Source organism: Aedes aegypti, chromosome 2 (genome assembly GCF_002204515.2).
Source record: "Aedes aegypti strain LVP_AGWG chromosome 2, AaegL5.0 Primary Assembly, whole genome shotgun sequence".
Lineage (NCBI taxonomy): Eukaryota > Metazoa > Arthropoda > Insecta > Diptera > Culicidae > Aedes > Aedes aegypti.
Window position 1 is genome coordinate 418237567 of NC_035108.1, and position 251881 is coordinate 418489447.

At 37.8% G+C, this 251881-nt stretch overlaps 2 protein-coding genes across 2 annotated transcripts; both read right to left on the reverse strand.

Annotated features, from left to right (window-relative positions):
* Positions 1 to 31569: 31569 nt before the first annotated feature.
* LOC5573699 (armadillo repeat-containing protein gudu) lies at positions 31570 to 37941 on the reverse strand. Its single transcript, XM_001660975.2, has 5 exons — positions 37091 to 37941; positions 35502 to 35850; positions 32322 to 32828; positions 31869 to 32264; positions 31570 to 31789 (listed from the first exon to the last, which is right to left on the reverse strand). Exons 1-5 carry the CDS (start codon positions 37729 to 37731, stop codon positions 31652 to 31654), a joined length of 2031 nt encoding a protein of 676 aa, XP_001661025.1. The 5' UTR covers positions 37732 to 37941; the 3' UTR covers positions 31570 to 31651.
* Positions 37942 to 102035: 64094 nt separating this feature from the next.
* LOC5571319 (protein bowel) lies at positions 102036 to 242658 on the reverse strand. Its single transcript, XM_021847432.1, has 3 exons — positions 241323 to 242658; positions 173000 to 173830; positions 102036 to 105569 (listed from the first exon to the last, which is right to left on the reverse strand). The coding sequence occupies exons 2-3, from the start codon at positions 173827 to 173829 to the stop codon at positions 104234 to 104236; spliced, it is 2166 nt and encodes a 721-aa protein (XP_021703124.1). The 5' UTR covers position 173830; positions 241323 to 242658; the 3' UTR covers positions 102036 to 104233.
* Between the last annotated feature and the right edge of the window lie 9223 nt (positions 242659 to 251881).

A 251881-nucleotide genomic window follows, 5' to 3' on the forward strand; every position in this document is an offset into this window, starting at 1 on the left:
ATGTATGTTTTTAAATTTTTGAGATATATTATTTTTGAAAATAAAAAAAAACAGTCATGTTCTATCGGCACATACTGTAGGTCTCAACGCATTCAATTTTTTGATTTTAAGAAAAATCATAACTTTTGAACATCTCAACCGATTTCCAATCTTTTTTTATGGAATGAAAACTTAAGACTTAAACTTTGCAAAAAAATATAAAACTCTGAAAAAATCTAGTTTTTTAAGGAAATTTTTATATATCTTCAAGTGAAATTTTTTTTTTTCAGAGTTTTAAACTTTTTCTAAAAAGTTGAAATCTTATTTTTTTTTTATTATTGAGACTTTCAGCCCTAGGCTGATTTATCTCATTTGAAATCTTAAGCTTTCATTCAAAAATGAGAACAAAAGTAGCCCCTTTTACCCCAAGGCCTTCAAAACACGAAAAAATGGATTTTTTTTTCATGCAATAAACCAATTTTTGTGATATTTTATTTATTTTTGGAAAGTTAAAATCTTTAGCTTTCATTACGTTTAATAAAATTTAAAATCGATCGAACTGTTCAAAAATTATGATTTAAAAAAAATTGCAATGTCGCGATTTTTCTGATCACCCTATTTTGGAAATGGTCACCCTAATCAAAAAATCCAAAAACACGTGTATCCTTATTTCGGATAAGGAACAAAATCTCAAATTTTCACGGAATTCGTTGACCCACTAGTTCGGTTTACCATGGAAAGGCTGTATTAATAATTTTATTCGACACTTGATTTCCAGAACAACGTTTGGTATCCAATATTTCGAAATTATCTGGAAAAAATGTGAATTTTACCGCATCAGTCAAGATCATACTGTCAACAAAACCTTACACTTATATATAAAAAAATGCTACACAATGAGAGCACATATTGAAAGTGTTGTTCAAAGTACAACAGCGTGGCAGCCAAATAATTTTCAATTTTTGTACCACTTTGTATGCCCAAAGCAAAAATAAAACGTTCTATATTCGAAGCCAAGATAAACGTGAACGATGTTTATTTAGCAAGTTTACTACCATCGACTACGTCATCGTTGCGAGATTTTTAAGCTGGAAATACAAGCTTAGTATAGAGTAAACCGTAAACAGACGCCGCACACATAGACATTCTCGAACCGATGCCGGCTTCACGATCTTCGCTTGTTCAACTATCACGATATTTTGATTGGGACGCATTCTTGCGAATACTTGCACACTGTGGTTGTATGCTGTGACTTACAGATTGTGGCTAGTATCTTTGACCTATACTAAACCATATCGGAGGGTAAGTATACTATTCTGAATATTTGTTTTGATTACACACACGAAGCAGACAAAAGTATGAATGTGTCTCGTGAATTTCTAATGAGTTGAGTATGGTAGGGAAGCGCTTCGAATCACTTGCGTGTTTCAGTCGTTGGAATAAATTTCTCTGAGTTTGATGATAAAGTTTGCTTCGGACAGGCAATTTTTTGTCGAATAATAAAAATGGACGAAATCATTTGGGAAACGCTCGGACAAGTCTGTCGACAGCAAGATATTCTCGACGATCGCATGTTTGTGGAATGGTCTAACTATCTGTTGGAGTGGCAAGTGAAAAAAGTCCCTTTGCCGAAAGATTTTGAAGTGGTCCTGCGATATAAACTTGCTTGCTATGGAATGGGAAAAATGTTCGGTGACGATACTGGAAATGGAACTCGCTTTGATTGGACACCAGCGGTAGACAGAGTTCAGGAATTGGTTGAGGGCATCCGAATGGAGGCAATCGAAGATATGGAAGAACACTTCAATGACGAATTTTTACTGCGCCTGCAATTGATTCTGAACGAACTGCAAGATCTGGTTGGCGTTGAGGAGTTACGGGAGATACCACTGCGAGAAATGGAGTTTTGCCTAGCTGTTTTCATGCTCGCATCAAATGACGAATCCAAATATGGAATATTCAAACTGATGATGCTTCCCACGGATGTAATGGGATTTCTGCAAGCTGTCGTGTCATCGATGCACCGTAGAAAGTATGTTGGTGATGAGCAAAAGGATAAAATTTGTGAACATGAATTACAACAGTTTTGTAAGTTGAAGATGTGCCATAAAAATGTGGAAAATCTGTACTACATGGAGCAAATTGCGGAAAACGTTGTCGGGCTCTCACATAATTCGGATTGTATAGCAACGATGATATTGAGTAATTTCAAGAATGTATCATTTGGTATTTCAAATGCGAATAGATTACGTGAAAAAATATTTAGAGTTCTGTGTTTAGAAAAACACCAAGGAAAAATAGACAATGAGCTTTCAGTGAAATTAACAATGCTTAAAACATTGGCAGAACTAGAAGTATTTGTTTGCATTAGCATGCAGTATCAGCATTTTTTGAGTGTTATAAAAGATTGCAATTCTTTAAAACAAATCAAGTTACTCTGTCGATACATTGCAAGTGCAGAGGAGATTTGTAAGTATCATGAGACAATCTATCTTAGAGTTTCAGATTTCTATTCAAAGCTACACGATCAACTCGGTAATAGTGCAGTGAGTCAAAACGTGGCCGACAAAGTTAAGCTCATAAAGAGTCTCAAGAAATCGTGTGTTTCATTTACCAGAATCAATTTTTCCAAGATTGTCAATCTTGTTGAGAACAATGTTGATGTAACAAAAGTTCAACAATTACTTCAGCAAGAAATGGGAAATGGAGTTGATGAGCAGAGTGTTCAATCCATTCATGCACTGTGGAGCACACTTGCTGAGGAAAAGAAGTTTATAAAATCTTCCAGCTCCAGGAATGAAGAGCGTTTTCTAATGCCTTCTCATGTGGAGAATTGTACCTTGCTTCGTGAACTTTCCGAAGCCATTAAAGCAATTCTCATCAATTTCAAGTGTTTTTCGCTTTCAGATCTTTCCGTAAACTATGAAACAATTCCACGATATGCTGAACTAAATCTGCGATATTTATTGATTAGATATTTCGAAGAACTCAGTAAACTAAAGTTACTCGAGGATGACATAAGTTTCGTTAGAAGTGGCCATAAAGTTTTGTGCGATCAAACATTTTTTAGGATTTTGACAAGTTCGCATCCTAAATACGAGGTGTTTGCTTCAAACTCTACCAGAGATATCGCTATTGTATCATTGATAATTGCTGAAGGACACTCGGATGCGTTGTCGGACAAAATACTTCTTGCAGGCATCAACAACTTAAAGAATATTCGTCTTGATGGTCTTAAATGGGTTCAAATGCAAGGTAATTTGCGAAACGCTCTGTTGAATAGTAATGAAAGCCATTTGGAAGAACTTATCAACCAAGGAGCATATCCAATCAACGAACTATTTGAGTTAAGTGGAGGAAATTGCAATGTTTTAAAAAATGTGTTGGCTAAACTATTATACAACAAATTATATCCAACCAATTCCGACACTGTTTCAATACTCAAAGTAGTTATGAATCAGATCACAACTCAAGATTTCAAATTAAATGTTGCTTTAGCAAGGAAAAGCTATGACGAAGCATTCAAACATTCCGAGAAGCACATAAATACTCTGAATCCGGCATTTTTCTGCTGGGACCGATTGATTTTCGAATATTATCAAACTGAATCCGAGTCACATATTTGGCAAAATGAAACATTTGCCAAAGTAGCGCAGAAGTTGATTGATGTTGCAAACGTTCAATCACTCACATATTTATTGAGTACTTTGGACGGAATGTTTGTGGCAAACATTGAATATAATTTTTCGGATCATTTTCGGATGTTAAGAACACTCAGAACGTGGATTAGAGAAAGTGTTATACAAACAGAATTTGTTGATCGTTTGAACCACACGATTTTAGCGTTTATATTCAAAACTACCAAGGCAATATTAGGGAATATTGTATCACCAAGTTTTGAAGACAATTATTCAATGCTCTATGATTTACTTTCACCACTGCCAAACACACCGGCTGACATTGATATTTGGTTAGTTCCAACCTTACCCTACAGAGTAATAGACTGTGATAAATTGAGTGACCATCAAAAGTTACTGCTGCTGAAGTTCTGCCATGCACTAGGACATGATCTATGGGTCCAACCACCACATCCGTGTTTACCCGTCATGACCTACGCACATTCCAAGGTTTGTGACGTCATTCTCAATTTCTTGCTGGACTGGTGTTGTCAGGATTTCCGAGAAACGCATGTAAGGTTCGCTGTTGTGATCCAACAGAATTCAGTTGATATATTCGAACTGTTTTTATCAAAAAATAAGTACACCGATGAAGACGTATTCAGATACGTTTCCAATGCATTACAAGAGCTGTATGTCAAAAAAACGTTTATCCAAATGGAGCTGAAAGCGTTTCTCTGGTACAAGTTGGCAAAGTTTGGTTTCGACAATCTTTGCTCAAACTGTGCGGTTCCGAAAAATCCAATGGAATGGATTCAGTCATGTCATTTTATAATCGAAGACGTTCATCAGTTGAAACATCGATCTGATCGCGGAGATTTCCTAGGAGTAGATAATGAAGTTCTTTTCCGCCTTCGTATGGTCCATAATCAACTGTTTTATATCAAGGATAAACCCCATTTCAAAAATCTTCCGTTGAAGGAAATAACAACTCTTTTGGGCGTTTTTCTCTCGTCTTTCGAATGTGAAGTGGGGGTTGAACATAATTTTGAAAATTATATAGTTTATAGAATGGTTTTAAATAAGCTCACTCTCATGAAGTTTCTTGAATTTATTGCAGAGCAACTTAATCAATATCTTACATTTTTCTCAAACTTGGTTAATCGATTAGTAAAGATGATAAAAGAGAGTGGTCCTGCTCGAAGGCGTGAAAATATTCAGTCTAGTTGGAAAGATATTTGCAAAAAGGAAAAAAACATTCCGACGCTTTCGGAGAACGTTTGGAATAGCCTTTTTTCTAAAAAGTTCTCTCCCTTGTTGAACAAAGACGTGGAAAACGTAGTCGAGACGGTGCTTTCCACTGAGCCTGTCGTTTTTATTCCTCAGAAGCGAAAACAGTGCATTCGTATCGTAAGGCTATACCACCGTGTAAAACAGTTATATTCGTTGCGTAAGATATTCAGAATTTTGCAACGCATTTCTTCCGGCGAGGACTGCAATGAGATAGTCGTTGCGTCGTTGAAAAGATTCAATCAAATCTTCGGAGAAACCATCAAAAACACTAAGCATTCTCAAAATTTGCCAGCAAAGCTCAATCGTGTACTGAATTATCAACTTAGAGAATACATTCTGATTGTTAAGAAAACTCGGGATGTAACGTGCCATGATTATCCCCTTGTGAAGAAGTTTTTTCCATTTGATGAACAATATACATTCTATGCTCGTATCAAAGAAAAGCAGATAAAAATGTTAACAGCGACCGTTGCGATGCTGTTAATTTGTACACATTCCGAGTTTTGGCGCTGTCTCTATGGATCTTTACAGCATTGCCGTAGTTTACACCAGATTAAATCTCTAATTCGATTTGTAGGCGATCAAAATAATTTCAAACCCGATCAAGTGCTATGTTTAAACATCGTCAGGAAATACCAAGATGATATACAGGAATCACTGAATGCCGTTGCTGTGAATTCATTGCCCACAGATAAGCTCAATTCTTTAGAACGACTAAAAAGTAATCACGCTAGAAGGCTCGGCATTATAGAAAAGCTACGTGAAGCAATAGAAGACAGTTTTATCTATACGTATCGTGACATCCAAATCGCTGCTTTCTCCTCTAGAGATATCCAAACTGTTTACAGTTTACTTAGCATAAATTTGCTTCCGAAAAGCGATTATAATTTATTAGAATTCATAGAGAATTCGTGGGTAGTGCTGGACGAGGATCTGAATGCGTTGATCGATGTTTCGGATTTGTTCGAACACAATGTGATAATGTTGCAATCGACGTTGTTCAATCTTGAAATCAATCGAGATTCCATGCAAGAGTACCATCGACGCCAAGAGGTACGAGGAATTGTGGATAGCTTATCCGATGTGTTGCATAATCAATCGAGAGATACACGGAATCTGGAGACCGATCTCAACAGTAGATTGGATCGTAAGAAATACTTTAACAACATATTTTTAGTTAAACACAAAATGCAAGCCATTAGCGATGTATTTGAGTCAATATCAACCAGTGCCTTGAATGATAGGTTAAATGTGATGAGAAAGCGTGATATGATCGAATTGGAGAACATTTTCAAAGGCATACAACGATCAATTCTCAAAATATATGAGAAATACGAGTGTTCTTGCATAGGATTATTGATCAAAAATTTTCTAAAAATTCCACAAGATGCAACACTAGCTATTGAATATTGGCTCTTAGAGCTGTGTGAAATTCTCATCACTACAAATCAGTTTCAGGATAACTTTCATACGTTGAAAAGAGATCTGCAAATGATTTGTGGGAGAAACTTTCGCAATTACTTGGCCCACGATGGGTTATCCTATGATATTCTGACGTGCAGTTCGAGCTTGAAAGTGCTCATCAATGGATTGGTAATGGCGAAGAAGGATTGGAAACTTTTTGTTAATCCTCATCCCAGTTTGGTGACGGGGATCAATGGGCCAAGAGCAGAAGGGCTCAGATGGTTGAAGGAACAAAAACAGTCGTTTGTTTCGGTATCAGACTTTTCAATTATAGGGAGACTCTGGATGCAACAAAGTATCTATGAAGGATTGCGCCCGATGCGAATCACAGATACTAGTACAGTTAGAGAGAACTCATTAAATAATTCAGAATCGAAGCTTTCCACTGCCTTGAATAATGACGATTTCCAACTGATTGCCAAAAATCTCAATGGACAATCATTGGACAAAAAAACAGTCGACCAACTTGGCTGCCCACGTTTGGGTGCACTACTAAAGTATCTAAATGAGCATGGAAACTATGAAGAGCTGTTGTACTTATTGGCGCAACTGAAAATGGAGCACATAGGTTCCTATCTATTCACTGACTCCGAAGAAATTTGTCCCGTCACTGCAAACATAAATTACCTGATACTGTGCAAACCGTTGGAGCATCTGAAAAAGCTGATTCCTAACAGTTCCGTCGACTGTAGTCATTTGAAAAGTACCGTACTGTTGAATCATTACGAATATTTCAAGCACCTAATTAACCTTCCCAGAATCTGTCATCAGTTAAACGATATAGAATTTGAATCGATCATCAAGCTCTGTGCTCGATTCGGGCGTTTAAACATGATGCAGATCCTAACAGCCGTGCAAAAACCTTCTCAAAACGCAATTGATTTAGCGTTAGCTGTTGCCACAAAGCAGCAACACTGGAAATTGGTGTCTTTCTTACTTACGCAGAAAAACGCCAATCCCTGGAACTACATAAATGAGCTCTATGCCGGGGATTTGGCTATTCGGAAGGGAAATTTGAAGCTTCACAGAAAGTTTTTCGCAATCCTGCCAAGAACAGAATTTAATTTTCAATCGCTTTTGTCAAAAGCTGTTGAGTTTGGTTCGGTGTGCATCGTAAAATATCTTTTGAAAATTGGATGCGATATTTGGCAGAATCCAAAAATTTTGTTAAACGCTAACGCCAACAGAAGGGACGGTGAGATGTTGGACTTTATTGAGGAAGTTTTGTTCAAATTTAAAGCTGATGATGAACTGAATACCAAACTGCAAGAATGGAAGCGTATAGTGCACGAGCGACAGTTGCTAGATAATTTCAATGAGTCTTCAAGACTGTTTATTCACAGCTATCAGCGTTCTAAGAGAATGTTGAAGGTTATCACGAACTTTGGAAAAGTGGACGATGGACGTTCTGTGATAAAATTGGAATCCTGTTGTATTACATGCAATGACCCTAGGATTAAAATATTCAGATCTATTAATAATGTAGCTAGTCTTGATATTAATTTGCAATGTTTAACACCTACAGGACCTGCGAAATCAGTCAAAGTACAACTTGAGAATCAAACTCTTTCATCTGGTTTTGTATTTGACATCATGCTGGATATATTTAATGCGGAATCTGAACTTTCCTGTAATTTTACACTTACCAAAGCATACAGCTCGAAACCGTTAACAATTTTCGTATGCCATGATTTGATAAAACTGGTTGACAATAATACATCATCTTCCGCTATAATTGGTCAATTCACGCTTGAAACTCAACAGATACGTTTCATTCGAGTTGGAACTTGCTTGTACATCGCTCATGTAGGAAATATCAATTCACCGACCTATCTGAATGGGTATTTCAATTCCACCAATAGGAGAGGCCATAGCATTTTCAATAGCCTTCACTCAGATGTTGATATAGAGCTGATACAAATCTTGCTTTCAACTGGCGTTGATTTGACCACGGTTGATAAAAGTGGTAAAAATGCGCTGATGCTTGCAGTAGATGCTCAGTGCTCTTGGGATGTGTTGAAATTTATGCTTGAATATTGCGTCCGAAACAACATACTAAATTCTCAAGGAGTTCACATATTTGATATGCAAGATAGCAAAGGATGCACCCTGTTGCAGTATGCTGTTTTGATCCGACGACTTAACGTCGTTACTTTTCTGTTGGACCATGGAGTAGATCAAGAGATGCACGACTATTCAGGCAAGTTTCCAATTCATTATGCGATTTTAGGCGGAAGCCTTCTGATAGCAGATACACTGATAGACTATAAGAAAGATATAGTCAATCTTCCTCAGATAAACAACAAGCATACCCCTTTGATGATGGCAGTTAATATGAACAATTGTCAGTTGGTTAAACTACTGCTGCAAAAAGGAGCTGATATGAGTAATCGAAACGATCAAGGAGAAACAGCTATAGCGTGGGCGATTTCTATGGAGAGATATAGTATCCTTTGTCAGCTATTGAATCACTCAAGTGCACTAGAAACCGACGTTTTGAGTAACGTAACTGGAGAAAATGAAAATGCTTTGCAACATACTTTACTACAAGATAATGAGAGTATATTCCAAATTGTACTCGAGCACATGGTAGGATGCCCGCTAGATTCTAACATGGATCATAAATCGCTGATTGTCATGAAAAATAATCTACTCTTGAAGGATAACGAATCAATGAACATATTTGATAATGTTACTCTAATAGGACATACGCGGATAGGTTCCTATCTCAAGCAGTGTGAAAATCTCTACGAACAAATCATGGGTGAACCTCTACGTGAAATTGATTGCACATGGCAGTCTGATTTGTTAGAAATGGTCACCCAAAGCACTTTGTCCAGTGATATGGCTTTAATGGAAATTGACGACTTAGATTAAGATTTTCCTGAGTGTTATAAATATAATGTTGTTAACTTGGGTATAGTAGTGGCGAATAGTTTTACTTTGAATAATTTTCTCATTTAAATAATTTTAATTAAATGTACAAAATGTATTAATTTTAAAAAAGAAACATTTGTTGTTAGTTACACTCCATATACTTTTGCATACATTTGAACATGTTTTTCACATATATCGGACAGGAAACAGTCAAATAAACAAATTATTATAACTCGCTCACGATGACTAAAACATTTTTTATTTTTAAGGAACTTTCATCGGGCACTCGGGAAACAACATACACATTTTGCCTACAGTGTTTGAATCTTCGATAGAATCCTTACGTGGTCCTTTGGGAAATCTTTGTCTAATTTTGAAATAATTTTTAAAGAGATTCTTTACCTAAACATGATCTATGAAAAATTGAATAGTTTTTTAGTGAGAACAGTAACCTTTTTCCGGTAAGATGTTGTCACAAATCGATGGTGAAATTTTGTTGACAGCCTGGATGCATTTATTGCTAGATTGCGTACTTATAAGATCATTGGAGATCTTATGTTTTACGTAAAGCATCAGCATGAGAAGGTCTTGTCTAATTTGGAGAAATTTTGGATTGATAAAATAAAGCTATTAATATTTTTCAGTGACCAACACATAGGGTGCCGGTACCAATGGTTGTAATGTACCAGTAGATTGGACTATGGAATAAAACGTACATTTTTCGATAAAAACGACATGTGCTATTTTTGGTGGATAGATCGCCTCTAGTTTAGTCGATTTGCCAAATTTCAGCTTTTTATCTTATCAAGAAGTCATATAAATAATTAAGTTTACGTAAAAAATTGGCTCCCTTGCACCAATAGTAGCCGTCGTGTTCCAGTAGTGGATCAACGGTTGGAAGCAGTTTTTTAAATGGATGTATAAAAATGAAGAAAAGTCCCAGAGATGATCTTAATGGTTCATTCGAAAGATATTAGTTGCTGTTCCGAGGGAAAAATGCTGAACCTATGTAAAAATTTACCATTTTGTTTGAAATTCCTTGTATCATTCCCGAACGTCTACTACTGGAGCACTAGCGCAACTACTGGAACACGTGTACCAATAGTGGCTCAAGCGATTTTATGTTAAAAAATTAGTTTTATCACTCTTTTTATATTTTTCCCATATAGTAGAGGTTGAAATCTTTCTGTTAACGTCAAAAGATCTCAGTTAGGGCTTTTCGTTATTTTGTTATGATTTTTTATAGGTTAGGTAGTCCACTAATGGCACCGGCACCCTAAGCCGTGTTGTTGAATTCACCAAAATGGTTTTGATGAGCAAACCAGCAAGCGCCGACAATTTTTGTTGAATAGGATTCGCCAAATTTAGCGCGGTTGTTGCAGCATGCCAAGATTCATATCTCGAAATAGCGCACGAAAAAAATAAATGACAAGTCATTGTTATTCAACACTTTAGGGTTCTCCAAGAAATTCCACAGCTCTCTGGGATTCTTCTGAAAATCCTCCTGAAGTTCTTCGGAAAATTCCCTGGAATTTTCCCAAAAATCTCTGCAGTCTTCCGGTAATCCTCATGGAATCCTTTAGATGAAATTCATCTGAAATTTATCAGGAAATCCCTCTACAGTTTTTTCTTAAACCTATCTCATGCTGTTCCGTCCAAAAATCTTTTTTGGATTATTCCGGAAATGCTTCTGGAATTCCTCTTGCAATTTCTTTATGATACTACAGAATACTAGTATATTTTACGTTGATACTTCATACCCTACCAAGTCAGGTAAGTTTGCATTATGAAAAGATTCTGGGCCGTTCGGGAATCGAAATCAGAAACTTTTAGCATGATGCAGAAGCTACAGAAAATCCAAGGAGTTATCTTGTTTTATGATTTTTCTAAACGTTCTACACGCTTAAAAAAGTAACACGAGATTGATTATAATTGAATATAATCGAGCAAACTGAATTAATACAACATTTGTTCTTCACTTTTTTCCCAGCAATAATCAGGAAACATCTTATGTTTGATTTGACAAGCGTGGGAGCAAACAAAGTACAGGCACGGTGCTCCCCTGACCGTTATTATCAGAAAAAAATCTCCATCAAATCTGTGCTCACCAGTCGTTTTCTATAGCTAAGCTGCATGTCTGGGCAAAATTTTAAAAAAATCGTAGGGCCCGTTTTGAAGTTACGCCCTTTTGATTGTATAAGCCCACAAATTCAAAGGAAATCTGAGATATCCAAACGGATTTTTATTGGCCGTGATTATTAGAAGAAATAAACCATCAAAATTGGGTTCAAAGTAGGTGTTTTTAGTTATTTGAAAACCTCTGGGTGGAGTTTTGAATGAGAAGATCGTCGAAATTTTGAGTTACGCCCTTTTTGAAGTGTAATTATTGCAATCACTAATTCTGGTAAGCATGTTCAAATGTTTTCAATGACACATTGCACTTACATGCCGTCAAAATATTTCACAATTGATTGATTTTTCATAGGCTCAAGCGATATAAGGCATTACGGAACCAATTTTGTATGGTTATTATTACTCATAAAATATTGTTATATCCCAACTAGCTGCCTTCCGGCTGTTCTGGCTTACTTTGTACTGCCCCACAACTTAAACCACTGAGTAATGCGCAATCGGCCAAACTATGGCAATCTGGACCACTTTCAGTACTTCTGTGATAATTTGTAGCATACATTACAACATTTAGATTTTTCACAAATCTATAATGTAACCTGCGGCTTTCCCGTTTTTTTCGATTTCATCAACATGTAAGAGTCCTGGATAAATACAATAGTGGAAGAATTGTATAAATCAATCAACCCATTCTCAAACCAACTCGTGAAGAATAAGCCTCAACGTTTAAGAAAAAATAAGAAATATTCGGTATTGTCTGGATTCATTGATTTTAAAATCATAACATAGATTCTATCCCATAGTCCCGAATTTTCCCAATTCCCAGAATATCATTAACCCGAGAGTCATCACCATGAACGCATTATTATGCTGAATGCTATTGTCTTGAATTTATATTTAACTTAAATGACGTTGCCCCGTAATAATGAAATTCAAAGTAATGCCATTCTAGGAACTGGAACTCGAGGTTATGATATTCAGGTTTATGATACTCTGGGTAGTGGAATTCAGAGGGATATAATTTAAAAAAAAAGACTTAATTTACAGTTTTTGTTACCAGAAAATCATCAATTGTTCTGTGGCTGTGTTGGTTATCTACTACTCTATCTACTATAACAGGTTTTGAATCCTACACAAATTGATGGTTTATGTGTAAACTTTAATTTTTATCGATAGCAAACTGTGCCTGTGAAGTTAAGACTCACACGAAAATATATCATATTTTGCTAAACAAAATTTTCATAGGTGACAAAGACAAACATTTAAAATTAAGCTCTGTAAGTTCTACGAGTTCAAATTCCATTTAACAAAATATTAACGGATGTTCTACGCCTGGCATTTTTTTTTTCATTTTGTGTCGCTGCTTTCGACATCGCTAATTAAATTTTATTCCAAACGCTGCTACTCATAATCGAAAACTCAAGTCCGAAAGTATTCTTAGATAACAACTTGCGTTTCTGTATACAATATTAATTGCATGTTAAATAATCTAAATCGTGAGTTCATTGCTTCACTAAACTACCCAGAATATTGTTGTATAAAAACTAATTTAATTACATGATGTAATTGGCTCCGTAATGCCTTATATCGCTTGAGCCTATGAAAAATCAGTAAATTATGAAATACTTTGGAGGCATGTAAGTGCAATGTGTCATTGAAAACATTTAAATATGCCACTGATATCAAAATGCCTAATAAATCGATTTCAAATTAGTGATTTCAATAGTTACACTTCAAAAAGGGCGTAACTCAAAATGTCGACGATCTTCTCATTCAAAACTCCGCCCAAAGGTTTTCAAATAATTAAAAACACCGACTTGAAACCAAATTTTGATGGTTTATTTCTTCTAATAATCACGGCCAATAAAAATTCGTTTAAATATCTCAGATTTCCTTTGAATTTATGGGCTTATACAATCAAAAGTGCGTAACTTCAAAACGGACCCTACGATTTTTTTTAAATTTTGCCCAGACATGCAGCTTAGCTATAGAAAACGACTGGTGAGCACAGATTTGATGGAGATTTTTTTCTGATAATAGCGGTCAGGGGAGCACCGTGACAGGGTGATTACTATGCCCCGTTAGTAAAATATATAATCATTGAAAAAAGATGCCTGTAAGTAACTTCCATTTCCAGTGTGCATCCAGGTTTGTGAATCTGTAACATTAACTCGATTACTTTTTCAAATCGACGTAAGTAGCTTCCATACGGTTTTGAGAAAACTAATTCAGAAGAATCACAACCTGTCTTCTAAAACGGTTTTAAAATGAATTACCTTTTTAACATATTTTCGACGTGTAAATTGCTTAAATTTTGCATACAATGATCTCGTGTTCAAAAACTATGGAGTTCCTATTATTTCACACAAGAATTTTATGACAAAATTATAAGTCGTTTTATTCAGTTACTTGCGACGTTTTTCTACCAGTGTAGAATCGACTCAAGTAGTGTTTTGTTTTGATTCGTGGTTAAGTCACTTTGTCTCTCCATACAGCGGGGCGGCGAAAGTAGTGGTTAGGTTACGAAAGTTGAAAATCTTACTTTCGTCGTTTTGTAAAACCGAAAATTAAATGTTCTAAAAGTGAAAAATCGGGTTGGTTCAGAGCGAAACGTGTAGAATTTCGTCTGAAAAACACGTAGGATCGATAAAGTAAGTGTGTATACTTTTTTGACTTGAGTCTGTATGAATAAGTTTTCGATATTTGTCTTTACTTTACACAATCGGGTAAACTTTACAGTGGAGATTGGTAAAAAAATCATATCTGTGGAAAACGTACGTGTCAGCTGTAACACCTATGAAACAACACATGTCACTAAAAGTTAATATAAGTGAGGAATACACACTTACCCATAGCTCTCTGTAACAATCATGATTTGCAGGACATCATGAAAGCATGTTTATCGTATACTGCTACAGCTCTGCTAATATCGGGGAAATAGCAGTGCATGATAAAACTTCTCTTAACAAGTCCCAAACCTGGGGATTTGAATAATATTCAACGGCATGAGCGTGAGCAGAAAAAAAAATCTCATACGTGAGTAGAAGCAGATCTCAAATGAGTTTGCTCTCGCAGGAGAACTCAATGATTGAGATTTGCGTTGGAGTCTATCGACATTGACCATAAATCAATTTTTCTTCTATAAATACACAGCGCTACAAAAATGACATTTTTGCGTGTCTCAAGGATTAAATTATGTGTCTCTAGAAGATTTGGGGTCGCTGAATCTGAAGCCGTCCTCAGAAATGTCCCTACACGTCACAATTTTTAGCTACAGGTCGCCATAGTAGTATAAAACACTGGTTTGATTGATGTTCACATGAATTTTATGGTAGATTTATAAAACTGTTTTTGTGATCCAATCCTGCAAGCATGCAAAATTGGACCTAAACTTTCATTTCAGATATAATTTGGTTGAAATTGCATGATCAAATTTAGATTTAATCGATTTTTTCAACATGCTCGCAGTCTCCTTACAAAATTCTTCGTTTGTCTTATATGGAAAAATACAATACTTTTCAAAATTACCAAAAAATTACTTTTGAGCACCATACTTTTGAACTTTACTAATAAGTTTTGTTTTACACATGAAGTTTGAAGTATGTGACAATATAAGCAAAAGAAATACCATACAAGTTGGAAAACTTGCATGCAAGTTGGCTGATATAGTCAAATTTTGCTTTTTCAACAGGCAATATCTCAAAAACTAGACGTGCTATAATATTTCTGAAAACGGCAAAGGATTCAGCAACCTTTAATTGTTTAAACAGCGGTATTTTGATGCTTGAGACAAAAACGTGTTCCGCAGTGTTATTTGATTTGATTTTGAACAATTACTGCATAGCTTCCACCAGATATTCGTCATCTGTATCCTTCATAGATTCTTCATAGATTTTTTCAAAGATTCTCTGACATGTCTTACAAACTTGCCTCATGGAATTTTGGTGATATTTTTTCAGATGTCACTGAATTAATCCTTGAAACTCTTTCAGGAACAAGGAACTTCTGTTGAATGCCTGAAAAACATTGGAGGATTCCTTGCTTTTTGTATAAATCCCGCGAAACTATCTAGGGAATTATTGAACTAACTGTTGAAGAAATATCAGAATGGAATATATGAGATATCCCTAGAGTTACTCACTGGAAAGTATTTGAAATAATTTATGAAAAAAAAATGTTTGGAAAATGGCTGGATACCTGCAGGAATCGTCGTCGAAAATCATATTGTATGATAAGTAGATAATAAATAGATAAATAGATAAATGACATGTCTTTCAACCTTTTGTCATCGATTCATTTACATGAGAAAAAAAAGGAAATCTCGAAATACATCTGCAGATGAAGATTTATGTTTATGGAATTCCTGAAGAAATTGCTGTGGAAATTTGGCATGATGACTTACAGAGCTAATTCAATGTTATTGATCATTGAATTAGCTCTGTAAGTCATCATGCCAAATTTATGTGGAGTGATTTAAGAATTCATTTCTGCGAACATTTCTGAAGTCTCTGGAAGCGTTTTGAGTGGAGTCATTATATCCGTTATATTCTATACGTAGGAATTTCTTTGAAAATGTCACGGAAGAAGTTTTGCAGGAACAGTTTTTGGTAAACGTCTAGTAAGCATGGAAAAATTATTTTGAAGATGTTTCGGGACCCTAACCATTCAGAAAGATGGTCAGAAGACATCATCCCGCAATCTCGAATCTGATGGCCAGAATAATGATAGCCTTTGTGCTACTGAATATTTTTTCCGAAGACGCCAACATTCCTAAGTGATAAGGCTTCTGAGATGTTTGCAAGACAAATGGTTTATGCTCACTATCACCACCTGGTGGCAAAACTTTGAATTAACTGGCTCGAACTATAATAGTCCTTGAATTACTGAACAACTTTGCCGAATATGTCATCTTTCTGTTCCTGAGACATCTGCTAAACAAAAGTTTAGAGATCACTAATACCACCTGGTGGCAAAATCTCGAATTTCTTGGCTTATATAATGATAGCCCTTGAGTTACTGAACAACTTTGCCGACGACGCCATCTTTCTAAGTGGTCAGGCTTCTGATTTATTTGCTAAACAAAACTTTCATGTACACTAGCGTCGCCAGATGGTGGAGTATCTAAATGAACACCGTAAGTCAGCCCATGATCTCCTAAACAACTTGTCGAAGATGTTTTTTCTATATTTGATCTGGATCGCGAGGTATTTCACGTTGAACATGAACAATCAAGGGTGTTGTACAAAGTACCGTGCTGCTTCGAATTGCTGGACGCTTCGAAAGCCGCTCGCCTTTTTAACGGTATTTTTGGACTAAGGGGTCTATTTTGTAAATCGAGCAGATTCATGTGACTCGTCTGTAATCAGTGTCGATCAAAGTAAGCAGGCATATTTCAGATGTCACTCGTCGACTGCCATAATTATCCAGTCACATAGAGTGACAATTGTCGAGAAACTCGAGTGACAGAGCCGTGTCGAGCAATTTTTTTGGTCGACAGTGACTCCAGTCGAGTCATTTTGATCGACTCGACTTATAAAATAGACCCCTAAATGTCAATTTTTTCCGCTCAAAATTTATGATTATGACGTGTTTTACATTCTCCATTCATAAAAATTGACTAAATAATCATTTGTGGGTAACTTAGGGCCGGTGTCCGGGAGTCGAAGCGTCCGGGTAATTTGAATCAATACAGAACATCTTACATCACCAGTAGCTCAATTGGTTTGTGAAACAATTTGGAAACTCCCGTAAATGCCGCCAAGAATACCATGGAAATGATGGCAAAGTTCCTAAAAGTATGGTCTCCAGTTTACCCTTTTTCACAAAAAAAAAAGTTTTTTAATTTCACTCGAAAGCACCACTGAGCTTTATTAAGATTATTAGACTAAGATGAAAAAAATGTGACAGTTAGATTTGTGTAATGCCATGAGTTCTTGAATAATAGTCATTGTAGTCATGATATCATGAAACATAAAATTATATGATTTCATGACGTTTTGTCTATGAATCCAGCAACGGATATTTTACGTGTACAATGAAATATTAAGGAACGGGAAATTAAACACGTATTTTTTAAGATGAAGATTTATTTTATTGAGATGAATTCTAAGCTTCGAATTTCATTTGATTTATAATAATGGTTAGAAATAAATACTTTTTGATTTCACAGTTAATTAATGATCATGTTATAAAGAATTCACGCCGTTAACATGTACTCGACGAAACATGTGTTAAATGCACAAATTGAAATTGAAACTGCGAAAAGAAACCACGTGCTCCGGTGGGGATCGAACCCACGACTCCATATTCGCTAGATGGGCACTTCAACCTACAAGCTGATGCCAAAATATAAAACATGAAACAAATGTTATCAGAACGATCTTAAGTAAGCACTTTTCAAAATTTAGAAAACAATATTTAAAACTGAGAGAACTGGCATCCTTTGAATAAATTGAAATTTTATCTCTCATAGTTTGAATAAAACCTAAAACGCGTGCTAGTTGTAAATGATCAAATTGCTTTTGACCGGGAACCCCTGATCTCGATAGTTAGCATACATACATGAATCTGCTAAGCGAGTGCGCGAGTAGTCTGCATGGGTGAGAGAAGCTAAGAGGGATTCCCCATAATATGAATACAAACCGTCGGACATCGCGGTATTTTGAACGTATTCGCGATAGAATGTTTGTAAATTGCTTTGTTTTTCCTTAGCCATTCCACGTTTCTGTGTGGTAGATGAATATTGAGCGTGATAGTGTAGCTAAAGCCGAGCAATAAGGTGCTGAGCATTCAGTCGCCGTTTCACTTTATTACCAGCAATATCGCGTCCTCCGATAGCAGAGCGTGTCTTGCTGTGTGAAGTCCGCACAGATAGCAAATCTATAAGCAAATGGATAAACAGCGAATTCAAAAACTTTGGCGGGAGCTGAATTCTCACGAATGCCTCAGCGAGCAAACGTTCATAGAATGTTCAAACGTTTTATTGGAATGGAGAGTGAAAAATGTACGGTTGGACAAAGATTTTGAAAAGCGTCTACTGTACAAACTTGGTCAACATGTAATGCTGAAAGATTTTGATGAAGCGGTTCTGGTACCGGATCAATTGGATTGGCGGACAGCTGTTGACAGTATCGTTGAGACATTCCAGGAGATCAAGCTGAGAAAAATCGAGGATATGGAAGATTATTTTAACTGTGAGTTTTTTCTTCGTCTTCGACTGATTCACGACAAACTGCACCACCTATTGCATGTACCGGAACTTCAGATCATTCCTGTTCGAGAGATGATATATTGTTTGGCAGTTTTCCTTCTAATATTCAAAGAAGAACAAACATATGGAGTGTTTAAGTTGTTGCTGTTGCCGGTGGATGTGATGGAGCTTTTACGATCGGTTGTTACATCAACGGTGCTTATCAAATCTGCGATGGGTGAACACCAGATTCGAGTTAGTAAAAAGACCAGGAAGCTGTTTCAAATGTTGAAAAAATGCTGCAAACAAGTGGAAGAACTTTACATCTTGAACGAAGTTCATATGGACGTAGCGGCTGCTTGTGCTCTGGACAATGCGACAGTCTCAGATGTCTTATTATCACATGTTATAAATAAGTTAGATATGATTCTTAAAGATAAGGTGTGCATAATGGCCGGTTTGAAAACTATTTTGAAGAATACGACTGAGACCTATCGTTATATTTTGAAAAATGAAAGACAAGACAATTGCATGGACAATTTTTTCAGGAAATTAAAACATAACTTACCGTTATACAAAGCATCGCTGGAAATGGAACTTTTTCTACGTATGACAGTAGCTTATCAAACATATTTGAGTCGTGTTAGACAATGTCGAACATTTGAGCAGATGAGGCTTCTTAGCTTATACATTAAGAATATTGAACAGATTTATGAATGGCATGACAAACTTTATCAGAACATAATGGAATTTTATGTCGAGGTGCCTCATATTCAAGATGATACAAAGCAATATTCCATCAAGATGAATACTCTAAGTAATTTGAAAAATTGGCTTCTGTCATCAACTACAATTAAGTTAACTAAAATTGCATATTTCATTGAGTCTAACATAAGTTTAGATAAGATAAAAAATCTTATACAATTCGATCTTTCAACGATTTCAAGTAACATTAAATCTTCAGCTATTCAGACACTAGGGAACAATACTGATTTAGAGAAACGATACGTGAACTCAATTGAATTACCAGATTTGTCAACAGGTCCCGTAGATTCAGAAACGTCTGCTAAAGCTGATGAACTTCAGTTGCATAGCTCAAATAACGTTGTGCACGATATGCCATCCCTTGATATGCCAAATCTCGACGATATTCTAGCAACACTCGATCGTTTGACATCCGAAGCTTCACAGATATGTAAGGATGGTTTGTTTGATGGACCGATTTCGGAAATCAAACTGATCTTGACTGAGCAGCGATGCTCTACCGTTGATGAAATGATACAAAACCATCAAGATCTATCTCGTCATGCGTTGATTCAGCTCCAATATTGGATGATTCAGATTTTGAAGCATATACAAAATTCAAAAGGTTTAGTTAATGATACGGAAATGGTTTGGGCAGGTCATGAAATGTTCTACGGTTCGATGTTTCTTGAGTTTCTGGAAAGCAACCATCCAAGTTATCGAGCGATGACAGCTGATTCTCATTTGAGCGTAATTTTAGGTGCTTTGATCATTACTGATGTGTCATACGAAGAGGTATTCAGCGGAAAACCCCTGTTATTGGATATGACTCGAATGAGGAATATTCGTACAGAAGGTTTACGATGGATGAAAATTCAGCAAGAATTGCTAGAATCATGCATCAATGCTGAAAAAGATAGAATTGCGCAATTGATTAGCAATGGTGCGAATCTATATGGCACGTACTTTGGTTTAGTGGGAAAATATGACACTTTCAAGTTTTATGGCTTGGAGCACATCGTTACAGACAGTTTGTTCGCTGACAAGCTTGAATTTACCGAAAACAGGTGTGTTTTCGTGAGTGAAACTTCTAAACTTGAAGTTGCCCAGAAAATCGAAACAAACGGAAGTGGAATTCCGACTTGCCTGAAACAAATTTACTCTTTGGATGAAGAATTGTTTGGTACAGAATCGGTAAGTCCTTTTTCGTATCCTGTTGATTTGAATCCGTTACATGGTAAAAAGGAAGTATTTTCGTATCTAATGGAGAAATTGGTAGATCATGCGAATATCCAGTCTCTTGAATTGTTACTAAAACATCAAACAGAATATCTTCCACCTGATACAATGTTGGTGAAAGCTATTCAAAGTGGTTGTGAAAACTTATTTCGTCTCTTAAAAAATAAGAGGAGTTTCGTAGGCGAAAATGTAATACAGACAGCAATAGCAGCTCATATGCATCGCATTATTATATCACAACTGTATGAGTATTCCGACGAAACACTTCAGTATTTCCTGACTACAGCAATCCAAGCCAATAATCTGGAGCTGATAAAAATTGTGTCCACTCGACCTTTTATCGGTTCCATTTTGACGACAATTCTACCGATTGCAGTACAATTTAACAGACTGAAGATTGTTAGGATTATTCTGGACCAGTACAAATGTACTGAACTTAATTCGTTATTATTTTTAGCTGCTTCCCATAAGCATTGGTCCATAGCCAGGCTTCTGATTCAACATGGTGCAGACCCCCATGCTCGTATTGATTCGCCCAATTCGTATATTACCAGCTTTCAACTTGCAATTGTCGGAAAATGTTCGACTATTGTGAAAAAATGGGTGAATAATGCTGAAGGGAACAGAGATCTAGGATATTTGACACTGGCCGCGTCTACAGGATCGTTGAAAATGGTTAGAAGTCTGCTTAAGGCGGGTTTTAGTGTACTCGATGAGTATTATTTGTATCCGGTAGTATGGTGTAACGGTCATGACGACCTCATGAAACTTTTAATCAAATGGTTGCAGCCGGATTGTTTACCAATGGCTGTTGATAAGGTAAGAGCTTGGTACAGATTACTGGAGCAATTGAAATTGGTTCCTTATCTGGAGTACTTGAAAAATTGCGAAAAGCTAAAACAAGAGAGTGAATCATTTCAAGAGTTATCCATGGTAGTTCGAAGAAAGCTTAAACTTTATCAAATGATCGATGCTAACTGGTGTATCAAAAATGTTAGAGTAGGTCTTAATGATAACATGGAGAATCATACCTTACTGGAATCATGTATTGCGTTGCAATGGTTATTAAAACAAAACTGTTTAATCAAACATATATTCAAAAAGGACCTTCACGTGTACAGTTTGACCGCAAAGAGCTACGCATTCGCTGAGGTTGTGTATTTTCAAGATAATAATGATTTAGAATTGGAAGTATTTGTTGAAGAACAAATAATTACATATTCGATGATACTGAAGTTACTGATTAACTCAAATAACAAATTTTTATTGCTTGGTAGCAGTATCAGGATATTCAATAGCGAATCAGAGGTCCAAAGATTTGAATATCTTCACATTAGAGGATACGAATGTATAGTAGAATGTCAATTACCAGCACGAGAGATTTGTGATCCGCTAACTTTAAACATAGAACAACACGTTTCGCAGGAGAATCGACTTCTACTAGCTGTAAGGTCAGGTGATTCGGCGTCTTCGTTATATCTGCTAGATCAAAAAGGAAAGATTGGCCATGAAGATGTCTGGTTGGATTCTACCTTGATACATGAGTTGATAGATTGTTCATATTGTAGTGTACGAGAAAAGACTAATCTGATACTAAAATGTCATTCTGTTGGAATGTCTTTTGCCACTCGACATCCTGCCTCAGGGCAATCAGCGGTTGCTTACGCTTTGCATAAAGATCAACCGGATCTTTCTGACCTGATGTTATCCCTCATCTGTGAAAATTTGTCAGCACCACAAAAGTTTATAGCAGTGGTTCAGCTTTGCTCAATCGATGTTTACGAAAGATTTTTGTCGAAGCACAACTACAGCGCTGAAGAAGAGTTTCATTTTATTTCAAATGCCTTGCACGAACTGTCAGTAAGGTATGTTGGTGTATCAAAGGATCTTCAGAGCTTCTTGTGGTTCAAACTATCAAAGTATGGATTTAACAACCTTTGCACTGTATCTGACACTCCTAAAAACCCGAATAGTTGGATAAACTCCATTGATTGTATAATCGAATATATAAACAAGTTAAAATATCGTTCTGACCATGGTGACTTTCTTGGAATTGACAACGAAGTTTTGTTTGCTTTCCGAATGATTCACAAACACGTGTTCTTCATCAAAGATAAACCTCATTTGAAAAATATTCCTATGAGGAAAGTAACATTTCTTTTGGCAGTATTTCTATCCGCTTTCAATACACATGATTCTGGTGGAAATGATACAGAATCATTTACAGTGTATCGAATAGTTCTCAATAAGCCCTCGTTAATGCGATTACTTGAGTCCATAGCCATTGAACTTCGTCAGTTTTTGGATTTCTTCCTCAACATAACTCAGCACTTAGTTAGAATTATTCCAACAAGCGAACGCCAAAATGAAAATCTTCAAATGGCATGGGAGAATGAACGTGAAAGCGATTGTACCTTACCCAATTTATCGAGAAACATTTGGAATAATTTAGCTTCCAAACGATTCTCAAGTTTAACTCCGTTTGCCCTAATGTACACGGTTCTTGCCAGCGAACCAATCATATTCGCTCCTAAGCCATCGAAAGCTTATAATAACCGTCGTAAAAAGCTACTTAAGCTGTATTATCGTGTAAAACAGTTATACTCATTGCGCAAAATTTCAACCGTTTTGGAGCAAATTTCCCTCAATAGCACTTCCAAAGCCGTAACCGTCGCTTGCATGAAACGTTTCCTACAGATTTTCGGAGAATGCATCAAAAATACTCCGAATTCGCAAAATCTCCCGAGGAAACTCAATCAAGTGCTCAAACAACAGCTATCAGGCTACATTGATTTTGTCAAGCAAACTCGTGACGTCACATGCCACGATTACCCTTTGGCAAAAAAACTCCTTTCGCTTGATGATCAATTTGTGTATTACAATAGTGCAGGTAACTATCTTCGTATGGTTCGTGTTACTATGGCTATTCTCATGATTTCCACCTACTTGGAGTATTTTCGAAACCTCTTTGGAACTTTGAGGCAATGTCGTAACTTAGGCCACATGCAATCTCTCATTCGTTCCATCGGAAATCAGGATGAAATTGACTCTGACCAAGAGCGCTTTATGGATATCATCAATCAATATCACAGCGATTTGAGTGCAGAATTGGAAGAAATTTCCACAGAAACACCCGAAGAAAGCGAAACACTCGAGCGGCTCTGGACAAATCACAATAAACGACTTCAGGCTTTAGAATTACTTCAAGGAATAATCCAAAGATTTCTTTACAAGTATCGTGATATTCAAATCGCGGCATTTTCCACAAATTCAGTAGAGACCGTCCACAGATTTCTGGACGTGAATCTACGAGCATCAAATTACCATAGCGTCCTGGAACTTATAGAAAACATCTGGATCGTGTTGCCGAATGATCTGGGGATGCTATCTGAGAGCAGAAAGTTGATCGAACAAAGTGCTTCTAGTTTGACAACTTTGCAAATAAATTTCGATATCAATCAGGAAACATTGCAGATGTTTCACTGTCGCGAAGAAGTTCGGAGCATTGTGGAAGAATTTCTGGAAGGAAAAAAGACTCCAGACCATGAAAAGCACAATCTGGAAGAAAAACTATTGCAGAGACTGGATCGCGGGGGAAGGGGTTATTTCAACAATATATTCATGGTGGATTCTAAAATCCAAGCAGTTAAAGATGTGTTCAGAGATCATTCCATTGAAGAACTCCATCGGAAATTGGAAACTTTGAGAGCAAGAGATTTGGATGAGCTTCAATTGATATTCGATACCAAACAACGACTGATTTTAGAAGTTTTAGAAAAGTATGGCTGTTCAAGCATTGCACTATTGATACAGAACGCCTCGAAGATTCCAAAAGAAGCAACGTTGGCCATCGAATACTGGCTCCTAGAGCTGTGCGAGATTCTCATCAGTACCAAACAATTCCAAGACAACTTTTTCGCACTTCAGTATGATCTGCAGTTGATATGTGGAAGAAACTTTCGAAACTATTTGGCACACGATGGCTTATCTTACAATCTACTTACATGCAGTACAAATGCGAAAGTGTTAGTCAACGCTCTGGTTATGACACAGAAGAGGTGGAAACTCTTCACAGGAACCAAGCCTAGCTTAGAGAGTAAAATCATCAATACATTTACAGATGGAAGCGGATGGCTCAATGAACAGAGAGCATTAGCCCAATCAGTGGTTGATTTTCGGTTCAATGATGCCAAGCAGGCAGTATCCAAGGGAGTATTAATTGCCGGGAAATTTTGGACGGTAAAAGGCATCTTTGAAGGACTGTCTCTGATGGGATTGAGTGAGATGATACAAATCACCAAAACGAGTGACTTGCGAACTTTAGGTTCGAATATTAGACAAACTCTTATGCTTGTGGACCCATCTGTATCCGGAAAGTGGAATGCATTCGCAGATTCAGAGTGGCATATGGAGATGGCTCTACATAATGGAGACTTTACCCGAGCTTTCGACAATCTCGGAGATCATTCTTGGGGACAGTGGGTTAAATCAGGATGGTTTCCCCAGAGTATCTATCCATGCTTAGGCGCATTGTTGTCCTATTTGAGCAGTCAAAACCATCACGAAGAAATTCTCGACATTCTCATGTACTTTGGGCCTGACTTCCTGAGAGCTTGGATATGTGCTAGTTCACGAGATTTTTTGGAATATCTGATAAAGAAAGCTCCACCAGCGTTGACCGAAGTACAGTTCCATGCCATTACAATACATAGTTCGGTAGATTATTTGAAGCACTTGCTCTCTAAAGATTCAATTGACTCTAGTCATTCAACTGTTGCTGTTTTAACCAATCACGTTTCATTTTTTGATTATTTGATGAGCAATCAAGGCTCAATAGATGATTTTAACAAAACTGCAGAGCTATGTGCCCGATACGGCCGAATAGAAATGCTTCGAATATTGTTTCACTCTGTTAGAGTTGCACAAAGCGTGCTCGACTCAGCTTTGAATTCATCCACCCAGCATCGAAAGTGGAAAGCAACATTGGTTCTTCTAAAAGAAGGTGCAAATCCATGGATAAGACTGAAAACAAATGAGCTGAGTGCTGGTGAAATCGCTATTAAAATGGGAAATTTGAAGTTGCTTAAGAGCTTTTTAAAAGTAATCCCACCAAATTACAAAATTGATTGCTTACTATCAATGGCTGCAAGATACGGTTCGGTCAAAATGGTAAAATATTTAGTTAAAATAGGATGCAATCTTTGGAAAGGTCAAAACATTCTTCTCAATTCGTTAAAAAACCAATCAGATCCATCGATAGTTCGATTTGTAGAATCATCAATTCTAGATTTCAGTCTTGTTTCTACGTATGCTAATACTGTTGCTCCAAATGGTATAGAATTTCACAAATGGTTACAAGTTTTACATGAAGAGAAAATACTAAACTTTTTCATTGAATCGTCTTCTGCGAACGACGTTACATTAATTGAACTGCTCCAAGTTGACTGTGTAACGGCTAAGCGTATTCTCAAGAAAATTGCGAATTTCGGAAGATTAGACGACCATTGCATACAGAGTGTACAATTTTATAATGTGGGTGTAGAATCTAGAGACGTTCTGTTTAGTTTAGAAAACAAAATTCTAGAAATACCCACAACAGTAATACAGAATCATAAAGAGATCCTATTCAAATATGAAGGTGGATTAATCAAGCGTTCGTTCAGAGTGAAAATTGATGTTTTCAACATGGAGTCAGATTTTCCTGATATACTTCAAACCAAAAAATCTTACAACTCTGATCAGTCTTCATCTGAATTTTGTTGCGATTTGATTCAGACACTGGACGCTCATACCAAATCGTCGGCATTGCTAGCCAATTTTGAGCTTCAGTGTCAAAAATTCTCTATGCTTCGCGTTGGACCCCATTTTGCTCTAAATAAATTAAGATCATGCAAAACATCATGTTTCTTAAAACGACTCCTCAACGCCACTAATGGGAAAGGAGAAACCATTCTTCATCATTTACATTCCGAAGTCGATAAGGAACTTCTAGATTTATTTATTTCCAACGGAGCAGAAATGGCTGCAGTCGACAAGAAGGGTCGAATCGCATTAGTTCACATATTGGCTCGGCAAGTTTCATGGGACATCTTCAAGTATTTGCTTGATCACTGTATTCAAAGCGACGTTCGGGACGCCAACGGAGTTCACATATTCAACATGCAAGACCAAGAAGGGAAAACACTTCTGTATCATGCTGTTAGCTATGGACGGCTGCGGATTGTCGAATTCCTTCTCGACCATAAAGTGGATCCTACTGTACGAGACTACTGCGGAAGATTTCCTCTTTACAATGCAGTGCTTTTGAGACATAGTGCTATCGTATATGCTCTGGTGAAACAACGACCAGACACTATCAATCTTCAGTACTGTGTTACAGGAGATACACCGTTTTCGGTAGCAGCAACTTTGAACAACGTTGAACTGGTGAGACTGTTCCTCAACAACGGGGCTGATCTTGGGCTGAAAGATGAGGCTGGTTGCACTGTGATTGCCAAAACCATCATTAAAGAAAGCTGCGCGGCACTACAAGTTATTTTAAATTACGCTAATCAACGAGGTATTGAGGTGGTCAATAATGTCACTGGAAATGGTTGGAATGCTTTGCAATGTGCACTGATGAAGGATAACGTTGAAATTTTCAGGGTTGTCATCGAGCATATGGTAGGCAATTCAATTGATCCGAGTATGACGAGAGAGTCATTGATTAAGTTGAAACAAATTTTGCTTACAAAACATAAAACAATTATCGAACTTGATGTTTTTGAAGCGGCAATGTTTCACAATCATTCCAAAATAAATTGTTTTCTACAAGAATGCGAAAAACTGTATGATCTCAAAATGGAAGATACCATGCGAAGTAGAGAGCATAATTGGTTGTTAAATATTCTGCAAAACAATAATGTTATGTAACTACGATTCTGAGACCATGTTACATCTCAGTGAACGATTGGGTTTGTATTTTTTCAATAGGTTATCTCATATGAATTAGATGAATGAAATTCGAGTACCAAACAGTAGGCGATATTTTGATGTAGGGTAGATGTACCAATAGTGGAGGTACTAAGCACAATAGAACTTCATTCAATCGCCTAAATTCAAGAAGTGCAATTAATGTACATGTTAATGTTTTAACGGAAAGTTAAGACCATTGACTAAATGAGAAAAATGATTTCATCGCAGTAATCCGCGGGATGTCAGTGAAAAATAATACCTCCACTATTAGTACACTGTTCCTTTAGTTGCGGTATACTTTTAATTTGTGTTCCTATAGTTGCGGTATCCGTTCATTTCTTATGGGACCCTCCACTATAGGAACACTTTACCGCAACTATTGGTACAAGTAAAAACAGTTTCAGCAATTTTAGTGTTATTTCATCAGTTTTGAAGCAATTTGAACGCTCTTTTCAACTATTCCGCGTATCAACAAGCCAATACGTCGATTGAAAGTGTCGGTTCTGTGGCTAATGTAATCAAATCAGTGGAAACAGCACTACCGCAACTATAGGAACACCCACAACTAAGGGAACACTTACCCTATTTAAAAAAAGTTTTTATCTAGACTTGAACACCCAGCTCGAGACATGATGAATAAATATGTGATTTTTTACGCACATCCTTCTACAATACATGGTTTACTGGAGAGAATTTTACTTTTATCTGGGACCATGTTGAGCTCTCAAAGCCAAAAGACCGTATGTTCATTTGACTTCAAGTCACATAGAATGAGAAACCTCAATGTTTGACCCAAAAAAGAGATACAGATGTTCTTTTCCGAGTTATAAAATATGACATTCAATTTGCTTAGTCTTATAATGTTTTAACCAATTTTAACCCTCTTTACATCTTTGTTTTTCAAATAGAATTTACGTAAAGTTTGTAGCACAAATTTGTCTAAGTTTTTAACTGATAGTAGTTAAAAAAATGTTTTACAAATGCTTTCTCATTTTCTTCTTCTTCTTGTTGGCGTTTACGTTCTCACTGGGACACAGCCTGCTTCTCAGCTAAGTGTTCTTAGGAGCACTTCCACAGTTATTAACTGAGAGCTTTCTTTGCCAAAGTTGCCATTCTCGCATTCGTATATCGTATGGCAGGTATGATTACGATTTCCATTACGAAAAGATTCTGGACCGACCGGGAATCGAACCCAGACACCTTCAGCATGGCTTTGCTTTGTAGCCGCGGTTTCTAACCACTCGGCTATGGAAGGCTTTCTCATGTTACCAAAACCGAGTAGTCGGTAGAAAGTTCCTTAAATTTATTTTCTAAACATGATTTTTTTAAATAAAAAAAAAGTCATATCGCTTTGCGCGCGTTGGTGACATTGCCAGATTTGCGTAGCTTACGTTGGCTTTGCACAGTGGTATCGATGAATGTTCATGCGTACGCAACATACACGCCCCGGTGAACCATCGGTTCAAAATTATTGGCTGTAACCATAGGATAGTTATCTTCGATGGGCAGAATTAAAATTGGCGTATCTCGTCGCACAGCTTTACGTAGTCGTTCTTGAAGTGTAGAACTTTCGCGATTACTCGTTGCAACTTGCTGAAGGAACTATGCTTCTTTGGTTCACGAATGAAACTGGTTTCCACTCTGGCAGATCGTTGTCGGAGATGTTTTCAGGTGTCTGGATGTTGACAATGCCGACGAGAATTTTTCCTCTCAAAACAATATCTGCTGGATTGGATGTTGGTCGGACATAGTTCCACGAATGGCCTTCAGTGCGACGATGAATTTCAGCGACACGATTGTGGACGAATATTTCCCGTTGGCATGACACGAGCATAAAAGCTTCTCATTACGCTTGGTAAAGGTGGATAAATTATGGATGATATTATGAAAAAAAAAATCCACGTGCTTGGCTGAGATTTGAACCCAGGAGTCTTGTATGCTAGACGAGCGTTTTACCATCTAACTTGGAAGGTTAGAAGTTCAAATCCCCTCAGACCACGCAGACCCCTTTCATAACCCACATCCATCCATCTCATGTATACTACTCACGCGCATAGAGCGAGTGCAATTTATTTAGTGTTGAAACTGTTTGCCCATCATACCTACATCGCATCCACAACAACTGTATTGTGGATGCGAAAAGGTGCGGGAAGGCTATCAACGTGTCGTTCTCACTCAAGTAACGACATGATTACTACAGAGAGGCAGTAACACTCTAATTTAAATTGACGCTTATATTGAGCTGTTCGGCAATCCAATCTACACGGTTCAATATTTTATGTAATTGTAATTTGCAATTTGAACTTTATTATAACCGATAACCTGTTAGTTGAACTTTACATCGGGTCAAGGAAACGGTTTTTAAATTAATTAACTCATTCGCGTGGTAAAGATTTACAAACTATGGGTGAAATTATGAAAAAAATCCACGCGCTCAGATGGGGTTCGAACCCAGGAATCTTGTATGCTAGACGAGCGCTTTGATGCTTTGAATCATTTTGATGCCAAAGAACGACTGCAACGTTTTTCTTCATCGGTAGTCGGATTGTGAACCTGTCAATGATTGTGAACCTCACAATGTTGCTCTTCGGATGACATCACTGTGCCATTCGGTTCTTCTTTCACTTACCAAAATTTGTGGATAGAATCAGCGATGTCTTCAAGCAATATCACTTGCGAATAGCGGATGTCCTCGGATGACGCATCGCTTGGAATAGCATCAGCTATAACCCGAGCAGAAGAAAATAACTACTGAATACCAAATTGAGGTATTCCATACCAGATAATTTCCAATACTTACAACCTGAATGAGGTATGAATAAGCCCTGCATAAAAGGTAAAATACCTCAAATAATACCTTCTGCATATTCTACAAATACCAAGCTGATAATTAGATGAGGTATTGTAATACCTAAATAATACTTGATGGATTTTCATATAAAAGTGAAATTTTTCAATAATAGTTCAATACCTCCAGCAGTCCTCAATAGCTAACGAATACCAAAATTAAGTATTTTTAACATTTTTTCAAATACCATTATAATACCAAAACAAGGTATTGATAACTGAACAATACCTTATTGTGGTATGATACCAAAATATGGTATGCATAAGTTATTGGGGAGTTATTCTTTCCTCCTCGGGAAGCCACCCAAAGTGTGACTCTCGTAGCTCTGTCAGGTGTTCGCTCGCAAGTGATGTGCTCTGGCTTCAATAGTCGGAAGAACAGCTCTACTCCGATCAGCATGTCAATCTGCCCGGAAGTATATAGGATCGGCTAGTTGGGTACCAGCAGTAATGTTTCAACTTGATGTGTCGATGGACTTGTACGGGATTATGCCAGTAACTTTACTAGTTCTGTACTCAGTCGACGGAGCAGTTTTTTCCAAAGTTATTTCTAATGTCTGCTACGTTTGCTGGCATGAAATAACACTCAAAAGGCTATTTGTGATTCGATGTGATGCAAACGCAATCATTTTTCGCTAAGATGCTCATGTTAAGGTTTGAACGGCTTGCGCATGATCGGTATAAACACAAAGTGGAATAAGAAAAAAAACTCAGCAATCACAGAAAAAGAAGACCATCTTCGCGAGTTTCGTCTCAGATAACAAGCTACGTTGTGGATCTTTCGAATAAAGAAAAAGAAATAATGCATAAACTCTTAAATTGTTTTAGCAATTTCTCATCATAATAGGCTGTTTTTCAACACGCCAATCTATCTTGAAACTTTCCTGCTCTGAATTATGATGTGTCGTAATAGTCATTATGCAACTGGTTTCACTGAAATTTTGATATATAGTTTAAGTTTTGAATTTTATGCAATAATTAAAACATTTCTTGGTCTTGCAGTGTTAATAAATGTAATTCAGGTCCTGATTGTATCTTAAATGGATAATTCTTAGAGAAATTAAAGAAATGATGACAAGCCCACTACTACTGACTCTGTATGAAAATTCATAAAGTTAAAGCTGTCGAACGATGGTTATATATTTAAGAGCGATTGAAATATTATTGACTCACCTGTTTGTGCATAGAAACCTTTCATTAGAGAATTGAACTACAATAATAAATGAATAATCGGACTTACTAATGTAGAATCAATACAGTTTAATTTCAAAATTCTAACAAATAAGCTTTAAAATATTCAATCCGATAAACTCTTCTTCTAATGCTCCCCTCTAAATTCTAGTTCCTCTGCACGCAGGGCCAACTTCCTGATATTCTGCAGACAGCCAGCGGAAGCCTCTTGTAGCTCACGATCCTTAGAGCCAACAGTTTCCAAAAGAAATGGAACCACGCCGCTCTTGTAATCCAAAACGAAAAAAAATTTAAATTGAACTTCCATATCATCAGTAATAAACAGTAATGCGTAGCATACGAACCTGATGCATCGTGATGCAATTCTGAGGGTCTTCCGAGAGCTTCTGCAGTGCCATCGCAGTGGTCCGGTGAACTCGCGGGTTATTGCTGACCATGTAGCCGACGATGGGCGTGACGGTTCGCAAACGTCCCAGCTCTTGAGTGTTCTGCGCATACGGTGCACAGCTGGCTATGGCAGCGGCCAAATTTTCGCGCAACAAATCGTCCGTGGTGTACACGAGATGTGCCAACATAGGAATCACCTTGTGATCCGAGAGGACTGACAGATTTTCTCTATCCTTAGCGATGGTGGCAATGGCGGCACAAACAGCCGACAGGACGAAGTTATCCCGGGAGCTAAGAAGCCCCACGACCAATTCCAAAGCTCCGACGAAGCTACGCACCAGTTCTCCGGAATCCTGGAAAATATTGGATGATTCTTAATGCTATGTGAAGAAACGTTAGATTACAGATACCTTAGCGTTTTCAATACAGGGACATAGAGCCCACGCCGCATAAGCTTGAACTTTCGGATTTGAGTTTTTCAGTAGCGACCAGATCAGACGGATGGCATCTAGATCTTCCATGATGGTCATGCTCTCGGGATCGGAAGCGCATTCGTGTAGAGTTTTGGCAATATTTTCCAGCAGTGGTGCGTGAGTCATGTTGAGCAAATTAACCAATAGTGGTATTCCACCGCACTGGCGGAGCGTTTCGCGGTTGTTTTGATACTTGACGCACTCCGAGATAGCTCCAGCGGCGTTGGTCAGTACGTCTTCGCTCTCGTCGTTGAGCAACTGTACCAGAACCTGGACTGTCTTCAGTTGGTCAAGCTTTTTGACGTTGGCTTCACTAGCCGCACACTTCCACAGTGCTCCAGTTGCTGCCGCCAGTAAGGGCTTGTTGTCCCTTACGGATTTATCTCGGGCAATACCGACCAACGGTTCTAAGCCTCCCGACTCACGTACCATGTCGCTTGCTGTCTGTAATTGTAAAAATATCAGTTCCGATTAAGGCAAGTTCATTTTTTTCCTTATTAGTAGCGACAGATGAGTCAGTGTGCAGAAATGTTTTCCTTGTTATTTTGGATTAGTATGTACAACAGCAATATAGTGACGCACCAATAGCGTCGACGAATGAAAAATTATTGCTAAGTAGGTGAATTTGAAATCGAAATAGGTACTGTACCGGCAAACGAAGAAACTTGCAACACTTTTCAACTTCAGAGCTATATGGATACAAAATTGGTGGATTTAGATCAACTTAAGAGTGTTTATATCATAATCATCACGTAAAGAATTTCACGCGATATTAATTTTATCGAAATATAGCAGTCGATTCCTGGGGTTCAGGGAGATGGAAAAATAAGTTTTGCATGCTACCCTGAATGTGGGGCTACTTGCAACAGAAAGTGCTTACTGAAGTAAACTATTAATAAACTAACCAAATTCTGTAATGTAATGATCATGCTAGTTATTATGTAATAATAACAGGTACTATAATCATGCTAAAACAATTTAGTATTACAGGGTGATTACTATTTCCGGACAGTAAAGTAGATAAAAGATGTATGTATGAATTTTAATTTCCAGTTTACACCCTGTTTGGTTTATTTATAACTTTTGTTTTAACATAGTAAAGATTAAATCTTTTTTCATTTACCTTAGTTTTTAGTCATATGGGTTATTTTAAAGGCATTACACCTGGCACGCACATTTTCACCAGATATGTGTTTTTGACTAAACTTTACTGAAAAATTTTCCTGAATGAAACAGCATGTTACCACAATCTTTTAGACTTACTAGGGAATAGCATAAGGCTGATTATGAAAAATTTAAGGTGATTATAGAACGAAGCCACACCTCAAATTTTCAAGAGCACAAGACTTGTGATCAAAACAGCGCTCCGCGTTGAAAATTTATCCCATTGGTCACCATCAGCAAGCAAGTTATTTGATTGATATTCAACGCGAACTGTTGCAGATTCCCCAATCTTGTGCACTTGATAATTCGAAGTTTGGCTTTGTTTTATAATCACCTTAAGCGTAAAAAATATGTCTTTTTAATTAAAATATATGCTTCTGAAAAACGTGCGTGTTAACTGTAATGCTTCTGAAACAACGCATGTGACTGGAAATTAAGGTAAAACATTAAATATGTTATTTATGCATAGTAAAGAGTAATATTATAGATACCCAAAACTGGATATGCACTGGTAGTTAAAATTCATACAACCATCTTTTTTCTATGATTTCTTATTTTACTGACAGGAAATAGTAATCACCCTGTAAATAAACGAAAAAAAGAAACGATTTTAGTACTACACCATTTAATTACGCTAAAGTTTGTATCCTATGCCAGCTACGACTTGTCGTGGTCAAAATACGCGTATCTGTCAAAGGATACCAATTCTTGTGGAATTAAATGGTATAGTACTAAATTCAGTTTTTTTCGTTTGTTTGAAGGTATTCTACTAAACAGCTCGAAGATGCATTATCATTTATTATTGATTTATATGTGTGTATTTGATCATTAGCATTAAGCAACTCGCACAAATTTTTAGGAGGTATGGCCCTAAACCAGTTATTTCCAAAGTGGGCGAATTCGCCCCAAACAGAATTTGGGAGGCGAAAACTCCAGAAAGGGAGCGAAAAGGCTAACACTGGATCATTTGAAAATATTACGCATAAGGAGGACACACATCTGAAGGTTAATCAATTCCAAACTTAACTAATTCCAGGAATATTTTACCTTGAATCGATATATCTCTAATTATTATCATTTTAAAATTATGATAGTCAACACTTGATATTATGCAACATAATTGTCAAACACAAAATGTTTGTGTCATGCATCCATATTTTTAAATATCATGTGAATTTTAAGAATGGTTGGTATTTGAGATTTGCACAAGGTCGGATGATAAGTCACAGATAATATTTAAAACACTGCAAATTTTAGATGTACAAAACATGTATCTGAGAATTTTTAGAACTTTTTTGAAATGCCCAATATTTTATACAAGGATTTTTCTTGTGTAAGAACTTTGAGGTTTCTTTTATTGGCATCCAGCTTTTTTAAGGAATGATTAATTGAACAGCTACTAATCTTTCGCTGTATTATGCAAAAATTGCTGAAAAATATCAGGAATCTCTTACTTATCGTAATGTTCCGAATGGCCTCAAAGGTTTACGCACGAGTTTGGAACGTTAATTCACATATTCAGTAAAATATTATTTACAATTATTTTCACTTACCCCATTTACTCACTTGCCCCGCGGTACCTTAATAGATTTTTTGAAAAAATACACAGCAACACAAAAAAAACATCTTTTCAGTATCTTGTTGCAAGATTCACCAGTATTGCAAGTTACCCCGTCAATATACTAGACTTTATTTCTTCTAAAATGTGGGTTCGCGATTTTGTAGGTCCAGAAGCATTCTACTTATCTATTCTAGTATTCTAGTATGTAATCACTAAATCTTTAGAAAGCCTGAATTCAAATAATAGAAGCAAAATTGAGAAATCCATATTCCACCAATTTATGCTTTTGGAAAATCGATGCTGCACGAGGATTTATGTAAGAAAGAAAATGAGTTAATCATTCATCATGAAGAAATGGTATAGTCAAAAAAAAAAAAACGTAACAAATTCACCTTATCGCTGGCACACTTGAAGATAGCCGAGCTGCACTGCCGCTTCAGGTCCAGGTTGTCCGAGGTCAGGTGCGAAACGATGTCGAAGATCATTCCCTCGGTGGTGATGGCCAGCTGATAGTTGGCCTGCGAGGCGCACTGCTGTATGGTACCCATAGTTGGAACAACGATGTCGATGTGAACGCTCTTCAGCAGTCTACCCATCAACGGAACGATGCCACCCTTGCACATCAGTTCCTTGTTGTGTCGGGACTCGGACAGAGACCAGAGAGCACGCGCGCCGGCGCGGGCCATGTCCAACATTTCGCGCTCGTCTTCGCTTAGCTGGTCGCGCTGGGATCGAAGGATGCTGAAAATAGAGCACAATAGGGAATTATCAATTTTGATGTTTATTCAACATTTTAATAGTGTTACTCAATACATAAACTTATTGAACAAAAAAAAAAAAAAAGAATTGATTCACCTATACTAAGCAACATTTGGCATTCAATTGGCACAGAGTTATCTTCAGGGCAATAAAATACTAGGTCTTTAAGGAACGATTTTCTGGAAGTTCAATTCTTTCAATAGCTCATGTTAACTCTCCATGGCTTCTTCCAGAAATTTTCATAGGATTCTTTTAAGAAATGCTTCGAGCATAGCTCCAGAAACTATTTCAAGCGATTCTATTTAAATATTTCTTCATAAGCTCCCAATATTTTCCTATAGATATTTTTATGGGAATGTCTAAGAAAAATCTATTAAAATACTCTCAGAAAATTATTTGGGTAATTGTGTAAGAATTCTGCAACGCAAATGAAACTTTAATTTAATCACTATGATTAGTTATTAACTGAATTTTTCTAATAAGTCAAATATGGGATTAAATATTCAGATTCTACAAACAATCGCAACAACCAATCGTTTTTTTACTTGTAGAATTTTACCAATGACTTTTTTTATCCTTTTCAAAATTTTACAGAGCAAGAACTCCTCAAAATTTTGCCATGGAACCCTAAATTCAAATTAAAGTTTGTCAAAACGTCGACCAGACATACCACAGTAGACATTTCGCTTACGCTTCTCCAGCTTTGTTGCCTAAAGGCAAATTAGGTCATTATTTTTTATGTTACTTACAGATGGCCTCCACTGGTTTAAAGAAAAAGAAGAAAGTCTTAAAATCCATTTTTTCCTATAAAATCAAGCTGGTGGTCAAATTTAATATGGCCACCATTTATTTTTTATTCTGGCATATTAAGCAGATAAAAACAAATATTAACAGATTCTCATCTTTGATTATAACTGACGAGGGATCCATCAGTCTGACCGATCGATTGCAAATAGTAGAGTGGTCTCAGCTAGAATCAATCATATTGTTCTTGCACGAATAGATCATCCAAATATGTATCAAAATCCGTGAAGGTCTATCACTAGTTTGTACTTGTTTGTGCATTGCATGTATTTCATTAATTTATAAATGTTAGAATAAGGTCAAGTTAATTTCCAAATTTATTCAACCAATCGACCCATCTATTCAAAAACACCAACAGCAAAAAGTCATCTCAAGGTTGAACAGCACGATAACGGCGCAATTTGTTCTCCCCACTCACCTGATATTGACGTCGAGTAAATCCACCAGCCGAGGCACTCCGCCACACTTCCGGACCAGCTTGCGTGCCAACCGCACCTTGGCCACATTGCCCAACGTTTCGGCTGCCATTACCTTCAGGTCCCGTCCGGGTTCCGACAGTATCTGCACTAACAGCGGAATACCTCCTAGGTCAACTATCGATCGGCGGATGTCCAAATTAGACGAGATCTCCGACAGGACCGTCAATGCTCCCAGTCGACACTTGAGATCGTTGCTCTCGAGTAGATTGACGAGCACTTCCAGCCCGCCGCAGTCCTGAATCGCCCGTTGGTTCATCTGCGTCGTCAGGTCGTGATCCTTGAGGCAACACAGAGCCACGATTGTGGCCGTTTGATTGCCCGCCTTCATGTACTTGACCAGCTTTTGGATGTGCCAGTACTCTGAGGGTACGTCATTGGTGTGCTTTGACTCTTTCCAACGTTCTTCCTCGTCCGACGAAGATACGGCGTCCGTAGATTCGGATTCTTCACTCTCCTGCTTGATGAGAGCTTTTTCCTTCAATGGACCATTGACACTACCGGCTGCAGAACTTCCTTTGCGAGTGGAATTTTTTCCCGTTTTTCCACGGCCGGATTTGCCTCCACGTCGAATTGTGGACATTTCAGATCACCAGCAGAGTTAAACCGAACCGAACTGTAGCACAGTGCAGGAATTTATGCCAAAAAGTACTGGCACGAGAAGAATTTATTTTCATCAGTGGAGTTTGATCGATAGTGCCAAGGAGGTTTCCAAGGGGGGGCTCACTGTTCATCGACAAAAACAACCAGCTGTTGATTGACACATTGTTTATGTTGCCGCTTTGAAGCAGCGGAAGCCGTCAACGGTTACTATGGTGCAAAATTTAAACCAAATAGTGTGATAAGGGTTTCGAGTGCGCAAGTGCATATCTTGTATAGGCCAGGGGAAGTGGTTCACCTAGAGTGAATTTATAGCAAAGAAAAAGTAGATTTTGTATGAAAATTGACAGGAAAATGAATGACAAGTTCATCCACTTCTCCTGGCCTATTGCCCTTCTACACATATTTATCCTAGTGATCCTTTATAGAGAGATAAGCGGAAGTAAAATGAAATGATTTGGCAACAGACCAGCAGTGCTAATTTTGCTCGGCGTCGAGAATAATATTGTAACACGGACATGACTTCCTCATTGCTTAAAAGTGTATTTTGTTTCGTTATAGATCTTTGAGCTACAAATCCAAACTAATAAACAGTCGAAAAAACCAACAGCTAAAAATCGCATTGACAAAAATTTAAAAAAGAAAAATATTTCATTATTTTGCTTCATGCAAAATTACTTTTACCGAAATAATTTCAAGCGCATTACATTACTCTTCATGAAAAGTTCAAAACAAACATAACGCATGTTCGTTTGGCTCACACTTTGACAGCTCTCGCTGCTCGATTGGCTCACACTTTGACAGAAATGTCAGCTTCCGAGAATCTCTCTTATAAAGGATTACTAATTTATCCCACGGTCCATTAGGTTTACATAGAACATGGGACAAGTAGACGGAGAAAAGTAATGTAGGTATTAAAACATTCTGCACAGAGTTTCTTATGACAAAACTAGATAGAATTCTCTCAAATTAAATAAACATTATTGAAGAGGCCATCGTGTTCGAGAGATATTGCCGCAAAATCAGTGCAACTGCAGTTCTATGGACCATCAAAGTAGTCATCAAACCATTTCCCATATGTTTGTCAACTCAACATCGATGTATGGAATTTCGAATTAAAGAGAGTTGACTGTATTTAACTACAAGTTAATGCAACATACTGCTGAACAATGATTTTTACAGCTAAGTCATACATTTACCCAACGAGGCTTACCAAGTTAGATAATTACGACGAGTGCTGTAAAAAACGAGTTCTGCAACGAGTTGCATACCGTGATGAATCAAAATACGGACGGTACCAATATCCGGACACTCTAACAATATTAATTAATTAAAGGAAAAATTAAATGTTATTCTGCCAATTTTTAATCATACCAAATCATATATTTATGATAATTCTGATCAATTAACTGTTTGTTTTAATCTAGTTAACATTGCCAAATAATTGATAAAATGAAAATAAGTGACGCTGCTCTGGCTGGACGTCATTTCTTCGCAGCGCAATTTTATTCGGCAGTAGGTAGTGTTTACAAACGCACTTCGTTTATCCGTGAAAAATATTTTTCATTTTCGTTATTGGTGAAGTAATTTCAACTCAAATAGATAGTCAAACAACCATATAAGGCAGCATGAATGAAAATGACACGAGTTATGGGGAAAAGCTGTGTGAATTTTTATCACTTCCGTTGAACTGCAGGGAGTGCAGTGCAGGGAATTCAAATACAAATTTCACTCATCATTCCTGTATTTGAAATACTGTGAGTCGCATAAATACTTCAAGTTGTATGATATATGGTATGTAATTGAAATCATTATTTTCGTTATTTTTGCCAAATAAATCAATATCGAAACAGTTTTCCGGATTTAAAGACAACATTTGCTGCAGGTGTCCGGATTTAAGGACAAGATATGCTTAATAATCTGGTGTAAAGCCATTCATTAAGTAATAGAACTTTAATTGTTCACTCATAATATTTATTGAAAATAGTATTTTTCCAATTTCTCATCGTAATAGGCTGTTTTTCATCACGCCAATCTGTCATGAAAAGGCCTACTTTCCTGCACTGAAGTATGCAGTGTGGGGATAGTCGTTACGCAACTGAGACAAGGGGTGGATCACTCTTGATGCATTTAATATATCAGCAGAAATAAATGCATTCAAATGCATTTGAATGTACTCATTTTTTCCCTATCCATGGATTGCTACAATGCTTCAGTGCTATCGTTGTTGAACTGTCAAAATGCTCCAACAGCAAACTACAACAGTCTGTGAAAGTGTTGTAAATACCTCAATCTACCATTTATTGCCGAGTTGGAGCTCACAGAATTCGTGGTCCTGTATTCTCCTGCAATTATTGGAAATTGGATATCGGCGGTGCAGTGTCGGCATTTAATCGAGAAACACTGAACCTCTCTGTAAACATTTTCGTATCGAATCAGAGGAGTAGTACCTTTGTGTAATTAGTAACTAATTGATTTTTATTGCAGCTTTCAAGTCCAACACAATGGGTTGATGGGATGAGAGGCATCAGCCGTTTGGGAGTTGATATGGTGATAGCTGTTTTCTTAGAGAAGATCTATTTTGCTACGATTCTGCTATAGAAAGGTGCAGGATCGATAGATTCTGGATTACAGGATCAGTGAACAACCAAAAATTGACAGCCTGGATTAAGGACCCACACCTCACGTATGGGTAAACTTAAATATAACACACGATTCAAATATACAGTGAATCATGAACAATTTTTGTAGTATTAATTTACATGATTTTACGATGAACACCAGATAACAATCCATAAAACGAAGGTCGTTACGAATAACATTTCTTTTTCTATGGCGAACAGCGACATTGGAAAACTGATTCATAGACTGAGAAATTCGCTTTCACAGCTTTAGGGCATTCAGTTTCCTGTTTAATGTTGCACATTTCTTTTAACACTGGATTACTGGAGTAGTTTTTACAAGTACGGGAATCCGAAAAAAATATGCATGATTGCATCCAACCGAGTCGGTGTCTTTTGCGAACTCATTATCTGCAAATTAAGAGTTAATTTGTCTTTGGTTAAGTGCTGTACAACCCAATGGTAGTGAAAGAAATACACAATATTTATGGTCAGAATATTTGCAGATATCTTACATGCAAAAGATAATCTACATGGCTTATCAGAATACCAGCTACATGTAAGATGTGGGAGTTGGAAAGAGTCAAGTTAAGTATTGAAAGTTTCATACATAATTACACATTTTTCAAGAAGTTGTATTGATAAGTTGCTTTTCTTAAATACATATTTATGATTGGTTAATAATATTGTCTTTGGAACTGTATAACGCCATACGAATAATTAGACCGTCCTTCACAAAGCTTTTGAAGCTGACATGCATTTAACAAAATACTGCAAAAATCGGCTGGGTGGCATCATATTTGCTCAAATTGAAATGAAGACCTAGAAGAAATGAATTTTATGTTAAATAACATCTGCAATATTCATTAATTGATTGATTATTGAAGTTTGAACAGAATCAAAATATACGAAACGTAACAACTATTCACTTTTTTCATAACAAACAACGTGTTGCTATGATGATACGGGGATGTCATGAAAGGTCATGGATAAGTTGATGTAAATGAAGAAAAAAATGCATTTGATGCAAGTTGATGCACATTAAATGTACATTGGAAAAGTGATCCACCCCTTGAACTGAGACCAGTGTTGTAATGATTCTTTACGCAACGCTTTCTCATTCTGATATTATTTCTGATACCCTCAAGTGGTCTTCTACGAAATTGCAAAAAATGTTGTACGTAACTCGTTGCAGAACTCGATTATGCTACTCGCGCTGTAAAATTCATCATTCTGAAACTTGTTCCGTAAACTACTATTAAACAACATATTAAGTATCTGGTCATCACGGTACAACATTTCTTGCAATTTGGTAGAAGACCAATTGAAAGTATCGACTATCATATCAGGATGCATTCACCATTATGCTACCATTTTTGCAAATTGTAGTGTGATCATTTATTACGCAATTATAAAACAGTTGTGTATTGAAAAAACGTTGCGTTATATTAATTGCGCAACTGATTTTAGTTACATAATGACAATTACAAAACGACATAAATCAGTGTGGAAAAGTCAGAGTTGCACAATATCAGTCAAATCAGCTGATGGCTGATGGACTAAAACTATCAATATCAGATGCGAACTATAAATATCACTTCGATCTGACAACCAACAGCGTTGATGCGACATCGCACTCTAGATCACAATCACTGCAGAATGAGTGATCACGTGGTAATTAACCATACTTTCAATGTTTTTCAGTGACCAATACACAGTTTCAATCCGTCTGCAGCACTATCAAAAATGTCGTACTGATAAATTGCCATTTTATTTGCTTAATATAAGGCTAAAGTTGACCCATCAGTGATATCCATAGACAATCGCCATCAATGCATGGTGATGGAGTAGACAGCATGATGTTGATGTGATATGGAATGATCCGAATTGTATCGTAGTCGGCCTGTACAAATCAGCAAATTACAAGCGTTGATAGTGACAGCAAGCAACTCTGTGGAAAGTAGGCCGTTTTTTTGACGGATTGGCATGATTCAAAACAGCCTATTAAAATCAGAAATTGCAAAAAATGTATTTATATTCAACATATAAATAAGTAGAAATTTCCTACAGATATTCCCATTTGAAGTCATTTCTTCTAAAGTGCGTATTACGATAAAATAAATGTGATTTTCTCGACTTTTTCTGGGATGAAATTTTCCTCGCATCAAGATAGGCGGTTACTGTTCTTTTCAACAGCAAACCAGCCTTTAGGAAGGAAACTCTCGATTTTCACCAGCTATGAGCAATTTTGTGGCGCTAACATAAAAATCATCCTTCAATCATCCAATTTACCCACAGTCAAAGATATCTGTGAGATACTTGCCTTACATTGTCGAATATCCATTAAAGCGCTATTTGAAAATTCTAAGAAAAAGTGCATCATATGGCAGAGATAGCATATGATAGCCGGATCCTATTCTTAACATTCAAGCCACGATATCGTAGTTTCCTCCGATCGGCATAATTTGATTGATAGAAGCCTCTACATCTTCTAGATATACTTCTTTTCAAAATAATATTATCACCTGCAAAAAATGAGGTGTTAGCAGAAGTTTATTGAAATCAAAATGACAATCAGTTTTCCGTTGAAAAAGTTTGATTTGAACACAATTTTTTTTTATTTATTTATTCATTTTTTTATCATTATTATTAATCAACGGCCCACGTATAGGGGCTTTATAGATAGAACTTAAATTCAACTGGGTAGAATTTGTATTTATAATGATTTAAAACATGCCATAATATAAATATATTCGAGTGAAGTAAAACAGTTTGGAAAATAATGTCGTATACAGTTTTTTTAATAAGCATCAATTCCAAATTTATCAATACTTATTAGCAAAATTTCGTTACTTGTATAATAGAATAAGGTGAAGATAACTAAATTGATTAAAATGATTTAAGAGAAGCGTAATCATACCGGATATTGAACACCTATCCCATATTTGAATTTGCATAAAAGTATTGAAAACAAAATCCAGAAATAGTATGAATTATAAGTGTTATCACTGAGATATGAACAACAAACTGTTGTATGTTCAAATATTTTGCATTGCGTGACAAAAGAAGTATTTTTTTGTTACGTTTATTCCTAGTTATAATTTTATGAATCTTGCAAAGAGGCCAATATCTCAAAATAGATTTTATGCACCTCTGAGTTAATTGTCAGTAATAAAAGGGATGTATAAATAAGGGATCTGACATCTTTTTTAAAAAGAAAATCTGACTATTTTACTTGCTCGAGCCTATTTTGAAAATGAAACGATGCGAATAAAAAACGAAAAATTAATTAGCTCTTCATTCCATGTATTGCATTTGCATGTAACCCATATGCGTGGCATATAAGATTTTTACGCTACGGTCAAATCAATTGGCAATAAGGCAAGTTTATATGCCTTGAACATTCATTCATCGGGAACGAAATAACTCTGGTATGTAACAAATTTTGATTGCTTCATGCTTTGCTCTCTTCTCTTCTTTTGCAACTTCTCTTTTCTGCTTCTTAACTCAAAGCTTCTGTGCCCAAGTTTGATAAAGCTTTATGTTCATGCTTCCCACTGATTCCACCAGATGTCGTTCTTGTGTGTATTATAGTGAACGTAACATTGAAAGTTGGTCGAATTATGGGATACCTTTACAGCGGCACAAGCAGGTATGATTTTTTTTAAAGGGTGAGTAGTAGTACACTCTTGCTGGCACGCGCTTAACCACATGCTTGGGGGAAACGGTAACGAGATGGATGGTTGACCTAAGGATCAGACGAGATGGCGTGAAGCTTTACATTGATGAATCAACCTGTACCGTTCAGTTTCCCACGAAAAATTGAAATGCATGGTAGGCCACCATTGGCAGTTATAGTATGGGGTTCCCCAGATATCGAATAACCACAAGAAAGCCGTAATGATGGTGCTTGCTATTCATCACAATAATTATGATTTTCAATCACGTCTTCCATCTGGTGAAACCCAAAACAATTGAAGTTGAATCACCGAAACGAACCTTTGAAAAGCTCTAGACCCATATTGGAATTTGCATGCGTTAGTTCAGCAAACAATTTATCAACATGCACTATCAGCATTCCCCTAAAACCACGTCGGTAAAATCAGGTTACGTTTTATGGCCCCAAAAGGAAAACAGAAGTGGCAAGTAGCATGGAAAAATGCTAAGATAAGCGCAACGTCGGTCATCGGTCGTCATCGAACGGAATAAAGCGGAGAGCAAAAAAAAACGTCAAGAGTAAACGGAAAGCGACTGGTGGTCAACATCTCCGTAGGATACCGCTGTGTTGTGTGGATTGTTAAACCATCGAGAGAAGGCCCAACGACCAACGCATTCGTGATGGCTACAGGAACGTGCTGTCCAGCGTCCGAAAAAAAACCTGTTTTCAATCGTGGTCCACACCAATGATACAGCGGGAGCGGAGAGATTCGGGAGGAAAAAAGAGTTCAGTCAGCACAAGCCGACATCTTGAACACTTAATCCGAGTTAGTGTCCGTGTCCAGCATCCAGTTTACAGATGCACCACGTACGGGAGGTATTGTACTCGATTGGTTTAAATTTGAACAAAAGTTTTCAGTACTTAAAGTGAATCAATCACTTGGATTGTCTCAGATGATATCCTAACCAATCACTTCTGCTTCAGATTAAACAGGGTCGTCAGTACTTCTTTTGAACATTATAGAGGAAAATTTATGTATCTATTAGCAATTGTCTTAGGTAAAGATATCATAATTGACACTAAACATGTGTCATGCAACTATTAATTTCAAAATACTCCATTGATCCGGCCCCGGCAGATCTACCTATGCCAGTGCCGTGCAGATCTAGTTCCAAGCCAAAAACGTTCACACACGGTGCTTCATTTACCGTTATTATTAAAAAAAAGTCATCAAAACTTTCAACGTCAGTTTGTTCATATAGTTATTCTACTCTTCAAGAGCGTTTAAAAAAATATCGTTAGGCCTAATTTTATTTTACGCTAATTTGATGTACAGCTGCAGAGTACGATTTTGTATCGCTGAACAGGTAATTTCGTTCGAAAATTTTAGCTTTATCAAAACAAACAAACAAATAAACAAACTGTTACTATCAAATAAAAAGAACAAGTTTTACCCAAGATTTCTAATGCTACAATTAAAACACCATAAACCAAAAGAGTTTTATATAAACTTAGGGTGGAAGTAAATTTGACTATTTTCTCTATTAAAGTTTTTAAAGAAAATTAATTCGAAAGTTCTAACAATTTAACAAAATAACTAACTTATTGTAAGTGAAAATTAATTTGAAAGTTATAAAAATTTTAGGCGCAAATCCCAGGGAGCGAATTCGCCCACTTTGGAAGTCACTGATTCAAATGGTAATTTTTTTTTCGATAATTACAACAAATGAAGCACCGTGGTTCCAATACGGTCACCAATGGTTTGGCTTGCCAGCTTCAGAAGAAGCATGATATCGTACCAACCAGTATCCCAGTCCACACAGTCAATCGCTTCCATCAAGCTTTGAACTTGCCCCATTTCTCCACCGTCAGCTCTATCTCTAACAATTCCAACGACGATGGGGGAGCGTTCCAGTGAAGCGTGGTTTCACCCGAGGTGACGTCTTTTAATTCCCCAGTCGGAACTGGATAGCTGCGTTTTGATAGTCACAGTCTGGCAAAAAAAAAAAAAAAGAACGACGTTCAGTGTTGGACTGTTCAAGGATGGCTTCAAAGGAGACGGGTGTGTATTGACGGATGTAAGTTTGTTAGTTGTACAAACTAGTTCATCTGTTGTAGCGAGGAACTGCATTGAAAACTGAGCGAACAGTTCGATGGGGACGAAGGAAGCATAGATTGATTTTCCAATCAAATACGTTCGCAAGTGGTCACGCGTTTGGAAACTGGTGCAGTTTCCATTTTTAAAGCCAGATACAATGCACTATGGTCCAGGAATCAGTTTTACGCGGAAAGATGCATTTTGAGCTTTAGAATGAAACATTAGACAAAAACGGTCTTCTACAAAGTTGTTTGTAGGTATTAGTAAGGTCCTTTGTTTGGTGTTATTGAAAATTAGGGTGGACCACATTTTCATAGAAATTGTGTAACTAACTTTCTTATTTGTAGAAATTATACTATACATGCTTCAGCAAAGTTGTAAACCATTCAATTTTAAGCAACTTTGCCAAAAAAAGTTTTTTTATATCTCTTAAATTGACCGATTTAGAGCTATTTTACTACGGTGACATAGGGTGGTCCGAACAAAATTGGTTTTTTGGCTCTAGAGTTTTCATTTCAAATTTCTCATCAAAGTAGTCTATGAAACACTTTTAGAGCTTTGAAAAATGCGTAGTTTGGTGAGTGAAGAAACTCGCTATCTCTTTCCGTTTGGGAGTTATTGTTGTTTTTCTCTCAAAAACATGCCTACTTTGATCGTGAATATTTTTGATTGGGGCAAACATAAAAAATATCTTTTGACGGCATTCAAAAGACAAAATAAAATTGTATATTATATTAAAAAATTACAAATGTGTTATTTTTGTAACTCTGATAAAATGCCCTTAAAAACAAATGATTTTAAGCAGAAAAACTTTAATAACTTTTGAACTAAAAAAGATATCATCAATCTTTTTGCATGAAAATTTGCGTTTTGTTAAGTTCTAAAAGTCGTTCATAGACCGCTTTGACGAGGAACTAATATTCCTGGACCACTGTGCAATGATGCATCAATGCATGCATGAGCTTTATTTTGTAGAAATAAACCTCATTTCTCACTTAATTTTTTATCTCTCCCTGAAAGCCATTGGTAATCGAGTAGCGAGTATCGTAGATTGATGTAACTGAGCAAACGAATGGATTTACATTAGAGTGGTTCAAAAATCGTTTTTGCTCCACACCGCTCATTTGATTCTATAGGATTTGTTTGATTTGTGTCCTCAGTACTGTGTGTTTTTGGCTGCCCTAAGTTCACCGAACCATCCGGAAGTGACATGCAGCACATAAATTTAGAGAATCAATCCGGTGAGTTTGTTCCAGTATGATACTTTTTCTTTTGTGAGCCTTCCGGATCGTTTTTGTCCGCGTCGTGGAACTTCTGATCGTTTCTTGAACGGAAAATGTTATTTTCGGAGTTTGATAATTATGTTCAGATTGCGCATTCTGTCCGGGCGGGTGTAACGCAACTAACAATCGGTTGTGGATGCTTTCTAACCGTTCGATGACCCTGGAGGGATCGATTCTGCTTTTCGTATAATTTTGAGCAGAAAAACCGACTGTGTTATCCCAGGGTGTTTAGTTCGAACGCGCTTCCTTTCGTTTTTCGATTATCTAAAAATACAGTACCACCCAGTACAGTTTTTCAATAGGCGATTTTTTTTTACGCGTATCGTTATTTTATACAATCCGATGACCCTGGAGGGATCGGTTTTGCTTTTTATTGGTTACTGAGCAAAAATATTACTGCACAATCGACAAGCATTTCGCGAAATACTATTTATACTATAAATAAGCTTTTGTTTTCTCTTTTGATTGCCGGCATTCAAAAGATTAATTTGAAAACGCTTAAACAACAAATATTTATGGTCTATCGCCAGCTTTCTAGGCGAATCCTGACAATATACCTTCCCCAACCTCCAACTCCGTAGCACTTATGAGGGTGTCGCTGAGTCGGTGGCCTCTCATTAAGTAGGTGCTACATCAACATTTCCTTCCCCTATCCCAAGTTACGGTAAAGATGGGCGTGGCCGGGAATAGCGATATTCATGCTTTTAGTATTCTTGTTTATGATTTGAACAAGGTATACTCCCCTGCCTTGTTCTTGATAGTAGTCAGGATGGGATTATTAAAAAGAAACATGAATGTTGCTAGTATCCAATCTACGAAGTATACCGTAACTACGCTAACGCTAACACACCGCTCATTTGATTCTATATCAAATTTTGGGTGTTATTAGATGAATAACATATTACATGAATAACAATATTAGATGAAAACTGAGACTGCACAAGCCCTTTAATGTTTATACAGTGATACCTCCATGAGTCGATGTTCCATGACTCGATATCGACTCATAGAACCATACTAAAAACATAATTTCATGGTTACTATGATGGTCCCTAGAAGCAGCTATCCAAAGAATTGCTGTTCCATGACTCGATATTTCCATGAGTCGATGGTCCCTTCAATATCGACTCACGAAGGTTTCACTGTATGAGAATTACTATGAGAAAGTGATTTATATCCAGTCACTAATTCTTCAGCAGTGCTCATTTAACTTCTGAACAGGCAATACTACTGCACCTGGCGCGAAAGATTGCACGCACAAATCATGGCTACTATGTTTTACTGCATATATCCAGTGATGCCTGCAGAACAGCCCAATAATTATAGCCAAAGTTTTACAACTCATTCAAAAATCAATAACTAATTACTGGGGCGTCCGATTTGAAAACGGTCTTCGGCAAAGTTGTAGCTGATTATTGTATCTGACAGTATCAACCAAGAGCACATGGGCAAACACTATGACCGATTGAATGAATTGGTTTCTTTTCTCATAGTAATTCCCATAAAAACTTCAAAGGGCTTGTGCAGTCTCAGTTTTTATCCTATTGAGCTCAAATTTTAGGAGGACACTCAGAATTTCATATAGAACCGAATGAGCGGTGTACATAGAAGATTCTCCTCTACATCCCAGTGGTGATTGTTTGTATAATGGTTCATTAATTTGCTCAAAACAATGAGCTACATTCTTGATTACCGACGGGTTTAAGGGCGTGATCATCATCATCATCTTCTTCTTCTTCTTCTTTTTCTTCTTGACATTAACGTCCTCACTGGGACAGAGCTTGCTTCTCAGCTTAGTGTTCTTATGAGCACTTCCACAGTTTTTTAGCTTTCTTTGCCAAAGTTGTCATTTTCGCATTCGTATATCGTGTGGCAAGTACGATGATACTTTATGCCCAGGGAAGCCAAGGAAATTTCCATTACGAAAAGATCCTGGACCGACCGGGAAACCTTCAGTTTTTCTTTGCTTTGTAGTTGCGGACTCTAAAAACACGGCTATGGAAGACCCCGTGATCATAAGCTAAGCGAAATTTAAGCTTTGGAAAAATTAGAAAAATAATATTTCTGAAATTTCTAATCATAGGACTGTGACTTTATTTGTTAAATTCAAAAAGAGAATGATAACCTTGTAATCCTCCTTAGCGAGAAAAATCCCTATTTTATACAAGAATGTTTCAGACATAGCGTGCATGTTTATGATTATGAATAGCAACGTCCAATCAAAATGTGGTCTTCGGCATAGTTGTAGCTGAAAGGATTTCATATTTGTTCTCTTTTCCGTATAATATTATGACGATAAATTAAAGGGTTGAACACAAAAGGTTGGCGTTTTCCATAATAATCTACGTATAAACTTCATATGGCTTGTGCACAGTCAAATTTCTTCCGAATCATTTCAAACTTTGAGAGGATGCTATTTACCATAACATAAATCATTTAAGCATAGGGGAGCCAACATTTCAAAATTTGTTTCACTTTTAAATGCACGTATATCGCCTCCATTTTTGTACGTAGAAGGCTTTTAGGCGACATCTTATAACTGAAATTTTGCACATGCAAAGCCTCCAGGTGATTTCGTTATACGTACATTTTGATTGTTTGGGTAGCGTTTTCGTTAAAAAAAATGATAGGTACTTCTGAAAGATCTGCTCTGTAGTGACCAGAAACAGTTTGTTTTAACAGATTGTGTTCATAACATACGGGAAGTTACGTATTCTTAGTCGTTATATTCTCTTCTTCATGCAGGATTTTTGTCTTCTTAAATTCTGCAGTAGGGTGCACTTGTATAATGAAAGTGTTGGAGCAAATTAATAGCTCAATAAATAAAAAAAAAAAAACTTATGACGAAGAGAACAAATCTGCCAAAAATACAATAAGTCATTCTACAAGTATTTTTTGTTTCACATGTGTGGCTCATTTACCAACAACCTGGTACATTATCCGAACAACAAAATATAAGAAGGAATATCTCTCGTTGAAAAAAAAACATTATAAAATCGATGTCCATTCCATGTAACTCTTCTGATGCATCTTTATGTTCCCAGAAAAAAATAATTTTGATCATTTAAAATTTATTGTTTCGTTCTGAAGTATTCACATTTAAAATCTTTCAGGGACGTTACCCTCGGGGGCCACAGACCGTTTTAGAGATCTCTTCTCTTTTAATATGATCGTTAGGTTCTTGGCTTCAATATAGACTAAAGACTGGAAATATAGAATATAGACTGGAAATAGGAAATTTAACTTTCGATATCTACAAAACATTAATGAAATGTCTCATCTGTCATTAAGCTTGAAGCATTGTTCTCGACAAGAACGCTCAACACATTTGCCTTTGCGTTTTACAAATGTTCGAAATCAGAAATGTGTCAAACTTACTACTCAAGAATTTAATAGGTCAAAAAATTAAACCATGATGGTATGATCACTTTGTCCAGTTTGATTTTTAAGGATGATTGGCGGACACTCTGTACAAAGATTGGTCAAATGGAAAACATAGAAATTGCAAAGGCTGGGAACCTTATTGGTTTTGCACGATGTTTATTCAAGTATGAGATTATCAATGTGAGCAACATTAACCCATGCTATAATAATGCTGAAATTTAAAGGATATAAATAAAGCTGTTAGGAAGTTACAGAATATTGAAATTACTAAATAATTTCGTCAGAGTACTTAGCTGATTCCCATTAAGCCAATAGTAACATTAACAGTTTACGCAACAAGTTGCAGAACGATGTTTTTTACAGCACGAGTTGTACATTTAATTACGACGAGTGCTGTAAAAATCGAATTCTGCAATGATGTGCGTACAACATTTTTTGCCATTTCGTAGAAGACCACTTGAGGGAATCAAGTATAACGTCGGGGTGTATTCACCATTATTTTTCAATATCTGAAAATTGTTGTGTTATGATCCATTACTCATCTCAAATCAGTCGCGAAATGAAAAAGCGTTACATAATAATCATCATTGCAGATTGGCATGATGGAAAACAGCCTATTACGATGAGAAATTGCAAAAAAAAAAAAAATACCATGCTAAATTATTGAAATCGCAATACCCGACTATGAGTACATAACTAAATTATATCAGATTATGATATGAAGATTTTATCGAACAAAGGTTGTTAAAATTTTTATGTAGGATGTTGTTAAAACAACTACATTTATAACAAAAAGTTCTATGAATTGTAATATTAATAATACAAAATATGTTTTTAATCTATCAAAAACTTATCAAGTCCAGTTATAACTTTTGATACAAAGTATCAAAATTGTAATGCTATACGGGGTAACTTATTAACACTTCACAATAGCAGCGCGGTGGTTCTTACGGTGGCAAACCGCGCGACGACTGGAAGGTTAAGTTACGAGCTTTTTGATCAATTATATGAAAATTCTAACAACACATGATTTTCCGTGCAATAGGCAGAAGTATATATGGTTATATCCAGTTTTTTTTTATCAATTGCATACATAAAAATTCTAATGAAACTTCATATTCGGTTCAATAGACATAAAAATGTATGTTTTGATATAAAACAAGGAATATAAAGTCGCAACTAGTCACTTTTTAATCACTCAATAATTAAATTACGATCATAATATTTTGTTACCGCTCGGCTGGTTTTACAAACCCAAGAGACTTTTCTTTCATTGTTTTCAAATAAAAAATATACATTTCGCTTGATTCTTAAACTCAAGTTGATTCAAATGCACAGACAGTTATTAAAATGCCGGCATCCAAGTTGCTAACGCCGAACTGATAACGGTAGCGAAAGGATTGAAGCTGATCAAAGCTCCTGGTCCAGATGGTATCCCTAACGTAGTGCAAAAAATAGCAATCTTGGCGTTCCTATATATATTTAGAACAATGTTGCAAAAGTGTCTTCCGGAAGGCTGCTTCCCAAACAGATGGAAAGTGCAGAAGCTGGTGTTGCTGTCAAAACCGGGAACGGATTGTCGAAAAGGTAGTGTGGATTCCGTAAAAAGACTTCGACGGTGGATGCTATTCGGACGATCATCGCGTGCGCGGAGAAAGCGTCCAAGCAGAAGAGGAGAGGCCATAGATACTGTGCAGTGGTAACTATCTAGCTTTTTACGCTAGCTAGAAAACAACGGGAGTGATTTGACTTTGACATTTCTTGCTTACAGATTCTATATTTTCAGTAATTGCGTAATGAAGGGGTTTGGAACCGCTACAGCCACAACTTGAACTGTTTATCAAGAAAAATAATCCTCTAAACTCTTCAAATGCTCAAATTTGTTTCCTTGCCATTAAAGGACTGTGGTACAGAGAAAGCTCATTTTTTTTATTATTAGCGTAAAAAGCTGAATAGATGTTAGTCCGTATAGGCCTGAGTGAAAGAAAAAATGCTGAATTGCTTAGCATGAATACTTAACGGATTTCAACAATTTTTTGTCAGTATACTCGTACAGATATCTAGTTTCTAAAAGTGGCTGAAGGATCTCTGGATTGATCCTGTGGCCGGAGTTATACCAGTGAGTCACTAGGTCAGTCGGATGAAAAGGGTACTGTGCTTATTTGCAGATAATTTCCGGAATTGGCTATAATGTGACCACTATATCATGGAGTTCTAAGGAAAACGTATCAGCGTAAGCCTGTAGATAATCGACTGAATTGAATAACCATGTGTCCTGCATTTGATTCACCCCACAAATTACCATTTTTGGGTCCCTGCAATGCCTCAAATTCACGATAAAGTGTCCAGTTGCTATCTAAACATCTGTACCAAGCTTTTTGGAACGCATTTTAGTGAACTATAAGCTTTGATCTCTAGTTTTCGAGAATTTAAACGGTTTTGTATGCATCAAAACTATAGCCGGTTCTGTGGGACATTACATCTAGTACATTCTGAATGGCGCAACCCTCTTCATTTATAATGTTGAATAAATGATATGATTGTCATAGCAAATAAATAAAGTTAACTTGGCATGTCCCAAAAAATAGCTCTTTTTTACCCGACTTGACCCAGTGACCCAATGGAGTAATGGTCGACGACAGGCTAAACTTCAACAGCCACGTAGACTATGTTGGAGCCTAGATAGCCGTAGCGGTAAACGCGCAGCTATTCAGCATGACCATGCTGAGGGTCGTGGGTTCGAATCCCGCTGGTCAAGGAAAATTTCTCGATTCGCAGGGCATAGAGTATCTTCGTACCTGCCACACGATATACACATGCAAAAATGGTCAATAGGCAAAAAAAGCTCTCAGTTAATAACTGTGGAAGTTCTCATAAGAACACTAATCAGAGAAGCAGGCTTTGTTCCAGTTGGGACGTAACGCCAGAAAGAAGAAGATGTCTGCGAAAAGGCAGCGAAAGCTGCTAACACTGTTGCTAGGATCATGCTCAACATTGGAGAACCAAGAAGCAGTACGAAGCGTCCTCTGGCGTTCGTATCATCGTCCATATTTAGATACGGAGTCCCGGCTTGGGCTGCAGCGTTGACAACCAAACGTAATCGAGAGATGCTGGTAGGTACGTTCCGGCTCATGGCCATACTGCCTACTTACCATGCTATACAGGCATTGCAGAATTCGCTCTCATTTGAGTATAAAGCACGGTCAAGCAAGCAAAGTAAAATATCCCTTCTGTTGATAACAATCTCTCATAATGTGCAGCATATTATGATAGTTACAGAGAGCGAGGCAGTGTGCGTTACCGCCGGAATGATTCCCATTTGCATCACTCTGGTTGAGGACATGGCATGTTACCAGCAAAAGGACACATGAAATGGCAATACGAAATATCATCAGATTGGACACGATGGCCAAGTGGCAGCAGAAGTAGAATAACTCGGAGAAGGGAATGAGGGTCATTCCTAACGTGTCGGGGTGGATGACCAGAAAACATGGAGAAGTTAGCTTCTTCATGACCCAATTTTTGTCAGGCCATCGATGCTTCCGGAAATATTTGCACGATTCGGACACGCAGAGTTTCCACATTGTCCGACCTGTACAAATATAGAGGATATTTGCTTGCTTTCGATACAGGGATATACGAAGCGAGATGAAGTCAGTACCGCAAAAAGAGATGGCGTGAAGACCAGGTAACTCCGGGTCACGATTGGAGTAGGCTACATTCTTCATCGGGGACTAGATCAAGTAGAGCGGGCATAGCGTAGTATCGGTTCAAAGTCGTCTGGGCACCTGCAAACCGAAAATCGGAATCGCAGAATCGACCCTGGCACTTGGCCGACCAACATCGAGTCGGAGTAGGCTGAGTCCACCGCCGGGGTCTGGCTGAGTAATTCGCGAAACATCTCGGCATATGCCCGGCCGGCTTCGGAGTAGACTACGCCCACTGTCGGGGACTAGTTGAGTAGATCGCGACAGTTGAGTAGAAAGAAGATTACATCATTCTTTCTGGAAAACGTTACAAAACTCTAAGAAAAATCAGAAGGTTTTTATATGGACAAAGTATATGTATATGGAAGTAGTTGACTCAGCCCTGTCGTCGTAACATTTGAGCTTCTTAGTCGTCTCCATTTGAGGTGGGCGTTGCTATAGCCTCAGGCGTTAATGAGGGTGTCTCATAATAAAAAATATCACAAATACATAAATATATGTTCCAAACACACAAGAACCAATATGCATTTCCACGTGTTTAGTTTGTGTTCAATTTCAACTAAAATGTGGAATGACGGGGTTGGTGGTCTAATGGCTACCGCTTCTGCTCCATAAGCAGAAGGTCATGGGTTCAATTCCAGGCCCATCCCTTTCCTCGTACTTTGTATCTTTGTTTCTATATTCCATTCTTAATCTATCACACTCAAACTATTCGTTCATAGCAAACGCTAGAACCAGAGACGGACGAAAAAACCGTTTCCCTAACGCTTCCATTCTTCCACGCACCTCTCTGTCATGCATTTCCCCCAATCCATACACTCCCGCATGAACTGGCGTAGATGCAGTCGGACTCCACGGTCTACAGTGGGCCAGTATTAGTGTAACATCAATTCCTCCCCCTTCCCCACATTGGTCTGCATTCTGACGTGGCAGGCGCCTTTGTTGCCTAAAAATAGAAGATCACCAGCACTTATACACTGAGGGTGTCTGTTAGTCCCAAGCAGTCATTCGGTTGGTTCCTTATGTAAGTGCAGCTGATCTGGCGATACTAGAGTAGCATCCACGGGCGGCCGATCAAGCTCAAGTTCAAGCTAAATTTCAACTAAAATGTGGAACGAAGAGACCAAATACATGGGCATTGTTCTATTTAAAAAAAAACGTTTACGTTAAACGTTAACTACTATTTTATACATGAAATCACTTGAGCTACAATTGGTACGCATGTTTCAGTAACTTTCCCTCGTAGTATAAAAGTCATCTCTAGGACTTTTCTTCATTTTTATATATCTATTTTTAATACTGATTCTATTGGTTGATCCACTACTGGAACACGATGGGGTTGAAAGAGAACTATTTTTTTGCGAAAACCTTATTACCTTATTGCTTAGCATAGGGTGGCCAACAAATAAACATTTTGAAATTCGCGCTTTTGTCCCGGGTTTTTTATTTTGCCAATCATACCTTCAACTCAATTTAAAACTCTAAATTTTTTTTTCCTGAAAATCAAGGGACCTCTAGAGCAAATAACTTTAAAGTAAAAATCGAAAAATTAGCTTCCCTGCAAAATTTTCAACTAGCTTGCGTAAGACGGTTCTACCAATATGAATTAACCATGACGGATCTCCTTCAGTTTCGGCCTACTCAAGCGAACTGAAAAAATGGAATTCTAACGATATGTGCCGATGGCAGCTTGGTTTCTCAACCATAAAAGACGCAACTTTTTTTTACAAAATAGGGTGCAAAGGCAAGTTATAAAGAACATATTAAAATATATTTTTGGAGATTTTTGAGATTTGGTTTTTAGATTGTTTGATTGTGTTTGAACGTGGAGTAATTTATAAAGCAGACTTTGAAGAACTATAAAATTAAAAAAAAAAATGGGAGCTTTTGTTCACAAACAAAATTTGAGGTTTCTTAAAGCAAGGCATCTAAAAAGTTTGAACGTTATTTGGGAGTGGTTTTTAAACTTCAGCCAAATATATGGCTTAATTTTAAAGTCAATTGTCGTTCTTAAAAGATATCAAAGTGCAAAACAATTGACCATTCTTTTGGATTTAAGATTCTACCCTATTACCCCGAATTCCATTTACGCGAACGCCATTACCCAGAATTACAAAACCCCAAACGACCCATCACCCCGAATGACATTACCCCGAATTCCAATATCATGGGGAAATGTCATCGATATCATCATGTCAAGATTATTGTAAATTCGTGGAAATGGCATTCGGGGTGATGGACCTCGGGGTAATGGTTTTTTCGGGGTAATGGAATTCGGGGTGATGGCATTCCGGGAAATGACATTCGGGGTAATGGGGTAGAATCTTTTACAGGTGTTGTGGTGACGAGTGTCTATCTGCTCATGAATATACACTGAGCCACCTAGTAGAGTGTATCCCTATACATGCATGTACCCTGCATGGTGACGCGATAGCTAGCAGACGCTCTGCAGAGAAGCAGGTAATACTTAGTCTGACGTGCACATTGAAGCATACCACACGCGGCTACCACAAGTGGCGACGAGGATAAAAAGAAAAGTTATCGAATATGTGATTTGAAAGTTTTAATTCAACAATTAGCTAATGTTTTTGTTTCTGTGGCATTTAACGTTATTGAATACAAGTGAGTGAGTAGATAACAGAAGAATATTTGAAGCAGAATGTGGAAGAAATTGATTTGGAATCAGTGAGATGAAATGAAACAGGGAAAAATGCTCTTCCAGTTTGCTGACGCTGTACCGAAGCAGTGCACACGGTGACCTTGACTTTTTCTCCCGCGTGGCAGAACAAGGGAAAAGTTGTTGTTGTGTGAAAAGAAAAGAAATGAGGCTCGCATGCATTGTGGTGTGATTTTGAACCTTCGAATCGTGTGGTTTGTCATCGTCAAGGCCACTACGCTGTTGTTGTGTACGAAATGTGAGGATTTTCAACTTGTGATGCATAAAATACAACAGCGTGACTACTGTGTCGTGGATGATGGCTGATTGTTTGTTGCGCTGTGTCAAGCGTTGTGTTTCACATCATCTAGGCATCGACTTGGATTCGGTAAATGTATGCTACATTATTGAATGTGTTGTATTGCGTGGACCAGCACAAAAAAGGTAGGAGTTTACATGTAATGAAAGATATGTATTATGAAATTGCTTGACTATGTGCGTTAATCTATGACAGATCTTTGTGCACATTTCCCAAAAAAAAGTGTTTTTAGGAGGTCTTCCTTCAACATAAAATTGAAAAGTATTTATTGGATAAAATGTTTAGCAAGTTTTGCAGCAAGGAGCGATGTTTCTTGAAAGCTCATTGAAGCAATTGTTCTACCATCATGACTTATTATAAGTACGAATTATAAGCCCGCTAACAAAGGTACCCGGTATTACCAGAACGTTTTGAGCGGATGTTTCAATTAAAAAAAAAGAAAAAAAAGCACAATTATGCATGAATTAGATTATGTGATTCAATTCACTAGAAATACAGAAAACGCAGTGATTAAATTCACTTTTGATATCCAACGGTGACTACATGCTCGCTATAGGTTGAAATGGTTGCAAGTAGCATGAAAGGTGATTATTTGTTGTAAAACCCTTACGAAACAATTCAGTGTCCAATTTAGTTCGGATAAAACTAGGACCGGCCGCATCGTGTACTGCGCACACGCATCATAAAAAAAAAATGCTGTCAAGTCTTATGAGTTAGATTAACAAGATGAAAGAGTTCTTTATTTTATTGATTTTATAAACAAAATGGTTTTAATTTGATTGATTGCATTGCACATTCAAAATGAATAAATAAATGAATAAATGATGATCGATCAAATCTCAGCGAATTGTGCTATTTTATAGTATAACTTTAAGCTAAGTTATAAAGTTTAACAATAATTTATTCGTTCTTTGTGGGTTTCGGTGGTCATTTAAATTTCATGTATTGTTATGAATGAATGTGTACGTCGGGAAAGAATACAGATCTGTGTTTGAAGCGAAATAAAAAGACAGCGTAGTTGTAGAGCAAACCGAAATATTGTCGAAAGAATTGTGATTGAATTCACTTTTGCAAAAGCCAAACCTTTGATGATGTCGATTATTGAGCACTTGTAACGATGGATCTGTGTGTGGTGAATAGACAACGCACTGTTATGGACAAAGCTAGAGTAAATTGATTGCGACTATTCTTGCATTATTCGGAGCGTGTATAAAAAAAAATCAAATAGTGGGCGAAAAGGAACGAAAGGGACCAAGCGAAACAAAATCGTGGAAAATAAAACTGGCTAAAGATCGGGAGAGTCAGTTTTGTGATAACTTTTGAAATGAACGGATGGTTATCGCGTCAGTGCAACCAGTTGTTAGTCCGGCTCTAGTTTGGCCGATCGTTAGCGTTTTGGCTAGTACGTTCGGGCTAGTATACGACACTGTGCAGAAATGTTTTCCAGCAATCTTACGATGTGGCATTCCCCTCATATTAAACCAACGTTAAACACTTTTTTACTCCCTGTACTTTCTGATGTATCGTCCCATCTGATCAACACCGTTCGGTCGAGCGAAGTTTTTTCTTCGCTTATACACATCTACTTCGTACATTCTTCCAATTACTCCATTATTTCGATAATATTCCCGGTGAAGCTCCAGGTGGATTTAACTAGCGATACTTCAAACAGTGTTTCATAGATGCTATACCACTGTAAAATGATGCTGTCGTACGACACATTGTAGTTGATAAATATGACGTGTTATCAAACTTCAAGCATTTTTTGTCTGTTTGCCGTACGGTATAGATCCGTTTTATTGTTATTGGTATTTAATAATGTACATCTAAGTGTGGTAATACACACTCAAGATACATACAACTGGACTTGTTTGAGCTGTGATTGAATTCATTAGAAGCATATAGAAACAATAGCCTTGAGCAAGGATGGAAAATAACTTCTCTAGCGACAAACAACATAGTATTTTGATGGTCTTAGAGGGCCGTCGCGCTTGCAGTAACATGATTTCAACACATTACAAGTTGTAATGAAAGTGAATCATAATGCAATCACGACATCAATTTTCGTCATAACCATACTCGATTGAGTTTCGGATCAAGAGGATCAGAGAGAAAATCACGGAGGGACAGTGAAAACCCCCTTCAAAACTCACGACTTAGGATTGTGAACAATTGATTTTAATACACTGGCCCAGCGATTCATTTTTCAACCAGGCGTCGATTGTTGTGAGGACCTATCAACTAATGGTTCATTATTGTTTCTAGTAGAAAGCACAAGAAGTGTGATGGTTAAATTCATGGACAGAGAAATGAATTAATAAGCATAAGCATAAGCATAAGCATAAGCATTGATGACCGTACAATTCGTAGTTGCTACTCCGTGATTGACCAGAATAATCGAAGTTGCACAAGGAACCAACAGATGTAGCTTGGGAATAGCTTTCCATCTTCAATGTACACTTTCGAGAACTCCATGCATTATAAAGTCAATAACGGCGCCGGCCACGTCCTTACGGTCATCGGGGAGAGGTGGGATTATTAGTGTGACATCCATTGTTACTAGAGACCGAGATCACCTCTGCATCTCCATGGTTGTCACAGGGAGGAATTTGTTAGTGGGGAGGGTTCAAAAGCTACATAATCAGGATTCACCTTGGTAAGTGATGCGATCCATGCAGCCTTAGTTCAAACAGTCACCTATTAGTCACTACAGACAACGTGTTCCTAAAGTAAGTCTACACTTTCAGTGTTGAACCATTCAAAACGATTTGTGTAATGAAAAATGTTGGATAAAAGGTAAGGTATGTGTATTTGAATACTTTTTAAACAATTACAATAGTCTTTGCCGACACTTATTGTGAAAAAACATTCATGTTTTGTTAAAAAAATATACATAAAAGTGACTTTTCTATCGTTGTCATGATTAAAAAGTGTTTCACAATAAAATATACATTAAAAATCAAAGCATGAAACGAGCTCACCAAATTGATCCTTCATCCCTGACTAAGCAGCCATAAGCAACTTTATCAGCATACTTGATATGCACACGGCGACGCGAAAACCGAACTAGCTTGCTTGGGCCTTAAAATGCACTGCCCAGCAAACGAAACACGTGGCAGAAAAATAGACGTCTCACCGGCGACGCAAAAACCGAACTAGCTTGCTTGGGCCTTCAAATGCACTGCCCAGCAAACAAAACGCGTGGCAGAAAAATAGACGTCACTCCGGCGACGCGAAAACCGAACTATCTTGCTTGGGTCTTGAAATGCACTGCCCAGCAAACAAAACGCGTGGCAGAAAAATAGACGTCACTCCGGCGACGCGAAAACCGAACTAGCTTGCTTGGGCCTTCAAATGCACTGCCCAGCAAACAAAACACGTGGCAGAAAAATAGACGTCACTCCGGCGACGCGAAAACCGAACTAGCTTGCTTGGGCCTTCAAATGCACTGCCTCATGGACAGAGCAATGAATTAAGGTGAAGATGAATCGAAGCCAAACCTTAAATTTTCAAGAGCACGGATCTGGAGAACCGAACGCCCGTTTGAGCTGAAAACTTAATCGATTGGTCACCACCAGCGAGTGACCAATCGATTAAGTTTTCAGCTCAAACGGATGTTTGGTTCTCCAGATCCGTGCTCTTGAAAATTTGAGGTTTGGCTTCGATTCATCTTCACCTTAATGGTAATAAACCCGATGAGAGTACAAAAGAGAACTGTGATTGAATTCACTGATATTGCGTTTAATGAACAAGAAGAGTTGTGATTAAATTCACTGACAGCGCATTGGAATTTATGGTAATAACGCGATAAGAGTTGACAGTAGAACTGTGATTGAATTCACTGAGGCTGCGTATGAAGAACAAGAGGAGTCGTGATTGAATTCACTGACAGGAAAAAAGGAATACACCAACTGAACATGGGCAGTGACCGAATTTGTTGCTTGCTCATAAAAAGTATCGTGATTCAATTCACTTGGAAGGCACAAAAAAAAAAGAGCTGTGATTAAATTCACTGATAACGTAACGGAAAACAAAGTTTTAAACGCACTGTACGGAAAGAACAACACATAATACAGAAAAAAAAACAATCATCTAGCGAAAAATATATCTTGAATCAAAGATCAATGAAAAAGAACGACTTAGTTTTAAATCATCATTTGCTCGAAGTTTTCTAAAATCTAAGATGTAATTTCGATGAATTACAACCGGACTTCTATTAGATTGATGCATTTGATTTTTGGAAGTGCTTTCGCTTAACTAAATCTGTCTGAACTAAAAAAAAAAATAATGATTCTAAAACCATACTGATATTTTTTATAGAAAAGTAGAATGACCAAGTATTCAGCTTTAAGTAGTTGATTGTAAAATTATTAGGTATAAAATTATTGAATTCAAAACGAAAATTGAAAAGGACTTAGTGCGTTGAATGTTCATCAGATTTAACGAGAGTGCATGAAGTATATGATTAATTGTGATTCAATTCACTGGAAAGAAAAAAAAAATAACAAATCGAAATGGACTGAATTGAATGGTAAGAACACGTTGAAGTTGAATGCACTTAGAATGAAATAGAATAACTTGTTTATTCCACATCAAATAATATGAAATATAAATAATGGTTTATATTCAAAAAAAAAAAAGAACAATAAAATATATTTAAGGAAATCATGTTGCTTCGGGAACTCAATCAGTGTTTACAATTATTAAGGTTCTCAGAATTAATGACAAATTCACGTAGAACTTATATGAAGAAATTGTATGCTCAGGATGATACTAAAAAGGTATATTCATTATCACACTCAAGTGTATGGGTTTCCTTTGAGAAGATGTGGCAGTGAAACTCAAAAATAAACAATATGTATTTAAGAAAACATGCAGAAGCTGGGTGTGGTTTTTTATAAATGGGTTATAACTCCATATGTATTCTGATGAGTCTAGTAAGCATGTGCAAGTTTTTCAGAAATAACAAACAAACTGTGTATGCGAGTGTTCGTACATTCAAATGTCTATATCTAAGCTTTATATCTACAAATGCTTTGACGGATATTGATACATGCAAATGTTTCCATCTAAAACTGTTGAATTATTCTTGGATACAGGATTATGCACAGTATGTTCCACCTGCTGCTATTAAGGTCAATTGAGGATTTTAAATCGAAAAAAAAAATTAAGAATACCTCAGCAATAATCTGCATAGCAGAAGCATATATCACTATCAAAAAAAAATGCATTTAAACAGTTTGCTGAAACGTTGGCTTGTATAGTAACAAAACTAAATGGGAATTTCAAAAAAATACGATAATACTGTGAATATAAAAAAAATATAGCGAAGAAAATGTGATTTGTTGTGTTATAACTCAGAATGCTTTGAATGTAGCGCCATAAGCAAATTTTCTTCAGTTTCAATTTTTCTGTGAACATTTTAAGGTGATTCTTATTTTCATCAGTGGCGGAATAGGTAGATAGATAGATATCTTCATTTGAGCGATTTGCACTATTTTAAAATCAAAGGTAGAAACTCATCATTAGTTAAACTTGTGATGAATTATGAAATAAGAAATTTAAACTCTTATCACAAGGAATGACAAGTAATATATTGTTTGCTCCCATCGATGAGAAAGCCGAAATTCACTTGAACTTGATGAATAAAATTGAGGAGGTCGACATACCAGAATTATACGTTCTATTATATTTGACGATAACAAGATCATTTGAATTTCAATAACAAATTATACCAAAGGACATTCAGATTAAAGAAAGGGGGATGTGGTGACGAGTGTCTATCTGCTCATGAATATACACTGAGCCACCTAGTAGAGTGTATCCCTATACATGCATGTACCCTGCATGGTGACGCGATAGCTAGCAGACGCTCTGCAGAGAAGCAGGTAATACTTAGTCTGACGTGCACATTGAAGCATACCACACGCGGCTACCACAGGTGTCTTTCAAACTAATTTCATAAAATAAAAAACAAAAAATCTGGTTTTGATTCATTTTATGCTTTCGTCACTATTATCTGCAAATTATTGGCCCTTAATGAATAATGATATTAACTAACATATGGTCGAAACTTAATTTTGAGATATTTAATTTAATATCCGAAAATAGTGAACAGTATGTATTTTATGTTTGGATGTTTTTTTCAGCTTCAAACTTTCATATATCTCATCAAACTTCAGGAGTCGCTTGAGATAATTTGATCGATATTGTTTCAGTCATGCTAGAGTTAACGTAACAATTTCAACATAATTTTGCTTTCCACGTGAAAAAGGTAATTGATCTCAGAGGGATACCAGAATATCAGAACTTATTGGTACAGGGCGTTAAAATGCTCCATGGTGTTTATACTGCTCAAAAATGTCGATTGATGTCCAACAGAACGTTGGGATGCACCTGATCTATGTGAACTAAGGTCAAGGGCGTTTTACAAGGCATTAAGGCATTTATGATGAATACATGAAACAAGATCAAGTTGCTCCAGGAAGTGAATACAGCTCAACAATTTCGGTTCATATCGTACAGGACGTTAAGATGCAGCTGATCTACGTATGATACGGTCAAATTACTCCAGGGCTTATCTACGCTATCTACGTTTAGAATTTGCAAATGATGGCACACAGAGCATTGCGATGCACCTGATAAACATACAGTATTGGACAAAACATTTGCAACTTTTACAACACCAGATATAACTTGAATTTCAACATATATTTTTGAATAATTTTTCCATTCACGATTTTATAAGTAATAACGGTTTAACTAAAGTGTAATTTTCGACGAAAAATTCAAAACTATTTATCTCAAAATCTGAAAGCCCTACACAAAAACTGTCTTCAGCAAACTTGTTCATCTCGATAAAATCTACAACTTTGCTGAAGATACCATGAAGCTATTTCTTCAATATGCTTAGTTACGTAATTTATAAAGAATCGTTAAAAAATTTACTTTATTCAAACCGTTACTGCTTTTGAACATGTGGTTGAAAAAATCACCTAAAATATATGTTGAAATTCAAGTTATATCTGATGTTCTGCCAAAATTTCATTCAAATCGGTCCATAAATAACTGAGATACAGCTTTCCAAAGTTGGTCATTTCGTATGGAAAATCGAAAAAGTTGCAAATGTTTTGTCCAATACTGTAGGATAAAGTCAAATTACACATACTTACATTTCGCAAAGATCTGTGTGGAATAAAGTTAAGATTCTCCAGGGCATTGATATTGCTTGATCGAATGATGAAATATAGGGCGTTAAATTTCATACGATCTTCATAAAATAAGGTCGAATTACTCCAGGATGTTGAAACAGCTCGCGTTGCAAGGCTTTAAGATGCACTTGATCTACATAGTATAAGTCAAATTACTTCAGTGCGATTAAAAGGTTAGGAGATTATATCCAGATCGCTTAGATCTATGTGGAATAAGTGCGCTGATACAGCTAAATCAATTGATGTTTTTTACAGGGCGTTAGGATGGACCTGAACTACGTGGAATAATGTCAAATTACTCCCTGGCGTTTATAAAGCTTGGTATTTTCAACTGATGTCCTACAGGGTGTTAAGATGCACCTGATCTACATACGGGAAAGCCAAAATACTACAGGGCGTTGATATCGCTCGGAAATTACGATAGATTTTCTACAGGGCGTAAGTTAACTCCAGATCTCGCAAAGATCTATGTGAGATAAACTCAAATTACTCCAGGGTGTTCATACAGCTTGATCGATTGATGTTATTTTTGGCCTTAAGATGCATCTGATCTACGTGAAAAATCTAAATACTACAGTGCAATGATAAAGCTTCGAGTTTTCAATGATGATGTAAGATAAGGTCAAAATACTCCAGGGCGTTGATATAGCTTGGAAATTGTGATTGATTTTCTACAGGGCGTGGAGATGCTCCAGATCTAGCAAAGATCTGTGTGGAATATACTCAATTTACTTTAGGGTGATGGTACAGCTTGATTGATTTATATTATACAAGGCGTTAAGATGTAACTTATCTACGTGGAATAACGTCAAATGACTCCAGGGCGTTGAAAAGCTTGTAATTTTTAATTTATACTCTATAGGGCGTAATATACACTTGACCTACATAGGATACAGTCAAATTACTCAACGGTGATGATACAGCTCGGAGATGCCCCAAGTATCGCAAAGATATATGCGAAATATAGTTACTCCAGGGTGTTTATACAGCTGAATCGGTTGATGTCATACAGGGCGTTAAGATGCATCTGATCTACGTGAAATAATGTCAAAATACTCCAGGCCGTAATAACGCTCGGATTTTTCAATTGATGTCTCACAGGGCATTGAGATGCATTTGAACTACATAGGATAAAGTAAAAAAAAGCCAGGGTGTTAGGCGTTGATATAGCTCGAAAATTTCGATAGATTCTCTCCAGAGCGTAATGATGCTCCAGGTCTCGCAAAGATCTATGTGAAATAAACTCAAATTACTCCAGGGCGTTGAAAAATCTTAATAGATTGATGTCATACAGGGCGTTAAGATGCATCTGATCTAGGTGGAATAAGGTCAAAATACTTCAGGGTGTTGATAAAGTTTGTAATTTGCATTTGACGTATACAGGGCGTTAATGTGCACCTGATCTACATGAAATAAAGTCAAGTTATTCCAAGGCGTTGATTAAGCTTGAAATTTACTATTGATTTCATACAGGGTGTTGAGATGCTTCTGATAAAACTGAAACTACCTTAGGGTGTTTATACAGCTTGGAATTATTAAATAATGCCCTACATTGCATCTGATCTACATTAAGCAAAGTCAAATTACTTCCGGTCGATGATACAGCTTGAATTTTCAATTGAATTCCTACAGGGCGGTAAGAAAATATCTGAGAAAAGCTTCTTAGTCGTCGACTAAGCGCGACTAAGCAGGACGACAGGGCTGAGTTGACTTTCCAAGTCAATCATGTTGATTCCTTTTTAGTTTTTAAGACTCGCAACCCAAAAACCTCAATTTAATATTTTTCATATTTGAAGAACTCAAAAGGATGTAAGTTGAGTTACAAAGGGATGTAAGTAGTATACTGAAAAAATCTATCATTTAAGCTTTCTAACAGTATTTTAGTGATTTTTACCGTACATTATTCAAAGAAGATTGGCTTGCTTTTCTTGGCTCACATACGAATTGAATGGAATGAAAAATTGCTAAAAATCACATTAAACTAATTTTCTCTTTCTTCTTTCTGTTATTTACACCCTAACCCCTTCATTTAAAACATTTAGAAAACCTAGTTTCAGATATAAGTGCAGAATGTTAAATGAAAAGCGTCCCATTTGTTCTATCCATGTTATCAAAATTCGGAGGAGCAATCTGAGCCTGTACATTTTACCCCATACCTGCTTAGAAACGGCATTTAAATAAGTCCCGCTTTTAGTGCTCGTGGAAGACGCAACATTCCCACACTATGTAGATGCAGCTTCCAGTCTCAAGCTCCTGTATTCAGGAGCCTTCAAGTGGGAACAGAACAGCAAAGTTTTGTACCCCATTACTTATCATTAGTGCTGGATTAAATTATAATGCGAATATTTTATCTTATTATTTATTCACTTTTCTCTTTCGTGCCTGTCTCCGCTGACTCTTGATGATCGTTGTTGTGTTAGTCCTTGCTTCTGTAGTTCCACTTCACAAGAGCAACAAATTAAACTTGGCTTGATGCTGGACGAATGCGGTTTGGGGTCAGACAAATAAGCAATGTATAAGTTTCCATACGAGTAGTATAGATTTTCACGAGACGGTTTAGACCTTCCCGCATCAGATTGGTCTGTTTATCTCTGATTTGTATACTATATTGTATGGATATCCACAGTTAATTTTATCACAGTTTTGAATTCTATCAATATATTTTGTCATCTTAATTAGTCACTGAAGTCGTGCCAAAATCATTTTCAATATATTGCACGCCGAACGAAAATGATGTTTCGAGAGACAACGTCAATGGTTCATCTTAATCTGCAATAAATTGAGCTTAGGAAACCTGTGCTTTCGGCGAGAGAGAGACCAGCAACGTCACCCATGGACACACCGAACTCAGTGCCTTGAAATAGGGGATTAAAAGTGTCTGCTGCTTGAAATTCTGTTCCCAAGCGACAACTTCTTGCAAGTCCTCGGTCGCATATTCATTTTAATGATGCTGCTGCTGCTGGCCATCAGTGATGAGATGCTGGAATCGGTGTGCCGTCGTCGTTGTCGCTGTATCGGAATGATGGGGAGGATTAAGATTATAAATGATCATGAGCGCTTTCCAATCGGTCGGAAAATGAGCGGGAATTGTTATTTAATCAGAAATTATGATAAAAATTAAGCTTGAATCTGGTTTTTGAAAGTGCCAGATTGCGAGCGGATGGAGAATGTGGGCAGGGGATCAAAAAACGTAAATTAGTCTGCGATATGCGAGTCATTAGATTGTAGGTTCAAGCGAAGCAGATTAGAGTATTAAATTATAGGTCAAGTACGACTTTACCCATTTGTTTATAAAAATTTTGTTCTTAGTTAATTTATCAAAAACAAATGTAAGCAATGCAATGCCAGGTAATAAACAACTTCTCTGAAAAATATCAATCACATTGGTTGATTTGTCTCCAAGAAAACAATACAATATGATACAATATGAAGTATACATGATGCTAATGCATTTTACCAAAAGTAAAATTAGCCAAATGTTACTTTGACCAAACATCATTCGATCCAATATCATTGAAACAGTTGTTAGCCTAAAAAGCTTTGCGTAAAACTTTACCTTAAAAAGTTTAAGAAAGTGGAACGTTATCTTTTATATTGCTGTATAAGATAATGCCGAACTTCAAGTGTAAATGACAACGGTTGCAGTATTCTTCTTCTTTTTGGCGTTACGTCCCAACTGTGTCAAAGCCTGCTTCTCAGATTAGTGTTCTTATGAGCACTTCCACAGTTATTAACTGAGAGCTTTCTTTGCCGATTGACCATTTTTGCATGTGTATATCGTGCGGCAGGTACGAAGATACTCTATGCCCTGGGAATCGAGAAAATTTCCTTTACGGATTCGGACCCATGACCCTCAGCATGGTCATGCTGAATAGCTGCGCGTTTACCGCTACGGCTATCTGGGCCGGTTTCAGTATTACTGAAATCTAAAAACATATTCCTCATCATCAACTGTATTTGTCAGTCCACACATCCCAAGTATTAATTTAAACCATAAATCCACACGATGATATTCACTGCATCTCCCCTTTTACTCATTCATGTCAAAATCGATTGCATTCCAGTTCAATACGACGTACGATCGACAGTCAATTGAAGTTTGCGAAAAACACAACACTCCAATCGACTACCCTAATTGGGCAAACCCCGCAAAATGCAAACAAATTGTGACTCCCAGTATTTTTGCACGCGTGGGCTGCACCTCTTTAACGTAAGCCCACCTTTCTCTGTCAAGTTTCGGTCGGAACGAGCTCCTGCAGTAGACGGCATACAGCGCTCTAAAGTGGGTGAAAAGACATCGAAAAGACATCACCTTTTAAGATACACGCTTGAAATTGTGGAATGGTAGTTTGGTGGACCTCCGAGGCCGAGCAGTTGGTACAATGTATGACCAATAAGATGCCCGGGTACCAGCGCACAGTGATTCCATTTGTTGTACGAAGCGGTCATCAAATATATTGCCCAACATTTGATGAAAGTTCTCCCGAGAGAGCAAACTTATTTGAGATTTAGTTCACAATAATCACGTGTGAGATATTGATGAACAATCACTTGCTCACGCTCATGGCGTTAAAAGTAATTCAATCATAAAGCCCATCGTAGATCTTTCAAAACCAAATGATGTTGTATAAATTTGAAAGTTTTGTTATATTTCTACTAGGAAAACAAAAAGAAGTGTTGTTCTGACGCTGCTTGGACAGTAAATTTTATTTATTAAGTTAACATCTATCTATATTTCTACGATGAACAACATTGCGAAGATTGCAAAGCAATCCGACGCTTGTGAAAAAAGTTATTGAGCGTAGACATTTCGGAAATTTTGCCCGATTTTGTAATTCTTGTTATTCCGTTACGTGTTAATCAACGACACCTTGCCAACAGATTTTCATTGAACAACTTTTATTACAAGTGTCGAATTGTTTCGTGGTCTTCGACAATATTCTTCATCGTAAAAATACCTATCGAGGTCAGTGTTCCAAATTTTTATAGAAGTCAATGGGTGGCATCTGGCGATTTTTCTTTGCAAAAGTAAGTTTTCCCATAGTAAATCCCATACAAACTTTGAACGGCTGGCACTAAAATGTAGTTTCACCGATCGAGCTGAAATTTTGCACAGTTGTTATGGGATCTAAATGTAATCCAAGAAGTGGACTGGAGCGAGAATCTAAATTTTGTCCCACACTAGTACAGATCTGCCACCTTTTCAAATGTTCGGCCGACAATGTCCATATCATCCGCGAAGCAAACAAAATGACTGGATCTCGTAAAAATCGTACCCCGGCTGTTAAGCCCGGCTTTCCGCATAACACCTTCTATGGCAATATTGAACAACAGGCACGAAAGTCCATCACCTTGTCGTAGTCCCCGGTGGGATCCAAACTAACTGGAATGTTTGCCTGACACAATTTTGCATACCTTCCATCATTGCTCGCGAGCTTCCTGGGAAAACTGTTCTCGTCCATGATTTTCCATAGCTCTATTCGGTCGATATTATCGTATGCCGCCTTGAAATCGGTGAAAAGGTGATGCGTTGGGACCTGGTATTCACGACATTTTTTGAAGATTTGCCGTACAGTAAAGATCTGATCCGTTGTCGAATGGCCGTCAACGAAGCCGGCTTGATAACTTCCCACGAACTCGTTTAGTAAAGGTGACAGACGACAGAAGATGTTCTAGGATAATTCTTTGTAGGCCGCATTTAGAATGGTGATCGCTCGAAAGTTCTCACAATCTAACTTGTCGCATTTCCTGTAGATGGGGCATATTACCCCTTCCTTCCACTCCTCGGGTAGCTATTCTGTTTACCATCTGTGCCTATCAGCCGGTGCAGACATATCGCCTGCCTCTCTGGGCCTATATTTATGCGTTCAGTACCGATACCATCATTTCCAGCAAATTCATTGTTCTTGAGCTGGTGAATGGCATCCTTTACCCCCCTCAAAGTGGGGACTAGTTGGTTTCCATCGTCCGCAGTACTGAAGAAGGCATTTCCTCCGTTGTCTCGAACTCCATTGCCTGTGCTCTTAGCGCCATTCAGGTGTTCGTCGAAGTGCTGTCTCCACCTTTCGATCACCTCACGCTCGTGCGTCACGAAGCTGTTGCGGGATGCGTTATGCTTCTGATAGAACTAACGTGTTTCTTGGAACCGGTACAGCTGTTGTATCTCCTCGCACTCCGTCTCCTTCAGGCGGCTTCTTTTCTCCCAAAAAAAAAAAGGTTATGCTGTTGCCGTTTCCGTTTATAACGTTCCACGTTCTGCCGGGTACCTTGCTGCAGCATGACCGCCCGCGCTGCATTCTTCTCCTTCAGAATCTGTTTACATTCCTCGTCGAACCAATCATTCCGGTAACTCCGTCCCAAGTACCTGACGTTGCTCTCAGCTGCATTTTTGAATGCTGCTGGTAATGCAGCCTCGAGGTGCCGCGCGTATGCAGCTGCGACATCCGGTTGCTCAAGTCGCTCTTGGTCATACCGGGGCGGCCGTCGGTACGTTGTTAACGACGGAGCGATTTGGGCGCAGTTTGACCATCACCAGATAGTGGTCAGAGTCGATGTTAGCGCCACGAAAGGTCCTGACTTCGATAATGTCGGAAAGTGCCGTCCATCATCCAGAACGTGATCGATTTGTGATTCTGTCGGCTTTCGTGATCTCCAGGAAGGCTGTGCTGGAAGTAGGAGCTACGAATGGCCATATTCTTGGAGTCGGCGAAATCGATTAATGGTAGGCGATTTTCGTTCGTCAGCCGGTGGGTGCTGAACTTTCCAATAGTCGGTTTGAATTCCTCCTCCTGGCCAACCTGAGCGTTTAGATCTCCTATGATCAGGCATTGCATAATTCGCTCTCATTTGAGTATGAAGCACGATCAAAGCAAGCAAAGAAAAACATCCCATCTGTTGCGGTCCACGATCGTCAATGTATCGCAAGTTGTAACAAGTCTGATAAATGGAAGCAGCGAGCGAGAGCCCCAAAGAGAGAGCGATGATAAAATCTATTTTTCTCGCTTGTTTACCGTTGGCGATGGGTGTTTTTCTTTACTGGCACGATAAACAATCCACGAACTTCCAATAGCAACAGTGTCCCCCAGGCTTGGAGCATGTTTAGAGTGGTTTTATCATGCACTACTATCCCCCCAATCTGATCAAAGTTGTAGCAGTATACGATATACAGTCTCTCATAATGTGCAGCATGTTATGATAGTTACAGAGAGCAATACGTGAGAGATTCTCTCAATTTTCTCTGGATTCAATCCCTGCCTATGATGGTTTAGACGTCGTGGTTCGGGCAGCTGTCGTACTCGCGTTCGAACTGCGCGTAAAAAGCGTCTTTATCATCATCAGTGCATCCGGAGTGAGGGCTGTGCACGTTTATTATGCTGAAGTTGAAGAACCGGCCTTTGATCCTCAACTTGTAAACTCTCTCAGTGATCGGCCACCGCCCGATCACGCGCCTCTGATGGGTGATATCACTATAAAAGCTATCCCCAGTTCGTGTGTGTTGCCGCAACTCTGGTAGATGGTAAGATTACCTTTAAACGTTCGCACCATTGATCCCTCCGAAAACTCTTCCTACAACGCTCGATTCCGAATCCGCGGTTCTTCAGAACATCGGCGAGTATGCGGGAGTTTCCGATGAAGTTGAGGGATTTACTATTCCACGTACCGAGCTTCCAATCGCTAGTCCTTTTACGTCTCTGTGCTCTTCATCGCTTGTCCCGGTTCGTATTCTCTCGTTGATTATTCGTTGCTGGATTTTTTGCGGTTGATATGCAGGGCCTGACACCAATCCCCTAGATGCTCGTACAGTTTCCGCGAGGAGGTAGGTGTTGCGAAGAGTTTCTTTCGGAGATCTTGTAGCAGAAAACTCACTTTTTCGGAGTATAATAAGCTCAAAGCTATAAATCGTAATTTTATTTTAACACGATCGTTCAGTAAATTCAGAGTAACACTTACATTTTAGTATCCGATATACGTTGAATAGCAAGTCGCAAACAGAGGCTAAAAATTTGAGTGTCCCAAACTATAATATAGTACTATTATTATTCGTCATATCCACTGCACTTGAAGAATACAACACAAAAATTTAAAATGATTTTAAATCTTGCCCTAGAAATTTCTTCAATTATGTTAAAACTGAGATGAAGTCTAACAACTTTCCGTCTAAAATGACATTGGATCGTAAAGTAGCAGATAATCATGATGGCATTTGCAATCTCTTTGCTGATTTTTTTCCAAGAGACTTATACAAACTTCTCGGATAATGACCGTGATTTTGAACACTTTTCTGGGTTTCCTGATTTTACAACCGATGTCGGCGTTAGTCAAGTACAGGTACAAGACATTTTAACAGGACTGAAGAATTTAGATTCCACCAAAGGATCAGGGCCTAACGGAATCCCACCTGCTTTACTGAAAAACTTAGTCAATGAATTTACAGCACCATTATTTTAGCTGTTCAACATGTCACTTTAAAAGGGCAGATTTCCAAAAGAATGGAAAAGGTCATTTCTTATAACCATTTACAAGTCTGGTAAAAAATCTGATGTTCGAAATTATCGTGGAATTGCTATTATTTCATCCATTCCAAAACTATTTGAATCAATCTATGTAAATAAAAATGGAATGATGTTCGTATGTCACGACATGGCTTGAGAACGGGCTAACGGATTTTGAAAATTCTTCCATAGTTATGTTCCTGAAGTGTTCCGACGTGTTTGTGTATATAAAAAACAAAGGATATTTAACGGGAAAGTTGAAAAAACAGGAGTGAACGGAACTTCCATTTTGCACGGGGCGTTCCATGGCGTTTTTCAACAGCCTACTTGATGGCAAGACGAAGTTTGCCGGGACCACTAGTCATTAATAAAAAAAGTATTTAGCCAAATAAAACATAGAATAACGAATGTACAACATGGTTTTTTTAAAGGTCGCTCTACTACAATGAACCTTTTGGAATTTGTAAATTACACTTTAAATGCAATGGATAGAGGTAACCACGTCGAATCTCTTTACACCGACTTTAGTAAAGCATTTGACAGATTAGATATTCCTATGTTAATTTTCAAGCTAAATTAAATGGGAATTGCAATGAGACTCCTCAACTGGATTGAATCGTATTTAACAGATCGCCAACAAATAGTAAGATTTGAGGGAAAACTATCTTAACCTGTTCATGTTACATCAGGAGTTCATCTGATTGCATCATCGCTGCTCAAGGGGGTGAAAAGAGCCAATAATTTGCTACCCAACATTGATTCAACATGGCGTCCAGTGTCTTTGTTTTGATTCTTTTGAGACTGACAAAACATATGATTTTTTTTGGATTGGAGACATCAATAATACCTCACTGATGCGTAAAACATTCAACAAAATGTTGAAAAAAGCGTTTTAAAATACGACGATTCAACACAACATATTGTCGCGCGCCCACCAAATCAGAACGCGCATGTGAGACACGCGACGTGTGACTCGTTCCCGACATAACTGTCATAATGACATGTGTGGCGCTGCATTCTTACGATGTTTATGAACACAGCGCACTATTCAAATATTAGTCGCGACGCTAGGAGATTGAGAAAAAAAAATATTTAAAAAAATAATTTGTTCTCATTTCTATCGGATCCATAATATTTAATTGCCAGAAACGAGCACTAGCAGCACATGAGCCGTATACTCGAAAATCAGGAGCAAGTTAGGGAAAACCGACCAGAAAGTGGGTATCAAAACGCGAAGTACCAAAAATTATGTGAGGAAGAGACGAAATGTATGAAGGATGACAGCCGTGTCAGTCCTCTGTCGCTGCTGGATGTTGTTTACGTTCGATGGGTGGCAGTGGGTGGTAAATCGTGCTCTAGAGAATTGTGTCAAATGGAGAAAATTACCGGAGCGGTCGATTCGTGCGCGAAGATACTCCCCCCGAGCTGGCAAGAACTGCATCGAAGCACTGACGTCGCACACTGGGGCAGATCGCTGTTTTCGACGGCCAAAACCTCTAGTACTTTAGATATGCACCCTAGAGGTTTGGTGTCTTCGACAAAGTGTTTTGGAAAAACTTGTACTATATTTTGACACATTCAGATTTGATCTAGATAAGTGAAAACTGATCTAGATCAGTTTTATCTTTTAATAGGAGCGTCCTAGAAAAAAACTTTCTTCTGCAAAGTTGTTCATTGAGGCATTTTTGACATTTCTTCGGAAGACACTTGCACTCTATCACTGACGTGGATTACGATATATGACAATTTAGTAAAAACAGTCAAAAAATCGATTTTGACCATTTTTTCATAAAAGAAAATATTTAAACATTTTTTGTCATCAAGTATTAGAAGCTTAACTATAACAAAGTAAATTTACATCATTCACTAGCAAAATTTTCAGATTTAATTATATTTTTGGTAAAAACAGTCTAAAAATAGTGTTTTACAAAATCCATGATAACTCATGAAGCGGCAGATGGCGGCAGCTAATTGTTTGTTAACGACTAGCCAAGAACATAAGTTTCATTGTTCCGAAGAAAGAAAAGTGGGGCCACGTGGGGCTTTTTTGTTGTTGTGGTTTGAAAATTTGATGAAAATATGTTAAAAAATGCTTATATTTGTGAAACTTTTCATGAATTTATATTTTTCAAATGTATTTCTGAAACATATTGCATGTTGACGAAGTGTTTTGAAGAAGAAAGTTTTTTGCTAGGACGCTCCTATCAAAAGATAAAACTGATCTAGATCAGTTTTCACTTATCTAGATCATATCTGAATGTGTCAAAATATAGTACAAGTTATTCCAAAACACTTTGTCGAAGACACCAAACCTCTAGAGTGCATAACTAGAGTACTAGAGGTTTTGGCCGTCGAAAACAGCGATCTGCCCCATTGTGCGTCGGATGACAGTTGTCTTCTCCGGTTCCCGATTGGTCGTAGCAAAATCTTTCGTCGTTTGAAAGACAAAAAGCGGTACAGGGCTAAGACACAGATGTCACGTTGCATTGGAGAAGTTGTCCAGATGGCGACCATCACAAAACAGCAAGTTTTATACCTTGATTCCGACGATGGATGGTTCCTCATCAGCCATTCGCAGAACTCCAGAATTTCCTCCTCAAAGATTTGCGGAGCGGTTGTCAACTGTGGAAAAACTACACGTCAGGTTGTCTGTCTTCGAGGTGATGCAGGAATCGCAACGCTTCACTCTTGGGAAGCACAGCGTAATACAGCTTGTACATTGGCTGCACATTTGCATTAACGCTCAACGCTCCGTCATCGTAATCATCGTCATTGTCGAAACTTCAAAAGCAGTTTTTCTGTCCAAATCTAAAAATTATTCGATGAAAATTTGTTCACTGTGTTTCGGCTGGAGAATAGAATACAGTGAACACATTTTCATGTAAATTTTCTGGATTTTGAACGAAAAAACTGCTTTTGAAAATTCCGAAATCCATGACGGATCCTGCCCCCTTAAGCCGTCGGGGAAGGTTTGATGTACCATTTTAGAATAGTCTTCTAGTAATTCTAGGAACTCCATGTATTCCAATGTAGGGCAGTCCTTTCTGGTTCGATGAGTACGGGCCACTACATGGAATCCCGGATGAGTGAAGTGCATCAGCCGACTTGGTGATGTCTTCACGTTCGCTGGTTGATCGGAAGGTTCCTTTTGAGCGAGCTCCATTAGGTTGGTAGCTGTCACTCATTACCTTGGCAAACGACAGCCTGCCGTGCTCCTACGTAAAGGACTCCACTTGGTTGGCCACAGTGTCATCTCTCAGATTTCCACTAGATGACAGTTAACACTCTTCACGGTTGAAATCCGGCTAAACAGCAATCGTCACATAGAGAAGAAGCTGTGTCGCACAGGACTGATCCGAGATAGATCCTCCTGAACGGACTCTGACTCCTCCTCGGCAGCCGGAGACTCGTTGATAACCAAATCGAGATACATTGGCACTGCTTGGGTCTGCTTGGGGTAGAGTCCAGTTTATCGACTATCACTAACTAACACATGGCTTTTAGAGAAGTTCAATTGATCCATGTAAAGAAAAGGGAGTGAAAACAAGAAAACTTATTTTTAGATTTTTAACCGATGGGCGGTACCACTGTGCAATGCAGCAATGTTGACTGACGACGTCGAGGACGGGCCAGAAAGCGAAGCTCTTCAAGGAGCCTGGAATTGGTTCAACCTCGTGCGTGGGTCGGACGTTATACCTACCTAACTGTAAGCAGAGAGACAGTCAGTGCCAGTGCTTTCGTTGCTTGCAGGCATCGAAAAATTTTAAGCGACAAAATGAGACACCACTTGATTGTCATCTAAATGGACGGGACCATCATTGCTTCTTTACATTTTCATTAAATTTTATGTCACGTCCACTGTTTTATGGGACGATTGTTTCGATCCCGGACAGTGTTGATGCTGAGAGGACTGAAGTAAAAATGTTTCACCTCTTCGCTCTGTGCTGAGAGGACTGAGGTTGATCCAATGTGACAGCTACGGGACGTCGGTGATGCGTATGTGTTGGCGTTTTATGGCTAATTAGGGCCGAGTTTTACGCAGCAGTGGCCAACGACAGTGACCGTGTTGGATCACTTGGCTTGGTACGGTACACGTTGACTCTACCAGCAATGCCACGGATATAACTTAAGGCACAGATTATTAATAATTTTGCGGATTGGAAGCTCCAACTGATTTTTCGCAAAATGTATAGCTGCTGGTAATTACTATTGACCAATTTTGCTCGGACCACCCACCGAGGCAGTGCCTTTAATCCTTTGTAATGAGACAGATATTCTGAAGTATTTACGGTATTGGTATTGCACAAATGTTTAAGTTTAAATCCAAATCCAATCCAAATCCAATCCAAATCCAATCCAAATCCAATCCAAATCCAATCCAAATCCAATCCAAATCCAATCCAAATCCAATCCAAATCCAATCCAAATCCAATCCAAATCCAATCCAAATCCAATCCAATCCAATCCAATCCAAATCCAATCCAAATCCAATCCAAATCCAATCCAAATCCAATCCAAATCCAATCCAAATCCAATCCAAATCCAATCCAAATCCAATCCAAATCCAATCCAAATCCAATCCAAATCCAATCCAAATCCAATCCAAATCCAATCCAAATCCAATCCAAATCCAATCCAAATCCAATCCAAATCCAATCCAAATCCAATCCAATCCAAATCCAATCCAAATCCAATCCAAATCCAATCCAAATCCAATCCAAATCCAATCCAAATCCAATCCAAATCCAATCCAAATCCAATCCAAATCCAATCCAAATCCAATCCAAATCCAATCCAAATCCAATCCAAATCCAATCCAAATCCAATCCAAATCCAATCCAAATCCAATCCAAATCCAATCCAAATCCAATCCAAATCCAATCCAAATCCAATCCAAATCCAATCCAAATCCAATCCAAATCCAATCCAAATCCAATCCAAATCCAATCCAAATCCAATCCAAATCCAATCCAAATCCAATCCAAATCCAATCCAATCCAATCCAAATCCAATCCAAATCCAATCCAAAATCCAATCCAATCCAATCCAAATCCAATCCAAATCCAATCCAAAATCCAATCCAAATCCAATCCAATCCCAATCCAAATCCAATCCAATCCCAATCCCAATCCAAAATCCAATCCAATCCAATCCATCCAATCCCAATCCAAATCAATCCAATCCAAATCCTATCCAGAATCCAATTCCCGAAATCCATCCAATCCACATCCAATCCAATCCAATCCAATCCCAATCCAAATCCAATCCAATCCAACTCCAATCCAATCCAATCCAATCCAATCCAAATCCAATCCAACCAATCCAATCCCAAATCCAATCCAAATCCAATCCAAATCCCAATCCAATCCAATCCAATCCCAATCCATCCAAATCCAAATCAAATCCCAATCCAATCCAAATCCCAATCCAAATCCAATCCAAATCCCAATCCTAAATCCAATCCAATCCAATCCAAATCCAATCCAAATCCAATCCAAATCCAATCCAATCCAACCAATCCAATCCAAATCCAAATCCAATCCAAATCCAATCCAAATCCAATCCAAATCCAATCCAAATCCAATCCAAATCCAATCCAATCCAATTCCAAATCCAATCCAAATCCAATCCAAATCCAATCCAAATCCAATCCAATCCAATCCAAATCCAATCCAAATCCAATCCAAATCCAATCCAAATCCAATCCAAATCCAATCCAAATCCAATCCAATCCATCAATCCAATCCAAATCCAATCCAAATCCAATCCAATCCAATCCAAATCCAATCCAAATCCAATCCAAATCCAATCCAAATCCAATCCAAATCCAATCCAAATCCAATCCAATCCAATCCAAATCCAATCCAAATCCAATCCAAATCCAATCCAAATCCAATCCAATCCAATCCAAATCCATCCAAATCCAATCCAAATCCAATCCCAAATCCAATCCAAATCCAATCCAAATCCAATCCAAATCCAATCCAAATCCAATCCAAATCCAATCCAAATCCAATCCAAATCCAATCCAAATCCAATCCAAATCCAATCCAAATCCAATCCAAATCCAATCCAAATCCAATCCAAATCCAATCCAAATCCAATCCAAATCCAATCCAAATCCAATCCAAATCCAATCCAAATCCAATCCAAATCCAATCCAAATCCAATCCAAATCCAATCCAAATCCAATCCAAATCCAATCCAAATCCAATCCAAATCCAATCCAAATCCAATCCAAATCCAATCCAAATCCAATCCAAATCCAATCCAAATCCAATCCAAATCCAATCCAAATCCAATCCAAATCCAATCCAAATCCAATCCAAATCCAATCCAAATCCAATCCAAATCCAATCCAAATCCAATCCAAATCCAATCCAAATCCAATCCAAATCCAATCCAAATCCAATCCAAATCCAATCCAAATCCAATCCAAATCCAAATCCAATCCAAATCCAATCCAAATCCAATCCAAATCCAATCCAAATCCAATCCAAATCCAATCCAAATCCAATCCAAATCCAATCCAAATCCAATCCAAATCCAATCCAAATCCAATCCAAATCCAATCCAAATCCAATCCAAATCCAATCCAAATCCAATCCAAATCCAATCCAAATCCAATCCAAATCCAATCCAAATCCAATCCAAATCCAATCCAAATCCAATCCAAATCCAATCCAAATCCAATCCAATCCAATCCAATCCAAATCCAATCCAAATCCAATCCAAATCCAATCCAAATCCAATCCAATCCAATCCAATCCAAATCCAATCCAAATCCAATCCAAATCCAATCCAAATCCAATCCAAATCCAATCCAAATCCAATCCAAATCCAATCCAAATCCAATCCAAATCCAATCCAAATCCAATCCAAATCCAATCCAAATCCAATCCAAATCCAATCCAAATCCAATCCAAATCCAATCCAAATCCAATCCAAATCCAATCCAAATCCAATCCAAATCCAATCCAAATCCAATCCAAATCCAATCCAAATCCAATCCAAATCCAATCCAAATCCAATCCAAATCCAATCCAAATCCAATCCAAATCCAATCCAAATCCAATCCAAATCCAATCCAAATCCAATCCAAATCCAATCCAAATCCAATCCAATCCAAATCCAATCCAAATCCAATCCAAATCCAATCCAAATCCAATCCAAATCCAATCCAAATCCAATCCAAATCCAATCCAAATCCAATCCAAATCCAATCCAAATCCAATCCAAATCCAATCCAAATCCAATCCAAATCCAATCCAAATCCAATCCAAATCCAATCCAAATCCAATCCAAATCCAATCCAAATCCAATCCAAATCCAATCCAAATCCAATCCAAATCCAATCCAAATCCAATCCAAATCCAATCCAAATCCAATCCAAATCCAATCCAAATCCAATCCAAATCCAATCCAAATCCAATCCAAATCCAATCCAAATCCAATCCAAATCATCCAAATCCAATCCATCCAATCCAAATCCAATCCAAATCCAATCCAAATCCAATCCAAATCCAAATCCAATCCAAATCCAATCCAAATCCAATCCAAATCCAATCCAAATCCAATCCAAATCCAATCCAAATCCAATCCAAATCCAATCCAAATCCAATCCAAATCCAATCCAAATCCAATCCAAATCCAATCCAAATTCAATCCAAATCCAATCCAAATCCTCTACAATTTATCTTTATTCTGGCAACCAATTATACATTGTTTTTATCTTTTGCAATAGACACGACAAAATGAAGAGAAGTGCGAGTAAAGTGACGAGAACACCTTCCAGCAGCTCGGAAGTGGTCAACGAAATTACGTCATTTTACTTCGCCATTGCTTTTTATAAAGAAACTATCCAAGCGGGAGGTCTATGACGCGACGTTGGCTACTGCTCTGCCGTTTACCTTGAGTATATTTAAATTAATCAACTACTGTTTTGTGCCGGTGCCAGAGCTCAGTCTTGCCGGATTTCAAGTTTGCTTCTGTTGCAGCGCGCAAGCCGAGTTTTAATTGTCTCGTGGGAAGAATCACGACAGCTGAACTATCGCAACCGGCGAATCTCTCGTTGAGGAAGTTTTATGATCTGCCTGACACTTCATGTGTGGGGTAGTTCATCAACACGTCGTTTATTTCTTGTTAGAGGACATGTAACTTTTATTACAGTTTTTTGATCCATTTTCAATAACGCATATGAGTTGGTTTTGGTGTGAACATCCTTGCTCCTTGCTCAGTTTTGACACGTTTCCCGGTTTTAACCAGGTCATCAATTTATCACCTACAGGTACAAAGTTCGCCCATCACTGTCAATTGGGCTCTCGGGGTAAAAATCCATATCTGTCCGGTTTCTGTCCCGAACTGAACTTCATAATCGTATATCATTTGGAGCAATCAATTAAGCCATAATGATTAATGGACTTGTTCGGTTGCTGAATAAATTGTAAGGATCAGAGTCCCCATCGCTGTCACCGCCTCACGATGCTTGCGTGAGAGACCCTGCCAACTTGAACCGGGTTTGCATAACCTGTTGGCACCCCAATCGATATATTTAAATTGCCATTAAAAGCGATAAGAGAGCAGGTAGGTTCGGAACCCTGTGTGACACTGAGCTGGTTGAAAAAGTTTCGCGCATCGGCCATGACGACGTGTATCGATGGTAGCAAACTTTTCCACTCAACGATGAAATGAAGCACCACGGTGTTTCCCAGACCGTTTTTATAAGAAATCCTTAACTGAGTGGTTAGAGTCCGCTGCTATGGTTCAGGTTCGATTCCCTGTCGGTCCAGGATCTTGACTCTCTTGGACATAAAGCATCATCGTACTTGCCACACGATATACAAAAAAATGCGAAAATGGCAGCTCACATCTAATAACTGAAGATGTGTTGATTGAACACTTAGCTGAGAAGCAGGCACTGTCCCTGTGAGGACGTAATGCCATGAAGAAGAACATGTAACTTAGCCATAGAAAACGTATGGTTAGCCGTGATTCGATGAAGATTTTTTCCGATAATAACGGTCTGTGGAGCACCGGGAGCGCCCCTTCGATAGCACAGCACCCGGGCATCGACAAAATGTCGTGGAAAAAGTTTAACTTCGACTGCCACCAGATTATCTCGTTCGTCTCATTAAAAGACCGTTTTCAAGAGGAATAAAATGAAGTTTTGTTGCTTGGGATGGAAACGGGGGCGACCGCGTTTGCTTCTTTGCAATAATGAGGCAATGGGGTGTAGGAGGTGGTGGCCTGCAGAGGGCCATAAAATGTGCCATTTTCTGCAACTGGTTTTTCGCACCGGCACGAAAAATTTCTGCACGTTGATGCCGCGGTAAGCTAATGAGCTTTTCGGAGGCAAAGAGTTTTGAAAAGTGACGACTATAAAGTAGAAGCTTCGTGTCAATTAATGGCCGAGGAAGTGCTTATGCTGGATAAGCTTTTACGTGGAATTTTGAATAGACTTTCAAATTTTATGGGTTACCGAATTCATTGATTATCTTGATACATTACTCGTTGTTAACATCGTGTTCAAAATGTCCATTTGGAGTTTGATGCTCCCAAATGAAACGTTCATGTTGACCGTGTAAATTTAATTTTACGACGATGATTTCCATGGGAAATTTTTCCGCGTCAGCTTCTTATTTTTCGTTATCCGTGTGGCCATAAAAAGCTTTATCATAACTTGACGTAGCGACAGCGTACGCATTTGTTGTTTCACTATCATAAGTTACAGTGATGATTCGAACAAAGCGAAGACAGAACTAAGATGCTAGCACAGAAGAGTTTATAACTGCAACGTTTGAAACTGATGTTTTTGGTTATTATTCGGAGTTACAACATAACGTAAAAAAAAGCTAAATAACGTACCCCAAGCGTGGGAACAAGGGGGGCGAAGAACAAAACAAAACAATTTACCATTTACGTGACCCTAACAGAAAGTAACATTGTTTGATCAATTTACATGATTCTTATCTTCAAGTAATATCGAAGGGTGGCTTCACAACTTCTACTTAAAATCTCTTGGAAATTAGTCAAATAATATTGTGAGATTTGTTCATACACACATTTGTTTATCGACAAATTCACAATTACGAAATATGTTCCTGGTAAACTAAACAACATATCTTAACCTTTCAAAAGTTAAAAATTTTAACTTAATTCCTCCAAAAAAACATTGATTCTGTGATAGCCTATACTGAGATATTTCGCTGAAAGTTGTACTGAAAATTCCCCTGTGAATTCATTCAAATAGTTTCCAAAAAAATAGCGAAGTGCATCAAAAGTCCTTCAGAAATATTCAAAACATACGTCACAAAGTACGCCAACATTTTTTTCCTGTAAATTCCCGCTTTATACAAGAATTACCTACGAAAGTGTATTTGAAATGTCTCTTGCCTCCGAATCTTCACTTTTGATTCCAAAATTAGCGGTAAAGATATCTGTGGAGAACGATATTCATTAAAAGGTTAGTAAGGATCTTACTTAAAACATTTATTTATAAATAGTTGTGTCAATTATTGGCAGAATCCATATCCTGCAATTTCAAAGTGGAATCCATAGAAGCTTTTTGAGAGAACTATCAGGAATCCAGAAGTAAAGGAAGGAATCCTGTAACCATTCACCTATGAATAATCACTTATCCTTTGTCATTCAATTGTCCATCTGTTATTTCCATCTGCTTCACCAGTTTGTTGTTTTTTGTTTCCTTCGCATGGCACTTGCTAGAACTTCATACAGAAATCATTTCACACTCCAAAGAGCAATAAAGAATTCAGAAAAGAAGTAAGCATTAGAAATTTTGACAAATTCAATAATTCTTATACGTATGGTACATGATTTCGGTATGTTCATTAGGTATTCTTCAACAAATCCTAGAAGTTATGCCAAAATTCCATTCAGGATTTAAATTCAGTTAAATTTTACATTGCGAATTTTTCATACATGTTCGGCAATACTCTTTAAAAACGCCATGATTTTCATGTTAAACTTCCACAATTCTATCACAACTATTCAAATATGGTCTTCAAAAAAATTTGTTTGGAATTTCTGCAAGTAGGAAAAGAATTCAACGTCGATCTGTCAAATTCCACGGTGAATTCTTAAAATTTCCGGCAAAAAATTTATACATTTTCCGGAATCAAATATGCTAAAATAATCTAACAAGTTTGGAGGTTCTTCAGGAGTAGCTTTTAAGCCAAAAATGAAGAGTGAATAGATTTCTAGATGTTATTTTTTCAAGTATTCCGGAATTAACATTCGGAAAAGTTTAGGAAAGTCGAATTGGGCATCTCAGAGAGCCGAGGGAAATGTAGGGTTGTGAAGGAGAATATAGGGTCGGACTTTGGTTTCAGGTTGGACGATTGTACTGCAGAATCGTTACCCGTTCTGTGGTGCAGTTGGTTAACGCGCCCAGTCTAGCCTATTGGTATAGTCGAGGGATCGAAGCCCACCAGAACGATTCTGTTATTTTTCTCAATTTGTCCAAATTGACTTTTAGACCTACTACCTTCAGGTTTTTTCATTCAAAATAATTTATAAAGTAATTTTTGAAACCTGAAAGATACCTGATGGAATTTTTAGAAATTTAGGAATGAAATGCAAATACTCTAGTAAATATGTTTTCAAGTTTCTTTAAAACTTCCCCCGAAGAATCACTAGTGAATATGAGTAACTGGCACTTAAGGAGAAGACTGCAACCCAGTTAACATTTTGGTTGGTATAACTTTTGTTATACTTCATTCTATATGAATCAATTCAATCGTATAGAATGCATGAAAAGGCTATATACATACCAAAGTGGATGCTTAATGCGTACTTGGTACGACTTTTTCAGACTTTCTGCGATCAGAAATACGATGCCACAAAATTTGGAAATAAACAAAAAGATTCCCAGCAAGCCTCGAACGCCCGAACTCTGTATTAGGAATTGGACACCTTACGACTGTACAATCAAGCGTGACATAACAGATAAGTGATTATTTGCCAATATTAATACATGTTTCATGTACAGCGACACATACTGTGATGTTCTTTGAGGCTCATCGTCAGCAGATACCAAGTTTGGGTGGCAATTTTTGCTCAGTTATTTTGATTTCATACTATGCTTTCTGGATTGATATTTGATCTGTTAGTTTATACAACTTAACACGATTCTATGTTGCACTATTTACGACATGTTTTGTTGTCAACACAGATAAGTTTATGAATCGTATTGGGGATTTATATACAACTTTAGTTGACATTGATAGCGTTTAATTCAGCATCTTGTGCGATTCTGGTTTTTGACGTACGAATATGTGATTTTGGATGCACATTCTTATACGATACGTGGTTCACTGGGATGTGCAAGCTAAAATATGCGTATCTGCCAAAGGTAAGGTAAATTTAAAGTACAAGGTACTCCAATCTACTTTTCGTTTCTCTTTTGAGATTCTGCTCAGAGGATTCGAATACATTAAAAAGAGTTAAAAAGAATCACTAGTGTTGTTTAAAGAAAACAAATCTCCGAAGAATACTTACATGAATCTTTGGAGAATTTTTTTTAAAGAATCTTAGGACGACATCCCAAGGGAAACAATAATATAATTCTGGTAAAAAATCCCTGAACAACTTGGTCGGGAAATTTTTGAGTATTTTCTCAGAAGAGATTTTAAAAGAATAGTTGATCGTTTTCCGCCAGAAACTGATGTTTTTCAAATTTTCTTTTTTATATATGAAGAAATTATAACATATTATATCTGAGATAGTTTTGAAGAATACGGATAGCAACATCAAATTGATTTTTGGAGAGTTTTTATGAATTTACTGTGAAAATAATGCAGATAGATCTGCGAAGAACCTCTTTGAGAAATCATTAAGAACATTTATCCGATGGAATCCTCGATTTAATCACCTGTGAAAATATTGTGGAGTATTAGGAGTAATCCTTAGATTACCGTTTTGATTCCAATTGCCTAGACGCTTCGAATCACGGACACCGATATTAAATTACCCAAAAATTATATATATTGTAATTTTTAATGAATGCAGCGTGTAAAAGACGTCATAATTATAGATCTCAAGCGAAAAAAGTCTGAACTCAGTCAAAAAAAAAAAAACGTTGACATGTGAGTGTTCGGCTTTCGAAGCGTCCATCGAATCGAAGAAGAACGGTAACATTGTTGTGGATTTTTCAAGCAATCCTTGAAGAATTTCCGAGAGACTCACTGAAAATTTTGAATTTTAAGACTTTAGGAAGAACCTCAAAGCAAAAGTTGGTTAACTTGTTGATGAACTCTTTGAAGAATTTGTGGAATGAATCATTGCTTGATGATCTTCAAGACAATATTTTTTAGAATCCTAGAATTTCTTGTACTATTTCTTGGGGAAATCCTTATCAATGCCAGATGATATTTTAAAATAAAAATGGGAATTTATATGTTGTAAGTACTTAGACTTCTTGGAGAAATGTTAAAATAGTTCCTAAAGTGTTCTCTGCTGAAATTAAATTAAAGAGATCAGGAGCCTAAAGAAGCTTCAGGAAAAGTTAGTTGAATAAGAACTGCTAAACCTAGGCATGATTTTCCGTGGGAATCCCAGGAGGAAATAAATAAATACAGGTAAAGGAGTTATTGAAAAAAAAACACTGAAAAAGTATGTAAATAATTCATGAAGGAATCCCCGTAGGAATTCTCAGAGGAATCTGTTACTGCACATGGCCTATACCGATTAATCCTCATAATGCACAACCCTGTTTTTTCCCTGAAAGGGTGTTGACCCGCACCCATAATTGTTTCACCTCAAAATGATGAAATACCTTTTTTCATTAATACCACAATTTAACTTCAATACATCCTTCTATTTCAATACAATTGCTATTTTTTTTGTAAAATTTTATATTTTTCTCGAAAAGTCAAAATCATTAGCTCTTATTTTGTCCAAAAAAATTGAAAATCGGTCAAGAGGTTCAAACAAAAGTTATGATATAAAAATAAATAAAAATTTTGCAAAGTCACGATTTTTTGGTTTTCTGTTTTGGAAAAGGTCACCCTAATCTAAAAATTCAAAAACACTTGTATCCGTATTTCGGATAAGGAACAAATTAGCAAATTTTCTCGAAATTCGGTGACCTACTAGATCGGTTTTTCATGGAATGGCTGTATAAATATGTACAGAACAAAATACGCCTTTTTATATTTTAAGCCTAACGAAACTATTTTCTTGCAAACAAAACTTTATGTTCACCCAGCTATATCTGTATGTGAAATAATGTTTATCATGAAAATGTCTATACCTACTACAGACCTCAAAATATGCGTTTTTATAACTTTATTTAAACTCTAAAACATATTTTTGATTTTAGATCTAGAAAAAAACCTCATAAGTTTTCCTCCCAAAACACCAATTCTTCCCCCTCACTGCACTGAGTGTTGCATGTTGCCTCACATCAGGAATAGAATGAAAAATGTGAATTTTTAAGTCTCGCCTGATCCCAAGACATCAAATTATAATTAAACAATACAGCGTGGTATTCTTTACGTGACAATTAATAGGTGTACTAGATTGTTTTTGATTATCTGAATCATAAATTTTTTATGCATGCAGATTTGAAGTTAAAAAGTATTGCAAGTTACTTCGTTTGACGGACAAATTTATTTCTCTATATATTCTTTATATGATATCAGTAAAAAATTAGATCACAAGGACAAATAAATCATTGAAAAAAGTTTGAAAATAGCGCCTTATTATAATTGCTCATTTTATGGTGTTGTAGAACATCAATTATTTAGATGGGCTAACTTTTTTTTATGATTTATACTAAGGTCCAACATATTCATTTTTATTGGTAAGCAGTATCAAACTTGAATAGAGGACGGGTTCTTCAGCTTTGTTCCTAATGCGGACCAACTCCAGTTCGTTTTATCCAATGTCACCTCCTCGGGTCAATTTCCATACATTTTTAGATCACTGAAAAATAAACGAATTTTGAATATTTTACAACATTCACAAATGCATTACCCATGAACATATTCCCATACTGGAAAAAATATTTCAAGTCGAAGTAACCCTCCAATACCCAAACTTTTATTTTCGATCTAAATATCATTTTCAGTTATCTAAAAACGTTCTAAACACGTTTTGGGCAATGATTTATTTTTATTCACATTTCGGTTTTTATTTGTTTAATTTTGAGCATCCCTATCTTTTTGCATTTTTTCTTGAAGCCTCTTCTAGTTATTCATTTTTAGCAATAATAAAATATCAAGTTTTTATAGTACTTTTGAAAACATTATTTTTTTATTATTTTTTTTTCGGATTTCTTTTATTTCCCGTGTATTTAACGGAAAAACTGGTTTGAAATTATTTTTTTACCACCAAGCTCTTTGTCTGTGATATCTTGATCGTAGAAAAATATAAAAGGATTTTTTATGTTACAGGTTAAATGAACCTCAGACATTTGTAGGTTATATAAGAATAGGTAAAATTTTTCAAACATTTTTCAAAAATTCAAAAAAGTATCAAAAGTCATAAAAAGCTTTTCTTATATGCGTGTTATGAGTCAAGGTTTAAGCCAAAAATAAAATCATTTTGATTTCCGAGCTACGAAAAAATACACAAAATTCCAAAGTGTTCCCCGTCTAAAAGCGGGGTTGGGTATTAGAAAATTAAGAGAGTTATCTAACATCCAATCAATATGGACGTACCCTATATGATGAGTTTTTTTTTCGCTAGCCATTTTTCTCACGGACATTAATTTCTGAACAATATAATCAGCGCTAGAGTGACAATGAAAAACTGTAATTCCTCTTTTATTTCCCCAACCACATAACATCAATCATTGCAATATGACTGCATACTGTATCGATATCCAGCCAGTGATCTAGCCAGTGGTTGTGCTCATGACATTTGTTACGACTATTTTGATGAGTTTTGATGATATTCTATTAAATTTGCATAATTTTATGGGAATTCTTCTATGGAAGCGGTGTCCGTTCAGTAGACTGCTGCTGCTGCTGCTTTTGCTGTCTTCATGTGCTCCACCCAGTTTCAACAGCATCGAACCCAAATCAGGTTTTTGCTCCGCATATCTCAAATCACTTCAAAACGAACGAGCAAGATGTTTCGGAAGAAGTGACAGACCACTTTGTCAGCAGGAGGGACCAACGTTCAACAATATCAGCATCCAGGCCCTAAGAGAGGCAAGTCGCAGCACAACCTAGGTCGCCAAGCAGTCGAACATTATTTATGAAGTCTTATATTTGATTTATAGCGTATTTAAAGCAAAGTGAAAGGCGACTTCTAGCTGATTATTAATTCATGGGATTTTCGCTGCTGTCCCTTGTTCCACTGAGCCGCGTTCCAATTCGTGAAAAGTGCGGATCGAATCGAGCGAAACAGCTTTCCGTAATAACCCACAAAAAGCATCTCTCTAGGAGCAGTTAAATTTCGTAATTGTACTTCATGAGGAGGCTCCGCCGATACTACGAAGGAAATAAAGTGTGTGATAAACATTCAATTGCAGTTACTTAAAAGCACCCAGGAAGCTGGCCGCACTCGTAACGATTTCCGAGAACAAGTGGACTGACGTTTTTTATGAGCTGGAATAATAAAAGATGCTGGACTAGAACGAGAATGATTTATGATTCCGTATCACGGCGAAGGCATTGATTGATGGTATCGATATGGGATGCGATCCGTTCCATGCGGCAGAGTGGAGGATTCCGGGATGGGGTAATGTGTTTCAGGACGAATCTGCATCGAGTGGATGAAAGATGTCATTTCATCGATTTTGATAAGCTTAGTTTATCTGGGCCTCAAGGTTAAGGGCTTACAATAAATCGACTTGATGTAGGACCTGAAGTTGGTAGCTTCAAAAGTTTACTTTCCTACACACATTGTGACATTCAAACGTGATTCATTTAATAAATTTCAGACTTTTGAGATAAAAATTAAATACCAATCAATATTAAAGCAATTTGTACCTCTCAAACGAAGTGCCCCGATAACGAACAGAAAATTTAAGCGTAGGCCCCTATTCGATCCTCCTCTAATCGAAACTTTTACTCGCATGATTGCTGAAGCAAGTTCCTTCTCCTCGGGGAAAAACCCAAAGGGAATAGCATATTTGCCACTGCAGCGAATTTTGCTCGTGATCCACATTTCGAATTGGCTGTCCAGTTCGGCCTTCTCAGAAGCAAGCGCGGGCAACCAAAAGTTTTCTCTGCAAAGGACTTGCCCTTCGGGCCGCACCCTCTTTGCGTTCCTACAGGACGTTTTTTTAAGGGAGCAAAAGTTTTTCTTCCGGATTCGATAGTTGGCGTGCAATTGAAAAAGTTTTCTTTATTTCGGAAACGAACTAATCCGGCCAGCAAATGGGACAGAGCGGCTATCGACATCGCTGAGCTATGGGGCTTGAGCCAAAACAGATAATCCGATTAAGGTAATAAAGTTTAAAGAAGGGAAATTGAGGGAGTAAGGGGATTTCTTGAACGTGACGCGGCTTTAAAATATTCATCCAACAGACGGACGAACTCCGACGGCTATCAGTCACACGGTGGCCCAAAGCTGGCGAAAAGTTTAAAATATAATATTTGTAAATTTCTAGACGGATATTCGCTTCGATTTCTTAAGTATTGAATAACGTTTTTTTTAAGCTTTACATCATTTCATGTAGATTTATATTTGTCATATTATGTTAACTGTGGAGATGTTAACCCTAAGCATAAATTAACCCTTCTAAGTTTTTCATATTCCTTGATATTTTTTATTTTTTTTGTTAGTATCATTCCAAAAATTACATTAATTTGTTATATCTAGATGTTCTGTGTTATTAGACAACACTATCATCCTAATTTAGTGAAACACATTTAAGATTTTATTAAAATTTTATTAACAATATATTTCATTTCATTTGCCGTAGCAGTTCAGTTTTTTGTACAGGTAATTGATAAAAGAGAAAAAAAAACGCTTTATATTTACTCAATCTAACTTAACCTAAATATATAACGCATCAATCGTGGCAATAGAAGATTGTAACGATTTTTGCCTGAAATTATTATTCATCTTGTTTGACATTTGTTCTAATATTCCAACATTGGATATTCTATATAACTCATTGGTACTATACTAGAGAGGAAGCTACAGAATCATTTTCGAAATTTTATTCTGAATTATTTGCAGATCTTTCTTCCTGGTATTACAACAGCTACTCCATATTGGTAAAGCATACAACATGGCTGGCCTGAAAAATTGTTTGAATATCAAAAGCTTGTTCTTAACACAAAGTTTTGATCTTCTATTAATAAGGGGATAGAGACATTTTACACATTTGTTACATTTGGCTTGAATGCCCTCTATGTGATTTTTGTAAGTTAAATTCTCACAGCTAAAATATGTTGTAAATTTAAGTTTATTTTCATGCACACGTTTAGAGCATAAAAATAAACCTAAATTTCAAAAATTTATCAATCGAATTTACTTTAAATTTACATGATCATGTAATATTCAACCATTTTTAGTTAAAATTGAATGTTTATTCATTTAAATTTACATGATGCTGTTACAACACACGAATTTGATTTATTTTTACATTAGACTTCAGTTTACATCACATTGAAAATTAAATATTCTTTTCTCTGCTTATCTAGTATGAGCCCTAGATACCTTACTTCATCTGACCAATTTATTGGAACACCTCTCATCGTGACAACATGTCTACTTGAATGTTTCAAATAAAGAGCTTTTGGTTTATGTGGGAATATCATTAGTTGAGTTTTGGAAGCATAAGGAGAAATCTTCCATTTTTGCAAGTATGAAACTTTGTTGCAATCTACTACAGATGACACGCATTCTTCGTCCTTTGGCGGAGAGGCCTGTGTCACCCGCAAACAAAGATTTTTGACATCCCTGAGGTAACTCAGGTAAGTCAGATGTGAAAATGTTGTATAATATTGTTCCCAAAATACTGCCTTGAGGAGCACCAGCTCTTACAGAAAGTCTTTCAGACCTGCAGTTTCAGAAGTGTACGATTTGACAGATAGGGAAAGCGCACCAGTTATGGCCATAGTGATTCCTTATTTGGCCATATGTGAAATTTTGATAGCTTGAACATTTTAAATTTATTTGAATGTTTTAACATCAAGATATATCTTAAATCTAACAACTACAACATACAAACATTTCCAAAATTTGAAGACATTAAAGTAATTAAGTATGGCGAAATAGGGAACCACGATGTCCATAACTGGTACACCTACCCTAACTTTGAATTATTCTAACAATGTATGTTGGAAAATGATTTTTTTTTATTTTGCGATCGAGCCTGAATGCCAAACACTGTCGAATGCTTTTTCTATGTCTAGTAGAGCAAGACCAGTAGAATAGCCTTCAGATTTGTTGGAACGGGTCAAATTTGTTCATATTTCGCGAATGTTTAGCGATAATGCAATTTCTATACTAAACCATGACCAAATCTGTTTCAACCGGTCTCATTCGAACGAACATGCCTTATTACTTGTTTTGAAGGTGTTTCGAATGATATTTGACATGTTTTTTATTTGTGAATGTCAACAAGTTTAGTGTAATTTGGGGCAAGTATGACCTTAAATAATTTGTTCTTTTACTTTGTCTAAAGCTTATCAAATTCGTCAACTTAATCATGATGCTAGTTTTACTCCCGTGCATAAGCACTGTGTCAAGTCAAATGTAAAGTTATTGCAAAATTAGTTTTAGTTTCTTAAATATCATCCAAAATACCGTATCTTTCAGTACTATAGTACAATACGGCCATCGATTGTATATCAACCTTTGTATGTAAAAGATTGTATATCAAGTTAAGCAGTGTGTAACATACTGTATGTTAGATAAAAGTTTCTTTGACGAAAAAGGTGTAGAAGGCATTACAATATAAAATAGTTGAAAAAAAAAAAATGCTTTGTGAGTATAAAGTTTATATTACATTTTATGAGATTTGCTCCAACTCCTTTTTTTATCAAACATGTGGCACACTTGCCCCAAAAGATTTTTACATTTTACATTTTAACCAAACAGAATTTCTCGTGTGAAATTTAATATTTTTTCGTGTAAATGCCACAACATCTCGCATGTTTCTATAGTTGCTCGACATTCTCCTAATAATTTACCTTACCTTGATGGCTACAGCTACGCTATTACCGGCGTGTTGTAGAGTTCCATCTATGTCGATTTTGGGCGATACTTCTCGTTCTAATTACGAGTCAGAAGAAATTTTCTTTCCCTGTCTGCGCATTTGCGTCGCAGATGACTATCTTGACATCTTGTTTTTGGGCACTCTCCATTGGCCTTATCTAGGATCTCGTAGAACTCATCGTTCATGTCATCGGGCTTATCGTTTGGTGTCGCATACCCAGTGAACCACGTATCGTATAAGAGAATGTGCATTCAAAATCACATACTCGTACGTCAACAATCAGAATCGTACAAGATGCAAGACTAAGCGTTATCAATGTCAACTTAAGATGTATATAAATCTCCAATACGATTCATAAACGACAATCTGTATTGACAGAAAAACATGTCGTAAATAGTGGACACACAAAATCGCGTTAAGTTGTATGAACTGACAGATCATATATCAATCCAGAAAGCATCACATGAAATCGCAATAATTTAGAAAAAATTGCCACTCAAACTTGGTATCAGCTGACGATGGGCCTTAAGAACAACAAAGCGAGTGTCGCTGTACAGAAAACATGCATTAATATTGGCAAAAAATCGGGTGTCTGTTATGTAACCATGTAACCATACAGTCCCGTGTTCTAGGCTTGTTGGAAAACTTTTTCTTTTTTATCCAAATTTTGAGGCATCGTATTTCTGGTCGCAGAAAGTCTGAAAAAGTCGTGCCAAGTACGCATAAAGCCTCCACTTTGGTAGGTATATAGCTTTTTCATGCATTCTATACGATTGAATTGATTCATACAGAATGATGTATAACAAAAGTTATACCAACCAAAATGTTGACTGGGTATATAATAATCAGACTGTAGTTGAAGAACTTGCCCTTCATTCTCAACTCACATATTCGGTTGCTTACCGGTTTCCACCGAATAACTTGCTTCATCTGCTTCCAAATCACTAGGAAGCCAACTCCACGTTCTGCTGTGTCGCCGCCGCTGTAATAGGTGTGGTACTTGAATGAAGTTGGTGATGGGATCCACCGCTCGGTTCTCGGCCAGCGTATTTCCTGGAAAGCTGCCACGTTGATGCCGACATTCCGCAGTTCACGAGCACGCGCAGGTTCATTAAAAGTTCTCACGTTCCAACATCACATTTTCCAATCGTTGTCTTTTATTCATTGTCGGGTCTGTTTCCGTTTGCATTCTTTTGCCCTTCTGCTGACACGATACAGAATAGTCCGTTTGTTCTTAACATGATGACCACGGTCATAGCTATCACAATCATTTACCTGTTGTCAGGGCTTTGGACCTACTTACTTACTTACTTATTTGGCTTTACATCAATTATCTTGATAAAGCCTCGCCAACAATATTTCGCCAATTCCCTCGGTTCATGGCCGCTTCTCTCCATCCTCGACTGTGACCCACGCTCTCCAGGTCCTGGTGTACCTGGTCAATCCACCTAGCTCGCTGCGCCCCACGCCTTCTTGTTCCGACCGGATTCGTGGCGAACACCATTTTTACAGGGTTGTTGTCCGGCATTCTTGCAACATGCCCTGCCCAGCGTATCCTTCCAGCTTTAGCTACCTTCACGATACTGGGTTCGCCGTAGAGTTGAGCGAGCTCGTGGTTCATCCTTCGCCGCCACACGCCGTTCTCCTGCACGCCGCCGAAGATCGTCCTTAGCACTCGGCGTTCGAAAACCCCAAGAGCTTGCAAGTCCTCCTGGAGCATAGTCCACGCCTCATGCCCATAGAGGACTACCGGTCTTATGAGCGTTTTGTACATCGTGCATTTGGTGCGGGGGTGAATCTTTCTTGACCGCAGTTTCTTCTGGAGCCCATAGTAGGCACGACTTCCGCTGATGATGCGCCTTCGTATTTCCCGACTAACATTGTTGTCAGCCGTCAACAAGGATCCGAGGTAGACGAACTCGTCCACCACCTCGAAGGTATCCCCGTCTATCGTAACACTGCTTCCTAGGCGGGCCCTGTCGCGCTCAGTTCCGCCAACCAGCATGTACTTTGTTTTCGACGCATTCACCATTAGCCCGACTCTTGTTGCTTCGCGTTTCAGGCGGGTGAACAAATCTGCCACCGTTTCAAATTTTCTTCCAATAATATCCATGTCGTCCGCGAAGCAAACAAATTGTCCGGATCTCGTGAAAATCGTGCCTCGACTGTTAAGTCTGGCTCTCCGCATGACACCTTCAAGCGCAATATTGAACAACAGGCACAAAAGTCCGTCGCCCTGTCGTAGTCCCCGCCGAGACTCGAACGAACTGGAGTGTTCGCCCGAGATCTTCACGCAGTTTTGCACACCGTCCATCGTTGCTCTGATCAATCTTGTGAGCTTCCCGGGAAAGCTGTTCTCGTCCATGATTTTCCATAGCTCTATGCGGTCGATACTATCGTATGCCGCCTTGAAATCGATGAACAAATGGTGCGTAGGGACCTGGTACTCACGGCATTTCTGGAGGATTTGCCGCACGGAAAAGATCTGGTCCGTTGTCGAGCGGCCGTCGATGAAACCTGCTTGATAACTTCCCACGAACTCGTTTGCTATAGGTGATAGACGACGGAAGAGAATCTGGGATAGCACTTTATAGGCGGCGTTTAGGATGGTGATTGCACGATAATTTTCACACTCCAGTTTGTCGCCCTTTTTGTAGATAGGGCATATAACGCCTTGCTTCCACTCCTCCGGTAGCTGTTCCGTTTCCCAGATTCTGACTATCAGCCGATGCAGACAAGCGGCCAACCTGAGGGCTTTGAACCTGTAGCCCTTAATAGTTTAAAGTTATTTTGGACATGCTACTATGGCAAGCCGTCATGCGCTAGCTGTATTACCTTGGGCCATGCTAATTTTAAAATAGACTAAACAATAAAAAAAAAATCCACTGATATTTGATTGTTTGTATAAAAATCTATACACAAGGTGAAAATACTGTATGGATACTCAAAGAGAAAAAAAATAACGCTTAGATGTAAAAAATTGAGGTGGCACACTTGCCTAAAACTTCGCTATTGTTACCTTGCTAATCAAAAAATTTCAGGCTGCATTGTAAATTTCAAAGTTTTTCTTCTTATTCAGAGCATTGGAGTTAAATGATAACAAACTGTTACAGTCAGGTCACATTACGCCCACCGCAATTTCTTAGCTACTATCCTATAGATTCTGATGAAATTTGGTAGGTAATAAGTTCATACTATGCCCCAGTCACATACGAAAAATCAGCTTCATCACTTAAGCAACTGCTGAGAAATTGCCTTGGAAGGAAAGTGTGTGTCAGTGTCTTATAGGAGACCTGACTGTTCAAAAAATTATTGTTTAGTTTTGATTGAAACCTTTGCAAGTAATGAAGAATTTTGTATAAAAATTATCTAAACTTTGTATAACAATTATCAAACTTCTATATTGTAGTTATCCAAATTGTGTATAACCGTTATTCAAATGAAAAGGTAACATTAAAAAAGTGGATTCTATTTGTTACCGAATGTGTAAATAAATTCCGCTATAATGAACTTCTCCATTCTCATTCAAATCTTTCCGAAAATTCTTAGGAGAGAGTCCAGCACAATAATATATTTGTTGTAGAAGTGATGCGGAAATGATCAGAATTGCTTACACGATTCAGTAATATTTAGTATTTAAGACTTCCAGTTAGTCAATGATAATCGATTGGAGCCGACATAATTATAATAACAACTGTGGAACCATTCATTCCAAATCATTTCTTTAGTTTTGGTAGCATTTGTAAATATTGTATATTTTTCGACACATAGTTTTTTTTTTCTCATACCACAAATCACACATTATTCTGCCATTTTGTGTAATTTTAAATAAAAACTCTTTGTTTCCATGCACTTTTATGCATGTACTTGCAAAAGGCCGTTTGTTTATCATGATAAGCTGTTTTTTATCACGTCATTATATTAAGAAACGGCCTACTTTTCTGCACTTAATTATTAGTTTGCGGAACAAGTTGCAGAATGATGATTTTTACAGCACGAGTCGTAAATTTATCCTACGAGGCTTGCCGAATGCTGTAAAAATCAAGTTCTGCAACGAGTTACGTACAACATTTTTTGCATTTTTGTAGAAGACCACTTGAGGGTATCAAAAATAAAATCGGAATGCATTCACCTTCATTTTACAATTTCTGAAAAATGGTTATGTAATGATTCATTACGCAACAGTTGCATAATGAGAAAGCGTTGCGTAATGAATCATTACAGCACTGTTTTCAGTTGCGTAATGACTTTTTCCGCACTGCATGCTTCAGTGAACTTTGCCGAGTAGGGTAATTACGACGAATGCCATAAAAATCGAGTTCTGCAACGAGTTACGTACAACATTTTTTGCAATTTCGTAGAAGAACACTTGAGGGTATCAGAAATTATAACAAAATGCATTCACCATTATTTTACAATTTCTGAAAAATTTTTGTGTTTTGATTCATTACGCAACTCAAAACAGTTGCGTAAGGAGAAAGCGTTGCGTAATGAATCATTACAGCACTGTTTTCAGTTGCGTAATGACTATTCCCGCACTGCATACTTCAGTGCAGGAAAGTAGGCCATTTCATGACAGATTGGCATGATGAAAAACAGCCTTTTACGATGAGGAATTGCAAAAGATACATTGTCGTTGTAGAACTCGATTTTTTCCGTATACGATTTCCGGATAAATCGCCGAGTTGTATAAATGTACGAATCGTGCAGTAAATTCAATCATACTGAAACTTGTTGTGTAAACTACTAATTTTTTTATCTCTTTCGGGATGAAGTTGCACAATTGTGCTGGGTATATTGTTTGGAAACTACTTATTCTGGGCTGGATTCAAATATTCTTTCCCTTCGTCTACAATTCTCCACAGCCATTGAATTACATCAGAACCTCCTGAAGAACACAATTCATTCTGGTGTGTTACCACTTACCAAGAGAAATTTCATCATAAAGATGGAAAATCATGTCCGTCCAGAAAGGAAGCACCGGTTTTGGCCGTAATGAATTATACACTGTTTTGATAAACACTTTATGTTTATAAGAGCTGAATGTGGTCGAAACTGGTTCCAGTGACCTAAATATATTTAATTATGCTCTAATTTCTCACAAAAACATTGTTCCGAGAACTTTAAGAACTTTTGAATGCGCAACTGATTGTATACATTACCTTCCGCGTAGTTAATCGAAGCGGTAATAATCTATCACCAACCCTATCATAGGTTAATGATGCATATATCCTGAAACGTTGATTTATATGATTACGTTATATTAGACACTATCATAATTTTCAATTGTGCACATTTTTGCTGCAGTCACCAAAGAGCTATCTCGATTATATGTCAATTCAAAATAAAATTAAGGAAAAAACCTCCCCACAGTTTTCTTACCATGAATAGGAAAATATCTTTCTAATGGTGTCAAAATATTTAAGATCAGAGATATCGGCCTCAGAAAACAACCTTTTTTTCGAAGAAAATCTCTTCTAACTCTACAACTATTAGAGATTGAATAGGGTTTCATTCTACTTCGTCGTAAGTGCTATTATTCGTCATATCAAACATAAAATGTCGCACTATGGCAGATATTCAAACTTCCCTGCAACATAGATTCATTTTCCAAGTGTATTTTTGTGAAAGCTGTCATGGTTTGTACACTTGTACACCAGAAATGCAATAAAACTACTGTATTTCGTTAAAGAACTTCAGTTCAATTATCCACTTTGCACTTTTTCACCAAAATCGCATGGACGAACACGACTTGAGAAAAATGCTTAGCAATCGACACCAGTCACACCACTTTAGGGACTGTCCATTAATTACGTAAGGGTTTATGGGGGGAGGGGGGGTCTGAGATTTCTTACGCGCCATACAATTTATTTTTAATTTTCATACAAAAAATCTTACCATGGGGGAGTGGTGGGGGGTTAAAAAACCCCAAAAAATGTCTTACGTAATTAATGGACCGCCCCTTATGATACAAGTTTTTTCCCGCTCCCTTTTGTGACTTACTTCACCAGGCAATGGAAAACCTTCGCACTTTTTCACTGAAGGATTTCATTCTAATCACACGCCGTAAACGTTCTTTAATTCACGAAATTTTATGAAATTTCCTCTCCGACCGCGTAAAATTGAGAATGTAAACAAAGTTCAACCCGTCGTACTGCGAAAAAAATAGCTTGTGCGCATCAATGCTAAACGGACGTATCTGATTTAGAAAATTTCCTTTCACAAAGAGTATGTTTGAGATCGCAGAAACAAAAAGCTGCATTATGGTTGACGGTGTGAGTGATTTCGTTTAATTTGGCAGGGCCAGAGCCCAGTCTATTTGTGTTTAAACGACAGCTTAGAGAATTACGATGGAACAATCGAAAAGTTTTTGATAAGCATTTTGGACGTTATTTAAACATTTGTTAAATGGAAACTTAGGGCAGGCGTTATGTTTAAGCTGTAGATTTAAGCTACCATGTAATCCAATTGCGAACTGTACTTATTATTTCACAAAAAAAAATGCATCCGCGATGCTTGACGTAAAAATACGGTTCCTTTGATTGTGTTGTTTTTGCTGCACTTTGAGTAAATGCCACAATTGTTCGGTCAAAAGGATTTGTGTTTATACGTTTGGGCTGAATTTTGATGACAAACAATGAATTTTAATGGAAATTAGTATATTCCATCATGCTGAAGGAATGGAGGGAGATGCCCATAGATTTATATATTCTAGTACAACATTTTATTATAGCGTTGATATGTTGTGTTTTGACCACTCAATATATAACAGTGAGCCGTAAGTTGTGAGACGAATCTGGAAACTGATTGCGACGGAAATGAAAACGATACGACGGATTGAGAGTATGGCAAGATGCATTGTGTTTGCATTATTTCCAAAAAAATATCAAGATTTATCAAAATCTTATTGTACAATGCTAGAGCCGTCGGTTTGTATCAGCATCATTCGCTGCAATACTGGAAAAATTGCAGTTCTCACTGATCAATACTTAATACGATCGATACTAGTACATCACCCTAGCAGTTTTTTTTTGGCGAAAAGTTGCGCAATCAAAGTGCATGGAGCATTTTTTTTTTGCGAGTAATTATCGCACAAAAAATATCAAGAAACTACTGATTTTTCAGGACCATTCAGGTCCAATCACGATTCATAAGATATAGAAATGTGGTTGTTCTTAAGTTTCAAAGTTGTGGTTGTTCTAAAACATAGCAGAACATTGTTTTGGTTTATTTAAAAGAAAAAAACAGTTTTTATTCTGATCTCCCAAACGATGCGGGCCACCTTGGTTTTACATGACTGAAAAAAAATGTCTGAAAAATATGGATAAACTTTCCCGAAGACACCATATATCTAAAACTGACGGTTAAGGCGCAAACATTGTTGTCTTCCTAGATATGGCTTCCCAAGTAACAATTTTAGTTTTACGAATTACTTCCAGGGTGCTTTTTTTTTTTATTTGTTTATCGACATATCGGTCTATTTTGCTCGAAGTAAGAGGGAGCATGGAGAAGAAAGCAGTGAATACTAGATGGATAGGTACCGTAAGGGAACGGCGAGAGAAATTGGATTAGATGTTGAAGAGGGCATACCACATGAAACAGTATTACTTGAAACGTCCTTCATTGTGGCTAACGTCCCCTATGGGAACGGCTTGGGTGTGTTTTGAGAATGACACTACCAAGACAGCCGTCTTACCCCCAATAGCCATACGAGAGGGAACTGGCGAAGATGCAGGGGTATATCCGGTCTACAGTTGGCTAGTTTTGAATGCAATCAATTCCTTCTCCTTCCCCTCATTAGTCTGCCATCCTGATGTGGTAGGCGCGATTGTTGCTTAGAAATAGAAGATCGCATTTATACACTGGGGCCCAGATAGCCGTAGCGGTAAACGCGCAGCTATTCAGCAAGACCAAGCTGAGGGTCGTGGGTTCGAATCCCACCGGTCGAGGATCTTTTCGGTTTGGAAATTTTCTCGACTTTCCAGGGCATAGAGTATCTTCGTACCTGCCACACGATATACACATGCAAAAATGGTCATTTGCATAGTAAGCTCTCAGTTAATAACTGTGGAAGTGCTCATAAGAACACTAAGCTGAGAAGCAGGCTCTGTCCCAGTGGGGACGTAACGCCAGAAAGAAGAAGAATTTATACACTGAGGGTGTCTGTTACTCTCAAGCAGTCATCTGGTCGGTTCCTTGTGTAGCTCAAACTCAAGCTAAAGCTCAAATGATTCGCGTTCCACATTTTTGGGTTTTGAAGGGTGCATTATTAAGCATCCCTGCATTAGATCATCACACTTGTTATAAAAATCGCTTTTTTGCCATCATTAGCTCTCGAATAGAGTTAAAAAATGTTTGCCTGCGATATTCAATAAAACGCAAATAATTACATTTCAATAGATTTTGATATTGACAAAATTATAAAACTAACAGCTTTTAATCCAATTCTGTTAAATGTACCGGAATCTAATTTTTGTTTCAGCGTTCAGACAACTGAACGATTTGAGCAACATTTTTACTTTTGGCCAGCATTTGTATGGAGTGCGGCCACTGTGTGCCGATGGGTCATTTTTCTTTCTTTTGGCTTGTGTTCTTTTGTCCGGCTTATTTTAGTTTCTTTTATCCGTTTGGTTAGCTGTGTCCCCATCGCGATGGTTATCTTTAAAGTGGAATTCTTTCTCGTATTTTCTGGGAGATGAAAGGCAATGCAAGTTATTTTTATATTCAAAATAAATTTAGTTCTCTTTATTTTTATTTGACAAAAAGTTGTTTCCATGCAGGAGAAGTACAATCGGTTGCTTAAGCTAAAGATTCCAGTTTGGACGTGTGGAATGAAGTAATACCGCTTATAATGAATCACAAATAACTTATTGGCATAGCATACCGAGCCTAACGCTGATCTGAGATTCCTCTCGGTTTGTCGTACAGATTGCCTTAGCGGATGATTACAATCTAGTTAAGTATACTGCGTTAAATTAACGATGGCAAATGTACATGAAATGATGCCATACACTCTACGGAACGGAACTTAGAGACAACAATGCTACAACTTAAAAACAAACATAGAATGAAACATGAAATCTAGCAACTACCGGAACCAACTTGTAAGTATTCCTCGCTCGATGCACTTCATACCCTATATCCTTAACGTATATCACTAACACTGTCTTTCATTTTGTTTCACTTCTTCAGATCCACTTTCACTGTCCAACCTGTACAACTGCGCCGGACTCTAATCAATCCTAACTGCAAAAACAAACTAACCATATATTTCCTACACTCTGCCGGAGTTTTGCTGCTAGGAAATGTGGACAGCAGCGGAAAACACGCTACTCATTGAGCAGGATATAATCCTTAAAAAACTATCGTATTTCGATTCGGGGCTCCACTCGTACCGCATGTCTGTTCGCTTATAAACTATGAAGTAAGCCAGTCCGCTTCATTTACACTCTCATTCAGTTCTATGCTCGATGCTTGGTTGCTTCAGAAAAATAACAATTTTAACTATGCATAAGGAAAAAATATTAAACTACACCAACACTTTGTGTCGACTCTTGCATCTGGTTTTGCTTAAAAACAACATGTTTACTCTTTTGAAAACTTAACTGAGTGCAGTCGCATTATAAATTGGAGTTTTTTTTCCTGTTTGTATCTGTCGAGAGGGATCGATGTAGGTGTAGAAGGGCGCTTTTCCCTACTGCTCGTGCCATGCCGCCGTGTAACGTTAGACCTACTGGGAGGTGTTGAATTTCCCTTGAATGCAATAACTTGGAAATCAGGCTACGAAACTGGGCGGAATGGATGGGATGGTTGACGAGTTTGATTTTCTCTTGGTGCTGCCCGACAGGGCATTCGGAAGCACTTTCGATGGGTGCCGGACTTGGACTGGTATGCATGCGCCGTAATAATGGAGACTTTGAGTGACAAGTTGACACCGGTTTGGAAGCTTCTGTTTCCGAATCATTGTTCGTAGCGAGGTGGCAGATTGGGCAAGGTGACAGATGATTTGAAAGGGGAATCGTGTTAATGAAAAAGTGATTTCTTCAAGCGTCATTACTTGTCCTTATCGAACGAGAAATTATACACCCAAGATTCAATGTTGCTTTCAAAGAAATTTTTAGCTCAAAATCTTCAACGTCAACGTCAATTTATTAAAAAAATGGTATTTAACATCACTGACAACTGATATTGATTTAACATTATGATTAAACTTTGTTATGAAGTGAACATATTTTTTATTTAAATTTATGTTTCAAATTTAAAACCATCAATTTGACTCTGTTACAATAAAGTAACTTCACTTCCATCGGGATCCAATAGCAATAATTCAAACCACCCACATTACGATCATAATGAAGCCGCAGTTACGGAGCGTCATCTATTCTGGGTTTTCCAACCTGTCACCCGCGCGAAAACCACTCATCTTAATTACCATTCAAGCTACATACTACCGTCGTGCACCTTTATCGCGAATGTACGTAGATAGTATACCTTTGCAAAACCACACTCATCTCCTAGTGGCTGTTCCATCCTTAGATGATTCCATCCAGCATCCCGAAAGGAAGAAGCACGAACGGACGGAAACCATCAATAATGTGAGCGAAGTGTGGAGCGTTGATTAGCTTTGTTTTGTCGCTCTTTTTTTGCTCTTCCTTGGTTGCCAACAAAAGCTCACAGCAAATCACCACGTGCATGGCTGGATGGGAAAAGCGAAGAGGAAAGTCTTCTCATACACCTTACACCACCATCGATCCCCCTTCACAAGTTCACCCAACTAACGTCGTTATCGTCACTGTTTTTTTTTTTTGAACATTTGTTGAATTCATTAGCATTAATTAACCGTAGTTTGATTGATTGATCGGATCGGATCGGATCCAACCCAACCGAAGTGGAGGAGCTTTCTTTCGGTCCTTCTAGCGGCGCATGATATCCTCTATGCTAAAGCCGGTCTTACGGGGTGGGGCTGCTGCGGGAGGGGCTTGAAGTGGAGCAGCAGCCGGAGATTGTTGTGACTGCCGGGCAACGTTGGAGGATGTTGGCGGGGGAGGAGGAGGTTGACTGGAGCTGGACGGTTGTGATGAACACCCGGATGGATTCGGTGGGGATTGAGCTATGGGAGGTGGGAGGTTCGATAGATTGACGAGATTGATTGGGAGTTGGGACGGTGGTGGAGGGGGTAGATTGACATGTGGTGACAAGAGGGACGGGGATGAAGATACGGATGGTGAAATCATTGGGATGGGTTCGTGTGGGGAGTCGGATGGGTGGGAAGGAGGTTTGTGGGGGTCGTCTGGAGGTTTCATCATGGGTCGTTGGTTGATCATGGCAGGAGGGATATGGGAGGACAGGAGAGGTCGACCCATGATGGGGTAGGGTTCCCCATCCGGGCCCATAGCTCGTTTCCGTAAGGGGATATGGCCAAAGAATGGTCCACCTGGTTCCATGAGACCACTGGTTATGGTTGCAGATGCTCGCCCTATAAGTCCAACTTTGTGATGGAGGTCTCTGCGGACGTGAAGCATCGGGATGAACATGTCATGTGGATGTTGCTGTGGAACTGGTCCTGGGCCACTACTAGTTGTCAGATCTTCACCATTGGGACTCTGGATTGATTGAGAGTGTTGGGATGATTGGGAGGAAGTTGACGACCTGCTTCCATAATCGTATTGGGGACGCATTGTATATGGACTTCGGGACCCCATGGGCCTCTCATGATGGCACTGCACTACTGGTGTTGGATCAGGTTCATGACCTGCAACGCTGATCGTTTCATCTTCATCATTTTCGTCTTCATGCTCATCGGGATAGTCGTCGTCATCCAGTTCAGCTGAAACTGGCATATCGAGTGAGGGAGACGGGGATCGATTTCGACCGGCCGGGGAATTGACCGGCGAGTCCACTTCCAGCACCGATTCATCTTCGTCTCCACTGAGGTTGTTGTCGTCGTCTCCAACGTCCAACGACTCCGACGGAACATCGCCAACCGTATGTGTAAGTGCATGACGCCTCAGGTCACAGTTTCTTCGGAACACTTTTCCACAGGAGTTGCACTCGTAGGGTTTGTGGTCCGTATGGGTTAGCAGATGCGTTTTCAGGTTCGAGCGCTGATTGAAGCTTCGATTGCACACCGGACATTTGTGCGGCGATTCCTCCATGTGCAGAATCTTGTGCACGGCCAGCGTTCGCGACTGGCAGAAACCCTTTCCACACTCGGTACATTTGAACGGCTTTTCCTTGGAGTGGATGTATCTGAAAGGAAAGAGAAAAAAACAACTCGTTGTAAGAAATATCGAATTACGATGTACCAACCGACAACCAGTTGTTGTCGTTGTTCTTCTTTATTTTTCCCTTTTGACATAGGTACACACATTCCCGGTCTTGGGATGGTTGGTCGGATGCCTGGAAGCAAGCAACCGTCCCGTGTAATGAAATCAGTTCAGTCGTTTTTGCTTCCTTCTGTTTTCCTCCTGCCATCAAGCTTTTAACATGCAAAATATTTTGTTCCAATTATCGAAGGTTCTTGCGAGCTTTCCGGGCAGCATTTTGCACTGGAAGTGCAAGCTCGTACTTCTAAGGTGTTTTGCTTTTGGGGACAGGGGCATAGCAAGAGAGGTATAGTATGAGTATGACAGTGCCAAAAAGTTTGAACCAGTTTGAAATATAAACATAAGCATTGATGACCGTACAATTTGTAGTTGCTTCTCTGTGATTGATCTGAATACTTAATTAAAATTGCACAGGGAATCAACAAAAGTAGCTTGGGAGTAGCATACCAACTTCAATGTAAAATTTCGAGGACTCCAAACTTAGTAATGTCAATAACAACACCGGCCATGTCCTTACGGTCATCGGGCAAGGGAATGTCATCTGCATCTCCATAGTTTTCACAGGAAGGAGCTCTGTTAGTAATAAGGTTCAGAAGCTACATGATCAGGAATCACTTTAGTAAGTAACGCGATTTATGTAGACTCAATTTCAAAAATTCCATTAGTGCATTGACATTCTAAATGACAGACTATTCAAAGGTTATTTTAAATAATAGAATCTTAGGTACGTGTATCTTTTTTTATATAAAACAGGAAAAAGGGCTTATGTTGACACTTATAGTGACTAACCATCCATAGCTTGTTTACGTTTAAATGAATGTATCAGTGTCAAGATTCAAATTTGTGTTATCACAAGCATGAAACGAGCTCACCAGCTCACAATCTTGGCGTTAAAACCTATAAGCAGGGATAGAAAATCTCTCCTATGGCGCGCGAAAACGAGCTACTAGGCTTGGGCCTTCTCATAGCACTGCCCGCACTAACCAGTAAAACGAAGCACTAAAGAAGCAAAAAAACGAACCCGCTTGCTTGGGTTTTACCAAGCGCATTCTCAGAAAGTTGGGTTTTACTAAGAGCACAATGGAACTGGAACACAGTAGCAGTGAATGAAATTATCGCGGAAATGAGACAAAAATAGGCATTTTTCAAGCAACCCGACAATTAGTTGCCGCCTTTATCCGCGAGAAACAGTTTTCGTGAACTGCTATTATTGTTGATAATTGGTCGGCGTTAAGTCAGAGTGGACCAAGTGACATTTTTCATATTTTGAGAAAAATGGGCTTAAAGTCTAACGCTCTGTAATTTTTGACCTCGTTAAAATTTTGGTTCAATATTTCTACACATCTTTGTATTACCTTCAAGCAATACAATGTGAAATGATAATCAGGAAAAATCATAATCAAAATCTCGAATAGAATGATTTTTTGATGGGCTATGTGTACTTGGTTCACTCTGACTGAACTAAAGACCATTGTTTGGTGATGTGGTTCACTCTGACTGAACAATTTCTAGGAAAATAACAATCATTCAATGCTTGCATGGTCAAACTGGGTGCATACCTCTAAGACAAACAGATTATCAAGACCCTTCGACACTAGTATCGTAAATTCTCCAATAATCTACATCGTCAATCCCGAAATCAGTGGCATTTTGGTAGCTTGGTTTTGCAGGGTCATGGCATTGGAGACCACATATATTCAAATATGCGTTCAGTCAGAGTGGACCAAGTGAAAATTTTGAGTACCGAACAAAATATACTTGTCCAAAAAGCGAGTTCTAGGACATGCCATACATATTCCATTGAACTACCATGAACTCCTATCGGACTTTGAAATCGACTCAAAAAAAGTAATAATCAATCAATTAATTGCTTTTAAACACATGGTCCGCTCTGTCTGCACAGAAATTGTTGCAATTTCTGACCACCCATCAGGATATGATAAATGGTCAAAAATCAAAATCAAATACATCGAATTAAGTAATGTTTATGAATTTATATTGATAGACGAGTAGAAGAATCGCAAATTACAGCATTTATCAAATCTGATCAAAGTGAAATGGAGATAAGGTAATTTCGCATCGAATGAATGAATAATCCAATTTTCACAAGATGTTGTACTTGGTCCCCTCTGACTTAACGCCGACCAATTGTACCTGACGAAAAGCCAAGACCGATCCGATCATATTCCTTGATCCAACTTTGTCGACTCTAAACTTATCGCGATAATAAGGGAGCCGGATCCTATACTTGGCCCTTTTGATTCACTTCGGGCAGTGGGTTTTTTTTTAAAGCTACATAGCTCATATATGGTCCCAATATGCGTCGTACTGCAGCGCTTCTTATTGCAAAGTTTCAGACAATTCGGCCGATAAAAACCCCCCATGCCAAAGTGCCCAAGTGGTTCTGCACCCTATCACAAGATAAATTACAAAAATGTTTGCCACCGACGGGATTCGAACCCAAGTCCATGAGCAAAAACGTTTTCGAAACGCGCGCGCACCATAACTACTCCACCACGCCAGCTGAACGAAGGGATAGTGAAATTTGGTATATAAAAGCTACATGTGAAAGCGAAGGACACTCAAAATGACGAAACCAAAGTAGAAAAGAAGAAAGCCAACTTCTCGTCGCTGGTGGTAATATAAATTCGCTGCAGCATATCTCGTCAAAGCACACTCTCGCAGTGCTAGACGGGTAGGATATTATCGCACGTCTCTTTCTTTTTTTTTTCTTTTTTTTTTCGCGACCGATAATTTCACTCTTTGCACAGTAGTGGAAAACCAAATGATTAAAAATATAAGTGTATATGGGTTTACTTTGGGTTTTCAATTAGTTCTTAGGGGTTCCCATAATGTTTTAGGAAGTTCTCAAGCGGAGATTCACAGAGATTTCAAAGCGTTACCCACAACGTTCCAAGGAATTTCGAGAGATATCCAAAGGACTTTCAAATGGTATTCAGAGATGTTCAGTGTTTTCAGAGATTTCCAGAACAATCTCAACGTACGCCAAACTTCCAGAAAATCAAAAATGAAATGAAATAATTAAATCTGCTCAAAACTAATGGGAAAACATCTATGGAGGAATCTATTTAGAAATTTTAGAAAAAAAATCGCCGATAAACTCTTGTGAGCATTACTGGAAATTCTACTGAAGGAGTTCTGTGACGAGTCTATACCCTAGAGTAATTCGTACTGTTAATTCGAAATATTTGAAAGAACTCCTTAAGTAACTTTTAAAGAAATGTTTTTCTACATTCCTGTAAAAACCATTAGGGAATTAATTGGATAACATTATTTACCTTTAATAAATCCTTGAAGAAGCTTTCACAGAAATATTTGGAGAAATATCTTGAGCAATTAATTCTGATATTTTTAAAATAATTGATGTTGGGTAATCCATGAAACCTTCGAGTGCATTGAATACAGTTTTAAACTAATTTTATGTCATGGCGATAGTTTTCTTATGCCTTTTGAAATCCTGGGCTCAATTCTGAAATTCTTGAAAAGCGTTCTAAAAAGTTCCTTTGAAAATCATGAGCAAATTTTTGAAGAGAAAAATCTTTTCATTTCTGGAACAATGCTTGAAGGATGTTCATTGCTGGAAATCTGGGTAAAATATATAGTAAATGTACGGTTTAAACAACCAAAAGTTCGGGCAAAAGAACAGATGTTTGGAAAAAAAAGAAAGATTTTGGCTTAATAAGCTCATTTTTTTAATAATATTGTCCTCAAGGCCTGTCCCAATTCTAGTACCAAGCGCTGAAGTTTAAAACAGAAAAACATATTTTATCAGTTCTTAAATGATTTTCAAGGATTTAAGTCCAAAAACTTTTTTTTTTTGGTTTTTGAAATGTTGTTACACCTCTTGGTTTAAACTTAAGTTTTGGGTGCATTTTGTTTTCCGTGTCCGATCCAAAATGTCAGATAGGAACAAAAAAGTTAAACCCCTGTGGCGTGTTTGTTGATAAAGTGAACATCAAACATGATCAAAAGCGTCATGGTTCATATTTGAATTCATTTTCAAAATTGAGGTTAAAATATGATATAAATCGTTATTTGAGCGGAAAAATATGCCTAAGTTGTAGCAAGAGCACGCTCCATCGTGTGATTGAAAAAAAAAACAGATTTTATCGACAATGTTAAGACCTTATTAACCGATCCTCAGTTTATATAAAGTTCGGTTAAGATGCTAATATAGAATGTTATTTACCTTCAAGTATGAAAGAAGTTCAATTCACTCTTGTTCTGAACTTTCTAGTTCATGGATTACTCTTTCGAGAATCAAATTCCGTCAGTAGTGTTGCAGTAATCAGCGAAAAAGTTTGAATTGAACTATTCATGTTCAATTCAAACTATTGGTTTCTTTTTGGGGTTTACGTATCCCTATAAAAATATATCCTGGGAAATTCCTGATATTATGTATCGACATTCTTTTTGAGAAAATTCCGGAGGAATTCTTGGAATATTTCCATTGACCTTAATGCAGAAATTCAATAGAAAGTTCATCATAAAGTAATCCTTGCAGAAGTCATTTATCGTTTCTGGATAATCTCATGATATATTTCAAAATCCACGAGACTTTGCAAAATCAATGGAGGAATTCCTAAAGAAATCCAAGAAAATGGACATGTTAAGTTCCTTTGAGAAATTCCTTGAAATATCCCAACAGGTATGACATAATTTTTAATGAGATTTTCAGAGTAATTGTTGGATACTGAATTTTGAATAGATTTTTTGAAGAATGCTTGTAACACTTTATGATTCTTCTTAGGGAAATTTCTGGCATAATTGCAGGATTAATTCCAAACACACTGGAACAATACTGGAATACTTTCAAGGAATATTTAAATTAACAAAATTGCAGAACTCCCTGGAGACATTTTTTTTGAGACACAAGAAAAAAAATAAAATACTTATGAAGGAAATTTTAAGTTAAAGAGAAATCTCTGAAAGATTCCTAATCTAATGAAAGAATATCTGGGGAAAAAATCTAATGGTTTCCCTAGATAAAATTGCGAGAAGAACCTAGTTTAATTTTTACGACTAATTCTTGTTCGAATTTGTTACCTTGTCGAATACTTAGCAATTCATGGATAATTTTTAACGGCAATTCCTGTAGTAGTCTTACAGAGTTCTTACAGGAAACCCTGGAAGTGCTCATTAGGGAATCCTTGCAGGTATTCTAGGACCAAGCATTGCAGAATTCGCTCTCATTTGATTTTGAAGCACGATCAAAGCAAGCGAAAAAAAACATCCCATCTGTTACGGTCTAGCATGTATTTATCAGACTTGTTACAACTTGCGATACACATATAGGTACGATAGGCATACCTATATGTGTATCGCAAGTTGTAACAAGTCTGATAAATACATGCAGCGAACGAGAGCCCCAAAGATAGAGCGATGATAAAATCAATTTTTCTCGCTTGCTTACCGTTGGTGGTAGGTGATTTACTTTACTGGCACGATAAATAATCCCCGAACTTCCGATAGATTGTTAAGGTGAAGATGAATGGAAGCCAAATCTCAAATTTTCAAGAGCACAAATCTGGAGAACCGAGCACCCATTTGAGCTGAAAACTAAATCGATTGGTCACAACCAGCTAGTGACCAATCGAATAAGTGTTCAGCTCAAACGGATGTTTGGTTCTCCAGATTTGTGCTCTTGAAAATTTGAGGTTTGGCTTCGATTCATCTTCACTTTAAGAGGGATTTTATCATGCACTGCTATCCCCCCGATTTGATCAAAGTTGTAGCAATATACGATAAACAGTCTCTCATAATGTGCATTTTCCACGAAAATTATATGAAAAGTAAAAAATATACCAACATTTTTCGTGAGACAATTTTCACCTCGACACGCTTCTGAGCTCACTGCACTGCTCGAAAAACATAGAGACAGAGTTTATTTTTCCTTTTCGCTCGCTTGCATACAAACGCAAATACCCACGTTGGTTGGGTTGTTTATTTTTCTGTGCTAACTTCCAGACCTTTTTCATTGCATTGCATCGCCATCACCATAATCATCATCGGCAGCAGAGCAGCAGTCTTGTGCCATGGTGTTGGGTACTTGTCCCGAGGAAGCAAACCCCTGGCCAGATAGATAGTTAGGGACCCCACTCATGAATAAATGGTCCGAGCAAGAAAGCGTGGCTTTCTGCCTGGGAGCAATGTTGTAGTAGACATTAGGTACTACAGAAGAGGTATAGTAGGGAGATGATCATAACACTCTTCCAGCATCACTTCGAATGGTATTGGTGGTTTTATATGGAACTTGATGTTCTTAAACAAATTGGAATAGATTTTTGAGGATTGCAGTTTAAAAATGATTCATTGGGTTTGTCGTTAGAATTAGGATCCAACTCAAAAAATATAGAGGATACAAATATTTTATTGTAAAAAAATACATACGACTCAAAAGAGGAGAGGAGGGTACATTTGGCCGAATGAACAATTGGCATAAAGATGCTTGGTTCAAAATACGTTTGTCCGAATAATTCCTTCTTTGAAGTTAAATCGTTAAAATAACACTGCGGAACACGTTTTTGTTTCAAGCTCCAAAATACCGCTATTTACTTAAATAAGGGTTGCTGTATCCATTGTCGTTTTCAAAAATATCATAGCACGTCTAGTGTTTGAGATATTGATTGTTGAAAATGCAACATATGACTATTTCAGCCAACTTGCATGCAAGTTAGCCAGCTTGTTTGGGAATTTGTTCACTAAATTGTCACAGAATTCAACCTTCATGTCTATAGTAGCATTTATTATCAACAAAGTTGATAATACTTTCGATGCCCAAAAGTTATTTACTGATGGTTTTGAAAAGTATTGTATTTTGACATATAAGAGAAACGAAGAATTTTGTATGGAGACTGCAAGTATGTTGGAAAAATCGAATTAATTTAAATTTAATCGCAAAATTTCAACCAAATTACATCTGAAATGAAAAATGAAGTCATATATCATTATCATACTTGGTGGATTAGATCACAAAAAAGTTTGATGATTTTAATTTCATGTAAACATCAATAAAAACAGAGTTTTATACAACTTTGGTGACCTGTAGCTAAAAATTGTGACGGGCTGAAATATTTCTGAGAACGGCATCAGTTTCAGCACCCTAAATCTACTAGAGACACATAATTTGACACTTAAGACATGCAAAAATGTCATTTTATTAGAGGATATCACCGATCGAAAGTACCTTCATCCTATGACCAATATACTACACAACTTCCAAAACTCAGCTCATCTCCACTTGCATGTGAGCATTTCCATAAACGGTCAAACGACCAAAGCCGTTTTGACCCGAATCGTGGCTTCCACATCAGCCTAAGATCTAATCTTTATGGCCCCTGTTGGCCGGTATTAAAAATAGATAAATCTCCAAATTATCATACGAAATTGAATATTTCTACTCGCATCGACGGGGACACACCTGTTTCAGGACGGGTATCGATGGATGAGTTTCCCTTTCGTTCACGGCGACGACGGTGACAATCGACGACGACAAGGTGCACACAACATTTTATGCAAATGGGTGATGTATTTCGCGCTTCGCTGCGCAATCCCACATCGACCGAGTGTTTCGTTTTTTCCATCCTTTTTATTCAAAGCAAAAAAGCGACAGGAAACAAACTATTAATGTTATTTGCATTCATTAGCTACTGCACGATAACGAAGACCAAGGCGAATGCGATCTACACTTCGGGGACATTGGGAAATATGGAACTGTTGTCAGTTGCAGGGATAGTAGCAAGAATACCAGATTTGGTAAAATACATACCACTACATATTTTAAGTAAAAAGTACTCCCAAAATATCAAGATACAAACAAACTCTTTTATCATACAACTGAACAACTTTATGAAAAATCAATTTTTGATCTGTTCGAAGTTTTAGGAAAAAAAAAATACCGGCTCTCTGTGACTCTTACACGGCAGAAATATTTTATCATGTAAAATATATTGCTATGAGATTTAAGCATAGTTGAAAAGCTACAATTCTGTCCAGGGATTGAATCCTGAGAAAATTGAGAGAATCTCTCACGTATCGCTCTCTATAAGTATCATAATATGTAGCACATTATGAGAGATGTTTATCGTATACTGCTACAACTTTGATCAGATCGGGGGGATAGCAGTGCATGATTTAACCACTATAAACAAGTTTCAAACCGTTTCCCAGGATCGGAAGTTCGGGGATTGTTTATTGTGCCAGTAAAGTAAAACACCTACGCCCAAGGGTTCAAAATAAGTGACCAAGTCACTGAAAAGTTTCTCGCCACCAACCCTGCATTTGTTAATACATTTCATAGAAGTTCGACGACGATGCATCAGCAAATGTAGATTTCTAGAGAATGGGTAATTGAATGAAATGCAAATTCTACTGTCTTTACTTTTCTGAAATCACTTTTCATTCAGATAGACAGACGAATGCTCGAAACATCAATTTAATAGGACAAATATTAAGCTTGTTTAATGATTTCCTACGAAATGCATCCATCCTCCAAAAGGCGAGAATCGGAGGTTGTTCGTCGTCATACTGCTGCCCAAAAAATAACAACGATAAAACCGTGTCTAATGAACGCCAGACTCGAAACGAAACCCCCCGAAAAAAGTTAGTCCAAACCCGCCCGCTGAACATAATTTCAAGCTCCACCATCGAAGAACATTAATCAAGCTTAGGAGTGGAGCGATTTGATTCGTGTTGCTCGCTGCACGCCCGAAAAGGATTTGGTGTTCCGGGAATTGGCGAAGATTATGACTGATTTTTATTCCACTTTTTTTCGCAGCAGCATGCTGATGAGAGAAGATAGGTATTCACACAAAAAGCGCACGATCGATGATGGCGACGCGACGCTGGGAAAAATTGATGTGCAAATACCTGGAACGGAGATAAATATGGTTGCTCGGGTGGTTGGAAAAAAGTGGTGCCTGGGTAGAAGGAATTGATTTTGTGGCTGAAGGATGAAATCTTTCAAAAGTAGATGAATATTTCACACCTTTGGTAAAAAAAACTGACCCAAAAATAGTCTTTATTAGGAATGAAATATTTCTTCATGGCCTATTTCATGAATCTTTGATGATATCCTAATGGTTTGAAGATTCTTCGATGAACTCCTTTCGAAACCTTGCAAGATATTTGCAAGATATTTGTAGGAAGATTTTTCAAACGAGATGGGTTCCTGAAAAAAAAATGTTTGAAGATAATAAAACAACTTCATCGTCAAATATTCGCTAAGGGCCTTACCAGAATTCCACTAACGATTGTGCAAAGAGTTCACTAATAATCTCTGATATAATTTCGCCCGTACATATCAACATTGTTTGAAATCTGACTTATTTCGGATATCAGTACACTATATCTGGCCAAACAAATGTATGCCATTACAAAGATTTTGTCAGAGTTGAAATTAGTGTTTGTCTGTTAATTTATGCCCAGCCAAATATTTGCACATTTGGCAAGACATGTACTGATAGCTTTAGTCTTCCAGGAGAAAGAGCCGTGCTCGTACTCCCTCGGTCATCTCACATGTTGCAATATGTTGAAATATCCACAAAGTTGATTTTTCTGTAGTATATTTTATAACAGTTCTTAGTCATCCTGAGTGAAGAATTAGCCAGACAGTTAAATTTCGCACAAACAAAGATTAAAATAGCTCACAGCCACATAGGTTGTGGTATTAATTATTTATTTATGAAATTACAAGCCAGCCGTAATAATCATCTGTACAGGAAGCATACGATGTATATTCGCACCGGAACTAACGGACTAACGATTGGAAACTCGGATCATGGAACTGTAAGTCTCTCAATTTCCCAAAGACTTTCCGTTGTAAACAACATTCGGTACCGACGCCCGCCACGGTATAATCTGGAACAAATCAAGCTACCTGAAGTCGCAAGTGATTACGTGCAAAGCCTTGAAGCAGCGTTACCGGAAGAGGGAAAGCTCACCGAAGCCTCTCTTGAGGACTGCTGGAGTAGTGTCAAAGAAGCCATGAACAACGCAGCGGAAGGAGCCATTGTGTTCGTGGATGGAAATCGACGGAACGGTTGGTTCGACGAGCTCAAGAACAACAGATTTGTGGGAAGTTATCAAGCCGGTTTTGTGGACGGGCGATCAACAACTGATCAAATCTCCATGTTGTAACAGATCCTCCAAAAGTGTCGCGAATATCAAATCCCTACGCACCATCTCAAAGCGGCCTATTAGAAGAGCTATGGAAGATTATGGACGAGAATGGTTTTCCCGCGAACTGACTAGACTAATCAAGGCAACGATGGATAGTGTACAGTGCTGTTTGAAGATATCAGGTGCGTTATCGGACCCGTTTCTGCCTCCTGTTCAATATTGCGCTAGAAGGTGTTATGAAACGGGCGGGCTTCAACGTGCGGGGCACGATCTTCAATAAATCCAGCCAGTTCATCTGTTTCGCTTGACGACGTGGACATTGTCGGAAGAACGTTCCAGGTGGTTTCTGAACAGTATACCAGGCTGAAACTTGAAGCAGAGCTGATTGGATTGAAGGTTAATACTTCGAAGACGAAATATCTGCTGGCTAGAGGAACCGAGCGCGATAGAGCTCGCATTGGCAGACGCGTGATGATCGACGAATTTGTCTATCTCGGATCATTGGTAACGTCAGATAACAACTGCAGCAGAGAAATTCGAAGACGTATCATTGTCGGAAGTCATGCTTACTACGAACTCCACAAGACATTGTGGTTGGGTAAACTTCACCTCCGTACTAAGTGTAGCATGTACAAGACGCTGATAAGACCGATAGTCCTCTACGGGCATGAAACGTGGACAATGCTCGAAGAGGACCTGCAAGCGCTAGGAGTTTTTGAACGACGTGTGCTTAGGACGATCTTTGGCGGAGTATGTGAGAACGGCGTATGGAGGAGAAGAATGAACCACGAGCTTGCGCAACTTTACGGTGAACCCAGTATCCAGAAACTCACCAAAGCTGGAAGGGTACGATGAGCGGGCCACGTTGTGAAAATGCCGGACAACAATCCTGCAAAAATTGTGTTCACCTTGAATCCGGTCGATATAAGACGAAGAGGAGCGCAGGTGCTTTAACCAAGTTAGAGGTTAGCAGCCATGAATCGAGTTAGTTAGCGTAACATTGTGGCGCAAGTCATGTCTTGAAGGACGTAGTGCCATCAAAAGTAAGTAAGTATGGAAATTTGGACACAACCGCACTGCCTTTATACGCATAATTGTCCCGTGTTCCAAAATATACAATCGAGAAAAATGCGTTTAAAGATTTCAACTTATTTAGGCCTCATATTGGCCTCATTTGTGGTAAATTAAAATAAAATCGTTGCAATAGCATAAATAATTGCGTTTCCATTAGAATCAAGAGATTCTATTATGGGAAAAAAGAAAATATAGCTATGAAATTCAAAGTGGAGCTGTTATGCCTAGAAATACGAAGTTTTTTTTTTTAATTTCTACGCATAACAGTTCCACTGATAGTAGTGACCAATTACGCTAAAAAATAAAATACGCTAAGCATACTGCTGTGGATGACCGTTCTTACGTATAGATTGTACCAAATGTAGAGGATGTATATCTTCAAGACTATGTTGCGACATTTAATGAAGGCTCAAGTGACATGTGTCAAACGGAGCACATGTGATAAAGTGAAGAAATATGATTTTATAGTTTGGGATTCAAAGCAATGTTTTTTGTATGTATGATAATGAGAAAATGTATGAGTTAGTGAAAGAAAGAGTGGATGAATAAGTTAGAGAGTTTATATGATTCAATAAATTCCTATATCATCTCTTCCAGCTGCAGGCTTGACAGAAACTCATCTGAGAATTCAAGGTTTTTCTGCAGAGTAGATGTTTAACTCAGAATTCACGACACAAATCTTCACACTATCTGACATTTCCTTGGACTTAGTTTGCAAAATCATAATATTTGATACATCGCAAATTGAGTTTTAGATCCGCCAACATATTTGCCACTTGCACCGAAGAACCAGTTAATCCAGTATGTGACCAGGTCATCACATCTTAACCTAGGGAGACTTACGGCTTCGGCACCATTCGACTATTATCGGCAACCAAATTTCGAACGCCAAATACACAGTATTTTTCTATCAAAACACATCAGTGGAAACATTCAGATAATTCTTTGTTCTGCCCGCTCCCCGCTGGCGAGATTTCCGAGACTAAACAAACGATATCGCCGGAGATGTCATCAATTCAAATGAGCATGCTTCAAAATACGACTGATTTGGAGCTGCTGAAGAGATTCACCAGCAGTTGTTATGGGAAAGTTGCCGAAGAGAGTGAGGCTGTCGACAATAGTCACACTGACAAGAGATGTTCGCAGCGTTGTAAAAACATTTCTGCTCATGTCCGAGAAAATTACAAAAGAAGCGAGGCATCGGCTTAAGCTGCCGAGAATACGTAAGTTCCCCTATTCTTCTTTTGACTTGATTTGCAAATGTTTGCTATGTCACAAGATAGGACTCAGAACCACCAATATAATGGTCACTTCTCTTGGGGAACAGGGTATTCAAAATTAGGGAATTTATGAAGTTTGATATCGCCAGCTGGATTCCAGAACCGCCAATTTAGAGGCCGTTTTCCTCAGGACTTGATTTGCAAATTCACAAAGATTGATATGTCGCAAGCTAGGTTTCAGATTCGCCAATATAATGGCCAGTTCCACCAGTGAACCGGTATTCGGAACAACCCAGCATGTGGCCAAGTCATCCAAAAACGCTTAAACTATTTTTATTTAGACTTGATTTTCAAAATCATGAAGTTCATTTGCCACTAGCCATGAACTCGTAATTAAAGTAGTAACTATGGGGTTACCTCAGTACTCCCCGTGATAAATCCGAAATAGACCCTTAAACTGCAACTGAAATTCGGTGAAAAATGAATGATGAAATGAAAAATGAAAAGTGGATGAGAATTGATATTTTGATATTGAAAATTTTCATTCATTTTTGACGTCAGGGACGCAAAAATGATGAATGCACCTCGATAATACAAATACATAAAACAGGTTGTGTTCCACCTGGGATGTAAAGGAAACTTAAGAAGATATTCAAAACGATTTCCCCAAGCAACAGCAAATGAAAATCTGTGTAATGAATATTTTGTTCGAGATTAGCACTGCGAATTGTATAATGTGGCTGTTATGCGTAGAAATACAGTAGTGGGACAGTTATGCGTGGAAATTCAACTATGAAACAAATTGACTTGATTTGCTTTTAATTGAGTTTCCGATCAAAGCTAATTTTTGGTAAGTGTTTTCTAAAACTATACGTAAAAACAAACCATTTGATGACATAAAGTCAAAATGCACAAAAAGTGACTTGGGACAATTGCGTATAACGGCAGTGCAATGGACTATAGTAATTACTCCACAGTCCAGATAATTCAGAAACAGTTGTTATATTTGCTCTACACTTTTGATTCTTAACCAAAAGAAATTCATTTGTGCAATCAAACTAAAGGAACTCTCTAGTTTGTGCAACTCAACCGCTCAGCCTCAATAAACCGTGCTACTTAGCAACTTTGTTTCCTCTGGTGGCCGTCACTGCACAACAAAGTCTTTCGGAAACCAATTAGCATAATTGAGCAATTTACGTCAACGATGTTTATTCAAAGATCCGCAGCGATAGTATGTTTACCTTCAAACTTTTCTCTTATCGTCTCTGGAAGTCACATTCGAAGATGCCATTTGAGATAAAGTATGCTTTTAAGTATGTTTGCTGCTGTCGACCGGCCGTCGTTTAACGAGTGCATCGTTTAGAAAATGGACTCACGATGCAGATTATTGGTTGGTCGTTGCACCGCACGGTGAGTAACGGCTTACCAGATATGGCGATCTGGGTGTACGAACGAGAAGAACGGCGCGCGCGTTGATAGCTATTTTGCAATTAGCATAAATTAACCAAGTTTATTCCAGCTGGACCGCTTCAAGATAGCCGTTGTTTGCTGCTTGTAAATTCTGCGCCAAACGGGAGGCGATAAAGGAGTTCAAAGTTCGAACGAAGTTGGTGGTTTGTTGCACATTTTAGTGGGGATGATACTTGGAAACTATGTTTGGTGGAGTACCGCGAATAGCCTCAAGTAGATAAACCTTTTGGTGTTTCGGAGCCTCAACCGGTTAAGTTCGGCTGTCACTCAGAACCATTTATTACATTAAAACTTATTCGTATTCCGCACACCAACAGTTGCTTATGGAAGCAAGTTACCACAGTACTCCACCTCGACGAATGCATCCATCATCGTATTCAGCGTGACGATAACCGTTTGCATTATTATCATTGTGCATCGCCGTCAGTCAGTGTGGTGTTGCCGGAGTCAGAAGCAATCTTTCATCTTTCGCGGACAGCTGGTGCCCAATACAAGCTCTGGTAGTTTCGCGGACCAACCCAGAAGAAGGCGAACGCTATGCGCGGGGATCATCGTCAAATGATACGAAGTGCATGACATGGCCCAAAACGGTAGCATGGATGCGATGGTTCGTTCGTTCGTGACGGTCGCCCGTGCGCGACGCGACAACCGTGGGACAAGATCCTGCTTTTCCAATCGGTTAAACAGCGAAGGATTGGCTGGAGGAGCCACGAGAGAAGAGTGAAATGCAAAAGCTGTACTGTACCATCCATCTTCCATTCGAGGGTTTCGTCGCCGGCCCCGGCCATGCCGTTGGATCTTCGCGAGTCGAACAGGTTCCAGTTGGAGTCCATCGAGTGGAAGCTTTCGTTCGGGATGATAAATAATTTTCATAATACATTTTAAAAGATAAAGCTCCATCGGGAGGGTGACGGGGGAGGGGTGGTGAAAACGACGAGGACATGGTCTGACACCATGTGAAATTGTCTTGTTTCCGTGACATTCGCACGCTCTTTGCACCGGGTGCAAAGCCGGGGGTAAAAAAAACGAAAAACGAGGAAAGGGTTTGTCACAGTCATTAAAAGCAGCAACATCAGCCAACACACAACAACGAGATTCGTGTTGAATACACATTGGTCGGGTTGGGATGGTTTGAAGGGGGGTCTGTGGCGGAAAACTGCATTAATATCCAGCTACTCATTTCGCTACTTTGCTGCAACTATTACAGGCGGATTTTTGCGCAAACTGAAAGATGGATTTGCTTACATGCACGAACCGCGATACGAGAGAGAGACCCCGGCCATGATGAAAAACTTGTTTTCATCGCCCGTGTGATCAAATTTTGCTTGATGGAAAGAGATGGCAATTGAAATGGGGCTGGCACAAATGGAATCAATTCATCATTCGCTGTGCAAATTTATTGAACTTTGAATCGATACAAAGTAACACATTTTAATGGAATGTTTATCGTATATTTTATTATCAATGACATACGGTTTAGATGGGTGCTGAATAATACAGAAATTTTACTCATATTCACAGGCGCGTCCACGTTCGACAAACGTTGGCAAATATTTTATACACAGTAAAGCTAGGAAAAACGATTAGTCCTAGACTGTAAATTGAAAGTATCTATACTTGAGGAGTTCAAACGCAACAGGATGTAAGTAACATTTTGGTCGGTTTTGAGTTGAGTTGAGGAAATTCTATAGAATTTTATACTGTATACTGTTTCCAAGCGTTCTAATGATATTTTCAGGTGATTTTTTCAGCAAAAAATAACATAATTCAGCTATTCCACGAAAAAACGATCTAGTGGGTTACCGGAATCCGTGAAAATTTTCTATTTTGTTCCTTATCCGAAATAAGGATACACGTGTTTTTGTGATTTTTGATTAGGGTGACCATTTCCGAAATAGAGTGACCAGAAAAATGACCTGGGGTAAATTTTAAAGTCATCTCTAATGAACAAGGATCTATGAAATAACTTCTGAGCTCCTGAGGAGGTTTTAGAAGATTTCTTAGATATTAAAAGATATTAAAAAAAAATTGAAGATTGCATGAGATTTTTTGAGAAATTTGTCTAGCAATGTTTGGTAAAGGATTAAATGCTGGAAAAAATAGATTTGTTTCACGAACCTCTCAAGAAATTTTGAATTTCTGGAAAAACGTAGTTAAATTCTAAAAGGAATCCACATGAATAGACGAAGGAATTCTTGCAGAGTTTCTTAGAAAATCCTTGAGTTATTTTTTCCAAACACTCTAGAATAAACCTTTGTGGATTTCCTTGCAAGAAATTCTGTAAAACTCTTTAGTAGATCTCCTAGAATAACAATTGGAGAATTCAGTTGAAGGATAAGCGGGAAAAAAAGTTATATCTGAGGAAATTTCTGGAGGTAGTAGCTTTGGAGTTCTCACTGATTTACTGGAGCTAATTCTTGAGAAATTCTTCGAAGCATCCTTCGAAAAATCTGGAAGAATTGGTAGAGAAATCTTTAGAAATAAATTTTCTGGAGAGATCCCTGTAGGAGACCCTGAAAGTATTCTAAATAAAATCACTAGGATAATTCCTAAAGCTTTTACTCGTGGAATCTGAATCGACATTCTTGAAGAGTGAATTGAACCCGTTATAGTCGCTGAAGGTTCCTTTGCAGCTTGTACAATTTTCTATAATAATTCAATGCAAGCAGAATAATGCTAAAATAGATTAAGGAGACCATTTCGAATAAAGTTGGTACTTTAAAGACCTTGGAATAACAATAGAGACTTTTAAGAGACCTACATAAGGGTAGAGATCAAGTCTCCAAAAACATCTAATTGCAGTTTTGTCCTTGGGACCATTCTTTTATTCACTTTTTGTTATCTTTCATATTAAAAATATGAATATCCTTTATATTTAAATTATTTTCAAATCAATATTTAAAAAAAAATGACTAAAGTACACTAAACTGACCAAATGTTTCATCGCACAGAAAATCCATCAAATATTTCGCTGGAATTTCATAAACAATTCTGCAAAATTCATAATCAAAAAATCGTCGTAATGTACTCTTAACATTTTATACAAATATAGCATTGTAGATAATTTTAGGAAACCATCCATTGATTCATTCAGAAATATCATAGAGGATTTCTCCATTTGTTTTTCAAACGGTTCAAGAAGTTTCTTGTAGCAATTATTACACTTAGTTTCCTCATGATTTTTTTTTCAATCGTGGGTAGGCCAGTCCTACTCAGGTGTTTCTGTGCGTAGTACCGTATTGTACTCTGCAAGATAAATCCACGTAATGCGATTATCTGAAAATGTCGATATACCGTCGCAGTGATAATGAAAATCACCAAATGTTTCAGATTTAGCAAATTTGAAACATTTGTGTCCTTGAAGGACGAAAAAATCCAATCCTACTTGAATTTTGACGTTGCGTTTGAATTGCGCGCATATCTTCTGCGCGTTACCGCCGCCGCTGGATGTGGATTTAATATAAGCGCCGCAATAATCCGGAGGCAAATTGATCACTGGGGTGAATTTGATCAGGTCGGTACCGAATAGCACTTCCTTTCCAGGATGCTTAATGCTTCGATGCTATCACAGACATTCCATATTTTCTAGTTTATAGATGTCTAATGGAAATTTTAAGCTATTTCATTTTTATTAAGTTCAGTTTTGCATAGAAATATTCACAGTTTCTGAAGGTGTTAGCAATACTGTTGTAAATGTCGGTACTAAACAATCCGTTGGTGCTAAGCCAGCATGTAAACTGTGAGTGTAAGCTTCAGTGTGAACTGCTGAACTCATTTTTGAAATCGTACAGCATTACAAAAATAGTTTTTTGCTCATAAAACCGATTATTGTTGATTAACTTGATTATTTCAAGAGAAATTACATACATTTAGGCGTTTTAGGCAGATTTTCAAAGTTTAATTTTGCAATAAAATGAAGATATACACGAGTTGTAAGAATTTTGACATCATTTTCAGGTTCAGGAGACCCAAATTTAGTTGATAGGAAAATTTTACATTCTAAAATATGCTTTTTTATATAGTGATCAATTTCGCCCCAATGTCTCATTTTCAATTTTTGATATTAAAACTAATTTTATGAAATGTTATTTTTTTTTCATAAGAAATTGATTACATAAACTGATAGGGATCAATGAAGTACTGATTTTACCGAAATAAATTTGGCAATTTTTGAATTCTAAAGGAAAACATCACAAAAAGTTGTGAAATAGTGATCAATTTGCCCCCGGATTACGGTACCACGTTTTACCTGTCCAATCTACTTCCGCGCCACTGGTCATATTGTTTTATATGATCTGATTGAAACAAGTACTAAAATAGTTCTATTATGGACACAGATTTTCACGGTGGTAGTTCATTTGGCATAAAGTCGTTTGGCGTAAATTCGTTTGTCGTAATGGTCATTTGGCATAATGAGTCTGAAACCAAGAATTTCTTAAGATGACATTCGTTTTTACGTTTTTTTTAATCTTCCGAATGGTATCAGGCTTGTTTTTGAGTCATTTGAAACAAAAAAAAAATACACTTTATTCAACAATCGTATGCTCTTGAGTGAACTAAAGTATTGCCAATAGTATTTTATTATTTATCCCGAAATTACCCTTTTTTCAAATATTTATTCTTCTTTTGAGTTTCGCTATTGAAAAAATTATTTGCACTGAAGATTTTAATAGATTTAGCACAAATTAACCCTTCTTTCAAACATTCTATGTTATTTTTTCAAGCATGATGTAACCATAATTGTAGATATAAAGTTATTGGCGAAAAGAGATATTGATTTCTGCAGTTACTTCGATGGGTTGTACTACTTTTCCCCGAATGTCGTTTCCCTGAACGCTAGTTTCCCGAATGCCGGTTCCCTGAATATTCCGTTTCCCCGATTAGCTCACGTCCCTGAACAGTTTTTGGCACTCATAATTGTCGTAACTTTATACATTTCAGGGTGGTCAACGAACTAACCATCTAATATGCATCCTTCTTTATTTATTTGGGAGTTCTTTCGAGTTTTACCGTCCTCAGCATTTTTGCTAACATGTGTTTAGCCAAAATGACAGAATATCTCCTTCTTTCGATTGCTTATCGTTCTTTCTTGTTCACTATCCAGCAACTGAAGACTATTATAGCTTCTTTTTAAATTGCACCACTTTTCGGTCATTCGGGGAACCGATGATTCTGAACGCAATTTTGATGTCATTTTTGTATTATTCTGCGATTATTTTTGGCGTCCAATTTTCTATTGGTTTAATCATAAATTTTGCCTTCTTTGAAAAATAGACTGTTCTTTATATTTAAATTTTTATCATTTAGTAAAGCTAAATGTTAAATATTTTTTGCTGTATTATCAATTCTTGCAAGACGTGCTGTTAGAATGATAATTACTTTAGAACCTGCCAATATCTAATATATTTTTTTTCTCGCAAATACATGATCTCTTTTCCCTTCATTTGATAATAGACGGCGTGTTTGACGTACGCTTCCAAAATTAAAATTTATATTGAATCGTTCTAAAGTTTCGCCACACATTTTTTTAATGTGTTGTTCATTTGAGTTATGCTGTGGGAATATTTTTTTGCGTTAGAGCCTCAAACATTTTAAACGAAAAATTATCTGCGCTCGTATTTAGGTTATATTTGAATTATGCTGTAATAACAAGTGTTTGGATTAGAGCTTTAAATATTTTGCAAATAAATTTTCCCTTTTTTATCAAGTAATTTTCATCAAGTATTACATCCAAACTGGGACAGAGCTTGATCTGCAGCGAAATATTTTATGAGCGAAATATTCTACTACGATTTTTTTTTGCCAATTTAATATTTTCAAAGCTTCAAGCTCAAAGATACTCTATGTTCTGAGATGTAGAAAAAGATATCACTCCGAAAAGATCATCCACCAGACCCATTATTTAGTTATGCTCTCTAATGTCACAACAATTTTTGACATTCATAGCTTGGAAAATCTCTGAACGAACACCATGCTTATTAAAAACGTACCAACTTTTTTTTGCTATGGGCTCGGTGGTGTTGATAAAACCTTCAAAAATGCCAATATTCATTCTAAGTAAATCATTATGCCAAACGATCATTATGTCAAATGACCATTATGCCAAACGACTTTATGCCAAACGGCTTTATGCCAAACGACCTTATGGCAAACGACAGTATGCCCAACGGGGTACAATCATTTTCACAATATAGTTATTTATGCAACAAGTTGCAAAATGAATATTTTTTCAGCATCGTTCGTAAATTTATTCAACGAGGCTTGCTCTGTTTCATAAATACACCCAGTACTGAGAAAATCAATTTTTTCAAAATATTGCACGCAACATTTTTAGCAACTACGAAAATTGGTCGGCGTTAAGTCAGAGTGGACCAAGTGACATTTTTCATATTTTGAGAAAAACGGGCTCAAAGTCTAACGCTTTGTATTTTTTATCTCAGTAAAATTTTGGTTCAATATTTCTACCCATCCTTGTGTTACTTTCAAACAATATAATGTGAAGTGATAAACATGAAAAATCACAATTCGAAACTCTGATAGAACGATTTTTTGATGGACTATGTGCACTTGGTCCACTCTGACTGAACAATTTCAAGAAAAAGAACAATCATTTAATGCTTGCGTGGTCAAACTGGGTGCATATTTTTAAGCTGAACATATTATCAAGACCCTTCGACATCAGTATCATAAATTCTTCAATAATCCATATCTTCAATCTCAAAATCAGTGGCATTACGATACCTTGGATATTAAGGTTTTGAAGGGTCAGGGCGTTAAAGACCAGAAATATTCAAATATGCGTTCATTCAGAGTGGACCAATTGCACATAGTCCATGAAAATCTTGAGTACCGAGCAAAATATACTGGTCCAATAAGCGGGTTCTAGGACAGTCCATACATACACCATATAACTACCATAAACTTCTATCGAACTCTGAAATCGACTCAAAAAATGCAATAATCAATCAGTTTGTTGCTTTTTGACACTTGGTCCACTCTGTCTGCACAGAAATTGTTGCAATTTCTGATCACCTACTCAAATACGGTAAATGTCCAGATATCAAAATAAGATCCATCGAATTATGACATGTTTATGAGTTTCTATTGATGGATGGGAAGAAGAATCATTCCAAGTCAAAAAATCTGGAAAATAACTTGAAATGTCTTGCATTTACTAGACTTTCTCAGCGCATCGATCGTTTTCGTTGTTATGGTATAAGGCACTTGGTCCACTCTGACTGCATACTTTTATTGATTTTTATTGATCATCCAGAGTAGATTTGTTACATATCTCTCCCAGTTTTCAACATTCATCAAATCGGATCAAAATGAAATGGAGATAACGTTATTCTGCATCTAATGGCAGAATAATCCAATTTTCCCAAGTTTTGTACTTGGTCCACGCTGACTTAACGCCAACCAATTGTTGTCTCTGTCGGATTATTTCTAGGAGCATTCAGTGATCCTGAGTTGAATCCAGATCGTCCAACGAATGTAGAATCAGAAGCGTGTTGACTTACTCATTGAGAAATCCAGGGCAATTCGATGGAGAAACTGAGATATAAATTTGCCAAATCCCTAAACAGAACTGAACGTATTATGAAAAAGTGTTGAAATAGTAGTTTACGGAACACGGTGCAGAATGATGATTGTTACAGCACGAGTCGTAAATTTGACTAAAGAGGCTTGCTAAGTTGAATGATTACGACGAGTGCTGTAAAAATCGAGTTCTGCAATGAATTGCGTACAACATTTTTTGCAATTTTGTAGAGACCACTTGAGGGTATCAGAAATCATATCGAGATGCATTAGCCAATGTTTTGAAATTACTGAAAATGGTCGTGTAATGATTCATTTCGCAACTAAAACCAAAAATTGTTGGGTAAAAGTTATAATACAATTGATATCCGTTGCGTAATGACTCTTACCATACTGTATAATTAAGTGCAGGAAAGAAGGCCGTGTCATGACAGACAGGCATGATAGAAAACAGTCTGTTACGATAAAAAATTGCAAAAAGTAGTACTTTTCAGTACTGTTTTATGATGTTCCTGTATTTTTTAACCAATTTGGTTGATAGGAAAATTGTAACTTGTTTTATTTGCCATTTTCGTCTTGTTTACAAATTCCATAATTCAAACCACTATGAAAATAAAAACTACCATTTACTCTCCAAAAGCCGAGCTTCACTTCACTCGACCACAATCGATATGCAATTCAGTGGTTAGAAACACCTCTAAAACGCATAAACTTCGTGCCCCCTTTCAGTGCTTGGAGTCATGTTGGATACAAAACAAAAAACAGCGCGGTCAAGGCAAAACATGGATAAATATAGGTTGTAAAATCATAATTATATGGATTGATCGTCATCTTCCATCTTCGGTTTGCTTGCCATTGGTTATCCTTCCCGTGCGTTCTGCAGAAATCGAAAACTGATGTTTTTCGCGGAAAAGAGGAGAATCGATCTTGGCCAGTGCCATTCCGCAATCGATGGATCATCATCGTCGGTTTCGGTAGATATCAACGCAAAATTATGATACCTATGTTGATTATGCAGGAAAGGTTCGAAGTAATTATCCTCAACTCAAGATGTGGCAGTTCGTAGAATCGAAGCAAAACCTGAGTGGCCCCATTGTCGTCGTAATGAATAATTTCATGCCCCTATGTAATCATTAGTGATCTGGCGTGGCTCCAGGAAGAAGCATACGGAAAACGGCAAAAAAAAACTCACATTCTTGTTTCACGCATATTTTCCTTGCTTGATTGGCCCGACCTCCCTCTCCGGGCAGTACATGGTTCAATATCTTAATGCTTTCATCGTTACAGCAGATTTGGTATATGCCTCTTGCCGCCCACCCACTTCAGCCATCTACACCCGCTTTCGGTCGAAGGCTTGACCGTTTCGCAGGTTGGCCATTGATTAATTTTAATTTTAGATAAAAATCTCACATCTTCCAAAAAAAGCTCCAACAACGGTCGAGGAGATCTGGCGAAGTATTCGAAAGCGAAAAGAGCTCAAGTTGTAGAAGCATACCACCGCCACAAAGGCGGTAAAGAGTAAAACTCGGTAATTACTCTTTCTCCGCGGTACGTTCGATGCTATTAGTTACCTCTCGGTCATGTGTGGCGTCTGAGGTTAGGTTGCTCAGAGGTGTGGCTGGGAGTCCAGTCTACTCGCTCCAACTGGTCCAGAGGTTCTTACACTGCTGTTTTCTCGAAATTCATAGTGATCTGGAGTTATATAATTGAATTTTATTTGAAAGAATCTACCATATAAAACAGATCAAAAAATTGAACAATTTAAATAATTTGAAAACCCCTGAATCCGATTGAGTAACACTTTCGACTTTCAAAACGTTTGTAGAGCTCAAAGTTGAAGAAAAAGTTCAAACTTAAACGGCCTGAAGTCTCATTAGGATTCAATTATCGATTCTCAACAGTTCACACCTCCAGCAGCGGGCGTTCCACTCACAGGAAAGAAGCATTTCGTTTTCCGATCGAACAAAATGAGTTTGGAATTAGCTGCTTTTGTGAGTGTGTTTTGAAGAATTCGGAGCTCTTCAAACAGCTTCCCAATGAACCGTGTCCCTACGTGGCCAATCGGAGCAATTGAACGTCGCCGCACCATCATCGCGGCTGTCGGCTCCCAGCCTCAAATGGAGAGCAGCCTGAAATGTTTTGGGAATAGGCATCAGAGTGCACCCAATCGTGATGATGTGGATTTCTCTTCCAGCACGTGTGACCACACCAGGGCTGGTAGCAGGTTTCGTTTTGAAGACTCTGTATATTTGTTCAAGTCACATTGTTTGAATTTAATACTTCGTTATTCTATTTTTGATGGAAGATCTTTAATGTTTCTACTTTATCCAAAATGGTCTCTAAAGTCACTTTTTTGTTTAAATTTCTTCAGAGAGTTTCAGAAATTCTCCTAGTGATTTCTGCAGGAATGTCTTTTAGAATACTTTCAGAACCTTCTCCAGAATAACCTCCAGAAATTCCTGCACCAATTTTTACAGATTTTTTTCCAGTAATTCCGGCTAAGATTAGTCTGTTCCCCAAAAACTATCACAAAATTTCCTTCAGATATTTTTCCATCGATTTTTCAGTGGTTACTCTAAGAGATCTCGATTCCTAAAATAGTTTTTCCTCTAATCTCTGAAGTATTTGAAAAAAATCGTGTATGGATTTTTCCATGAAACCCCACATAAATTTTTACGCTGATTTTATTTTAGTTATTTTTTCAGCTATTTTAATATGGATTTCTTCAAGAATTTATTCACGATTACTCCCAAGAATGGGTGAATCTGCACCAAATCTTGGGAGTAATCGTAAATAAATTCAGACTCTCTGTGTGTTTATTGATTACAAGGCGGCGTACGATTCAGTGAAAAGAAATTAACTGTGGCAGATAATCTTTGAACATGGTTTACCGGCGAAACTAATTAGGCTGATACGTGTTACGTTTGATGGTTCGAAATCAACAGTTTGGATTTCAGACGAGGTGTCAACTTTGTTTGTGATGTAAGACGAATTGAAGCAGGGAGACTCACTTTCGAATTTAATGTTCAATATTTCGCTTGAGGGTGCTATTAAGATGTCTGGTGTGCACAAAAATGTCCTTATCATCATACGGTCGCCCGCGCTTTTTGGCTTTTTTGAACGATATCTATCTAATTTGAATCGATCGCAGGTCTGTGGAGGAGGCCTTTGTGCCTCTGAAGAGAGAGAATGCAAGGATAGGCCTGGCCATCAAAAGATAGTCCGAAAGGAGTACATGGTTACATGCAGATATAGAGGTAGGCTTACATCACGTGTGATTAACGGGGATGTTTTTGAATTTGTTGAAGAATGTGTTTACCTTGCAACACTTGTGACATTTTATTTGTATAAATAATATCTCTTACTGTTGTTTGTAGGTACGCTTAGGAGAGTGTGGCGTAGTTGGTTAACAAGCCCAGTCTGGCGTATTGGGAGTCGTGGGATCGAAGCCCACCGTAACGATTTTATTATCTTTCACATTTTTTACAACACAATTTGTCCAAATTGACTTTTGTGTCTACAACCTTCAGGTATTTTCAAAACACCGTCTGCTGGTTAAAGCCGTAATAGACATGACAACCCTGGTTGAGTGAAAATACTTTGTTGCGGCTGTAAATAGGGCCTTTTACAGACAACTTAACCAGCTTGAATCCCGTAATTTATAAACGGAAACAAAATTCAGAATTTCCGTGAGATAATTTTAGGAATCCTGCATAAAAATATCCACAAATTTGATTGATTAGTTTTTTTAATTGTTTTTCAATGTACCTAGGAAATCCTTTGAGACTTCTTCAAGAGTTCATGTGTTCCCTCGGCTCCATCCCATTACCCCGAACGCCATTACCCCGAACGCCACTACCCCGAATGGGTCACTACCCCGAATAATATGAGATATAGTACAGTATCTTGTTTGGCGGGCAAAAATACGTCTCTAATGAAAATGGGTAATTAATAGCTCGTAAAATTCGTCGGTAAAATGTTCATCATATATTTTCTCTTCTTTTATATGTCAGCTATTCTTTCAAAATATTTTGTTGGTTACTATCTTCCTCTCATTCTTTCTGAGACAGTGCCTGTTTATCAGCTCAGTGGGCACTTTCGTAGTTCAAGGGTTCATTTACAAATTCCATAACGCCAAGAATTACCATTTTGGACACCTACCCAACCCTCCGTACCATTTTTTGTATGGAAATTCTACATATTGTGTATGGACTGTAACATTTTGAAGACAACCACCCACAATATGTTTTGCCCCCTTCAGCGTTATGAGATTTGGCTTTTAATAAAATAAGCGTTTTATTGACTGAGAGCTTTCCTTGTCAATTTACCATTCTTGTACATGTGCCTCTATGCCGAGGGACGCCAAGGAAATGTTCAATGCATAGGATCGACCACCGGGGAAATTCGAACCCATAACCCTCAATATGGTCTTGCTGAACAGCTGCGTGATCACCGATATTTGGACTATTTGGTGGTGTTCATATTTCAATTTTGTTTTTAAACAAATATTTTCTTTTCCTCCGATTATAGGTTGTGCCATAGCATCTCGTTCTTACAGTGATCATTCACGTCATAGTTACAAACATTTCACCACACATTTGCCCTTCTTTCTTAAATAGGCTGTTCTTTCAAGTTTTCGTTTGATAAGCTAGTCACTAATATTTCCGTATAGAACAGCTTTTTTAAAGGAATACATCCTTAAGGCATTCACTTAAGTGAATCCTACTATGATTTTAATCAGAAATTTTCCCTTATTTTATCCTCTTGTGTTAAAACAGATAGATCTCTTATAGATTTGCTGACCACTTTTCTGCCATCATAATTTCTTCATTGTCTTGAATAAAAAATATATGTTTTTGTGGTTATCTAATCGAAATTCAAAAAAGAGATCCCACATTTTAACAAAAATTTTGACTGTAGCGGCAATCAGAGGCCGCCGTTTTTCTTACATGTATACACTTGTACGTAACGTTTACTTGCCATAGCGGAACGATTGTCTTTCAGGTTGGTTTTTAAGTGGGTTCCATAGAACAACAGTTGCAGCGACTATCTTAGGGTGATCTTCCATCATCATCGTTCAGAAACAAAATCTTTAAGGAGATCCTAATGCTAGTAGCCCGAAACCTACAGAAATGATTAAAGGAAGTGGGTACCGACGTCCATAAAGAGACTACTACATCCTAATTTTATGCATATAATAGCTCTCCTTTTCAAAATAAGTTCACCCTTCTTTTCGAAATATGCTGTTCTTCAGAGCATGGCAATGTGACTGTGTGAATCTCACGAAAATTAGAGGACAAATCCAAACAAAACTTAATATGAAAAAAATATTTGCTAAAAAAAGCTAGCTGCTTTTCTATCTTCTAATATTTGGAAAATACATAGTTGAGCCAAACTCGTTAAGTACTCATAAGGAATCATACCCACTTTCTAACTAGAATAAGTCTCAAAATGTTATGCATTCGGGGTAATGGCGTTCGGGGTAGTGATATTCGGGGTAGTGGCGTTCGGGGTAGTGGCGTTCGGGGTAGTGTCATAGAGTCGTTCCCTCAGAGGATACTTTCAAACTTATACAAATTTCATCAGAGGTTATTTCAGATTATTTATAGAATTTTTATAAAATATTCCAGAAAAAAAATAGAATTTTTTTTTCTGACACCTTTTTGAATACATCCCAGTAAAATTCTCTCTAGCTATTCCTGGAAAAAAATACTAGAACGAGAGAAATTCGCACGGAAATCACTGGATCAATTCCTAGAGTAGGTGCTTAAAACTTTATTTATAAAAATATGAAAGTATCTTTAAATGAATATTTGATGGAATCTCTGAGGAGAATTTTTTGGCTTATTCTTTGGAAAACAAATGTTAGAGAAATGTTTGATCAGATTCTAGGAGTAATCAAACTTAAATGTATAGTACTAATGAGTTACATAGAATATCCAATGTTGAAACATTGGAACAAATGTCAAATAAAATAATAAATAATTTCAGGCAAAAATCGTTACAATCTTCTATTGCCACGATTAATGCGTTATATGTTTAGGTTAAGTTAGGTTAAGTATATTCAAAGCGTTTTTTTTCTCTTATAAGCAGGTGAAATCAACTCACCTGTAAAAAATCTGAACTGCTACGGCAAATGAAATGTAATATGTTGTTAACAAAATGTTAATTATATCTTAAATTTGTTTTACCAAATTAAGATGATAGTGTTGTCTAATAACACAGAACACCTAGATATAAGAAATGAATGTAATGTTTGGAATGATACTAATAAAGAAATTAAAAAAAAAAAATAAAATAAAAAAAAGGGAGTAATCAAACTTTTATCATTTTATTCCTGTAAGGTTTCTTTTTGTGTTCATGGTCCTCTTCCGGTCTCTTTTTAGGATTCTGTCTGGTCACTGTTTTTAGGCCGGAGGTCTCTAAAGTTACTGTTTTGAAGAAACTCATCCGCTGCAAGCCCTGCCACACCGATATTGTTCCGGTAGCGTGCCTCTATGAAACCCAATGCTCTCACAAACTGACAGTGATTATGATGGGGGTTCAGAAATTCATCTTTTTTCGTCACGGAGAGATCAGCTTCTCATCCAATCCGTCTAATACTGGTTACTGGAGACTATCGTATGAACAGATGAAACATGAATCCAGTTTGCTACCGTCCGATGATTTTTACTGTTGTTCACGACGCTGTCAGAGGTGATAATTGCTAGAGCCGGTTGTGTCGAATCGCACATAAATGAAAACGGAACAACTTCAATTACACGTCGCAACTGATACCGAAAACAATTTCCATTTGCTTCTGGTTTTGAGCTACACAAACAAACACTCGACCATAACTGGAAAAATGAATATTACAACCGGTTGTCTATATCCCCATCGGATCACAGTAAAGTCATCCACCACGAAGTATTCAGCTCCCAATAAATTATTCTTTTATCTGCAGAACCTGTCACTGGTTTACGAGGGGGTGATGTGGCGGAGGTTTGGTTTTCCTAGCAATAACTATACGCCACCAGCAACCATCGAAATGAGTAAACGACGATCGGCCAATGCGATGTGGTAGTTGCAAACTGTCATTGCTTCCCACACGCTCCGCTGCTGGAATCAGTGGTTTATGTTCTGCCAGTACACTACTGCTGCATCATTGAACACAACCGAGCGACCGAGACTTCATATTTACGGCTTGAACAGCCTGGTGGTGGAGTAAAGCAACAACCGTAGTAAAATTACTTTGCGATAAAACCGTCAGATCTCGTCGCGTCGTCCACCGGCTGACTGGGCAGAAGTGTGATTTATGGCCCAGCCTGACTGAGTTTTTTCGCACCATGGCGCGTTTGTCGCATTCAATCGAGGTGTTGAGGTTATTAAATGGGTTCTGTGAATGAGTGTTATATGGGGGTGGTAAGAGCAACTCTTCAATAATTTTTCGATTACAAAATTACAAGCTACAGATTGAAGCAGTTTCTAGCTTAGGATTATTGATTTAAGTGAGAAAGTCAAAAGTTCCACCAATGGTGCTAAATATTTCCGAATTCGCAGGATTCAGATAGCAGATTATGAACTTCGTGAAGGGAATATTTCCAAGCATTCTGAAGTAATGCAAGTCATAGCTCGCATTTTCACGAAAGCTTCCTCCCACGAAATTGACTGATTGCTGTAAAAAGTACAAAGTCGTATTGGAATGGACACATAATCCGATTAGCACACTTTCCTCTAACCAAACATTTATTGAAACACACTGTGAAGACTGAAAGCCTCACAAAACAGATCCATTTTGTCACCAAAAGCAATCATTCCAGTTTGGTGATAAAATTCCTGTTTGCTACGGAGATTTCATTCACAGAAACTTATCACTGTGGCCAATGAGGTGGAACCGGTTTTCATTCACAAATAAAAATACCTCGTCGAAAAAATTGTTCCACGCGAAAGAACAACGTGCGGCAGTGGACATAAAATAGCGATGTTCTTTTCGGTTGAGATTGTTTCCGGCCGGTTGGTGATATTCGAGACACTTTTGATAGCGGAAACTGCCATCGTGGAGCGTTCGATGCTGTGGTAGTAAAATCGAAATTAAATAATTTATACATATTTCGAATGACTTGTGATATGTCAGGATGTTATGCTCCCTCATATCAAATAACAGAGAAGTACTCCATCCAAAAATACGTTAAGCAGAATATCCCACCAACAACAAATATCATCCAAGCCCTTCAGTGCCATTAAGTAACTATTTGAAAAGAAGCGTTGCAATCCAGAGCAAGTCGTCCATCTTCCCCGCCATTCTCTGCATCTGTTGTAGAATTTGAAACCCGCCACAAACTTTCATTTGCCGCAACCGAGCAGGCAACAGTTCCATCCATCCATCCATCCCAACACGTTTCTGGTCGACGTCAATAATTTATAACATGTCTGAAGCGAACAATAACACCCCGCCGTACAAAAGAAGATTGATAGGAATCTTCGCTTTCTGCAACCCGCTACACTTACTCACAAGTACCTACCATCGGAGTACAACAGTCAGCAATGGCAGGCGAGTGGTGCTCTGTTGAATCCCTTGGTCAGCATGAATCAGTGTTGGTACAGTGTTGGACAATACATTTGTAACTTTTTGGATTTGAAAAATCTTCAACTTTGGAGTATTAGATGTAGGTATCAGGTAGCAGGTATCAGAAGGCCGGCTTCAAAGGCACGTTCCCCACCAGTTGGGAGATTTGTGCCATCGCCATATTTGAGCCTATTTCATCATCTACCCGATGGGAGAGGAAAGGGAAGGGAAAGATGGGAGGAAATAGGAGTGGGGTCCCTTGCAGAGGGAAGATCGCATGAGCGAATTGAGAGCATGTAGCTCCATACCACAATGGGTTCGAACAGCGCCCTGAAAAGGGCACTGCAAAACGCATGAGCGTAAAGAGAGCCTATAGCTCATTAGCACAGCGGGTTATGAATAACAGAATGTCCTGAAGATTCAGGCTTCTGAATTCAGTTTCACTTAATAAGTGTTTACCAAGTAATTAGAATCGCATTTGCGCAAAAACTGGACAGTTACATATCAGGTGATACGAAGTTCCATAATCGGAGTCACAACTATCACACACAAATGAGTCAGCACGCTGAATATTTGCCATGTGATAGTTGACTCGACAGTGGCCTGTCAACGCTCTGACCAGGAGATTACAATTCTGCTTTGACAGATTTGTTAAATATTTCGCCACCCTTGGAGATGGCTCAGTAATGTACAATTTTGTTGACGACATGACTCCAAACTATTCCAATATTTCTTGTGCTGAATTGCCGCCCAAGAATTTATCTGAAGCTTCACCCAGCACTTCGAAATTAGAATAGCCGGCTCAGGGCCAATGAAGTCATGCGATGCTCCTTTGCAAGCTAGCTCATCAGCCAATTCATTTCCAGCCATGGAAGAATTGCCAGGTACCCATTACAGAGTTGACTGAATTCAGTTCCTCAATTTGAGTTCGACATGCGATAACAAGCTTTGACCTTGAGTTGGCCGAAGCAAGAGCTTTTATAGCAGCCTGACTATCTGAACAGAAATATATGACTTTACCCATTACGCGCTGTTGAAGTGCAGATTGCACTCCACACATAAGAGCAAATATTTCCGCCTGCAAAACGGTGCAGTTTCTACCAAGTGAATAAAACTGATTTAGCCTTAGCTCACGAGAATATACACCTGCACCAGCTCTACCTTCAAGAAGGGATCCATCAGTGTAACATACTATATTGTTATATTGTGTATACTTCTTTCCAAATAGCCAGACGTCCACTCTTCCCGTGAAAGGAATTGTGTGGTAAATGTTCTGTGAGGAATGTGACAAGCAATTGTGAAATCACTTGGAGCAAGGACAATTTTGTCCCAATTCACCAAAAGTGGAAACAACGAAATAAATGAAGATTTACGATTCACTGGATTTTTCTCGAGTAGATCCAGTACCCATAAACGGTAAGAGCAAGAAAGTGATTCTTCTTAATGATGTATGTGTAGTAACGCAACGTCGAAAATGGCCTCGAGCGCTGTTGTGGGAGTTGTAGAGAACGCACCAGACATCGCCATCAAGCACATCCTTTGGAGATGGCCTAATTTTGATTGAATTGTTCTCACTTCGCCCTTTTGTCACCACACAAGACATCCATATGCCAATATTGGTCGAACAACTGTTGTGTAAATCCATTTTATATACTTGGGTTTGAGGCCCCTAATTTTACCAAAGGTTCGCCTGCATTGACCGAAGGCCATGCAAGTTTTTTTGACTCTGAAATCAATACGAGGTGTCCAAGAAAGTTTTGACGACTCTAACCTACTTTACCTGATCAGTTACATTAATCCCAGTGCCGAAAAGACGTCAAGGTCGAATTCCATCGCGGTTTCGTCTCTCCGTAAAAATAACAATAGATGTTTTATTCTGGTTAACCGAAAGGCCATATTGGCGACACCAACTCTCGACTATCTGAAGAACACTTTGCATCAGGTCGAATAGAGTGTTTATGCACATACCAACTATCAAAGCTAGATAGTCGTCGGCAAATCCATAAGTTGGAAAACCGCAATTATTGAGTTGCCTCAATAGCGTATCTGCTACGAGATTCCACAAAAGTGGTGACAAGACTCTCCCTTAGGGCATCCGCAAACACTCAATTTTCGAATCGCTGCTTGACGCAATGTCGAGAAGAGATGTCGGTTTTTGAGCATTTGATGAATCCAATTGGTAATCATCGTAGAAAGCCCATGGTTTTGTGCGACTTCCAATATGGCATCGAAAGACACGTTATCAAAGGCACCCTCAATATCCAAAAAACACCCAAGCAGGATTGCTTCTGAGCGAATGCTTTCTCGATATCGTATACAACTTTGTGTAAAAGAGTCAGTGGACTTTACAGATTGGTTTCACATGATGAGGCATGTTTGCCAAATCAACATCACGGATGTGATGCGTTCCAGACATTTCAGAAGAAAATAGGTCAGACTGAATGGTCTAAAACTCTTCGCTTCTTCATACGACGCACGTCCTCCTTTCGGGATAAACTTTACAGCATTATCACGCCAGGATCTGGGAATGTACCCGATAGCAAAACTGCTTACAAGAAGCTTTTTCAAAACATGTTTGATAAACTCAAATCCCTTTTGGAGCAGAACAGAATAAATCCCATCCGCTCCTGGAGATTTGAAAGGAGCAAAACTATTGAGTGCCCATCGAATCGATTCAGTAGTAACGATACTGCGAGCCGAGGCCAGAGACTCGTAACTACATGGAAAGACATTTGGTTCATCCGTAGATGCTATGTCCACACATCCGGGGAAGTGTGTATTGAATTAACATTATAAATTTCTTCATCAGAAGACGTAAAGTCACCATTAGGTAAGAGAATTTTGTTCACTTGAAAATTCTTACATTTTGCAAGGATTTTGTTCAGCCGACTGACTTCACTTAAACTGGAAACATTTGTACAAAGGTTTTTCCAGCCCGATCATTCAGCAGAACGAAGAGCCTTCTTGTAAGCCTTGCGAGCTGACTTACACGGCTCTGATTCAGCTGAACGGCGTCTGTTCCAACTCCTTCTACATTGTTTCATGAGCCAAGTCAGATCGAAAATCCACCCTTTTGTAGTTTTCACAGACTCCTCTGAGGATGCTTCTTCAAAAGCTTCCATAATGTAAAATGTTGTAGTATCAACAGCAACGATCAATCTTCACAGACTCATGAAAAATGGTACAGCCCAAGTGGCGCTAGTTCAAGAACCCTACTTTGGTAGAGGGAACCTCTATCTAAGTAACCTTGTGGACCCAGTTTTTGCTAGGGTCCACAAGGTTACTTAGATAGAGGTTCCCTCTACCAAAGTATGGTTCTTGAACTAGCGCCACTTGGGCTGTACCATTTTTCATGAGTCTGTGAAGATTGATCGTTGCTGTTATTTTATGCTGGAGATTGGTCTGAGCAAACCTAACCGTAGCCACTACCCAAACTAGGCAGGATGAAGCTTTTTGCAATCTCAGCACGAAAAATACCAGCAGCGAAAAAAACAGATCAGTATCTATTGGAAGTCGCCAAAGGCGAAAAAGCACAGAATACACTGTGTAAAACGCATAATGCGAAACCATATAGGTGATAATTAAAATAGTATTATATACATAATTACACCCTGAAGACTGAAGAAGAGCAGCCGAGAAACACAAGGTCACCTGCGCCATTGCTCCGGGTAGCACAGGACGGGCACTATACTGCAGAGGGTTCCCTGGTACTCCACGGGCTCCGTTTGCGGTTAGGTTTTACTTAGACCCCCCTGAATGGTTCATTCCTAGGCACGGGTCACCTGGGAGGTGGACTTTTACCACCGGAACAAGCAGTCCGTAGTGTTAATTCTTAGCCAGCTGAAACCGCTACCGACACAACGTGGCTATCTAGGCTGCTTGGGAAAAGGAGTTAATCGTCAATATTAAGATTAACTCCTGACGTACCCAAGCTGCCTGCAAAATGCATTTGACTCATCTGAATCACCTCATGGTTGTCAAAAATCTTTGTTTGCGTATAACACAGGCCTCTCATTTAAATTACGAAGCCTGCGTGTCATATGTAGTAGATTCCAAAAAAGTTTGTACATGTTATCTTCATACTTGCATAAATGGAAGATTTCTCCTAATGCTTCCAAAACTCAACTTATAATATTTCCACATAAACCAAAAGCTCTTTATTTGAAACCTTCAAGTAGACATGCTGTCACGATGGGAGGGGTTTCAATAAATTGGTCAGACGAAGTTAAGTATCTAGGGCACATACTTGTTAAAAATTCAACTTTCAAAAATCACATTGAGGGCATTCAAGGCAAATGAAACAAATATATAAAATGTCTTGTCCTACTCTTGAACTCGTAAATTATAAAAAATACTCTTAATTCTATGTTGGAATTCAAGTTAAGTCGAACGTTCTGTGAAACTTTCAGTGAAATCTCTAAGTTCTAGCCTACAAAAAAAAACTTGTTTTTATATGGAAAATTGAAAACGTTCCAAATATATTGTTCAACACTGTACGAGACTCCGGCCATGTTCCGAAGGCGCATCGCAAAGAACGCTCCAAAACCACCTGCATTTTGATTTATGGAGAATCACTTGCGGCGACGACGACGAAGATGATGACGATGGCGGTGGCGACCCAACTGTAATTATAATTATTTTCCATCTTTTACTCGATGCTTCGCGGGAGAGGAGAGTGCACGAGAGATGTTCACTTTCGGAGAAGCACTTTGGAGTTTTTATAAAAGTTTCAAAATTGCTTTCTTCCTTCCCTGGGTGCAACACAAACCCATAAAAAAAAGAATGACGATGCATTCTTGAACTTTTCCAGCGATATGGCAGAGCCCATCAACGGGTTTCGCCTATAGGTTCGAATTCGATTCCATAAAAATAAACAATCCAAGCCACTGGAACCGCACTCAACTGTGTGGTGCAACAAAGTTGCCTCAATAGGTGCAACCTCGAAGCAATACTTCAGCGGATATGTCTCTCCCATCTTATCGCGCAGTTACGAGATTAAATAAATATACATACTGGCAATGGCTACCGTCTGGGCCCAGAACCCCTCTTTAAGCCCTCGAAGCCCGCCCAGCGAAAAATGATTTATGTCTACGGCGCATTCTGTGATGTTGGCATTCAGCTCGATTGAATCGATTGAATGCAACTGATATACAGCGTTTCATTTTTTTTTCCGCCGTTGCAAATGATTGAGATTCCTTCATGATTTGCAATTCATATTCGTTGCAAGCGGAGCAATGCGACAAGAGAGATGACGTTGGCGAAGACGACGACGACGTCGTCGTGGCTCAGCGACAGGATGCCTTAATGAAGCGTGAAAGATCGTGGAAGTCAATTGACCTGTCTCTAGATGAAGCCGGCTTCCAATGCCAAACGGGATTGCGCTGCATCGTTGTCACTTCTGATCAACGTGATAAAGAAGCTTTAATACGATCAATGCAAGTTGGATTTAAGCAGTTTTTGAAATATTCCGGTAAAAACTTCTTAATTTACTATAAACATTTTTTTGTTTCTCAAGAATTTGAAATAACGTTATTCAAAAATTTGTGTAGTTTCTCCGATAAATATCAGATGCTCATTTCCAGTTTCAAATACGTTAATTTTGATCTACATGGTGTTACATCATGCGTTCCACAGTGTATTCTGTGCACTATCACATTTGGTGATTTTCAATCGATACCGATTTGTCAGTTTTGCTTATGTTTTTTTTATTATGGGCAGTGATTGTTTAAAAAAAAACTTTTTATCCAGGATATTTTCAGCTAGTCGGACTCTATATCTGTGATTTTGAATCCTATTTCAAGGATTTCAGAGAATAATCCAATTACTAAGGTAATTACCCAGATATACTAATGTGTGCATCAGTGCAGTCTGTTGTATATATATTGATCGATTACCTTTCTCAAGAAAATGGCAAAAAAGCAATACAGTCTCGTGCACCAATCGATATCCCATTCAGTCAACCGAAATTGGAATTCATTTGAAATTCTAATGCAGTTCAAATACCCACACGAAGCACCGCATTTTTTCTCATATCCCTGTTGGGACTTTTCGGGGTTACTCAAAATTCAATTCCACTCGTATCTCTCGATTCCGTGTGAGGCATGCAGCAGATTTCTTTCGTCGGTACGGTTCGGGCAAAGCCAAAGAGTTTTTCCTAGTTAGCACACATACTCGCTAGGGTAAATAACAAATATTTTCCGAAAACCTCTCCGCAACAAGATTTGTGCCATCTGGGGGAAGTACTTGCGATCGAGGTGAATCCCCGTTAGGTTAACCTGAGCTGCTTAAGTTCTCGGTCGGAAGAGCTGTGAAGCACCTGCGGTTTTTTCGTAGATGTCACCAAAGAGTCTGGGTGCGAGCGATGTCCTCCGGGCTGTGATGTTTGAACAATATCGAGCTGTCTGTCGACGTAGTCTTTCTTTCGTGTGTGAAGATGACGGGTTTTGTTTTAGCAGTCAAGAGAAGCTGTGGCTTCGATGACGGCAATGGCGTGAGGGATAAGGGTGTGCAACATTTTAATTAGTTCCCTCAAATGTCGTTCAAAATGAAATACTGAGGAATTCCCCGAAATTCAACCAGGCAAAATTTGAGCAATCTTGGGAACCACTGAAAAAACTAAAAGAGTTGGAAACACTTAGCAATATTTAAGAAGAGCTCGATAACCTTTTAGGAATTATTTGGAATACTCTGAAGCCTTATTGAGTTCCAAAATCAAAACTTCGTTTAGTTTCGATTTTATATAGAGTTTAACAAAGAAATTTCATATTTCGTTTCGTTTCGTCATTTACGATGCTATGAACTCCGTGTCGTCATGAGACAAAAGAAATACATATCGTATACCCTTAGTGAGGGGACACGTACCATGTCCAAGGAGATGAAAGCACCTCGCCGCCTCGATCAAACATTTGTGGCTTCGAATGCTTTTTAGGTTTGGTTTTTTTTTCGTTTGTGTATTTACAATCAATGATGGAACACGTAAAGTGCAAATAGCTCGGCAAGCGAAAATAACTCAAGTTCGAGTGGGTCACATGTCAGCAAACGGTAATGGTCACTTAAATGCCTCTCTACGATGGATGAAATGACGATGGCGGTTGACAAAACGTGGAAAGACAAAGCGTCGAATGTCAAAACGTCGAATGTCTTAGCATCAAAAGGAGAAAATACAGTTATCAATCTAGAGCTTTCTTTGCCAAAGTTTGCACTCGTACATCGTGTAGCAAGTACGATGATACCTTATGACCATTACGAAAAGATCCTGGACCGACCGAGAATTGAACCCAGACATTTTCAGCATAGCTTTGCTTTGTAGCCGCCGACTCTAACCACTCGGCTAAGGAAGTCCATTGATTCTGAAAGTTGACTGCTTCTGACATTTGGTCCCATTTGACGTTTAAAGATTCGACGTTTCGTCTTTCGACATTCTGTCCCTAACCCGACGAAGAGACAAATTCAAAGGGGGGCTTTTCCGCAGTAAATTCCAAAATTCACATTTCGTTGAGCAAGCCAGGTCGAAATGCTGCCCCATGTCGTATGTTCCGAAGCCATCCATTCAATAAAAAGATTTTTTTCAGCGTCATTAACACTTTCCGGAGAGAATGATGACGAGGCGGCAGCCACTCGGTACCAATAAAAATAAATTGAAACAACATCCCAAGAATGTCGGGGAAAATAGCCCATTATTCTGGTGGTAGCAAGTGAGGCTGCCTGCCCGTCTTGGTGGAGCGACGACGCGGCTTCTTGGCCCATTTCCTGAAGAAGAGAAAAACGACCAGCAGTTTAAGCCCAACACCGGCCGTCCGAGGGCTTTACGAAGAACAAGAATAGCGCATTCCACAACGTGTTAAATATGACGGCATGGCACTAATTAATGCTGTCCCTTCCGTCTTTCGATGCGGTGAAAAGTTGAACCAATGAAAGTCTTTTATTTCAGTTTTTTAGAATTGTTAACAGGATTATTTCAAAGCTCCTTCGAATTGGAATGTAGTGTTGATTGTTAACAAATATTATCTATTTCAAAATAAATTTTGCTTGTGTATGAAAAAAGAACTGATTTATTTTTCATTTATAAGCAATATTCAATAACAATATTACTCTTAACCTCTGATTGAGAATTCATCCGCTTTGTGGCGCTAATGAAAAATTTTATTTAATCATCTGTATCTCCAAATTCTTATCAGCTAGAAGGTTAGTGTCTTCGGCTAAGCTGTTCAGCAGATCAAGGGCTATCTGGAAAGGAAAAATCTTATGGATAGTTCACGCACTAGATGGCGCTAGTGACAAATTTTCTTCAATCATCATCATTCAAGATCCCTAGCTGCTAGAAGGTTGGTGTCTTCGGCAAAGTTATTCAGCAGATCAAGGCCTTCTGGAGGTGGAAGTAGATAAGGCCAGACTATCTGGAGATTAAAAATATAAATGAGAATTTATCCGCTAGGTGGCGTTCTAGGGGGAGGACAGCATTGCTCTGAGCAAGCTATGAGCATCGAGTTACTCACATTTTGGTCAAAAATCAATTCAATGTAGCCAAAATATGAAAAATTCTGCTGTTAGTTTTGCTTCGGTCTTCCATCTGGTTTCAGTAAATGTCAAGTATTGACTTCTCACGAGTTGTATTCAGATGAATGTCTCTGTAAAACACGGTTCGTGGAAATAACCATTTCAACAATATTTTAGCAGTTCCTGATTGAAACATTTACCATTAGGAATCCTCCGAACCGACAGCAATGTTTGCATATTTCATAGGACAATTCCCACGGTCTTTATACAAAGGTGGCGCATAACTTACTTTTGACAACAAACACACGCAACAATCAGAGGACTAGTGAAGAAATTTTCGATAGATGAAAAGTTTAAGGGCTGAAATGATTTCAGTGAAATCGGACTCACAATCCATAAGCACCAGTCGTTTATGGGTATTGCTAAACGACTGACGCTGCTAACCAAACTGCTTCGAATCTCACATAATTCTATTGTAACTGATTGTCATCATGTAAATTTCTATGAGTACTTTTAAATCAGTGCTGAAATCTGAAATGTGTGTGTGCTAGAAAATTCTCCACTGTTTCCACGACTCTGCAACATTATGATAGCTAATGTTCGTTTCAGAGGAGTAAATAATTATTTCAACGAAATATTTATGCTTATGCAACGCTTACCCAAATATCATTTGCTATTACCAATCTCCCATATTGATTCTACAAAATGAAAGAAGTTTCATTCTAAATGCTAACCAACGATAATGCTTGTTGACAAAGCTGAAAATTCACTGTGAAACAAAACATCCCTGGTGGCTATGTGTACATGAGGAAGAGCAAGTCGAGTTACTGAGAGTTACTCAAAAGTTACTCGAGATCTAACCCAAGATGCAATTCGGCTTCAACAAGATTTGGACAACTTCAAGAACTGGTGTACCCTGAACTGTATGGTTGTTAACCCTGACAAGTGCAGCATTATTTCTTTTTCCAGAATTCGCGATCCTGTAGTTTTTGACTACAAGCTGCATGATACCGTAATTCAGCGAGTAGATCATGTGAAGGATCTAGGTGTAGTTTTAGACAACCAGTTAACATTCAAACGGCATGTTTCATATGTCGTAGAGAAGGCATCCCGTACGTTAGGGTTTATCTTTCGCATCGCAAAGGACTTCACGAATGTGTATTGTGTTAAATCGTTGTACTGTTCGCTAGTTCGATCCAATCTCGAATACTGCTCGGTCGTATGGCATCCTTACTATCAGAATGGTATAGAGAGGATCGAATCAGTACAACGTCGCTTCATACGGTTCGCCCTTCGTCGACTTCCTTGGCGTGATCCATTCCATCTACCGAGCTATGAAAGTCGATGTCGTTTAATACATATCGACACACTTCAAGTGCGAAGGGACGTTTCGAGAGCTCTATTTGTAGCCGATACTTTACAAGGCCGGATTGACTGCCCTGATATTCTACGGGCGGTGAACTTGAACGTTCGTCCTAGAACGCTTCGAAATAATTCGTTATTGAGACTACCTTTTCAACGCACTAATTACGGACAGAACAGCGCAATAATAGGCATGCAAAGGACGTTCAATAGGGCCGCTTCTGTGTTTGTTTTTAATTTGTCTCGTGAAACTGTTCGTCGTAATTTCTATGTACTATTTTCCAATTTAAATGACGATTAGTGATATCCTTATGTGTTATATTTTTTATTGTTAACAAATTATGTTTAGGTTAAGGCATCATTGGGACAATTGTTGTCTGTTGGTGTAATATAATAAATAAAAGATCAGTAGGCTGCCCACCTTGGTGGCGTTAGTAACAAAATCTCTTCAATGGGGCTCTGCACAAAAATCTGTCTGTTTCTTTCCCTCCTTCCCTAGCTAAATTAGTAAACAACAAGGCCAGTAAACGTCAAAATCTCATGAAAAATCAAAACAGTGTGTCATGTCTACCTACCTAAAGTGATACTACTTATTCTACCTTTGACTCTGATACTTTTTACTTGTTCGTACCTACGAGATTTCTGAGATATAAATACTGGTTGCTGTAGTTCAGGTGGGGAGACTTCCCGGACTGTGGACTGATTAACATATTATTTTATTTTTTATTTACAGGATATAAAACAGTGCAGAGCCCCATTGTCTGTACGGTAAAAATAAGCAAGGTATTATACTCCGAATAATGACATTTGGCAGTGATGTCATTCCTATCGCAAACGCGAACGAGTGCAAAAGAAAGCAAGGCCTGCTCTCCTTTACTATCCTCAAGGCCCCATGTTTGACGATAGGAATGACGATACATGTTTTAATGGAAAATCTTTGTTTACCGTGATTTCCTGTATCTTAAGATCCTTATCTGCTAGAAGGTTAGAGTCTTCGGCAAAGCAGTTCAGCAGATCAAGGGCTATCTGGCGATGAACAGTATGATTGGGAATAAATCTGCCAGGTGGTCCAAGTGAAAATAAATCTTCTATCCTCTCTACCTCAAGGTGTCTTCGGCAAAGATGTTAAGCAGTTTGAGAACTATATGGAGGTGAAAAATATTGGCAATCATCATGCATCCGTATCAGCTAGAAGCTAGTCTTCAGCCAAGCCGTTCAATTGATTAAGGGCTATCTTGTGAGAGATAATCTGATTAGAAACACATCCTCTAGGTGGTTCTGATAACAAATTTTCTTAATTTTTTTTGTGTCTCAAGATTCTTGTTAGCTGTTCAAGGGCTATCTAGCCATGAAAAGTTTGATTCAGATTTCAATCGCTAGTAACAAATTTGATTCAATCTTCAGTATCTCGACATACTGGAAACGTTGGAACCTTATTCAAGCGTGTGCTAGAATTAGAGCGAATGAAGCATGATCGATTACTCTTCATCGACCCTCTCTTCTGTGAATAAAGGTGACAAGTTGCATGTTTTTTGACATGCTTCCATCTCAGGATGCAAGACTACTTCACTGACCAGCGTCCTGAAGTGAAAAGTGCTATGAAACTTGCATATTGTCAGCTTTATTCACAGAAGGAAGGATCAATGAAGACAAATCGATGATGATACTTACGCCTTATCCTGGTACACGCTTAAATTGAGGAATTTTCCAATAGACGGCGCTACAGTCATCTGTCCATAACATCATGTTCATAGTTTTTAATATTATAGCACTCTTTAGTTCTCTGGATTTGTGTTCTTTCAAACGTGAATAAAACAGCATAATCAGCATTACCAAAGTTTGTCATTTTTGTATGGAAAAATGAAAATGTTGCAAATGTTTTGTCCAATACTATACAATACACTCCTTATTAGCAAGGGGAGAAACCGGAAGTAAAAGAAATTTGTTCGTTGACGATTTTGTTTTTTTTCCGTCACCAATTGGTGACGAATCTGACGATTGTCAGCCCTGGTTAGGTGCGACGCGCTCTGTGACCTAATTTTCACTCAGTGCGATGCATGCTACGCGACACTTTGTTCCACGCTACACGTAGCTACTGTGACGATAAAATCCAACGTGTGCACTCTCATTGGGAAACGCGCTGCCTTGTATCGTATACGCAATTCTGTAAATGTGGTAGAAAGCTTTTTGAGCTACAAGTGTTAAGTCAACTCTGGCTTGCTGTCAAACAAATCAATCAGTGCGAGCGTGCGGATGAAGAGACAAGAGAGAAATCAATCTACAAGAGAGATCCATTTTAAATGCTCTGTTTTGGTCTTCGCGCCTGGCCAAATGCACTGGCGTGATCTTTCAAACGACTGTAAGTTTGGCGCTCAATATTCGCGCTGTTTTTTTTGTACAATACTGGTTAAAACCTCGCTTCCAACATACAGTATTAGCGCGATGATTCTTGCGATGGTAAATGAGAAGATAACCAGAAAATTAACTCAAAAGCGGTCCCTCATTCTCGTCATCGCCAGAATTTTCACGCTTGTGTTGTGTTTTAAAGGTGTGCATTTTCGCATAACTTATGAACTACACACATACCTTATGAGTACACGAAACGACCAATCTCGTGTTAAATGAAGATATGTGGGCTATCATCATAGCCCTGTATTGCAATATTAGCTAGAATCCAGCATCCAGCATAATTCTAATTATTTTGATATGCGATTTTACGGTTAGCCCATAATGATGAATAATCGTTAAAATTGAAAAAATGTTGATTCTATTGATAAATCAAACTAAGCAATCTGATTAGCATCTGAAAACTTTAATGTTTTGAATCAACTGAAAAACTAGAAAAAAATGAAGACGAAGGTTAGTAGCCACTGATTACACATTTTTATTAACCTTGAAAAAAGTTGGATTGAATTTGAATCCAAGGTATACCTACTAATGACAAAAATAAAATGACACTAAATCAGAAATGCACATGTTGATAATTTGACAACACGACGCCTCTGATTGGGGGCCTTCCTTAGCCGAGTGGTTAGAGTCCACGGCTACAAAGCAAAGCCATGCTGAAGGTGTCTGGGTTCGAATCCCGGTCGGTCCAGGATCTTTTCGTAATGGAAATTTCCTTGATTTCCCTGGGCATAGAGTATCATCGTACCCGCCACACGAGATACGAATGAGAAAATGGCAACTTTGGCAAAGAAAGCTCTCAGTTAACAATTGTGGAAGTGCTCATAAGAACACTACTCTGAGAAGCAGGCTCTGTCCCAGTGAGGACAGTGAGGACGTAATACCAAGAAGAAGAAGACGCCTCTGATTCCTTCCCTTTCTCAATGACCGTAAGGACGTGGCCGGAGCCGTTATTGACTTTGAAAATTTGATCTCTCGATTTGTACACATTAAGGAATGGTAAGCTATTCCCAAGCCCATTAATTATATCTCTGTGCAACTTCGATTGCTTCTTCTTCTTTCTGGCGTTACGTCCCCACTGGGACAGAGTCTGCTTCTCAGCTTGGTGTTCTTATGAGCACTTCCACAGTTATTAACTGAGAGCTTACTGTGCCAATGACCATTTTTGCATGCGTATATCGTGTGGCAGGTACGAAGATACTCTATGCCCTGGGAAGTCGAGAAAATTTCCAACCCGAAAAGATCCTCGACCGGTGGGATTCGAACCCACGACCCTCAGCTTGGTCTTGCTGAATAGCTGCGCGTTTACCGCTACGGCTATCTGGGCCCCTTCGATTGCTCTGGTCAATCAATTCGTAGATTGCTCATGCTCATCTAGACCAGATCAAGTGTTTCTTAGCGATTTCAGGAAAGTATTCATTACATCAAAATGCTTGCATTGTTTTCTATAGTATTTGACCATAATATCTCCTAGTCCTAGTGAATACAGACAGTAATTTGATAGCTTGATCATTTTTCGGTACACTTATGATAAGATGTTCATCAGAATCTCAACAAGGTATTGCGGTTGTTCAATATAAAAATGTAAATAAATGACAAATCAGGAGGCGTTTCTAAAATATATAGACCACAAAAGGCGAAAGTCAAAAAACTATGGGAAGCATTGCGCTAAGGTATCTTACAAATGGTCAAAAAAACAAAATCTTTAAGGTAATGCTCATAAGTACACTAAGATGAGAAGAAGGCCTTTTCCCAGCTGGGACTTTACATCAGAAAGAAGACGAATAAAAAGAAGAAGCTCTTGCGTACCTTATGATAACGATCCACAAAAGTCAATAATATGAGTAGTAATATATTATCGTTCTAAAATAAACTAAGTTTCTTGAAAAAAGATGATTTTTTCTGAATTGCAAAAGAAAAAACTTCGTTTTACATTGTTTTAAGGAATGGTTCAATCGACGGACTAATGTATTGGTAAAATTGTAATATAATAATAAATGATAATATAGCCTTACAAAAAATCATGTGTGAAACAGACAGGTTTTTAGGATTGAAGGTTCATGCATCTTTTTATCAACTATCTTGTTTGTTTTAAAGTGCTTTGCTGAACTTCTCTAAAAGCACTGCACAAAGAATAACAATAAGCAGACTTAGTGAGGTCTTAGCCTACCGAGAAGACATACTTGCAGACCCATCTTCCGTAGCTAGCTTTTCACCTTCGTCAATCCAAATATACGAGATATATTTGGAAGCATTCTTCCTCTGTTTCGGAATAAATAATTTAAATCAACACACATCGTACTTTGCATCTTGAATGGCGATCGATAGATCCTCTCGAGCTAAATCCGTTTAACCTCTCTCTCGAACGGAGCCTTTCGAGGATTTCGTTCCCAAAGTATGCTAATTACGACTTTTCGTCAATAATGAGCCTTTTTGTCTGTTTGGCTTCGACGCTTCGGAATATCCAAACTGTGCACAAAGGTTAACCTACTTGACGGTGAAAGAACCCATCTCAACTTTCAAAGAACGTTCCTCGTTTTCGTAGCACAAACATACGCAAAGCACTCTCCCTCACACATGGGGAACGGATCTGCCTTGAACGTGATTGCTGTTTAATGATCTGCGCTGAATTTTAATAGCAACAGCATCTCGACGACGCACAGTGGTCCAGATTTCAAAAATCATGGCAAAAATTATACATTTTCAAGATTAACTGTTTTTTGATAGCGACAAGTGTGCTCCACAACACACTATTGGTTTAGAGTTTCAGACAATATTTTGGACATACTCACCATTTTGGGATTGCCAAAGAATCAAATTTTAACGAAATGGCTGTTCACATTTATGTTGCGGCTTGTTATTAAAAACGAATATTTAAGTAAACTTGGGTGAGAAAATTATTCTCTAATTGATTCCTCAGACTTCAAAGAGCCTTTAACCTGAATGAGTTACGGACCGGAAAAAAATGCTGAAAACTAAATTCGTATGAGTTTTGGGTCAAACTCAAAGTAAAACAATTTGGTTTTGAACTTTTTGAAGTGAAACTTGAATTTGTTTTTTTTTAACGTTAATCTTGTCTTGTGGTTTTTGTCACTTTTTTGGCAAACTAGTCCTTTGTGCATCAACGCATTCGTAAGACAAATTTCACACTCGACGTGTCCTAATGTGTTGGTCGACATCTGCAGTTTTCGGGGTTCCTTCGTAGAAAAATACACCAACACGCAGGCACTCAACCGGATGCTGCAGCACGGCTTTTGGAGGTGTCCGGACCGTATAGGTACCAACCGAGAGAGAGACGGGAAAAAGCCCGGAATAAATTTGCATCCAGAAGTGGCTAATTTAATTTTGGCTGCTGGCTGTTGTTAGGCTATAGCGCAAGCACGCAATGTTGGAAGCAATGGTCCCAGCAAAGTAAATTCCCTCAAAAAAGTTTGGCACTCGCTGGCGACAACGAGTGTCTACTTACGCTTTCACGGTTGTGTACACTTTTGTATGCCTCGTGGGGATGGTTTGCATAAATATAATTCCACAGAAGAGATGGAACACGGTAGGATTTTTTAGGAAGAGGCGACTAAACTGGATGATGAATTAACGGGCGCTGTAAAATTGGGATGTCTCAAACTTGTTGTTTTGTATTACCTGGAAATGAAAACAAGAAAGAAAATTTCGTCAGGTTAATGGTTCAAGGTAGAGTAAATGTGGATTGGGACAAGTACACTTCAGTTGTGATAATACGTATCAGGTGACCAAGTGTAATGGTTTCTGAATGGTATTTCCAATAAAAATTAACTAAATTAAGCTTTTATTAACATTTGCATAACAATACATTTCATTTCATTTGCCGTGGCAATTACAAAATTCTACATACGAGTTGATTTCACCGGCTTTTAAGAGCAAAAACGCTTCCAATAACCTAACTCAACTTAAAAGTAAAACGCATCAATTGTGGCGATAGAAGATTACAACGATATTGTCTAAAATTATTTATATCTTAATTCGACATTTGTTCCAACGTTTCAACAGGAAGGAGGAAGCTTCAGAATCATTTTCAAAATTAAATTTTGAATCCTCTTGTTCTTAAGACAAAGTTTAAGTTTTCTTTTAATAAGTTGATACAAACATTTTATTTATTTATTACAATTGGATTGAATTCCTTCAATATGTATTTTAAAAATAAATTTTTATCTAGCATGAGTCCTAGATACTTAACTTTATCTGACCAATGTATTGCAATCCCTCTCATCGTGATAACATGTCTACTTGGAAGTTTTTAATAAAGAGCTTTTGGTTTATATGGGAATATCTTCCATTTTGCATGTTATCTTCCATTTTTCGACTACCACTTGCAGTCTTCTTCAGTAGACCACTTGAAGAAGACTGCAAGTGGTGTCGAAATACGCGTATCTGTCAAAGATAAGCATTTAGGTCGGAATTTAAAGGTACAAGGTACTCCAATCTACTTTTCAGTTTCTCTATTGAGATGCTGCTCGGAGGATTCGAATACATTTAAAAAAGACCCTGATCAAACCCAAGATTCAAATCTTTATAGCAATGCATTGCAGTTTTTTTTACGAACAAGGCAATGAAAGAAGAAGCATATCCACATAGTATGTAATTATACAAGCATGTGTTCTCAACTTTTCAATAACCAGCGAATAAATTTAGTAATTTTAAACGGTGACTGGTTGTCTGGGGTGAGCAGAAGCATTTACCCGAGGGCCACCTCAGATATAAATTACATGCAACCATGAAAAAAAAAAGTTGAACAAAAAGTGCTTCCGTAATTAAACCGACTTACAAGTGCAAACTGCAATCAATCCACGATGAATGTCGGGCACCAAGAACAAAAAACCGTGCAGAAAAATGTCTTCCCATACACGTTTCAAAGGTGGAAGCCGAGTCAAGGTGGGGGCAGATGGTTTCCGCTTGGAACCTTTTCTTTTTTTTTTGTTTTACCAAGCGTAACACGGAGAGCTTAAAATAGCGAATTCTTTCCCCGAGGCTCGGCAAACAGCAGTGCGTTGAGACGACTCCTTGAGAATATCCAAGGGTGGGGCGAGCGAGGTAAAGCGCAAAGTGCAGTGCAAAATAAGCGTAACAGGTGGTTTTGAGTTGCCCATTCCGTTCAATTGATCTGGTCCGGGGGAAAATGAGAGCAAGCTTAGGGTGTGAGGGACCCCAGCAGAATTTTTTTCACTCGTTGATTTCTGTAGAGGTTGTAATTTTAGCACATCCTGCTGATTGGTCCGGTCTCGAAATTAGTTCAAATTACACCTCCGAGTTTTCTGAAATGGTGATGAGCTTATTGCTCCCCTTTTTTTCGTTGTGGTCTTTTGACGGCCTGTAGGTTCTTTGCTGCCTTTTAGCATTCGATGGGCAGCTCATCGAGATGGTAATCGTTTCGCATCGGTGTTTAGCGGCAAGCGATGCGCAGTTTTAAGCCTTCGCCCAGATGCAGCCTTTTATTAATTTAAGCAACCTAATTATCGGGAGACTGCAGCTGGGTGTATTAATTTTACGGATGGTTCGGACAACGAAACCGGTCAACCGGAGGGCACAATCATGTAAATATTGCTTCGGCTTCCTTTCTTCGTTTAAACAATCGTCTTTTTAGTCCCTTTTTTTGCACTGCTGCAGATTAAGGGTGTGTGATATTTCGAACGATACCGTTGATAATGCCCCGAAACTGAATTCCATAGAATCCATCGAAGTCAATATTGTTTCGTTAACATTTGCATGCCCGATCTATTTTTACAACCAAGTTCTCGTGATGTTTTGGCTCTAGTTTCCATAATGCAATAAAATGTTGGCACTACGCCACAACACTATTTAAGTTTTGTGAACTGTCCAGGGAATCTCAGTCGTAAGGTCGGTTCCGGATTTATACGGATATTCCGTGGGGTCTGTCCGAAGGTCATTCCTGACATATTCAATATTATTTTGCACGGATCAGAGAATACTACAGTGTTTATAACTGCATCATAAATCATTAGTATATTTCAACTCTTCAAACTCATCTGGAACCATTCTTATCAGTCCTGGACTCCCTAGAACCGGTTCCTGGGATCAAAATTTGATCAGCACGAACCATATCATGTGACATATCAATTTTTAAGATTTTACAATACAAATCAAGCATAATTCTTCAATCCAGCGTATCGGCAAAAATAAACAAATCGAGATTTGCTTTGCATGGACTTGACAAACGCATATTGAGCATACAAAAGCAATTCTAAAACCATTTGCCGAATTTTTGAAATAAATTTCAATTCAGCCCTATGTGCACTTTACTAAGTGTTTTTAATTTGGCTACATATACCCTATGTTTGTAAAGCGACTCAACTGTCAACATTTTTCATGATATCACATACACCGTACATAGTAAAACACAGAATCGAAATCGAAACAAATTTTAATCAGCAGATACGTCATACTGTTTCCGAATCACTAAACATGTTGGAAATCGAGAAATTTGGATTTCCACAGCTGCAGCTAGCTGACGCGTCGGCAAACTGATGTGGAACATCATTCGTATTCGGTTCTAGACAATATTTCTTACCAAATTTCTCACAAGAACTGTTCTCCATCTACTTTTGTTACTCACGGCTCCGTTCGGTTCTCCTGTTAGTCAAGTTGAAATTAGAAACATTCGGAAAACTATATTCGTTGTACAGTGAAACCTCCATGAGTCGATATTGAAGGGACCATCGACTCATGGAAATATCGAGTCATGGAACAGCAATCCTTTGGAAAGTGGCTTCTAGGGACCATCATAGTAACCATGAAATTCTGTTTTTAGTACGATTCCATGAGTCGATATCGAGTCATGGAACATCGACTCATAGAGGCATCACTGTAGTTAAACGTAGAAACTGACGAATTGACTAACTTTATTAAGTTTTATAGGAATTTGCAAACCGGTGTATGTGCAACTCCAAAACAATACTGGTGTATATGACGTGACGCATGTGAAAAACGAACTGTCAAATCGACGCATCAAGCAAGATGTATATATCAATCAAGGTATGGTATCGACGAATCATCATGGTGTATGTGAGCAGCACAAAGCAAAAGAGTTTGTTCGATAATTTTACCAGTTTTTCGATCTAATTCAAAACAAATCCGAATTGTTTAGTAGTGGTTAGAAACAGTGTTCTTTTTTTCAACTTACAGTAGACACAGTAATAGAAAAAAAATGCAAAACGTTTGAAATAGTATTTAAAATGCTTTACAATATATTGCATCGCATTTTTTTTTTCGAATCCTTCCGAATGTTCGATACGTCGATTTGAAAAATTATGCTTGAAATATAGTTGTGTCGCGTGATATCAGTGTCCCACTCACGATTCTGCAAAAATATATAAATTATTTTCATCTGTTTAATACACATTCAAACTCGATTAACGTCGTACCTACTCTTATGAAGAATGGAAGATACGTAAAGGTTTTCCAGGACGTCTGTAGTAAAGTGTGACATGATCTGAGAAGAACGATTAAGAATATCTATAGTGCAAATCCTTGGAAATTATTTGTAATAATTATAAATGCCACAAGAATCTTCTTTTACCGTTAGAAAAACAAATGGAGCAATCCTTCATGGCATTTCTGCATTTTTTTTTGGATGGATTCTTAAAATCCAATCCTGTATATTTTCTACGACAAATTTCCTTGAGCACTCCTGGAAGTAATTCTTGAGAAATTTCTGGAACATCCATAGAGAATTATCAGAAAATTATTGATGAATCTTTGGATGAAGTAATGTATTAAACTTAAACCAGTCGCATCATGTTACACATTACGAGTATGGTGGTGCTAGCAAATTCTGAACGTGCGATCATTTTTGATAAAATCAATTAAAGCATTGCTGAATCTATTGATGATTTTCAGAGCACTCGCTTTAGAACTCCCACAACACACTCTAGAAATTCTTGGCTTATTCAGGATTGCCGTTGAAACTTCTGGAAGTAGTTCTCAGTTATTTCCTGAAAATGATTTGATAAGATTTCTAGTGATATTTTGTGGCACCATTAAAAAAATATTAAGATTAAACGATTTTATGAAAGATTTTTTTGCAACAATGCTGAAGAAATTCCAACAAAATATTTGATGGATTTTCTGCGCGATGAAACATGTTTTAAGCATCTTCAGTTTCTCCGGAAAACTTTTGCGATTAGTCGAATCACTTCGGTGATATGAAAAACAACTACACAATATCACAGAATTCATACTGTTCATCCAATTTTCGTCAAAAAAAACTACAACTAAAATTATAATTCCCTTTTTCATATGAATGATTACAAAAGTTGATACAATGAATGATCCTAAATGCAGGGCTGATAGAACGTTTCTTTTAAGAGACTTGGTCTCTATTTTAATGCATGTCTCAATTTTTAATGAAAAGTCTCTAAAGCATCTATTCTAACCAAAATGGTCACTCGAAATTATTTATGTCTTACTCTGCTTACATTGAATCCTGATTCTAAATTGTACAGTCTCCAAAGAAACCTTCAGAAACTTTCAGGGTTCAACAGCCATCTGAAGTATTTTGTCTCAGATTCCCCGAGGAAAACCTCTAGGAAGCATCGTAGTGATTTTGAATACTTTCAAGGCCTCCTACAGGATATCTTCAGAAATTCTTTCTGCGATTTTTCAAAGGATACTTAGCCTCCAGAGTTTGCTCCAGAAAATTCTTGAGAATTCCAAAGCTACTACTTCCAATAATTTCTTCAGCTATTACTTTGATTTTTTCCAAAACTGTCCTAGAAATTCTTCCAAATATTTTTCACTAATCTTACAACTGATTTCTCCAGTTGTTACTCTAGGAGATCTTACAAAGATTTCTACAGAACTGCTTTCGAGGAACTCCACAAAGGCTTTTTCCGGAGTGATTGAAAACAAAAGCTTAAGGGTTTACTTCTTTTTTAACACACCCTACGAGAATTCCTCCGCCTGTACATGTGAATTCCTTCAAAAATTTCTTGAGGGGTCTACGAACAAATCTATTTTTATTTTTCTAGTAGTGTTTCCAACAAGTATTACTTCTACAGTGTTACCAAACATTTCTTGAAATGTTTCTCAAAAAAAATCCATGCATTCTTCAAAATTTATTTAAGTTTTCATATTAGTTTATGCTACAGCAATTTTTCCGACCATCAATAGACAAATTTCTGTTGAGATTGTATACAATGTTTATCGAAAAATATCTTTAGTAAAGCCTGTGGAATCTGTTTAATTTGTTTTCGATTATCTTAGTAAATTTTCTAATGAATCTTTTAAAACATCCTCTAGAGTCCATGAGTCATTTCAAAGGTTCTTGTTCATGAAGGGTGACTTTAAAACTTACACAAGTTTTATCAGAGGTTACACTAGGATTTTTTTAGATATACCTCACGGATATATTTTTCAGCAACATTTCCTTGGCATTTCCCTGGAGACATTTCTGGAAGAATTAAGAAGAAAACTTTCAAGACTTACTTGAGAAAACGTCGAAGAATTGCTGGAGGAATTTTTGTAAAAATCTTAGAATGAATTCATGAAGCAACCGCTGGAGGTATCTTTAGTGGAATTCCTAGTTGGAATCATTTAATTTTAAAAGACGTTTTGACCAAAATTCTCGGAGAATGTACCAGGGAAATAGGATGAAAGCTTGGAGGAATTATTACTTTCTTCTTATTTGTCAATAAACTTTTGGAAAGACTCAGATGATTTCTGAAATTATATTTGGAAGTTTTCCATTTTTATGTTTGAGTTTCTCAAATATAGTATCTTTCAATTTCCAGTTCGATGTTGAAATTTTTCTTAGCTTCACTGTCCCTAAAATATTTGCCAACGTTTGTCCTACCCATGGTTTCAAACGTGGACGCGCCTCTGCGTGATATGGATTGCAATCATCGAAATGATGTCCTTCTACAGGGTCAATGAGTAAATACAGGAAAAAAGATATAAAAAAACGTCACAGTTTGAACTAAGAAAATAAATGCATTGCTTTCGGCGTTGTAGTTATTTTCGGACTGGTTGACAATATCCTCTGGAATTTTATCAAGAGCAAACCCAGCAAATTCTTGTAGGACTCTTAAGTGTAATATTTTTTTCATTTATTAACTGGTTTACTTCTCTTCCGAAGGAAATCGTCACTATAACATCTAACGTCATATGTGACTATCGCAGAAATGAGATTCGATCCCAGGTCCTCGGCGTAAAAGGCGTGTGTTCTATACGCTACACCATTCCCTCATCTGAAGTGTGATTCTACAAAAAAAATCCTTGTAGAAAATACTTGTATTTTTTCTAGAGGCTCCAAACAATTTAAATATGCTTTTACAGCTAATCTACTACTGGTTATGATGTTTCTAAAGATTCAGAGATTTATTCGAAGATTCGTCAAAGGACTATAGGAGGTCCAGACATGAAGTAATTTCACCAAGAATGCTGAGAGTGAGAATTCCTGAGGAAACTTTTCTGTTGTTGCCACAGAGTATACATCAAAAACTTCCTTTGAAGTTTGTTCCAGAGATATCCTGCAAATACTCTTTTAGGAAATCTTCCACCGTCTACTGTTATTATTTTTTGGAGATTTCTTCAGAAATTTCAATAAAAAAAACGTAAAGTTTTCGACTTTTGTTATAAAAGTTTTTCGTGTAAGAATTGTACAATGATCTTTCTCAGGTTCTACACGAGTTATCTTGAGAGTTCTCTAGAACTTCCTCCATAGAGTTCACAAGAAACTCCAACTGATTGTTTTGAATATACCAACCACTTTCGAACAAATGTTAAATTTAGACCCATTAATGGCATGATGGATGCTCCTCAGGAAATCTTGTGGTTTGGTGTCACCCCCGCACCAAATGTACCATGTTCAAAATGCTTCAAGACCGGTAGTCCTCTACGGGCATGAAACGTGGACGATGCTCGAGGAGGATCTGCAAGCACTTGGAGTCTTCGAACGCCGGGTGCTTAGAACGATCTTTGGGGGTGTGCAGGAAAACGGTGTGTGGCGGCGAAGAATGAATTACGAGCTCGCCATACTCTACGGCGAACCCAGTATCCAGAAAGTGGCCAAAGCTGGAAGGATACGATGGGCAGTGCATGTTGCACGAATGCCAGACAGCCACCCTGTAAAACTTAGAGACTAAAGCCAAAGTACATAAAATGGATTTACACTATTGTTGTTTGTCGAATATGAGCTTAAGGATGCCTTGTATGGTAACAGTAGGGAGAATTGAGACAATCCAATCAAAATTTGGCCATCTCCAAAGGATGTGCTTGAGGAAGATGTCTGGAGCGTTCTGTGCAACTCTTATGATATTTCGTCGTAATACTGGAAATATCGTGTATCGTCACCAAAAAATTGCATACCGCACACCCTTACTGCTGAATCAGCAATTCCGAAATGAGCATGCAAAAGAGTCGAACACTTGTACTTACACTTTTCGCCTCAGCTTTTTTGAACTCACCGGCGCAGCCACCGGTCATTGCCAGTGCCAATCGTCACCGTAGTCGCTTTGCGAATCCATTTTGAATTCCATTAAAATTGCCAATTAACGTTTTCGAACCGAGCAGCGACACTGCTTTTCCTGCAAACTTTAATTGAGTTTCCCTCTTTTGTTCCAAATGAAGTGCAGCAGGTTGAGGAGGAGTAGTCCTCCTCAACCGGGACAAGAGAGGTCAGAAAAGAAGGGGGGCGGATGATGGAGGCTCATTAATATGCAAATGTAGCCCAGCAACGAGCAAGGCATCGGACGCACAGCAACTGGTTGCTCCTGCTGAAGAGCGTGCTTCAACGGAAGAAGTGGCTCAGTTTGGAGGATCTTCTGTAGCTGCTGCTGCTGCTGCAACAGATCGAGGTCAATTTAAGCAAGAAGCAAGGAAAAGTGCGGAGCGGAATGCTTCTTTTTGCGCGAGAGAGCGATATCGCTTATCTTGCCAATTAATCAATATTTACTGACATTACAAAGCTTTCGACCGGTTTCTTTTACTGATGAAGAGGACACGAATAAGATGGGAAGTGCAAAATATCGAGACGCGATATAAATGGTCGCGAGTTGACTTCCGTTGCCTGCATCCACAGAGGAGAAGGCAATCAGAAGCAGTACCTGTATGGTGGACATAAGACATTTTAAACAGGTTTTTGTTAAAAGGATAATTGATTTTGAATTTCCATACTGACTGTATGAAAAATATAAAGAGTTTTATGTAAAACTTTAGTTAATGACAAGGTAATGCATTTTTGAGGATGCCCAGAGATTGGGACATTCAGCGGTTCAAAACTAGCTTTTTTTCTTCATTTGATTTTGTGACCTGATCCTTTGTGCCTCTTCAACATTGAAGTTAGTCTGGATGAATATAGGAAATATGGATATTCTAACATAATACACTTAATCAAATCCCATGGATGACTGGGCTCCATTATGATTTTTTCCTAGAATTCAACCAAATATTATGTGTGAAATCCAACTTGTTATTCTAGCAAAAAAAAACAGACATTTCAATAGAAAATTTTACTGAATCTCTCAAAGATTCACAATCAAATTAAAAACAAATTGTAGCGTTTTCAAACAGTTAGAATCTAAGTTCTCCGGATCTTTTTTTTTCAAATTGAAAACGATGGTCGCTAAAGGGTAACAATAATTAAAAAAATGTATTTTATTTAAAATATTATTAATTCAAAGCTTTTCTGAAATAATCTTCTTCTTTCTGGCGTTACGTCCCCACTGGGACAAAGCCTGCTTCTCAGCTTAGTGTTCTTATGAGCACTTCCACAGTTATTAACTGAGAGCTTACTATGCCAATAACCATTTTTGCATGTGTATATCGTGTGGCAGGTACGAAGATACTCTATGCCCTGGGAAGTCGAGAAAATTTCCAACCCGAAAAGATCCTCGACCGATGGGATTCGAACCCACGACCCTCAGCTTGGTCATGCTGAAAAGCTGCGCGTTTACCGCTACGGCTATCTGGGCCCCCAGTACTTATTATTTCAGAAAAGCTTTGAACTAATAGATACTAAGTCTCTCAGAAACTCCTTCTTGCAGGCTTCAAATGTATCTTTAGATCACTTTTCAGCAGTATTATAACGATAACACCTAGTAATATAGTTAGAAAACGTTTCTCGCTGAAAATGCTGCGGAGTTAAAACAGGCAACTATGAAGCCCACACTAGCAGCATTTAAATTGAACGGATGTTGAAAAATTACCAGCAATTGATCATATTTCTCCGTGATATCCTATGGTCTTCTCATAGCGAAATAGTTGCCGTTCTTTTACGATCCACACAATACCCTCGATCTGCAAACCACCAAATTCGTCGAAGTCGTTAACTTGATTTATTCTCTGCTCCAGATCCCATAAGAGCAGGAATGCTGACCGCATCATTTCTCGCTTAACAACCTCCACCCTCTCCACATCGTCCATGAACCCGAATCGATTGATCTGGACCCACCAAATTGAATCGCCCCTCTTCACTTACAGCTTGGCAATATATACATGTGGACTAATTATAGCGCAATCCACCAACCACTACGTCAAACCGTAACGAAAAGTAAAAATGAGCAACGTGGGGATCGAGATAATTGCCGGTTTTCTAAGACCCCCGACACCCGGTACGAACCGTGCTGGCTGCCACTGATGGGTAGCTTTTGACTTGGCTTGACGCGTTTTGACGTTGCACGGTGGTTCCATTTATTCTGCGCAGTGGTCATGAATCGTTTTATAGAATATCTGATGGAATATATCAACTTAAATTTTCAAATCATATATGTTTTAAGGCTTTATTATTCATCTTTTTTTCTCACGATTTTATTTTATTTGTGCTTGACCTGTTGATAAATTCGAGCCTTTATCAACAAAGTCTTTTTTTTTACGTAAATTTAATTGACGTAATTTTTGTTACGATTCCAAAAACTTAATACGATTCTTTGTAAAATTGTGTATTGGAATGATAGTTTTCGCGGATTTGTTCAATATTGCGCTAGAAGCTGTTATCCAGAGAGCCACGCTTAACAGTCAGGGTACGATTCAGTCAATTTGTTTGCTTCGCGGATGATATGGACAGTGTCTGTCGAACATTCGAAAAGGTTGGCCCAACTCTACGGCGAACCCAGTATCCAGAAGGTGGCCAAAGCTGGAAGGATACGATGGGCAGGGCATGTTGCAAGAATGCCGGACAACAACCCTGCAAAGATGGTGTTCGTTTTGCATCCGGTTGGAACAAGAAAGCGTGGAATACAGCGAGCTATGTTAGCGGATCAAGTGCGCACCGTTTTGGCGAGCGTGGGGCAGAACCGAGGATGGAGAGGTGCGGCCACGATCCGAGTATTGTGACGTGAAATTTGTTGATTCAGTGTTATCTGTTTAGATGTTAACTAAATAAATAAATGAACGTGAATGATTTTGATCTTAGGGTGGTACCACTGTGCGGCCATCGTTCGCGCATTGCGCACTGGCGCTGGTTGATGTCAGTCAACAGCGAGCCGACTCCTTTTATCAAGCCACGCATCGGGTCTCTTTCTCCCTCTAGACTTTTGAAAAGTTTCGCCTAGAAAGAAACGAGGAATGTGGAATGGGAGTTGATTTTTATCGAGGTTGGTAGACTTTGTACCTTGATGGGGCACACGAAAGGGGTCTGTGTCTACTTGGAGAGTCTTTTGTGCCGAAGAAATTCCCACGAACGATTGTTTTTTTTTTCACGCTCTAAGATCGCCAAATGGGTTGTTTGAGGTGCGATTGCATGATGGCATGTGCATGTAAGTGTCATTCCGATTACTTCGTCGAGGAAGTTTTTGCAATTGCATGAATGCTTCTTCAGTGGTGTGAAAGATTTGTATTGTTTGCATATTCATGATTTTGCTGTGTTGGGTGCGGAACTTTCGCAAGGTGGATGAAGCTAAAGCTTCAGGTAAAATTTTCCGATTTGCAACTTCAAACTGCCCATGTGGGACCTGTTTCGATTGCCTTCGGGAATCGATCGACGCAACCGGTTTCCTTCTACTTGAATCTAAAGTTCAGCATCCCAGCATCCAGCTGAAACGATCAAGATACCAAGCGACTATCGTGCACGTATGATGGCAACAAGAGCACCGCAATTTGGTACAAGTCGCATCAAAAGAAGGCGTTTTCCTCTTTCCTTGGCTACAAAGGGCGCATCACAACTCCACGAAGTATGTATTTTCAGCGTTATTATACACGCGTTCATCTTGGTCGTGTAGTATAATTATAGAAGAATTCAATGTAATTATTTTCTGCCCGAGTGCTCCACGTATTCCTTTTCCGATTTTCGGCGTCACTTTTGCAATCTTTCCAAACTTCCTCCGCCATACGCCATAAATTCTTGAAGCAAATCGTGCGACCAACTTTTACTCCCGGTTGTCGTTTCATCTCTAGACTCTATGTGCTGACGTTCACTTAAATGGCTCACTTTGTAGACCTACGAATCGTTGTCCTTTTTCTTGTCGTTACGTCCCCACTGGGGCAGAGCCTGCTTTTCAGCTAAGTGTTCTATAAGCACTTAAACAGTCATTAACCGAGTTTTCTTTGCCATAGTTGCCTTTTAACATGCGTTCATTTGTGACAGGAACGATTACTTTCTACCCAGGGAAATCAAAGAAATTCCCATTACGAAAAGATCCTGAATCTACCGAGAATTGTACCCAACACTTTTAGCGTGGCTTTGCTTGGTAGCGTTGGACTTTACCACAAAGCTAAAAAGGATCCCTACGAGTTATGGGTCCCATAAAAATTTGATCTCGTTCCCTCTAGTCGCAAATCTGGAGCAACTAAAAGCTCATATTCGACGAAACCACACGCTCACATTCTTCATTTTCTTCCGGTTACAAACTGAAATTGAATTGCTCCGGTGGCTTTGAAGACGTTCCAACACTAGTGACTGGGAAAATGCCATTTGCCTCAAGTTACTTCGCTGGTGGCTGTTGGATGTGTTCTAGCAGGGAGCAAAGTTTTACGAAGGAAAGTTTTCCCTTCGGTTCGGTCTCAATTGGGCAGAGCCCACGCCTCCTCAAACTACCGCCACAACTACGTGGTGATGATAAACGACTCCTGAACTGTCCACCGGGGAAATCACGTTGTCGGTCGTAAATTGGACGGAATTGGAATCCGACGCGCTAATAACCGAAGGAATGCGAGAGCACTCACTCTCTCCGTACCAGACATTCTAATGGTAGGTGTAATTGAGTGTCAGGTTGTGATAAATTTTATTGGTTGTCAAATGGGTTTGGTTGGGATCTGCTGGGTAGGATTGCATCTTGAAATTTGTGTGGACCATGTTCCTTAGCCCCCATCCCGTTCTCCAATAAATGACCTGACCAGGTGGTTTATGGGCGGCCTCTTAACTAGGAGGAACTGATTTCCACATCTTAGCGTTCTATGAGAACATCTATTGGTATTGACTGAAAGCTCTATTTGTCAACAGATGAGACCAAACTCGAAATTATAAATCTTTTATGAATTGCATACATCAAAATTATTTGGTTAATTTTTATTACGGGCGACACAGGCCTCTCCACCAAAGAACGAAGCTTGCGTGTCATCTGTAATAAATTGCAAAAAAGTTTGGATGTTTCTTTCTCTATACTTGCAAAACTGTAAGATTTCAACAAAATATTGACGGAATCATTGATGTAAATACGGGAGGGGTGGGGTTGGGGGAGCTACACGGGGCCTTTGTCCTCCTTAGAAAAATTCAAGCTACCTCTAGAAATTAACTTTTTTTGTTTAAGGTTATGGCTTCAAGTCCTACACAAAACTCAAAAAGGGATTTTCGCTTACATCCGACGTTTCGGACATATTATTGTGCCTTTCAAGGAATTAGCTGTGTTCCGTTTTATCGTTTGCCCACAGCATAAAACAAATTCCCCGTTCGGGTACTGTACGGGAGTAGAAATCCGAAAACGATCCGGGTCACAGAACTGACAACGCAGTTGCCAGTTTTGGCGCCACTTTTACCCTTTTTGTAAAGTAAACAAGAGTAAAAGTGGCACCGAAACAGGCGACTGCGACGTCGGGTGTAAGCGAAAATCCATTTTTGAGTTTTATTTGAGACTGAAAGCCATAACCTCAAACATCAACATCACAGTCGCACCTCCAAGAAACTTTTTTGGTCGTATTGGTCAAGCCCCCTCTAGGTTTGAGTTCATGATAAGTTAATTTTTTTTTTTTTTTTTTTAAATCTTTATTAGAGTGTATTTTAACACACAAGGGCTAGTTCTACACTTAAGATAAGTTAATGAACAGAATGTTAATAAAAATCTCCATTAGAGTTTGTTTTCGGGACGCCGGGAGTTTGTGTTTCGTTCTCGCACGTTTTGCTGGGCAGTGCTTGGAAGAGCCAAAGCAAGACAGTTTGTTTTCAGGACGCCAGGAGTTTGTTTTTGTTTTTAGTTTCGCGCGTTTGCGGGACGCCGGGAGTTTGTATTTCGTTCTCGCGCGTTTTGCTGGGCAGTGTTTCGGAAAGCCCAAGCAAGACAGTTTGTTCTCGGGACGCCGGGGTTTGTGTTTCGTTTTCGCGCGTTTTGCTGGGGAGTTCTGTTTGATCTTTCGACCTTGACGCTTGCTTTTGCCGGAGCGAGCGACGAGGGCAGGATCAAACATGTCGCGCGTCGATCTCGTAAGTGAAAAAGTGGCGTGATCGGGGAGTTCGGTTGGAGTAAGTTAAAAAGTGCCGCGATCGGTTCGTTCATTTTGATCTTTCGACGACCTTGACGCTTGCTCCTGGGCAGTGCGTCAAGAAAGCCCGAGCTGTCGTCCGTGTTTTTTTTCGGGTCACGCGCCTATTTTTTTATTTTTTTTTTTTTTTTTCTGAGTGCTAGCCGAGCAAACGAGTGAAGCTGAAAGTGGATTGTGGCTGCTCAGTCAAGGATAACGGATCAATTGGTGAGCTCGTTTCATGCTACTATTTCTAATCTATAAAATGTATGACTGCACATTTAATCGTTACAATGGTGGGATGTAAATATGATGTTTCAACAAACTATGGATGGTTCGTCACTGTGAGTGTCGACACAAACTCTGATTCATGATTTATTTATGTTTAACATTTTTTTGTCAGAACACCCCTTATATACCTTTATTTTTGTAATTAAAAAAACTTTGAATGGTTCGACACTACAAGTGTAGACTTGCGAAAGGTTCACTTTATTCACAAATCTCCCAACTGGTGGGGAACGTGCCTTTGGAGCCGGCCTTCTGATGATGTCCCACCCAATCAAGTTTTTTGTTTCTTTTCAAATGAGTAAAATATAATAACACATGCTTTCGTACTGACAGCTGTAGCAATGTTACATTTAGGTATTTGTCCAACAAACTTTGAATGGTTCGTCACCTCAAGTGTCGGCATAATTTTCCTCTACATAGAAATTATATGAACAATTATATTTACGTATAAGCATGTATATATCTCACAAATCATTGTTTATCATGGTCTAATCGCTTATCAAAGTGAATCCTTTGACCCAACGATCCTCCCCATTGACAAACATCCCTCCCAGTAACCTTTGTGGAGATGCAGAGGCAAACACGGTCTCCAAATAGCAAAGGTTACACACTAACATTCCTTCCCTCAATCCCACCTGACTGCAAGGACGTGGCCGGCGCCGTTATTGACCTTGTATAAATAGAGGCACTGAATTATGCACACTGAAGAAGATTATGGCCAATCCCAGCTGAACTTCTAGTTGATTCTTTGTGCATTTTCACTGACTTCGGTCAATCACGGAATAGCAACCATTGATATGTGTAGTCAGTCTAAGCTAAGCTAAGCTAAGCTAAGAATGTTAATAAAAATCTCCATTAGTCGATATTGAAAGCTTCATAGACTTATAGAAATATCGAGTCAAGGAACAGAACTCCTTTGGTAGGAATTTTCGAAGGACCATCATGGCAACCATGAAACTCTGTGTCTAGTGTGGCGCTATCGAGTTTTAAAACAATGACTCTATTCGTTTTCTTGTAACCTAGAAGTATTCTTATAACTTTTTGAGGTATTGAGTCACCAAGCGGCTAAGGAGCTTAGTTGATACAGTAGGTACTCATATAGCATACCCGACAAGCGGATTACAAAAAAAAATGTATGAAAATTTTATTAAGATTTGCTACAAACAACAATTTATTGTTTCATTTTTTTAATAGAAATATTAGTAGTAGAACGCTCGAGACGCTGTTGTCACAAAACTGAATTAATTTTTAATTACCTTTAACTATTATTTTTCTTCGTTTGCTCAATGCCATGTTTTAGAAGATTATTTGTTATGTTTTTTAAATTTATTTGACACTACCGGGCCTCAAACTCACGCTGTCAGCGCGTGGCAAACTAGATGTTGATAACACGAACAATAGCGACATTAGCATTCTAAGGTTAATGCTTATACTTTTTTGTTAAGGCTAAGTAGCCCGTCATTCGTTTTGGCAACAATGATGACTTTTCAGCTTGCATTTCAAAGTGATAATACTCAGCCTTGATAGTTTATATTGACTTGAAAAAGTATCACTGTACACGCTAACATGCATAAAGTATGCTGATACTTTTTCAGCTGTGTCAGTGCAAAACCAACTGATTTTCTTTGATTCGAAATCATGAGATGAATTAGCAAGAATCATCAACGACGCGTACAAATTTCAATGATGGCCTATTTCGCCTTAAAAGAATTTTGAGCTGATGTAGTAAATTTTATCATAATTTAATCAAAATCAGTTACACTGTAACCTCCATTTACGAACTAGATCGGGGGTGCGTAAATTGAATCAGTGCGTAAAACTAGGCAGCTCAGTTCGTAAAACGAGGTTTTGCCGTTTGGAGTCTAGTTGTATGAAATTAATTTATATTATTTAGAAAAAATATGCTCTTTTAGTATCATTAACATATTATTAATACATTGGGTTCTTAATCAGGCTAGAATGTGTGCAAGTTAAGGTCTTCCAAGAGCTCTTTGGAGTTTGGGCATATGATTCCACATGAGTTAACGGAGATCAATTTATCATTTCTATGTAGAAGAATGTCTCACAATACTGGACCCTAGAAGATTGTTATATTTTTAAGAAGCGTTTGTATTGTCAGATCCAAGTTTTGGTAACTAAGTGAGTACAAAAGGTGTCCTAGTTCATCCAAAAACTTCCTGGAATGTATACCTGAAATGAACTGGTATATTTAGCGATCCTTTGATGGTTTTTTGATATGGCACAGGCCCTTATCTATTTATTTAGTATTTATAGTAGTTAAATGAATATTTTAATAATTTGTGCACAGGCCCTTATCTATATGAAGCAGTAAAATGAGTATTGTTATAATTTGTACCGATATCCTAGGTCCTCCAAAGACTTCATTGAATATAGGCCTTTGAATCTACAAACGTGATCAATGGTCTATAGGTAGTTTTTTTTATATGGCACAGTCTCTTAACCATTCATTTAAGTCTACGGAATATTTTATTGATTCATACGGATATTTTTGGTGCTCCAAGAAATTGAATTGAATAAAAGCCTTTGGATCTATGGCCATAATAAGTGATTAGAAGATAGTATGAATATGTGCGGATGTCCTTGGCCCTCTAAGATCTCTATTGAATATGGGAATTAGGATATACAAGCGTAATCAATCATCAATAGATAGTTTTTCAATATTGCAAAGGAATCTTACTGTCCATATTAGCAAACGAAGTGTTGTATTGAGTTGTGTCGATGTTTTTGTACTTCCAAGGACTCCACGATATATAGGCCTGAGTATCTACTAACTTAAGTAGTTATACACTGATGATACTTCTTTATAGTATAAAATCTAAACTCTTTAGGCTAAGTAACCCGTCACTCGTTTTGGTAGCCATGTTGATTTTGCAGATTGCAATTTCGAAGTAATATATAGTTATCTTAAGTAATATTGATTTATAAAAGTATCACTACTTGCGCTTACATACAGAAAGTATGCTGATACATTTCAGCAAGGTCAGTGCAAAACCTAGTGATTTTTTTTTTAATTCGCAATCGTGAGAAGGATTGGCCACAATCATCTATGCCCAGTACAAATTTCAATGACGGCCTACTTTGCCTTAATATAAGCCAATGGATCAATGTACTGATCTGTACTGTTCTTCTTTCTGGCGTTACGTCTCCACTGGGACAGAGCCTGCTACTCAGCTTAGTGTTCTTATGAGCACTTCCACAGTTATTAACTGAGAGCTTACTATGCCAATGACCATTTTTGCATGCGTATATCGTGTGACAGGTACGATGATACTTTATGCCCTGGGAAGTCGAGAAAATTTCCAACCGGTGGGATTCGAACCCACGACCCTCAGCATAGGTCTTGCTGATCTGTACTGATGTTCATGAATTTACTTCGTTGAACTAGTGAAGTCAATTGAATTTACGTAAAAGCAGACTTTGTTCATTGAGGATTTGGTGAATTGAATTTAAAAATGGCGTCAGACATCGATTTTCGTCAACAATATTCTCCAAACGGAGGTCGCCATCTTGGATTCCAAAATGGCGATGACATCGATTTTTTCATCCCCTCGTCGTGCCCGTTCCGAAAAAAAACCCATAATGCATGAGTTTCCAACGATTTTTTCAAACCAGGGATCGCCATTTTGGATTCCAAAATGGCGTCGGACATCGATTTTCGTCATCCCCTCATCGTGCCTATTCCGAAAATATCCAGGGTAGGTGTACCAGTTATGGCCATAGTGGTTCCCTATTTCGCCATACGTGAAAACTTGAATTTATTCACATTTTGAAAAGTTTTGTGTGGTTTAGGAGTAAGATAGAGGATGTATCTTGATGTTAAAATATTCAAAAAGATTAAAAATGTAAAAGTTATTGAAATTTCACATATGGCAAAAGAGGGAACCACTATGGCCATAACTGGTACACTTTCCCCTTATTGTATGGGTTTCCAACGGTTTTCCCCAACCGGAGGTCAATAATTTCCTACAGAATTGTCAAAACTTAATATATGCACTGCGTAAAAAAAAATTGACTTAAATTGAGGTAGCGTAAAAAAAGACTTCGTAAATTGAGGTTTTAGTGTACTCCAAAACAGAAAACCGACTTTCGATTATATGAAACATTATATATCCATTCAAAAAAATCTTTTGGCAATCTGTCAACTGCAATCGATAGCTAGGATGCCAGTACTTGTTTAAAAAAAATAGATTTTAAATTATTTGAAACATCATGCTAAAATATTCAAGTTTTTTTTTCGAATAAACTGTCAAAGTTATCCCGTTTCACAGTACCTCTTTGGATGTATTAGGATCTTGAAAAATGCAAAAAAAAAGATCAAGTTGTAGTTTTGAGATTTCTTGGAGACAGCTAGTCTTTTTTTCCTTCAGAATGGCGCTGAAGCTCCTTATTACTTGATATTGTATAGCCCATATTTTATTTTATTTTTGATATAAATGGGCAATGTCAGTCCCCCAAGAAACAAAGAAAATTTTCGTATAAGATTTCGAAATCAAATAACCAATGCTTAATACCGACGAAGATTTAAAAGAGTTTTTTTTTAAGAAATAGTGGAAACATTGCGCAAAAATATGGAGAAACAAAAAAGTTACCGTTATTTGAATATTTTTTGAGTTGTAGGACATTTCCCAGAATGACATTTCCCAGAACGCCATTCCCCAGAGTGTTTGCTTACCTCAGGCAAACCATCTTAGGAGCCTATAAATTACTTGGTCATATATGAGTTGGGAAGGTTTTGGCCAAATATTACGGCCCATATAAATTTCAAAACGTTTGTATAGACAAAAGATCAGCGTGAATGAATTGGTCATGAAAATATAAAATAAATGACTACGTGATTCATGGCCAGACCCGACCAAAATCTTAAGGAGAAAATGCTGTTTAAAAGCTGTTTAACATGATTGTGTTACTTTTCCCCGAATGCCAGCTCTCAGAATGACCCGTTTCACCGAAAGCCATTTCTCCGAATGACCCGTTGCCTCGAAAAGCGATGCAGTTTAAACAGGTACTAGAATGGACCTTAGGGACTGGGTTCTGAATTAGCAAGAATGATAACACAGCGCAACAAAAAATACATTTTTGCGTGTCTCAAGGATCAAATTATGTGTCTCTAGTAGATTTTGGGCTGCTGAATCTGATGCCGTTCTCAGAAATTTCTCAGCACATCACATTTTTTTGCTACAGGTCGCCAAAGTTGTATAAAACATTGATTTATTGATGTTTACCTAAAATTTGAAGTATATTTTATCAAACATTTTTGTGATCTTTTCTACCTATCATGCAAAAGAGGACTTAAACTTTCATTTTAGATGTATTTTGATTGAAATTGCACGATTAAATTTAGATTAAAACGATTTTTTTAATACGCTTGCAGTCTCCATACAAAATTCTTCGTTTCTCTTATATGACAAAATACAATACTTTTCTTAACCATCAAAAAATAACTTTTCCGCGTCAAAAGTATTACAAACTTTGATGATAAGTGTTGTTATACACATAAAGATTGAATTCTGTTGCAAATTAAGCAAATAAATTGCCTTAAACTTGCATGCAAGTTGGCTGAAACAGTCAATTTTCGCATTTTCAACAACCAATATCTCAAAAACTAGACGTGCTATGATATTTCTTTAAACGGCAATGGATTTAGCAACCCTTAATTAAGTAAATAGAGGTATTTTGATGCTGGAGACAAAAACGTGTTCCGCAGTGTAAGCAATCAAAAGAAGGTGATTTGATAGATTATAACAAGATCATTGCCAAAAATGCCAAGGACGATTAACTCGGAAGAATCACCAATCAAGTAAAGAAGGGTGCATATCAGATGACCGTTTCGTTCAACACAAAAAGTTATGACAATTATGAGAGCTTGAAACTTTTCGGGGAACTGAACTATTCGGGAAACCGGAGTATTTGGGGAACGTTCGGGGGAAACGACTTTCGGGGAACCGACATTCTTGGAAAAGTAGCAAAACTGTTTAAGATAAACTGCTCTTACATATGTCATACTTTGTTTTATGATCAAACTTTACCCTAGTTATTCGAAAAATTATTTGTTTTGTATTCATAGTTATTCTGCCTTCTTTTAAAATCTTTTATTTTGTAGTAAAAAATTATGAATTTTAGTAAAAAATTGCACATGTGGGGAGGCTCATGAAATAAAATAAATTTGAACCAAGATTCCCGGAATGTAATATAATATTATTCAGGTTGTGGATACAACATCTTTATTCATCATCCAAAAGTGAAGAATTGTTAAAGCTCGATTATGCTGAGAAATCTTATATTATGGTTAATTTTACATGCTTTTTGATGAGTTATATCTCACTAGTGCCTCAAGTGTCAGTAATATGAATCAAAACGGTATGGAGTCCGACCGTTGTGCGCCGTCAGAAGTACCACGAAGATGCTGTTACGAAAAACGATGTTATTCTATCTTTGTTGTACAAAATACAAAAGCGCGTACACTGAAGTGTTAATTCACTTTTTTACTGATGAGAACTCAACTCTTTCTTCTAATGCCTTAAGAAACGTAACAGAAATACTTCAACCTCTAGCCTTAGGCATGGCCCGTAAAAATTAATCCCATTTGTAGTCCATTCCACGAGTCCGGAAAGACCTCGAAACATACCGGGGGCCCCAACGCACCAACAAACGAACGAACGATCAACCGCAAAGTGATCCAAAATCATATCAAAAGCGACCGTAGATTGATCGATGCCTCCCTTTTCTCGCACCACCACCACCACCACATCACACACCCACCACCGCTATGTTGCGCAGCGTGCTTTTGTTCGCAGCCCCAACATCGACGAAAGACCTATCCATAGATCAGTTCGTTGATGATAGACGGACAGACGATGGATGGATAATGATGCGGACTAAACCGAAACGGCACGAGGAGGGCTCAAAAGACCCCACCGAGCAACAACGCGGCGGCGGCACACAGTGGTGTGTAGAAAATTGAAAATGAAGCATAAATCATAATTTATATTCAAATAGCGATGGGGTACTTTTGTTGGGTGAATTTCTTAGAATTCTACTACGAGCTTTGGTTTTTTTTTTGGTTTCGATTCCCCCGCTGATCCGAGCCTCAAAACCGCAATTCGATTCTCATTTCCCCGGCTTTTGTAGACTAATTACCTGTGGTCTCGTAGATGGTCCTGCCGCCGGAAGGCTTTCCCACAGATATCGCACGAGTACGGTCGTTCGTCGGTGTGCGTGCGCTCGTGGATCAGCAAATTATAGGACTTGGTGAACTGACGGTTGCAAAACTTGCAAATGAATTGCTTCTTGGGACGCGATGCTCTTCCGGGAGCTCGCAACAGTCTTCGGTCTAGTCCGGGGTGCATACCCGCAGGAACGCCAGGGGGATACAGGCCGACTCCGGCCGGTGGGAATGTGAAGGTTCCGGCGGACGTGGGAGATGGGCCGGGTCCACCAAGAAATGCACCCGGTGGTGGATACATTCCTCCAGGGGATTGAACTGGAGGACCTCCAGGTCTCGGAAGTAGCATTGCGGCGGCAGCCTCTCTTAAAGCCAACTCTTTCCGCTTGTCGGCCATCATTGCCATCAACTCATAGCTGGATCCCCGTTTAGGCACGCCATCCTTTGGCATTCCATCCGGTCCGTCCAACATGCCAGGGTACAAGCCGGGTCGTAACGATCGGGAAGGCAACACTGGAACGAACGCGGAACTTTCCCGCCCGTGATGCTGACTTGCAGAGTTCATCATGTGTGGAGGGAAGCCTCCCATCTGGCCATCGAAGCTCGATCGGGAAGAGGATGCCGACTGGCTGCCACCACTGGCCGATGTGGATCCTCCGGACGAACCTCGGATGGTAGGAGAGGAAGGTGCATTGCCAACGCCGCCATTGCCCCCTGCACCCATTCCGGCCAGGAACTGGTCAATCCGTGACGGACGTGACATTGTAGCGATCCCATGATCGTCGAGTACTCCTTCGGTAGGCATTCTGTGAAATGGAAATGGAGAAGAAAACATGAATGAATTAAAAGGTACACAATGTGTCGGAGATGTTTAACGTAGGATACGTGAGGATCGTAGGAATGAGAAACAGGCGCAATATGATTTACAACCCAATGTTCGGCTTATGCATTTCATTTTCCTGCAGGGCTTTATGGTTTATGGTTGTTTTTCTTTCATATTCCTGATAGTGTGTTTACAAGTTGGTCTCTGGTGCTGTGTGGAGTAAATATTGAATTACTGCCCCTAGCAGAGAACACGTTTATGGCATCCTATGGCCGTACGGCGTTTCTGATCGTCTTATTGTTTTTGGCGTTTACTGCACATGTGTAATATGTAGGGTTGAGTAAAGGAAGATCCTTGATTCATTCACCTATTCCTGATTTTGATAACAACGTACAATATTATAAAAAAATAAATCGTCAAAACCTTTCAGTTTCAGAAATAGTTCAGTAAAAAAACATTTAAATTTATTCAGTTAATTTGGAAATTTGGAATAGGATAGGATTTGGACATATTTAGAATTAAAACCTTATTTTTTATTACAAGGACTAGTTTGTAGATAGAATTATACAATGTATTTTATAGAGGCAACAATGAACGATATTCTATAATCAGCAATGCCCATTTATACAATTTCAATGAAAAGTTTTGAAGTAATCCATGAATGAATACCTGAACGTATCTTCGAGAAGGAACTCCTTAAGTCACTCTACCTATGAGCTATTCAAAGAGTTGGCCTACCGGAGTGTTTTCAAAGGATTTCTCTAAAAAAATCTAGAGATGCTTTCCAGTTTTTTGCAGTCACTTTCATTCGAAGTATAAAATGAAATACTTTGGAAACTTTGGCACAGTTCTCTGGACAAACTACTTGAAGATATCTTGGAGAAATTCCTGTAATATTTTTGAGAAATCTCACAAAGATGAATAATACGAGTTTTGGAAACGAAACATGTATTTTTTGGAAAGATCCCATAAATTTACTAAAATCTTAGCAGATATTAGTTGATGAGCATTTCAATAGATGCCACGAGGTAATTTAAGTTTAAGCTTTTCAAGAACCCATCGTTAATAGTTTTGTGAGAAAAATTATAAAACAAATCCCAATGGCTATATGACTATTAAGGCTTGTAATAATTTTGTATCTTACTCATTGAAAAAAGTGAAAGTATCTCAGTCAAATTAAACCATTCTAAAGCTTCATTGCTCAACCATCCGTTTTCACCAAATCCATAGTCTGCATTCGCTCCAATTCCCGGTGGCATTCAACAGCAGCTTTTGGTCACAGTGCTGCAAGACTCACAAATGGCACCCACCCAATCGCCAACACCGGCCCCTCTCAACCACATCAGCAGCAGCAACGGGATAAATGAATACTATACAAATTACGACTAATTTGATTATCGAAAAGCAATATCACTCAAGGTTTCCGTTTAGTTCATGCCTCGACCCGTTCCACGAACAACCACAACCAACCAACGGGTGACAGGCAGCGAAACAGCTAATCTGAAAGAATTCATTCATTAGTAGAGTTTCCTACATCTCAGACAGCACCACACAGACCACCGGTTCGGTGCCACATTTTGCCACATAACTTATATTTTAAGAGATTTCTACGTCGGATCGGAACGCACGCACCTTCAACCGCGCGAGACCACGCTCACAGACTCAGGGGAGAGTGAGAGGTGACTCGAGGTCAAGCCAAGCAAAAGGCTGAGACAACGACACACGCGGCTGGAGTAGTATCCAATCGCTAAGTCGTTGTCAGCAACAGGCGTCTGTCGTGCCCATCGTCGACATGAATGTAATAAGGCCGAGATTTCATCCACGAGTACCGTAGACTCGATGCTGACAACCTCGGTTCCTCGGTGCCCCCCTCCCCCATATGTCATATGTCGGGGAGCCTGGCTTGAGGTGAAGGGGCGTTGCAGGTCACGATACTCACTTAGGCCATGGCAATATTAGTCCTCGATAAGGCGCATATTCATTCAATTACGGCATGTTGGGGTGATATGCGTAATGCAAATTACTTATTGTAAGCAATACTAAAAATTGTAACACACAAGTTCGTCAACCTAAGCAAAATATTTAAAAATATAGTAGATGAACAAGGGATATAATCCGCAACACAAGTAAATTAGGGATGAAAAGATCGTCATAGACTTGAAGTTGCTAACATACAAAAATATTTTCATTAAAGCATTGCATTACATTTGACCGCGTCCTTACAATCGCTGAGAGAATGATCCTGCTTCTTCAGTCCACTCTCTCAGAGACAAGCGACACTAACGAAGGATCATTCACTACAGCCTACAAAAATATGATCATTATAAGACAATATTGTTATTCTTTTGGTAAGTTGACCACTCCCTTTGGGACAAGATGTCCATGTATTGCCTCTCACGCCGACAGTTCCAAATATCTCAGAGTCCTACAAAAAATCTCATAATCCAATGTAGCTCAACAGTTGTCAATTCAGCCGTCCTGAATGGGAGTTAATTACTTATTCTTAATTTTCCGGCAACGCAGTCTTTATTAAAGTAAAACGAGGTGCTTATTTGCCCGACGTTTCGACACGGGTATTGTGTCTTCCTCAGGGGGTAAATATAGTTTTCGTTGTTTGTCCTATGTTTTGTCGAACTATAACTGTCTGGTGTAGGTTTTTTTGGTACATAGCTACGAAAATCACTTCCTTTTTTGTGCACAACTTGTACTGACAATGGCGCAATTGCCAGTACAAGTTGTGCACAAAAAAGGAATTGATTTTCGTAGCTATGTACCAAAAAAACCTACACCAGACAGTTATAGTTCGACAAAACATAGGACAAACAACGAAAACTATATTTACCCCCTGAGGAAGACACAATAACCGTGTCGAAACGTCGGGCAAATAAGCACCTCGTTTTACTTTAATAAAGACTGCGTTGCCGGAAAATTAAGATTAAAACATACAGTCGATACTCCACAAAGTTAATTACTTAGTAATCACAAATTACGTTATTTATTACTAAACATGTGCTTGACATAATTGAATTAAGATTTTTAATAACAGAAAACAATAATCAATTTGTATGACTGCCCAGCAATTCACGCGCAATCGGAGAAAAGAGGGAACTGCACCGACTCGAGAAAGGAACATGAACGCTTCTGTTTGGGCTTCCCTGCAGCACTGCCTATCTTTGAATTCATTCTACAGCACAAAGGCTCCCTGCAATTTTCTATCCCGGGGCCCCCATATTTGTAAATCCAGCCCTGCATGTCCTGAAGGACGTAATGCCATCGAAAGCAAAGTAAGTGCCAAACGGGTAGATACCAACCCCAATTTTATACGACAGCAATGTTATTTTTCTCTTTGAGATTTCAACATGTTCCTTTGTAATATTGAGTACATTGTATAAAATATGATAAAAACTGCTCTCTAGTTTTTTAACTTGTTTTTTAAAGGTTTTTGAAAAAAAAAAAAACGATCAGATATCAATGTAGTTTTATGTTGTTGGCTATAAGGCTATCCATGAGGACTATCCACGGTAGGACTGACAGCTAAAAGTATGCATGCAACCGACACGGAAGGGTAAACAAAACATGCAAGTGTTAACGCTCAACGCTCCGTCATCGTAATCATCGTCATCATCGAAACTTCAAAAGCAGTTTTTCTGTTCAAAACTGAAAATTATTCCATGAAAATGTGCTCACTGTGTTTCATTTGGAGTATGTAATACTGTGAACACATTTTCTTGAAACTTTTCTTGATATTGTACGAAAAAACTGCTTTTGAAAATTCCAAAATAAATGACGGATCCTGCCCCCTTAACAGAGCTTTACATTTTCCTTTGTGATTGAGCTGTCACTCCGATCGGCAAACGTCAAAAGCTCATGGTAAACAAAAACCAGCTGATCGCCGCTGTCTCATGGGGCTTAGGGACAAAATGTCGAAAGACAAAACGTCGAAACCCAAAACGTCGAATGCCAAAACGTCGAAAGGGACAAAACGTCGAAAGCAGTGCTTTTTGTAGCAAATGTTTGTTGCTAGCGTTGCTAATGAAAAAATGGTTGCGACGCAAACGGCGTTGGTAGCAGCAAAATTTTCAATTTTCATCATAGCAAGCATGGAATAAATATTCAGTAAAATATCAATCTTGCATCCATCTGACGAGCGATGCAGTACCGTTTTGTCTCAAATTCCGAACAGACTCATATTCCGAACACTCGGTTTTTGTATGGCGATTTAGTTGAAATGTTTCGTTGAAATATGTCACAGAAAAACAAGGAAATGGCAGTCAATTGCAATTAAATTTTCACGTTTCCAATACAATTTTCACCGCGAGAGTAGTGATGATTCGCTAGTTCGCGACCAGTAGAACAAGCTCAGATAAATTTAATTGCGAAATTATTTATTTGAGTACGATTTATTCGTGCTGTTCGGAATTTGAATCAAGATGTTCGGAATATGAGACAGAATAAACACAGTGTTCGGCATTTGAATCAAATTGTTGTTCCATTATTTTACGTAAAAACAATACTAAAACTAAATAAATCAACATTATTATTAGTACACCCAACAGCTAACAGTTAGACTTTGCGAAGAAATTAAAATTCACACAAATATCAGCCAATTTATGCCAATCAGATGCATTTGAAGTCACTGTTGGCCTTAAGTGTTCGGAATATGAGTCAAAACGGTACTTCGAAGTTGAAGCCTGAAATATTTTGACTGCACCAGTTGTAATGAAGGTGATGAATGTCATAATGAAGAAATATTCAAAGAGGTATGGCAACATTCATATGTGATGAAAAGTGATGAGAAAGAAGTATCATAGCTGAAGTGATGAGAAAGAGTATCGCTGGACTAACAACAACAGATGAAAAAAATCTCCTTAGCGCATTACTCATTTTGGCTACTTCTCATGGGTGAAAAAAACCTATTTCCACTAAAGCACTATGCATCAGAACGTGTGAATATCAGCAATTACGTACAGTAGGGGTGTAACCGTTTCGTTACATCCTATTTTTTTTTTTAAACAGTAAAATCTATTTACCTTAATAAACTTAAATATTGCACATTAAATTTGTAAAGATTTTGCAGGTTAAAAATTTCTCAAAATCCATGCAGCAAAGGATTTGCTGCTGGTTAAGATTTCTGTTGATTAATAGTGTATTATTTATTCTTTTAAAATACACTCATTCTTTCAACAAACTGGTGCCATATATTTCATAAAATTTTCAACTAGGGTTTTGAGTTTTAGTAAATTCTTTATTCTTATTAAAATACTCATTCTTTTATCAAAAAAGTACAATTGCATCGATTTATCTATTTGCTAAGGGGAACCGATATTCTGTACCAGGATATCCAGCAAGTTCGAAATTTGTGCTAGTGAATTGACTTCTATACATACATTGACATTTCCTACGCATAAATGTTTATAGTTTTATCGTGAAAACACAAAGGAGTACGAACTATGCGATTTTTTGATTTTTTTTTCTTCAAAACATGGCTTTCGCAACCATCTTTCAATGTTATACTGAAACTAGCACTTTGTGTATGAGACCCCAATATTTGTTTAAAAACCTGAAAATAATACAAAAAATCTAATGCAATTTCGAAAAATTTCAACTACTTTCAACTACGTTTTATTATTATCTTTACTAATTCCAGCGGAAAAATACCGTATCACAGAGATAACATTTGAAAAGGCTACGTTTTTCAATGTTCTAACTGTTCAAAGTTCTTTGCTAAGTATTTAGATTGGAAGCTATATTTTTATCGATTTTTTTTTTACATATTTCATATTGATCGAATCAAGATCGTCGACCTGGTTTGTTACAAATACTCCCTTTTTTTTCTTTCGACGTCCTGTCGAAGTTTTATTTTTTCGACCTTTTGGCATTCGACATTTTGATTTTCGACGTTTTGTCCTTTCGACGTTTTGTCCCTTCGACGTTTTGTCCTTTCGACATTTTGGCTTTCGACATTTTGTCTTTCGACGTTTTGTCACCCAACCGTCTCATGGATTGCCTTATTTTAGAACAGCATGTAGGGTTGGCACCGAATTTCTATTTTGAAATTCTCGCTTTTGCCGGTAAAGTTTCCAAAATTTTCCCAGTTTTTAATTGTGTTAATGGGAAGACGTATCCTATTTTTGGCACTTTTCATTCACTATTGCAGGTTTTTTTTTAAGTTACTATCGCACATTTTTGCAACAATATTATTCTTACTGAAGAGCATCTTACTGTCAAATTTGGCATTCTAAAGTAAATAATCGAAGTGCCCAAGTAGTTCTTTACCCTATTCCAGTTTCTTATCTTTGAGTTTTCTTCATGTAAATCAAGGGCTCTTGAAAGCAAAAAAGTTTCGAGTAAACATGAAGCTATGCAACATACATATCTCTAGCAAACTAATTACATATTAGAATATCCTATAGACAAAATTTTCAATACATTATCTCTGATCTAACTGTCAAAGGAGAGACTAATACAATTACAGCCCATATTCGCATAACATTCGCATGTTCATAGGATATCCCATAGAATGGCCCGAATCCACAATCTAGCAGGAAAAAATGTTTTGCTTGTTCTCGTTGATTTTAGACATGTCCTCAGATAAGTTATTCGTTATTGTGTTTCACATATTCTAAGAAAAAAGTTGAATAAGGTGGTCCTAATTTAGGTTAAAACTTTGACCTAAACTTTTTTGTTGGATGGAATTTCGAGTTTCTTCTTCTTCTTTCTGGCGTTACGTCCCTACTGGGACAGAGCCTGCTTCTCAGCTTAGTGTTCTTATGAGCACTTCCACAGTTATTAACTGAGAGCTTACTATGCCAATGACCATTTTTACATGCGTATATCGTGTGGCAGGTACGAAGATACTCTATGCCCTGGGAAGTCGAGAAAATTTCCAAATTTCGACCGGTGGGATTCGAACCCACGACCCTCGGCTTAGTCATGCTGAATAGCTGCGTGTTTACCGCTACGGCTATCTGGGTCACTGGAATTTCGAGTTTATTAACTCTTTTTTTGAAGTGAATTTTCTAAACTTACGTAATTTTGTTCTCACAGTTTTTTGCACAAAAAATGGCCTAATATATGACCTTTTGAATGCCGTAAAAAGAAAAACATTATCGAAATAACTCCATGAGTTATGGGCATCTGAACTTTCTTATAACTTCGAAATCACAAGAAGTACACACTTGAAATTTTCAGCAAAAATGTGTATCATTACTTCTTCTAGTACTCTTCTGAAGACCACATTCATGTAAAACTGAAAACAAAAAAAAATAGACTAAAATAACTGATTTTTCGGGCCCACCCTAAGTTGAAACTTACAGAATCAATTTACTTAGCTCTAATGAAGAGTTGGATCAAAAGTGTCTTCGACAAATTTGTTCAAAATAACATTTTCTAAAAGTTCGTAGAAGAGCAAAGCCGCAAATTTCAACAAACAAAAATATTTGAGTCAAAATTTTAACTTAAATAAAGATCCCTCTATTCAACCTTTTTCTTGAAAGATACAAAACTCAATTGCGAATAACTTCTCTGAGGACATTGAACGTATAAAATCAACGAGATTAGAGAAAAAACTTTTTTCCTGTGCATTGGACAGTTATGCGAATCTGGGCAGAAAAAATAAAGTTGCGCATATATGTTTTTGAAAAGTATAAACAACTAATAGAAATTCCAAAAATATCAAAAACAACACTTTCGGCGTAAAATTTTGCGTCCGATAATAAAGCCTCAGTGTAAATGGTGCCATTCTTTACTATTGTATTTATTTCAAAAGTTTTACCCGAAGACGACTGCTAATGGACCTTTTCAAGTTTAGTAGGTGGTGAAATTCTCTTTGGACACATTTCTACAACGCTGTGGAACCCAGTGAACCACGTATATTGTTATGCGATGTGTGGTAAAATCACATATTCGTGCATCTAAAATCAGAATCGCACAATATGCCAAAATATAAAGAAAAGATGTTAACACAGATGGTTTATAATTTACACTGCGATTCATTATCGATAATCTTTGTCGACAACAAACCATGTCGTAAATATAATAATCTAAGACCGTGCCAAGTTGTATAAACTGACAGATCGTATATCAGTCGCAGTAACTTAAACAAAACTTGCCATTCAAGCTTGGCATTTTTGACAATGGGCTACTTACGTCGAATTGGTTTTTGAGCCTAGGCTGGAACAGACGACATCCATTCTTAATCACAGTTTCAACCCCAACCCGATTCGGGTTCGACTGAACTACAACTTGCTTGACGTTGGTTTGTTTATGTGTTGATCACCAAAGTTCCCAAAAACGAAAACTACATTAGAATGACAAAGCAAGTGTAGGAAACATGGATTCATATTGGCAAATAATCGCTCCGCTACTATGTATCACTTGATGGTAGCGGTTAAGTATTGGATTCTGAATCCAAAAAATTGCATGTTCGAGACTGGGTGGGAACTTTTCCCCAAAATGTTGTGGCATCGTATTGCGATCACGGAAAGTCAGAAAAAGTCGTGCGAAGTGCCTATATGGCCTTTATTTTGGTATGGTTTTTCCATGCATTTTACACATGTGAATTGATTCATATGGAATGATTTAAAGCAACAATTATACCAACCAAAATGTTGACTGGGAACTTTTTTCTACGGGAGGGGCATATTGCCCGGGTTGCTTTGAAACGTCAATATTTGGATCCTTTACAAAATACATCTCATTTAGAAGCTACCTGGCAAGAGATAATTTCATGCAGCTCATTATCAACTAAATAAATATCACCTTGATACTTAAAACTATAGAAGGAATGCATTTGCTACTGCGATAGCGCAAATTTTCCTTAAGTAGCGTATTATACCTTTTTACCTTAAGGTGATGCTGTTTTGATGCGGTGGGTGACAAGAGACCTCAATGATCCATTCCCGGTTTTGAATCAAAACAGTTTTTAGTTTTGCATATGAAATCCTGTTTGGTCGAGATATGTACGTTATGAGGCAAGTTTGCCACCTTTTGATAATAGAAAAAAAGCGTAGGAGTAAACCTTATGAAAATGTCAACTGAATAATTAGAATCATAAAAGTAAAGCAATTCAGTAATAGCAAATTCAGTAAAGAACGGGATTATTTGACCATTTTTTTCGACGAAAAGAATGTTTTTTTTTTAAATTATTTTAGGGAGAGATATTTCAGTACCGCACACCTAAACCGCTAAAATCATCATTCAAAAACCATTGGTTGTATGCGGTCTTGTTGCCCATTTATGATAAATCTCTACCAATTTTGTAGCGTACAAAATTTAAAAATATAAATATGAATTATGACATTGCATTTGGTTATGCATTCTAATATGAATTTGGTCAAACTCATAAGATTACCTCCAGTACATAATTTGGGAATGACTCGAATTCTTTAAAATTTTACATCATTGAATGTTTTCTCCCCTCAATTAGGATTTCATTGCCAATTCAATGAATTTGCAATATATTTTGACATGTGATAAATCTTGTTATAAAGTAATCCCTTACGATGGCAAACTGAAACATGTTTCCTAAATTACTGCTTGGACTGCTTTGTAAGTAACATTAAAAAAAAATCAAAAATACATACTAGGTGGACAAAGCAAAAGAACAAATACCTTTAGATGGCATACTTGCCCTAAATTTCGCTATGCATGGCAAAATATTTCACAACTTTCTCGATTACAAGCAGCACGATTGTATCGGTACAACACGTCCTCGAAATTGCATTGGAAACTCAATGGAAGATGCACCCAGTAGAGACCGGGAAGATTAAAGAAGCCGCCCTGAAGAGACACAAAAAAAAAGACACTCGGCCTCGAACGAGCTCCCGTCTCCACGACTAAGTACTTAGCGATGTTGGCGATTGCACGTCATGCACAATATTTGCACCGGTTTCGCGCGTATCCACTCCAGTTCAGAACGAACCTCACTCATCATCATCTGCAGCAGCAGCACTCAGCCAGCAGTGGTGCGGTGAGTGAGGTTGAGTGCCCATCAATCGATGGACGGACGGGGTTTACTTTTCCCGCACGGCCACTTGAAACGGCTCTTCAATTAAACCATTAAAAAGCTGACTCCGAACAATCGCCGCAGTTGTTCAAGACCGGTTGCCACACCGTGCGAAGTGTAGAGCTACGGGTCCGAATCTAAGTCAGACGAAGACCGATGAAGAGATCCATCTTCCAAACGGGCAACTCACGCACACATGACGAACCGTTTTTCTGGCTGAATGACATCATAATTTGCTCACGAGCAGAGCCATTAATTTATCATCTGTTTGTTTGTCGTCCACTGGCATCTTGCAACGTCGCCATACAGTTCGCGTTAATGGACGGAATGACATGGGACGTGTGCCTGTCGACACTGGAAGACGTGGGTGGGTGTTGTGCAGTGGCAAATGGCTCTAACACAGATTTTAATGGATCCTGAGTATATCGGACGCTTCTAATCAACAGCAACTGCTGAGTCTGAATCAGCAATCTTTTTATCACAAAGATAGCCTATTAATAACGCGTGGTGACTTCTGAAGAGAGGTGGAACAAAACAGTAGAACGCATTGAGTTGTTATCAGACCTTTTCAAAATTAGCTTTCAAAAGAAAATAAATAAATTGTGTTATGACACTGCAATGAGCAACTATCAGAATAGACTCGTCAAGTCTCGGCAACTGATAAGATAAACGATTGACAACGATGGTAGATTAGGCCACATTTAGCTGCTGGAATATTCGATTAGTTTGCGAAATAACTTTACTGCTATAATGAACAGAAATTAGGTGTTTGAATACGGCCTAGAATATTCCAAACACTCTTCCAAACCATCATTTATCGTGATTAGTAATACAAAATGTGATGATATGCTTCAATTTAAATATGAATTTCACTCGTCGAAACGACCGCTGTACGTACGGCACGTGCTGTGAAAATCATCAATTTGTTGCGTAAACTACTATCTTACGCTTTACAATCCTCGAAGTTATTGTGATTCACTTAGAATAATAGTGTAATGTGTAGTGTGTGAGGGGCCCAGATAGCCGTAGCGGTAAACGCGCAGCTATTCAGCAAGACCAAGCTGAGGGTCGTGGGTTCGAATCCCACCAGTCGAGGATCTTTTCGGATTGGAAATTTTCTCGATTTCCCAGGGCATAGAGTATCTTCGTACCTGCCACACGATATACGCATGCAAAAATGGTCATAGGCATAGTAAGCTCTCAGTTAATAACTGTGGAAGTGCTCATAAGAACACTAAGCTGAGAAGCAGGCTCCGTCCCAGTGGGGACGTAACGCCAGAAAGAAGAAGAAGAATAGTGTAATTCAACTTTTTTAAAGATAACTGAATACACTGTCACTGCAACTAGTGAGGGCAAGCGACCTTACAAAAACTACCTATGTACAAAGTTGGCTAAGTTCAGTTTCAAGCTTTTCAGCTGTGAAACTGGTCCAATCAATAGCTTGGACTGTTTAAAAATTAGGAATCTGCAATAGTCATCAATCTGTGTGCTCTTTTACCCACTTTAAAAACCCTTGGAATACGTTTTAGAATTCCTTCTTCTAGGTTCTAGGTTCTTGAAAGATTGTCTCAGTTATGCCTCTAGATATTTGCGATCAGAAATACCTCAGAGTATTGCTTTAAGGAAAAACTGTCTGGACTCCAAAATTAATCTTGTGCCACAACTTCCATTTTTCAAGATAAAGATATTCATCCAGAATTTTTTTTTTCAAACATTCGTCCAGAAACTCTTCCAAGAATTCGTCCAATTATTTGTTCAGGTATTATTCTGAAACATATTTCTTGCAATAATATCAGATACTACTAGTTGTGGAATTCAAGATATGATTACGTAACTTTCTTGTCATTCTTTAGAGTAATTCTCAGAGGTATACTAGAATATTTCGAAACAGTATTGATAAATTTCTAATGAAATATTTAAAATAATTTATCATGTGTTCTTATGAGAGCTTCTGGTGCTATTCTTCGTAGAAACCTTAAAAAAAGTATAGGAGAAGTATTGAGATTCCCTCAAGGAAATTCTATGGATCGATTTTTAAAGAAATCAGTGCTTGGATATACTTGCAGGAGATAATTGAATTTAATTGAAAATTGATTGGAAGAATATTTGAACATAAACTTCTTGAAAAATTGATGGATATTTTCTAAGGCACTATTCAAAATACTTCAAATACCCGTTATAATTTCTTGAGGATTTAATTAGGAACTTCATAGGTGAGCTCTAGTGAGAATTATCGAATGCAATTCTTGAAGAAATCACTGGTGGAATCCACTTTGATGTTTCATTACATATTTGAAATGTATTTTTTTTGTTTTTTTTTTTTTTGTTACTCTCTAAAGCCTAAATGCTAGAAAAAGGTTTTCTTCAAGTCATAGAAAATAAACTTGGTCGAGTCTAACTAAACACCGATCAATTATCAGCGACAACAAATTTAAGGTGAAATGGGCTATTCGGCGTATCGATGTATGTACAGTATCGGAAATGCACCAAAGCCGTTTTCCCATACAAAATGGTCAACTTCAGAGAGCTATATCTTCGTCGTTTCTCTACCGATTCTTCTCATTTTTTCTGTAACGAACAACAAAATAACTTAATTTTACAAAACTGTTGTGTGAAGACTATTGGTTCAAAAGTAACAAATAGGTTGAATGCTGACATAAAAAAAGCACCAAGACGAAAAGTGATGTATCAGACAAGCTATGCGTCGTATCCTTTCGGTGTCTTCAGCGCATTTATTTATTGAGACATAAGGACCAAATGCGCTGAAGGCGCCGAAAAGATACGACGCAAAGTTTGTCTGATATATCATTTTTTATGTCAAAACTCAACCTATCTGTAACTTTTAAACCAATAGTTTTCACACAACTTTTACAACAGTTTTCGAAAATTGAGGAAATTTGTTGTTACTTTTGAATAGACTTTTGAACTTTTGAACGACTTGACCGATTTCCAATTTTCTTGGACGAAATTGTTTAGAAATTTTTTATATATTTTCATGTAATTTATTTCAGAGTTTTATATTTTTTTCTAAAAAGTTGAAATCTTAAGCTTTCATTCCTGGACAAGCATTTCAAAAGGGCACATCGACATTGGTAAACATTGACTTTGCAAGACACTGTTGAGCCCAATTCAACTCGATCACGCTCACCAATACCACTATCAGGAAGAGCTAACACCAATCTTCCTGATAGTGGTGTTAGTTTGCGTGGGCGGGCTAAGAAGAGCTCAACAGCAACGTTTCTTAAAAAAGGCTCAAGACCTCTTGGGCCCTTTTCAAATGTTTGTCCAGACCATAAAAAAAGATTGGAAATCGGTTGAGATGTTCAAAAGTTATGATTTGTTTTAAATAAAAAATCTATGCCTTGAATCCTACAGTGTGTGCCGATAAAATATGACTGATTTTTTATAAAAAAAAATATCCCAAAAACTAAAAAAACATACATCGCTAAAAATGTGACAGTAAACGTAAAATTTTCTGAACTTTCAAAAAAAATAAGAACAGGGGATATTCTTTGGTCCCGAGGCATTTAAAACACGAAAAACCTATTATTTTGTATGTAAAAAAAAAAAAATTGTGATATTTTATATTTTTTTTCAAAATTCAAAATTCTTAGCTTTCATTTCATACAAGAAAATTGAAAATCGGTCAAGCGGCTCAAAAGTTATAAGTTTTTTTGAAAATATCAATTTCGCAAAATCGCGATTTTTCTGGTCACCCATTTATTTCGGAAATGGTCACCCTAATCAAAAAATCCAAAAACACGTGTATCCTTATTTCGAATAAGGAACAACATAGGCAATTTTCACGCAATTCAGTGACCCACTAGATTGGTTTTTCATGGAATGACTGAATAAATGGAAGCAAGGGTTGAATGCTAATAAAATTTAGTGTGTCTTTTCCTTATCGCTCTCTGTAACAATCATGACCCGCAATATATCATGAGAGTTTGTTTATCGTCTTCTGCTGATAAAACCCATCTAAGCATGCTCCAAACTTGTCGACACTATTGCTATTGTAATTTCGGGGATTGTTTATCATGCAAATGGAAAATAAGCGAAAAAAATTGGTTTTATCATTTATATTTCTTTGAGGCTCTCTTTCGGAGCTGCTAAATCAAGCTTTTTACTACTTCCGATTCATTGCCGATCATGGAACGATACAGAAGCGATGGTTTTCTTCGCTTGCTTTGATCTTGCTAAGCAATCAATTGAAAATGAATTCTGCAATGGACCGATGCATGAGTTCACTATTTGACGTTTTAACGGTGCCGTATTATTTGCGTGACCATGGAAACGAGTGAAATTGACACCGCTCAAACGTCAAATTCGTGATATCATGCATTGGTCAATTCCCGAATGGAAGCAAAATGAAGATGTAGGATGTCTGTAGGATTTTCTTCTTGAACATTTTTGGTAAAGTTTTTATTCTTGATAATATTCCTGGAGTTATTTTCAAAACATAATAAACCATTTTCAAATGTTAAAGAAAATCCTTATCGGATTTTTATTTAGATTATATATCAACTCCTTGTACGATACTTTATGAAGTTCCAATCAATCTTTCAAACCTCTTGGCAGATTACTTATATTATAATTGTCAAATTTTTAGCCATTACATAACATTATTCCTAAAGTTAACTGTGAAGAACTCCTACAGAAATTTATGGGAGAGCCTTAGCAAGATTGTTTAGAAATGCCTGGAAGGAATCATAAAGGTTTCCTAATAATTGAAGTTGAAAACAGATTCCCAGCAAGATTCCTAAATCGATTCCTTCTGAGATTGCTAACGAAGTCCTAGCGAGATTTTGATTCCTTCTGCAATGCTTGAAAGATCGTTCTATTTTCTTAAGAACCCTTACTTGTTTCTGGAAAACATTGCTGCAAATTCTGCGTTTGCAGATTATTGTCGTGATGCTAAACGGTTTGTTGTTGAAGATTTATTAGATTTCATAACAATACTTTTGTAAAAATGCACTGCTAGGCAAATTCTTGACAGGTTTTGGAAATGGAAACCTCTTTGAATTTCTGGCAATAGCCTTCAAAGAGCCCACTTCTTATTGCAAATCGCGTCAAGAATTTTCAAACGATGCATGCCATCTTATTAAGCTTAAAATATTGCCCTCTGAAAACACCACATAGTCTTAAAACTCTAGTCAGTAAACTTTTTCAGTACAAAAAAGTGAAGCCAAATTGCATATTTTGACGAACTTTTCATATTAAGGTGAATATTACCCAATATCAAGAAACTTCAAGCCCAAGAAAACATTCAGCATTATGAGAAATTATACTACTTTCTATGTTTGGAGTCGTATTAGTCTCTTCAAAATCACGTCTCATATAAATCACCCTTAAAATTTATATTCTTCGAATTTTAACCTCATTTTCTTATACTAGGACCCTAACATAAAAGCTTCATTCCTCCAACCACTGCCACGTCATAATATTGCAGTCGTAACCTTCACAGCGAAAACCCTAACCCTTTTACGGTGATGATGGAATCCTTCGCTAGTTCAACCGGCTTCGGGTTCACCGTTGTCATCCATCAAAAATCTGTCCGTTCCCCCAATGTGTAGGCCCGTGAAACGTGTGCGAGAACATTAAACCGAACCACACCTCGACCGGCGATGCGCAGTGGTCTAAATTTCAAAAATCATGGCAAAAAGGGCATTCTTAACATTTTAAATGTTTCGATCAGGACAATTGTCGTACAACATGTTTCAGGCTGGCAGTCTATGTTGTGTAATGTCACCATGTTATTGGTTTCAAGATACAAAATTTTGATAAAATATCTGTTTTTCATCCAATTTAAGCTCTCAACTATATAAACAAACGCTCAGGCAAACTTAGGGAAAAACATTTCTCTATAATCGTTGACTTAAGCTTAAAAGAGTATTTAAGCACGATCAAGCAATGAGTGATTTGTAAGATATGGAGAAGCTGTTCTTCTATTATTTGACACACCTATAAAAAAATAAAGTTCTTAACTTAACAGGCTTTGCGATGTCTGAAAATAAATTTGCATTCGAGAATGCTGAATCTAGGTAAAAATTAGCTACGAAACAGAGAAAAAAAATGCTGTAAACTCAATTATCACGAGTTTAAGGATGATATAGGGGAACTTCCCTACTTTCGACCGTTTTGTTCTCTTCGCCATGGGGGATATTCTGAATTTCGGCAATAAGATGCCCTTATATGATGCAAATGATAAGCCTAATAACTTTTAGAAAACTTTTAATGACTAAGGAAACAAAACTGCCGAAAATAAAATAAGTCACCCTTGTTGAATTTTGAAGCAAAACTAAAGTTTATTTTTTTGACATATGTACTTTTTTCGAACGAAAAAAAATCCTTATTATCGAATAATACTATACGATATCGTAGGAATGTAAGACTTGATTTTCAAAAGATAATGTTTCGAAAATGGACTTTTGCCAACTTTTTACAAAACTGGACCCCTGCGCCATGGCGAGAAAGTCTAATGAGCGGCAGTGGTGCTCAGAGGAAAGACACATCCAGTGTTGTAAAATTTCGGACAATAAAACCCGGACGGAAAATAATAAATCCGAATCGTAATTAAGATTTTCGCCGATACGAGCGGCGCGGCCGGCGAGTGAGGCTGGCTCTCTTCATTAGCGGCCCCGGTGGCCATCTTGGTTCAACAACGTAACAACAAGTGTTTTTTGTTGTGGCAGCCACAGATGGACGTAAAGTACGAAGACCACCCGGTGAGTGAGGGTTTTTCTAGTTGTTCAGCCCGGTTGTATGGCGTGCGGTAATCTATGTAGAAATAGCCAAAAGGTATTCGTTACGGTGGGGCTCACCACCGATGGTGCAGGAAGGAATCAGCTATGGCGATAGTTGATCGAACGGGATGCTGATTTGATGGAGTGTGAGGATAGCGAGAAGAGTTCCTTGATTTATTGACCCCAAACAAAGGGGCTGAGATTAGAGTAGATTGGAACAAGCTTGCAGCTGTTGGTGTTTCCACATTGTAAGAGTTCCTCCGATTTTAAATTGACATCATTTGCTGTATTATTTGAAATGTTTAATGTACTTTTCGCTGCAAACGGTTCTTATGATTTTTTGAGGGCAAAAGGTCGTAGATTCTCAAGTTTTATCAAATTTCAGCCCGAATTTTGTTGCCTCGCATAAAACTGATATGTCGCCGTTCCAAGCTTTCGGTCGTGAAGCAAACAAACTGACCGGTCCCGTGAAAATCGTACCACTTTTTAAGCCCGGCTCTCTGTATGACACTGTCATGCGCAATATTTAATAGCCGATACAGAAGAACATCATCCTGTCGTAGTTCCTGCGAGATTCTTACAAACTGAAATATTCACCCGAAATCATCACGCAATTTTGAACATCGCCAGTATTGAAAAATGCTCGATGGTCCGAATCGGGGCAAAGTCCGAATTATTTCTTTTAACATTGGCTCCAATCCCGAACAGTACGCATTATCTAGTACAGACATTCTCCGTTCGGTATTTGATGACACATCAGATTATGATGAAGATTGCATTTTTTACGACCAGACCAACCAACTACTGGTTTCCTGCGCGGCTGCCATCGATACGCCATTAAACGGCAACAAGTTTCTTTTATCACTCCGTAAGCTGCGTTCCGTTCAGCAAACATTGGCACTTCGCTCAGCGCAGTTCAGTTCTATCGGACAAACAGTTGCACATTGCCAGAAGCCGTTTTATTGCACCCCGAAATGCAGTCCCAGCCCCGGTTTGCGTCGTAGATAGGAGGTATGTGTTCTGCGGAGAGTACCGAACAACATACCGAGCTGGCAGGCAGGCGCGCGTATTCCAGAAGTGTTCAAACAAGATAAGACGACGACTCGGGTCCCGTTGCTGCATTGCGTTGCAGTCGCTAGACTCCGACGACGACGACGTAGACGACAGCAAACCGAAAAAAGGAGTAGGTATTACATTACAATGCAATCTACTTTACTCGAAGCTGTTCGGATCGGAGGTAACATTCGCTTGCCAGCAGTAGTAGTGCGAGTGTGAGTGTTTGGCTGTTGTGTATCAGAAAATGAGAAACATGTTTTTACTTCTCCGTGTGGCGCTGCCTTCGCCTGGATGCTACCCGCATACGCCCGCAAAGCTCTATGGTCCGTCCGCTCACGCTCGTAAGGGTATGCGACATGCATTTTTTTTTTCATGTCAATGAGGGCGAATTATACTTGGCGTTTTTAACACTGACAAGAACGAAAAATGTAAAAGTTCGGTGTGGTTCGCAGCGAAATGCGATCAGTGATGGAAAGTAGCGAACTTATATACTGATCTGGAGCACAAACAGAACAAAATGCTCGCGAGCATCAGAGTGCTAACTCACTCGCATCTGTTGTGCTCACGAGTGAACGAAGCTAACGTAAAAAAGCTATCTATCTCCAAAATTTCTGATTTTCGAAGTTTTTGATTGCAAGCTAGTATCTTACTATTGATTTGATGGATATACAATAGATTTGACTGTGAAACCATAATTAATCACACCTTCTTCAATTACTCGTGAGTTAATGTTCGCGAATATTTTGCTATTTTTGTGAGTTCTGTTTGATCTTTCTACCTTAACACTTGCTTTTGCCGGGGCGAGCGACGAGGGCAGGATCAAACATGTCGCGCGTTGGTCTAGTAAGTGAAAAAGTGGCGTGATCGGTGAGTTCGGTTGGAGTAACTGAAAAAGTGCCGCGATCGGTTAGTTCTGTTTGATCCTTCGACCTTGACGCTTGCTCCTGGGCAGTGCGTCAAGAAAGCCCGAACAGTTTTTTGTTTTTTATTCTTTTTGGGTCGCGCGCTTATTTTTTTTTCCTGAGTGCTTTTTTATAGCCGAGCAAACGAGTGAAGCCGAAAGTGGATTGTGGCTGTTCAGTCAAGGATAACGGATCAATTGGTGAGCTCGTTTCATGCTACTATTTCTAATCTATAAAATATGTATGACTGCACATTCAATCGTTACAATGGTGGGATGTAAATATGATTTTTCAACAAACTATGGATGGTTCGTCACTGTGAGTGTCGACACAAACTCTGATTCATGATTTATTTATGTTTAACATTTTTTTTTTTTCAGAACACCTCTTATATACCTTTATTTTTGTAATTAAAAAAACTTTGAATGGTTCGACACTACAAGTGTAGACTTGCGAAAGGTTCACTTTATTCAACAAACTTTGGATGGTTCGCCACTGTAAGTGTCGGCATAAGAATAAGAGTGTTCTATGATGTCCCAACCAATCGAGTTTTTTGTTTCTTTTCAAATGAGTAAAAGATAATAACACATGCTTTCGTCCTGACAGCTGTAGGAATGTTACATTTAGTTATTTGTTCAACAAACTTTGAATGGTTCGTCACCTCAAGTGTCGGCATAATTTTCCTCTACATAGAAATTGTTCATATCAAATGAAAATATTATATTTACGTATAAGCATGTATATATCTCACAAATCATTGTTTATCATGGTCTAATCGCTTATCAAAGTGAATCCTATGACCCAACGATCCTTCCTATTAACAAACATCCCTCCCAGTAACCTTTGTGGAGATGCAGAGGCAAACACGGTCTCCAAAAAGCAAAGGTTACACACTAACATTCCTTCCCCCAATCCCACCTGACTGCAAGGACGTGGCCGGCGTCGTTATTGACCCTGTATTAATAGAGGCACTGAATTATGCACACTGAAGAAGATTATGGCCAATCCCAGCCGAACTTCTAGTTGATTCTTTGTGCATTTTCACTGACTTCGGTCAATCACGGAATAGCAACCATTGATATGTGTAGTCAGTCTAAGCTAAGCTAAGCTAAGCGAATATTTTGCTATTTTTGTTTGACATATTCCTCCGGATGTGAACTTACTTACACTAAGCCTGTTCGTGAGTCTGTCATGTTTCTTCTGTGTTGGTTTACACTCGTGAGGAGCTTCATTTCCACAACTGAATCCGATATGGTACGGATTTTTTTTTATTCTGCGGAACATATTGAACTGATATACACTACATCCGTGGTATCTACTTAAGCTGCAGCATATTGCGGACCGAACCGCCCAAGTAGTATAGTGCTATTATACAGCTGACACGCCATATATTGGCCGTATAATAGCACTCTAAGACCAAAAAGGCGAACTAGCGGGCTAGTGGCTGCTTGGACTTGTTTTTCATCAAAAACGCTGAACAGGAACAAATTAGACGATTTTATGGTTGACCTTGATGTGCTCAAATTTATAGCATATATTAAAAAAAATTAACAGTGATAAATCTTCTGTTCACTTATGATTTAACTTGTATTTGATTTGTACGAATGATTATAAGGATCTCTCCTAGATTTTTTTTTAAAGTATTGATTAAAAACCATTTATTTCTGTAACGAAAGGAATGACCCATAAACATTTCTACAATTGATCAAAAATAAGATTTTAATGGGAATGTAAGGTAGTTTAGGTTTTTATCGTTCGTGTTTGGCAACATTCAATAATGATTTGTTTCACATATGATTGAAAACAATGTACTCATTATCTGCTTTTATCCTTGCAAAACATTTTATACTGCTCTCCATGTAGAAATCATAATTATTTTATAGCAGAATACAGTGCACCCACGCTGATTTTAAAGGTACTCAGAAAACAATTCAAAAATCAGCCAAAAAATTAGTTGCCATCATCTGCCGCTTTTATTAAGGATTTTGTAAAATACCACTTTTGGATTATTTTCGTTGAAAGAACCATTATACTTGGAAATTTTTGCAGGTAAACTTACTTTTTTATTGTTGAGGTTTTAAAAAATTGATGCCAAATTATTTTTCTCAATTTTTGAGCGCAAAAACTACATGGATTTTAAAGTAGTACCATACAGCGCCATCTACGTCAGTGATAAAGCATAAGTGTCAAAAATCTCACTGAACAACTTTGCAGAAAAAATCTTTTGCTAGTTTACTCATATCAAATGATAAAACTTATCTAGATCAAAACCAAAATATAGTACAAATTATTCAAAAATACATTGTTGAAGACACCAAAACTCCACGATGCATATCCAGTGCACTAGATGTTTTGGACGTCGAAAACAGCGAACTGCCCTAGTGTCTGTCGTCACTCTGTCAGATTTCGGCAATACCGTTGAGTCACCAGTCACCGTGCGGCCTCCATTCACCGTGCACATATACAAATTCCTACAGAATATTCATACAATTTTCACAAATGAATCTTTTGTCAGCAAAATAAGATAAAACTGATGAAATGAAGTAGTTTTAGTCACATAGCATTTTGAAATCCCTAGTTTGTGTAGTCAAAATAATGTGAATTCTGTTTGATAATGAGATTTCTCAACACTCTTAGTAGGAACACCAAAAATTCACATTTTTCATTTTAACGATAGAGCATGAAATTTTTCAAAATTTCAACAAGTTTTCACTGTGGATACTTCTAGTAAGATGTATTTCATCGTATGAGCAAAGAGATTTCATGCAAATTAGAAGTTTTTATTGTGTTTCAGTCAAAACCCTAATGCTCGGTGAATGGTTCCTTTTCAATATATATGGTTCCTATTACCGTGCATTAGTGTAAAAGGCATGAAATTGTTCGCTAATACAGTGGGATTCCGTTTTTGGCATGCTCCGTTTTTGGCATGCTCCGATTTTTGCAACAAAATGGATCCGTTTTTGGCAACATTTTTCAATATAATTAAAATTTGTATTTTTTTGTAAATATTATCGTGTCTGTTGCTTTAATCACTTGAATAGCATGTAAACTCCACATCAATTACATTCTAGATCTCCATTTTCGTCGATGTTTCCCCAAATCTCACCAACTACTAAGGACTGGCGTACGCGCTTATTTACTTCAGAATGGTCATTGGTCATACATAGGCAACGTTTCATGAGACCAATAATCTCCACCAGTATCTCAACATAATACCATTCTTTTTTCATAGGCATTCATATTGAGTGACCAGCCCACTTGAGTCTGCCAGTAGGTGATACAATAAAAAAAACACTGTTCTTCAGATTTGGAACAGCTTGCTCGAACAAAGCACCAGCACCGACATAAGAGCATCGAAAAATCTATGACTCCCACAGAGTTACAATCATACATTTTGTCTCGCTGTCTTTATTATTATGGATTTATATAAATTGCGTATGTAAAAACACACCGCAATAATAGATACAAATATGTACAGCAAAATGTCGTGTATCATAACTTTTTTTAAATTTTATTAAATAACATGGCAAATGCGAATACAGTCCAAACTACAATTTATTTTCAATAATACCATTGAAGCGTGCGATAAATACGACTGAGAGTGTTTTTACTTTTTTGTCTGTGGTATTGGTGTGTATATTGATCGTTCTGCATGAACTACTTAAAGCTACGTTCTCTCTTTTCTATAGACTCTATAAGGCGTTAGATTTGTTGAGAGACGATCCAAAATTCTGTACAAGATTATTAATCAAGGATACGGGTCTCAACATCATCAAAATGTTCCTTACGAGCTGAGTCTATGAGTTTCCTAACTGTACCCTGGAAAATCCTTAAGGGATTCGCCGTTCTTGTGGGACTTTTCAGAAATTTCAACGAATTCATGAGGATATCTGCAGATTCCAAGTGGACACTGAGAGCTTCTTGAGGAATCGTTAGAGTGTGTAACTGGTTATGGAGGATTTTGTCCAAAATCTGGTGATTCCTAATAAACTCTAGGGCGTCTTGTAAATTTTAAGCGGGATAATGTGAATTTCTAGTGGTATTACTAATATTTTCGTCGAACGCTTAAGGGTTTCGAAAAGGTTCCCAGAGGAATTTGAGGTGTGCTAGTGGTAGCCTTATAATAATAAACTTTAAATTTTTTTTCATCGGAGACTTGAGAATTTGCGGCTACATCGCAGCGGAATTCCAAGATGTTGACACATAGCAAAATCCTAAGCAAGATCTTGAGAACTCTATACGAGATCCTACGGATGATTGGCAAGATGCTTCAGAGATCAAGAGTTTTTTCTGAAGATTCCTATAAGGTTCTTGAGGTTTCATAACAGGATCCTGTAAATTTCAGTTGATTTCATAAGGCGGTTGTAAAACATATATCAAGCTGAATTAAAAATTATTTCAAGTAAAACTTAAATTCTACATTACAAGACATTTATGCATCTTCTCATGTTTATGTTTGCCCTTTTGATGCAGTCAACCATTCATTATAAAATGCTTTACTTTATCAGAAATATAAATTGATTTTAATTTAATTGATTAAACTGATTTAAAATGTTCATTTAATTAGAAAAAAAGGTGATGCCGTTTTGCAATACCCAGCGCTTTTGATTCGCAAATACATCTTTAAAAGAAAACATTTTTGTTTTCGTTTTCTCTCATAGTTTTAAGAAAATGTCCAGTTCTTCAATAAAAGTCACTTATGCGATTATTGGTTTTACAAGGCCCTCTTATACGAAAATTATGCATAAAGCTTCTAAAAAATAATTGAAGGCGTTGAGACGTGAAAACGCGACCAGAAAATCGTTTGCCAGATTTCATATTACGGAGCTATAGATTCATAGCATAGTATAACCCTTCGGGAAAATGCTTCGAAGTGAACCTTTTCGAAGTCTCAAGATTCCATAAAAATGATGTATTAACATTCTAATGATGCTTTCAAAACCAATAGTTGAAAAATAAAATTTGAAATATGGGTTCCGATTTTGGCACGGTTCCGTTTTTGGCAACTGAAAATTTCAACTTTGTTGCCAAAAACGGAATCCCACTGTATTAGATTTATTGTTATGTCGTCATTAAACTACTTCATATTTAGTTTTTGAGTGAATGTGGAATGGTTTGGACAATACAGTCAAACCTTCTATAACGATTTTGATGAAAAAATATTTTTTTAGAAATTTTTAAACTTTTTATGGTTTTTATCGTAAATGAAGATTTAAATACTCTTAAAAATGAGTGCGGACTCTACTAGCAACATAGTTGCTCCATCTACAACGTTTCTTCAAGATACAAAATTAAATTATGGCGAAAACTATACGCACGGTGAATGGTGCACTAGTGTGCACGGTAAATGGTGACATAGAACGGTACGAGGCGACCTTAACATGACATTTTCAAACATAATTTTTGAGTAATTTTTTGTTATCTATCATTAGTTTTAGATTTTTCCCTGAACTATTATATAATTGCACGCTACGTAGTGATATTCTAGTACGCTTAAAATTATTTGGAAAAGTTATGTAATTTTTTGAAGTTTTTTTACCTTAAATGCACGGTGAATGGTAGCTTGACGGTATAGTACTCAATTCGATTTTCATTCACTTATTACACTAAAAAGTTTAACGATTTTTTCAACATTAAAGGGTCTTAATTTAACATTAAAACACTGGACTCTCGTGGTACTTTCAATTTTATTATTGTAATAAATATTTTTTATGTTCACAATAATTTCAAGATTTGATATCAATTTTTATTTATCGAAAAGTCAGTGAAATCGACGAAATCTTTCTTACTCTTTAACTTGAGCCGCATAAATCAAACTCACACATCTTCAACTATATCTTAGGGTTTGGGATTTAAGGAGAGAAAGTGATTTGGCGAAATATTGAACATTTTGAGTGGACAATAGAATACAAAGGAAAGTATTAAATGTCCAACATTCTTTCCTTTACGTTCACGAAGGTGGAAAAATTTTTGAGTTTGAATATAGGCAGCCATTAAAAAAAAACATTCTGGGTTTCTCAACATTATTGGAACAAGGGGTATTGCTCATAGCTTTTTTTGTGCTGAGCAATATATTTTTTTTTTTGTCAGTGAGTGAACAATTTTCGTATTTCAATTACTATTTTAGATTTTATTTTCTTAACTCCTATATTTTCTTCATAAAACTGAGGTAATTCTGAATAACATCAACTTTTATTTCAGAAATTAAAAATTAAAATCAATTATGCCATTTGGTGTACCAAAACTAACGACATTAAAAATTACTTAGAAGGTACCGCTTATTAAGAAGAAACAAAATTTAATATATGTATAACCACACCTTGAGTTTCAAGAGCATAAACATAGAAAACTTGATAATCATATTATAATTTAAGGTGATGCTCTGATTTATCTTCACTAATTTTTCGCATTTTTGAAGATCGAATTAAGCTAATAAACGTCGCGATACAAAATTACTAAAAGTCGAAGAAACGTAAAGGTTCATGTTTAAGAAATCCTTATTAATGAACATTGCACATTGGTCCCAAAGCCATATCTAGGAAGACAAAAATGATTGCGCCTTAGCCGTCAATTTTAGATATTTGGTGTCTTCGGTAAAGTTTCTCCATATTTCTTAGACATTTTTTCAGTGGTGTGAAATCAGGGTGGCCCACATGTTTTAGAGATCAGAACATAAACTTTTTTGCTGACGCATTTAAGCATATACGATGTTTTAGAACAACTGATTTGGAGCAACTTTGCCGAAGAACCCACATTTCTATCTCTAATGGTTCGTGAGTTATGATTTTATTTAAAAAATTAAGTTAGGGTGGTACAGATAAATCATTTTTTTTCATGATAACTTTTCATGCGATTATTTCTCGCAAAAACTTTGTTCCGAGCACATTTAGAACTTTTGATTGCGCAACTTTTTGCCCATAAAACTACTATTCTATCTCTTATGGTTACAGAGTTATCACAGATTTTCTTCGAAAAAAATGGTTGTTTTCAAATGCCGATATAATCGGGATATATAAAATTCGGTTTAATGTTAATATATCTTGAAGTGTTGTTTTTTATGAATACTTTGTATGAAACCCTTTCAGAACTTTCAATTTTGCACATTTTTGCTGAAGGCACCGAAGAGCTATCTTGATTATTTCTTTAGTTATGGAAGATTTTTGTTTAAAACATATTATTTTCAAAATTTTGTCAATCTCTTCAAACAGAATCCATCCTCACAGTTTTTTCACCATAAACAGAGAAAGAGATAATCGTTCTAATAGCGACAAAATATTGAGAATCCGTTTGCGCCTTTCAGAGATATCGGCATAAGAAAACAGCATTTTTTTCAAAGAAACAATCCGATAACTCTGTTACCATAAGAGATAGAACAGCAAAAAGTTGCGGAACAAAGTTTTTGCGAGTTATTATCGTAGAAAAAGTTATCAAGGAAAAACTGATTTTTCGGTAGCACTCTAACTTATTTGCTTGAACAGAACATAACTCGCGAACCATTAGAGATAGAAATTTGAATTCTTTGGCAAAGTTGCTCCAAATAAATTGTCCTAAAATATTGTTGAACATTGTATATGCCTAAATGGGCCAGCAAAAAAGTTTTTATTCTGATCTCGTAAACTATGCGAGCCAAGACGGGGTTGGTAGTCTAATGGCTATCGCTTCTGCTTCTCAAGCAGGAGGTCGTGGGTTCAATCCCAGGCCCGTCCCTTTCTCAACTTTGTAACGTTCTACCTAATAGCTATCTTTCTCTATCTCTCTGTGCCGTAATGACGCAAACATTACCGGTTCTATCTAGCGCTAGAACTGAATAAATCGACTTAACTGCTTACCTCAGTGGTGGAATCCATACAGTCGAATACCTCCATCCATCATTAACAAAGGTAGCTGTGGGAAATGCAGGAGATTCTCCGGTTTTCTAGTAACAACGACTATCAAATTAACATTCCTTCCTATCCCCGATGGGCATAAGGACGTGGCCGGCGCCGTTATCAATCTAGAAATATCAAGGATAGTGTAATTGCACATTGAAGATGGTAAAAAGCTAAAAAGCCAAGCTCCCATCTGAGTGGTTCTCTGTGCAAATACCACTATCCTGACTGATCACGGAGTAGCAACTACGAAGTGTACACTTCTTCTCTTCTTTCTGGCGTTACGTCCCAACTGGGACAAAGCCTGCTTCCCAGATTAGTGTTCTTATGAGCACTTCCACAGTTATTAACTGAGGGCTTTCTTTGCCGATTGACCATTTTTGCATGTGTATGTCGTGTGGCAGGTACGAAGATACTCTATGCCCTGGGAATCGAAAAAATTTCCTTTACGAAAAGATCCTCGACCAGCGGGATTCGAACCCACGACCCTCAGCATGGTCATGCTGAATAGCTGCGCGTTTACCGCTACGGCTATCTGGGCCCCTACGAAGTGTACACGCTTAAATTATTTTACGGATTCCTTTGAAATCTCAACAGCTGAACAGTTCGGTGAAATAAATTAACGGAGTACGGTAAATTTTTACAGTTTTCGGTAAAAAATCACCGTAATCCGTTAAATTCCGACGAAATACGGTGTTTTATTTCACCGAACTGTTCAGCTGTTGAGATTACGGTGAAATTCACCGTTGTGTGTTTAGTATATATGTTCCATCAGTTGATCTTTTTTTTTGATCGTTTGATCTCGTAAACTATGCGAGCAAGCCTAATTTCACATCACTGAAAAATATGGAGAAACTTTGCCTAAGATACCATTTATCTAAAATTGTAGGTTTAGGCGCAATCATTTATGCCTTCCTAGATATGGCTTTGGGACCAATGTGCATTGGCTTTCACACTTGGTAAGTTCCAGGAGAATTCTTTCTATATTAACGAGATTTTTAGCAAAGCATTTGTTCAATTCGACTAATGAAAAAATGTACAAACCTTATAAATTAATTAAAGATTAGGAAGTTTCTTATATTACAGAAACTTATATACTAGACCAAAATCACAAAGATTTTGAAAAATCTAAGCTAATGAGCGGAATTTTTCGACTTTGCAGTCTTATGTTAGAAGAACAAACTATACAACTTTTCCCGACGTTTCGACACCAAACCTGAACCGTTGTGTCAAAACGTCCGACTAAATTAAATAGTTTGCTCTTCTAACATACGACTGTAAAATTGAAAGATTCCGCTCAAATTCATCGCAGACTAACCAACATGTGTTCGAAAATCAAAACCAAAAATAAGTAGAACAGTTGATAACAAACTAAATCATCTACAACAAATAAGAAAATATGGGCATTATTTAGGTATGGAACAAATATATACGTTAAGCTTTACACAAATAATGCAGATAGCTCACTAAATATATACTGCAGTTTTTCAATAATACAATGCTAATTTCGTGCCTGCCCAGTTGTTACGTTCATATGTCAATAAATTTTAAAATAATTCTTCAAGATTGATGCTTGAGCAGGGATTGAATTCTGAAAAATATAAAGTGTATTTTTCACTTATAGCTCTCTGTTACAATCATAACCCGCAACACATCACAAGAATCTGTTTATCATCTTCTGCTACAGGTCTGATTAGATCGGTGAAAAGACAATGCATAACAAAACCTATTTTAATAAGCTCCAAATCTAGGAGACATTATTGCTGTCAGATGTTGTGGGACCGGACTGTTTATTATGCCAGACACATAAAACACATATCCTCAATGTTAAGAAAGGAAGAAAAATGGGTTTTATCATCGCTCTATTTTTGAGGCTCTCGTTCGCTGCTGTTATTTATCAAGCTTGTTACAACTTGCGAAACATTACTGGTCGTGGAGTGATACAGTTGGGATGTTGTTTTTGTCGCTCTAAGGTTTAAAACTCATTCAATATTATTCAATCATCAAAATTCAAAATCGTTTTTTTTAATACAAATTTAAAAAATTCTTTATTTTCAAATGTATTTTATGGTACTCAAAATAGCAAGTCTACTTAAGTAATAGGTTTTGTCAACATCGCCTTCATTTTGAGCAAAAAAACTGGTGTTGAAAATCTTCAATGCGATGACGGTTATTTTCATACTAAACGTGCTTCGAAATCAGGTGAGAAAACATTCTGTAATGCCTGTGCTCGAGTATTCAACTTGAAAGAAATCATTCGAAATATCGCATACCCTTCCACGCGCGCTCGGGTCCCGTGAGTTTTATTTGCCCTGTAGCTCAAACTTGCCCTGGTTTTCTGCTCGCTGCTTTCCGCTCGCATGGATGCGAACCAGTAGTTCAAACGCTGTCTACTGGAACTTTTATGTTCCATACTTTATCTTGAATAAATTTTAATAAATAAATAAAGCGAAATGGATCGCCCGAGCTGCTTTCGAGTTGCACTGCAACTGCTCGGTAGGTGCAACCGATTGCATACATGTTTGTTTGGGGAGCATAATGTTGGTTAAATCCAAGGAGTTGTTCGCTTCTTTGGATCGGAAAATTATTGTTGAATTATATATCCAGAGAGATCATTTTCAGAGAGTAATCGGTTTAGTTTGGACTTTAAAATTCAGATATTGTCCCCTAACGATATGGTTTGTTTTACGAGATTCTTATCTTTTGCGACATTTTTCTTTTACTCTTCTGATAGCAACAAAGATATACTGTTTATCACTTATGAGTCAACAACTGCATTGAGTGTAGGACTCTTTTTTATAAGTTATACTATCATACAGTGTTGACTACATTCTATTGTTGACAATTCACTTCCACAATGCTATAAAAATAGCTTTGGGGCCTTCCTTAGCCGAGTGGTTAGAGTCCTTGGTTGCAAAGCAAAGCCATGCTGAATTCGAATCCCGGTCGGTCCAGGACCTTTTCGTAATGGAAATTTCCTTGATTTCCCTGGGCATAGAGTATCATCGTACCTGCCACACGATATACGAATGCAAAAATGGCAACTCTGGCAAAGAAAGCTCTCAGTTAATAACTGTGGCAGTGGTCACTAAACACTAAGCTGAGAAGCAGGCTCTGTTCTAGTGAGGACGTAATGCCAAGAGGAAGAAGAATGATATACGCGAATGACTGTGAAAAGTTTAGTTTCATGTGCGAAACAAAAAACAAACAACATTGGTGGTGATTTGAGCTACACTGTTACCCCTTTCGTTGTACATTTGTTAAGCTTGTTTGCTTCGTGTTTGGATCGGTTTGGAAGAAACAACAGCGAAAAAAAAAACATGATCCGGTAGCCTCGTTAAAATTTGGAAAAGTCCTCGTCACTCGTAGTGGCTTGAACGAGGTTTCATGAAAGATTATGAATATGGGTTAAACTGGGAGCTGAGAAGATGGAGACATGTTCAAAATTGATAAATAACATATGGGCTGAATATTTTTTTAAATACGCCTACCTACTGGTGAAGGTTTAGAAAGCTTATCGCTTATGCTGAATTCGTTCTCTAAGTCAATTACAATCAATTTATGATGGTTTCTCCTCTACGTGAGTCATACTTAAATATACGTAATTTTATTTAGCATATAAAGTTCAATTTTCTGAATCCACCTATTTTTATATTTTTGTTAGTATCTAACGTAGTTCAAAATATATTGAAAATCAAGTTTACGAGAAACATCTTACCAAACTGTAGTATGATGTACCAACCTGAAAAAACAAAAGAAAATAAAATTAAAAAGACATTCGAATGTTGTTACTTCCCAAGTTCACCCACACCGTTTGCCTTCAAGCTCGGGCGAAGATCGTTCTGATAAGCAAATTCAAAGCCCATTTAAATCACTTTCCGTCAAATCCCGTTTAGCTTCCACAGCCTTCCACCAAACTACCAGTTCCAGGCCATAAAATCACCCACCCACCTTTATCCATCGCAAACAAACGCAAACCCTTATCCGTGGAGTGGAGCAGACGCACGCGTAGGTTTCGAAAAGGTATACGTTTTTTTTGGGCTTTACTGAAGACCTACCGGTGCACAGCCCATAATTAGAGTGGCACTACTAACATTTCAACTAGTCTCGCCTTTCCGCACTTCGGAGTCTCACCACCAACGCTTTTATCTATAGCAGGGTTTCCCAACCGGTGGTCCGCCATTGTAAACAAGTGTCGTGTTTCTTGATTGATAACTCATTCTGGCATGTTTCTGGTTTGAATATTTTCAGATTTCGCCAGAAATGTTTATTGTTAGCTTCCTGGCGAGATCCTTTTGTTGAAAAGATTGAAGAATTTTAAATTTTTCAATGTTTTTACCAACATAATTGACTGATTCTACTAGCAGGATTTGTGATGAGATTTTCATAGATGTCTGTATTAGCGTTTCTTGGTATACTAGACAAACGTCTCATAAGATCTCATGAATTTTTAATGGTCTATTATTCTCTTCTAAGAAGACCATTGGTCAATCAAATATTGCGAAAATCTTTTAGGATGATCTAAGGGAATTCTAAGCGAACTCCTGTAAATACCTTTTACGAATTGTTGGCATATTTTTTTGTTGAATTCCTCCCAAGTGTCTGACCTGCAAGATTTTTGTCAGAAGATCATAGTAAAATTCTTGCACCTCCCAAGTAACAATTTTTGTTTCATGAATAACTTTCAGAGTGCTAAAAATTAACGCCTAGAAAATAATATTATACAATATACGTAATTTAGATTTTCAGGAGTCCGTGGGAACTACTTCAAAGTGGGTAGCAGCTCCAGAAAAGTTGGAAACCACTGATCCATGCACACTGTACAAAAGTCCCTTGAATTTTATGATCCTTCCCGCCCGTTGCCCTCCCACCTCGCGATAATCCATTCACACCGTGTCTTTTTTAAATCCCCGTCCTCCATAGATTCGCTGCTGTGCACCTTCCTACTTTAATTTTTACGACCTCGTAAAATTATAAAAATTATACTGTTCACTTCTGAAACATTTTGATCGTTTGTTACTCCACCGCGTGCACCGTCGATCAATGCTGACGATGGTTGACGTGTCCGAATCTGGTAACGCAGGACGGTGGCTGTGAGCAAGCGACTTAAGTTGGTCGATTTTAAAGGCGTTCTTGGACAGAGAGAGAGGGTCAATAAATTAAACCGATCTGGGCGCAGAGACAGCCGCGCACACGCGGAAACAGATGGCTAATTATTTCCGAAGCCATCACATTAGCGGCTTTATGAGGTTCAAACAGTTTCGGGGGCTGATTTAGTTTGCATTTAGGATTTAAGGTTTTGCTGCTGGCTGGTTGTAGGTCGAGAGTTCATCACACCCGATCGTGGTTGGATAGGGTGTCCTAAAGTTTCACTTTGTCAAAATATATGGAAGTCAAACCACCATATGATAGCTAAGGATGTAACAAATGAACTTCTAGAGGGAGGATGCCTTGTTGAGATTCTTTAAAAAGAGGCCAATTTTCGTGACTATTTAGTTCAGCAAAATTTTGTAATATTTTTTATCGATTTCTCTGGAACCGAACTAACAAAACAACACTGCTAAAACGTGTACATATAGTGAGTGCAAAGATAAGGAATAAACAGAACCCGTTGACCTTAATACCATCTGATGACATGGAAATTGCCCACCAAATTATAAAACCAGTCTTAACAATTTTCACTCGTCGAAAAAAAAATGCACAAGTAGATTTATGGGACCATATGTTGGAAATTAGATCATATTCGTTCGGTAGTAAAACTTACCAAGTAAGCCATATTTCTGCTCTCAATAAATTTTAAATAACTCAAGCGTATTGAATGAAGGCTACGGTGGTGTCTTGGATTAAGTTTGTCCTTAAAAATGTTTTTTTTTTCAACAATTATTTCCAGGATTTCCGTCGTCTACTCATCGGTCCCGTTCCAAAAATACCCATATTTAGTGGGTTTCAAGTGATTTTCCCAAACCGGAAGTCGCCATCTTGGATTTCAAAATGACGTAAGACTATGGTTTACGTCATCCCTATTGATGCGCTTGAGAAGTACCACGGATAAATCCTACCTCTTCGAAAAACTTCTCGAGAAAAAACGAAAAGCTTTATTACGCCTCTAATTCTTTTTACGCTCGAAATTCGAACTTACGCTCCCTCCTTTTACGCTCCAAATTCCAACTTACGCTCCCTCTTTTTACGCTCCGAATTCCAACTTACGCTCTCTCCTTTTGCGCTCCGATTCTTTTTGCGCTCCCCCAGTTAGGGGCGTAAAAAGAGGTTTGGCTGTATTGGAAGCTATAGCAATCACAAAGAAGGTACAACTATAAGCGGTCATCTAACATTTCCCGCCTAGCCCTCTAACATGCTTTCTGAAATTACAGTGCTATTATATGGTCAATTTAGGACATGTCAGCTCTTTAATAGAAAATCCACCTATATTAGCTCTCAGGGTGAATTAAAATGCCATTTGGTTATTTGGGATTTACTTATTACTTATTTACTTATTTTCGGATAGAGACAAAGTACTGCAGTTCTGTTAACCGGTTCTATCCCATTAGGCCGAACGTCGTTAGGCCAAAGGCTGAATGCAGTTAGACCGAAGGGGTTTTAGGCCAAAAATATCAATAGTTCTAATAAATAGGTCGAATGGGTAACTGACAAGCGTTGGTCAGGATAATTTGCATTACGTAGAAGCCGCAGAATGATGTTTTAGTCGAATGAATTGTCAGATATTAGATAAGGATAATTTGCATTACCTAGATATTGATAATATCCACTGTAATACATTCATTTTTAGTATATTTTGACGTGCATTATTTGGAGAATGGAGGCGGACTGCGCAAGTGTGACAGTGCGAGGGAGCCTACTTAGACAAGCTTGCTAGGACATAATTTATCATAAATATTGACCTAAAATCAATAATTTCGGAATTATTAATTTTGTAGCTTAGGTGACTCGGATATATGTCTTTATCTCGAAGTTTTGCTGAATAACATATTTTTATATGAAAATGGAATGGTGTATCAATGTTACGAGTTGGTTTGAGTATGGGCTATCGGATTTTGAAAATTCTCCCATATTGATGCTCATGAAGTGTACCGACGTTTTTGTATACCTATATGAAATGGTTAGGATAATCACTGGGAATGTTGAAAAAAATAAAAACGAGATTGAATGGATCTGTCATTTTTCTGTCTTTGGAGTTGGAGTTAGTTAATTAGGCAATATTCCCCTATCTCGAAATTTTACTGATCTAGATGTTTTGTTAGACGAATTCCATGAGAAATCGGTCAGTCACCATCTTCGATTTGCAGTAAATTTTGCACATATTTTCGGTATGGTAGAATAAGTGTTTTTCATAGAAAAATTGATCTTGACACAAAAATAACTTTTGAAAATATCCTATAAGTTCTTGCTTGTGATAAATTTTAAACATTTTAGCTTCAAAGCTGTTAATTTTAGAGAAAAAAATCTACGCAGAAATTGTAGCCAACCATTTGTATTTCAAAATATATACACTGAATTTTTTTTATTGTTTTTCATGAAAAAAACTTCAATTTAAAATTATATAATAACCCCAGATGTAATTTTTTTTTAATTTACGCCATAGAATCTTGATAGGAAACAAATTTTTGGGACAAAGTTTCATAATGAAGAAATTTCTGGTCGATTTTCAAACTTTTGATATTATGTCAAAATAAATTCGTTCTGATGAATCTTGATATAATTCTAAAATATAATGATTATCATGATCACTTCTCTAAAAGTAGCAATTTTTTCATTCTATCAAGTTCAACGCAAAAAATGATTATACAAATATTACAATAGGCCATTTTCATTAGTTGTTCGCGATTCCCCATCAAGAACAATACGTTTTCGAGAGTATAAATAGGCCATATTTAGAATCACGAATAACGAAAAATTTTTGAAATCGACTGAAAGTTGTTTTTAGAAAAACTTTTTTATTAAAAACTAGTGGTCCCGGCAAACTTTGTCTTGCCATCAAGTAGGCTTCTGAAAAATGCTTTTGATCGTCCCATATAAAATGACAGTTTCGTTCGCGCTCGTTATTTCAACATTCCCGGAGAGTATCCTGGGATTTTTATACACACAAACACGTCGGAACCCTTGACGAACAAAACGGAGAAGGAATCATCCAAATCCGTTGACCCGTTCGTAAGCCATTTCGTGACATACAAACACCATTCAATTTTTATTTATATAGATGTCTCTATCATGGAACTCTGTCCAAAACATCTGTTTTCTATCAAGATTCTATGGTAAAAATTAAAAAAATATATTAAAAAAAGTCCTCGTATAAATTAAAATTAAATTTTATTTTAAATTTTTCCATGAAATTTTGAAATATTTTTTCAGTGTATATTTTTTTTCTTGTATTTCAAATGGTTCACTACAACTTCCTCATAGAACATTTTTCTCTAAAATCAACTGTTTGTTTTTTAGAATTTTCCAATAAATTGCATGCAAAAACGTTAAAAGTTGAGTCAAAATGATCGATTTTTTATGGAAAACACTACCATACCAAAAAATAAGCAAAATTTAATTCTAATTGGATATTATCGAGCACGATTTTTAGATTGTTTATCGGATGGATGTTCGTACAAAGTACAAATGGAATAGTGTTTGTATGTCACGAGTTGGCGTGGGTTGGCACGAGGGCTATCGGATTATTTTTTTTTTTAAATTCATGTTCCTGATGTGTACCGACGTGTATTTGTGTAAAAAGGGTCAGGATATTCACCGGGAACGTCGTAAAAACCGAGGGAGAACGGAACGATCTCGAAACATTGCTGAACTAGATTTGTTTTTTAACATCAATAACAGTATTCTGGCATATTCTCGAAAATCTCTACAAGGATGCCTCTACGCATGATTTCTCGGCGTTCCCTTTCTACAAAAGTTACAAATTTAGCTACAATTTGGATGCTAAGCCTTCTTGTTTTTAGACAAAGTGAAATCTTGGGACACCCTAGTGTTCAACAATGAAGGTGGACCCAAAGTCTGACAATAAGCGAGGGGTGCCGTTTAGCCGTTCAGCTTCATTTGCTTCTTGAGTCGGTTATCTTCTTGATCTTCTAGATGGGGTCTCTATTTTTTCAAACGTATGCTTCTCCAAAAGTAGTAGTGGTAGGTAGTGGAATCTTGAAGCCCGTACAAAAGAAGCTTTCTACCAGCTGAACACTCGAGTTGATTGGGGACGCGTTGGAGCCCAACTGGAGGGGTAGATGGGGGAGGCACTCGGCATACCAATCAAGCAGTAATAAATTGAAAAATGTTAAGATAACAATCAGTTTTATTCTGCCCCGTATCAGGCCAGCGATGCTGGGTTGGCTGTTGGATTGGCTGATGCTGCCATCCCGACCAGAAGAAAATAATAAGCCTATAACAATTACAGGGGCCTTCCTTAGCCGAATGGTTAGAATCCGCGGCTACAAAGCAAAGCAATGTTGAAGGTGTCAGGGTTTGATTCCCGGTCGGTGCAGGATCTTTTTGTAATAGAAATTTCCTTGACTTCCCTGGGCATAAAGTATCATCACATAGACTTGTTTTTGACTTGCTGTTATATGAAAATATATGATGAAGACCATATTGAGTTTATAATAATTGAATTTGGCTATTCATTTTGATTTTTATGACAAAATATGATCAAGAGTGAAGATCCTATGAAATTTTGCAGAACTTGGATTGTTGTTCAACCACCTCTCGATATCACTGTTTGCTGTTAATTTGTTGTCGAACACATACTAAACAACTTATTGAGGTCCTAAAAATGTTTTACAACTTTTTTTCTCTGCATTCAGTTTTTTTTAAATCAGTTTGAAATAGTACATTCATTCCTTTTTTGATTTAAATTTTGGTATTTTACCTATTATTATCACTTTATATATAACGTACTACGATATAGTTTTAATTTGGATACCATGATATGGTATTAGTTTGTCATGCTTTCCTACACGGGATTGGCCCAAAACCGGTTGTGGCAGGGGATAAGCATAACAAAGTGGCATTCGGGATTTTGTCCGTCCGCCTGGATAGAGAGGGTCTCGAACGTGCGCTGGAAGAATAATCCGAAGAAGGCCGGCAAGGTGGAGAATCACAACAACGGTCCAGCTCAAGTTGGGCCCCCGATCAGCATCGGCCCTCGCTCGGTTGGAACGAACGTGCAACGCTTCTTTCGTATACCGAAGTGCCCTATCACAGCATCTTGATCTTTTCTTTGGTGCTGGTTCGACCCTCTCTATCAGATGGCTTTCCTTGTGGTCAAGTTGACTATCAGCGACGCTGAAGTTTTGGAGATGTACGACGGCTGAATAGACGGTTTGATTCCTTTTAATTATAATTTATGAATGTCGATGGTAAATTTAATTATTGGATTTTCAAGTTTTTCCTTATTCGATTTTCGTACGAGCAAAATTTGGGATGTTTTCGGTCAAACTCGAGGGATTGGTGCAGGAAAAGTAATTCGTCGACTAACGGAGTCATAACAAGTGAGGTAGGTAAAATGTGAAGATTTTCCTTTGATTATTTGTTTGTGATCAAATCATTCTTACTTATTTCGTATATAAGTTAAGCTTAAGCGTCATAAGGCATGACGGAGCCGAATAATCGAAAACGAATATACCCCACAAGAAAAAACCTCATTTGTTTCTGTTTTGTTAACACTTGCTAATGTGGCCACTTGCCATTGCAATTCCGTTCTATATCACTCGATTTTTCACAACAACAAGAAATTCTGCCAACCATGGTGTTCAAACTGCATAAAATTTGTGATTTGAACAGCTAATTTATCATATCCCTAACTAGAAATTAACTCCATCCATTAATTACAATTAGCATTCATCGGCTTGCTTCCCCCACCGCTTCGAAGAGCCGACTCCTTGCCCTGAATCGGCGACTTGTGGCTGCCACCGTAACCTCACCTGGGTCCAAATCCTACGCGCGCGTAAATCAGCGATGACGGGTTGGCATGAATTAAACATGGACTACTTTCAACTCCCGTGAGGTTGTTCTTCGGCGCGCTTTTGGCGGCACTCATCAACCACACGCCCTTCCCGTAACTATGACTATGGTCTATTGTTGCTATTACATATTTCTGTTATTATTTCTCTTTTGTTTTGCGCCTTTTGCGGTCATAAATTTCCACGAGTGCAAGAGTCGCGTCCGAAATCATACATCATTCCGCCGGGCCGCGCGAAACGTACGAACGTGCGAGCTGTGGACACGACCCATTAAGACGGTAGTAGGGTAGATGTATTGGTATTCGCCATAGTGCCAGTATTCGCTACGCTCGATAGTGGACCAGTTTTAGGAAACAATTCCAATACAAAAATAGTGTTTATGACCAATACTTTCTACTAAACAGGGATTGAAAGCTTTCGTTCAACTTATTGACAGTATTCATAAGTCTATTGACTGATTTATAAGAAAAATTTTACTTAGGGAGTCGAATACTGGTGCACCTACCCTAGTTTAGGTGATCAGACGGGCGAGTTTTGAGCCCGCAGAAGCAGTTCCGTTCCAGTAGTGGCTTTTCGAGGTCTGTGAGCAACTGATGTGCACCCGAGAGCAGCCTCACACCGTAGTAGCCCGCTATGGAGGCCCGAATATTTTTCAAATCAAATTCAATTCGTATAATTTTATGGTAAATTTTATTGCTCTATTAAATATATTGTTATTTTTTCGGAATTTTACGCGCTGGTTTTGTTTTGAGGCCCAGAAAAGGCGGTACCCGCGAGGGTCATAAAATTTACAACTTATTAGCGGCAGCAGCAAGACGAAGAGAGGTGAGCTCAGAGGAATTGAATCAGTGGCTATCGGAAGGTTCCGTTGGGGATCTATAAGGTGATCTGTGAAATGCTCATCTAGTATATTTGGGAGGCAAGAACAAACGACTTATAGAGGTGAAAGTCAATATCCAAGCTGTTCAAGAACCGCATTGAAGCCAAATTTAAGAAAATACTAAGAATGTCTACATCCATCTATTAACAGAATTTCAAAACTTTTTGCCTGTAAAACATTCGTCTAAACGTGATTTTAGAAGGTTGGCGTCTCATTAAGGGTTGAATGATAATTCGTAGGGACAAAAAAAAAAACATTTTTCCGCAAAACTAAAGTAAAACAAGAATTATTGGTGACTTTTTCGCGCGATCGTTAAATTTTAAAGCAATTTTTGTTTTTTTAATGAAACAATATAGGACTCGAACTTCCGCCCGATCGATTCAAACTTTTGCATCACTTAGGGCAAATAATGGTTTCCTGAGTGTGTGGTCGTTTGATTCCATTGCATATTCCTATAAAATACCTGTGGCTCTCGTTGATCGAATGCGAAAAGATTCGTGTTCAGCCGAGGATGGGTTATCAACTGATGAGCTCGTTTCATGCTTATGATAACTCATTTTTATCGTTGCAACGTTACGTTTATGCAATTTTAAAACAACATAGGAATAGTTCGTCACCACAAGTGTTGACATGAACCCTTATTTCTGTTTCATACAATATCAACACCTCTACCAACAGCTTCCTTTTTTACCGAAAAAAATCAAATCACGATAACTTTTTGGTTCTCAATATTTTTTGCACTATTTTTTCACAAGTTCTCGCAAGACTCTTCTTGTTTTAGAATCCGATATTAATCTTTGGTGATCTGGTTTGAAAATATTCCGATGTACCATGATGAATCGACATTCATATAAAATGTTTTTAGCAGTCACTTTGTTTTTGGTCAATGTGATCTATACATTGCCAGATAATAAGAAGCTGCTTCGAAAAAAATCAAATAAGTATTCTTGGAGATATCTGAAAATTATTATATGATGTTTATTGAAGTTTTCAAGATCTTTATTTGGCTAGCATGGTACCAGAAACCCAAATGCTCATTACTCAAAGACGGTTTGCACCAAATTGCTTTATTTTTTCACAATATACTCCTACTTATGTATTGTTCCGAAGAGTGAATATTCAAATACGATAAAAAAATCTGTGGCCTGAGAAATTTACTTGGGTAATGCTTATGCGTCGGTTCCTCAAGTAATTTTGTAATATCTCCAGATCTGGATGGGCAATGATAAATTTTAACAAAGTTTCTAAAACCAGAAGAGTTTTTTGAGAAATTTGAGAAAAAATTATGCAAAATATCGAGAAACAAAAGAGTTATAGGAATATTTTTATTGGGGTTAATGTACCTTTCTGTTTTTATCATTACTAAAAACAACCTTTGAATAGTTCGACATTATGAATGTCGACTTTCCAAATCTTCTATTTATACATTTTCACCGCTAAACAAAAATGCAAAACCTGTTTTAATTGTGAGTTGCATTTTCTCTCCTTATCCATGGGTCGCATCATCAACCAAAGGTGACTCCCAGATTCCCTTTCCGTGATGATTCTGGAGATGCAGAGGTATTTTAGGTCCCTAGAAGCAACAATCATTACACAATAATATTCCTTCCCCATCCCAACTGATTGTAAGGACTTGGCGGGCGCCGTTATTGATCAATAATATAAGATCAGCTATGATGTACACTTCGAGAATAAGCGGAAAATGCCATCCCTTATTATTTTGGATCGTGATGCAATTCTTACCAGTTCTGATCAATCACGGAGAAGCTGGCATATACAGTCAGTCTATGTCGTCTTGAAGGTGAATCTTAAGATTATAAAAAAAACCCTTCAGTGAAATCACCATAACTTTGTTATTTTCTAACCAATTATGAAATTTTGCACCTTTGTCTTTAACATTAAATTTATAAAAATTTTGGAGAGTATCAAATTTGTCTAAAGTTGAAACTAGTCTAAGTTAAAAATTGTTTTCTCCAATTTTTTCCTCATTTTACTTAAAAAAAACCATCTTTGTTTGACCATAGCGTCATATAGACTCAATCAATTCCAAATATTTTGACACGTTTTTGAAGCAAATTAATTGTTTTTAAACTATCCATACAACACATTTTTCTAAAACATGGTTTTGACTTAGCTATTCAACAAAAACTATCCAACTTGATTTTTGAAGGAAATTTTTTTTTTTTTTGTTTGTTTAAGTTTTTTTGCCGGATATTGCATTTTTTTTTTCTTTGAAACTTTAGTTTATAAAGCATCTTATTTATATTACGAGTTTAAAAGTGCATATATTTTTTAACACGTGCGAAATATTTTTATTCCGAAATTATTTAAAAATTGTCGCAAAGTTTTTTTTCAAAGTTTCAACAAATAAGAAAAAACCAGTTTCAGATATAGAGAATTTTTTTAACTGGCAGAAATTTGAAAAAAAAAACTGTCATTTTTCGTTGAAAAATCATGTTTAGTGAAATGTGATGTATGAATAGTTTGAAAACTAAATTTGCTTCAAAACATGTAAAAAGATTTGGAATCGATTGAGTATTAATGAAGTTATGGTCAAACAAAGATGATTTTTTTAGTTAAATAAGGAAAAATATGAAGTTAACTACTATTAACTAAAACTAGTTTTGATTTTAAATAAATTTAGTGTTTTAAAAAGTTTTCAAAATATTCATTTTAAAGGGAATGAATTTAAATACAGTTTAAAAATTGGTTGAAAAATGACAAAGTTATGTCTACTTCACTTAAGGTTATTTTTTATAACTCCTCTTCTTCTTCTTTCTGGCGTTACGTCCAAACTGGCACACAGCCTGCATCTGAGATTAGTGTTCTTATGAGCACTTCCACAGTTATTAACTGCGAGCTTTCTTTGGCGATTGACCATTTTTGCATGTGTATATCGTGTGGCAGGTACGATGATACTCTATGCCCTGGGAATCGAGAAAATTTCCTTTACGAAAAGGTCCTCGACCAGCGGGATTCGAACCCACGACCCTCAGCATGGTCATGCTGAATAGCTGCGCATTTACCGCTACGGCTATCTGGGCCCGAAGAATTAATGTTGCTACTTAATGACTATCAGTGGAAACTTTTGGACTACGTTATTATTACTTAACAGTTATATTTTTGAAAGCATTGATTCAAAATCAAATCAGCAGATCCCATAAATCAAACCAAACATCGCAACTGTCAGAAGTCAATCTTCGAGCCGGAATATCTAATCAAAAGCCTCAAAATCACAACCCGAATGACAGCTAAAACTGTCTAATTTTCGATATTTCCCACTTGGAACTCGTAATAGGAACGCAACAAGCGCTTGCGGTTTCCCAGACACAGCGTCCAAATCTGTCATAAAACCAAATTATGGACACCACAAAATTTTTAGGGAGGCAATAAAACAGACCAAATTAAATTATTTATTGTCCGCTCCGGTCGGATCAGCGCGTCGCTTCGGGGAAATGATGATCCGCACCAGCCAATCCTTTGACATGATTTCCCATTGTGGTGTCTTGGAAATATAATCGATTCAATATCACAGAGCACCAGAGTTTTATGACATCTAGCGAGCCATCTCTTCAAGCTCTAATTGTTATTCATCGATCTGGCCTAGCTGATCGGAGTGAGCGTTCCATTTCGTTTTTTTACGACTCTGATCAGATTGATGACGATTGATTGGAAAAATCCTTTCGAAAAATAGTTTTCCCATTGCTTTGTTTTGATTTGATGAAAAAAATCCAAGGCTGTTTTGTCATTCGAGTTGATTTTGAAAAGGTTTTATCTGTTTAAATGATGATGAATAATGAATAATCACTTGTTTTGTGTGATTCATTATCAGCCATTTAAAATTTTCCCAACAACCAACCGTAAACAGTCATTTTGTTTCTCCCGTAAAGAGCCCACTGGACGATCTCTTGAACCATGGTTAAAATTTCACTCAAAATCCACCCAATCCCATTCAAATCGCTGCTAAGCCACGGTTGCTTAAAAACTAAACGACCATCCCCATCACGGCTCTCGCGTACCATTGAATTACCATCAAAAAGCAATAATTCAAATTTTTCTGAAGCTGTAGTACTCGCCACGTCCAAAGCCATCTTCTCCGCCATCCACCCAAATCCCACACCGAGCAGTGCACGGCGTTGATAATCCTTCCCACCAGCACCACCACTGAACTACTATGGACAGTTTTCATATTGTCTGGCGGTCAAAACTATGTTTGTCTTTTTGTCATGGATTTGAGTAGTGATACCAATTTGATGAATGGTATAAAAGCAGTATAAAAGCTAACATTTTTAAGATAATATATGAAATAATTTATAATAATAATACATAATCTCATGAGGGATAATATGTGAAAGTTAATTAATTTGTTTCGCTACTAATGATGCATATTGGCCACTTACATAGTTATGATGATGTGCATCATTTTGCGATGTTCTAATATCCCTGGAGCAATGTTTAGCTGTTATCAAACGAAAGTTGTTGATAGTAATGGAAAACTGTCCGTGACCCAATATTACCAAGTGCAAGGTAAAACCTATTGACACCATTATTTTTTCGATTTTTGGTCACACAATCGCCCATAGTGCCCAAACATCAACGGGAGAAAATCGTCAGCAGAAGCAGTGGCCCGGCAGCCAACAGCCATCGAGTTTGACAAACGTGCTCCACGGGTTTACGCCCACCTGGGTTTCGGTTCGCTTGTTCGTTCCTCTGCGAAGCCTATTTCGCGCGCGGCGTGTTCAATCTCTTTTCGCGTATTGCTACAACCGCTGGCTGGAGCTTGAGATCGCGCGGGTTTGTTGAAAGTGGTGGTGACTCGTGCTTCACGCTTTGATACATGAAATGGAATTGGAAGTAGATCCAATTGTAGGTTTTGTCAGGCAGTGTGTCATTTGTTATTAGAAAAATAAATCTAGAACATGGTACAAACATCAGTTGATGTACTCGACGGAAAGTACTCCATCATTTTTCTACCACAAAAAAAAAACTATTTGAATCTCAATATCTTTTTTACTATTCTTTATTTTCCAGGATTTTTCAACAAGTTTTATAAAACTTTTCTATTTGTAAGTCGCCTCATTTTGGAGATATCTCCAAATTCCTTGGGGACTGATGCGTATCCTGAACCCTCGTAAATATTTCAGGCTATGAATTTTCTCATATGTTTGGTTTTTAAAATCATACCTTGATATCATTCAATAGCGTTGTTGTAATCAATAAGGGTAGTCATCACGTTTTCTTTGATATTCGACAGTCATTGTCTTCAGCATTCATAAGACAAGTGGTCAAACGAACGTACGAAAGAAAAACGTTATTGGAATGCAGCTTACCACGATGGCGTCGCCAAAACAGTACAGTTTTGATAATTCCTATCTTAGTTCTTAACAAGAGTTGTTTTCCATGTATGTGTGTCACATTAGTTAGCAAAATGGAACTATTCTATTAGTTTTTGATTTCATAGTCTTTTGTGTTTCTTTTTGTTCATTCTACCGCTCGTGCTGTGTGTGAGAGGTGACAGTAGTGGATGAGTGAGAGAAAATCAATTGACTGCTGACTATGGAATCACATCGAACATAACGAAAAATCACTGTTTAAAAGTAAACAAAACTGGTGCATTTTTGTTTTGTTTTGAGTAATGAGCATTAATGTTTCCGATATTACTCTGGCCACGAGAAGACCATAAACAGTTTAGAAAACATAATTTTGTAGTTTCGTTCATAAATTTATCTGATGATCCTTAGCCCGCATGCTTCAGGCGTGTTGGTGACCAAACAAAAGTGCTGTAGAGCTCCCCTGTCAACGATAGATTATCAAATGGTGAGCTCGTTTCATGCTTTTATTTAAAATCATATCGTAAAAACTGTATGAATGTTGCATTTATTTATTAGTTCATTCAATAATGCTTTGCTCGACACTTCAAGTGGCGAGGTACTATTGTTCATATTTTACATAATACATATTGTAAGACACATACATTTACCTCTGGTTGTAATTACAAAAAAGAGAAAAGTTCGATACACCAAGTGTCGACGTGTTTCTCCAGAGACTTATAGAAGTTTATTTCCGTTCATGTTCCATAAATCGATTCACTTACCATACGCAACAAACTTTTTGTATGGTTCGTCACTGAAGGTGTCGACATTTTTTTGTGCAGAAGACTATGTAAATGGATTACTTTTTAAATTGAGGTTAATCGAATCACTTACCAAGTTAAATCCAGATTGTGTAGCTTCTGAATTCTTCCGACTAACAAAAACTCCTTCCTGTGACAATCACGAAGATACAAGGTATACTCGGTCTTTAGTAACAATGGATGTCACACTAACATTCCTTCCCTTCATCGATGACCGGAAGGACGTGGCCGGCGCCGTTATTGACTTTATAATATTGTGAATTCTCGAAATTGTACATTGAAAATGGTAAGCTACTCCCAAGCTTCATCTGTTGGTTCCTTGTGCAATTTCGACTATTCTGGTCAATCACGGAGTAGCAACTACGAATTGTTTGGTCATCAATGCTCATGCTGATGTATAAATTTATCTGATGTTCTGGGGATATTCGAAGAGTTTACAATTAGTTCTTATGGTAACGGTGAGATTCTCATTCGATTCGAAAACTCCAGATCTCATAATCAGTATTCTTATTGGAATTCTAAGGATTACTACAGAAAGACTGAAATGTTTAGGAAGATTCCAATTCAATTATTGGAATCCTGTTACTCATCCGAATTCTGCTATCCAGATCGATTCGGGAATCAAGCGCAAGCAGAGATGGAATTCGGAGAGAATTGAGAACATCTCTTGCTTCTCGCTCTTTGTAACAATCATGATCCGCGACACATCATTAGAGTCGGTTTATCATTTTCGGCTTCAGGTCTAATCACCATGATGAAATCTATCTGAACAAGCTCAAAATCTAACAGTATTGCTATACGATGCTCTGGAATTGTTTATCATGTCAGTAAAATGAAACACCTATCCTCAATGGTAAATAAATAAGAAAAACATATTAATCATCGCTCTCTCTATAAGGCTCTCGTTCGCTGTTTGTATTTAACAAGCTTGTTACAACTTGCAAAATATTGCCGATCATGGATGGGATGGGAAACATTTCGTGCTTCAAAATCAAATGAGAATGAATTCTGCAATAGCATGGAAAACAGAATATGTTAGTAAACAAATCACACACAATTTCCAGTATTGTACGGGATCGCAGCTTATACACATTTATGTGTCAAATCATGATTATAAAATTAAAATAAAATCTCATCAATCCATCACTTTCAAACAATATTATTTTAATCTTTTAAACTTACTTTGTTGTAAATTCTGGTAGAGCTGGTGCCACAAAGTGGTACAATATGTGTTGATTTTACAACCAAAACAATCAATTCTCATATTTCTGCTGTTTTTGATCAGTAAAAATTCTAAAAGATCTAAAGGAGTAAAAAATTTATCGAAGAGAGTTGAAAAAAGTTGCAGCTGTATCTTTCAGACCCCTTGAAGGACATTTCAAGAAACAAATACGTGCATGTTGTAGGCAGGCTTGATAATACTTCTCAACACCATCAGAGTTTGGTGACATACTCTAGAGCAGCGTGCTCTTTGCGAGGGACCGAAAAATGCTAAACAGAGAGGCAACGAAATATGAGCGAGGAAAATGCAGCACAAAACACAACAGAGTTAAATTCCATCACAAAAGAATGCCTCCACAACTCCTCGAGGACTGTCTTGTTCGTGCGGCACACTCAAGAGTATTTTTTTGAAGTGTGAGCAAAGGTGAGCGTTCCAACAAGCGAGAAAGAGTACCTCAAAAAATCCTCGCATTTTTTTGCACTCTCATTCGAATCGCTTGAGGATCTATGTTGAAAATTTTGAGTTCAGTTTTTTCTCCTCAAAAAAACTGCAAAATCGCCTCATCTTTGCTTTGCAGAGGAGTTGCTATCAAGCCTGGTTGTAGGATGAAACACGATGGATTTTTTTTAATCGATATTACAACGTAACAAGTTTTTGTCTACAATTTAAATGATTTACATGATATTTGAGGTCGTGGAATCAATCACCGTTTATTATAAATGTCATAGCACGTCATTGATGAAAATGTAGCTAACACTATCTACTTCCCGATTTATATAGGAATTTCAGAATTGATTAACGTGTGTCAAAATTTTTTTTTTTATTTCTTTATAAGTATCATTCTAAACATAACATTAATTTCTTATATCTAGGTGTTCTGTGTTAAAAAACACTATCATAAACATTTTGTTAACAACATATTACATTTCATTTGCCGTAGCAGTTCAGATTTGTTCCAATGTTTCAATGAGCATTCTATGTTACTTATTGGTATTATACCAGAGAGGACACGCAGGCTTCGTTCTTTGGTGGAGAGGCCTGTGTCATTTGCAAACAAATATTTTTGACATCCTCGAGGCAACTCAGGTAAGTCAGATGTGAAAATATTGTATAATATTGGTCCCAAAATGCTGCCTTGAGGAACACCAGCTTTTACAAGAAGTTTCTCTGACATGGAGATCTGATAATTAACCTAAAATGTACGATTTGGCAGATAGCTTTGAATTAATCTAACAATGTATGTTGGAAAATTGAAGTTTTTTTATTTTACGAGCAAGCCTTCATGCCAAACACTGTCGAATGCCTTTTCTATGTCTAGCAAGATCAAGACTTGTAGAATAGACTTCAGATTTGTTGGAACGAATCATATTTGTTACACGTAAAAGTTGATGAGTGATCGAATTTCCTTGGTGGAATCCGAACTGTTCATTGGCAAAAATTGAATTTTCATTGATGTGAACCATCATTCTGTGCAAAATAAGCTTTTCAAAAAGTTTACTGATGGAAGAATACAAACTGATTGTACGATAGCTAGAAGCTTCTGAAGGATTTTTGTCGGGTTCTAAAATTGGTACAACCTTAGCATTTTTCCATTTGTCAGGAAAATATGCCAACTGAAAACATTTGGTAAGTATATCAACTAAGAATGATAAGCTACTTTGTGTAAACATTACTGATTTGCCACACTCTTTCCTTTTGAATGAACCTTAGAAAGTTTCAGTAGATTCCAACCTTACTTTTTTGATCCCAAGCTGAATTTTATAACTAGCTAATAATTATAGCACATACTATTCGTTGTAGTCTTCCTATGAATGAACATCGAACGCGTCGGTTCAGGCGGTTTCGTACACTCCTTTTACTCTGTTTTCGTGTTCAAACCGAAACACTCGAATCTGAATCTAAACCCAAATATGTGTAACTCGAACATCGGTTCTTACGCCGGTTCATTTGTACTTCGATTGTAACCACGGTCCAAATGTTGATTCAAATTCTCAGTTGCTTCCGAGATTGAGAACGAAAGCACAAAACAGACAGACACAAAACAGTTGAAATCTACGCTTATCAATTTCTACTCATCGTGTCTTGTTGAATGATATAGCTAAATTCTTCGTTTTTTATAAAGTTAGCGCTGAATGTTACTTAAAATATTGATCTAATTTGATCTGCTTAAAACATGTATTTAAGCTTTGAAAGTATTGTGATTTTTACAAAGAAATTCCATATTTGATCGTAGCAATTTATCTGCGTGGTTTTCAACAGTTCTCGGCCTGTCTGTTTTGTGCTATTATTTGCATAAGACGTGATAGGAGAAACATAACTGAGGTAGCAATTCTCATCATTAGCCTTGAACCAGTTTCTCCAATATCATCTTCCATTACCAACCGGTCAGTCTGACATACAACTTAAGGTAAAACAGTTTGGAATCTTTCTTCGAAGATTGTAAATTTTATATTTTAGCTTTGTGCACTAGCTGATAGCCTAAAATAAGAAGATCTGGAACGCTTGTCTACTATTTCTCCAGTTCAGTGCCTTCGAAAATGAGAGTCTGGTACCGATTCGGCCATTATAACGGCCAGCTTTGGATTCCGAGATGTTTTACCTTAATAACTTCTTTTGAAGCATGTCCTCATTAAGAGGTCCTTGATAAGTATGCAAACTCTCTAAAATCTCAATTAAGTTAGAACTTACACAACAAACCACGTACATTCTTCAACTGTGCACAGCCCTCGAATTAATTATGAAACTGTTGACGCTTATCCTTTTCAAACGGCGTTGATGTGTACACTGCATATGATCCAATATCCCATTAGAGATTGTCACCACACATTGAACCTCGTTCCCGATAACCAACCAAAGCTCCACAATATACAATGGAATAGTGGCAAAACTCATCAAACTGTTTCGAAATTCTTGGAGAGCTCGTCCTCGTCCACATGCATTAGCGCTCGTTGACCACCAGGGCCCACAATAATGGCACACATGAAGCTGAATAATGACGATGCAAAGCATGGGGCTTCCTCTCAAGTGTGCTATTACTTAGAGGGGTGAGTGGTGTGTATGCGTGTATCTGTATAGGTATGTGTGCTCACGTCCTTGCATAATCGAGTTCCGTCTAGACTCACCGAAACGCTAAATGCAATGAAATTTGCAACATTTGCTGTCGAAAGCCGCTTGGGGAACGTGGCGCAGTCAGTCGGGTGCAAAATCGGGAGCTCCCGGGGGTGTTGTGAAATGGGATTATGTGTATAATGAAGCAGAGTGCGACAATGTGTGGTGCAACGCATTGTGCTTGCATTAATGGGTTGTTAATGCGTTCGATAAATTAAATTGATGGGCGCTGTGACCCAAATAAATTAAACGCTTTTCTATTACAGCGGGGCTGTGAATCCCAAAGTGGGTGGTTGAGTCTTATCGATAAATGTGGAGCTGTTCAGCAAGACCAAGCTGATGGTCGTAGGTTCAAATCCCACTGGTCGAGGATCTTTTCGTAATGGAAATTTTCTCGACTTTCCAGGACATAGATTACAGAGCGTAACAAAAATTACATTTTTGCGTGTCTTAAGGATCAAATTATGTGTCTCCAGTCAATTTGGGGTTGCTGTATCTGAAGCCGTTCTCAGAAGTGTTTATGCACGTTACAATTTTTGACTACAGCTTACCAAAGCTGTATAAAGCACTGATTTAATTGATGTTAACGTGATATATAAAGTATGATACAGCAAACTTCGTGATCTAATCCACCAATCATGCAAAATAAGGGTTTAACTTAAGTTTCAGATAATTCGGTAAAAATTACACGATTAAATTTAGATTAGATCGTTGTTTTTACGTGCTTGCAGTCTCTACCCAAAAATCTTCGTTTCTCTTGTATGGAAAAATACAATACTTCTCCAATCAAAAAATAACTTTTCTGAATCGAAAATACTAGAAACTTTGTTGATAAGCATAATTAGCGTTAGCGTTGGTGTTAGCGTTATCGTCGTTACGGTATACTTCGTAGATTGGATACTAGCAACATTCATGTTTCTGTTTAATTCGTCCAGATTGCTTTCAGGAACAAGGCATGGGAGTAATCCTTGATCCAATCTTGAACAATAATATTAAAAGCATGGATATCACCATTCCCAGCCACGCCCATTTTTACCGTAACTTCGGATAGGGGAAGTATATGTTGATGCAGCACTTACTTAATGAGAGGCCACCGACTTAGCGTCACCCTCGTAAGTGCTACGGAGTTGGATAAACTTTGTTGATAAAAATAGTTATACACACGAAGTTTGTATTCTGTGGCAAATTAAGTAAATATATAGCCATACAAGCTGGTAAACTTTCATGCAAGTTGGCTGAAATAGTCAAATATTACAACAACTACTAAAATCTTTTGAAGGATAAATGCAACCTAATGGAAAATTATACTTTAAAACATCTGAAGAATTATACAGTATTGGACACAATCTTCGTATTTTTAGATTTTCCATACAAAATTAACAATTCTAGTAGGCTGATTTGAATTAAATTAAATTCATAGACTGATTTGAATTCAATTAAATTAAAAGCACGTTGAATTTTAACATATATTTTTTAGTGATTGGTTCAAAAAGAATAATTTTTTGACTGAAGTGAAATATTTTATGAAAACAGGAAAACCCCACACTAAAACTGGTTTTAGCAAACTTGTTCATCATGTTTAATTCTATAACATGTCTGAAGATATTCCTTCAAAATTATTTTTAAAATACGTAAATTATTAAAAATTGGCAAAAATTACTTTAATTATGCTGTTATTGCTTTCGAACTAGTGATTTGAAGAATAAATGTTGAAATTGAAGTTATTTCTGACGTGCTCCAAAAATTCATTCACATCGAATCACAAATAACTGAGTTCTAAGCTTGCAAAATTGACCACTTCGAATGAAAATTCGAATAAGTTGCAAATTATTTGTCAAATACTGTAACTTTTTTAGATTTGTTTCTCTGGTTGACGTCCAGGTTTGCTCATTCATGAAACATGATAGCCAAAATCTGATGATTGTCTACATGTTGGCTCTAGAAATATGAAGAAGTACTTCAATTTCAAAGTTTTTGAAAATTATGTCAATAACATAGCGTAACATAACATTTTCGCGTGTCCTAAAGTTCAAATTTGGTGTCTCTGGTAAATTTGAGGTTTCTGAATCGAATGCCACTCTCAGAAATGTTGCACCAGGTTACAATTTGGAGCTTCAGGCCGCCAAATATAAAATACTGATTCAACAAATGTTTAAATGAAATTCAAACTGTAATATATCAAACATAATGGTTATCTAATCCACCAAGCTTGCAAAATTAAACCTAAACTTTCATGATGTATTTTAAATTTTCAAGGATACAATAAAATGGATTTATCCAAAATGCTTGCAGTCTCCTTACAAAATTCTTCTTTTTTCACATGGAAAGAAACAATGCTTTTGAAAGGCATCAATTTGAATTGAATTTGAATTGAATTGTTCATAAGTATTCTTCAGCACTTGAAAAATGGACTATGGATCAATGCACGGGTTCACATATTTAACGTTTAAGCGGTGTCGAATTCACTGGTTGCTATGGTCACATAAATAACACGGCACCGCTAAAACGTCAAATAATGAACCCGTGCATAGGTCCATGGAGTAAATTAATCTAGAAAATTTGCTGATAAATAATTCCTTTTCAACACGTTTTTTATGTTTGATGGTTTTAAGCCATTTTTCTCTTGCTTTTGATAATTTTTGATTATTTTCGACAGATTTGACTGTTTTTGACCGATTTGAATGTTTTTGTCTGCCTGTGATAGTTTTTGACAAATTTTGTTTATTTTTGACTGCCTCCGATCGTTTTTGACCAGTATTGATAGTTTTTGACCTTTTGTGATCGTTTCCTATCGTTTTGACCGTTGTCGACCGCTGGCAGCTTTTGATATATCTTGACTTGTTTTTACCAGTTATTGACCGTTTTTGCTCACCTTCATTTTGATTGCTTTTATCTGATTTTGATTGTTTTTGATCATTTTTGTCTGTTTCTTGGTTTCACTTGGTGTTGACCGTTTTTGATCGTTTTTTACTATCGGTTTTGACCGTTTGTCTTCTTCTCACCGGTGACCGTTGTCGACCGTTATTTATCGTTTATTACCTTTAACAGTTTTTGTTAGTTTTTTTTTATATATATTTTGACCTTTTTTACCGTTTCGACCATTATGATTACTTTTAGCTTATTGCGATCGTTTTTGACCATTTTGTCTGTTTCTAGCATTTTAGTTCGGTGTGGACCGTTTTTGATCGTTTTTGACTGACTTTCACCGTTTTTAGCTTTTTCTCAACGGTGACCGTTATCAACCGTGTTTGCTGGTTTATGACAACCTTTAGCAGTTTTTGTTCGTGTTTTTATATATGTTTATTTCTTACAGTTATTGACCGTTTTTGATTGCTTTTGAGCATTTTAATTTTTTTTAGCAGATTTTTATCGTTTTTGATTATTTTTGTCTTTTTCTTAATCGGTGTTGACCGTTTTGATAGCTTTTAACTGTTGAATTTGATATTTTTTGTTTTGTCTTCTTCTCACCGGTGACCGTTGTCGACCGTGTATGATCGTTTATGACCACCTTCAGCCGTTTTTATTAATTTTTTTTTCAAGTACATAATATGATCTTTTTTTAACCGTTTTTGATCACGTTTAACCATTTTGATTGCTTTTAGCTGGTTTTGGCCATTTTTGTCCATTTCTATCGTTTTAAATCGGTGTTGACCGTTTTTTGACGTTTTTGACCGTTATTTGGCTTCTTATCACCGGTGACCGTTGTCGTCCGTGTTTAATCTTTATTGATCATTGTTGACAGTTTTTGTTCGTTTTTTTTTATGTATTTTCAGCTTTTTTTTAACGTTTTTGGTCGCTTTCGACCATTTTGATTGCTTTAAGCTGATTTGGATCGTTTTAAACCATTTTGTCTGTTTCTAGCGTTTTAGATCGGTGTTGATCGTTTTTAACTGTTGACTTTGATCGTTTTTTTTTTTGCTTTTTCTCACCGATGATCGTTGTCGACCTGTTTGATCGTTTCTGACTACCTTTGCCAGTTTTTGGTCGATATTTATATATTTTGATCTGTTCGAACCATTTTTGATCGCTTTTGACCATTCTGATAGTTGACCGTTTTGATCGTTTTTGACAGCTTTTTGGGCTATCTCTCACCGGTGACCGTTGTTCAGTATAAATATGGAACTGAATTGTTATTGAACGATTCTTTAAAATACGCAGTAGGGCGATATTCAGAATTCAAAAGGCAACAGATGGCTCTCTTTCAGTGGCGGTAAAAACGAAATCCTGAAGCAAAGGATGCACCACGGAAGCTGAACTAATTTCTAAAAGTTATATATTCACAATACGCTTGATTACTAGTCACTACGTTTTCAATACAGTTTCCTAATTGCAAGTTTTTCACGTTTTCAATTATTTCCCATACGTTGTCACAGTTCTCGATTACCATTCTTTAATGCTCTTGTGTTGGAAGTTTGAGAAAATTGAGAACCGAGCGTAGCACGATCAGTGAGAGGAATACATCCATTAGTGTCGCTGCTCGGCGGCCAGTGAGAGAAACCTAATGTTCGAAAAGTTGATGTCTGCACTTTTGGCACCAACTGTTAGCATTTGAGAACGAAGTAAACAGCCGTTATCCTATTCGAAACTTGTAACCTTCTGAGTCAATGGGTTGCTCGGTAGCTTAGTTGGGAAAGCACTCGTCTAGCATACAAGGGTCGTTATTTTTCCATAGTAATTTCCATATACACCTATGTTGTCTTTGAACCACTTTCAAATCACTACCTAGAAAGCTGAAAATTTCACATAACAGTATTTTTATGGTAAGGATAGCAGGGAAGATATGGGAGATTGGATCTTCAGACATTTTTAAATTTTTATCGTTCTAATGGACAGCCTCGTTAAATATAAGGGCGACAATTTAAAAACAATCTTTCGGCATCGAGAAGGCAAAAGTGAAGAAAGTATGAGAAACACTAAATTAAGGTTACGATAGGCCGAAGCCACGTGGGGAATTTCCAAAAGCTCAGCTGATACGAACTGCTGAAAATTTCATCGTGATTCATTGTTGAAACAGTATACCAATCTCAAAACAATAATTTAGTAGCAACCAGTCAATTAAAGCTAATCCAATACCAATCATCAAGTTAGCTTTTTGCCGAAACGCACGGTTAACGCCCACAGCCCGTGTCAAGCGTCCACATTTGATTTCGCCCACTCTTTCAAGAAACAAAAAAAAAAATGGGCTAAACCAATCCTCTCGCACGCTGCTACCATTGTGTGTCTAACAGGTGATTCAGGAAATCGCTGCCTAAATTAATCCAATTCATTGAATAAGCCACTTGTAGCTGCTGTTTCTGTTTTGATTTCGTTCCTCCGCTCCGGCCCACTCCATGCATGCACTCTCCGACGTCAGCCATAATAATTCGTACCACACGCCACACAGTGGGTGCACTCCATGCAAATGTTGGCCAAAAGAACAAATCTCACTCAAGTCGTTCAAATATAATTGACAAAAAAAATTGTTCAAATGATAAATATATAAAATGCGATTTAAAACACGTCCAAAACATAGAAAAAGGCCTATTCTTTTGAATGAACAAGTTGAGCCAGATTTGGTTGAGATTTGGTATGGAAACATTAAAAAAAAATCAAAAACTGCAAAAAAGTGCCTTTTAAGAATAATTCCATTATTTTTTTTTACTTTTGCCCATTTTTGGCCCACTGTGCGCCAGCTCGCAGCAGAGGCAGTAAAAATAGCCGATCAGCAGCAAAATTGCCAATAAAACTTTTCGCCAAACAACCCATCCAACTTGGTCCAATCCTCGTCGTAAACGTCGTCCCGCATTATAGACACATGCAGTGTGCTTGCACGTATTTACGATCGCTCCGCGGCCCCTCCGCCTTCTCCTCCCCCGACGCATCGCTAGGATTGGTTGGTCCACAATGAACAGGGTGGGGGGATGAATTGATTCGATTCATTATAAATTCGCATCTCCCGAGGAGCCGAGCGCAGCACGATCTCGCACCTCTCGCTCTTGAGGGGCCCATTCGCGCGTATTGTTTTATGGTGTTTTTTTTCTGCTGCTGCTGCTGCTTGACTGAGTCCTTCATGAATAAATTAATACGCTTGTCGCCGTTGCAAAACGGTAATCTGGCGACTGATGATCGGTGGATTGATCAATTCTGCGCGTTGAATGATGTGGTGGATGGTTGGATTGTTTAGATGTTTCATCGCGCCGGGTTGCTGTTAAAGGGCTGGATCAGTGATGGAAAAAGTAAGTATGAATAGCTTTTTTTGCTATAATAATTGCGTTCAATGATAAACAATGAAAAATTTTGTATCTTTAGAATGCATTCACTACTTTATTCTAAATGGATAGCGATATATCGTTTGAATTCGGAGTCATGCAATCTGGTTTACAATCATCGGATTGATGTCCTTTACCAGGGTTCCGGAATCAGCTTAAGGATATTCAGGAAGTAATTGTAGATGGCCCTTTGTTTCATACAAATACTCAAAATGCATGGTATTAGACTCCTGATGTGAAATTTAGAAGATCAATGTATCTCATGATATGGTTTGTGTTGATCAAATTTTGGTCCCCAACTGATGCCCCAGGAACCAGATTCAGGGAATCCGAAACAGGACAGAATGGTTCCAAATGAGTTGGAAGAGTTGGAATATACTAATGATTTATGATTCAGTTACAAACACTGGAGTTTTATTTGATCCGTGCAAAATAATTATGGAAATGCCCCAAATGACCTTCCGACTGAGGTTATTAGCACAATTCATGAAACTTGAACAATGTTGTGGTGTTGTGTCAAAATTCCATTGAAATCGGCTGAAAATTATGGAAATTAGAGCAGAAGTTCACGAAAGTTTAGTTGTAAAAAGAGGTCAGAGACGCAAAGACTAAATAATAAAATCCTGGAATGGATACTTTCCTGTAAGTTTGGCTATTGTAGGTACAAAGGCACCTGAAACTGGAACGCGGATAATTTCATGAAATCTTTTAAAAATGTCGTCAGAAATTCAACGACCCGAGGTCGGACATCGTTCCCTAAATGGGCAACATCGAGCCCTACAGCGGTGGACTAAAGAGATAATTTAAACTCCTTTTCACCATTGTAAAACCAGTAAGTGTTGTGTCTCGTATCACGTCGCGTCTTATGAGTGTTGTGGAGATTCTTACATTAAACCAAACCGCAAGAAATTGAGCTTCAGAAATTGATGATCCTTTTTTAAATTTATCCATTTATTCCTTCTCGTCCTTCAAAGAGTGCTCCAAGAGTTTTCAGACGGCATTGTCGAAAATTTCCTGCTGCCACAAAGAGTCCTATATTTGTATATATATTTTAAACTGAATCTGAGTAATAACCATTAACACGTTTCTTTTTGCAATTCCATGTCTTGTTCGGCTTACACGTCAAACTCCCAACACTTTTTCAAAATTTCGATAGAACAAGTAAAATCCTGAACAATATTATTAAAAATTTCACAAGACATTGAATTTTTTACTCACAAAATCATTGACATGCATTTTGTGAAAACCATGGACAGGATTGTCAATGGTGTTGGACAAGTTTCTTACGAAATTTTTATCAGTATCCTCAATAGAATATAAAAAGATACTTGATTCTTTAAAATTCTTCAAAAAATATTTCTCGAAGACTTATTCAAACAGACTCAAGTCGGAAAAGTTAAAAAACTTACTTTATCATTCCTACGTGTTTCGCAGACGAAATTCTACACGTTCCGCTCTAAACCAACTCGATTTTTCACTTTTGAAACGTTTAATTTCCGGATTTACAAAACGACGAAAGTAAGATTCTCCACTTTCGTAACCTAACCGCTACTTTCGCCGCTCTGTTGTATGGGAGACAAAGTGACTTAACCACGAATCAAAACAAAATACTACTTAAGCCGATTTTACACTGGTAGAAAAACGTCGAAAGTAACTGAATGAAACGGCTTATCATTTTGTTATAATTATTTTTGTGGGAAACAATAAAAACTACCTAGTTTTTGAACGCGAGCTGATTGTATGCTAAATTTAAGTGATGTACACGGCAAAAAAATGTTAAAAAGGTGGTTCATTTTAAAACAGTTTTAGAAGACAGGTTGTGATTCTTGTTAATTAATTTTCTCAAAACCGTATGAAAGTTACTTACGTCGATTTGAAAAAGTAATCGAGATTTGTATATATGAATTTAGTTGCCAATATACCGTTTTGATTCATATTACGGACAGCTTCAAATTCCGGACACTCTCGTTTGTATGGGAAACATTTCACCCGAAATGTTTCAATTTTCGCCGTCCAAAAGTTCTCATTTTCGAGGCTCGTATTATTAGGTTTTTTTTCCATAAATATCATTGCAAATTTATAATGCCCAACTACCTTAGACGTCTCTTAGGCGGTTGAACGATATCAATTGATGATTTGACTGTTGCATTAATGATTATCATGAGCTGTCCGTAATTCGAATCAAAGCGTCCGGAAAATGAGGCAAAAATGAGGGAGCGTCCGGAATAAGAATCATGAAAAGGCCACACGTTTTGATTTATTTTAAATTATTCAAATTGCGGACGTGTATACTTTACCTTTCATCCGAAAGTTAAGGGCTTCCGACGCTCGATAACGCTAAAAAATCATAAAGAATGATTTATTTTGTATGGTCCAAGCTGGGTTATACTTCACTGAGGCCTTAAGTGTCCGTAATATGAATCAAAACGGTAATTAATGACCAAAAAGAGACTTCAAAACGTCATAAAGTATTAGTCATAAAAACTACCAGAAATAAAAATACGTTCTATAAGTTCTATTTTCACTTCTATTTTTTAACGGACAAATATTAGCTTAGTATAAGAAAATATTTTTAATTTTTGATTTCAATCGGAAGAAAACTCGTAGTTTATCAAATACATGGACTCCGGAAAACAAACTCGTGATAGAATTTTTAGTAGATTCATGAGCCAAAATTATTTGAAGATTCAGAAGAAAAGGAACAAAACGAATTACTTGAAGTATTTTAATCAAATCTATGGAGTTTATTGAGGGTAAATTTTCAATTGCAGACAACATAGTGGAGGATTTCTTAAAAAGAATGGAGGATGAGTTTCAAAATATTCTGTAAAAAATCCTTACAGAACATTGGGAAAAATCCAAAAACTCAAAAACATGTAAAACAGTAGAAGCCCAGACTCAATTTTTGACATTTTTTTTTGTACAATTAAACTCTTTCTTCCACAAAAACAGTAACTCCAAAACACAATTGATTTGACTGCGGGACACGTTTTTGTCTCAAGATTGGTGCTTACCGGCATTCACTCAATTAAGGGGCGCTAAATCCATTGCCGTTTTTTTAAATAATACAGCACGTCTAGTTTTTGAGATATTGGATGTTGAAAATGCAAAAAATGGCTGTTTTAGCCAACTTGCATGCAAGTTTGCCAGCTTGTAAGGCAATTTATTTGCTAAATTTGTCACAGAACTCGAACATTATGTGTATAACAATACTTGTCAACAAAGTTTATAATACTTTCGATGCGGAAAAGTTAGCTTTTGATGGTTTAAAAAAGTATTGATTTTTTTCATATAACAGAAACGAAGATACTTTGTATGAGAAGAAAGGTTTAATCTGAATTTAATCGTGCTATTTCAACCAAATTCTATCTAAAATGAAAGTTTAAGTCCTATCTTGCATGCTTGGTGGATAAGATCACAAAAAAGTTATAAAGTTAGTTATAAATATACTTAAAATAGTATGTACACATTAACAAAATCAGTGTTTTATACAACTTTGGCGACCTGTAGCTAAAAATTGTGTCGTGATAGAACATTTCTTAGAATGGCATCAGATTCCGCAAGCCCAAATCTACAAGAGACACGTAATGTGATCCTTGAGGCAAGCAAAAATGTGATTTTTGTTACGCTGTATTTTAAACAAACTCTAGACTAACCAAAGTAGATGAATGTTGTGCATAAGCAATAAGGAAATGATTGTATGCGTACTTAAAATATCTACATTTCAACTGATTGCTTCAATATATAAATTGAAAATAAGGACAATTCTCATGGTAGAAAGGTGAAATCGGGGTTACTAAAAAGTGTAAATTTTCTTGAAAGTATCTCCAGGTATTGTTAATTGGTCCATTCCTGATTCCTTTCCCTACTGTCCATAGAAGGACATTTTACCATAATTTCCAGCTCCATCTCTACTATTCTTTGTAATTAACTTATTTTGCAGTTAACTTTTTCCAAATAATTGCACTACAAATACATTGAATTGAAAATCTCCTGATTTTGCATACTGATCCATAATATGTCACAATTTGATCCATAACACTGCGGAACACGTTTTTGTCTCCAGCACCAAAATACCGCTATTCACTTAATTAAGGGTTGCTGAATCCATTGCCGTTTTCAGAAATATCATAGCACGTCCAGTTTTTGAGATATTGACTGTTGAAAATGCAAAAAATGACTATTTCAGCCAACTTGCATGCAAGTTTCTCAGCTTGTAAGGTAATATATTGGCTTAATATGCCACTGAATTCAAACTTTATGTGTATAACAATACTTATCATCAAAGTTTGTATTATTTTCGATACGGAAAAGTTATTTTTTGATGGTTTAGAGAATTGTTGTATTTTGCCATATAGAAGAAACGAAGAATTTTGTATGGAGACTGCAAGCATGTTGAAAAAATTGGTTTAATCAAAATTTAATCGAGCAATTTCAATCAAACTATGTCTGAAATGAAAGTTCAAGTTCTATTTTGCATGTTTGGTGGATTAGATTACAAAAAAGTATGATAAATTGTACTTTAAATTTCATGTAAACATCAATAAAAGCAGTGTTTTGTACAACTTTGGCGACCTGTAGCTAAAAATTGTGACGTGCTGGAACATTTCTGAGAACGGCATCAGATTCAGCAGCCCCAAATCTACTAGAGACACATAATTTGGTTCTTGAGACACGCAAACATGTCATTTTTGTAACGCTGTGTAATAGTGTTTTCAAAAACTAAATGAATTTTTATTTTTTATTCAATTCTGAGTAAATATTACACACAAAATGTTTACTAAACAAAGTCCAACTTGCAACGATACGAGTCATACTTTTATATTAAAATGTTATGTTTTCTATGTAGTTTTATTGTGAATACAAAAGATTTGATTTGACACTTATTGATCCATAGCTGTGGGGTCATTGTAATCGATACATTAAATGCTCATAAAATTTTTGCTTTCTTTTTGCATTGAAAGCCAATTTGTTAAGAAATGGTAACATGCCACTTCGTAAAATTTTATTATATATTTAAATATATTTCAGGATGATATAATTTCGCACAGAAACATTGCACTTGAAGAAAAAACACATTAAAAGATGTTAAAGTATTGTTTGTATACATGCAAATAGCTTAAGTTTCATTCTTTAATATATTTATGAACCATCTGAACATAATCTTTAGTGTAGAGAAGAATATAAGAGTATGCTGTACATTTTAAATCGATCCTTATTGCTAATTTCTGGCAGTAAAGTATATAAAAATAGGAAATGTAATCATTGATTAATTTTATTATTCAGTAATACTGATATAAACTGAAGATTATTGTCAACTGTAACGCTTTCTATATGTTCCAGGCAATTAGAAATAAAAGGCTGAAAATGTAAAGCATGCATCTTACTTTCTTACATAAGTAAGGGAACATATGTGTCTCAACTAGGGTTGTCATGTCTATTACGGCTTAACCAGCCGACGGTGTTTTGAAAATACCTGAAGGTCGTAGACACAAAAGTCAATTTGGACAAATTGAGTTGTAAGATTGTGAAAAATAATAGAATCGTTCTGGTGGGCTTCGATCCCACGACTCCCAATACGCTAGACTGGGCGCGTTAACCAACTACGCCACAGAACGGGTAACGATTCTGCAGCGCAATCGGCCAACCTGAAACCAAAGTCCGTCACGACCCCATTTTCTCCTTCACAACCCTACACCTCCTTCGGCTCTCTGAGATGCCCAATTCGACTCTCCTAAGCGTGCCTACGAACAACAGTGAGAGATTTTATTTTTAGCGTCGCACTGTTGCCTTGTTTGTGCCACACTACTCATAAGCCAACATTGGCTCAATGAGATGGTTAGTATGGGTCCGGCTTTCGACGTGGTCGTATCTCGTCATATCGACCCCTTTTGCGATAGAGAGATCGCCGCTCAAATTTACTCAACTAGGGTTGTCATGTCTATTACGGCTTAACCAGCCGACGGTGTTTTGAAAATACCTGAAGGTCGTAGACACAAAAGTCAATTTGGACAAATTGAGTTGTAAGATTGTGAAAAATAATAGAATCGTTCTGGTGGGCTTCGATCCCACGACTCCCAATACGCTAGACTGGGCGCGTTAACCAACTACGCCACAGAACGGGTAACGATTCTGCAGCGCAATCGGCCAACCTGAAACCAAAGTCCGTCACGACCCCATTTTCTCCTTCACAACCCTACACCTCCTTCGGCTCTCTGAGATGCCCAATTCGACTCTCCTAAGCGTGCCTACGAACAACAGTGAGAGATTTTATTTTTAGCGTCGCACTGTTGCCTTGTTTGTGCCACACTACTCATAAGCCAACATTGGCTCAATGAGATGGTTAGTATGGGTCCGGCTTTCGACGTGGTCGTATCTCGTCATATCGACCCCTTTTGCGATAGAGAGATCGCCGCTCAAATTTACTCAACTAGGGTTGTCATGTCTATTACGGCTTAACCAGCCGACGGTGTTTTGAAAATACCTGAAGGTCGTAGACACAAAAGTCAATTTGGACAAATTGAGTTGTAAGATTGTGAAAAATAATAGAATCGTTCTGGTGGGCTTCGATCCCACGACTCCCAATACGCTAGACTGGGCGCGTTAACCAACTACGCCACAGAACGGGTAACGATTCTGCAGCGCAATCGGCCAACCTGAAACCAAAGTCCGTCACGACCCCATTTTCTCCTTCACAACCCTACACCTCCTTCGGCTCTCTGAGATGCCCAATTCGACTCTCCTAAGCGTGCCTACGAACAACAGTGAGAGATTTTATTTTTAGCGTCGCACTGTTGCCTTGTTTGTGCCACACTACTCATAAGCCAACATTGGCTCAATGAGATGGTTAGTATGGGTCCGGCTTTCGACGTGGTCGTATCTCGTCATATCGACCCCTTTTGCGATAGAGAGATCGCCGCTCAAATTTACTCAACTAGGGTTGTCATGTCTATTACGGCTTAACCAGCCGACGGTGTTTTGAAAATACCTGAAGGTCGTAGACACAAAAGTCAATTTGGACAAATTGAGTTGTAAGATTGTGAAAAATAATAGAATCGTTCTGGTGGGCTTCGATCCCACGACTCCCAATACGCTAGACTGGGCGCGTTAACCAACTACGCCACAGAACGGGTAACGATTCTGCAGCGCAATCGGCCAACCTGAAACCAAAGTCCGTCACGACCCCATTTTCTCCTTCACAACCCTACACCTCCTTCGGCTCTCTGAGATGCCCAATTCGACTCTCCTAAGCGTGCCTACGAACAACAGTGAGAGATTTTATTTTTAGCGTCGCACTGTTGCCTTGTTTGTGCCACACTACTCATAAGCCAACATTGGCTCAATGAGATGGTTAGTATGGGTCCGGCTTTCGACGTGGTCGTATCTCGTCATATCGACCCCTTTTGCGATAGAGAGATCGCCGCTCAAATTTACTCAACTAGGGTTGTCATGTCTATTACGGCTTAACCAGCCGACGGTGTTTTGAAAATACCTGAAGGTCGTAGACACAAAAGTCAATTTGGACAAATTGAGTTGTAAGATTGTGAAAAATAATAGAATCGTTCTGGTGGGCTTCGATCCCACGACTCCCAATACGCTAGACTGGGCGCGTTAACCAACTACGCCACAGAACGGGTAACGATTCTGCAGCGCAATCGGCCAACCTGAAACCAAAGTCCGTCACGACCCCATTTTCTCCTTCACAACCCTACACCTCCTTCGGCTCTCTGAGATGCCCAATTCGACTCTCCTAAGCGTGCCTACGAACAACAGTGAGAGATTTTATTTTTAGCGTCGCACTGTTGCCTTGTTTGTGCCACACTACTCATAAGCCAACATTGGCTCAATGAGATGGTTAGTATGGGTCCGGCTTTCGACGTGGTCGTATCTCGTCATATCGACCCCTTTTGCGATAGAGAGATCGCCGCTCAAATTTACTCAACTAGGGTTGTCATGTCTATTACGGCTTAACCAGCCGACGGTGTTTTGAAAATACCTGAAGGTCGTAGACACAAAAGTCAATTTGGACAAATTGAGTTGTAAGATTGTGAAAAATAATAGAATCGTTCTGGTGGGCTTCGATCCCACGACTCCCAATACGCTAGACTGGGCGCGTTAACCAACTACGCCACAGAACGGGTAACGATTCTGCAGCGCAATCGGCCAACCTGAAACCAAAGTCCGTCACGACCCCATTTTCTCCTTCACAACCCTACACCTCCTTCGGCTCTCTGAGATGCCCAATTCGACTCTCCTAAGCGTGCCTACGAACAACAGTGAGAGATTTTATTTTTAGCGTCGCACTGTTGCCTTGTTTGTGCCACACTACTCATAAGCCAACATTGGCTCAATGAGATGGTTAGTATGGGTCCGGCTTTCGACGTGGTCGTATCTCGTCATATCGACCCCTTTTGCGATAGAGAGATCGCCGCTCAAATTTACTCAACTAGGGTTGTCATGTCTATTACGGCTTAACCAGCCGACGGTGTTTTGAAAATACCTGAAGGTCGTAGACACAAAAGTCAATTTGGACAAATTGAGTTGTAAGATTGTGAAAAATAATAGAATCGTTCTGGTGGGCTTCGATCCCACGACTCCCAATACGCTAGACTGGGCGCGTTAACCAACTACGCCACAGAACGGGTAACGATTCTGCAGCGCAATCGGCCAACCTGAAACCAAAGTCCGTCACGACCCCATTTTCTCCTTCACAACCCTACACCTCCTTCGGCTCTCTGAGATGCCCAATTCGACTCTCCTAAGCGTGCCTACGAACAACAGTGAGAGATTTTATTTTTAGCGTCGCACTGTTGCCTTGTTTGAGCCAATGTTGGCTTATGAGTAGTGTGGCACAAACAAGGCAACAGTGCGACGCTAAAAATAAAATCTCTCACTGTTGTTCGTAGGCACGCTTAGGAGAGTCGAATTGGGCATCTCAGAGAGCCGAAGGAGGTGTAGGGTTGTGAAGGAGAAAATGGGGTCGTGACGGACTTTGGTTTCAGGTTGGCCGATTGCGCTGCAGAATCGTTACCCGTTCTGTGGCGTAGTTGGTTAACGCGCCCAGTCTAGCGTATTGGGAGTCGTGGGATCGAAGCCCACCAGAACGATTCTATTATTTTTCACAATCTTACAACTCAATTTGTCCAAATTGACTTTTGTGTCTACGACCTTCAGGTATTTTCAAAACACCGTCGGCTGGTTAAGCCGTAATAGACATGACAACCCTAGTTGAGTAAATTTGAGCGGCGATCTCTCTATCGCAAAAGGGGTCGATATGACGAGATACGACCACGTCGAAAGCCGGACCCATACTAACCATCTCATTGAGCCAATGTTGGCTTATGAGTAGTGTGGCACAAACAAGGCAACAGTGCGACGCTAAAAATAAAATCTCTCACTGTTGTTCGTAGGCACGCTTAGGAGAGTCGAATTGGGCATCTCAGAGAGCCGAAGGAGGTGTAGGGTTGTGAAGGAGAAAATGGGGTCGTGACGGACTTTGGTTTCAGGTTGGCCGATTGCGCTGCAGAATCGTTACCCGTTCTGTGGCGTAGTTGGTTAACGCGCCCAGTCTAGCGTATTGGGAGTCGTGGGATCGAAGCCCACCAGAACGATTCTATTATTTTTCACAATCTTACAACTCAATTTGTCCAAATTGACTTTTGTGTCTACGACCTTCAGGTATTTTCAAAACACCGTCGGCTGGTTAAGCCGTAATAGACATGACAACCCTAGTTGAGTAAATTTGAGCGGCGATCTCTCTATCGCAAAAGGGGTCGATATGACGAGATACGACCACGTCGAAAGCCGGACCCATACTAACCATCTCATTGAGCCAATGTTGGCTTATGAGTAGTGTGGCACAAACAAGGCAACAGTGCGACGCTAAAAATAAAATCTCTCACTGTTGTTCGTAGGCACGCTTAGGAGAGTCGAATTGGGCATCTCAGAGAGCCGAAGGAGGTGTAGGGTTGTGAAGGAGAAAATGGGGTCGTGACGGACTTTGGTTTCAGGTTGGCCGATTGCGCTGCAGAATCGTTACCCGTTCTGTGGCGTAGTTGGTTAACGCGCCCAGTCTAGCGTATTGGGAGTCGTGGGATCGAAGCCCACCAGAACGATTCTATTATTTTTCACAATCTTACAACTCAATTTGTCCAAATTGACTTTTGTGTCTACGACCTTCAGGTATTTTCAAAACACCGTCGGCTGGTTAAGCCGTAATAGACATGACAACCCTAGTTGAGTAAATTTGAGCGGCGATCTCTCTATCGCAAAAGGGGTCGATATGACGAGATACGACCACGTCGAAAGCCGGACCCATACTAACCATCTCATTGAGCCAATGTTGGCTTATGAGTAGTGTGGCACAAACAAGGCAACAGTGCGACGCTAAAAATAAAATCTCTCACTGTTGTTCGTAGGCACGCTTAGGAGAGTCGAATTGGGCATCTCAGAGAGCCGAAGGAGGTGTAGGGTTGTGAAGGAGAAAATGGGGTCGTGACGGACTTTGGTTTCAGGTTGGCCGATTGCGCTGCAGAATCGTTACCCGTTCTGTGGCGTAGTTGGTTAACGCGCCCAGTCTAGCGTATTGGGAGTCGTGGGATCGAAGCCCACCAGAACGATTCTATTATTTTTCACAATCTTACAACTCAATTTGTCCAAATTGACTTTTGTGTCTACGACCTTCAGGTATTTTCAAAACACCGTCGGCTGGTTAAGCCGTAATAGACATGACAACCCTAGTTGAGTAAATTTGAGCGGCGATCTCTCTATCGCAAAAGGGGTCGATATGACGAGATACGACCACGTCGAAAGCCGGACCCATACTAACCATCTCATTGAGCCAATGTTGGCTTATGAGTAGTGTGGCACAAACAAGGCAACAGTGCGACGCTAAAAATAAAATCTCTCACTGTTGTTCGTAGGCACGCTTAGGAGAGTCGAATTGGGCATCTCAGAGAGCCGAAGGAGGTGTAGGGTTGTGAAGGAGAAAATGGGGTCGTGACGGACTTTGGTTTCAGGTTGGCCGATTGCGCTGCAGAATCGTTACCCGTTCTGTGGCGTAGTTGGTTAACGCGCCCAGTCTAGCGTATTGGGAGTCGTGGGATCGAAGCCCACCAGAACGATTCTATTATTTTTCACAATCTTACAACTCAATTTGTCCAAATTGACTTTTGTGTCTACGACCTTCAGGTATTTTCAACATATGTGTGTTTAGGTCGAAAGATCATCCAAGATTACCTTTGTATGGGTCCATACACGTTGCCTTATTTATGGCAATGAGAAGGAGGACTCTTTCGTAAAGATGGGGGCTAAGAGAGGTGAGATTTGTTTTATTATGTCCTTCAAAGTTTTTTTTTTCGCGATTACCAAAGCGATTAACGAAATGGCCAACTGAGGCAGCGACAATCGTTTTGTCTCAAATTCCGAACAGATTCATATTCCAAACACTCGGTTTTTGCATGACGATTTGGTTGAAATGTTTCGCTGAAATGTTTCATCAATATGCCTCGATTTGATAGTCAATTGCAATCCCTATCGTCTTTTAACCTTTTCAATATTTTGAGAGTGGCGATGATTGTCTAGTACGAAGTAACTAAAACTAGCTAAAATAAACATATTTGCCAAATTATTTATCTGAATACGATTGATTCGTGCTGTTCGGTATCTTAATCAATGTGTTCGGAATATGAGACAGAATGAGCATAGTGTGCGGCATTTGAATCAAAATGTTTTCCGTACTTTTACGTAAATCATAACATTTTAATTGACAACCGGCACAAGAGCTTACAGTTGGATTTGTAAAGACATTTTTACAAATATCAACTAGTTTATGCCTGCAAATTGCATTTGAAATCACTGTTGGCCATAAGTGTTCATAATATGAATCAAAACGACACTTTCCCTAATTATGATAGTTTCTTTGCGAGCATTGTCAAGCGTTGTGGAAATGTCCGGAAATGAACGTCTCCAGAGCGCTACTTTTGGATACCTTTGCGGCCCAAGATAGACATCCCTATGGTTCATTTAGAGATACGTTGGGCGATCCCATCTACATGGTGATTTACAATTTCGGCAGTCGATAACCTACATGAAAGTGGTATACGCCATGATAAGATAAACTAACAGCTAAACTAATTACACAGAATTTTGGCTCCGTAAAGCGTTAAACCCGATTGAGCCTCAAATGAACAAACTACATTAAACCAAGAATATCTGATTCTCCAGATTTGTGTTGTTGAAAATCGAGATGTGGTGCAATTCATCTCCATCACACACCTCCCCATTTTCCATCACCTCTCAAGTGTAATCAGTTTAAAGATTAAATCATTGCCTCAGTACCTGTTATCTGCTCGTTAATAGTCTAACCAGACTGCAAGACTGGATCTCGCTCGTCGTTTACGTCGTTTCGTATCACCCAGCCTTTCGAAAGGCAAGGCTGTTCGTCTCGTTGTTTATTGTCACTGCGCCGCGCTATTTATCTGCATTCGCCATGGGTAGTGTTAGTCCACATAAGGCCGACAGCGTAACAAGCAACTCCGAGCGTCGAGCGCCGAGTTCAATTACTGGCGGTAAATTGCTCCCCTTGCTGTTGCACTACTAATTCGACACCTTCCACTGATTTCGCCCGTTTTGGCACTTAATCCAATAATTGTAATCCAAATTGGGAATGATTTAATCTCACTTTCCAGCCGACTGATCCTTTATTTTATGACCCGTTTTTCGATGCCAGGCAATTCCCCCTGGTATCAACCTTTTTTTCCTAGCTGCTTTTTCTTCACTTCAGGAGACACTTTTTGTTTTATGCATTTTTTGTTTTAAATTTATCACTGCACCGTGCTATTTTCCCAGTGAATCATGGCGCGTTTTTTATGAGTGTGTTTTGCACAATCATTTAACCTTTAATCCTTTCCAACTCGATTAAGCACACACTCCGACGGAGCGCTCGTTTTCATATTTAGCCTACACTGCTGCGGAGCGATGACCACAAAATTCGATAAAACTTTTATTGCGGTTGAGCTGTTTCGTTGTTTATTTTTGGTCACTTTCGGAGAACACTATAAAACATTCTGCACTTTTCGTTTTACACCCTTGAGGTTTGCACCGCACCGAACTTTAGTGCAAGGCTCTCCACCGCCTCCTAACCATGCGGACTTCCTTAATCTCGATTCATGCGCTGCCTTTGCCAGCCACTTGGCAAATCGACATAATCTCTGATAAACTCTTTTTTCGCAAAGAAAAACTACTTAAACCACAGCCTCCATCTTGACTTTCCCACCAACTGTGGGTCTGTTCACAACCACTTGTTCCATCCCCCTTTCGGTAGGAGTACTCAACCAAGCTCTTCAAAGGCACTTCAAGCGAAATCGCATCGCTTCCGAAATCTTCGCTAACATCACATCTCTTTTCGCTTGAGAAAACTATTCAACCATCAATCGCTTCAAGGATCGCAAAACTAGCGGGGTTTCGCTGCTTCTCTGGTTCACATTTTGTGGGTATTCGTCGGAAGGATCACTTCACCACGATTCAGTAGACACTTTCCGGGACTTGCGCACAAGACTTCAACATCGGACACGGACCGACACAGGTGCGTCGTTCATGCACGATCAATTCTCTCAGACTGAAACGCCCGCCTAGCCTTGCAAATTGTACAACAAGTTCATCGAGCGAGCTTTCGTTGTCTCTCACTCACGAAAAGCCATCGTCACGAGAGAAAAACCCTCTCGGCACTTGTTCTCTTCCAGCGCGCTGTTCATGTGTAGGTGTGTGGCACCACACGGCCATATTGAATCAGAAGGAACGATCTGGTGGAAAAGCTCGCTCCACGTTGTGGTCGTTGTGGGTTGGATCGCGGTGCAGCACTACTATCACCCTATGACCCTTATGACCCTAAACAAACTTCCAACCCGATCGGTTTGTCCACTCGGGTTGCAAGGAGTTTCCATGTTGCGGTTCCGGACGGAGCAGTTGAGGTGCCGCGCATGGAACAATTTAATTTAATACGTTATTTTTTTTATACTGGCGTAGCTAGGATTTTTGTCTGGAAGGGGCCTAGGGGTGGCCTATCATATACCTGTTTTTACAGATGTATTATTATTATTATCTCTATTAGGGAGATTTTTAGCCCACGGCTGGTTCATCTCCAATTTACAGATGTAATGTCGGTCGCAATAATCACGATTTTCACAAATTTCGTATTTTTAACAGATGTGCATTGATTTTAATAATTTGTGATTTTGTCGCATTTGGCGGCACATCAGTTTCATTTGTAGTTTAAATGTACAAATTCATTCTTTTTGTAATCCTTCAAGAATTCTAGAGAAAAAATCACAAAGAATGTCCTTTGTGATTCTTCCACGATTCTTCATGTTCTTTGAAGAGATTTCTCTTAGAATTCCTAAGGAAATTGCGTTATGAATTATTTTCATAATTTTCAGTGCTTTCATCGAGAACTCTTTTACCAGTTTTCACGAAGTTCATCTTGGGCTTTCCACAGAAAATCATACCCAGACTTTTTGATCTCACCAGAAAAATTCTGAAAGAATCTGTATCGAATTACTTAAACAATCTTTTGAAGAATTCAGCCAGAAAATGTATTAGAAATTATTTTAATCATTTCTTTTAGAAGGTCCTCTACGTACTTATTATATATAAACTGTTAATTTAAAGTGTCCTTCAGTTGCTCATTAATAATTTGTTTAGGATTTTAATCAGAAAAAACACCAAAAATGTCTTCAAGATCACCAAGCAAGGATTCATTTCACGAATTCATAAGAACAGTTTTATTTTGAAGCCCTACAATGCTGTTTGAAAATAATTACAACAAAAATTATCCAGACTTCCAGCAAACAAATGTTCTGGGTGTTACTCTAAATGTTCCTCGTAATATTCCACAAAAATGTTATGATCAATTAGAAAGAATTCAATTGGGAAATTGTTATTCTCATGATTTCTCAAAGAAGTTCTCCGCCTATCTATCTGGAAGGAAGAACAGTTAAAATTGAGTCTCTGAAGAAGGTCCCAAACGGACTGAAACGTTGGACAAAATAAAATAGCAGTTTTTTTTTAATTTTGTCTGGACTGAAAAGCCAATATATCATCAACGCAGATCTATATGCATTTTTTATATTTCTCTAATATCAAGGAGCAACATCCCCCATTTCTTCAAAACTTCCTCGGAATTTTTGTTTTATTTTCTTTGCTTTGCTTAACTAAGAAATGTTTAAAAAATCTAACATTATTATAAAGTCCCTAGCGGAAACCGTTGAACTTTTCTTTCAAAAACACGAAAATACTCAAAGATTTCTAGAGTAATTTGTTCAGGGATGTCTGAGAGAATTAAATTATTGTTTCCCTAAGATTCTCGTGAACAAAATACCAGAGATTCATCTAATTATTTTCCAGAGATTTTTTTTTCTTCAAACCGCACTATCAAAATTCCCAAAAGAAAATCCTCCAAAAATTCCCAAAAGAATTTTTTTGAAGAAATTTTTCATCGATTTACTAAGATTTTGCAATTTATTCTTGAACTTCTCAAAAATATCTCTAGAAATTCTATCAAGTATTATTTCAGGTTCTAGAAATCATTCCATTTATCCACTCTCCATACTTTGGTTCAAAAACTACTCTTTGAATATCTCAATACTTTAAGGAATTGCTTTACAAATTCCTTTACGAATTACTCCATATCAGATTTCTAGAGAAACACATACAAAAAAGGATTGAATGTACTTTGTAGGTAATTTTTTAATAATTGCAGCTGACATTTAATTCGAAAAAATTTACTACATTGCTGTCGTAAAATTCATATTCGTCTTTTATAATAAAATATTATAGGTCTTAAAACGCAGTTTTACTGAAAGTAAAATAAAATCAAAATCTTAGATAATATTTTGTATGAACTCCGAAGTGTCATGATACTATATTGTGAACATATTGATGTAGTAAAAATCATTTTTTCCTACCGTTACAAATATCAAACAAACTAACTTTAATAGTCTATTATCGATTAATTTGTAGTACAGTAGAAGTTAAACGCTGCAATATTGCTGGTATTTTTTGAGAACATTACCAAAGATGTATTGTACATTACTTTGAAAATTTGTTGATGAACTTTCAGAAATCAAGAACCATACGTTTAAGAATTCTGAAATTTTCCAAAACTCCTACAATTTACCTTTTTTAAGATTCCATCAGAATCATCTTTAGAAATTATCCTTGAAATCTATCCTTCTTTGACTTCTGGTTTTCTAGGATTCTGTCAGAAAGCCTCTAGAAATTCCGGCCAAAAATATAGGAATTTTGAATCAGACAATAATTAATCAAACGCTTCCTTAGAGCGTTTAGGAAAGATCAATAAAAATTTCTTTAAGAATATCCTAAAATATCCTTTCCCCCTTCCCAGTTATTTTACTACATGTTTCTCTACAAATTCCTTTTCCGCTGTGCTAACTTTGTGGGCTAAAATTTTCCAGGGGTATTTCAACCAATTTCTTTTAAAAATTCGAAAGCAAGAGATGTTTCAAATACAATTTTCTTTCCAATTCATGAATCAACCGGAGATTTGAAGCAAAATTTCTAGAAAAAAAAAGCAAAAGAGAAATTGACGCAAGTTATGATGTATTTTGGAAACATTTCTTAAGGACCATTGATAAGCGATGCAAAAGAATTTGTAATAAAATGTTTGTGAAATATTGAAAAAAATTCACAGAATAATTTCTAGTAGAACTTTCAGTGAAATATCCCAGCCTTAGATTTGACAGAAGTAACATTTTTTTGGCAAATCCGGGAACGTATTCCGGAATCAACTTGCTAATTAAAAGTAGACATAGAAGGAATGGATGTCCACCAGGAAGAATTCGCTTTGAAAGTATGAACAATACTATTTGATTAATTTTCATGAGACTTGCAAAAGTTCTGAAGCCACCCTTCAATATTCCTTGAGGAATTTGATAATAATGATTGATGAAATATCGGCAACGCAGTCTTTTTTTGTTAAAAACGAGTTTTATTATTTAACCCGATGTTTCGACGCTGATGATAATAATAATATTCTATGAATAATATCAAAAAGTTATTTGAAAATAATTTGCTACAAATCTGTTGGAAATTAATCAAATAATTTATAAAATAATAAGTTTTCTTGAAATAATATAGTTAAAGCCAGTGTTGATAGACTCACACTCAAAATCTCAATCAATACGCTCTCCCGTGAGAGCAAACTCATTAGAGATCTGCTTCGCAAATCTCACGCTTGAGATTTTGATGCAAAATCAACTCAATCAACTCAAACCGTAAGAAATGATTCAGTCGCAAAACCCGGCAAAAACTCGTGAAATCCGAATGTTGTTGTTTACGGTAGAAAGGATTACTATAATTTTACCAGATTAACAAGAAATTATTGCCGTGTGTGAGTAAACTGTGGAAATACGAGACAATGAGTCAAAAAGGTGAGACAACTCATCCATGATTTTTTGACTGCTGAGTTGCATGCTTAACAACTCACGCATGAAAAATCTCAAGCGTGAGTTGTGAGAAATTGAGTTTTTCACAACACTGGTTAAAGCAATAAATTTATTCATGCGAATATTTAAAAGATTGAATCAAAATCAAAGAAAGAATTTATTGCTGGAATAACACTATGGCCGATTTTGTTACATTGTTCTAGCCATTAATCTGATAAAAAGTTTCCCATGCCAAAATTCCTTGAAAGTTAAACCTTAATTTTCGTAGTAGTATGTCTGATTTTTCAATTATTATATTTTTTTTTAGTGAATTCTCATATGGAAAATCAATCGGACGGTTAAGCTTTCGATTGTCGCACGATTCACCGAAGTCAGAACAGCTGCGCTGATGCTGTGTAACGTAAACGAGGTTTTCTCAATATAGTTGTACAACATTACATAACGTAACTACTGAAACGTTTTTTTTTTTTTGTTAATAACAAGAGTCATGTACATAATTCCAGAAGAATTTGCGTCATCTTAAATCGGTTTTGTTTTATTTTTTCATAATAAACAAAAACTAACATAATAATAAATAATTGTCTGTCCCAAGAACAATATCACAATAGGCATCTAACTTAAAACTTTCGGGGCCATAGCCTTCCAGAATTCAGACTGTTTGTCAATTCTACTCCATACTCCCAAGCCCAATTCTGATCTCCATCAGTTACATTCCAACGCCAACTGATCATCATCTCCATCATCTTGTCCTACGTGATCAGTTGCTATGGCTATGGACAGCACCCAACGCCGTAATATGATGATGGAAAGATTCCCGCTCGAAGCCCACAATCACCCTGAAAGTAAAAAAAAAAAAAATCAAATCCATCTCACATTTCCGAGAGGTCGGCCGGTAGGCTGGTACCTAACGCAAACAAAAAGAGTCATTTTTCCCTTCTAAGACGATCCGACCGCTTTTTTTCACGATAGGAACCGAACAGCCTAACAGTAGACCCTGAACGTATGCCGTCGTCTTCGTCTGAGGAACCAAGTCAAACCAAAACCGGCTTGACTCGTTCTCGGACAGAGCCGCGGGATGATCGATACACACATACATAGCGACGCTGATGGTTCGTTGAGCTTTTTACTTTGGTTTCTCACCTTATTTTTTTCGTTTGCTTCTTAAGATATCTACTGCTACGGCTTTGGTTCCTCTCTGTTGATCTTATCTTACGGCTAGCTCTCATATGAGTACAACTTCCACATTCTTCGGAAATGTTACCAATACAGAAAAAACGTCGATAGTATCGAAATAAGCTCTGTTTCTTTGAGGTTTTTATTCCAGGCTCTTTTCTTCTCCTTATTTTGATTCTTTCTGTCGTTACGTCCCTGATGCGACTAAGTTTGCTACTCAGCTTAGAATTTCATTATCACTTGCACAATTACAAACAAAAATCTTTCTATAACTATTTTTTCACACGATAAAAAAATATTTGCCTGTTCATTTACACACTTAATTCGCTCTAAGATTCTTTTTACGGATACTTTTCCGGAGATCTTTGAGAACTTTGAACAAATTTTAAAAAATTATATTAGAGATCCTGAAGAAACATTCTCTAATAAACTCAAAAATATATATATCACGAATTGTTTCAGGAATAGGACGTTCTTGTCGAGGAAGGAAAACCTAGGCTAGTCTTTTTTTTTCTCTCGAGATTTTTTGTGAAATTTCTTCACAAATAATGTCTATAACACAAATTTTAATGATTTATCATTCGGAAAGTAAGCACGAGCATAGATGGCCGTACAATTCGTAGTTGCTACTCCGGGATTAACCATAACAGTCAATGTTTCACAGAGATTACATGAATAGGGTTTGGGATTAGCCATTTCTAATGTACAAAAATCGAGGGCTCAAAATTTGAAAGTCAATAACGGCGCTGGCCACGTCCTTACGGTCATCGGGGAAGGCAAGACAGCCATTGCTACCAAAGACTAAGTATACCTCTGCATCTGAAAAATTGTTAGGGGTATTGGGTTTGTGGGAAAAGTTCCATGATCAGGGTTAGGATCTGGAACTCATCTATGGTTGGTAACCTTGTTGGAACCACGATATAATTCGATAATCACATTATACGCCGAAGAAGTGTTCATTACTTGCCCCCGCAGGAGCTCTTTCCATTATAGAGACAAAAAATATACTCACGAGATCATCGAGGAGCAGAGAAGGCCACCTAGCCTATCAATTTTTTACCGGTCAGTCCAGGATCTTCTTGTTATGGACATTTTCATGACAGGCCTGCTGCATGATATTTGAATATAAAAATAGCAACTTTTACAAGAGAGCTCTCAGATGATAACTGTAGAAGTGCTCTAAGTGCACAGATGAGCAGTAGACTCTGCCCATGCTGGGCCTCTAGCTCCGAAGAGCAGAAGAAAATAGAGTGAAAAATAATTGCCAGTGGAATCACTGGAATAATTTTCGGTAGAATCCGTGAAGGAATTCTTGGTGGAATCCTTGAGCAATTTCTGGAGGAATTCCTGGAAGAATACGTGAATGAATCTATGTACCTGTTGGAATTCCTAGAGGAATACCTGTTGGAGTTCCTGGAGGAATACCCGAAGGGATTCCTGGAGGAATCCCTGAATAAATTCCTGAGGGAACCATTCAAGAAATATCAGAGGAATTCCTGAAAGAAATCCTAGAGGCATTCTTGGAAGAATTTTGAGGAGAATCCCTAAAAGAACTCCTGGAGAAATCCCTGAAGGAATTCCTGGAGAAACCGTTCAAGGAATTCCTGGAGAAATCCCTAAAAGAATTCCTAGAGGCATCCTTGGGAGAATTTTCAGGAAAATGTCTGGAGGGATACCCGTAGGAATTCCTAGAGGAATACCCGTAGGGATGTCTAGAGGAATTCCTGAAGGAATTTCTGCAGAAATCTCAGAAGGAATTACTGGGGAAAACCCCGAAGGAATTCCTAGATAAATCCCTGAAGGAATTCCTGGAGGAATCGCTGAAGAAATTCCTGAAAAAATCCCTTAAAGAATTCCTAGATGAATCCAAAAAAAAATCCTGGAGTAATACCAGGAAAAATTTCTGGAAGAATCCCTTGGGGAATTTATTGAGGAATTCTTGAAGGAATCCCTGAAGGAATTCCTGGGGGAACCATTCAAGGAATTGCTGGAGGAATCCCTGAAAGAATTCCTAGAGGCATCCTTAAAATAATTTTCAGGAGAATTTCTGAAAGAATTCCTGGAGGAGTCCCTAAAGAAATTCCGGGAGGAGTCCCTAAAGAAATTCCGGGAGGAATCCATAAAGGAATTCCTGGAGGAATCCCTGAAGGAGTTCCTGGAGAAATTCCTGGATGAATTTTCCTGGAGGAATCCCTGAAAAAAATCCTGGAGGAATTCCTGAAGGATTTTTTAAAGGAATCCCTGGAGGAATCCCTAGAGGAATCCCTGGAGGAATCCATGGAGAAATCCCCGAAGAAATTCCTAGAGGAATCCCTGAAGGAATTCCTGGAGGAATCCCTGGAGTAAGGAATACCTAAATGAATTGCTTGAGGAACACTATCAATATCAAATCTATCACCAAATCAAATTCACAAACTTCATTGCTGCAGCTACTCATGTCAATTGTAACTTAAATAATTACACATATTCTAAAACGTTTACATCTTTGAAGTATAAAGTTCACAGTTCACAAATCGACTTTCTTCTAACTTGCGAAGAATGGTGGAGGCGATAAGATAACCGGCCTTCACATATGAGATACCGTATCAAATCAAACTTTTCTAACAAGTCGATAAAGCAGCAACAATTTTGTACAGATATGCCGATAGAGCAGAACTAAATGCTGAGTTAAAATTACAAAATACTGTATATTCAATTATATTTACTTTGAGTGAACTGGAACGTGTCTGGTTCACGTTGTGCGAAAAAATATTCGCATGCAGATGAGGATGGATTTCTAACTGGTGAACTCGTCCCGTGCTTATTTTACATTTTCATGGTGGCAACGTTATTTTCATGTTATTTTCTAACAAGCTGTGGATGGTTCGTCACAACAAGTGCGACATTTTTTTTACGTTTTCGTATACATTGTACCTGTTGGAATTCCTAGAGGAATACCTGTTGGAGTTCCTGGAGGAATACCCGAAGGGATTCCTGGAGGAATCCCTGAATAAATTCCTGAGGGAACCATTCAAGAAATATCAGAGGAATTCCTGAAAGAAATCCTAGAGGCATTCTTGGAAGAATTTTGAGGAGAATCCCTAAAAGAACTCCTGGAGAAATCCCTGAAGGAATTCCTGGAGAAACCGTTCAAGGAATTCCTGGAGAAATCCCTAAAAGAATTCCTAGAGGCATCCTTGGGAGAATTTTCAGGAAAATGTCTGGAGGGATACCCGTAGGAATTCCTAGAGGAATACCCGTAGGGATGTCTAGAGGAATTCCTGAAGGAATTTCTGCAGAAATCTCAGAAGGAATTACTGGGGAAAACCCCGAAGGAATTCCTAGATAAATTCCTGAAGGAATTCCTGGAGGAATCGCTGAAGAAATTCCTGAAAAATCCCTTAAAGAATTCCTAGATGAATCCCAAAAAAAAATCCTGGAGTAATACCAGGAAAAATTTCTGGAAGAATCCCTTGGGGAATTTCTTGAGGAATTCTTGAAGGAATCCCTGAAGGAATTCCTGGGGGAACCATTCAAGGAATTGCTGGAGGAATCCCTGAAAGAATTCCTAGAGGCATCCTTAAAATAATTTTCAGGAGAATTCCTGAAAGAATTCCTGGAGGAGTCCCTAAAGAAATTCCGGGAGGAGTCCCTAAAGAAATTCCGGGAGGAATCCCTAAAGGAATTCCTGGAGGAATCCCTGAAGGAGTTCCTGGAGAAATTCCTGGATGAATTTTCCTGGAGGAATCCCTGAAAAAAATCCTGGAGAAATTCCTGAAGGATTTTTTAAAGGAATCCCTGGAGGAATCCCTAGAGGAATCCCTGGAGGAATCCATGGAGGAATCCCCGAAGAAATTCCTAGAGGAATCCCTGAAGGAATTCCTGGAGGAATCCCTGGAGTAAGGAATACCTAAATGAATTGCTTGAGGAACACTATCAATATCAAATCTATCACCAAATCAAATTCACAAACTTCATTGCTGCAGCTACTCATGTCAATTGTAACTTAAATAATTACACATATTCTAAAACGTTTACATCTTTGAAGTATAAAGTTCACAGTTCACAAATCGACTTTCTTCTAACTTGCGAAGAATGGTGTAGGCGATAAGATAACCGGCCTTCACATATGAGATACCGTATCAAATCAAACTTTTCTAACAAGTCGATAAAGCAGCAACAATTTTGTACAGATATGCCGATAGAGCAGAACTAAATGCTGAGTTAAAATTACAAAATACTGTATATTCAATTATATTTACTTTGAGTGAACTGGAACGTGTC

Excerpts from the sequence above, each read along its gene's own strand:
- LOC5571319 (XM_021847432.1), bottom strand. The coding sequence starts at position 173,829 with ATGCCTACCGAAGGAGTACTCGACGATCATGGGATCGCTACAATGTCA. Across the intron at positions 105,570-172,999 it reads GACCATCTACGAGACCACAG|ATACATCCACTCCAAGGAAA; the intron begins GTAATTAGTCTA and ends CTTTCCTTTCAG.
- LOC5573699 (XM_001660975.2), bottom strand. The coding sequence starts at position 37,731 with ATGTCCACAATTCGACGTGGAGGCAAATCCGGCCGTGGAAAAACGGGA. Across the intron at positions 32,829-35,501 it reads TCAAGTGTGCCAGCGATAAG|ACAGCAAGCGACATGGTACG; the intron begins GTGAATTTGTTA and ends TTACAATTACAG. Across the intron at positions 31,790-31,868 it reads ATTGCATCACGATGCATCAG|AGCGGCGTGGTTCCATTTCT; the intron begins GTTCGTATGCTA and ends TTGGATTACAAG.